The 248298-nt window shown below is 38.9% G+C and overlaps 4 protein-coding genes across 5 annotated transcripts; 2 read left to right on the plus strand and 2 right to left on the minus strand.

The window, feature by feature from the left end:
• Nucleotides 1-3335: 3335 nt before the first annotated feature.
• On the minus strand, nt 3336-70715 carry ARSB (arylsulfatase B). Its single transcript, XM_056325498.1, has 8 exons — nt 70434-70715; nt 67242-67428; nt 64641-64831; nt 63871-64078; nt 36835-37078; nt 27967-28037; nt 4275-4403; nt 3336-3716 (listed from the first exon to the last, which is right to left on the minus strand). Exons 1-8 carry the CDS (start codon nt 70692-70694, stop codon nt 3451-3453), a joined length of 1557 nt encoding a protein of 518 aa, XP_056181473.1. The 5' UTR covers nt 70695-70715; the 3' UTR covers nt 3336-3450.
• Nucleotides 70716-75491: 4776 nt separating this feature from the next.
• DMGDH (dimethylglycine dehydrogenase) lies at nt 75492-120357 on the minus strand. The gene is made up of 16 exons (XM_056325497.1): nt 120221-120357; nt 118341-118506; nt 111282-111380; nt 109837-110001; nt 109176-109380; nt 102306-102554; nt 100923-101121; nt 96130-96299; nt 95823-95976; nt 94750-94915; nt 92050-92180; nt 90425-90642; nt 89285-89442; nt 88181-88240; nt 76926-77060; nt 75492-76254 (listed from the first exon to the last, which is right to left on the minus strand). The coding sequence occupies exons 1-16, from the start codon at nt 120340-120342 to the stop codon at nt 76039-76041; spliced, it is 2613 nt and encodes an 870-aa protein (XP_056181472.1). The 5' UTR covers nt 120343-120357; the 3' UTR covers nt 75492-76038.
• Nucleotides 120358-120609: 252 nt separating this feature from the next.
• On the plus strand, nt 120610-139340 carry LOC130142983 (betaine--homocysteine S-methyltransferase 1). The gene is made up of 8 exons (XM_056325499.1): nt 120610-120734; nt 124580-124712; nt 128709-128827; nt 130751-130942; nt 131537-131684; nt 132560-132742; nt 137678-137906; nt 138421-139340. The coding sequence occupies exons 1-8, from the start codon at nt 120696-120698 to the stop codon at nt 138593-138595; spliced, it is 1218 nt and encodes a 405-aa protein (XP_056181474.1). The 5' UTR covers nt 120610-120695; the 3' UTR covers nt 138596-139340.
• A 33583-nt stretch (nt 139341-172923) lies between these two features.
• JMY (junction mediating and regulatory protein, p53 cofactor) lies at nt 172924-246071 on the plus strand. 2 transcript variants are annotated; one of them, XM_056324579.1, is made up of 11 exons: nt 172926-174169; nt 193674-193847; nt 210450-210600; nt 212791-212960; nt 220183-220348; nt 223759-223946; nt 230145-230231; nt 232772-232867; nt 234159-234705; nt 237059-237369; nt 240692-246071. In XM_056324579.1, exons 1-10 carry the CDS (start codon nt 173165-173167, stop codon nt 237364-237366), a joined length of 2892 nt encoding a protein of 963 aa, XP_056180554.1. In that variant the 5' UTR covers nt 172926-173164; the 3' UTR covers nt 237367-237369; nt 240692-246071. The 2 variants fall into 2 exon arrangements, with proteins under 2 accessions (XP_056180555.1, XP_056180554.1); XM_056324580.1 differs by lacking the exons at nt 210450-210600; nt 212791-212960 and having other exon boundaries at nt 172924-174169.
• Nucleotides 246072-248298: the final 2227 nt, after the last annotated feature.

Genomic DNA, 248298 nt, shown 5'->3' on the forward strand with positions numbered 1-248298 from the left:
GTACAAACTCATCTAACATGAATTCACTAATTCATGAGGTTTCTAACTCATAAGTTGTCTAATTCATAACTCATAACTCACGCAATCTATGAGCAACATACTTATCTAGCTGATGATGAGTGCTCATCCTTCCCCCCCTGTCACAACACAGGCCTGCCCTCTATCACAGCGGGAAGCAGGAAAACCTCAGTGGTCCAGCTGCTGTAGGATGTGCTTCAAACGCCTTTTGGGTAAGCTGAGGTATTTATACTTTCCAGCTTGGAAGTTTGGTCTATGTTATTTCCATAAGTTAGTGGATTCTGAAGGAACTGCCAATCAATAGCAAGGATTATGGCCACTGGAGACCGCAAGCTGCAGGTGATAATGGCTGTGTAATGACCTGTAGTCCTTCATGTGGGCTGCCTACATGTTGCTCTCATTTTGACTTAGTGGCGCTGCTCCCAACTCACATCAGGCCTTTGCATGAGCTGTGTGTTAGCTAAAATCTGAGCTGTTGAGTGAACAGTTACACATGATAGAAAGAAAAGCTTAAATGTATTTTGTGAAATGGAAAAACATGATCAGGTATCAGTTTGGACATCATCTTTGCAGAACATATATATTCTTTTTGATATTTTAAATACGTTGGTTAATATGAAAGTTGCCAAATGTAGTATAGTAAGACCTTCTGTCATAGCATATGTATTTCACCAGTGAAAATTGAAATTACCTGGGAGGAGGTCACAAACAAAACAAATGATTCTTCACACGGTGTCTAATTAAATTGTGGAAATGTGTGACTGTGTGAATACCAACAGTTTACAAGGTATTGTAAAGCTGTGCACTATGCCCAAAGACCCCAATGGAAAGGTTGTGCAACCTCATGGAAGAGAAAACTAAAGCCAACTAAAGATACAGAAGTTAAATCTCTGAGGCTCTGAGCAATTGTTTAGAAGGTGAGGGACAATTTGTAGAGCTTATCAAAGAGAAAACTGAAGCCAACTAAAGTTATAGAAGTTAAATCTCTGAGGCTCTGAGCAATTGTTTAGAAGGTGAGGGACAATCTGTAGAGCTTATCAGATGTGCTGGCCCTGGCCGTATACTGCTGCAACCATCTGCTTTCAGCCACGGATGGCTGATTGCAGAAGGATATTGAACCTTGGTCTGAAACAGAGTTCAAAACATCCAACCAGACCACAGAGAATATACATTTGCCCACTATAGAAGAATTATTTCATCCCAAACAATTTTTCTTCTTTCCCCATCTTCATGGTTGAAGACAGTGAAAGAATTAGAATAGAAAAAAGTACTGAAATAAAGAAGCAGAAGTGACAAAGGAGAGAAAAAAACATGAGGCTCTTTGGGAAAAAGACAAACAGCTGAACAGGCTTTTGGAGAGCTTTAGCTTCATTTAAACTTGTAGGAAATCAAAGGTGGAAAAGGCAAGCTAGATTTAAGACAGTGTAATGGAGAATCAACTGTACCAGAAAGCAGGAATTTCTGCTCATTTTTATATGCATTTTAAGTTTTCTTAAGTTTCATCTTCTTCATGTTTTATCTTTCAATTATAAAAAATGTACAAATTCTGTCAAGTCTGTCTCTTCATGAATCTGTTTGCTAACAATTAGAACAACTATTCTGAGGGGAACACTGGGAAAGGTGCGCAAAATTTAGTGCAGTTTACAGGAGTTGGTCCTGGAGCCAGAAAACAGGCAATTAGATCCCTACTTTCTGGAGAGGATAACAGGTAGAACTCTGCAGCCTGAGAACTTGGCTAAGGACACTAAGAAGCAGTACCAGAACTCTGGCCAGACTCAAGGTGTGAGACATTGTGAGAACTGGTGGGTTGATCTTGCAACAGTTTGATGAGTAACTGAGCAATACTGCTTGGTATGGTTTCTTCATGGCTGAGAGCCCACTTCAGGGTGAAAAGTCTCTACTATGGTAATAAAGAAACAAAATCTGAGTGAAAGGGTACTCACCAGGCAGGCAATAAACGTAAGGTTTTGTTCATCACAGAATCATGGAATAATTCATGCAGAAATTCATGCCCTTTGGAGGTACCTGGTTGTTCCTCACCACTACCACCCAAGCAGGGCCAACTTTAGGGATAGATGACACTGCTCAGGATCCTCTCCAACCATGGACTGAACACTCCTAGGATATGGATGTTGTAGCCCTGCAGTTACTGTATTTCATTAACCTCATGGTGTGATAGTTTTTTTCCTAATATTGAATTGGAATGCCATGTGTACCTTATATGCCTTTCAGCCTTGTGCACCTCTGAGAAGAGTCTGGCTTCATCTTCTCCATGCTCTCATGTTAGGTAGCTGAAGCAGCAATTTCCTCTTTCTTCTCCAGCATAAACTAACCCATTTCTTCAGCCTCCCCTTCTTTGTCTTCCTTCCCATGATCATCTTCATGGTGCTCCACTGGACTCACTCCAATTTGTCAATACTTTTCTTGTACAGGGAAGCCCAAAATATGATGTTATGCTCCAGTGCTGAATAGAGAGGAACAGACACTTTCCCTGATGTGGTGCCTACATTCTTGCTTACACAGAACGACATGTGGTTGGTCTTCTTCACTAAGAGGCCCCATGGCAACTCTTGTTCTATTTATTATCCAGCAGGATGCCTAGATTTTTTTCCCCCACAAAAACACTTTCTATCTGGTCATAGCCCATCATGTACTCCTGCATGGGGCTGTTTCACCCCAAGTGCAGGACTCTGCCTTTGTTAACTTCATGAAGTCTTTGTTCACCCATTTCTTCAGCCTGTGAAGATCCCTCTGCCTGACAGCCCTGCACTCCAGTTGACCACCAGTCTCTACACCCATTTGATACATTAACAGTGAATAAGGAATAGGGATTTTGCTGGTTTCTGGGAGGTTTTGGGTTTTTTTACTGTGGGTGACTTCTATCTGTTCCCTTTTCTGGATGGAGGTGCATGTTAAAGGCAAAAATTATTATGTCAACTGTTGGAATTTTTTCGTATTCTTTACAGATATGTAACAGCTTCCAATGCAATTTGTCTTCTGGACAAACATGAAAACAAAAATCAGTTTATTCCACAAGAAGGATGCATTCAGCATGTCTCTGCTGCCATGATTCCTGGCAGCTTTTTAAGAAAAGTAAACTCTTTCAAGGTTTTTAACTTTCTTCATTAATTTTTTTTTTTAATCATTATTGGTTAATTATCATTAAAAGTGTATTCTGGACAAAGAATATTTGAACAACAGATTTATAATTTTGCCAATATTTCACATACAATTGCTAAGAAGGAGAGAGGGGGAAAAGACCAAAATAAGGTTCCCAACATATTTGAAGAGTAAGAAATACTGAATTACTCAAGGAATAAGTTCATAATTAGCAGTAGTTTAATGAACAAGGTAAGAAATACGTGACTAGGACCCTGAGTCCATAAACCAGACTCTGCTACAGGGGTGTTCTGCAGGATGCAGTGCTGTGTACTACGCCCAAGGACCCCAAGCCCCTGTTGCTGCTGGATCACAGCGGGGATCCTCATCAGGGTAGAACACAGGCACTGAACGTTTATAATAATACTGAAGCCGTGACAGCAGTTTTTCCACGACATGAGGATATTTTTCAGACAAATCATTTTTCTCTTCAGGATCATGAACAATATCAAACAGCCAAAGTCTCTTTGTCGGTGGATCAGATGACTCAATTTTTGACTCATTGAACAAAGATGGTGGAGGGAACCAATGGCTACAGCCTGCAGAAACAGGAACAGACCAAGGGTTAATTCTCATATATGGACCAGCGGTGTGGAGATGTAGTTATACCGTAATCAACAAATTCACTAGGTCCTTTGACAAGCCACTGGACAGTGATTGTTGCTGCATTCCTTAACTCTAGCCTGGCAACAGAGTCTCTCTGGTCCAGGCCTACCTATACAGGAGTCCTATTTATACAAAAAAGGTGCACCATTGGGATTCAAACTTCCACGTCACTTAATTTCATATCAATTAATTTCATGGACTTTCTTCTTGGATTCCTTGATCTTTATGGGTCCCTTGCAACTTGAGATATTCTATGATCCTGATAGTTTCTACACTACTGTGAAAATAATTTGCATACAAAATATTTGCAAGATGAAAGATGATGTTGTTTGCATCTTGGAAGCGTCCCTTCTAGATTTTTGCACATGATCAAAAACCTGAGAAGTTAACAGAATAACTAAAAGAAATTAAAATATATTAAACAGAATTAAACTGTGTTTGAGGCAAGTGGGAGATATGACACACTGTACAAAATGGAGTTACTTCATTACCTGGATATCCAGTTAATAACTTCCATTTTCCATGTCGGATCGCTGCATGGATGGATATATTGAAAAGTGTATCATCCCATGGAGAAGAACTGCTCTGCGGTAAAGAAGTCCTGTTGTCAATTCCAAGACCTTAACGAAACAGTAAACTAAGTTAGGTACATTGCATATTAATGAAGTAATTTTTAGAATTATGTTGGAAAACAAAGCAGTATCATTAATTTATTTTTATGTATTGGATAAAAAATTTGTTATATAGATGTGCAAAGATCTGTGCTATGATTTACTGTATGTATTTAACTCAGAACTTAAACTGCACCTGAAAATGTTACCAGTGGAAAGTGTCATACCTGAGTCCAGATAACTGCACTCAGTTTGTATACAGATATTATACGCATATCTCATGTATCTACACTAAGAATAGTCATGATTGGAATTGCTAATTGCTCATATAAGTGTGTGTATCTTTTCCCAGTTAGGAATATAGGACTGAAAGATCTCCTGAATCAATGCTACTCTGGGGGACCAAGTACCAAGTCCTGAATTGTACCCACATGCAGACAACTCTCTCTGAATTGAGCTGGCTAAAATACACACACATCCAGGTCTGGCCAGTGAGGTACTTCTGTGGGATGACACAGCATGAAGCATGTCTTCATGCTGTCTTTGGTAGAGTCACATATGATGTGACCCTATATCCAGACATGACAGAAAAATCTGAAGTGTCCCCTATGTGCAATTCCCTCCCAAAAGAAAACCTGAAGCTCCTTATAGGAGGGAGCTCAGAAAAAGCCCAAAACATGCATACACCAGGGATGATCAGGAGACCAGTTCTTTACTGAAACCAAAGGGAGTCAGACAGACAGACTGCATATCAGCTTGCATAAACAAGCTGACAGTTTAAGACATGAAATATAAGAGGTTTATATTAACTATATGAGTTGATACCTGTTTACCAAAAGAATACCAGAAGGCAACTCTATAATCAGACTAGAAACAAGATACCAGGAGGTGGAGAGAAAACAGTGTTGATTTTCTGGCATCTTTCAAGAGGTCACTTTCAATCAGTTTAGGAAATTTGAAGGACTTAGCTGACAGATTTTTACCACTGAAATGAAAAAGAGAACCCATGCGATGGATTCTCACAATGATCATGTGAGAATCCAGTATTAGAAGCAGAACTAGAGGTTTCTAAAAGAGTAGATTCTGTACATCACAGTGGGGCAAATACACATCTGATAAGACAGCAACAGAAAGTTTGGAAAGGAAATGCTGGGACAAAATCTCTCTATTTTTTGTGAAGGTCCAGTTAAGTTTCTACTTTATTACTGTGCTTCACACTTTCAGTCAGTTTTTCTTTAATAAGTACTTTTTGTGCATAACCAAGTTCCCTGCTTACATCTGACTTGTATAATGCTCCCAGATAAGGTACTAAGGGGGACTTGATGCAGAGATTATGGAGGATTCAACTCATCTTAGATCATGAAGCACTGAAGATGAAGGTCAAAAAAACCCAAACCCCTGTAAAAACAAGGGGTTCATAAATACCCCCAGAATAATCTCTTCTTGAAGATAAATCCACACACACCCATGTGATGTCTGTAGCAGATATGAAAGTTTAAAGATTAATATTGCTTACTTTTCAACATCATTGTTATGTATTATTCTGTCATACTGTTTGCATCTTTGCCATCTACTTTCTTAAAGAGCACAGTGAAAGACACTCAGCAGATCAAAACCCCACAGACATGTTTTTTAAACAATACATCTCAAAATCACAATATTAAGGCTTGTTCTAAAGGAAAAATTATGTGAGTTTGCATTTCTGATTTTAAGGTTTAGCATGGAGAATATGCTTCTGATTGCTGAGAAGCCATAGTATGTGAAGCCATAGTATTACACAAGGTGAATTACTTAACGTACTTCGAATAAACAGTATGAAAGATTGTATTTTTAGATATACTTTGAAAAATATTCTTAGCATGCCATGCATGAGACCTACAATAAGACTCAAGAAGATAAAATAATTTTTACCCCCCCTTATTTAGCCCAGGTAAAACCAAACTCCTAAACTAAGAAATGCTTTTACCAGAGCTTGTACTTGAAGTTGTTAGGTGAAATATTCTTTCTTGAAAAGAAAAAGATCAGTTCCCTCATATTGAGCCATTATAAACAGAACTCTGTCAGTCATGTTAACTCACCCATTGCAAGCACTTGTCCTGTGCCAAAGAAATGTACTATTATTCAGACAGTATATTCAGACCAGTACTGTATTGCTTCCCAGGCAGTACCAGTCAACTTTTATCAGACACACCAGCCATTGAAAACAGACTGATGCTTGTTTGAATGCTCTCTACAGAGGATATTTATAGGACTGCCAGTTTATTACATTATATAAGCACCACATAGAGAACTAAGATAAATAAAAATATTGCTTAATATGAGTTTTCTTCCCATCATATGCCTTTCACTTTAAGCTCAGATATTCCTTCCTCACCCTGCATTTGCCTGACTTTCTCCTCCTTGTCTTCAGCCCAGCTTTTAAGTTTCCACCTCTGTCTTCATTCTTCAGCTCAACCTTTCACCTAGTGCAGGTGGAATGCAAAATGCACAGGTAGCCTTCTCCCTCACTATATGAATTTTACAGGGATCCCTTTTCTGATTTGGCCAACTAAAGAAGTCACATTCTTTTTATTTCCTTTGCAAGATAAAACATTCATTCCCATCGCATCTAAGCAGTTTACCTCTACATCTGTTCTAGACTGTTGGTGTTTCTTTTTTTTTTTTTTTTTTTTTTTTCCATTATGGGTGACCAGGCGGTAACAACAGCCTGTGGACTAATTCAGGAGTCAGAGGACAGATGCTTTTTGTCGACCTGTGTAATCCAGTCTGCCTTCACATGCCTGCATACTGTCCTTACAGACTTATATATTAAAAATTCAATGCTTTTGCTTGTGCAATGAGGCTAGAAATTACATTTTTCTGGCATTTGAGCTTGAGTATATCAGTGGCTAATGAAATACTAAAGCTTTTTTTTTACCTTAAAAGAAAAATCCCACTGCCTCTGCCATGAATTCTCTTATTTTCAAACAGAAGGCACTGCTTCCTGAAGCTCAATTTCAAAGCCTCACCATCTGCCATATTTCTTTTTCAGTAGTGTCTTGGAAAATAATACAACTTTTATTAGTTACAAAAGCAGTGAAATTTTATTCTGGTATTTATTTTCAAATATTTAATGCTACAATGAATGGATTGAAATATTTTAATGTTTTGTTTGGAGTTGTAGGTCATCAAAAATATTCAAATAGCTTTTACATCTCTATAGAAAACCAAATCCTTCAGAACCTGTTGCCCTTACTAAGCAACTTTGGAGTTTATATCATATTTCAAGACCATCCTTAGTCTTAACAATCTTTTTAAAAGGAATTGAGTGGCCAACTTCCATTACCTGCAAAAGCAGTTTATATTCTAAATACTTTAAAAGCCTGGCCCTTTGCCACTTACGAAAACTTCAGCTTAGTTCTTTTATTCCCATTATCATACATTGTCTCTATAAACAGATGTATACTTCAAATTAGGATGTAAAAGCCTAAATAATTTTCAATCGCTAATTTATATCTTCAAGAGACCTGATTTTTCAGAAGACAAATGTCATCAACTCTGAAAAATCTATGCAAGATGCTCAGAAAGCATAAGTCAAAAATGTTAGTTGCATTTGCAAAAATAATTGCTGTTTTGATAACTTGAATAATCCACAGCATACTCTTCAGCCAGGATGTTGAAACATTTACTACTGGATAAGTATATAAATAACATTCTGAAAGACAACCAGCGAATACATGGGGCTTTTCTAAAAAGTGAATGATCTTTCAGTGCATTAAGCTGTGCTACTGCACAAAGTAAAACAAAATGGAACATAATGAACATAAGGCAAAAAAGCCAATCCTCACTGCATATACAGAAGAATGTGCTCTGAACAAGCTATTGCTATTTAGGAAAGAGTCTGTGAAGTTGTGATGAGCGCATAATGCCCAGTGGCAGTCAAGAAAAGCAAAAGCAGTATTAGAAGTCGCAAAGAATTGGACACTATGCCAATCACCCAGATCCTTGTTGTGCTTCACACAGGATACTGTGCAGTTTAGATCCCCATGTTACAAAATGGACACAGGAAAACCATGTGGGATACAAAGAGATGTGACAAAGAAGATTAAAGCTATGGAACAGCTTCTGTGGGGACAATGGCTAAATAAATAGGTCTCTTCTTCCTCAAAGATGGATAACTGATGAGGGATGTGACACAGGTCTATGAAATTGTGTGGCCATAATAAGCTGAATAAGGAACAACTGGTCTTTTCTAATTGGGGCAGAATAAATTATGAAGTCACATGCTCAAAATAAACAACAATATATACTTCCTTATCACAAACCCAAACTCAGCATGGAATTCCTTTCCATGGGATGCTGTGGATGCCAGAATTTTATGCAGGTGGAGTGATAAAAAGGGTTCACAAAGTGGGAAAAAAATCCATCAAGGATTCTTATATCCAAAATCACAACCTAAAGATCGGGAGCTCCGTTAGCTGCAGGTGGGGGGGGTCAGGCAACAGAAGTATATTTATGTGCTTGCCCTCATACACTCCTTCCTACACAACTGCTACTCTCAGCAACAAAATGAGCTAGACAGATTTTTGGCCTAATCATACACAAGACGTTTTACCAAGTTACTTTTTCAGGACAAGCCAAATATTTTGTTTACAAAAGAAAGTGCTATGTCAAAGCAGATTTATGCAATCCCTTGTATTATCTTAATCCCTGTATACACTAAACTGAAAGGGTCAAAACTTTCACAAAAGATAAGTATAGAACCACAGAATCAAACAATAACTCAAGCTGGAAGGACCTACAGGGATCATCGAGTCCAACTCCCTGCTCCTCACAGAACCACCTACAACTAAACCATATGGCTAAGAACATTGTCTAGATGCTCCTTCAACTGTAACAGGCTTGGTGTCATTTCTTTGAGAAGCCTGTCCCAGTGACTGACCAGCATCTCAGTGAAGAACCTTTTCTTAGACTCCAATCTGAACTTCCCCTGACGCAGCTTCATTCCATCTCCTCGTGCCCTATCGCTGGTCACCAGAGAGAGGAGATCAGCACCTCCCCTCCTCTGCCCCCCTTGAGGAAGTTGCAGGCTGCGATGAGGTCACCCCTCAGCCTTCTCTTCTCCAAGCTGAGCAAACCAAGTGACCTCAGCTGCTCCTCATAAGTATTGCCCTCAAGGCTTTTCACCATCTTGGTTGCCTTCCTCTGTAAGCATATGATTCATATCGTACAGGTTAACTGTAGTTTTACAAATATGTGAACATCATGAGTCACTTCTAGATTACTTTCAGTGCTAGTCTTAAAAGGAGGGATAATGTAAAGAAATGAAAATATTAATTTGTACTAGCAATGGCTTCCAATGCACAGATCAGTCCATACCACTGCAGACAAGTCAGTTCTTTGCTTAAGGCTTGTTTTTCACTTATACCAGAACATAAATCAAGAGTAAAGAATTTAAATAATGGATTCACGCTAGCTTTATACTACTGTGATAGATCAGAATCTGATACCTACATTATTTCCTGCTTTAGTCAGACAATTTTAAATTTAAAAAAGCCCCTACAATTTACATAAAATGTTACAAGTGGCAGGTTTTGCCATACTGAAGAAGATACTTGGTACATTAAATCCAGCAGTGTGTCCCAAAAAGTACTTAGTAACTGGTGATTCAAAGTAAAATAGAAAAGATAAATCAAAACTGCTTACTTTGCCCAGCTATCTGTTCTTTCACTTCACTTTCTAAGCACAAGGAAGATCATAAAAAATGATGCAATGTGCTTAGCTCTGGTTTTTTTCCTCCCAGCCTTTCAAAAAAGCTCTTCTGACCCCATTCAGTATCCCATGTGTACTCCTGATTTAACACATCATTCAGGTTAGGTGGGTAGCTCTTCCAGAGAAAAAAACTGTCTTCCCATGTATTTCTGCATACACTTAAGCCTTCTGCTTAACTCATTAGTTTACCTGTCCAACTGGGCAATGATTTCTGGGGGGAGAACACAGGAAGAAACATTTCTTCACATTTCTTCCCTGGTGATCAAATGTATGCTTGAGAATCAATCATCTACTCCTTTGTACATACAATCTTATTTTCCTATCAGAAACTTAACTAAAATTAAAAAATACTAATTTATCTGACCACCATGAAAAAGACAAAAATATCTGAAAATTCATTTCTTTTCTGTGTAACTCAAAACCTTCTAAATTCTTCTACTACTTCTGTGCACCAAAATAACTTTGTGACCCTTTGAAAAAAAAAAAAGAAGGGCTGATCCAGTTTTACTACATTTTACAGCTTTAGATGTCTTATCAGAAGCCCTCTACTCCTCTTCCTGTATGGGGCCTATAAATCCAGCTTGTTTATTTTCCTAAGTCTTATGATGTTCCCGACAGATTTCACTGATAGACTCTGAAATATTTTATATTCAGTCAAGAACAAACACTGGGAAAAAGAAAAAAAAAAAAAGCAGTTTTCCTAATGCAAGCAAAATAAAAAAATAGCAAAGAGAACAATAAAAAGCCACTGTAACACAGTACTTGGTAGGCAGGCTGGGAAAATTCAGATCTGTCACATATTTGCAAATATTTCCTATCATTTATTTCAATCTTTTGCTTTCTACTTTGCAAAGCACATATTTCAACTACCACATAACCATAATTTGTAAAAAAAGGTATAAGGATAGGCAACACCCATATTGTGTAAATTTGCAAGGTTAGAAAAAAATAAAAAAGGTACAATGTGATTATTTTTTTTTTAAAAAAAAGAAACCCTCATTCTTCAGTCTAAAAGATAAATTTGTGGAAACATTTTATTAAATGTAATATATTTCTTAAGAGTATATTCATTTAACCTTTGGTATGTAAATTTTAATCATAAGAAGGAAAACGATAAACTGCAAATTTTCAGCTGAGATTTAAAAAAGGGAATATATATTCTTTATCTATATATATAATATTTGCACAGATCTAATAAGCATAGATCGATTACCCTTCTCAGTCCTCTAGCTCTCCTTCCTTCTTTCAAAGAGACCAACTCAAGCAACTGGTAGAAACCTAAAATGTGGAGATATAAATAGACAGTACAGCCAAAAATAAAATATTCTGCCTTAAGTCTATGATTAAGATGATGAAAACGATCCATGTTGAGAAGTTTCTTGGTTGGTAAGAGATCAAAAGGCACACAGTTCTCTCTAACATGCCATTTAGTGAGGTCCTGACCACAAGATTTAAAGGATCCAAAACAATATTGCTTGAGGCATGCTACATTTCTGTACGCTGTGGTCTACAATACTAGTGTGCAGGGAGGCAATGTTTGGTACATGACAGCAATGTTGTAGAAAGGCAATGAACATTAACTTATTATTTATTTAGGAGACAGAGCCCTGCCCAAAGAGTTAATCTAAATAGTTTAAGTGATTGTCAGATTTACTGTTTCTTCAATTTTCCAATACCCTACACAGTAATAAAAAAATTATTTCATAAGCAACTACAGATAATCAGTGCCCTTCATGGTCAACACAAGCAACTGAAGCTTCTACTTATGTTTTTTCATCTGCAGAACAGGGATGTTAGAAGTTACTGACTTTTGCAGTGTATTTCCAAAAGGAAGCAGTGACAAAATATCAGCATTCTCTATATTTCAATTTATATGACAATACATTGTAGCGGCAGCTTCAGCCATATGACAGGAAAAATACAATCACAAAAAGCTCCATTTAACTGCAACCTGCTTGATGGAAAAGACTGAAAAGCATGCATTAAAAAAAGCCACAAAACCTAGGGTGAATTAAGATTTTAGATGGCTCACACTCTTCCCAGTGCAAATTAGAAACACATCTATATAACAATACACAATATATCTATATAACATATATATGTTCTGTAATATATAATATAATCTATATAACGAAAACACAATAATAAGTACCTGCTACTGTTTTACAGGTGTAAAGTACATTTAAGAGTTTTCAGCCAAAGCAAGTATATCACCAATATTTCCTGTAACACAAGTGTCTGTGCATATTACACTACCTGGATGTCTAAATAGTTTGATACCTCACAGTTTACAATGCATGCCACACAGAGGATTCCCTAGGTATTCTCTTAGCAACTAAAAATTACCTCTGTAGTCCTCAAGACTTCCAGTTTAGCACAAATTTTGTGCAGCAATGCAATACTCCCTATCAGTTATTTGGTATTTCCAATCCAATATCTAAATAATACATAACATGTTCCATACAGAACACAAATTTTCTTCTCATACCTCATGGCCATCTCGGCCAAGAAACTAAGCAACCATGGGACAAGAGGAAAGAGCCTCATGGGGATACAAAAGCATCTAGTAAAACGGGAATCAAAAGTTTTGATTTCACACCGCAGAGGCCACCACTGGATTCCTAAAAGAATTTGTGCTGGGATCCATACTGTTGAACATATTCCAAATGACCTGGAAAAGGGACTGAACAGTGAGATCACAAAGCCTGTGGATGATCGTAAGTTATTTAAAGATGACTGTAAATAATGACAGAAGGCCCTTATGAGACTGGGTGAGTAGGCATTAAATAGGCAATGAAATTTAACTTAGATACAGATAAAGTGATGCATGTGTGAAATAACAATCCAAAATTCACATATAAAATTATGGCTTGTATATCACCCATAACTGTCTGAGAGTGAAACCTTGGGCTCGTCACAGATTGAGCTGATGCTTTTTCACAATTAAGACAGCACCGATCAAAAAGAAAACTGAGTGCAAGGAATTAATAGAAAAGGGCTCATAATCAAAGCAAAAAGTTCTATGCAACTGGAAAACGGTAGTTCTGGTCTCCCCATCTCAAAAAGAATACAGTATGGCTGAAAAAGTACAGAAACCAGCAACAAAGTTGGGTGACATGCAATCTCTCATGAATTAAAATCCTCTGCCAGATGTACATTCTGCTTAATTAAATTTGTATGTTCTATGAAACTCCAGGGACCAGGCTGCTTCCATCCCCTGCATGACCTAAGGTTCTTCCCTTCTTGTGTGATGTTGAGCCAAATGCAATCAAATAATCAAAACCTTATTTTTTTAGTTGACACGGGACATATCAATGTAACACACAGGCCATATAGTTAGAGTGCTCACTGCTCAGACCTCAGGAAGTATCTTGAGTGAAACCACATCATCTTGGTAGTTGTTAGCATATTCAGTGTGACTGCAGGCCCTACCTGACCTGACTAGACATCACCTACAATGCAAAACAGCACTACCACACAGTGTGCACCTACAGTGAGAAAATCTCATACATGCTGGAACACTGGGTAAGACATTCTTTACTCAGGAAATTCATTGTCTGCTTTTGCCAGTAACAGTCATATTCCAACCAGACTAGACCACATTCTCTGAACAAATAGGGTCTTGGTTACATTCTCAAAATCAATTACATGCCCTTTTTTTCAATCACTTAAGATGTTTTGTCAAAAACCCTCACATTACTCTACGGCTTTGCAAAATCTTTTTTTTTAGTAGATTCTCAGCTTGTTGCTATCAGAACAGTTAGAAGACCTCTCTGAGCTGCTGGTCCCCTGCCATGCTTACCCCCATGTGATGGTAACAGAGATTTCATCTTGTCAGCAGGCACCGCATAAGCCACAACTGTCACTAAGACAGTGTTGCAATAAAGCCCTGCTTGTTTGCAAAGATCTTTGGGAGTATCATTGGGACCACTCATGTTTTCATACATATCTCTGCTAGGAGAGGCTGGAGAGACATTGAGATCTGTAAGTGTGACAAAAGGCACATCATGGGGTTCTGTCAGATATGCCCTCGGAGCAAGGAACACAGCCCTAACAAGGTTGCAGCATGCAGCCAGAAGGCAAGAAACTACAGAACTGCAGAAACTAGTGCATGCAGTAATGCAGCTTATGCATACGTCCAAAAAAAGATACTGCATTTAAAATAATTTGATCTTGTGCATAGAGCTTGTCAGCTCACTGAAGACTGCCACTCCAGGAAGACAGGCTTTCAAAAGGTAGTGTCACCTGGCAATGACAAGTCTCAAGGGGCTAAATTAGATGTTGGTTGCTGTTTTTCTTTTTTTTAAATTCTGCTGAGATTATACTCTAAATCATTATGAGTAATTAAAAAAAGTTTCTTTACTCTGTAGAAATGTTTTTAATAGAGAGAGGTGAACAACTCTGTATGTCCTGGAGCAAAATTCTGCTTGGTAGTTTAACCAAACACTGGGAAAAAGCCACTCAGGCTACTTCCACTAGATCTTAAAAGAAACAAACAATAACTAGTATTATTTTCATAGTAAGGGAATGCTTATGCCTCCCTGCCTCTTGTGATCTGATCAGTACTCTATAAAAAACACAGAGATCCCCAGACAGAAGTCTGGGACTGGTGAACCAAAAGCCACTTACATACAAAACCAAAACAGAGAGTATTTTCTCGTAGGTTCATTATCATCTTTAAAATCAACATACTATTTTAGCCACGCAAGAAATCCCTATTGTATTCACCAGCTTCTATACATTGTCAGAAAAATGGTAATGGTATCATTCTCCTACTGCTTCCATTAAAATAAATCAAAGGTTTTGCACATCACAGATTCTGTTCTGATGCAAATCATTTAACTCTTTTATCACGATTTAAAACATCTACTTACATGATGCCCATTAAATAGAAAAGAAAGAAAACCCAAGCATTTAAAAAAATCACTGGTGACTACTTTTCTACCAATAGACACTGCATCCTCCAAATCACCTTAGCCTGTTTTTGTGCTACAATAGCAGAAATAGTAGGCAAAAAACCAGAGACTTTCTTAAATATTATGGAACTCCACATAAAAATTACCCTCATGAAACAGTCTTCAACCTCCTAGAAATCTCACCACACACACACACACAAAACCTGCATGATTGGCAGGCTCACTGTCCCTTGCTAATGCTCAACTGTGGAACAGCAGGAGGTCTGTTAGGGCTTGAAAAAACCCACACTGAAACGAATGGGAACCTTTCCATTAATTCCAGTGGGCTCTGGTTCAGACTGGTTAAGCATCAGTAGTAACAAAGAAGGAATTTACACCCTACCAACTTCTCTTAATCAAACAAATGAAGCTAAATTCCCCTTATCCATACAGTTCAGTAGACACAGTGTGTTTTCCATGAAACCTTTATGTGAAAGGCTTCCCCATTTGTATTCACAACAATAATTTCTGGCAACAACACACATGTTTTAACCACCCATCCACCTCCCAGATTATCCCCAAATAAAAGTGATTCTGAAATAAAAACAAAAGTGCCAATACACAATTTACCATCTCAGAAGAAAAAGCTGAAGAAAAATAATTTTAAAAAAAACCAGTAAAAGCACACAATCCCATTAATGTTACCAAAAGTTGAGGCTTATGGATGAGCTGAGAAAACTGAATTCCAGAGTCATTCTCCCTGCTGCAAAATCCATGTCACTAAGTTCAGAAGTTAAGATCTATAAAACGTTTACTTAAATGTATCACTTGGTTTTCCCTGCAGCACTGAAACAACAGAATAAGGCAGATGTCAGGTAACAGACATGCAGCCAGAAAGGGAAACACAAAGTCAAGAAATGAACCATAACTTCACTGCAGTAAAATTCAAGAAGCCACCCTATAACTTTTCTTTGTGGTCAGTGCTGCTTCCCACAACCACGTCTTCTGAACCTTCCTCCAACAGCATTTTTCCAACTGTCCATTAGTTTCCTCTCTGAAGGAGGAAATTCTCGGGTCATACCGAAAGCCCTGGTTAACTGCGTGCCATATAAATTATTGTTTTTCCCCTAAAGCAATTCAAAACAGATGCCAATTCAATGCTGAACTAATTTAATTTTCAGTAAACTGGAAATAAAGAAATGGCTCAGACTAATTAAATGTTTAACTTCCATACATTTTTCATAAAAAGAAAATTAAACTGAAAAGTAAGGGTTACATTTACATGAGGATGTACCTGACAAAATAAGAGGTTTTCTCCCCCTTCCAAAAAAATCTAGCCCAACACTGGGGATATGTTTCTGGGCTTTGAGGACCCACGTTCATGCCCTGTGTTATCCTTACTGTTACAAAGGGTTCTGAACTGGTATCTTCCATCTTTCAGGAGAGATTTCTCCCCAACAGACTGTATGAAACTCTAGGATAGAGGTTTTCTCCATATATTCTATTTCACATCATATAATACATACAAATGCTTTGAATGACCATACCAAAAATAAGCCTTTAACTTGGTGATGGGATATTTGGGTGGGTTTGGGTAACTTTGATTTCCACTCATACCAAATCTGTACATAAAACTTCTAATTTATATAAGGATGTAACCAAATTTAGCATGTACAACATTTGGAACATTCTTAACTTTTTATTACCTTCTGAATTTTAATTCAATGATTCATGTGTTTTTCCTAGCATTCATAGATGCAAAATATTCTGTAGGCACAGGGTGGTTTCCATTTGCAAATCTGGTCTATAGTTTGACTTGCAGGCAGTCTATAAATACGTCCAGATTAGGGACTCTAGATTACACCATAAACACCAGAATGGTACATGAAAAAAATAACCAGATTTCTTTCAGTATTTCTCAGTTTGGAAGTACCTGGATCTGGGTAGAACAGAGAGAAGGTAGCAGAGGTAGCAGGAAGGCTTAATGTGGGAACATAATATATAAGTATCTTTCAGCATACACTGTTTCTAGTGAAGGCTGTTTTAGTAATTGGAAAGCTGTAGTCTTTACATTGTTCAGCTGCACACATAATAGAAGTAGTACAAATCTATGGACTAGGTCAGAAAAGACAGTGGATTTCCATTCTATTCGAATGTCTTTGCTTTATGGTTTTGTATTAAGCACCGACATGCCTTAGTTTAACATGAGATTTTTTTTCCTCTTAAATATCAGAAAACAATATATTGAACATCATTCAAGTTTTTAATATATACACTACACCACAGTGGTTATAGCATTAAGAGCAGTGACAGTACTACATTTTTCATTTCCACTGATATTAAACCAAGTCTCTTCCAAACACGCTGAAAAACACGATTGTCTCTAATGCAGTAATATAATTTACACAGTCCCTAAAATCTTAAACCGGTCATACGAATCAACTACTTACCTGCAAGATAAGACATTTGCAAAGAAAATTTTACTGAGAAATAAAAAATAAAAGAAAAAAAGGCATAGATAATATTTTTACAATTATGAGCCACACTTAGACCTTATATATCTTCCATTTGTAAACGTAAGTTCTTTTTAAATGCCTTGTTTGACAACAGTATGTAAACACATCACTGTTCTCCTTACATTTATAAATGGAATTGGAGGGTGGAAGATCTCCTATAGCTACAGAAGCATAAAAAGTCTTTGATACAAGTAAATGAGGATTCCCGAGGCAAAATTACCACTTGCTCATAAACAGAAAATTTTGCACTGTTTTACATGGATGCATTAGAAATTTTGTAGATGGTGCTGTACTGAAAAATTATTTTTAGCATTTCATACAATGGAAACTTCATAACAAAAATTACTTTTTGTTAGAATTGATTCTGTGAAGCAGCTGGTTGCTTAGTTTTCATTGAGAAATGTGTAAGACAAAGCAAAATCCAGCAGGAGTTTTAAGAAATTCTCCCTGTTGCTCTGGCAAAGCGCATACATTTTCTTACCATCGATGCAATTTGTGTTCCTCCTGCAACTGATTCAGCTCTGGGATCCAGTGCCCACAAGAAATTCATTCAGGCTAAAAGTGCTGATCTCACCAGGATCAGTTTGATCCTCTGCAAATTGTCTTAAGGTGTTTATTGGTAACTGCTGAACTTCAGCAAATCTCAGCTAATGAACTGTCAAAATGATATTAGATAGGTCTTCCACAAAATGCAGGAAATTTGTAAAGCTTCCTGATTATAATAGATAACGCTATAAATGTCTAGCCTATTCTTTCTTGGGATGTATGATTTGAAGTAACTTCGTTGTACTTCCTCTGAATTAACTGCTACTTCCACAACTGGAATTTTGGGAAGAGACAGAGAAATGGGAAGAGGTGGAGAAGCAGTCAGGAGAATATGTTATGGATACATATTACAACATTCACAGTCACCATCATCCACAATAAAGCTGAAATTTAGAGACTACTGCATGTCTCAGAAAATACATATATTTAAAAACCTTGATAAATACTTGCTCTATTAGATTTGTAGCTGTTTTACATCCGTTGCAAATTCAGTCTTTCTGGGGGAAAATATACAGGGAAATATAGAAAAATAAATAATCTTCTACTGCGGGAAAAGTTAAATATCACAGTTTCCATGTCTGACTTTAATAGACAAACAACACTCTGAGCACAAGCAGATTATTTACACTGTTTTAAAGAAACTATATATAACAGTACCTTGTTTGTGAACAGACTGCTTTTTACATAGGCATTGCTTGTTGTACGTTAATAAACCTATAATCAGTAGGTTATGCAGCGCTTCTTAGACTTTTGCCTTCTTATGAAGCACCAAAGACAGAAAATCTCATAGAAATCAAAGCTAAAAGTTACAAGGTGTAGCTTTGAAAAGCACTGCCTAATTAAGTAGCATTTTCCCTCTTCACAGTCACAAGCACCATCAATATGAGAGTTGAACAACTTCTTCATGGTTACTTCTAGGCCTTCCACAGTGCTATGGACCACTGTTGTTACTGATGGTCTCTACTGCAGAAGACAACTCTTCTCCTTACTAGAAAGAAAATGTTACATATTTTTTGAAAGGGCTCAAAGTCATATGAAGCACCTTCTTCCATCTACACTTCTACCTCCTCACACAGGTAAAGACAATTAATTTTTGCTTTTCTTCTCAGCCTTTTAAAGGCAACAGTTTTTTCCTTCATGACTATAATGAATAAAAGAAATTACATATTCTACAGTGTTTCTAAATGATAGCTCCTTTGTCAGTACTAGCCCTTTGAAAGTGGTGATCTTTCCATTTCAGTTATATCTGTATAATCTTTGTCTTTGCTCATCCTCACTTATAAGGCACATTTTTGAAGTTGCACATGTGTTTGCAGGTCTGATGCCTTAATTAACATAAGAGTCTATGAAAATGTTCCAGAAGAAAGGACAAGCTTGCTACACTCGCTTTGAAATGTGGATGGCTCTATGGGCTAACAAGGCCTTTGCATATATGTACTTTCAACTGATTTCTCTTTTTTTGAACTGTGATGTATGGAGCGACTCCTTCACCTCAACAAGGAATCTCTGAAAATGTCAAGGGCTCTCCCAGCCTATACTGTGATAATGAATTACTGAAAAAATAAGGGGCTTTGCTATTTCAACGAGGAAAGACATTTTGTGACCTTTTGATGCTTTATGGCAATAATGAGTTTTCTACAAAACTCTGAGTCTTTCTGTTACTTTATTCAAAGAAAAAAAACATTTGAGGAATGGCCATGACCTTAACCTTGGAAGAATGAATAGAATACTGATCTTGAAGAAACAGATGAACCCTGAGACACCATAACACCCTACCATCATGTTGACAAAGCTCAAGGCTGTGCCATAGACAAACTCACCCAGTAAAGCTCACCTATCTTAATTCACTTAGTTGAACACTGTGAACATACAGAATCACTATTACACCTTTTAATTTCAGTTTTCTCATTGCAGTGTTTGATTCCAAAGGAAAGATTTATACTAGAATATCATGCTCAGTCTCTTACCTTTCAAAATGCATGCTCTTCTTAATTTCAACAAGAGTAAGCATACCAAAATACTCTCATCCCTGTTTCAAAGTATTCACCTTGACTTTTACAACAGATTGTATCTTTACAAAAAAACCCACCACACAAACAATTGAGTAAAATCCAGAATTACTCATAGTAGTAAAAATGCCTGTGAACATCCACAGGGTGAATTATTACATTCTTATAAAATCACAGAATAAAAAAAATATAATGTAGTTCTACATAAGAGCAAACATTAATACAGCCTGCAAGGTCAAACATCACAATATGACAGTAAAAGGAGACCCTTGACTTCCACTTTTGATGGAAAAATAAGAATAAAAATACTCAAAGTCTTTTGAACTGAATGGGAAAATATTTATGAATTGTTGAAGACATCAAAGACCATGTTAAGATGGCCTTATGTGTGAAATATCCAAATCCCACTTGCATCACTGTAAGGTGGCACTGTTCAAGTCAAAAATAACAGAGCCTGACTCTAACACCCTGTGCACAATTAAAACTTTAAGGTTTCCAGCTCAGAGATATTCAATTTGAAAAAATTAATCTAACATTTATGTCAAGACCTGCATAAAAATATAAAATATTACTGTTATGTTCACATAAGTATAGGATATAAGGAAGCATAAAAAACAAGCAGTACCGAGCGATTTCTGAATTCCAGTCGTGATACTGCATTAGACACTTTATCAAGTGACTTAACATTTCTAAATTCTAAAAAAGATTATCTACATCCCAAAGGAAACATGGAGATTAGTATTTATGAGGCTCACCAAAGGTACAATCCCTATATACTTAGTATTTAATACTGCAGTGATGGATGATTCACACTGACATGCAGGCAGGCTAAGAGCCAAGGCAACCACAGGCCAAATGTACCAACAGCAAGAGTTACACCCCAGAAACTTCATATAGCTGACAGCCAAAAGAAAAACAGCACTCATGTCTGATGTGAATGGCAGCTGAGCTGGCTGGAACAGCCATCTCCCATAACAGAGTGGAGCTAAGCTCTGCCCAGACTGTCAGACCAGCATGAAAAGCACTGTGTGAAGTGGTTGAGGACCACGCACAGCTCTAAGGTCAGATGTTGGCAACGCCTGCCTTATAAACCTAGACCGGGTCATTGCAATGTATGATTTTCTTATAATAAAAAGATGACAGAGTCCAGATGGGAGCATGCATATGTATAATTTTGTAGAGAAATGGAAATTTGCAGAAGCAAAGAATGCATCTGTCTTTTTCCCCATATTTGACCATTCTCCCATTCCAGCTGTCACTATGTAAGATCAGTCAGCTGACCATATTGGTTGCTTTTCTGCACATTCTTGACTCTGAACATCTGGGACTTAGCCTGGCACACACATGGAGTATATTTATCCCATTCAAAGCCCACACAAAGCATGCTCATCCATGCATACCTGCATCTTCTGCTACCACTGAATAACTCCATTGCTGGGGACTGTTTTTTCACCTTCTTTTTTTTTTTCTAAATAATTCTAAACCAGCTAGATCAGCTAGATTATCAGTAATAAAACTGGGGAAGAAATCACTTCTGGCTTGCAAAGTCTCAGGAATCATCTTTCACATGGGCAAAATAAGTAATAAATGGGGCCTAAAGGAGCCTAGAGTGTCTATTCCTTAACCAAGATGGATTATTCTGGTGTATGTATGAATATAACATATAATGCTACAGTCATTATAATGCAATTTTAATGCCCATGAATGATACATCAGTCCCAGAACGGAAATGTTGTAATATGTCATACGTTCATTCTGCATATAGCAGATATAGCCCCTTATAAGCAATCATTTATTTTGGCAATTAGTAGCACAATATACAAGGTAATGCCTTTTTTTCAAATGTCAAGGAGAGCAATGTAAAGTTTGATTAATTTTGCTCAAGGCAAATAAAAGTTTGGAAAAAAAACGGAAAAAGTTTTTACAAGTTCTCTGTCTTGGTTGTCTGCCTCTATGAATAGATATCTTCAAAATAAATTGACTACAATTAGTAGCCTACAATTTTATTATGCCTTTGAAGTTTCAGTTTATGGTTATGTCTGGAATTTTAAATGAAGGTAAAAGTTTTTTCAGCCTAAAACAGCCCCACCCAACAACATATTTATTTTGAATACATCTTTGTAATTTAAAGATGACTCAAATTCTTTTTGAAGAGAAAGTGATGCTACAAGTGTAGTCTGGAAGATTTTATGAAATTCACTAAATTTAATTAATAAATTTAGCAAGTCAGATTTAAAAAAATGCAGTGTGTACTGATAGATTCTGATTAACAGCTCTGAATTAAAGGGTACTTTTCCTTTCACCATGTCATTTAGTCCTGATTCTCAAACTAAAATTACCTGCTGTGGGATATGAAGTTTCAATACTGCTTCAAGACAGGCCATCTAGCCATGACTGTGTGGTCAGAAATATGTTTGGTTTAGCAGTTAGGGGAATTTAGACTTAAATCCAGTTGTTTTTTAATTCAGCTGAATCACCAAAACTTGATGAAATGCCATAAGGCTGTCTAAAAGAAAGCAGATCTTTCACAATGGAAGAGCTGACGTCAGCTGCACAGCTGCCAAACCATCAACAACTTGGTGGTTTTTTTAAAGACAAAGTCACAAAAATGGCAAAGCATTTTTCTTTCTTCTTCCTTGCAATGCATGTAAATCAGATTTTCTATTTTTGCAACTTTTAAGTTACTTTATGCATTTTATTTGCACTTTCTTAACCTATAAATTACAGAGAAAATTACACTCTGTTTCAACGTAATTTTAGCTTTCTGGTTTTAATTTTCCTAGTATACTATCAAACTCTTAAAACAACAGAAAATGTGAATGTTTCAGACCCAAACCTGGAGGACTGTAGATCTTTCATACCAGTGTCCTGCTATTACATAATTGCAAACTCTCTAATAGATTACAGATCTACACTGAGACTCAGCAACTGAGACATATAGTCATAACTTTTGAAAATCATCAATAGGGTGATGAAGAAACATCCAGAAAGACAAAAGTGATGCCTTTTAGCAAGGAGGGAAAAGAGCAAGCACCTCTGAGGAGCCTCGGTCTCACTCCATCTGCAGAGCTCACCAGACTGGTTTAGTGCAGCCAAGGTCCAACCAGAAGATGTGGTTCCCCATTCCTTCCCCCTTAGGCTCTGGCTCCAGGTGCAGCCAGATAATGCTAGGAGGGTTGTCTCTCCCTCTGCTTCCCCATCTTCAACCGCACAGCCCTCCTCACCTTGCACTACCTCTGGCATCCATCAGCCCCTTCAATGAGCAGATTCAACCCACCCGACAGAGGAAAACCAGACAAGCAAGTTGGATCGGCCCAGTGCCATAATTGTTGCAAAATAAGCATCAGGAGTGTGTGTCTAAGAATGGGGAGGGGAGGAAGCACATTCCCAGCAGAAACCTGCTGGATCACTTCATCATGTATTATGAAACAGAAACCTCAGGGTTTAATTTCAGAGCCAACAGAATCAGTCTCACCTGTCCCCCCAAAATTCCTTCTAGTCCCATCCCATGTGCCAAAATGAGCTTTTGGCTATAAAACATACATTGGAAGGGAAAAAAAAAAAAAGAAACAACCCAAACCCAAAACCATATTATTAAAATCTGAATCAAGGTCCTGATCTAGTTCAACGCCTGGCTCTGCAAGTAGTTTTGGTGACCCTGGGAGTGGTGGTGGAGCACTGTGGGAGACAGGATCTCCTCCTTGGTAGCAGCAGTGACCTACCTACACTAGCTTAAACTCCCTAAAACTACTGCCTCTGGCTGAGGTTCCCCAGTGGCCAGAGCTGATCTCAGCTGCTGGGTCCTGCAGCCAGTCCCTCCACCTGCCACCAGCCACACATTCCCCCCTGCTCCTAGTCATACAGCTACGGGACAAGTTGATTTGGCTGGCTGATGTGGTAGAAACAAAGGTTTCTTTCCCCTCCTCTTTCCCCCTGTCACCCAGAATAGTCTGAAGGTTGATCTGGTAGAAGACTCATGTTGTTGGCACATGATTTCCAGATGCAACCCAAGAGAAGGAGGAAAGAATGGGAGATAGGGAGAGGACAGGCTGGCCATCTTGGCAATAGTTTGCCACCAGACTGGCTTCATTATAAAGACTGCAACCCACCCCACTCCTCAACCTAGTTTTTTGGAGGTCCCACCCTAGTTTTTCACTCCACCACTTCCTCTGTTACACCACTGCAACTGTTGTAGGTCTGCATTGCAAACAAGTTCAGTTCATTGAGAGAAAAGATTGTTTTCAACCCTGACCACTCCACTGGGCAGTCAGGGACAGGAACCCTTTTATTAGCACTGCAGACAACAAGTGAGAAATTACAGTCTAAAACACATCAATACGTTTCAGACCTTCAGACTGGGAAGGTTTGTATTTGAATGATGAAAGTCTGCCCTCTGAGAGAGAAGACAGTTACTTGAAAGAGTCAATGAAATAAGACCTGATAGCATTTTTTTTGTAAAATGGAACTGCAGACAAAATGTTTACAGTGTTTTCCCCCTTACACTGTTCAGTATTAACAATAGGAGGGAAGTACAGTACTTCGATAAAAGACTACTATAGGGCTATAGCATTTACCATTGGGCATGAGGTCCTGAAAAAAGGTAAGTAGATTAACCAGATTTGCTGGAGTAGCCCTTGCTGATGCCTAGGGGTTAGAAACCAGTGCTCAGTCTGAGAACTTGGAAAGCTGTATCATGTTACCCCAGAATCAGCAAACATGCAGGTCACGATCAGTTCTAAAAGACCACAGAGGCAAAGATGTAGTTAGCTCTGTAATCAAGATAGCATGTCCTACCTTTAACTTAACATTCTGTTGAATACTTGGCTGTAACAGTTGATACTAAATTAATTAATGTCTTTTGCACAAGGTCTTCCCTGAAGGAATGCTTATTTTGGTGTAAAAAAACAGAACAAAGCTCAGTTCCCTATTTCAGTGAAAAAAAGATATTAATTGCCTGAGATATCCCGTTATTCATGCTACTAAAAACACATAGTATCAGTTTATTCAGAGACAAAAATAAATGCATCCACTAAATAAAAATATTACTCTAAAAGAGTGTATACTTTATATATGCTATAAGCATAGACTATGCTAAAAGAGCATATACAATATACAACAAGAGTTCAGGAGAACCTGCACTGAGTGCAAGTACAACAGTAACTAATGACCTGTGTCTGCACAACTACAACAGTACAGCGTCTTCCTTAGTAATACTATGATCAGAACTTGTCTGATCATCCACAACATCCTGGAAGTTTTTCTGGTTATGTTTAACAGTATCTTGAGATTTAATTTCCTCTTTGCTCTTCACAGTACTCTGCAAACCCAAAGATCTTCCAGTCACTATTTTACTTTCTAATTCAATTTCTACAAATAAGAAAGTACTAGTATAATATGAATACTTCATCTGACACAAGATGATTTATGTGATGTGATTTTTTTAAGTGGACTAGGACAAGATGGACATAAAGAAGGCAAAAGACTACACAGGAAGTGAGAAAGAACCCAACAAAATATACATACATATATTTTAGCATTGTAGGAAAACTGTACTCTCATTTTAAAACAGTTAGGACAAGGACGCAATAAACAGTCAAAGAAAGATCAGAACTCTATAGAGTGACACAGTTTAACACTTTGGTGCTAGGAAGACTGTATAGGCAGTTTATTTTAAGTTGCTTTTCTTTTTAAAACATGAAGAGAGCCATGGTTGCTGAAAATATGAAAGTACTTATATATTCCAAGCTTTGTGTCTCCCTAATCTAGCCATAATAGAGACACCAACATAATTTATCTGGATCCTAATTTTGAACTTATTATTCAGTTTGCACAAATGAAAAATGGACACTAAGTAGAAATCAGCTGAGTTACATATATAAATTACTTCTAATAACTCAGATCGCTAAATAGAAATTCTAATCCTTATATGACATAGCATAATTTCACTAGCTGGGTCAAACTCAGAATCATAATATGATGACTCATCCTCCAAAGCACAAAACCATTCCAACTTCCAGTTAACTTGTAAGGAAGTGAGCATGTTATGACAATAGATGAATTACAAAGAAAGCTGGATTTCTTGTCCCCAACACTGGACTATAAATTAACATGCTCTGTTGCATTAGAAACAGCACATTAATAAAAAGAACAAGGATCTGAAAAAGCACAGTTTAATGTGTATTTAGTCATGTATAACTGCGATACATCTTGTCAAACCCATCAGAAATACAATTACCTACTCTCAAATCCTTTAAGAATGGTATTGTAAAATCAAAACTAGGCAAAATGTAAGGTATACTAATTTGGAGGTCAACTTTACCTGTTCCTGACCAAATGTGCTTGAAGGAGAAAGTAAAACAGGTGGCACAAAGTAACCTGACAAAACTATATGCCTTTGCTGAGAAGAGACAGGGAAACCCTATACAGCACGTAAGGACATGTGGCTGAAGATTTACATTTCTGTTTTTAATTACTTCAGTTTTGAAAGGTACATAAAAATATGGCAAATTTACAGGCATGCATACCCCTTTGTGATGCTTAGAAGTGACACCTCATTCAGCGTACAAGCTCCACTTACTACAGCTGCTGCTCATCTGCCCCGCTCCTTGCCCTCATTGTGTGTAATGCACACAAAAAGTAAGGACATGCTACATGTAGCAAACAGTGAAGTATCATCAGAGTATGCCATCATGGCATAAGCAATATGGCAAAGTATTTCTTACACTTCGGTTCCTGAAAACCTCCTGTGCTCACCTCCCTTCTATTTACACCAAGAATTTGCCTACTCAGACACCTCCACTGAGCTCAATCACTGCAGTTCCCACAAGGAAAAGATGGTCTCTGAAGTATGCCTGAGAATACCACATCAGGGCATAACATTGTACAGGAATGCTACGACTCACTGAGCATCCTTTGAAGAGAAATTGGAGTAGCTACACCTTAATTCCATCAGTATGTAGCAATTAGCTGCAGGCAGTGCTGTCCAGCCAGCACTGAACAGGCACAACATTGCTTCTTCTGAGAAAAGCATCACAGAACCAGATGTGTATTGCTGAAGGCCACCTTACCCCCTTTCCATCCAGTTACTACAGCACAATGTGTACCTATCGTGCAGGCAACAGATCACTGTCCCCACTGCGCTACTTCTCCTCTGCCTGAGTTTACTTCTTCATGTAATAAAATACAGAAATGCTAGAAAAACACTGGAAAGGACCTGTTCCAATAATCTGTACAAAAAAAATCTCTGCTTGAGAGGTTTGTAGTCCTTAGCAAATTCATAATGTTGAATCATAAAACAGATAGTGCTCAGAGAGCTGTAGAATTGGCAAACTTAAGCTCCAGTTCATGAGATTATAGCACTAAAGATCCAAACTATGTGACTATGGAACAAAAGCAATCACAAGGCTTGGAACCACTCAGCTTCTCACAAACTCCATTTGCAATGTCATATTATATAGATGTATCAAGATATGTTAGGGACAGCTGTTCATTCAGAGCTACCTGTCAACGGGAAGCACTGAAGATAGGGTTTGCAGGGCTTTTTGGCAGTGTGCTTCCCTGCGCACCTCAGGCACATGGCTGTTCCTCAACATTTCCATGTCCCAAAGTGCTTTAAGTCATTATCCAGCAGTGCTTCAGAGCTCTCTGAAATAGGAAGCAAGTGTTGATCCTGATTCAGCACACAGCACCTGGGGGATGCTGCTTCTGTATTTTAAAGCTATTTACTTAAAAGCAGAAGGCATCCTACTCAATTTTGTTTCACCTAGAAGGAAATACTTCACTTAAGGAAAACAAGGAGTGTTCAGAACATCCACTGTGTGTTTCATGAGTCTTGAAAAATCCGTAGCATACTCACATGGGAAGTCATCCACAAACATGGGGTCTATGTTATGCAGCAGTTCCACTCTGGGGGAAGGTCTTCCTTCACTAGGAGAGATTTCAAAATGAAATGTTAATTTCCTTCTGCAGCTCATTATGATTCTGCATGTTTTATTTTAAGGCTTTTTGTCATCCTGATACAGAATGAGCTCATAACTATAAACTAATTGCTATCAACTTTAACCTGAATGCTCTTTTCCAGCCTAGTAGCAACAGGTTTTGCCCCCATCAGCCTTCCCTGACCTCACTGCTGTTTACTGGGATTATTCGTAAGTTTACAGAGTATAGATAGACGTATTGGGACTGCCTGAGCCCCATAGCAGCCCTCCTAGGGCTATGCTTTTTGAAAGGTGGTGATAACACACCGGGGTTCTGGCTGCTGCTGAGCAGCGCTCACCCAGCATTAAAGGCTGTCTCTCCAACCTCACCAGCAGGCTGTGGGTGGGCAAGATCTTGGGAGAGGACATAGTCAGGACAGCTGACCCAAAGTGACCAGTGGGATATTCCGTACCACATGACGTATGCTCAGACATAAAAGCTAAGAGAAAGGAGGAGGAAGGGTGGGCATGTGTTATTTACAATGTTTGTCTTCTGTAGCAACTGCTACAGGTACTGAAGCCCTGCTTCCTGGGAAAGTGGCCAAACACTGACTGCTGATGGGAAGTAGAGAATAACATCTTGTTTGCTTCTGTGTGCGTGGCTTTTGCTGTTGCTTCATTAAACTGCCTTTATCTTGACCTACAAGGGGTTTTTCCATCTTATTTTCTCCACCCTCTGTTCTACTGAGGAGAGGAGTGATACAGTGGCTTGGTGGGCACCTGGCATCCAACCAAGGTCAACCCACCAAAACAGAATTGGCCCTACCAAAGCAGGGTTTTACAGTAATCAACTTTAAAAATCAATTTTCACAACATAGGCTGGCATGGCACTTGCTATGCTCTCTGCATACCTGAACCAGTGCTAAAAGCATTTTGGCTAGGTGCCTCAAAAAACACAAAAGGCATTGGCTACCCCTCAAGAAACCCACCTCTGATTTGTATTTGAGGTCACAAGGATTATTTAATACTCTGAACCTTCTTGTGCGGGGAAAAGAAAATCATTTCTCTTTTCCTAGCCATTGGCTACATAGGTATGGAATGAGCCTTTGAACTCACTCATAAATTTTCTGAGTTCAGTAAATCCCAGTCCTAAAAAACTGAGTAAAAGAAACTTACTCCTTATGAAAGGCAATGTGAGTAGGAAGACATAATTAGAAAGAACCTTGGCTACATCATGACACAACAATATCTTATTATTTGAGCACAAACCTAACACGATTTTTTAGAAATTTCCAAAAACCTTAAATTCTTTTCTTTGTTAAGGAGCTTCATTTGAGACTAAAAAATTCAACTAGAACATCTAAACTATTTGACATTAAGAATAAAAAAAATCATAAATAATAATAAAAAGGTAATATAAATCTTAGTGGAAACCTACAAAATAACTGTGATTTTAATATAAAAAACAAAAAATACAAAATTACACAATATTTACCTGTAATTGAAAATATTCTGTAACAACTGATTAAAATGAATATTGTTATATTCCATTTTTAAAATAATTTCTGGATAGTACACATTTTGAATAAGTAGAAAACTAACAAGGAGGATTGGACGAAAGATTAAAGGAATACAGGTAATACAGCCTTCCAATTAATACAGAGGAAGAAAAATAATTAACCTACAGTGTTAGTAATTCAGTGTATAAAAACTGCCATAAAAATGTTTTGCCCAAAGTATGCGTGAAATGTTAACCACCCCTAATATCTACAGTTATCACACTCTTAACTAAGGAATTCCTGGCCTTATTTAACCAAATTTTATCTTCATTTAAATAGATTCTTACTGTCTCTGGGTGCTCCATTTACAGCAGTGGTCAAGTGTGCCTTTCACCGTTTGTTCACAGGTAACAGTAACATGAACCAGTTAGCACAAGTTAAACCAGGATGCAAATTTATAGCATGTGAATGATTCTGTAGTAACTACTTGAGGACATATTCTTATTTTGCAGTTTCTGAACAGTATCTACATTTTTCAGAATCCTTTTAAAAGAATGCAAACGTCAGAGCTATGCTAAATAATCTAGTATCTTCCACCAGGGTCAAATACAGAAGAAAGAAGTAACTGACTCTGTGCGCTTCTCCTGTTTTTACACCCAATATTCATAAGTACCATGGTAGGTAGAAAGTCAAAACTGAGGATATTCATGCTGTTCGAGCTGACTAGTATTACTACCATATCATCAAAGGTAATTTCCTTTATGGCTTTTAATGTGGAGAGTGGATACTGCACACTAAATATGGCTATGAATGTTATCGCACAGCTAGTAGAACACAGAATGTAAAGATGACACCTGCATTAATATTTTTCATGCTGCAGTTGTCATTTTTATTGAATCCTTTTTTTTTTCTGGGACAGAATATTGGTACTAGCAACTTGGAAACATGGTTTATATATAATCACGAGAGACACTCCCTGAAGCTTATGGCATTACTGCATTAAGCTCTGTAGCACTATTAATTGGTTCTGACCTGTTTGTTCGGTTCGGGTGTTACTCCAGTAATTCTGTTGCACACAGCACAGGGGTTTATAACCAGCAGACGTTGTTCACAAAACAATAGCCAGAGAAAAGATGGTGGCATTGTACGTTGAAGAAAGTGGCCGGCTGACAGTAAAAGCTATCAGGAAGAAAGACACAATGTCCAGGGGACAACAAGTAGAGAATTTACACTTGTAGCTGAGTTCCCTTTCCCTGTGCTCCCTTCCATTTATGGAGCTCCATGCTGACCTTAGTCCCTGCAAAAGATACACAGCCTCAGCAACAGATTCACCTTGGCAGATGTTCTGCCAAGGATATTTTGCATCAGGAACATAGTCTGACCAACAGAGCTAGAATAAGTAAGCAGTAAGATTCTCTAGGGAATCCTGCTTTTGTGTTTTAGTAGCTTCCAGTGTAACCATATCTTGCAGTGCTCTAATTTTGGAATATTTATTTTTTACTCTAATATTCTAATATGCTGCTCCTCTCCCTAAAAATAAAGAACTTATTCTTTTGTTTGGTTATTATTCTACCATGTCTGACTGACTATTTAATTAAGCAGCTAAAGGTATTGTTTTGTAAAAAAAGTCCCCTATGTAAGAACATTTTGATGAAAGTATATGGACAAACTTCAGAGTTGGTATGAGAATCAGCTAGTTTATGCTGAGATATGAGATACGTCACTCTATCTTCTGCTTTGCAATCTTTTTAAAACATACAGAAAGATCTATTACTATTTAGTGAACGTGAACAAACATCTACATGACATCTTTCACTTTTATTGTTGTTGTTAAATAGGCAGAAGTTGTCCTTGGGAAGGAATCCAAGGTTTTTCAGGATAAATATGTTTATCTTGCACAAAAATATCCTCAGTGTCACTTAGCAGTATCTAAGCCTTTATAACCTTGCCCTATATTGTATTTCTCGCGGTCATATCAGTACATGCTTTCCTGAAATAATTGTATTTCAGACATGCTGGAAATAAATACTATTCTCAGCTTTAGACTGCTCTTTTTTCAGCATTAATTCATACCACAACAATGAAAATTTTTTCAAACAGGTGTTTAATTCCTAAAATGAATGTAACCATTTGGTACATAAGAACTAAAATTGATCTTGCTTCATTTACCCCATCCAATCAATTCTGATATTTCCAACATTACAAAACTATAAACCTGAAATTTTCCCTGCAAAATGTATGCGTAAAACCTGAAAGCCTATGCTTGCTAACAAGCTTTGAATAAATATTAGTTATTTTGACGGCATTCTGTCCTGAAACTCTCAATGCCTATCATACTGCTTCATGTGCTCCACTATGTGGTTTTCCATTTCTCTGTTACAGCAAAATAAAATCCTTTTTTCTGAGCACAGGCATACCAGATCTTCAGTACTTGAAACCAAAATATGTATCAAAATAATATATTAATCAGGCAAAATTTCTACATAAGGAAAATAATTTTGCCTAGTGTCTCAATTTCAATAGAGTAGCAAGCATCTTGAGAACAGATGTTTCTTAGAAATGCAAGGGCCTTTTGAAACACACTTGGAAGCATGCAGTACAGTTTATATTCCTTGACTGGCTGTACTTTAGTATTGTTTTCTATTAATTGTTCTTGGTAATCTCCATTACTATTTTTCTAAAATATATTAGTGATATTATCACTGTATTTTCAGAAATAATTTCTAACATGTACATTGTTTTAGAGGTTTCAGCTATATTGTAGTGTTACTCATGGCAATCTAAGGCATTAAAAAATACGATTCATGTAGAAGGTTTATACCTGAGATCGGAATGGTCTGATAGATGTCCAAAAATGGGTTGGTACAGTGATAGCATCCTAAGTTATTTTTTAAAGATATTAGAGATATTAAAGGGAAAGTTAAATTTCATTCCAAAGGTGCTTGGAGGAAAATAAAAGTTCAGGAACTACTGGTTCAAAGATACACTGCAGCAAAAGTTTGCATGCAAAAGGTTTTTTTGGTGGCCTACAATATTTTACTGTTGAAAAATGTGAAAAAAAGTTATCAAAAAGGCCAAGACTAGTATGAATGGAGAAAGACTGGGAAGATCTGCATGTGGAAACAACAGCATGAACACAAAGCAGACAAAGGTTTCTCATAACGGCCTGTGTTAATAATGTCCAGATTAGCAGGTCAGCAAGACCCCAACACATCTAAGCCAGTTTCACAGGACAGGGACATCAGGACACAAAAGTCATGGCACTTGGTGACTCACAGAGGTGGAGGACAGAGAAGCAGCACCAAAAGGGTACAAGGCGGCACAACCAGAAACTGTGAATGGTTACCAACCTCAGAATAACACAGAAGGTATTACAAGAACTTCAGAAGCTGGAGTTCCCGCACCTCAGCACCATCACAAGAGATCCTACACCCAACATCTTGCCACAAGCATCGTGGTGCCTGGCTGCCAAATGGATGGCTTGAAAACCCCTACCCTGGTGCAGGGCTCCTGGGCAGGCTCCTTTAGACACACACACACCTTTTGGTGAGTGAGTGTCAGACTGTGAGAGTGCAGCAAAGCCTGCTTTATTTCCGTTTCTAGTTTAAATAAAATCACATTCCTCTTCTATTAGGTCTCTCATTGATACAGTGTTGCAACAGTATTTCCTACACTACTAGGTCAGTAGATCAGTTTGGAAAGAGCAGACAAGCTTTTGAGTTCAAAGTCCCTGTCAAAGAGCTTTTAAGTAGCATGCAAATTTTTACCTTAGAAAAGAAGTTTAAGCAATGAGAGCAAGAACATTCTGTTTCCTCAGTTTCATGCACTGTATGAAAGAACCTTATAGTAACCTAAAAAGAATGCAAAAGAACGTATTTTTGTCCACAAGAAATGTGCTCCTGAACATTTTTTCATCCTCCTAAACATCTTCGCTCCTAACCATTAACTTTCTTCTGGTTCTTCAAGTCAAAATTAAGTAGAGGAGGCATGAAACGAACAGTAGGATACACATTTACAGCACTTCTATTTACTACAAAAACTTATTAATCAGTGTTATGTTAATGTAATTACTAATTTGGACTACCAAACATGGCATAAATTTCATTTTGGTCTAGTATCTCAGAATTTATACTTAGGATTTCAAAATCTATATCTAACATCTACATTAGCTATATTGTGATCTATATTAAAATTATGTATTTTATATATTTTCTAAATTATATAATTTATATTTGTTATTATATATTATATATACTTTTCATATAATATATATTAAAATATATCGTATCTATATTTACATAAATACCATATTAACAACACATCCTTTAAATACTGATCATTTATAAACAGATATCAGACAGATACCAGAATGGATCCAATAATTTTGTGACTTCTGAGAGTATATGCATTGTCCCATATATTCTTTTGAATACCTAAATCAGGTTCCAAATTTATAACCCTTTTCCTTTTGATTATGAACATATGAAACAGTAGGCTCAGGACTGAAGTCCATGGAAAAAAATAAATCACAAGTATATGCAGCTATTTGTATTAGACTGGACTGAAAAAATACAGATGTAACACTGATTGGTTATTAATTTCCTTTCTTCAAATGAGGTAGAATCTTAGCAAATTATAATTTCACTCATTATGAGCCATCTGGTCCAAGAAAAGCAATATATCTGAACTTTCCATCAGACGTCACCAAAAGGGCACTGTGCCTTCATTGTTTGCTATCCAATATTCAAGTGACCTTTTGAGTTATGATCATGAAATTTAATACATTCATTTCTCCTGATTACATGAGAAGATCATGTGAAATTTGACATTTTAGCTGCAAGGTCAGCCAAAGAGCAGCCTGACAATTCACAAAAACTGACTTTTTTCCTCTCCATTGGTGGTCACCTACTCCATAGCAGTGCCACTGAACACCGCATTCAGTCCCTCCACAAAGAGAGAAGGTTCACAGGCCAGGAGCATGCAGGGGATGCACAGCTGTACCTGTCCTTCCCCACAAACAATTCTCCTGCTGAATAACCTGATCTGAGAAGCCTATAACAAGGAATACCTGGTTGAAACTAAACTTGAAGTAGACAGGAATTCTAGTAGCTGGAAGAGAAGTCTGTGGTTTAGGAGTAGCCCAGGATCTTGCTGATGCTGTTTTCCCACAGTAACAGCAGCACGTAAACCATTTTACTTTCTCTCGCTGGCTGGGAGTCTCCATTCCTTCCTGGCAGTTAATGGTCCCTGCCCTCAATTATACACATCCTTATCTTCTTCCACTTGGAAAAGAGCCACACAGTATACCTGGGCACCAGCCCATGAGCTTTCAGCAAACTCCAGCTAGTACAGAAAATTATCCCATAACTCCCAAGAAACAGAGGCAGCACTAAGAAAGAAATCAAAGTTAGCAGTTTCAGTACAGGTAATCCTACTAAAGGTACAAATAAAACGATTCTAAACTCAAGAAATAGGGTCTGGTTTGGGGAGAGGAGGGCAGGGGCGCAAGACTGGGTTGGGGTTTTTCTTTTTGACTTCAGGGTCTATATAGGGCTAAACAGAGACAGGTAGATAAACTCAGCTCTGCCTGCTGTAGTTTCTCAGTTTCAATTCTTAATCCCTAACCCACTTGTTTAGGAATTAATGCTGGTAATTCACAGTATAGGATGCTGAGACACAAAAAAATCAGTACTTATTTTAATGCACTCTGTAGAATATTGCAAAAAATTGAGCAATTACTACATAAATAGCTACATTTCTTCTGCAAGCTGGGTGGAAACCCTGGGAAAGGGACAAAAGGTTATAACACACTAATATAACATTGTATGACTGCTATAAAAACAGAACAAAGACTACCAAAAGAAACAAAACACACACTCATTCTCAAATGAACAGCAGGTAGGAAATAGAATTGGTAGTCCTTTTTTTCTGCTTTACCAGTATTAAACTTCCCATCCTACATGATTCTTATGTGCATTAAAACTATATTCGAAGTCCTATTAACATAAATATAATTTCTAAGAACACGGACAATAGGATTTAGCCCCATCAATGTATACATTACATGCAGCATAGCAGAGGAAGAAACAAAGTAATATAAACCAGTGCCACCATGTAATTTTTGCAAAACCTAGTGTTGGTCACAGAAGTTTAAAATTCTGCAGAAACTCGGGTTTTAAGGACTTTGTAATACATTTTAGTAGAAGAAAAGCTTTGAAAGATAAGAACTGACTGAGTGTAAGCCTTGACTGAAGATATCACAAAGGGGCAACACCAGAGTTTTTTCTGACTGTTTGTTCCAGTGAAAAAATCACCTTTACCAGTTAATAATTATTAAATTTATTCTTTTAGATTCTATTCTACTTACTCTGCTGAGCCCAACGCTCCAGTAATAAGCACATATTCAGATGTGCCCAGAGCCTGCAGTATCCAGCATTTGTGATACTATTTTATTATTCTTTTCCAGAAGAAAAATGTACAGGATTTAACTCATTTTTCTTTGAATGCACAGAAGACTCTCCATTAACTGAACTAATGGGGTTTGGGATATCTCAGTTAATGGAGACAGCATGAGAGGTGCACAGTCAGACAGAGACGAGTAAAAGTCATTAGCTTGGTCTCAGTGTCAGCCCAGCTGGAGCTAAGCTGCTGCTTTTTTCCAGCCATCTAAGCATCCTCCTGAGTGCTCCAGCTTGCTTAAATCAGGCCCAACATCATGGCCTCTCAGGAACCAAGTCGGGTCTACTTTTGTACTCAATCTCACAGGCGTGTTGAGACACTAGGCAGCATGATACGGACCTGTTCAAATGGATACACTCTGAGCCAGCCTGACAGGTCCCGTAGTGAGCAAACAAACCATCAAAGTGAAATCCATGCTCAGTGAGTTTAATGTTTGCACAGATTTCCCACAAGTCCAATTCCAGGCGCATACTGCGGAGACACTCAACTGGGATCTGTAGAGAGCAGGACTGGGTCCATAAAATTTACTAACTTGTACTCCGTGCTGTGCAACATCAGTTAACATACTTCTGGATCACAGAGTGTTTCTGAAAAAGTAGACCATGTTTACAAAGAAATTCAACATACCAAGTTAAAGCTGTATGGCAGTTCTGCATCTGTGGTCAGTATTAATTTGCAACCTGGATAATTCTCTCACACATAGCAAAGATAACTGCACTCATACCTTCCCTCTATTCAGGGAAAGTAAGATGTAATATTTCCCTGCACCTTGCTCCAGTTCTGTTCTCTGGGCTCATTAAATTCTTCCCATACCAGAATGCTAACTTAATGATATGACATGCACGTTACCTGATAGCTTTCCAAACATCAAAGCCATCCAAAGGCTTAGTGCCATTGATGTGTCCTCCAGCAAGGTGCACCAGCGTAGGCAGCCAGTCAGAGATATGGATGAGTTCATGACTTTCTACACCTTTTTGTTTCAGCAAAGGACTTGCAACAAAGCCTACTCCTCTCACTCCTCCTTCCCAGAGGGTCCATTTTCTTCCTCTCAGTGGCCAGTTATTCCCACCAGCCAAAGTCTGTCCTCCATTATCTGGAAAAAAAGTCATTAAGAGGAACTATTGGCAAGAAGGAAACGGAAAAATCCTCATCACAACATTTATTCAATCATTTAAAAAAATACTTTCACAATATTGGTGTGTCATGCAAGTACTTGCATAGTGCTGTTAAGTGCTCATACAACATGTCACATGTTCAAAGCATGTAACAAGCATATGTTGATTCTTGCCAGAGTCTTAAAAATTACTACAATGAAAAGTTACTGCTAGGTAGAAGTTATACCATCACACAAGCCAATGATTTAGCAAGCCTTCGTTAAGAGCAACCTCTGATGTTGATTCTAAAAATCATTAGACATCCAAAGCTTCCAGAATCAAAGACTTCAAAAACTTAGTTCCAACCATTTCACAGGCACCAGGAAGAGTTGCTATCAATGCATCATTAGTACTCAGAACACACTGTTTTCCAAAGTGGTATGGTATAGTTATAACGGAAAACTGTTATTCTAGTGTACAGGAGAGCACGCATAGTCCCAGTTTAGAACTATTTTTTCCCTAGATTTTTAGGCAGCCATATTGATTTGTAATGTCACACAGGACAGACAGCTTTGCAGGCAGAAGAAGAAAGCCCTAACAAAACGAGTTGAAACCAGTTAAAACAGTTGAAGTGACTCAGAAATATACCAGATTTATTGTGTTTGATGAGAACATGTAAGATCTTTACAGAAATAGTTGAGTTGTGACTACAGTAACTCAGAAACATCTACATGAATTAAAGATAGCTCAGGTATCTCTGGCCAAGCTTCCACACTTAGAATAAAATCCAGATTCCTGAAGTTAACAGAATTAATGATTCTGTGAAGTTACTTTTAGTACTGCTGTACAGTTTTCCTTGTTTGAATCTATTGTAAAGATCTTAGAAGAGTCATTGATGGCAATTCTTTCAAGCATAATTTTTCTGTATTTTAATGAGGTTGAAGTTCTTTCAAATACTAGTTGTTGAACTGACATTCACTGTAATTTGACAAGTTTACATTGTATTTTCTGATTTTAAAAATGGGAATTTGAAGAAGAAACAAGAAGTACAAGTCTCACACCTTAAAAAAGAACTTTACTGTAACCACAACACAATAAAATTATGTCCTTTCTATTTCATTAATTAGGGATGAATGTAAACCCCCGCTGTGAACATCGTTCTACTGTACACAGAAGACCCTTTTTGTTCTACGAAAGAATAAAGTAGTGCATGTCTCTGTGAAGATGTTAAAAGGTGGAAGCCTAAGCTAAATGAAGCACTTGTCAAAAACAGCATGAGTTGAAAAGTGTTAAGAGTTCTGTGGGCCAGCTAGCTTCCAGTTGAGCTGCTTGTGTGCCCAATACTCTTCAGTCAAAAATAAATAAAAAGCTTTATTGTCTTCAATATGAAATGCAGGCAACGAAATATTAGCTACCAGTATTTCTCACACAATGTTGAGCAGTGAGATCTGCGAATTTAAGTAGTTGCCAGTTACAAAACCCAAAAACACTCCCCCCCAAAAAAACAACAACAACAACAAAACCCAAAAAAAGGACTTTCAACAATTCCTTCTACTCTTAATGTAAACAGGAATTCCTGTCAGGGGTACTCACAGGACAGAGCTTTCAGTAGCTTTTAACCTTCGATGGTCTTAAGAGTAAAAGGTATCTTATCTACACTACGTTAGAGCACAGTTTCAACATCCAGTGGGATCAATTCTTAAGTTATTCTTAATATGTTGAATGTCTTCCTTGTATCAGAGGTTACTTACTGTACATATCGGTTTAATTCTAGCACATAAGATATGAATATCAGCAACAAAGCAGCAAGGAAATTACAGTAGTAGACTGTCTTTTTGAAGAATATAGAGAGAAAAGTGTGCATTTCCGCCTGGGTTACAGTAAAATCTTTATTATATTTTTTCTTTACTTTCTGTAGTTGAGTTGAAGACATTCACGTTGTGCCAGTTTCATTACACAATAAATTCCCTGAGACAAGGAGTCTTTCTAACATATATCCTGTAAAAATTCATATGTTGTATCAGCATTCAGACAATTTTTAAAAGGGGGATTTTTTTTTCTTGTTTTGATGACTTTTCTGATAATAAAAAAACCCCAACATATGAAACAAGTTTCATCCCACTTGACTTCTCATGTCCACACTGCTAGGACATTAGTATTTCCTTCTCCATTGGGAATTCACATTCAAAAGACCGTTTCTGCTTAGTTTCTTTACTGAGTTATCAAGAGAGTGTTGAATGAGGGAAAAGAATGGTTTCTGTTTTCTGTTTTGATTATTGAAGTTTATTTCCTTTCTAGGTAGGCAGAACAGAGCTGATGTGTCTCTGGCAGTTTATATGCAAGTGATACCATTTTCCAAAGTTAAAGACAATTACTTCTATATGGGCTAAAGCAGGTCTTCAAATACCAACAGTTGTTAAAGATGAGAAAGTTACATAATAAGGAAAGATCATAAGGGAGTCTTTGTTGGTGAAATATTAAGCTAATCACTAAATAATAAGGGGACACACACACACAGAGAGTAAACAAGAAGCCACTGATTGCATGAGGTGCAGACGTGGCAGAAAGGCATGCATGAACAACCACTGCAGGACTGTAACTGGTGTTCTAGTCAGTCTTACCTACCAGGGTACGTCTAGACAGCAAGAGACAAAATGGATACCTGCTCTGTGTGTGTTCAGATACTCTTCCCCTAACACACATAGAACTGATGCATGCTAAAAGCTTGGATGGGTCCAAAAAGCCACTGGAGAGTTAAAGATAAAAAAACCAAACAAAAAACCAACATCCTGATAGTTCTTACATTAAAAGACATTACCTCTGTCTCAGGAATTTCTTCAGCCACAAACTGTTGAAGATTTGAAAGTGTTCACATAATGTTTTGTGAAAGGCACAATGAGTCCCAATACCCAATACCCTTTCCTAGGCATCTGCTGCCAGGCATTGTCATAGCGAGGGCATGCTTGCCTAGACGGATCCTTTATCTGTGGAAGTACAGCCACTCTTATGTTCTCCCAATACTAACTCCTCACGCTATTTTAGCAAAGTTTCTCAAATATGGAACAAACTCCAAAGTCCATATAGAAACCCCCAACAGTTTAAAACACACAACACCCACCTAGGTAAGAGACAAACAGGATCCCTTTTGCTTCATGTTCTACACTGGCTTCATATCCAATTCTAAATCCCCTTGAAGACAGTATTTCCTGAACGATTTATTGACATTTTTGCAACTGTTTCTCTCCATGACTCATCCTAATACCTAATCTCAGCAGACAGTCTCCAGAGCAAAGCTTTTGGAATCAAGGTACATACAACTGGAGGCCCTGGCTTGTAACATTTCTTATTATTAAAGCTTCAGCTTTGCTACTTCAGCTGAAAACACAAGCCTCCCTCAAGCATGATACTTCAATTCTGTCTTTCCTCTACATGAACATCAAATGTGACTTTCATTAAAAATAATAGGGAAATAGTCTGGAAAATGTAGTGAGCGTATTTTTTCCTATCTGTAAGAACCATTTTTGTAATTACATCTTCATAATTTAGACTTCAGTAGTACCCACAACAAATTATGTGCATCAGAAAAATCATAAAACCAGCTTGTCCCTAAAAAAAGGATGAAAGGGGAGAGAATAAGGCTATATACTTAGAAATTATGGTACTTGGCATAAGCATTACCTAGCTAATTTTTATTCAGTTTTGTTTGCTTTCTTAAATGGAAGCATCATACCTTTTTGAAGAGCTTTGTTGTTTGGTTTGGCTTGCTTTGATATGTGTTTAGCTACCTTTATTTTCTCACAGTATTTTTATCACTCCAATCATTGTGTATTATTTAAGGAGGAAGGTACCAGGATGCTTTTTTGCCATTCTGACAGATTTTTTTTTCTACAAGCTGAAATTTGTGACAATGAAAGAGAACACTGTGGAGAGACGTTCTCGCATATACAAGAATGGGCTGAAACAGAGTTTGCAGTAGGCATTACCAACAACCACAAAAAATGCACAGAAGACCTATGCAGAGTAAATGGCAAAATGACGGAATAAAGGAGAGAGACAGAAGCATCCTGACTACTTTAAAATGTAGTTTCAGTCAAAGTTGTGCACCCTTGAACTAACATAAGCCTTGTAGACTATGGAGGAATCTTTATAATGTAGTAATTTTATCACAAACACCAATGATATACTGCACTGATTTGGGCAGAGATGTCATTCCTACCATGGAAGGGAAAGCAAAAATCCTAAAGAGAAAAGGAAGCTCATTGACAGTTGTAAGCACTTGGGATGGAGCCTGCAATAGTTAGATTGGAGGGAACCATGTGGTCACAGACAGAACAGTTTCTTAAGAGCAGTAAATACTTATGAGGGTCAGGAATTGGTCAAAAGAGTCCCTAAGTACAAAAGCTAGGCTCATCTCTAGTATCATTCTCTGCCAATTTACATGAATCATGTGAGTACCATAATTCTCTTTTAATTTTGTGTTGACTTCAGTATTGAAGGAGTAGGAATCTGATAAGATCTGAACATATCTTAAAAAAAAACCCACACCACCCCCACCCCCCAGATTGCCACACTGAATAATTTCACTGGAACAGATACTAATAAAATTCATAGGTCTAACCCCACCCATCCACCCCCAAACCCAGTGTAGTTCTTCCAAACCCAAAACACCACCACAGTTTATGTTACTTTCTCCATACCAGTGTATCTGTGGGACATGTATCCTGATAACACAGACTGATAAAAAGCTCTCCAGATGAAATAACTTTTGTCTTCAAAATAGTCATGCACAGTACCCTAACCCCTTGAATACTTTTTAAAGTACTGGCAAAGCTGACCCTCAGTAAATACCATGTATTGCTATAGCAAAATAAAATTTTGAAGTGAGAACTTTTGTTTTCTGTTTTAATTAAAATATCTGCAAAGAAATCAAATGTTTTACTTCTAACTCTAGCAACTACCCAAACATGCCTTTAAGAAAAAAAAAAAATCTTAGACGGCTATTTCTACATTCTCTCACTCTCTTACACCTATTTAAATCCAATCACTTTCTCACCCATCTTAAAGTCTATGCAAAGCTGTTAACATTAAGATACTTTAATGGAGCAAGTAGAAAGATAGTACCTCCCTCCCAAAAGATTTTGGATGAAAACAGGACACATTTCCCACATAGAAAATCAGTTCAGAAAAACAGATTTTTAAAATCTATTTAATTCAATAAAAACCTTTCAACATAAGCAAAAGAAAAGCAAAGCAAACCTTGTGCATTTGAATATACCTTTTAAACTGAAGGCCAATGTTTTTTTCTCACAAACATCTGCTTTTGTAATTCATATTCATTGTCATATACATGAGAAAGGGCTTAATTTGTTAAATCTGTCATTTGTAAACTGTAAAAGATGTTTTGCAGGAGTTCTTAAAGGAATCAATAAACAAAACTAAACAGAGAGGCCCTTCAGTTTCTCCCAAACACTTCTCTGAAGTGTTGCCAGCTGCCAAACATTTTGACTAGGGCAGTATATATATGCAGTGATGTGGGATGTAGGTAACTAGTAAACAGTTTAATGACTAAAACCTCTTTGAAGAGCAGTTGGACAAAACAAAAAAACAACAACACACCCAGCAATAAAACAATTCTGAGAGCAATAACTAGTAAAGCACATATGGATTCAAGTCTTCAGAGGGACTCACGTTTACTGAATTACCCTGGAACTGAAGCAACAGTCTGCTTCATACTACAGAGATAACCCACACTGAACTGTGGGAAAAACTTCATGTGGGATTTATACCTCATTAGACAACAGAAAAACGAAACAGGCAGAAGTGTTTGTCTTAAGAATGAACTCTGACAAATATCCTTCCCAGGATCATAACTATCTCTCACCTGTGCGCATTCCTTGCTAAGGCAAGTCCACAGTGGTTACTGAACTAGGGGGCAATATTAACAGCATTAATAGATGTCTCAAATCTTCACATACCAGAGCTCACTCCTCTGAAAAATTGTTTAAATTGATCAACAGGCTCAAAAGTTATTTTGGGAAAAGAAATTAAATTGAGGCATGTCCTGTTAATACTGCATAAAGCCAGTTTTCTAAGAAAGTAAGCTTAATCTCCCCCAGTTGTACAAAAAAATTATTGCCTATGTAGTGAAATGAAAAACTTATTTCAAAAGCTATAGAGAGCTTTGTGCTTATTTTTTGGATGGTAGGGGAAGAAAACATTTTCCAAAGAGCACTTAAGTACAGTATGGCCAACACACTTTCTTCAGCATGTGGACAAGTGGCTCAAGCAACTTCCCTTCTGCAACTTCTACTACCTGCACCTGCTGTCTTAGCAGCTTCTGCTCAAGATGTTGCCCCACGTTAATGCGCTAGAGGTACTATCTTCTCTGAAAATAGGCCAGAAACTGGTCTTTGCTTTAAAGATTTCCCTCACTGCTTTTTCACCAGCTCTTACACAGTACTGAAGTGGGTAAGCAAAACATGGTAAATAATATATAAAATGAGTTTGCATTTTTTTCAAAAGCAACAGCAGTGTGCCTCATTGTATAGCTGCTTATTTACTTCTAAAACTGGATCTTGTTTCAATTATACTATAGAAAAGTAACTTTTTTTTTTTTTTTTTTTTAACAGGGCATCCTTTTTATGTCTCCCTTGTGACCACTCAGGTTGCTGCATGCTTCTTATGACCACAACAGAGCTACACCCTGCAGTCTCGTTGACATGCCAGGCAAATCGTTCTAGACAAGTGCCTTGGAGAGGGCTTCCTGGAATTTCTCCACAGATTCATCCAGGACTGTATTTGGTGCTGTTATTAAGCAGTTTTAACTTCAGTACTTCTTTTCAATCTTTGTATTTTCTGAGTTCAAATGAGGATCTACCCATAAAGTCTCCTTACAAAAAAAAAAAAAAAAAAAGAAAAAAAAGAAAGAAAAAACCCACCCTTGCTGCCTACATTGAGTGTGCAAATTGTGTTAGACAGTGAGAATACTCACAAAAATATGCAGCATTTACATACACTGTCCTTAACTTCTATTTATCCTCAACCTTCCATCCTCATAAGATGATAAACCCAGAGAGTTCAAGTTTGTGATACGTATTATACAACCTTGGTTAAATGGCAGAACTGTCATCCTAAGTATGTCCCCTAGTAATCCTAATCATCACGGTAAGTTTAACAACTGTTTACAGCATTTGTGGAACAAAGACTGATCCAAGAATACGGAAAATATTTACAACAGTAACTCTGGAAAGTACAGCAGCAATTAATTACTTCCTATAAGAAAAATAATAGTCTTTAACGGAAAATTAAAAAAATTCCAAACCCTCTTTCAGCACAGCAATCCAACAGGATAAGTACTTCTGGGCTGTTTTAGGTTGTATATCTTACAGCACAACAAATTATGCCTAAAAAAATTTAGCAAAACAAAAGACCAAAACTGCGTGATATCACACAGACACACACACATACAATCAACATGCAAAAAATTTTATGATAATGAGGTTAATAAATTTAAATACAGAACATCTCTTGGCTATCTAGGTTTATTTTTAAAACTAGCCATCCAGAAGTTTAACAGATATGTGTGTACATAAGTTGCATATCCACAGAGAAAGAAAGAAAGAACCAACCAAAATTTAAAGGAAGTATTCAATTAGGAATCAGTTTAAATAATAATAATAAAAAAACCCAACAAACCAAACAAAGAGAGAGAAAAAAAGTAAAGTACCGTGTGCCAAGAAAGTCTTTGACTATACAACCACTTTTTTATCCTATTCAGAACACAGCACAAAGAAAGCATTTGAAGTAATGTATCTGCAAGTGGAAAGTAAGAAGAAACTTAAATTTAAGCATCTAGGATCATGTAAATACAATCAGATATCTCAACTCAAATCACTAATCATTTACCATATACTAGTGCTTAATAACTTTAACCAACCCTTAGAGTCTGTAAAGATCTAGCCTAACATTTCTGGCTCTTGGCTACAAACACCAAGGTCTCTTTTTTTCCTTAAAACAGTCACAAAATACTTGCCAAATACTCTTACTGTATCTACTTTACATTTCAAATCCAACATTGGCATGCCCTAGCTTTTTTTCTCTTTTACACCTGTGCTTAAGCTCCTACTTTTTTGAATTGATGAATTTCTCTGAGGCTCCAAAAGAAAACTCCCATACCCTTTAATTTCTCCTCATGGGCCCCTGCAGTAAGCTGATCTAGCACACATCCGTCTGATATGTAAACCATGCCAAGCTCTGTTTGAAAGGTTTGTCTAAAACCACATGGTATTTTTTCAAGTAAGTACCGACCAGAAAAAAAACTAACTCTGAATTATTTTATAATGCAGGTTTGGGCATTTCAATATGTTATCAAATTAAAGCACCTTCAAAATAATGAGAAAAGGAACCTTTTAAGCTTCTGCTACTCCTGAAACTAGAGGCTGCCAACATACTAAAGCCATCAGCTGCACATCATCTAGCACGAAATAGGTGCACAAAACATTTGAAGGGGAAATAGGGTCAATAATAACTCTTGGCACTTGTTCCAGTTTCTTGCTTCTGATTAAGAGATTAATTGCTTTGTGAAGGTGAGAGTGAAAGTAGGGTGGCTTCTCTATGCTAAAAGGAACGACAAGGCCCCTCCTATACACTCCCTCTTTCCATTCAAAAGCAGCGCTGCAGATGCAACTCAGAAGACTGTCTAGTTTCCAGCTGCATCCCCCCCTCTCTCCCTACCAAACAGAGGAGATATGTCCATATGGTAGGCAGACACTCAATAAAAGGAGGACTGACAAATGACCACAAGTATGCTGGGAAGCACTGCATTTCAAGCATTAAGTTTTCTAAGTGCAGAGACTGTCCAATAGCTGGCAACATCTAGGTGTTTTTATTCAGTAAAAGCATTCGGAAGTTTATTTTGAATACATTTGGGGTTCTTCCGCTGCTTCTGGAAGCAGCGTGACTCTCTTAGAACAAACCTAGCGCTGTGATCCAAACATTATGGATCTAATTAGGAGGCATATTTATAGCAGCTTTTGGAGCAAAAAAGGCAGCAAGTCAGCCCATTGTTACTGTGCTTATGGATACCCTGTTCAATCAGCCAAAACTAACGCATCCATACTTCCAGCTGTATGGAAAATACCTGACCTCAGGCCTGCTGGTTTTGTATTTTAGGCTATATATTTAGGTAAGGTAAGAAAAGAGGATCCAATTTCAGCTGTGAGGACAGGCTGGCAGAAAAATTTTATGTCTACTGCTGATCAGAGCCTTGTAACAAGAAAAGTCATCCCTGGTTTCAGATGCAGCAGAAGTGTTAGGGTGTGTGTGGCCCTCAGGGAAGGCTGCCAGCCTTTGGAGATCACTATTGCACCTTTCTCCAGTTTCGTCTTCTGAGGGGAAGGGAAGAAATGACTACTTTGACCTAACACCTTCCCCACCCCCCCCTTTAAAAAGGAAAAAACAAAACCCACATTTCCAGGCCAAACCTCAGAATCCCGTGCAAACAGCAGAGGCGAATGATCTAACACACAAGCATTAAAGCTTCAGGGTTCTGCCCAGATAACACATTTTCCATCCCAATACCCTGTACACCTTTTTCCTTGGTGTTTACTTGAGGGAGCACTGCTTCAACTGCCTTCTGTCACTTCTCCGGCACGCAATAAACAGAGCAATCTGGAGCTAATTTAAGTGGTTTAGCACATCAGGATACAGCTGGGAAAGGTTTCAGGAGCAAGGCTGGGGAGGAAGAAGAGGACTGTGACGGACCAGCCAACCCGCGCACAGGAAGGCGGTGCAGATGGGCACCTTCCAGTAACGCTGCTGGCAGCCAGGGAAAACTGACCAGTGTCAAAACGCTCCAACCAGCCCAGGAAAAGCAGAAACCTCAACAGAAGGAATTAAGAAGTCTGCCCCTAACAGCAGGAGTGTCAGGGCCATCACAGAGTGTCAGGAGCATTTCAGCTAAGCCTTGGTCATCCAGCAGTAACCCAACTCCTCCTGCGTGTCTACGACTTTTATATTTCATGCACTATGAGCCAGATGTCTTTTTTTCTTTGTAAGTGTAGGCACATGCGTTGGCTTTACACAGTGCAGACTGTGACTTGATTCTGGCAACTGGACAGATTTACATCTGTTTTTCACATCACTTTTGCTTGAGAGGAGTGACTTGAGTTTTTAATCACTTGGGGCCCTAGCTATACCCAGAATATATCCAGAAGTGCTCAGTTCACTATAAGAAAGAAACAGAAGTCTGCTGGCATAAAGACATAAAAATGAAACAAAACTCTTTGGTTGTTACTTGCCACACGAGACATTGGAAAAAAGGGCAGCACGCATTAGAAGTATCTGCCCCTAAGCTAACTCATATACCAAACACATAAACCACAAAACCTGAAATTCCATCCAACAATTGTCTAAACCAAATACATCAATAAAAAAGTAAAGAAAATAATGTTCTTTATAACACTAGTCTTAAACTTCAGGGGGACAAAAAACATTAATTACTTTGTGATGTGTTGCAACTACTCTGTCTCCTGTAGGCTACTTCATTCTCCTACAGATGACAATGAAACAAAACAGATAGGTTTAATAAGCATGTATGGACAAGGTAGAAAATGCTTCAGTCTTGTACAGGTACATTCAGCGATGTTCAAGTCTCTCCCAACAGCCACCCCAGCTTTTGTTAAGTGCAATCAAGCTTACAGCAGAGGAAAGGAACTATTTGGTAAGTTAATGTGGTGACATAGAAACACAGGTAATGAAGAGAAATGGAAGTTTACATCAATAATTTTCTTTCCCTTTAAATCTGTCTTTCAGCAATGGATTATGTTTTCCAGGTGGGAAAATGGCAGAAAGCATATTTGCTGAATGAGTATTTCAGAGTAATTTTTTGCTTGTTATTGGTTTCTTTAAACATCTTTACTGGGTGACAGGTATCAGTGGCTGAATAACACACTGCTGAATCTAAGAAAAATTATATTAAGCTGGATAAAACTGAGCCTATTTTCTTCAAATAAACAGAAAAAAACCTACTGTTTACAGCATGCCTAATATTCTCCTCCTTAATTTTGTCACATCAATGCTACATTGAAGTGAGTGAAAAGAAGGAACACTTAAACTCAAGATTTTTAATTTAATGATGATTTTTTTCCCGTCTACGTGCCAAAACATGTCCTCTTCTAATTGCTCCCATATTGAATCTCTGCAATATGCCTGCAAGACAACTGTGGTAGTTCAGTAAGGTCACCAGCAATTTCCTCTTGGCAAGTCCCAAAGTTTCTCCAACATCATCATCCTTGAACTTTCTGCAACTTTTGATCATAATTACTGAATCCTGAAGTTGTGAAATCTCTCCTCTTGGTAACTACCTAGCTTTACAGACTACATTCAGTCCTCAAATATACAAATACAACTATTAGCACTTTCAAAGGGGAGCTGTTCATATGTATAATAGACAACTGCAGACTTCAAAGGAATAGGCAAATTTCATATTTTGCTCTTGGTGGGCATTTTGATTTTTGGTTTTGATGGGTTTGTGTTTGATGATCATTCCTTAGAAAGTTTATCCTGGAAACTCTATCCTTTACAGGTTAATTAGTCTCCCTTTTCATTCCTGACACTGAGAAAGAAGGAGAAAAATCCTTAATGCACTATCAGACTCTTCTGCTCAAGGACAGCATTTCACTATAAACAGAGCTTTAGCCTTGGATGGCCAAGAGTTTCCCAGTACACCCACACTTCAGAAATAAATTAATCCTTAAATTTTCAGAAGACATTTTGCTTTCTGTTCTCTGCAAATTCTTTGTCTAATGTAGTGATAAAAGCCATAAAGTGAATCCACTTTACGGTTCAGCCTCTGCTTGCAAGAGGAGTCTGTCTGCTATTGTTTGTCATCCCTGATGCCAAGCAATTTGTCAGAATTTATCATCTCTTTCATAATACTGACCAAACCACTCACATGACCCTCCATCAGCCTGCCCAGTCCAAACGTGCATTAGCAAAGTTCTGCTGCTTCAGTCAGGTGGGCAGGGTCATGATAAACAAGGGTCAGACAAGAGGGGACGTTGGCATCCTGTGTAGTGTGCTCCCCCCATCTCCACAATTATAGTTGCAGTTTTATCTTCTTCATAAGGACTTCCACGCTCCTGAGTAACCACCACCTGACCCGTATATGTGTGTCCAGAAGTCTCATATTACCCCTGTTCCCACTTTGGCAAAGGAGTTACTAATTTTTCAAAAATCCATCTTCAAGCCTGTCTCAGGATTACTGAACAAGTGATTAAATTTGTCAATGCCTTCAGGTCCATGTTTCCGCAAAGCCTCTCTCCATTTACCTTAGGCTGCAGATGTGATCTTTTGGCTCTGACTAAACAAATTTAAAGATTAACAATAAAATAATAATTTAAAAAGTAATAAAAATAATTTAAAAAAACCCTTTAAACAGCTATTTAAAAGCTCTCAGATCACATAAGAGGTCAACAGTCCCTAAAATAGGCTGGTACAAATGCTCACTGTTAACAAGGTTTGTCAAAGTTATCTGGATTCATAAACTCAAACCACCACAATTATTAAAACAGTTCAAGCTATATCCAAGGTCACTTAGAGAGAATCGCAGGAAGCCACCCACAGTCCCTGAACGTAGCTGAGAGACTTCAGGGGCAATCGCGCCTGTGGGCAGGAAAAGGCCCTACCTAACCTCAGTCCCACTCCTCAGCATCACTGTCTACACAGCTATTCTTCCTCCTGAGGCATGCATTTTTCATTTTAATTTTTTTGTGTTTGCCTTCTTTCTGCAACTTTTGACTCTCTAATGAACTGTAACTGCTGGCCAACAGTTGTTTATCTCTCCTAGTCAATGTGAACCATTTGTGGTCAGTAAAACATAATTATCAAACCATTTTAAGCAAAGGCTTTGCTTTTTCAATCCATCGAAATCACTGGAATAGAGCTCAATAGCAGTATCAAGTGATATATCCAAGTCAGCAGATATGAATTCATACTATTTGCAGCCGGAACTGCAACTATGTAAAATTTTCATTAGACTCTTCCTAACAGAAGAAATATTTGCAGGGAAAGAAGGAAATAGCCAGAGATTTCGTTATTTTGTAATTCAGAAATAGAAGAGCTTTTAATATAACTTATCCTCTAGCTTTTTTATTGTACTTCTTTGGAGCTGTTTCTAGTATGTACTTAGATATAGAAAAGAATAACGTAAGTGGACATTGTTAAATATAGTTTATTGCATATATACAGATCTCTCTGGTTTATTCCATAGGGGATATATAAATAACGATAAAGCCTTTTCACTTACCCCTTTCAACCTAGATTTTCAAAGTTAGCACCACTCCCTTGACAGCTATGATAATTGACAAAAGGTAAGCTTCTGCCATTTCAGAGTTTCCAACATCAAAAGCACAGAAAAGTAATGGAAGGCACCTTTTTTCTTTACTCCTATGAGAACAGTAATGGAAGAACACTATTGCAAAAATTCAGACTTGACAGAAAAGCATGCATAGGATGTCATTCTTAAGAGCCACTTGTTACAAATGCTTATTTGATTGCAAAATGTGTTATAATGTTGCAATGCAAACAGAAAGCAGACTTAAAAGAGATGTAACTAGTAAAACTGTTATTAAATTTTGTGTATCAGATGTCAACATGTTCTATCTAATTGTTAATTTGATAAAATATCTTCTTGCAAGACATCAGAAGCAGTGCAGTGCTCCAGTACATGCAGCCCTCTGCAGCAATGTTACAATATCCTGTATAGGCTAAACACGTAGAGTGGATATAATACAATGATGTAAGACATGAAGTCAATGATGAAAGACATGCACTACAGTTGCTACATTTATATGTGGTTGGTTAAAGCCATTTACTCTAAAATATGATTGAAATTACTGCTGCAGATTTGTGGTTCTTCCCAACCAAGTTCAAGCAACTCTGGAATCTTTACACAGAATTCAGGGTCAGCTCACTTCAATGTACACAAGGCTCTGGCTATATTTTAACTTAAGAAAATGCAATTAGAGATTAAAGCTAAGAGCAGGCACAGGCAGCATTCCACACAGCAGTAATGTTCAAAGTTCAGATAAAAAGGGGGGGGTGTTTCTTCCTGTTTAAAGAGAAATGTAAAGATAGATGCTGTATAGTAAGAGACAGATATTCTGGTCATAGGAGGCACATGAAGGTATCCAGAGATGTATGTTAGCGAAGGGCATAAATACAGTTAGTAGGAATGTATAAAGAAAGCACAAGAAAGATCAACATTGAGCTGTAAGAAACTGAAAAACACAATTTTTCAGCACCCTTACAAAAGGAGGGGAAATTAGCTTATTACTTCCAGTGTTGGCATGAAGAGCTAAAAAACCTGCAATGGACAGTGCAGTAAGAGCTCTCCAAGGCAGTTCCACATCAGACATTTACATGATTTGACATGCTCATCCGTGGCCAAATCTTAACATCCATGACAAACGGATACAGTTACTTTCAGACTCAGCCTGCTCAACTTTACCAGCTCTGAAGATGCATACTTTCTATCTTCCAGCTTTAGCTATTTTATAGATTTTTTTCCCAATACTAAAACCTTCCATTGTAATGCCCAACCCTGTTTCACAAAAAAAAAAAAAAAAAAAAATCCTTCTTTTTTGCATGCACAGGAGAAGGCAACACTAGGCCCATCTAAGGGTCCTCCTAAATCTTAAGAGAAAAAGATGATCAGGAAATTGTATGGGCAAGAGCAAAAAATTATGATACAAAACTTTCCTTCTACTTTTAAAGTCAACTAGTTTTCAACTGATACGATATCTTACTATGAATCCATTGTAATTTGGAATAACTAACATGCATTTATGGATTTTAGTGTTTCTTTGGGTTTTTTCAACTCAAAAATCTGTAAAATGTGTGGCTTCCTTGGCATTCAGCGTATCTATATTCTGATACTGTATGTAAATTCCGCTGGTGTTACTCTCCTATGAATTAGGGCAGAGATAGAAAATCTTACTCCTTTGACACATACTAAAGTGAAATTGTCCACAAATATGGATCTATTATATTCTATGCATAAGAATAACATGGAATAATGGAAAGTGAGAGAGAGAAAAGAATGACAGTTGTGCATAGCTTTATTTGGAAGTTCTCCATTTCTTCTGTGGAGTTTAGCTTTCACTCACATGTTTATTTGGAGCATATTGTAGAATATTCATAAATATATGGAACAGATGTACTAACCAAACCATACTTTATATGAACATACAGGTATGAAAAAAAATGAAAAAGCAGAGAAGGAAAACAGATTCAGAATGTCTCAGCAGGGATTCAAGTAACCTTTTTGAGACAATACATCCTTCACTAAGGCCATTTTACAACATCTGCAGCTTCTTTCAAATTGTTAACCCAGATCAGACAATATTCTGGTTTTTCCCCAACTGAATCAGTGACAGATTTTCCCTATGTTTCTATATTGATTCATAAAAGCAAGGGCTGTCCTTGATTGACAAAGTAAGTCTCTTGGAGAAGCAAGCTTTCTAAATAAATATTGAAGCTTTGTGTGAGACAGTTCTGTGCTGTTCTGTACATTATTAATCAGTTACAAAGGAAATCTAAAAATGTATGTACATAAAATTTCAGATTTCAGTCCATTTGCATTTGTTCTATTAAGCATTTATTAAAGAAGTACTGAAATACAAAATTATAAAAAGCTAAGTATTTCCCTTTTGACCATTTTGTATGATCTTCTATAATGCAATGAACTGGTGGAGTCCTGATGAACATGGCACAAGCAAAGAGTAAAGTCAGGACCCTGAAATTTAGGAAAGCAAACTTCCAGCTGTTCAAGGAGTTTGTCAATGCGAAACTGCCCTCAGGGACATGGGAGCAGAACAGAGCTGCTAGAGCTTTTAAGGACACTTTCCCTGGAGTGGGAGAACTCTTGATCCCCAGGTGTAAGAAAACAGGAAAGGACAGCGACCAGCGTCAATGAGTCAAGACCCACTGGTCAAACTAAAGAGCAAGAAGGAAATGAACAGGCAGTGGCAGCAGGGACAGGAATCCTGGGAAGCATATAGGGACATTGCCCTTTTGTGTAGGCATGGGATCAGGAAGGCCAAGGTACAGCTGGAACTAAATTTGACAAGGGACATAAAGAATAAGAAGGGCTTCCACAGGTATGTTGACCAGAAAAGGAAGGTGAAAGAAAGTGCGCCTCCCCAATGAAGACAACTGGCACACTGGGAACAACCAACAAAGAGAAGGCTGAGGTACTCAACAACTTCTTTTGCCTCAGTCTTCACTGGCAGCCTTGCTTCCCACACCTCTCAAATGGACTACAAGACAGGGACAGGGGAGTGAAGTCCCTCCCACTGCAAGAACATCAGGTTCACGACCATCTGAGGAACCTGAACATACACAAGTCTATGGGACCTGATGAGATGCATCCCAGAATCCTGAAGGAATTGGCTGATGTAGTTCCCAAGCTACTTGCCATGATATTTTAGATGTCATGGCAGTCAGGTGAAGTCCTTGGTGCCTAGAAAAAGGGAAACTGCATCCATTTTTAAAAAGCTTAGAAAGGAGGACCCTGGAACCAACCTGTCAGCCTCACCTCTGTGCCTGGGAAGGTCATGGAACATAACATCCCAGAAGCTCTGCTGAGGTATATGTTGGACAGGGAGGAGATTCAAGACAGCCAGCATGGCTTCACTGAGGGCAAGTCTTGCCTGATAAACCTAATGGCTTTCTGTGATAGAATGACTACATCGGTGGACAAGGGAAGAGCTATGGATGTCATCTATCTGGATTTCTGTGAGGCCTTTGACAGGGTCCCCCACAACATCCTTCTCTCTGAAATAGAGATGGATTTGATAGACAGACCATTCAGTGGATAAAAAAAAGGAAGAATTAGCTGTATGGACACATACAGAGAGCAGTGGTCAACAGCTCAATGCGCAGATACAAATCAGTGATGAGTGGTGTCCCTCGGGTCTGTACTGGGACCAGTACTGTTTCATATCTACATCAGCGATATAGACATTGGGATTGAGTGCACCCTCAGCAAATTTTCAAGTGACACCAAGCTGAGTGGTGAGGCTGACACACCCGAGGGATGAGATGCCATGCAGACGGACCTGGTCAAGCTTGAGAAGTGGGCCCATGTGAACCTCAGGAGGCTCAACAACGCCAAGCGTAAGGCCTGCACCTAGGTCAGGGCAATCCCCAATACCCATACAGGCTGGGGAATGAAGGGATTGAGAGCAGCCCTAAGGAGAAGGACTTTGGGGTACTGGTGGATGGAAAACTGGACATGAGCCAGCAATGTGCGCTCGGAGCCCAGAAAACCAACCATATCCTGGGCTGCATCAAGAGAAGCATGGCCAGCAGTCAAAGGGAGGGGATTCAACATTCAGACTTGATGATTCCAAAGGTCTTCTCCAACCTAAATGACTCTATGATTCTGCCCCTCTACTCCACCCTGGTGAGACCCCATCTGGAGCACTGCATCCAGCTCTGGAGTCCTTAGTACAGGAAAGACATGGACCTGTTGGAAGGGGACCACAGGAGGGCCACAAAAATCATCAGAGGGGTGGAAACCTCTCCTATGAGCAAAGGCTGAGAGAATTGGGGTTATTCAGTCTGGAGAACAGAAGACCCTGGGAATACCTTATTGTGGCCTTTCAATACTTCAGGGGGTCTTATAAGAAAGATGTGCACAGACTTTTTAGTAGGGCCTGTAGCAATAGGACAAGGGGTAATGGTTTTAAACTAAAAGAGGGTAGATTCAGACTAGATATAAGGAAGAAATTTTTTTTATGGTGGGGGTAGTGGGGCACTGGAATAGGCTGCCCAGAGAGGTGGTAGATGTCCCATCCATGGAAACATTCAAGGTCAGGTTGGATGGGGTTCTGAGCAACCTGGTCTAGTTGAAGATGTCCCTGCTTTTCGCAGGGGGGCTGGACAAGATGACCTTTAAAGGTTCTTTCCAACTCAAACTGTTCTATGGTTGTATTAAATCAAGCCTTTCTAAGAAAACATAATAGCAGATACTAAAAAAAGTTAGTGCTCTGCATCACAGCTTTAGTATATATCCACTCCACTGAACAATTCCCAGTGATACTAAAAGTAGTATTCCTCTTTTTCTTGCATATTCAAAGTTCAAAAGTTGCCTACAGAAGAAATTAGGTTCTAAAAGAATAATGGCAACATACAAAAGAGGAGAAGTAGCTATCTCCTTTGTTAATGTTGGTTAAGAAACTAATTGATCAGTAAGTGCCATATGTGGCTATATCTTATTACATTTAATAGTATTTGATAATTTAATAGTATCCAACATATATGTAAATTCATGGAGGTAGTTTAAAACAACATACAGGACATGGAAGAAATACTAAAAGTCATGCAAGGAAGAGTTGTGATAAAAAACTTATTTATCATAGATCTGACAAAAAATAAAACAAAGCATATTTACTCAAAGTTTTTCTAAGCTTTTTGAAGTCACCTATGGTGTTACGTTAGAAGACAGTTTCCCAAAGAAAGTAGAAGACATTTCACCATTTGGATATCTAAGATGGGCAATCAGGGGAACAGAGTCCCTAGTCTCTGGGTCCTAGTGAAGTAAGGAAGGAGCGAGTTCCTTCCCTCTCCTCAAGTTTCTGGTACATTTCCAGTGCGCAACATTGAGCTCTGAATCATGAAAGCTAAAAAGAAACTCAAACTTACGTGATTCTGGGACTTCTTCCCCATTTTCTTGATGTGCTACTGCATTAGGAGATTTTACAAGTTGTAAACAGCAAGTACAGAAACACACTTCTAATCCTGAATCTCACAGTATCTGAAGTGATCCCAGTCCTGTGCCACTGTCAGCCAGGGAGCAAAATTCCCTTAATAGAGGATAAATTACAGGGGATGATGGATTGAGGGCAGATTTTCAGCCATCTTTGTCCCACTGATCCAAAACAGTATGAACCACTAAACCAGACGATGGAAGATTTGCTTCTTTCTCTCCTTTGTGTAATTCTGGCTTTGTTTTCCAATACTAAGTTGTGGGGTTTTTTCTCACTGAGATTGTAATATTGCATTTGAAAAATCAAATGCAATTCACCCTCGAATACCAGTGACACGCAGGTTTCTTTAATTCACAATAACCAGACAACAATGGGTGTAACGAGTATAGAAAGAGACGGCAGAAATAAGATGGCATATCCAAGTCATCCACAGTTCAATCCTGTAAACATTAGTTACATGTTATATATCTAGTGATCCTTTCAAGAGCTAGGGCTTTATGAGCAATCATGCTCTTATACTTAATCAGAACCATATGGAGGTCAGTGTGAGGGTCCATTTGACTGAAGCAGAACTGGAAAGCATATTAGAAGTTAACTGTGAAATTATTTCACAGTAACTTCCAGAGCTTAAGAAGCCAGTCTAACAATATTAGTGTCTCAGTATTGTTTAAAACAAACCATGTCAATGAAGTGATTCACACTACTCATGGTATTTCTACAAAGCAGAGTTCTGAAGTTTGCAATGAAAATAAATAAAAGGAGTAACATGCAGCATGCAAACAACCTCAGTCAAAGATAAACAAATGACAGAATACAGGACAAAATCCATATCCCTATACCTTTCTTGCTGTTGCCTATACGTGATGGGCAGGCTACAGAAAAGCCAAACACCAGCAGTTCCTATTTCCGTGAAGTGCCAACATCACTTTTCCATAATGCACAACTGGGCTTTGTACAATTTTGTTTTAAATGCTATTGAAATTATGGAAGCAGTCAATAGTTCATTGTAATAAAAAGCAAAGAAGGGAAACTACAAGCAACACTTAAATAGTTAAAAATCCCCACAGTTATATAACTGACATGATACCACTATGTACCATTTAATGTGTACTTATTTAAAAATGAAGCGATAGATATAAGCAGGAGACAAGTCTACATGCATAATTCTCTTACACAGAAGGCTGGATGTAACACTACAATCAGTTGCCAATATCAACAAAGCAAGCATGCAGTTAGCTGTTGCTTTTTTTAAAAAAAAAAAACTTTCTTAATTTTCTGTGTGAATTTCACATATATGAAAGGGAATTAAACAGCACTTGCTAATGCCAGACACAATACAAACAAGCACCAGACGGCTTCAATGCACAGCTCTGTAAATGCATCTCATTTTTGACCTCCAACATTCTTGCCGAAAGTCTAGGTCACAGAACAGGACTTCAGAGCCCTTGCTTTATTTAAGCTCATGATTGTGACTCACAGTAAACAGAGAGTGCTGTCGATAATAGCAGTAAAAGATCACATTTGGGGAAAACTTCTCCCCTCTGATCTTCCCAGCATAAATAATGCTTATTCTGTACATGTTCCAAGTGCAGAACTCCCACTGAGGTTTCATTAAAAAAAACCCCAAAGAATACAGAATACACAGCAGACATCTACACTGAGGATAAGAGACTCGCAGCATGAATTAGAGAATAACTTCACCCTTAAACTGAACTCAAGTTCTTCCCTGCTTCCCCACACTGCATCTGAAAAATCCATTTGTTGTTGCATTTTTCAGTCATGCTGCAAGTGTGACAGAAATGCAAGCACACTCCCTCTGATGGCTAACACAAAACATATCTCCAATGAAACAAACCAAAATCATGTGGTTAAGATCAGATGATGAAAAAACATATGTTGTATACTTCAGTCTGATGCTGTATGCTGTCAGTGGAAAGAGTAACCTTAAAGGTTCAACAGAAGCAGCAGAAAAGCCACTCAAAAAAGTGTCTTCAGAGTGCTGATGCTTTATTATGTTTTCATAATCTTAATACAGATTTTTGTGTGTGTGTGCTGGAAGAAGACTGAAAGCTTTTCCATTAGAAGGACAACAGAAACAGAAAACTGCACCCTTTACTATAAAACCTAATGTAATTCTTCTCATGCTTCAAATACACCCATAGGGCTTTTACTTTCCATCAAGGGAACATAATATCTCTCCTGCATCACAGCACCATTTGCTGAGCAACTTCAGTGAGCATTTACAGAGCAACTTTTACTGAGTTGTGCTCACATAAATCAACTTCTACAGTTTTTTGTAACTCACCAGAACAGCCTCTTTATTCTCCTGACTTTACTGAAGTGGAAAAAAAAAAAAAAGAGAAGGAAAATTGATCTCATGGAAAAAAAATGCATTTGATGTATACAAGATTCCAATAGTTATAAATTTAGCCCTACAAAAGCTGCATGAACAATGTCCTTTTTCATCCTATTGAATTTTTTTTTCTTCTTTTTTTTTTTTTCCCTCCCAGTACAGCTTTCACGATAGGCACAATCCTAGCACAGACAGTTTCAGGCGACTGCTTTCATTGTAAGCAGTCTCAGTAATTAAATAGGTCTCAGTAGTTACAGACCCTGCTGTGTCAGGTCTACACTAGCATTCATCATCAGTAAACACCCAGAGAGAAATTTTAACCTAAAACCAAAGGGAATAACCTGACAAACTGTTCACAGATCTGCAGTAAGCAAGTTAAATGAGACATAGTTGAGAAAACTTTGGACTTGTCCCAGTGACAGAGCACTGAACCTGACCACTGACTTGGGTGTAGAAGATTCTGACACAAAAAATAATGGCTTCTTAAACCCTATTATGAAGAACAAACTAGTATAGCTTAATAGTAATCACACTAAGACAACCTTTGGAGAGCTGTGGGAAATTATTAAACATAGTCAACAAGTAAAATGAGTTGTTCTCAGCATTCATCTCAGTCTGAGAAAAAATTTGCTAGGATAACTACTAGCATGGTTAAGTCAAAGCTTTACTCAAAAATGGCCAGCTTGTGACTCTGGGCAAAATTTGCTTCTGAGTTTCGTTTGCAAGCAAGCTTCACTTCAAGCACTGGCATTTGCTAAAAACAAGAAAAAAATTCAGGATTCCCCACGTATTGTAATTTTTAGACACAAAGGGAAAAAAGATGCAATGTTCTGTTCAGGAACTCAGGATTGGAGTATTGGGTTTTGCATGGAAAAAGCAGGGTGGATGGGGAGGAGTTAATGCTGGAAGGAAGGGAAGATAAATGAACATTTCCTACAAAACATTTTGGGTTTTCAAAGGATTTTAAATCCAGAGCAGGGGGTACTGGTGGTGGTGCAGATAATAAATACATTGACTATCTACACCTCAGTTTTCATTTTGAAATTAATTTCCATCATAAGATAACATTTCTGCCCTTGATAATGTATTCTTACAAAATTGGTCTAGATGTCTAATTGCTATTATCTGCATCATACAGCAGAGAAGATATTTTTTTATTTCTAAAACATTCATTCCTACCACCCATACTTTAATGTGGAAAAAGCTTAAAAAAATGAATAAAAGGCAATACTGGAGTACAAAACATCAACCACATGCGCCTTTCACTATTTACCATTGACATGCAACAACTCTGACCAATGCAAGTACAATGATCAGCTGCAACTGTTGCCTGCAAAATAAGAAGCTTAAATAATGAAGAAATAGAAATGTAATATTTGGGAATATAAGGTTCAAATAAGTAGTTTGATTGAAGGTGCTTGCAGCTAAGGCAGCCATGCTTATTTCCTCCTAGGGAGCAGCAGATGCTCAGACAGCAGATGCCCAGGCATCTATCTTCCTTGATGGCAATACTCTGAACTTCTCAGAACCTTCTGACAAGACCAACTAAAGCAGGTCCTCAGATCTGTAATTGAGCAAGTTTACTAAAAAAATATCTGACAACACAACCTTCAAAATTAGTACCTCTGACACCACAGTCAGAGAATAACTGCTCTAACCCATCTGTCCTTCAGCTGGCTTGGACAATCTGCAATTAAAAGTCTCTCTCAAGTCTCTTACCAGCAAAAGAGAAAGAGCAGGAGGTGATTCAGGAACAAATACATCAGGGAGAAGAGAAAAAACTGCTTGAAGGGAACCAGTGGAAGTCAGATCCCTGGCTTCCATCAAAGCAGGAGCTGGAAATAAACAAAAAAATCCCAACATGACTTTTTTTGGGGGAAAAAAATCTAAGGGTGTGACAGAGAAAGAAACTGCATAAACATCAGTATGTCCGAAACAACCTGTGCTCTTATTAATCATAATTCTAAAATGATAAAGAGACCTTCTTTTGGAGTGAAAACAGTCATCACTGTCACATGCTCCATTATGGAATGGATTCATGTGTTTTCCTCTTAGCAATATAAACCAAAGCTTGAAAAGTTCCACATATTTTACTGTTCAAGCCCTCTTATGGCAACTACCAGACACTACAGTGCTAATCCACATGAAAGAATTAACAGACATACTGGAAGGAAAGTGGCAAGGAGTTTAGCTCCAAAATTATTTAGTATATTAAAAAGCTTAAAGTTAAATAAAGAAAAGGATAGTAGCTTTAATACATAACTGAAATTAGACATCAGATTCCTTTGCTCTAATGTTAGCAAGTTTCCACGAGAATTACTTGCAATATGTTGCAGAAACTATAAACACATGCTATTTACAGCAAATCCCCACTTCTTACCTCAAATCATAGGTTTATATTTGAAGCAAAATTTGGTCTCTAAGCCAGTGTTAATAGTGCTGAGGTAAATTTGTACTACTTGAATGCTTTTTATGACCTTTATTTTAAATCGAGTCCCTCTTCAGCAAAGTTGGTAGTTATAGTGTCTTACGCTTCCTAAAAAGAAATACAACCGCTACGTCTCATTCTTTTCTATCTCAGGTGGGTCACAAAGGCCATGGGTACCCAAGACAGTGCTGCATCCATTTTTATCTGTTTTGCTTGAACAGGCAATGACTTCATTTTCACCCCGATCTCATTAGCGTAGACTCACTTGTATCTGCAGTATAAAAGGTGCTCTATAAAAGTAAATTCTGTTTCTTACCACACCAGTCAAAACTGTTGAAGCTACTACTTGATACACAAATATAACACCACATACCATCAAACTAGCTTATCTTTTTCTTATTTAGCTGTAGCAATAGCTTCTGTATCTGTTCAAAAAGACACCAGAGATGTTGATTTACACAATAAACTGATGGAGTCAGACCTTGCTAATGATCAAATTACTACATTTTTGGCCCAATGTCTCCATCAGGCCACTTTAAAGAAGAACCAGAATTCTACAGATTTTACAAGGCCCTTTTAAAATCTGCAGTGTTTCCATTTGCCAACTGGTATGTTTGCAAGGCAATCCTGGTTGAGCCCTAACATATACAAATAGGAAGAAAAATGAAAGAGTTTAATAAAAAGAAATCTACCTTGACAGCAAAGATGACATCATGTTCTGGATCACTTCAATGAGCACCCACTAAAAGGAGATCTCTAATTTTGGGGTTGACACTTCACAGTGAAGGAATCAACCAAAGACTATGTTTGTTGCAATGCTACTTGCTATAGCACACAATAGCAAATGATCACTTGTACATTAGGGGGGGGCGGGGGGGGGAGGAGGGGGGGAGGGGGCGGGATTTTGAAGCAGTGAGAGATGCAAACATTCAAGTGCAAATTTTGGCCACACCTGAACAGGGAATAGTCATGAATCTAGTAAAAACTACCATAAAACAAGGATCTTCACTTCTTTTTCCTCTACAGATTTCCAACACTACAGCTACCAAACCACACAGGTTTATAACAAAACAGAGTGCTTTTATGATCCTATGTCTTTAACTACTATGCTGAAGAGACACATAGATACTGCTCGTCAAAATTATGGAAACACTTTATTCTTCCCTGGATTCTCCCTTGCAGTCTTCACTTAAATCCTTAAATTGATTCCTAACCCCACAACATGAGAAGAACTTTCTTGGAGAGCATTCCTGATTGTAGGGGAGAATGTGTCTCTCTTGCTGTACTGACCAAGAGGAGGGTCTCCCAGTGCCAGGAGAGCACTTGGGGCAGGGAGATGGGGCACAGCTTCCTTGAGCAGGCATGCCCTCAAAAGCTGAAGGCTCTACTTCTTATGAAGGATATATTTATATCATACTATAAGTATACACCCATATTATAGCTACCAGTGCACGCTGACTCCCAATTACAGAAGATTTGAAAGCTGTGCAGAGATCTCACACAGCACAACTCTCTGCACAACACGCTCAATTGCAGACCTTCTCGTGTTTCTTTTCAACCACCTTCTAATGCCCATTTTAAAACACACCACCTGCAAAAGCCATAAATATAATATAGAAAAGCTGAACAGATTTCATGCTGCTTCTTTTTTTGCCTTTTTTTTTAAATGTTTAATGGTTTCAACGTTTGGTCTTTAATGCATGCAATGTTTTATGCTTGTAAAGAATACTTGTTTGAAGTGAAGAGAGAGGATGGAAAAACCCCAAATCACTGTCCCCTGGCCTGCTTGACCTAGGCCCCAATTTCCCTGCATTTCAGTCACATTATGCAGTTATATGACATATTGGCAGTTTAAAATGTCAGTTAACTCAAGATAAGTCCCATTAGATAGGACAGACACTGGATTCCCCTGATCATTTGACTCTTGTTGAAATATACCCGTAATTGACTGCAAGATGACTACTGTTAAAAGCAGAGTATACTGTCATTGTTTGGAGAAAAGATGTTTTATAAACAAAAGAATAAAATTGCCTATTTAATTCTGTCATACCCTGTAATTCCAGTTCAGATGTCTTTAGTTTTATTCCACAATGTACTGAACAAACATTACTGAAATAACTTTGCCAGGATCCCATCAGCAAAGACTGGATTCTTTCCATATGGAATAAATATTGGTATCATTTTCCATATGGCTTTGCTTACTTTCAGTTCTAAATAGGAAAACATTGCAAACAGAAACAGGCATAGAAGAGTTATCAAATCCTGTTAGAGCCAAAATGTGGATACAAATGTAACACCGTACGGCAAACAGGTTCGGACTCAAAATTAAATTCCAAAATTCCAAGTGCTATAAGAAGCAGCTGCTAAACTCAAAACACATCCCTGCACTTCCATCAAACCTTGGGGTTTGGGGTTTTGTTGTTGTTAATTTTTTTTAAAGTGTTCACAGAAAATTAATTTTCCATTTTGACAACCCTAACGTGTAAAGCCTGGGCAAAAGAGCAACTGTAAGCACTGAAAGGCCACTTCCCATTCCCAACCAAACAACTATGTTCCTGAATCCCGGCCAAGCAGCTGTATTTCAAAAAGGTTCTGTTTCATTCCTAATTTGGAAACAAACCGCTTTGTAACATATTATTTGAGTTACCCTAATAATCTAGAAATCATGCGCTAGTACATACGAAAACTTGGCCTGTAACTTGGCAGCCTACACTGTATCATCACATATTAAGCTTTTTTATTAACAGACCTTTGCTTCATGGGAGTAAGGTGCCCCTGAAGCATTTCAAGCAAGAAAAAAATTACATGTTACATGACAGTAAGAGAAAGAAAGAGTTTTGGCTTTAGACTGCTTTCTGTCTGTTTGTTCTTCTTCATGCAACACATGGCAATTTATAGACTGATCAGACAGCTACGTGTAGCTCAGGACAAAAGAATTTAGTAGATCGCTCTCAGTAAGGATTCAATTCTCAATTTGCACAATACCAATTTTACTCCAATAGAGGAGTATCCCCCATTTGCACAGACACTTCTTCAGAGTTGTTTCCATCATGCTTGAGAAAGCCATAAGAGGGGAGAGAGAACTTGTTCCTTCTGGTTTAAAGTCCTGTTTCATTTTCATTGCTCTTCCAGTTAGGAAATACATGGGGGATGGACAGAGAGTCCAGATGTCTCTGCAGTCAGCTTGTTAAACACTGTATCAAAGTTATTACTGGAAGAATACTTAAATGAACTTACCAGTAGAGAAAACAAGAACTGTGTTGTCCCAAAGACCATATCTTTTCAGAGCATCAGTAAGATTTCCTACAGCTTCATCCATAAGAGTCACCATGCCTGCATAATGGCGCCTCTTTACATCTTTAATGGAAGCATACGGTTTCATGTATTCTTCAGGGACCTCAAGAGGTTCATGGACAGACTGAAAAGCAAGGTAAAGAAAGAGGGGCTGGGGAGGAAGGGATAGAAGGGAAATGAGTTCAATATGAAGTACTAAATGGAAAAGTTACTGCAGCAAAAGTAGCCCTGATCCATCAACAGCTGCAGGCACTGTGTTTTGATTTCTTCTACACTTCTCTCTTCTAGTCTCTGAACATAAATGAATAAAACTTTGACAAAGGAATTTTGCAAAGCTGTGGAAAGATATCAGGTGTATCTTTTCTTCATAACATGGTTGTTAACAGTTTCTTTCAATGAAACTTCTCCTACTAAACTTTCCATTCTCGTTTTAGAAGGGCAAACTACACGCTAACTTATTTCTATAAATTCATTACTTATATTACTAAAAAAGAAATGAAGAAGCGTAGCGGGCCAGGGCTGTGCAGCCAAAGTTGATAATGACAGCAGACAAGGCAAGTTTTACCAGTGCTACTTCTCACATTTAACTCTACACAATGCTGAATTGCCCCAGATAACGACCCAAGCACAGAAACCACCATCAATATATCACTAACATTTCTTTAAGCATTCTTTAGCGTTGAAGTTACTGAAGTAACAGCTGCTGACTGTACCTTCTCGGTTTTGTGATTGGCTATAAGATCTATAGCTCTTTCTGTGAATAAATTAGTGGAGTACATGTTTTTAAACCCAGTTGCAACTTCTTCTCCATCTCGGAAGTCCAGAGCACAGCGCGTTACGTTCTTTGCTTTGATGACGACACAACGGTCGTGAGAATAATAATCCTCACTCCCCAGAAGATAGCCTAGAACACAAAAAGGTGTCAGGTAAGTGGGCCAACATCATGCCACATAAACAGATACATCGCGGGGGGGGGGGGGGCGCTGGTAATCAGAAATAGATGTCAAAATGTCAGTGGTTTTGAGCTGATTCACTCATTCAACACTTGACCGTCTGCGGTGAGATGCCCTGACAGGTCTAAGTAGCTCAACATTTAACACTTATAGAGTTCTTATTACTAATGCAAGTAGTAATTTCAAAACACACGAAACAATTTGACAGCATTTCAATAACTTCATATTTATAACTCAATAGCAAAGACATTACCATTAAACTAATGCACAGTTAGTAAAGGCAGTGATGTATCTGTGTACTGCTCTGATTTTTAGCTGGGTAATTTTGTGTATTTGTGTTCTCACACAAAACGTCTCTATTAGAAAGTTTGGGATTTTAAAAATTTATTTATTAAAAACCATCCAAGTACGAAGCATTTTTTTGTCAGCTGTAATTTCTGATCCAGTGCTGACACCAACTGGTGAAAAAAGGCACTACTAGTTAAAGATGCCCAGAAGAAACCAACTATGAAAAATTCTACAGGTATACATTTGGTCCTATCAAGGGCTATACTGTTAAGCATGGAGTGTCTTTGCTTTTTTATTAATCAGAAACAAAAATCCTCACATTATTTGAATGTCATTAATTACTACTTTTGAAATTAGATTTCAGATTTATCCCCTAATACCCTGAAAAAGCAGATAAATCTGCAAAAATATATTCTGAAGTTCTGCAAAAGCAAACTAAAACTGGTGACAAAAATCCAAAATGTAGGAACTTCACTTTAGCATTTATTCGGCAGCTTCAACTAGTTAGTTGTGCAAAAAAGTATGTACAGAGCAAATGAAGTTCTGTTTTAAATACAATGTAAACTTCTAATAGATTTTTAGGAGGGGAAAAAGTCTTTTCTTTCAAAGCATAAAGACTGATTTTGAGGGCAGACTGCCTGGATCAGTGTACTCTGAACTGCAAATTTTTTCATTTTGAGTGCCCACTGGGGGAGACACTGTGTCAGGTGTGTCGAAAGAATCAAATGTGCCTAATTGCAATCAATGCCTACTGGAATTACATGAACATTATAGGATATTAAACTGCTGCATTCTCTGAAAAATAATGTCACACCGGATACCCAGAGCCAGCCTGTATTAAGGCTCCTGCATTAAGAGCCTGCTTGGTTGCAGGGTGAGATCTCATGAGGAGCACCAGGCTATCCACACCTATACCATCAAAAAAGATCGCAAGCTCCTGCAAAGGGACGGAAGGAGCCATATACCTTTAAGTAGTGAACTGTTATATTATGATCCATATATATTAACTCAGTTCAGTTGTGAAACTACAGCCCCAAGCTCCCTGATGAGTCAGAAGAGATAAACAATCTAATGGAACAGTTCTTCCCACCTGAAGTGTGGATCAACATTGTCAACACAGCCAAGCTCTTCATTCAAGTACCTAAAGTCAGACAAGAGCAACGCAGCCTTCTGCTTAAGTTACTCAGTACCTTACTTTCTCAGCTGTAGAGGTAAGCAGCAGTACTATCAACAGCTTGCAAAGTTATTTTGAAGACAATGAGCTGTTTTGAAATTCTCTATTCAATGAAAAGTATTTTAAAAACAACCAAGTGGAGACAGACCACCCTGCATTCAGTACCATGCAGATGGAGATCTATTGCAGGCAGCAATCTGTGGCGCTTCTGCAAAACTAATGAACGCCCAATCAATACTGGGACAGAAGCCTTTGTGAGAGGAAGAATAAACAACACGTAGCTACAAGTTGCTTTGTAAGTAACACACATTTGGACAATCTAATTCTGGCATTATTTTTTTTTTTAGCCTGAGGGTTTCACTTTAACTTGCAAGTTCCTGCAACAGACCTTTTGGATACTGTTTTACAGAGGCTCTCGCACCACCTTCCTTGCCACAGGTTTCAGAAAACCAATGCTACTCTATTCACAAAGCACTAACATAGTGTGATGTCTGTTTCTCTCTTAAACATACCAGCTTTTAGAAGTGTAACATTATTTGCAGAGTAAGCCATGTCTACTGTCTGATTTAACAAAACATTCAGATTAAAGACACTTATAAAAACAAACCAATCCCTACACCTTAAATCTTCTAGCCATCTGAAACCAAATTAAATGCAGATCACAAAGAGAAGTATTTTCTTTGGAGCCACTCAATAATTATATTTTCTTCAATAATTGTACGGCCTGGGCATGCATGTAAGGCACTATCTAATTTCAAGCAGTTATACTTTGTAAACATGTATGCCCAGGTATTGATTTACTCATATGCCAATAGTAAATCTGCGGTTCTTAGAAGAACGGGGCGGTTTCTCATCATTTTTAACACTGCATTTATTGCCCATGTAAATCTAACCATTACCAAAGTAAGTGTCAAATCCTCTGCGGGTTGGAAGGCATTCTTTCTTATACATCCCTAAATGCCATTTCCCCACCATATGAGTAACATATCCCGCCTCTTGAAGTAGCTCTGGGAGGAGTTTCTCATCCAGTGGCACACAGCTCGGCTGGCACGGCCAAATTATCTGGTGTTGTAAACCTGTGTGGATCTAGCAGAGAAAAGAAGGATGAGAGATTAGTTAAAACCCAGCAATGGGATCCCACAGGCTATTTTATAAGCAGGTGCAAAAAAACCCACAGCTACACCAGAGGCTACCATCAGTATTAAGGGCTCCTGTTTTTACCACTGTAGCGTTGAGGAAGATGAGGAAGCCACAGGTGGGGAGCAGGGGTAGCACAGAGGACAAGGAAATAGCTCCACAGGGCTTAATAAGATCTTCCCAGCTACAAATCAAGTGCAATTTAAAAAAAAAAAAAAAAAAAAAGAAAAAAGAAACAAAGCTTGTTGCGCTTTAATCTAAAATCTAACAGGTAACAATTGCTAATGTGGTGATAGATTTTAAATGGGATGGAGATGAGCAAAAAGCACATGGCAGGTGAAGCCACCAAGCTTTTGTCTGGATCAGAGAACAGTCACCAGAAGTAAGGATGATAAAAGGTAAGAAAGCTATTTTTGCATTACTCTTATAAATTAATATCACATATACACATGTATACATTTACATATTTAAAATGAATGCAAGCACTATAAAAAGCATTTGGATACTGGGGATGACACAAGTTTGAGACACTGCCTAGATCTGACCTGTAAGGGTTCCATATAAGCTTTCAGTTGTAACAAGTGGTGAATTTTCTATCTCTTTACAAAAGCATGGCTGACAACAGTACTCCAAGTTGTACATTTTGCTTGATGCAAGGAACCTCTTCAGTTACTGTGTACTATAAGATGACTTATGTCAACTCCCATTATCTCCTCCAGAAAAAACTCTACCCTAAACCTAGACCAGCACACATACACATACAAGCATAAATATCCTGTTTATTTACTACTTCTAGTAATCTGTTTCTGTCAAAGCACCAAAACCTCCAGGACTCCCTAGAGCACAAGACATGACATTTTATAACTACTCCAAGCACTCCAGCATAGCAAGCTGTGTTAATTTTTAAAACATTACTTTAGAAACACTTTGAATTGACATTTAAAACAAATAAGCCTCAATCTCTAGGCAAGTGGGTAAGCAGACTCTTACAAAGGGCCTACTAGTTACTAATTTTCTTTGAAACAGGAACTGGAAAAAAAGTTGCTGGCTTGTTGTTTGGGGTTTTTTTTGTAAATGCAGTATTACAAAAATTATTGTAATTTGTTCCACTGTCTCCAGAAATAAAGAAAAAGGGGAGGAAAATAATAAAATAATAATAATACACACACACCCCCAACACTTTCATAAACCGATACCTTTGCCCTTCTTTTTTTATGGACTGCAAGGTGACTGTTAAAATTCCACCTCCAGATAAGACCAGATTTAGGTCACTTTCTCAAATCTGTGAGCATTACTTAATCATATTGATAGGTAAAACATAACAAAATCCCACATATTTGCTACATAATTATTTCTTGCACAGAATGTCTTCTTAATTTTATAAAAGAAATTACTGCAATTTTCTAGTATTATTTTACTCATTTGTAACAAGGTCAACACAAAGATGATTAAATTATCAAGTCAGATGCATATGATGAATTTCAACCTGGACTGAACATTTCTGACTTCCACCTTTAAGTTCAGATGCAGCAACATCCAGTTCACCCTGAGCCATTTCTAGGTAAACGTATTCAGAGTATGAACTGTATTCTAGAAATAGTCACAATGATTAAATGTTCTAGGTTATTTAATAAAACAGTTTAAAGAGTTGGTAAAGAAAAAGTCAATTACATCTTCCTATTCATTATTATTGATTCTTGGAGTCTCTAGGAAGAGATCAAATGTTGTTTGGAAAGGGTAAGTATCACCTTGAACAACCTTCCTGTAACAGCAACAGGCAATATGCACTAATACAGGATGACATTTATTTCCATTCTGAACAGTTTCTTTGACAAATCACTATGGTTAACATGAATGTGCAGGAATTTTTATGAGGGAGAGTGGAAGTTTCTGCAGTATGCATAACCCTTTGTGAGTTTCTTCTTTCCGTTCCTTCTGTTCTCTTCTTTCCTTCCCCATTTTTGCCAGAATTGCAGTAATGGAGGTGGGTACAGTGGTATGATAAAGTCCAATTCTTATACCTGTGTAACTGCAATTGGAAAAAAAATAATGGGAAAAATAATGACTATAACTACAAAGCAGATAGACACCCAAACTAAGGATCAGTCAGCGTGCACTCCACCACAATGCACGTACATCTACACCTATGGTATCATATGGAGGAGAATGTACGGGTTAGGATGTGTTTGAATGCTGCACTGGAAAAGAGACTGCATAAAACTGAACAGGTGGTGCTGATCTGCTTCTGGCTGCACCTTGACTGCACGCCTGCCCGGTTCAGAAGTACATAACAGGAGATGACTAGGACAGGTATTTCTCACAACACGCTGCTGGGCCTGTTAATCCCACTGAAGCACCTCAGCTTTTTTGGAGCGTAGCAAACTGCACTAAACCCACGTTTAGTTCACTCCCGAGCTAGCAAGCCGAAAGTGCAGTGAGTTTGGGTACAAGCGCCACTGGGTCACACACAGCAGCCTTCTCCCCAGCGCATCTTCACCGAGGTACAAGCGCCAACCCCACACGGCGCTGCGGGCCAAGCGGGCGAGAAGCGCCCGCCGCCACCTGCTGACGAACCCGGAGAGGCCGGCAGGGCGGCGCCGGCGCCGGGGAGGGATGGAGGGACCCCCCGGGCGGGGAGGACGGAGGGACCGCCGGGGGGGGGAGATAGGGGGACCGCCGGGACGGACGGACGGACGGACGACGGAGGGGCACCCGGGCGAGGGGGGACAGCGAGACCCCGGCGGGAGGGGGACGGACGGAGGGGCCCCCCGGCGAGGGGGGACAGCGCGACTCCGGCAGTGGGGGGCGGAGGGACCCCCGGGGGGGGGAGGGCGACCCCCGGGGGCGGGGACGGACGGAGGGGCCCCCGGCGGGGGGCGTTCTGCGGGCATCGCCGCGCTGGGGCAAACCTCCGTGCCCGCGTTTCGCCGGGCGCGCCCCGGCCCGCGCCCTACCTGGTAGCGGCCGCTGAGGAGCTGGCTGCGGGAGGGCGTGCAGAGCGGCTGCGTGTAGTACCGCTCCAGCCGCACGCCGCCCGCGCCCAGCGCGTCCAGCCGCGGCGTGCGCACGGCCGAGCCGTGCCAGCCCACGTCGCCCCAGCCCAGGTCGTCGGCCAGCACCAGCACCAGGTGCGGGGCGGGCGGCCGCGCCGCCGCCGGCCGCAGCAGGCAGAGGAGCAGGCAGAGCGGCGGCAGCGCGCCCGCCCGCCGCGCCATGCCCGCCACCAGGAACTGGGCCGCGGGGACCGCCCCGGGGACGGGCCGCGAACGCGCCCGGCTCCTCCCGCCGAGCGGGGCGGGCTGCGGGGCCGGCGGCGGCGGCGTGGGCGCGCCCGGGCCGGGGTCGGGCCTGGCGGGGCTGGGGCTGGAGCCGGAGCCGGGGCCGCCGCTCCCGCACCGCTCCCGGCGGGGTCCCGGGCCACCCGCTGCGGGGAGAGCGGCGCAGCTGTAGGCCGGTTAGCTTCGACGAGAGACTGTAAAGTTGTTGCCGGTGTTGGCGGAGAATCCAACCGAGCGATGCGGGAGGTCCCTTCTGATTCTGCCTATCTTCAGTCCCCGCATCAAACACCGTCTGAAGCCAGGGAGCTGTTACAGGGGATTCAGGGGACCGTCTGCAAGCTCGTCCTGCGACTCGGCTGCGTTTCCAAACAGTCAGTGCAGCAGGCGTTGGATACAGTGCATTCCCCTGCAAGTAACCCAGCTGTCACTGCTGCCTTCGTAGGAGGCCAGCGCAGCACATCCAGGCTTAATTCTGCCGGCAGAGTTTTTTCTGTGCATAAGCTGAGGGGGTCGGCTACCACACAGGCATGGCCTTGCTGCTTGCCCACTCCTGCCACGGCCTGGGAAATACACGTTCCCACTGTCACTGAAGATGCAGCTCAGCTGTGCAAGGTGGCAATTATTCCTGTAGGAGAAATTGCAGTGGCCTATCTCCTGCCATCATCAGCTGCTGCTCTCGTCACCTCCCCCATCTGACCGTTCTGCAAAATCCTAAGTGACCCTGTTCGGTTTTTTTTTCTCTCGGTTTTGCCCACATGAGAAGCTCTGATCTAGATCTGGCTGTAAGATGGTGCTTGCAACTGTTACTGTGTAGGAAGTGAAGCAACCCAGAAACAGAAATAACAGCTATGTCAACAGGGCGGTTTCTGCAAACTGTAACTTTCTAAAGCAATATTGTAAATGACCACTAACTTAAATAAACCTGATATAAGATCTAAGAATGTGAAAGGACAGAAATAGCTGTCTGATGGTTTTGTTCACCCCTGGAACATACACATTTCAGTGTCCAGTTACAGATCAAATAACCATGTCTTTCGCATTTGGCTGGAATGGTGCATACATGCATTCCCAAATTTATATAGCCATTTGGCAAGAGGTAAAAGAACAATCCACATTAAAAAACTGTATTTCTTGGTAAGAAAGCTATGAGTATGCTAGACTCCTGTCTATTTTCTTTTTGATTGACAAGTGTCTGTAGAAAGTTCCTGCTCCGATGAATGAAGTCTAGTGGATAAGCCTAAGTTTACCAGATACTTTTTTATATTTCCTGTATTTTATATAATCCTAATGGATTCCCTGTTGGTTTGAAAACAACAACAATGATGAATTCTGCTACATTTTTTCTACAGTAAGGGTGTACTACAGTCCACAGCTGGTATTGGAACAAAAAGCAACAATACTGTCCTAATGTTATTTTTCCCTGAAGTAAACTCCAGGATTGCTGTCAAACTGGTGTATGACTGTGAGTTATATTTTCTTTCTTGAGATGTGATTCATACTGTTCAAAAGGCTGCAAAATTCTGGTTTGTCTTGATTTTAGTTCAGATCCCATCACCAGTCACAGTTGTCTCACTGAATTTTTTGTTTTACTAACGTCTTCCCTGCTCTTATTACAGGCAAAGTTCCATTCAAATGTTAGCACATTCCCGTGGAAACCATTCTTGTTAATTCAAAATAATTACTTTGAAAATCTACACAGTGCTGGTGAAATCAGAAATGTTGGATACAACTTCTGCAATAAAATTCATAGTAGCTATTCACCTGACATGTCTCCAAAGTTAAGGTGTTCAAGTGCAGCTGAACTCATATTCCCTTGTAGAGGAGTGTCAAGAGTTACTTGCTGGTTATCCTGCTCTACCAGAATTGGATAACCTGGTAAACTGAACCATCTGAAACGTGCACAGCAGATGGATACTGCACAGTCACAGTCTGGATGTTGCTGCCTGTCATGTTTTCTCAGTGGTTTGGGGATCTTTTTATTACTAGTTGAGGGATTTGGAATCCAAATTAGAAACTACTATTTATATCAGAGAGTATTGTCTTAAATCAAAATAATAAATTTGGGGTTGAATAATTTGCATGCTGCTTTGAGGTCAATGATTAATGAAGTCATTAGAGTGACCCACAAGATTATGATCTCTGTGTTGATTTATCATTCCACACAAGGCATGAACATGGGACTTCTAGCCATAGCATATGGAAATTTGGAACAAAAATTCAAGTGGTAATAGTAGTATCTACTCTGGTGTACCAAAACTCTGGAGATGGAAGAAGAGACAAGGAAAATGACAAAAAAATGTGTCTGAGAAAACTGCTTTTTGACATGTCCTGATCTCTCCACATACAGAAGTTTGAGTATTTCAGAAAATTTCCCAGATGACCAGCTGTCTTTTTTCACCTCATTCCAGAGGTGTCTCCTCTTCTAGCTAATGGGGTTGCAGAAGAGTCAGAAGATGTCCCTGCCAGTGTTTCTACCCTGGAATTTCTGTTTGATTAGTTAGAAGCCCTCTTAAAAACATGGATGTACTAAAATGTTCTTGCTCCTATTCATTTCCTCTTGCTGTATCTTGATACCACAAGTTTATGCAACACCATATCACAACCTGTAATGAAAAGCAGTGACAGGAAACTATGAAAGCTGCTGAACACTCCTTCCTTCTCATTTCTTCAGGTTTATCATTTTTTCGGTAATCTTGAAAGATTGACTTATGTGTGTGAACTTCCCTCTCTGTGGGTATGATTTGTAAATCTTCATGCCCTTACAGTTTAGTTTATGCATGCTGTGCAATGTGCTGCAATGTTGAGCTATCCTGATAAATACTCAGAAAGCTGACTTGGATATCAGAGCAGTGAAAAGGAAGCCAGGTCAACTAGGAAGCCCTGTCAGACATATGGCTGTCAGAGCTACAGTGCTTCTAACACTCAGCCATGCTTGCTTAAAACTATTTCAGGTATCTCCGCTTCTGAATGCATTGTTAAATGGAAAGTACAGTCATCCTTAAGAGGCAACAGTGTGCAACAAGCTGACAGATACTCCATTGTCTTATACGGTCAGTGATGAACAAGGAGTTGTTTCGGTCTTACAAGTTGGCTGCAGGAAAAAAACTTTACTTTGGATTGCCTTGTCCCAGAAACAGCAGGAGACACTTTTGACTGCTTCCCTAAATCATGAAACTAAATGAAAATTAACTGGGCAAGGCTCTATCTTGGTGAGACTTGGGTGACAGCAGCTGTCAGTGAGAAGCCCACAAGGGCATTGGTGCCTGGGCCTGTATAATACTACACTGTAAACCGAGACAGGTAGCTGTCTGCATCAGCTACAAGGAGAAATTAGGGGTTGGGAAGTTACAGCTGGAAATGCGGTACAAGCCCATGGAGGGTACAGTTTCTGAGTTCACATGACTGTAGGAATTACATCTGTGATTCATTAAACTTGCTCAGGCTGCAGGAAGTCTGCCCCTTCTGCTTAGTTAGACTCATCCGGTTGATATGTTAATGAATAGCACTTCTTTCTTCCAAGCTGAAAAAGGAGTTACAAACATGATACTAACTTTCAGATTGGGATGTGGAAGGAATAGTTGAACCAGAGTTTTGGCATAGCAAAGCTTATTAGGAAAGCATATGTGAGAGCTTGTCTCAGGATAACCTACTGTATATTCCAGGAGGTGACTTCTAGTGAATTTGCATGTTCTCGAGAAATAGCAAAATCCAACACTATGTTCCTAGGATTTGCTCTCCTCCTCTGTAGTGTACATAAAACCATATAGCATTACATTGTATTTTAGATTTCTTAAATGCTCAAGGAAACATGATGGATATGTGTCTCATTACAGATAATGTCATCTTTAGAAAAAGTAACATCTCTGATCGATTCAGCAAAGTAGAACTAAATCACTAGTGAAAGGATTACAGAGAATAATTTCTGAATGGATTTTTCATTCAAGATAGTGCTACATGCAAACCTGCCAAAGTTTGTGTATTTTATTTTGACCTGCTTTGTAAAAGATATTCAGAACAGCACAATGTAATGTCAACTTACTTTAGCAAAAGTAAGTGTTCGTTATCAGAATTGTGTGTCTCCTGGTACATTCTATTTACACATTTCCTTCTTTGCTGATGATTTAGAGGTGCCAACTCTTTTGGAGAAAGTACATTTTGGATATAATTCATAAGTCCTTCCAAAACATTTATCTATAGCCTAAAGGGGAGGGTTTCTCTTTGTAAGTTGGAAATTGTAATGTTGCTATTCAAAAGAATTGTTGAGCATATTAATGGAATTCAGAAGAGTGTTTTAATAATTTAGTGTGTTCCATCATAAACATTACCCCAATCCTGATTATTTGGGTTATTGAATATTTAACACTGAAAAAAGCTCCTCTGCTGTGGATTTAAATATTTTTTCATTGTTAGTATTTCTGTGTGACAACATAGGGCTTTTACTGCTGTTCCATCTATAATTAACAGGAAAAGGAAGAACTGAATTTCTGTGGTGCCAGTCTAGCATTTCAGATTTAGAACAGTAAATCCATGACACAGTACTTTAAGTGCTGTTCAGAAATTGCACAACAACATCCTGTGTGTTGTAGAATATTACATGTAATCTACCAAATGATTCATGTAACATAATGAAGAATAGGCTTCCTATAACTGTTTCACTAAAAAGAACTAGATTTTGATCTTCTCTGAAAATTTCTGCCAGGTTGACACATGGGGAAAAAAATGTTAACAGTTCAGTTTGCCTTTAATGTTGCCTTTATTACTTTTGATGGTTGCTGGGATGTTTTTCAGTTCCTAAGGAAGCATTTCTCTGCAGAACTAGTGATTTTATTTTAATGATAAGTTTGCAATGTCATGTTGTAAGGAGCCAGGATAAACTACTTTACCCTGAGGGCAGGTGAAGGAGGAACTGTGAGCGTCAAGGAGGAGGAAGAAGTTGCTGTTTTATTGTCAGGAGCAACTTTTTCCTTTGCATTAATTCAGATCTGCCAGCCAATGTGGGAGCAAGCTGAATCAAAGATCTACTCATTCCCTGCCACCTTCTGCTTACAAGCACTGCTGAGAAGGGGAATGCATAGTGGTTCATGAACTCTGCTCAGATCTCTAATATGAACAGCCCATACAAGGAAGCAAGAGGGTAACACCATTGGATTTCTCACTGATGTATGGCAATGAGGATCTTGTGTTTAGTAATCAGCAAATCTGAGTAGTTTGATTCTCTTAATTTCATGCATATTAATGGAACTATTTCCTACTGCACAATTTGGTGTGTCTGCAGCTGTGTTTATATTTTGGGACTTTCATCCTTTCTCTGAAGGCGCATTCTCGTTGGTTCAGTCAGCACCAGTGGCTCTTGTACAATAGTTGCTGGATAATTTTTTCCTAAAAGTTCAACTTCCAATTTCTGTCCAACTTTGCTGAGTTCTGTGGGAACATATGCAAAAGCCAGACTCTGCTGAGCACTATAACTGAAACTTCCAGATGTGGTGTTGCCAATAACCTGAAAAAAACCACAAACATTCATCTTTATTTTCAAGATGCAGTGAGGTTTTCTTAAAAAATAGCAACAGCCAAAAACCCAAACAACTACACATCTCACATACTAGTTTTCGTTTATACACTTCAGACAAGCAACTTTCAAGTATGTCATGCAGTTCATAATATTCTCTACCGTGGGTGACATCACCTTAAACTGGGAAGTTTTTGCTCCTTGAAAAAAGTCTATTCCTATTGTGTTCAATTAAGTTTTCATTGGAACATACACTATACATGTGCATATGTTTGTTATATACAATAATTTATCGGCTAGTGAATGTTTCAACACATAATCTATGCTGAAGTGTGGAGGCCCAGACTTTGCTGTTCTGTTTATTTTAAGTGAATACCAAAAGCGCTGTTAGGAAAATGGTGAACTTGCAAAAGAAGAGAATGAACGACAATACTTTAGTCTGCCCCAAGTCTAGTTTCTGATACTTGATGGTATTTCACATCTTCTCTGTAGATATTTAGTTAGTCTTTGCTCTGCTTTAAGATTAGGAAGAGTTTATCATAGCTTCAAGTTGTTCTGTGCTATTAAAACAAAATTGATGCATTCGCACTTGAAACAGAAAGTTAGATTCTGTTCACAGGGAATTAACCTTAGATTCTTGTAACATGACCTGTAGTCCTTACCTTGCCATTATGCCACACACTTTCATTTCCTTCTGGATCAACATTATCTGTTTCCAGGGTCAGATATACCAGTCGTCGCTTGAGCCCCTTCTCTTTAATCTGCTTCAGCGCTTGCTTTCCTGTAAAGTCTGCTGGCTGAAAATAATGTAAGATAATGATGATATATAGTTATTCAGGTTCTGCAAAAACTTCAGAGATATAAGCATTTAAATTTATCTTAATTTGTTTTCCTGTCATTTGAGTATTCTGCATGAAATGCAGATGAAATCAGATGTTTGACAGATATCATATCTTGTATCTAGGTATTTTTATATTGGTACATTATATCAGTATATTGTATCTTGGTAACTTTATTCAGTATATTAGTTTTCCTAGATATCAGTCCTTTAATATCCATCATTCCAAATGCAGTAGAAATACATGTGTAGTGAGATGTGTGTTACAAGACTTTCTGCCCAGTTAAGGTTGCGAGCCAGAAGACTATGCATCATTTCAGTTTCTATAACAAAACCTGGAATTCCTAAAGCCTGGGCTCCCTCTGTGGACACACATCCTTTTTGAAGCCACCACCAACCATGATAGTAACTTGTTACTATTCCACTTTGGTGTCTCTGCCAGGCTGCAGAGCTGGCAGTCTACTCCCTATTCTTGTTTTGAGGTATGTATGGTTTTTTCCCATATCTACCATTTTATGGTATAATAACGTTATTATTATTAATAACGTTAGCTAAAGAACAGTACTATCGTTTGGAGTTTCCTTTTTCAGTTTGCCTATAAAGGTACAAGAAGGTTTTCATATATCTGTAAGTGGACTGCATAAAAGTGTGACAACTACTGGGGGAGCCACTAGTAAGTCTCTGAATCTTCAAGGGTATATATGACAGAATTTATTGTATGTGATGTTGAGCTGATTCCACTGAGCTAGCCTGATTCCACGGCCAGGTTCACAAATATGAGCTTATTTTGCCTACCAGTAGCTGTGAACCTGGCTTGTCTCACACAATTACCTCCTACATCTTAAATGTAGCTCAGGTGACTTCCTTAGTTGGCTGGGTAGAGAATAAATTGGAAAAAGAAGCCATAGAAAAAAACAGATGCTATAAACTTCGTGGCCCTGGACAGAATGCCTCAAGAACCAAGAGAAAGCCCCTTTCAAAGATGCTGACAGTTTGGACAGAGGATAAAATCGTAATCGACCTGGGTATTTCTATTGACTCTGCACTGCATATTAGGAACAGTGGCTTATAAATTCCGCCTACTAATTTTCTCTTTAAAGTTATAGATCAGGCAGAACAAAAGACATGTATTCAACTAATTTGCGAGATCTACACCAGCCTGCCCCAGGGGCAAGAAACACAACAGCAGTTACAAAGTCCTCAAGGTTTCCAGCCTTTGCTGAGACGACTAGCAGTGAAAGCTATTCAAAGACAGTTGATCTTAGGTCTGAAGCAGCAATTATATTAATCTGATGAGTATTCAAGAGAAAAGGAGGGCAATATTGTTGAAGACATCAAAAATACTATTTCTGGTAATGTTCTTTAACTTCTGTAGAAGATTATTGCACTGTCAGAATTACAAGCAACACGTTATACTTGTACTTGGAATAGATTCTTATGCAGTTAGTTCATGTGTTCCTATTCCTGTAGTTCCTGTTCAGGTTCTTGTCAGCATAAGCTCAAAAGAAATTGCTAAAGCAATGACTAGTTTTTGAACTTTGCAAGATTAGACTCTGTAAGCAGTTGTGGAAAACAGCTTACGAACCAGTTAGTCTGAAAATCAAGGTGGACCAACTAAGGATGAAGCAGGTACTGCAAGTAAGGATCACAGATGGCACCTTTTGGGGAAAGACAGTATGAAATACAGCTCTGATCAGAAAAAGAAAGGACTGTGAGGATTCATTTTAGAATGTAACTGTCAAGATGGTGCTGGAAAATATAAAGCAAAGATCTCAGATGAGACAATAACCAGCTAGTAGTTCTCTCTCACTTTTCATAGAATTAAATTTCTACTACACAAGAACATTTATGACATACCCACAACTAGAAATGCAAATAAGACTGTATAGCATAGCATGACACACAGACTAAAATGCTTTGCATGACAGAGAGAAATACCAAAGAAGGAAATACTTTACAGGCACACTTAGCTCAGAATCAACTCCTTCCTATACATGCTAATGTAAAATTTTATGTTTAGGCGCAAGGAATGCAACTGTGGAACCGAACACAAGTATTCAAACATGATGTCATATGTCCTAGGGCCTTCTGACTGGCCTCCAGCTGCTGCCTGGAAGAGGTACAGTCTCCCTTCAGTCCTGATTCACATTTGCCAAGCCAGTTTGGATGTTAGTGATACACTAAGGCATCTAAACCAGCAGTGTGAACGTCTGTAAATTCCCATCTTTAGATCTCTTAGTAATAAAAGAATACCAACAGAGAGGACTCTCTCAGAACCAGCTTCCCACAGCATTCTTCTGGTGTGCCTTTTTCCTCAGCTGACTCACCACGTTTTGCAGAATTGTAATCGATGATTTTGGGGATGTCTCATAGCTACTGCTATACTAAGACCATGGCTCCTTTTTTTCTGGTGTGTTCAGATACTTGCAGGTGCATAGATGTAGAGAAAGATGAAAGCTTTATAAAACACTTATCATTTTCATGTTTGGAGTTGTTGTGGGTTTTTCTAATTCAAGATTCCTGGTTAATTTTTACCTCTATGAGTTCCTCACTTAGAAATGGAAAAACAATTTCCATAAAGGTTAAGGCAGCAGTCATAATGACAACCTTGAGTATGATGACCTGGTAACAGATGTGTACTGCTCTAACGGGTCACTTCCTGATTAACTGTATAGGTGACAGTTAACTCCTGTTAATACACTAATTACTAAAACCTTAAGGTTGACAGCAAAAACAATTTTGACTTCCATTTCTTAATTATCTTTTAGATATAGAAACCATTAGAGCAAGTCGCTAGCAGGTTTTAGGATCTATGTGTCTCTGGATCATTTTTTGCCTAGTGGTTACTGACACAAAATTAAATTCTTACTCAATTAATTTTAACTGAGCCAGGCTTTTGGCCACCTGGAATAAACTACTACATAGTTCTTAAGCTAACTGGAGATGGATTTGGGGGATTTCATGTAATGGGTTTGTTCTTTGTTATTTTATGTTCCTTGAACGTTAAGAATATTCTTGTCTTTTTAGACGTGTGCTTGGAAAAAAAAACAAGAGGTGATTTAGAATTCAAATGCAGCAAAATATACATAAATATATGCATATATACACACACTCTCCCTGCAAAAATGGGTCTATATAAATGCATATGTACATACATAAATACATACATATATGAACATAGATAAGTATGTGTGAAAATGTGTATATATAATGTAAGACAGCAATTTAAACATTCTTTAAACATTTAAAGCATCTTAAGAAATTCTAACCACGTCAGTGTGACTAGTTCAGTCTTTTTGTTTTACAGTTCTTGGGTAGCCATGTCAATTGTACTCTAACTTATTCCCACTGTTACTCATTTTCTATTTATGAGTGTGTGTGCATGACATCATTAATTCCAATCAAAACAGCATTTTGGAAACTGATTCATTCAACCTTAGTTTGGCTATTCTTGGTAACAACTACTTCCTGTTTCTAGGAGTTTGGGTCAGTTTGGGTATTGCTTCTATTTGTTTTAGCTTCTCACAGTAAATATAATGCAAGAAAAAAATCCCATTCATAACAGTATAATTCAGTACATACATTAAAAAAAACCCTCAAAACCAGAAGAAAGAGAACAAAAAAAAAGGAAACCCCTAAACAATTTCAACCTCAAATAAACATCAAATTTAAAGCTGGTCTTATCGCCTCTTACTTTTAAAAAAGTAATCACTTGACATGTAGTAACAATGTAAAACTTTTACTATTTAAAGCAAGGACATGCGTAATAACCTAAGCCTGAAATACAGAAGACTTTCCATCCTCTTGGCACAAGCTCCCAAAGCATTAAGCTTTGGTAGATCTAATGTTTTTCACACTTCATAGTACAAGATAAAGACAGCATCTACTGCTTAGCTTCATATTCTTTGAGTGCAATTCAGCAGATAATAACAAAAAGATGCATTGTGCTTTTTACTTATGCACAGATTATAATAGAAAATCTATCACAAAAACAGATCAGTTGGAGTTTTTAAAATAGGATATAGCTAAAGGGAGCCCACTGATTATCTCATCTGTAAACATATCAGACATACATACTTGCCTTGCCCTTTCCTTGTGTAAAGTTACCGTTCGCTAGCATGAGATAAAACAACTTTAAAAAAAAAAAAAAAAAAAAAAAAAAGAAGAGTTCAGGAGACAATAACCAATGAGGTGATTTTTTAGGCACAGTGATGTACCCTAAAAAATTCAATTTACTGTGTTTCAAGTGTGTTTGGCTTTTAATGGCATGCAGTTCCTAATTCTAATCCTAATCCTCTGTTAAAGTCTTTGTGCCTTAAGGGAAGAAAAGGAATAGAAATTATCTATAAAACTTCCAATATTTTTTTTAGATTGTTCAGTTTAGCAGAATGAAGTCTAGGTATCTAGGAAGAAGAATGTCATATTCACTCAACAACAACTGGCAGAAAAATAATGCAAATTTCTTAATAATGAAATGTTGTAATTTATTTGGTATGCTACTTACGACTGCAGGCATACAACCAAATTAGGTACGCAAAGCCACTCAACTGAGTAAGGCAGCACCAACATCTGCTGCTATCTACTATAACCATCATGTTACAACACACTGGAGACAGAATCAATGCAGTATTTTTAAATTAATTATTCTTAGCTGGATGCTCCTGAATAATTTCAGGGTAACACTCCAAATGATACCCCCCTCACGTGACAACTGAAGATCATCTTCTTCTACAGGTAGAAAATATTGGACAAGTTTCTTTTTCTGTAGCAAACCAAAGCTACAGTTTAAACCACACAAAACAGTGTTCTAAGGGAGATGTGGCCAGTCAGTATGTATGACGCCTGCGTCACTGCATCTTCTATTCAATCTACCTAAGCCTTTCTTGTGTGCAAACAGCCCACTCTAAGAAATTGATACAGTACAAACAACTGAATGAATTCTGAATTTTTTTTGCTCAAAATTCCTACCTTAGTGGGTGCTTATTACCTTACATGGCTCAACAAACACACTGGGAGTAACCTAGGTGTGCATTTTATACAGATAATAAAATCATTGCGGATTCTTTCCAACTTGTTTCATACTCTGTATAAATTTGTGGAATAAATCCTCTCTTTTATGACCCTCTGGACATCAAGTGAAGTAACCATAGAATATGGTTCCACTCCTAAATTTTAATTTGAATGGGGACAGAACTCAGGTGGAAAAGTACACTGAGTAAGTATGTTACAGGTATAATGAACAGGGATTGAAAGCAAGAGAGGGAAAAAAAAGTACCCTTGCCCCTTCTCAAATACCTAGCATCTTTCTATTACTCCATCCTTTTTCAGATCCCTCTGCTTTTACCTAGGCTTCTTACCCCTACTTCAAGTAAAGCCTCTGCCCTTTCTCCTCCCTCCTTCCTACCTTTTTTGTATGATGTAAAGCTGGTACAAACTCAACCTTACGCCAGGTTATGGGGTGGGGTCACTGATCATTACAGTAGTCACTCCTCTCAGTACAGGAGGGATGCACATAGGAGAAGTGAAGGAAGGGTGGACAATGGCAGTAAGGGGGAGCTACAGAAACTCTGGAAGGTCAGCCTGTCCAGCATCGACTGGGAGCACTGCTCTCAGCACACCGGGACAGCAAGCGCCAGGCATTCCACCCACTAAGCCTGCTCTATAGGCCCTAGATTGAATTTTAGAAGTGAGAAGACTAAAAAGAATTATTTTCTATGGTCCCACAAACACAGTGATTGTTTAAAGGGGGCAAAAAAAAGAAGAAAAAACCCTCAGCAAATAATTAAGGAGTGTAAAACATAAGCAAGTGTTTTTCTGGTTTCCCCTACTCACTCCCTGCCGCCCTGTTTCTGGAAGTGTAGGGTGTTAACCAGATCAAAAGAGTAGCATTTTACATGGATGACGATACAAATGCCTACATGTGCTGCAATGCTGCACCAACCCATAGCCAGCTTGTACATCTTTTCTGCCACTTTCCCCACCCTCTGTCTCCACCTAGCACTGGGTTGTGTTTGCGGCCAGAGCTCCAGAGGCTCATGGCAGGACTGATGATTCTGCTAGTGGCTCCCTTTTTGGAGGGCATGCTCTCTGCAGTTGTGCCAGTTCACACTTTTTTGGCATTCTTTCCTCAAACTACACCTGTGAAATTACAACAACAACAACAACAACAAATCCTTTTCCCTAAAAAGATTTATTGCTTTGTGCTTTAATAAATCAGTACATATCACCTTAGACCACCGTAACATCATGAGATGGACTGACACAACTGAGGGGCAGTTCTGGCAGTCAGGGAGGAAACAAATGACTGGAAAGAGGAGAGCATGACACTAAGCTTAAACCCGCCACTGGAGGAATAAATGGGTGGAGGCACAGCTTAGAACCACTCATCCTAGTTTCCTGTGAAATAACAAGGTATGTATAGTTATGTCGGAGGTTAGGTCAATACTCCAGGACTGCATCCTGGCACTCACCCATCTGTGTGAAGCTGCTGGGCATGATACAACTTCCATTCATAATGAATAACCAAGCAGTTAAATGCTCATGTGTCTAATAGGTGCAAATGTGAATAAAATGCCAAAGCGAGAAAAAGAGGTAGGACTTGTAGTCTAAGAGGCACTTTTTGACATTGAAATTCAGGCTGTCACTGAGTAGGGCTGGTGAAAGTGAGACAAAAATAGTGATAAGCAGATATAGGAAAAGGAGCAAGGAACAAAGATTTATGAAAGCGGTAGAGCAGACCTAAGAAAAAATGAGATTTTCTGGGTATTGTAAAATGTGGAAAGAAGCTTGGAATGGGGAACAGAGAAACTGACCCAGTAAATAAACAGGGCTGCAACAAAGAAACACTGCCTCTGATAAAGACGTTTCCTCCTGGTGGAAACAAACACTAAATCTTAGCTACACACGCAGATGCCGGCCTGGAAGAGCACCCTAGAGCAGAATCCCAAAGGGTTTCTCCATCGCCTACCGCACTCCCCGCCCAGATGGCCGCGAGCTGTTGCTGCAGAGAGTGACCAGCAGATGGCAGCCTTGGACACAGCAACACCGCTCCCAGAACACTGCCAACAGAACACCTACCCCTCCCCGGCCGGACACTCTGGATGGCTGCTGGCACTACTACACTCACACGGAAAACCCTTCTGAGACTTCACTTCTGTCAGCTACCCAAAGTGACATGGAGTTTTTTAACTCTGACATTAAATGTTATTGGAACTTCTGGTCCATTATGCTCAGGAGAAAAATAGGCTGTTTTAAGAATACTGAATTAGCTAAAAATAATCAACCACTTCAGGAGACAAAAAAAAAGACACATGCTAGCAGGTTTTGATGATGCAGTTGGCTTCATTTTCTTCTGTGTGTCCATAGTGAACGTAATAATCAGTGATAAGTTTAAACTGTGGCAAGAAAACACTTCCTAACATAAGAATAGCGAATCACTGGAACAGACTGCTCACAAGAACTGTGGGATCTTCAGGTCTTTGTAATTTCATACATGACATTTTTATACATATGGCAAGGTAAACACAGATGTACTTGATTCTGCCACAGAACAAAGGTCAGGAGTAAATTAACATCTGGTGATTGCTTATATGTTTTATATAATGGATAATCCATTAAGTTTAAACCAGGGGTTTGAAAAATAAAAAGCATTCAGAGGCAATATTCTATATCTTTGACCACTTGAACCTGATCAAGTGCAAATGTGCGGTAAAACTTGAACAATATTCTGGGATGTGGAGCTAAAAGAATTGCAGCTTTTTCTTCTTTAAAGATACTCTGTGAATTTCCAGCCACAAAAACCATTAGGATTCTATCAAGTATTTAGTAGCAGAGTGCTTATTCATGAGAGGAGGCTATCTAACTTACTAAATGATATGGAACAATGAAAAGAAAAACAACAGGCATTAAAAAATATCCTACCCCTAAACTCAACAGATTTTGTTAAGTTATAAAGATGTTGTATACTGTAAATTAGAAATTAATCCTGTTACTGCCCCTTCACTTTGATTTAATCACAGCCTGTCCTGCTTATCTGTGCAAGGGAGCAACTAACACCAACACTGAGAAAAAAGGACTATCAAGGAGAGTCTAGAGGAAACCACCCAGAACAATAACACCATATCTACAGCCTTACTGATAAAATGAAAGTTGCTACAGAAATCTTGTCGAAGCAGGTTTACTTATTGCTGTACTACAATTTATTAGGCTGTGGGGGAAAAAATGATACCAACTTAAGATTTTAAGAGCTTTCCCTGTTACTCTTCACAAAACAATTACTAGTCTGTATGTACCTGAAGATGATGCATACACTAAACTTTGTAAACACAGAGAAATATCAGGATTGTATTGGGAATTTCCATCTCTTCATATTTATTTCTCAGGTATTTTTAATGTCTTGTCATGGAAATTAAAGTACTTTTTGATTGTATTATCTTCACTGTCATGTGGTGGCTAATTCACTTTAATTTGATTAGAAACTGTTTACATTTTCTATGACATACCACTCGAGATTCACTTATGCTGAAGTCTTTTTGCTCATTTTGTGAGTTATTTCAGCTACTTGTTGCACAGTAAGAAGTGCTCTAGTAACTCACTGAACAGTGTATTTTGATTAACACAGAAACCAGCACTGTCCCCACTCGGGGGCGCATGCTTATAGGAATAGTCCTTGTCAGGAACCCCACAGACCAAGATGTCAAAAAGCAGTATTTCAGTATCTGCTGCTTGTAGTTTTTATCTCGTTTGCCTTTTTTGGGGAGAGTTTCCTTAACAACTGGAACAGGTGATAACACAGTATTTTGCTTGTCTTCAGTCACAGTGGCCTGTAAGGAACGCTGAGGTCTATGCCATGCCAAACGGACACCAAAACCAGAGGCATGGAATTGGGACTCATAGCCCCAAACTGCCAAGAAGCAGAGTAAATAATCTCACATTGCACTTCACACTACAGTGTTTAGACCATGTCCTGTATCTGAGTTAGCTCAGGTACCTCTGCAGTGTCAACATACAGTCACAACTGCCCTCATCTGAGTCAATAAATAAACATTGATTATTTCCTTTTTCACATCAGTTCAGCAAAACTGGCAAATGTTCTAGGCTGACATCCTGCATCTATGCTGGAGATTCATTCTATGTCCATTTGTCTACACTGTGAGTAGGAAATGCTCCAGAAAGCTGTTCCAACCCTGCATTTCAACCATTCAGAGAAGTGTGAGGAGCAATAAAGAACCAAGCGCTTCATCACCTTACTACCTTCACATATTCTGCATGGACATCTTGGCAAGCAACAGCTTCCTCTGCTTATGGCTACTTTCCTGCTTATACTAAAAAGGAAGAAAAAAAACAACCAACCAAACCCCCAAGAAAACAACCATGCATCAAATGGAAGTGGAAAGAATAGTAATAGTAACATTTTTTATTGCATTCCCATGCAATCCTGCTAATGCTTTCCTCAAGACAGGAAAGTCCTTGATAAGTAACTAGAACACAATCCTGTTCTGTAAGATTCTGTATTTCCCTTCTGTGTGTCACTTACTCTGATTAGAGCAATATTACATTACCCAATGGAGACAGCTGCAACTCTACTACATGTAGGAACTGCCATTCACATCCCTGGGAGCACCTTGCCTCAATCCTGCATAGGCTGAAGAACTATTTAACATCTATAGACAGGTTCAACAGTTGGAGAGAAAAAGCATCTTCCTGGGCTTGACCCTGTTATGGTCTGCGAAATTGTCTCATAAAGATATAAGCATCCTTTTAGGATTAACATGACTCCATAATTCTTGCCTACCCAAAGTTTAAGATTTGTTGTTTATTTGAAGCTGTCACCTAAAGTTTGGTATTCTTTTTATCAGTTCCACTGCGTCTCCACATAACATGGCAAAAAATATCAAGGGTCATTTATTATCTGATTTATTACCATTTCAGGTATAAAGGGAACATACATAAGAACAAAGTTTGTCCCTGTATCACATTACATGATTGTAAAGATGAAATGTTTCACAAACATTAATTTTTCTTCTTGATCTCCCTTATGGAAAAATGTTCTCACTTGATTTTACTCAGGTGAAAAACTGAGGCAAAAGATTAAGTTAGAAATAACCCCTCATTTAGAGCACCCAACTTGAAACACCTAGGACCCAATTTTCTACATTAGAAACTTCACATCCACTGTGCAGGCAGCTGCTGTTTGAGTTGATGGGCCAACTGGTAGCAACAGATGGCATTAAAGCTGCACAAGAAATGATTTCACCAAGTTTAGCGGAAAGATACTCAACTTTACAGTTTGGGCATTTAGTCTGGGATTCATTTGGACCAGAAAAGAGAATTACAAGTGAGTTCTTTATCTATTAGATGACCACAGAGTGTGATTTGATAAAATATTAATATAAGAAAATGAGGATGCTTATAAAAAGAGATAGAATAACACAGTTTCATTTTTACTGCACATTTAAGTTAAACTATTCCCATTCTCTAAACTTCCAATCAGGCATGAACAAGTTATGAGCAAAGGACCTCTTCAGAAATTCTGTGAACAACTAATTATTTTTATAACCAATACCTTAATTTAACTTATATTTGACTTATATTTAAGTTGTCAGTCAGCAGTTCTTCTAAAAAAATCTATTGTTTTTCCGTAATTGCTGTGGTAGAGCGGTAGCTGGGGAAAATGATACTACAGACAACTCCTTTAACAAGAAGAAGCAGGTAAAACATTTTTACTATATACACTGGCTTGTTCAGCTTGTATACAGATACTATATGTTTACAAAAGCACAACTCAATTTATCTTAAAAAAATGTCAAAGAGTTATTTTTCATGCAGACAACATTTAGTATTTGCAACTTCCTGATCTAATGTATAATTTTATTAGCAAGAAACATGGGAAAACGCAAAACATTTCATTAAACAAATCAGTATTTATAAAGTAATTATTCATATAATTATAAATATTATTTACTTGCTCAGTTCATTTTCTAAACCTATTTTATTTTACAGATAATGACATTTTCCTTTTCAAACACTTAAACAAATAACCTTGGACATAATAAACACTTTGAAAATAATAATACATACCTTGTTTAGCTTTACAAAGTATTCCAGTCCAGCTTCCAAGGGATTAGTGTCACAGTTCATCTGTTAAAAAATATAAATTCACGATCCATACACGATGGACCACCACAGCTTTTGGGTCGGGGCATTTTATGTCTTCCACATTGCGTATATGCAACTTCCATTTGAATACACTGCAAGCTTCCAATATGTGATTTCAACAGAATACCTACTATTTTGCCTAATATAAAGTATAGGTATGTAAATCATTCATCTAAGTTTCAATATACAAAATAAATACATATTTCAGTAAGAAACAGGATTTTTCATCAAAGCAGAATGGAACCTGCAGAAGACTGAATAACTGAGGTATGCACATCAATTGCAACACAGCAGAATGTCTTAGCTGAAGACGAAAATACAACACAAACCCAATTTTATTCACCACCTTCCCATTAGGTGTAGGGGGAATGATTTGTTAGGCAGCATTTGAAGCACGAATGAAAATAATTATCACAGGGCAAACAAAAAGGACTCCTAAATGCTCACCACTTCACCTTCCTGAGTTCTTTCATTTTCCAAAGGAATCAAGAAGAATTTCAGGTAAGCAAAAAATTATACTGATTTTCCCTAAATTGTATAGCCCCTCTGAGTAGTTCCTTATTGTGAATGTGCAAATTCAGCAGAAACAAGCTAACAGGAAATGAAAAAGTTCCAAACACACTACGAAGCCTGAATAATTGGTCTCTCATGACATAGTTATTACCAAAATAAAATATTTTCAGAATATATTAGCCAAACCATTGATTACAAAACACTAGAGCTTAGTAAAACCCTTATAATTTCGTTATACACAAGAGGAAAAGACATCAGTGAATCAAAGTAAGTGTCTCTTTCCCAGCAGTGTAATGCAGTATGCTAGCTATTTTTATTTAGAAAAAACACTGTTCCGAATTATAGCAGCTTTTCCTGCTCAAGGTAAATTTTTCCATGCTATATTGAGAAACTGGAATAAATACTATCTGTGCTAACTCTGATTAAAAGATGTATAGTCATAATGAAATAAAATAAAATAATTAAAAAAACCAAACCAGAAATAATAATAATGAAGAAGTTGCATTTCCTGACCTCTGCCCCCCAGGCTCGGAAACCCTTTTCCAGCCTTAAAGCATTCAAAGCATATGTTCCAAAGTTGTCAATTCCCTCTTTTTGGCCAGCTTCCATGATTGCACTGTAAAGAGCTACAGAATCTTCTTTCCTATGATAGAGCTCCCAGCCCAATTCACCTGTTACACAAACAAGATTAACGGTTTCATCAGCTCAACAATGAAACAATCCTAATAAATACAGTCCTATCCTTGGTAAAAAGCAAGGATCAATGCTGTAAGTGTTAACTCACATTCTAGGGTCAATTCTGCAATCATATAGTGAGTCCAATTCCCTAAAAGAACCACCAGAGGATTTGTGCCCTAGATCTTAAACAGTGGTACTATTACCCTAATTTAAACTGTTAACTGAAATCTCAGGGGAGTGGCAGGGGGAAGGATCAGAATAACGGTTAAGAGAAGTCATGTAACAAAGTCACAATGAAAGATGAAGCTTAAGGGCATGGGACTTGGACTTGGCAGTGCTACATTAACAGTTAGACTTGATTTTAAAGGTCTTCTCCAACCTAAATGATTCTATGGTTCTATAAACATGATGACTTGGCAAGCGAACAGCAAATGTAACTAATTGTAAATAAGCATAAAATTAATGTATTGTATCATATTTAGCACAATAGAAAGAGAATATGAATTACAAGGTCTTCAGTTGCTTCAGAATGCTCTGAATTCAGTCTGTTGCAGTAGAGATGGGCATTAAGAGAAAAAAATAAAAAGTAGCTGAGAAAAACAAACACTCAGCACTATAGTGTTACATTTTCAAGGCACGTGACAAACACTAATATATGGTAATCCAAAAACAATTCTTGACGTTGGTTTTGCAGCAAATACCACAGAGGTTATCAGAACTGGCCTTTTGTTCTGAAAAATAAATATTTACACTATAGGGTACTCCAGAGAAAAAAGTCTTGGAAAACTCAGCACAGACCCTGACCACATCACATTTGAAAATCAATGTACTGTGTTTCCTCACACATTTATACATAACATGTAATGGACCTGTTGCTTATGAATACATGATGAGATTTATTTTTCAACATAACTTTAGTTACACTATTTTATTAGTTGTCTCTTTCCTTAAAAGCTTGTTTTCGCTATTGCTTACCTGTGTATGATATTCTAATGGCAGTAACGGCAATATCAGAAAGTTTCAGATGTCTAGACTGGAGAAACTTAAATGAACTGTCACTCAGATCCTCACTTGTCAACTTCTGGAGGACCTGTCGGGCATATGGACCTGCGACACCTAGTACTCCCATCTCATCTGTCATGTTTTCTATTTCAACTTTGTATCCACCTCTCATCACTTGCTCTTCTACCCATCTGCATGTAAAACACAACACTGATGTTAATTTTTTTAATGAAAAATAACTCATTTAAATAAAATTTAGAAAGAAATAGTTTGTTGTGTTCATCTTCACATAAGCTCCCACTTCCACACCTCCCTAAAACCAATTGAACTATGTGCTACATTAGATAATCAAATCCATTGTTGATGTTAAACAGTTTCCTCCTGAGATACCAATACAGGAACTTAAGCATCTGGGATAGGAGAGAACTTAAATCGGTGAAACAGTATTTTCAACCTAAGAGAAAGAAGTGATCTCATAGGACTGAAGACAGATTTGCCTTTGGATCCAGAATGTGTTAATAAAAAGTCAATGTACAAAAAGAGTAAGCAATAACACAAAAAGAGTAAGCAATAAACACAATGAACATAAGATGTCTCCAAATAATCCTATGTCAACAGATATGTACAAGATTTGTTCCCTCCAGAATGCAGTATTTAAAGTATTAGCAGGAAGTTCAGTTTTGATTTAATCAAAAACTTCAGCTGCATATTGTCTTTCAGGAAGCTCATAAAATAAATGAAATTAGTATATTTAAAAATGTTATGAAGTACTACTTTGTTAAGCAATGTTAAATCGTCTCAGGCACAGGGCAGTACCAAACAGGACTGCAGAAATCCTGCAGAAGTAAATGCATTAGATCTGGTTCTGCCATTTGGTTCCTGAATGTACCAATGGTCCTACTATTATTCATCGTGTGTTGGGGTAGCAAATGTCAGTCTTTTATGTGTTGACTCATTTTGAATAATGGATTTGTCAGCAATCTCCAGTAAGAAAAATTCTTTTTCTTAGTATGTATGTACAGTCACTAATAGCACTAGAAATGTTACATCCAATGCTCATCTATGAAAAACATTTTAATGAAGCGACCCTGGAACTGCTTCTTCCTTTCTTTCTGTTGTTTCTTCTCTTTGTGACCCCAAAGCCCAAAGTAGAAGACATTATCACATTATCAGGAAGGCTGCATCACCCATCTGTATTGGCCAGGTCAGTGCCTCTGGGGTCATCGTGTTTAAAGCCAATTTTCTTTTTTGCGTAAGAGAAAACACTAGAAAGGAACAACCACTCTGCATTCCATCATATGATGCCAAACACAAACAGGTTCAACAAAACAAGAACTTCCATCAAAGCATATTACATAAATATCAGTAAATTCTCCATCTTTTTACATCAGCAATAATCCAATATCCAACTGCTTATACTTCAGGATTCAAATCAACCAAGTTTCTAAGAAACCAAAATCAACAAATAAGTAGAATTCTTGTGAACTTAGTGAAAGGTTTGTTGAGTAACAATTAAGAATTTGGCACTTAGTAAAAGGGTTTCTATATTCATGTGACTGTATAGCACTACGTATTTACTGTATCAAAAATAAACTAACCTCAGATCATGGAGTTCTGACCCTGAGCCAGTCACAAGCATAAACTCTCCAGGATACAGTTGAGAGACTGTTAGCTCAGCATAAACTTTTCCTCTCGGTGTTAACATATGGCTTATATTTGTTGAACCTACCTACAGAGTAAAACTTGCAATTATTAAGAATGCACAATAACACTTTTGAATTCTTAAACATTATGAAATGTATGGAAATACATCTTCACTTGAAAAAACAATTTTTTTATGTTTCTTCTGCTGTGCCAAAATAGGAGTGGGTTGGTACACTACTGGCCAAGCTTAAGCTTTACAGTGGAAACCTCATATTTTTCTTTATGGAAAAATTTGAAATTTTGAAATAAGATAAAGCAAGACCTTCATAAATGTATGTTAATTGCATACTAGACAAGGTGTTCTTAAGCCACATTTGATTTAAGAACGCATTTTCAATGCAAATTCAACCAATTTTAATTTGTACTCTGATCATCAGAGTAAAAAGTTCTATGTGTCTTATTGACATAAATATTCTTTTTGAATCATGTGAATAAGGCTTTCAGATCCTAAAATTATAACATATACTTTGCCTCTTACTTTAAAGAAAGACATACTGCGTTGACTTATGCTTTCGTGGCCCTACTTTATGTCTACTTTTATATTTTATGTAGTTGCTAACTATGAATCTACATCTCTGTATATTTGTATCAGGCTCTGTGCAAAAACATGATCTCTAGAGGCAAAATTTCAAATAACAGTCACTTAGCTGTGGCCATAAAACACATACATATTCATACAGATATCATCTATAGAAACAGAAATATGAATGTGCCATAGCTGTTGTTCTGGTCTGGTTCCAGAGGCAGAATTTTATCTCTCTTATTTCATTCTGCTTTCACAAGGAACCTTGTCAATCACCCAGCCAGTGCCCAGATTCCAGACAACAAATGGAAAAAGGAAATTTATTGCAGATGTTAACATTCTTCTGCAAGGTCATATTACATTAATATAGTTACTGGCATGTTACAGGCAAATAGTTGAATTTTCAGGATCTGATGCTAGTCACACTCAACCTAGTTATGATACAAATATATCTCCAGTAACTTCACCGAACTATTCTATGATGCAAACAAGCATGAATGGTACCAAAAATCAGACAGCTTAAATAACCAACTGTTGTGAATGCTGGATTTTAAAGTGGACTCATAAACTGTTCCTTCTACTTTGCCATCTAGCTTTCTTTTTCTCCCTAGCAACACCGATTAAATTCCACAGAAAGCACTTGCTTTGTTCTCATAATTTCCCATTCACTTTTGCTTCCCCTCGTCTGCCACACAAACGCATTCAGCGTTATCCATGCCCACTGATGACACAGTTACCCCACCTGTACCTCAAGCCAGCAAGAAGATAAACTTTCAATCTGTATTGCTGTCAAAAAGTATCAACCAAAACATATGGCTATATGGCAATTCAGGTTCCTCTTTCTCCTAAAACTATAGGATAGAATCCTTGTGTACAGCCTTTCCATCCAGTTGGCTTTGACCTCTAAGAAGTCACCTACCTTCATAACTATAGTCTCAGTGCAATTAACTGTTTCCTTCTGTTTCCCCATGCTGGCATCTGAAGCAGCTACAACCACCATCTACAACAAAATCTTAATGAAAGTCTGTGCTGAAATGAGCAAACCCCATGTTGGTAGCACTTCAGAAAGGAGCAATCTGCTTGCTAGAGGTGTATCTCTGAGGTTAAAGGCACTACATGAGAGTGGCTGACAAAGCAGGAAGATAAAGGGACTCATAGAGCACTACCATAAACTGAGGACCAAGAACAAGATTCCTGGGGTACTTTGTCACAATATGCCATTTCTGAGAACAGGATCATATCCTGAAGATCTGTGAGCAGCCACTTGTGGAGAAAGGACAGGTGGGAGCTGAAAGCTGAATATCCTGAATATTTGCAACCCTGCCTGCTCCCGGAAGCCAGCTATAAAATAGAGTCAGTATGTGGGGGTGGAAAACAAGCATGGGTCAATCAGAAAAAAACCCGACAAATCTGTTCCCTTGGGCAACCAGGAAGAATACAACATCCAGCTATGGTCAGGCAAAAGCACCTTTCACTTCTCTGTGCTGCTGCCTCAGGCTGCCACAGTACAGCACAGTTGTAGGCGGGCAGCTACCACACCATTCTACTATTTACTACTGTAAAAGAATTCCAGCTGAGATTCACTTAGACTTCTTTAGACAAAGATTTGAAACACAAGAGGTTCTCTCTGAACATATGGAAACACTTTTTTACTGTAAAGGTGGCTGAGCACAGGAACAGGTTGCCCAGAAAGCTGGTAGAATCTCCATTCTTGGAGACAGTCAGAAGCCAGTCAAAAGCTACCCGGACACAGTCCTCAGCAATGAGCTCCAAGTGAACTGTTTGAACAGGGGCTTGGACAAGATGACCTCCAAAGGTCCCTTCCAACTTCAACCTTCTATGATTCAATGATCTGTGTCTAAAGGTACTTCTGCTTCAGGTTGCTCAGTATAAACTCCACTGCTCATGCTCTTAACTGAGTAAAATACGTCTCCTGACACAGCAATTTCTCTAAAGGATCTGTTCACTACCTGAAAGATATGGCAATGATATTATGCTTTGTTTTCCATTTCTGAAACAGATCTTGTTTGTCTAAATCCTACATTAAAACAGTTATCACTGTCCCATTTACCTTTGGAACAACATTTGCAAATAGATGATCCAGCAGCTTAACAGAATCTGTGCCTTTTACTTTAAACTTGCCAAATGGAGACAGGTCAATCACACCGACTTTTTCCATAACCTGTTTATACTCGCGACCCACAGGGTCAAACCAATTTGTGCGCCGAAAACTGGGTCTGAAACAGAGCATTTAGACACATAAAACACAATTTTGGAATTCTGTGCTCTTTGCAGCAAAATGTAGTCTTCAGTTTCTTCAGTTTAATAATCACTCAAAAGAGATAGACATCCCTAATTGTAGGTAGCTTACCCAATATTTTCCTTGGTCTAACATAGCTTAATTATTAAAATCCTTAAACAACAGAGAAAGATATGGGTTGACATTTTATCAACCATTTTGTACAATAAACTGTGAACTGTTCAAATGTTAGAAGTAGTAGTCTGTCATGTGTGAATTTACTGCATGATTTGTTGCCAAATCATTTATTTGAGTTTAAGGTGTCAAGGGCTTTATTTCTGAACAGCAAAGTGTGTCTCTTCATTCCTTTATGAGCTTCACTTAGACTGGGACTCCAGTATCCCTGTAGAAAACATTCATTTGCTGGATGATGCTCCCTAATGCAAGCAGGTAAATAGATGAGCTGGGGGGAGCGCACAGGGAAGAGGGGAAGAGGGGAAGAGGATTGTGCTTCTCCTTTCCTGAGAACTATAGAGAGAGGAATAAGGTTTTTCATGAAACCATTATACAGTGCTGCTGATATAATGAGAAAGGGAGAAAAATACAATTTTGTGATTAACAAATAGTTCTTTAATCTCTTCCTTGAGCTAGGCTGCTCCCTGATACTGGAAGCCTATAAGAGTTACAGGATAGCTCAATGTGTTTTGAAATGTCTGCATTAAGAATGAAATGTATTCTAAACTACAGAAAAAGAAGAATGGAAGATGTACCTCATAGATACCTTTAGCCAAAATAAATGAGAAATGTGTGTTTCTTATTGAATTTAAACTCATCGGGCCCTTGCTGTCATGGCAATTTTGAGGGGTGGGGTGGGGGAGGTGGGGGTGAAGTGATCTTTCATTTACTTGTATCCAGTCTCATCTCCAGGTTTGTAGAACCAATGAGGTTGCTCCCATCCTGCATGAAATCCCATTGAACACTTAGACTTCAGCAAATCATACAGCCCACTGGTTCTCTCTGTTGGTCTCCCAGCAAACCTTTCTTCTTTGGGGTAACCAACTGCAGGGGAAAAGAAAAAACAAACCAAAACCAATGGCATACTAAGATCATCCTCAAGATAGAATACATGTATATAAAGAGAGAAATATAGAGGCAGGCTTTGTTAGAATCCATTTTTAGGATATAAATGTATTTTAAAAAATACCTTCTTACCAATGTTATTAAAACCATAAGATTCTCTTGCTTTGGCTGCTGTGTATTCTGTGGTGGTCCATTTTCCATAGCGGTTGGGATCTAATTCTATCAGGTCAAATGGAGGCTCCCCCTCAAGAATCCAGTCACTGAGGTACTTTCCTATGCCACCAGCATGTATAATGCCATATCTTAAAAACAAAAAAAAGTCCTGCAATGCCAAGTCTTTTTTGTTGTTCTAAAAATCAGTACTAGCATATACTACTAATACACCCCCTGAAGTATTTTATTTTTTATTCTGGTTTTTATGTGTTTGTTCATTTGTTCTGTTTTGTCTTGTTTTCCAAGATTACATACTTTCCTGGCAGATACTTCTACTGTACCACTGTCAGCAGCAGAATGTCATTGGTAATACACAGTTGGGGTGCTTAAGATTACAGCAAGCTCTTTCTTTCCCTGAAGTTCAGAATTTAGCAGTCTTTTCCAGGGACATTATAAATCTTTAACAATTAACACTAAAGAAGGCTCTCAAACTTCTGATACCCATGAAATACACTTTCTAGTCCTAGAAAACTTCTTATTCCATCAGGTTTGACTAAACCAGACTCAGATTTGAAAACCAGACTGAGACATTCCGGCAGCTACAGCAAGTATTTACATTACAGCGACAAGAGCAACAGCAGCAACAGTCAGGATACAACACTACTGAGACAGCTTTAATGAAGTTGAAATACCCCCAGTGCTTTTTATATTGCTCCACAGAAAATCTGGGTATGTAGAGGAACTGGGGATAAAACTAGAAGACTTGTGGTGGTGCTAGAGTTTGAAAGCTGCCTTTTCTCACCTGAATTACCTTCTCTGTTCACTACAACTACAAAGACAGCTCATTCCAGAAAGCTTATGCTAAAAAAATAAACATGTAGAAATTTTCTGTTACCAGTCTGTAGCAAAAGCCTGTCCTGTTTCTACATAACGAGTGTGTGAAGGATCACACTGTAGAGATCTCGTTAGAAACCTACATTATAAGGAAGCACACCAGACAGCACAGGTAGATGCTCAAAAGTTATGAAGTGACAGATCTGAGGTTTTCTTACTTAAACATTGTGTACATAACTCTAACTTTCAAAATGCTTGACATCTTGACATCCACCGGGAAAAAGCTGTGTGTGAAATGCGCTTCTGTGGGGTACTAGAATTGAACAACTGGGGACAAGGAACTTTGTTGTGCTGCCATATGTGTATGTCACTACTCAGTCTACATATGACCAAACAGTACCATGTAATGCTAGATTATAGACATCTCAGATTTGACACTGAAATGCTTAATCACAAATAATTATTAATACCAAGTTATTTAAAGCCTCTGTGAATTAGTTTGCCATGAATAAACAAAAAAGTGTCAAAATAGCTTTCTGTGTAGGGAAGACATGAAAATAAATACTTAGTTATTTGTGAAATGCTCCAATAAGCACAACAGAAAAGTCCTTGAAGAACTAGTAAGTCTGTCCAAAACCACGTTTAGGTTGGCATGTAGCAATTAAATCACAGACACTCAAATGGAACAGTGAAGCTAAAAAGAATTACTTTGTCAACTTTCACTCTGAATTCTATGTCTTCAGTTAAATGGGCAAGGATCTTATGGGTAAAAAATGAAGTAAACATTTAATGCTAATGCATATGCATAAGATGAATGAATTCAGGTTACACAGACTATTTAGTTGTGGCACTTGTAGAATGCCTGACTTCATAATATTCATGAGATTGCTTTGATATAGTGGGGGTTTATCCATAATTTGTTTATTTATTTAAATAGAACAGAAATATCTAACAGCTGAGTACATGAAGTCATTCTGCCAAACACTTTCCTTTAGGCTGTTCAGCACAAATCTTCAGACTCTCAGCCACAAGCATCTATCACCACAGCTGGTGCAGTTTGGATGGGTGCTTTTAAACTGCCACTCTGCAAGTACTACTGAAGAGTTAGCCATTACTGGTGTTAATTTAATTAGACAACTCTTAGTTATTCACAGGTACAAGTTTTGTGACCATGGCTATGATGCCTTCAAGAACAGCTTCAGAAGAAGTTTTAGCCAGTCTAAGTCTCCCTGCACCATTCACTGCAGCCAAAGTCACAGGGGAGCACAGCACAGGCACCACTGCATGACTCTGGGTAGTGGCAGACCAAGTGCAATTAAGTTTTTTAGCTTCAGCTGAAGACTGCTGAGCTGATGGCAGGGTAACTCCAGGGGCAAGACAGCTTGGGAAGCTGCTTTGCAACACGAAGTTGCTACTACAGGTGCAGCATCTGCGCTGAATGGTCTCTGCACTCTGCAGAGCTTTGCAGCACAGACTCTGTACAACCAGTTGATTTTGGTGCTCCTAGTTGGGCCTACGTTATCAGAGATTTTAATTATGCAGGGTACTTGAATCCCTTATTACCTCAGGTAATGGAAAGCTGATTGTATTAATATACCCACTACAGTTCTGCTACACAGAAATGAAACACATGCTATGCAGGGATAGGATATTGTAAGCAGCTGTAAAGAGTGGTACAGTTTAGGAACCTCAGTCTTCATTATGAGGATTCAGAGAAAATTTCCTTAATGAACGTGAACTGCCCTTACCTGTTTTTCTTCTCTCCTTCCATTCCCTGCCAGATTATGTTCCCCATTGCCCCTGTCCTGTTGTTGTATCTTATTTGCTTATGAGTCCTTGCTTCTCACCAATTTTCGACTCATTCCACTCCTTTTTCCCAGGAAATGAGTCCCCGCACATCATGGTTCCTCTTCTAGTGTCTTAGTCCCAGGTTTAATACTTTTTCTACCCTATTTCTGCAGGAAATCTACTGTGGCTGCATAATCCTATGTTAGATAAAATGCAGGAACCTTAGTGCAAGATTTAGTGAGTCTCTATTCAGTGTTTATGAGCTGTAACGTAAAAGCTTGTGAACAGGCCTCTTGAACATATTTTGTGAGGAATGGTAGAAAGTTGTATCGTTGGAAGAAAGGTCACTTCTGCCAAATGTTATGTTCATTCTCAGAAAATGGGGAGATTAGAGCTTTTCAAAAGAAAGACTTCACCCAAAAAACCTTAACACAGAATAACAACATACCTTCCAATAATCTTGTTCTTTGGAATGGTTACACTGGTTTGACTTAAACTTTACTGAATAAAATTCTAGCCTACTCTCTTTAACTTTTTCAAAGCTATAGGTAACTGAACATGGAAAGCATTGGGCAACCTTAACAATGAACAGTGCTACAAGCTCTGCTAACTATACTTATTAACTTTTTTGCACATTAAAATGCCTAGCAAGCTGCTAATTTTAGATAATAAAAATCTCTGAGCTAACGGCACTAAGTCCTCTGTCACAATGTCCCTGCTAGCTGACTATGAGATAAGGATTTGCTAATGCACACAAAAAATTACAACACTCGTAGAAACACTGCAGTGACCCAGTACCATAGAACAGTCAAAAGTCCCTGAAAAGCAGACAAAGCAATCCCATGACAACAACATAATTTTGATCTGTGCCTTAACATTTAGAGATTAATCAAATTCCTGAAATAAGTTGTTTAAAGAAACTGAAACATGTAACACTGGTCTTCGGTATTCCCTATATGGAACTCTGATTCTGCTCCTGTTGGCATCTATGAAGAAAAACAGACTCCAAAGTCTGGCAGCAGAGTAATGAACTTAAAAAAGTCTTCTTGGTGAACAAGGACTAGGCAAACCACTTTTGTAACTATAAGTTCTGCAAATGTTACTAAAAGATAACATTTTTTTTTTAAATCCAAGCAGCAAAGGTGAATACGTTTCACAATGAACCATTGCAAAATTACCAAACCTTTTTATTTTGAGGGCCTCAGAAAGCATGTTAGTAATACTGCCTTATCTTATGATCTGAGGGTTTGTTTAGTTTGGATTGAAAGAAAACTGGAAAAAGCTTAGCTGGATTTTGAACAGCAAATTAGGCAATTGGAAAAACAATGTAAACAGAACGTGTTCAATAACATGTGCCTGGAATTGTATTCAGTCCATTCTATCCATCTTGAATCAATGGTCAAACTAAGACAATTAAGTAGAAGTCGGTTAGAGTTTTACCACCAACTTCAGTGCTACCAGAGTATATAAGATATACATCACATTCAAAGAAAATATCATAATGGGCAGGAGAATGATATCAGTAACACACCCATTCCTCTTGTCACACCACCCTCTTCATTTGCTTTCCTCCAACACCCAGCAATATAATTTTTCAGCTCAACCTTCAATAGTCAGAACCATTATTGTGTTCCTATCCCTAGAGCAGTCAACCAGTATGGTACCAATGCCTTCTGCTTAGTATGCCTTTAACTCTTCTTCCAAAAGTTTTCCCTGTACCACTCATTCTTGCCCTACTTCCGTGACACCAGTTTCTGCATACACCAAATATCTGTTGAATACAATGTAATTCAAAGCAATACGTAAAATGAACTGGAAAGTATATTGTAAAACCCAGCACTTCTATGATTTCAGCTTGCTGCACAGACAGTACCAAGTACCACCCATTTCTTGCTGCTTCATAAAGTGTCACAGATACTGGCCTCCAGAATAAGAGGAGGAAACAACCTGAAAAAATAGGGAGAGTTATGAAGAAATAATAGAGAAGGATAAGCTTCTATTATGTAGGCAGTGGTAATTAAGACTATTTCAAACTACATTTTACATAAAGTATGTGCAAAACAACCCTCAAAACCATAGAAATGTGCAAAGCTTGAGCTGACTGCCATTTTAACAATATGACAGTCAAAAGTCATGAAGAATTTACTCACCCAAAACCAATAGCTACCCAGTAATTTCTGACACCCTGATGTGGTCCCACCATAGGAAGAATGTCTGGAGAATAGGTGATAGGACCCGCAATTGTGTTTACGATGTCTGCTTTTTTCAGAATGGGGACCATTTCCATAGCAGCCTCAATATGCTCCATTATTCTGTCTAAATCAGGCTCAAAAAGTTCTTTTCCAAAACCTGCACAAACGTTCAACACTTATTATAAACTTCATTACACTGAAAGTACTTACATGTTAAATACAGTTGTGCAATCTACACATATCAAAGTTATATAGAATTCATCAGTGCGTATGTTCAAGCCTTTGCCACCCTACATAAGGAAAATGGCATGCACAAATCCCTAGTTACCTGAATGATCAAGTTTATTGTCACTGCAGTTACACTGTTCTTTATACATATTTGTTTAACCCTAAGGTCATGCAAATACAACAATGAAGTAGAAAGGAAGTGGAGAAAGTAAGACCCACTTATTTTTCTCAATATGCCAACAATTTGGGGAGAGGAAGAAAGATACTGCCTGTGTTGGCTTATGATTTCCACGGTGTTTAGTGAATTCCTGGACATATTTCACATTTCATTCTGGGCTCTAAGCATTATTGAGCATCATTCTGTAGAGGGACTTCACACTACTTTAACTGCAGTAAGTTCAGGAAGCTGTAGCAGTACAATCCAAAACCCAACAACGCTGACTGCTTTTCCTCAGGAGATGTGTTTTTTTAAAACAGCAACACTATTGACTTAAAGCTTTCTGTCTAGAAGTGAATGGAAAGCTGGAGCCTAGATATAACACAGCAATTACTTTATTTTTTTTTAAATAAGCAGCAGTATGACACAGTTAGGATGCTTTTGTACAAAAATGCAATACAAAACTACAGCTCTCTTGCACTTATATCTGAGCATAGCATTTCATCTAGGACATATCTTTACTATACCTGTGTTCCTATTAGACAACCACCTTATCTCTGGGGGAACAACAGAAATCCAGAGCCTCTGTCAGTATGCTGGAGAGAACTGTAGCTTAAAAAAATGCCTATTCAGTTCCAAAAGGCTACATAACACAGATTTGGTGACTGCATCTAATCAAAACACATGAGTATCTGTTCAGAGAGTTGGGTAAGACTATGTTATAGATGTGTATTTTGTGCCTATCTCAAGTAGTTTTTTTTTATTTTACCTTTTTATTTCTATTCACTCATCATTGATTACAACTATTCTTTGAAAAAAACTTTCTGCATTACAATCCTGCATTGCAAATATTTTCTATTTTCCGTTACATATGGCAGCACAACAGGATGGTATTTATACACATTAAAATGTGTGCTAGTGCTTATCAATTTTAAAGATGTAATGTTCTTAATTACCTGGTGGGACTCCGTTTGCTACCCATGAGTCCTGCAGCTTCATCTTCTCCTCACTTTCATATGGTCCAAATAAAAGACCATCCCTTTCTTGCCTTAGATAATATGATCCTTCTAAGTCACGAATCACAGGTAATTCTGTCTTTAGGGCTTTCACTTCAGGGATAGTTGATGTCACAACATACTGATGATGAACAGGTATGAGAGGGTGTTGCAGGCCAATCATCTTGCCTATGTCACGGGCCCAGAAGCCTAGAGAAGATAAAAACCAACACAGAAATATTCAAACAGTAATTTCAGTGAATGGAAAATAATAGTAAGACATCCGCAGGAAGCACTGCACTTTATGGAATGTGACAAAGATTTTTTTCCCCATACTTTAGATTTTTAAATTATTTTTCATATTATCCAGCATAATTTTCCCTCCATAATTCCATGTCCTTGTTCTTAATTATACTACCATATATTATTCTAGTATATAGGTATTAAAAACTATAATAGGTAAAATACAACTTAGGCTTCTAAAAGTTGAGAAGATAATTTAATTGACAGTCCCACAAACCAAATGGTTTATTTCAGTAAAGTAGGTCTGTAACGCAGTCCTAGCAAGGTCCAAGACACTGAAAAATTAGAATACATTAGCTCACACCACAGGTGTTATCCTAGCCTCTTCCTATCAACCAAAAGAGCTAGTATGCTTTCCCAAGACAGCAGTCAAGTCCTAACACCCCAATAAAGCAACTTAGAGAGAGCAACAGCAGACAGCTGCTCCTCTTTTGCATACATCATGTGACTCATAATAATTATGTCTCTCACATAGTAATCAATTCATTATGATGTTTGTATTAGTGAACAGTCAGTGTGCTCCGCCATAGTTGTTCAATTAAAAGTTCTGATACAGCCTGTGACCAGAAAATCCAAGCAACAATTTCCCTGCTCGTTGAAGCCTGCTCAAGGTTCTTCACGTGCACTACTAGGCATAAGTTACAGAAGACCTAGTTCTTCTCTGCTAAGGGTAAGCTGGTAAGACACATTCACTTAGTGAGGTACCTTTGCAAAAGTCAAGGAGTGGAAGCCACATAAATGCCAAAAATATTAGTTTGGGGTCTACATCATGGTTCATATTTGCTGTGGGGTTGGAGCATACAGACCTGGGAATCACACAGATACAAACGACTGGGATGGCAGCTTCTCTAAGAAGCTTGGAACATCCCTCAGCCCCACTCTCCTGACTCCTTGAATCAAAGGTCTCATAAGTGGGAATGAAGGAGAAAAATCCAATGAAGCAGGAGTTTTAGGGGAGTCTGGCAGTGAGGGTCGGGGAAATGCAAAATGGAAGAGGTAGCAGGGCCTTACAAATAGAAGGTGATGTGCTGTATGTGACCCAGGAAAAGAAGGCAGATCAGCCTGAAGTCAGGTCGTGTAACCAGTTGACTCCAAACTGTTTATGAAAATATATCTGCAGCAAGATTTGCTACCTGACACAGCTGTCCCTTCTCCTGGAACTTACACTCATGGCGCCTACTTTAACATACAACTTCTTTCCTGCAGCTTACTTGTCTTAACCAAATGCTCCCACCTATCTCTGAAATTGCATACTTCCTAAGATCTGGTCAAAATCTATCCCTCAGAGCCCTGAGGGTATTAAAAGGCATTAATGGCCCTGAACAGCCTCACCTGGGACTTGCACCCACACCCCTGCCCATGGGCCCAGGAGCCCCACCTCAGGTCAGTTCAGGACCTTCAGAACCTGTCTGAGCTGGATTGATTGCAGGTGTGCCTGTTTACAGCTCTGTCACAACCGTGCCTGTGCCTGGCCATGGACCACATTGATCCAGACCCTGATCCGTGGACTACTTCCCAGCTTGACCTCAGCCCAGTCTTGTCTCTCTGTGGCGCTGCCTGTTGATCACTGTCCAGCATCTGACCCTGGTTACCGTCACCAGACATGTTCCTGACCTGTGGATCAACTTTTTGGCTTAGCCTCAGCCTGGCATCATCGCTGATCTGCCTGTGCCTCATCCCCACGAGCCTGTCTGGAGATCTGGACTGTGGGGTGATCCCAGCTGCCGGTCCTGGGCCTGCCTTGCTGCCTCCCCCGTGCACTGCAGGATGGAGCCCTTGCTGGCTCAGCCCCGGCCCTGCCAGCCTTGTTACTGTGCTTGGCTCCTCGTCCTACGGGGAGCAGCCAGCCCACGCTGCCTGCTGACATTGCCTTGGGAATACATCCTCCCGTGCCTGGCATGGCATAAAGCCAGGGAGCTGGGAGAGCTGAGCTGGGCTGTGCTGGCCTTGTGCCATTTCCCCGCACCAGGAAGGCCTTCAGTCTCTTATTTAATGTCACAAACCAGCCTCTGGGTCTAACACCCGCAGTTTTTAAAAATGCGAAGTTTCTGAGGGAGAAGTTTTCTGTGGCGACTCAGTTCACAATTGCAGACAGCTAAAGCAAGGGAGCAGGAATTCCAGGATAATGATAGAGAGATCTGCACAATTAAAAGCCTCTGCCAAACCAGTACCTGTTGTTCTGCACTTACCGTATGTAAGGCTTTTGCTTCTTAGTGGCACTCTCACCACTTGCAGGAGGCTTACCGACAGAACGCTTGTTAGGTCAGTGAAATTTGCTCAGGGAAGATCACACCATACTCATATGGCGAGTGATCCAAAACATCCTCAAAGCTACTGAAACCTGATTTATGTTCCCTTACACAAAAAGCAACCAAAAAATGTAATAAAGTTTAATTTCTAGCACATCTGCAAGGGTTTCCTCCATTACACATGACAAAAAAAATGTGGATTTAAGTGGAGGTTAACAATCTTTACAGAACTTCTTTTGATTTGGGCATTTCCATGTAACCTACAAAGAAAATTAACTTAAAGTAAGGTAAGCTAATGTTCCACAGAGGAGAAGGAAAGATGCAGTAGCAGAAAATTCCATCTCTAGTATCATGCACTGCCTTCCTGCCAAAATTGCTTGGACTTAAAGACATATTTGGAAAAGAAATACTGCTCTGGAAGTGTGCTTCTAATAAATACAATTTTTTGCTTACTCATTAAAACAGAATCAGTAGGAAAATATAAAGAGCAAACATATTCAAGCTCCTCAAGGAAAATAAAAATGGTTAAATTAAAGACTTAATTTTAGGTCTTTGAAACTTAAATTAAAGACTTAATTTTAGGTCTTTGAAACTTAACTTTGTCTCGCTCAAAATAATGTTACATTTCTTAGCCATTAAATTTGCAGAAGTACATTACAAACACAGCTAATCTTAAATTACTTTTGAATTAAAGGCAAATAGTTTAGGTTTGCTCAAAATCAAACCTTAAATATTTTATACTCCTAAAAAATAATTTATTATAAGCGCTTATTTAATTGCTTAAAGTAACAACAGCTAACATTTACTAAATGAAAAATACTACAATTTCTTTCTTCAAAGTTTTTGAAGCATGTGCAAAAGCTATTACAAACAAAAAAATGGCAAAAGGAATAATACATTCGCTGAATCAAAATTATAATTGGAAGCAGATGCCAAGTCCTATCACACATAGTAGAGATAAATGAAGACATAAATTATATCTCTAGGATATTTTTGAAGATTAAATCGTAGAGATTGCAAACATCTGATGCTAAAATATTTAGTGGTGGTATTTCTTAGCATATCTGCTGAACTATGTAAGCAGGCTATCTCTTGTTTTCAAAAAAGAAAATCTGCCATTACTATCTATATATAAATGGTTGTATATACAGTATCTACACGTCTGCAAACGTGCTTATATACACACACATACTGTATATATAAACTAAATTCATTATTTTTGCAGACTTTAATCAAACATTCCATTATACATAGGCTGCAAATCACTTCAACAGGCTCAGTACCAGTTAGTTCACGCCAGGGATTATTTATTAGGCATCTGCTTTCTTCCAAAATGGAAATCTCACATAAGGAACAGCTAAAGATTGGTTGAATCTAGTTTGTTCCAGTTCCACAGCAGATGTCTGTTGGGGGATGAGGGGGGAGAGAGAATGTAAAGAGCCTTTGGATATATTTTTCTTTGCTAGTATTGCAACATGAGCCTAAAACATGAGCTCTGAATTATACCAGTCATGATCTGTGGTGGAATGAGGCAAGGCTGAGAATAAGAATGAATGTTAGCTGAGAGAATATTTGTAAGATGTATGTGTTATACAGTATTGATTTCACATCCTTAGCCAGAATGTTAAGCAGTATGTGCTTCAAATGTTCATTTTGGCTTAACAGTTAACTGCACAAGAGAATGAACTAAATATATTGTTGGTTTAATAACTTATTAAATAATAAAGATGAAAATATCACAAGGGTGCATTCTAATTTTTGCAAACAAACTCTGAAAAGCATTTACTAGAAAACTGCCTAATGTCAGCTTGATACATAAGCCAAAGAAAGATAACTACACTACAAAAATAAGGAAATTACTACATCTGTGATACTTCAGCTATATGATGCAAAGTCAATAGTTAGGAATAATGAGTGCCTAGAAGTTTGTGGTCTAAATAAGAAGTCTGATTGCCAAAAGAGCTGCCTTCTCATTCCATAATCTTGGATCACTCCCAGACCAATATATCCATAGTGAGTAACAAATGACATAAGGATCCTATTAGTAAGAGAGCTTGTAATTTTGTAACTGAATGCTGTCCCATAATTCATGCCTGAAAGCCATGAACTGAGAGTCCAAAGGCAGTCAAATATTGATGCCTCTCATCTTCTAAGTGCTTGACTTTGTGGTCTAAGTAAAATTCTTTTAATTTGATTTCCCTGTTTGTGTGGTTGAATGCTTTCGAAAAAGCATACTGAACCCTTCTAGTCCCGTCTCTCTCCAAAATGTCATTATGTGGCACTCATGAGCATGCTTAGAACCTTAAGGTGAACTTTTTTAGATCCCTACTATTTTAGCTTGGCATATAGCAATAGCAAGTGATCACCTACATATTGGGAGGCATATGATGAGAAAGCACACTTTTCAACGGGTTTCCCAATTAGTCTCTACTGAAAGCCTGGAATGATCTAACATGGGGCTGTCTACATCACAGACACTGAAAGAAAGGTCACCCAGTAAAGCTCAGCCTCTCAGAGTTCAGCACTTTTATCCCATTCCCTCCAAACTTCTCTCTATCCCAGTCTTCTGCCTTCCCCATCCCTGCTTGTCCCATACCTGTCTTTCCTTTCTGCTCTCTCAAACTCTTCTTACTCCAGTCCTAACGTCATTCTTCTGCTATTTTACCTCTGTCTGCAAGCCAGTCTCTCTCATTTGCAAATCCTGTCCTACTCCTTCTCTTCCTTCCAATGTACTCCCACCTACATCTCCCTTGCTACTCCGCCAGTCTTTCATGCAGTTTCACACACAACCATTCCCCAAGTATCCTTCCTCAATCTTTTTGTCCAAGAAGCTCCAGCTCCAGTTCCCTTAATGAAACACGTCAGATCCCTTTCCACTATCTTTCTCCATGGTGGCATCCCCACTGTTGCCATCCTCACAGTTGCTCCTAGTTTCAGGTTCCTTCTTCAGCAAGTCCTCTAGCACATAAGCATTCCACTTGCTGTCAGTGCTCCCAACCACCTCCAGGAACCTTTCCCAGGCATTTCACTGTCGCAGTCTATTCCTCTTCTAGTCCAACTTACTATAAATCCAATTGTCAGTCATGGTTATTCTACCCACCAACAAGAAGAGTCCCTGTCTTGCTCAACTTCTTCATGTTGTCTGTTTTGCACTAGAAACAGATTTTTTTTCTTGTCCACTGCACAAATGTAGAAAGGAATTATAGAGACGTATCCTTGGCTCTCAGTTCACTTGTCCCATCTGAGCAAGAAGAGAAAGTCCACTTGAGCCATCATAGCTTCCTACTGAAGCCTGATTATTCGTTCACTGAGATGGGATGTGTGAAAGACTCATGCCCTAAAAATGCAGGTATGAGTCAGTTTGAGACAACAGCCTGCAAAAATGTCATTCAAATGGTAAATATTGAGCATGTTTTCAAACAACTGAAAGAAGAAAGTCTTCTACTATGAAGTAGAAGGCACGCTTCACATAGGAGATGCCAACAGTTTGACCAGTAATATATTTTTCTATAACTTGTATAAAGCAGCATAAAACTAAGTGAATTGCATACAGGTTTTTAGATCTATCAGCTTGTTTAGGGAAACAAACACAAATCCAAAGGACTCTTGCCCAAAAGTTCTTTGAAGCAGAAACATCAGTTTGGCTTCTTTAACACAATGAAGAATAAAATTTACATATGTAAAAACAAGTCCTTTGATTCAGGAAATTTTCGTTACATGAAAAAAATATATTGTTCATCCAAGTGCATGTTTAAAATACTGCTCAAAGGGCAATAAACATCTTCTGTTTCAAGGATATGTGGATAGAGTTAAATCTTAGAGAAAGACAATACTGAAATAGACAGGGCTATCTCACTTGCTGCAAATCCTCAGTCTCGTTGAAAAAAACAGTGAAGACATTTATACTTCATTTTTACACGTAATCTCCATTCCTAAGTAGCTTTCGTAAGATTTAGAGGACAATATGCATGGACAGTAGCCTCTCTTCTACACAACGTACTGTAGACCAGTAAAGGTCTCTTCTGCTATTAAAATCTAACAAGACAGCCTGACTAGTAACTACTGGAGACAAGCCAGAAAGAAGTATTTTTGATGCCTAAGCAAGGACAATTTAACGTAAGAGCTAAATTTTCACAATACTGTAAAGTAGTATGTGCAAAGTACATTTTATCACAAACCAAGTGAATATTCAAAAATATACTATTTACCCCTCTAATCCACACCATGTCAGCTAGTTTGTAAATCTGAAGACTATACAAATGCTTACATTAAATCCTACCTGCAGTATTCACAATTCTCTTTGCTTGAATTATTCCAAGTGGAGTTTCAACTTCCCATGTCCCATCTGATCTGGAGTTCAGATTAGTCACTTGGACTGGGTAATTTAATTGGGCACCGTATTTTCTGGCTCCTGCAGCTAAGGCCATAGTGAGAGAATAGGGATCAATATGACCATCTCCAGGGTTATATAGGCCAGCTAAAACCTAAGTGGAGGTAAAATATCACAAAATGAAATAAATTAATATTTATCAAAAGTAATGATTTTTTTAAAAAAACACTTCCTTTTTTAAATGCAGTAAACCTTCAGGTAATCAAAAAAAAAAAATGTTCAAAATATATAATAATACCAGGGCTACAGCTTTCCAACTTAACAAAGGTCTAAGGAAGTAAAATTGCCCAGTTCTCCCATGCAATGAACAGTTACAAGCTTTAATATTATCATACTATATATATTTTAATGACTAATATGCACATTGGCAAACATTATGCATTAAAATGCACGTGAGTCTGATTTTATATTATAATGCATCTTTTTTTCACTGGAAACCAAGAATTTCTTGTACGATTTGTATAAAGGGAACAGAACTTATGTCTACATATCTGATAGACCAATAGTTAATTGCAATGGAAGTTATTTTTCAAAAAATTAGGTTCTTTACCATATCCATATTCAATAAGGGAAAGAGCTCTTGTACTTTCTCAGGCGTGATTAGGTACTGCTCTGTTGGGTGCCAACCAGCACGAGTCATTTGGTATTTGAATTCATCGACCCTAGTAGGGGTTGAAGCAATTCTGATGCTGCCAGGCTGATGAAACCCCACAGCCTAAAACAAAGAGCAAAAGTGAATTACTGAAAGAGCCTTTTTTTATCTCCATAAATGTATGTTCCTACACTATGGAAGTCTACAGGAATTTTGCCACTAACACCACTGAAAAGAGATTCGAGTAAGTTAGGTGCTCTTGAAGGAACAGGGCTTAGATGTAAACAAGAGAATATAATTTTTTTTAAAAAGTTACCAAATTAACTTCCTAGGTTCATACATGCTATCCTCAAAACAGTTGTAAAACCTTTTCTTGAATGTCATGATACTATTATTTTTATTAAGATTTGATTAATATTTGAATTTATGTGCTCATAACATTTCCAGAAGTAGAACCTGATAAATCTCAAAAATAAATATAAAATAGTTTACATTAAAGTCTATCACCTCCATAATTTTCTATTGAGATGCTGCAGCATATCCGTAACTGACTGAGCACCTTTATTGACACAATGAATAACCACACACCTTTTTTTGTCTTTTTAATAAAGTAGAAGTCTTTACATAGGTGGACACTAAATGCTCATGTTCTGGTATACACTATTTACTTCACATTTTCTATATTACATCAAAGGATATAAATATGGCTGAATAAGTCTTTTAGTGGAACTCACAATGATAACTTGTAGTATCTCATCTAGCTGGGCAGTAGAAAGAATAAAAAAACATTTCATTATATTTATCAAGCTTGCAGACCAGTACAGTGTGGACCGTGCAATTTCTGCTGCAGTCTGAAGCAAGCATGAAACAGTAGATGAAATCTATATGGCTGACTGATGCCAGATAAAAAAGATAACTCCTGTGTTTCTCTGCATACCCATTCCTTAAGTCACTAAATAAAAACACATCTCTGAAAGGGATGGGAAGAATTGCAGCCATCTTCTCAAGTACAGACAGCATCATATCATATGAGTTTTTCAATGGATGTGTTTAAAGCAGGAATGTATCATAATCAATCCATTCATTCCAGATCCTTGATGCTATTTTAATTCCTTACCAAGTAAAGCTGCAGGCTCTCAGCTTGCTGAGCTTCTGAGATGTTTTATGAAAACCATTTTCTTAAACTTCAGAGGGACCTGGGAAACCATCTAAAACACTTAGTGACTAAGCACAAGAGTATAGCATAGGTATGCAGACAGGAGAATGTATTTCAATAAAAAAGGGAGCCTTATGATAGCCATGAACGCAAACATATACAGCTTGACAACTCCACACTTTTTTGTAAGAGTATTGGTAAGGTTAGTATTGATCTGAATTAATACTTTCAAGGTTAAGGAGATTACCTGTCCAGTCTCTTCCTCTAGCTTTTCATAGAGTTTGATGCTGTAGGAATGGATTTTCTTCAGGTTTATTCCAGGATGAAAATAAGTAGTTAAACCAGCCTTAAGTGAGAAATAGGAACATGGAAATATGATTAGAAATGCAGCTTTTTCTTTTCCTCCTTCCAACTGTCATTCAAAAAGGAACTGTCAAGATAGTGTAAAGAAAAGAAACACATGGACAGCACCAACTGCTACAAAATTAAAAATAAAATCCTTTCCCTACTTATGGCATTCTTGTTCTCTGCACACGTGTTTTTCCACCTGTTTTTTCTCATCAAATTTGTCAACCCATGATACTGTTGCAGTTGTTCTCTCCTATGGTTTCTTTTCTTCCTTAAATTATTCAGCTGTTTCAAATCTTTGGAAGAGACACACAACTCCATTCCTGATCAATTAAATCAACTGATTATCTCTATATATCTCGTATCTTTTATAATAAAAGGATCTTTTCCTTCTTGCAAATAGAAATGGGAGAGAAACCAAACCTTGACAAAGACTAGATCTTCACAAGAGTTACTAGTTTACTGGAGTATGAACAGCAGCGCAGTAGAAGTCATAAAGAGCAATTGCTGCTGCATTTTTGAAGTAGCTTAAGAAATTACGTATTTTGCACATCATTTTACCAGGTCTGGCTTTAGAAAGCTGTCAAGACACTTTGGGTTCATGCAAAGGTAAAACCAAGAAGATACTACAGCCTGTTCCATATTTAAGGAAATTGTTCCCCTGCCTACAGTAGAGACAGTTGCATCAATCTAACGACATTCATAACTGCAGACAATAAGCACTTTAAAAAAACAGAATTAAAGTGTTAGTGAAGTTAAGAATATGTCTTTGTATCTCCTGAACTTGACACCTCACTTAAACTCTTCTTCCAAGTGAGACAACAGAAATAGAAAATTATTTTAGCTTTTCAAGATGTGTAACTACACTGATTTAAATTCTTTATTTATATAGTGCATATTTTGCTAACTAAACCAGAACTTATTCATAGATTAAATTTGCTTTCAAGGGAGCTAGACGCCAGAGTACACCTTTGAGTTCATTGCCATTCTGAGAAAAACCCACAGCAGGAAATATAAAGGTGTAAAGTAACACATAGAGTAGATTTTGATAGTTTCTAGGTTGCCTAGTATGCATCTACATTAACTATTCTTGATTTTAAGTTGTCAAATCTGTTCTGTGCTACATATTTTAAAGCTTTAACTTTTAAAGGCAGTGGAATAACAGTATACATATGGATAACAAAAGCAAGATTTAGTGGTCTTTTAAGATGCATTTTAATTCAAACTAATTTAATTATGCTAAGAACCTACTAAATTTTACACTTCTCTGTAATTAGTATCAACATATATTGCATGAATTAAATCACACATCCTTATTTTTTTAAACCATGGTCTCCTCTGACCCATCCTTCTTGGAGCAGCTTCACATTTAAGACCAGACCCCTTTCTTCAGAAACACTTAGCTTCAAATTGCTCTTAACAAATGGCTTACACTCAGATACCATTTCCGTCAAAAAATATAAATCATACTCACTGCCTGAGATGACAGGTACTCAGTATCTTCAGAGCAAAAGCATGATAACTGTCTGCCATTACTTATTGTATGTCTTTATGCTAGCCGAGGTTTTAGAAACTTTTCCTGCCTTTCTTTGTGAGAATTTTATTTTTCTGATACCTTACACGTTTATATATGATAGCCTTGTGTACCACATCACTGAAATGCCAAAATAAACCAATGGAAAAAAGTGAAAAATTAATAATTTACCAGTATTCTATTTTTGAGTTGTTCCTGTATTTTATTAATAAATTTAGGTCTAGTTCCCTAAATATGTTCAGTATTCTTCATTAACTCAACAATCTGAGTTTAAAAAATGATGACACAAATCTGTAGAAGGGAGATAAACCTGCTAATAGCCACACTAAGCACAAAGCAGGCATGTTGCATTCAGAAAGTCCCTGGGCTACATTAAGTCTGGAAAAATACTGCTAATCCTTATTATCACATAGGATCATCATCATACTGGACACTGCTGGAGACTAAGTATTTGACCAAATGCAGTTTCCATCTCATTTGATATATGTTGTAGACACATATATTTTAATTACCTCAGGTGAAAACCAAGGGCTGTTTCACTGCAGAATTTGTAATTAAAAGTTGTTTGTTTCTGAAAATGTAAGTCCTAAGGGCCTTTTTTCTGTGCATAGAGAATAAAGAAATAAATTAGGCATTGGAATGTTTACAGTTCTGTAGCCATGTATGATACCTATAGGTAATTAATTTCTTGTACCTGCAAATTTTGTCATGTCATATTATTTTTACTGTCTTCTTTTATTTATGTAAACATTTTCTGGTCTACTGGGTTTTTTTTCAAAATTTAGTAATATATTTTCCAGATGTAGGGAAATTCAATTTTCATGGTCACTATTATTAAAGTCATTTTGAACCAAATGAACCACAAATCACTTGCAAGTTAGCTACAAAACCATACACATTCAAGAGCATTTAATTGCAGGAACTAAATAAAAACTTCTCTCGCTGACATTTTTAAGTGAAGAAAAGAATTTTAAACACATTTGATGTCTTTTGGCTTCTGATAATGAATGTTTCTGATTTCAGGAATGCATTTGAGAGACAATTATAACCCGACTGGACTATATAAAAATTAAGATCATAGAATTATAAAATAATGACAATAAAACAAATAGACTGAATGGGACCTCAGGAGGTCTCTATCCAACCCCATACCCAAAGCAGGGTCAGCTACAAGATCAGACCAGGTTGCTCAAAATTTTCTCCAGCTAGGTCCTGAAAATCTCCAAGGACAGAGACTGCACTACTTCCATCACCAAGCATGGAATTTTGCATTTGTCCTTGTTAAATTTAATAAAGTTCCTCTCCTTCAGTCCTGCCTAGGTCACTCAGCAGGCAGCCCTGCCCTTCAGTGTACTAATTGGCCCTCCCAAGTCTGCAAATTTGATTAGCATGTACTTCATCATCTACTCCAGATCATTGATAAAAATATTAAACAAGATGGGTCCCAGCACAGACCACTGTGACACTGCACCCATCTTCAGGCTCTGAGTAGAGTATGACCCCCTTAACCACTACCCTGTGAGCCCAACTATTGGAAGTCTTTTAACTATGTAGTTGTCCAGCCATACAAACCATAACATCTGAAGTGGAATACATGAATATTATGGGAGACAGTGTCTAAAAATTGCTAAAATCTAAGCAAGTGACATCAGCTGTTCTCCCCTTGTGTATAAATTCATTTTATTATAGAAAGCAATCAGGTTTGGTCAGATGTGATTTACACGTGGCAAATCTACGCTGACTGTTCCAAATCACCTTTTTTCTCCCTTATCGGCCCAGATCTGAGACTCGCTTCATGGTTTTCCCCTTTAGCTCCATTGCTCATCCCTTTTGCTTTTGTAAAAGATGCATACGTATGCCCTTCTCCAAACGCTGGACACCTCCACCAATCTCCACAGACTTTCAAAGGTGAGATACACCTGTAGCGTTGCAATGCCATCAGGAGCATTATTGGATGCAGCCCATCTGGTCCAATGTATGTGCATGAGTCAAGCTCTCCCAGTAATCCCTGCTTTTATCGTCATTGACTGCTGGTAGTTCCTCTTCTCCTTGAACCCTGCTCAGAGCACAGATGCCTGAGAAACCTTGTCAATGAACACTCAGGCAAATAAGGCACTGAGTACTTCAGCCTTAGCAGTGTGCACTGTGTCTAAATTACCCACCTCGTTCAGCAACAGTCCCGCAGTTCCCTCGTTTAGCCTTTTGCTGCTAACGCAGTAGAAACTCTTCTTGTTGCCTTTAATGTCCCTTACAAGTCTTAACTCCAGTTGATCTTTGGTTTTCCTAACATCCAATTCACATGCCCAGACAATTTTGCCAAATTGCCCCTTTGTAGCCTTTTTTTGCTTCTACCTCCTGTGTACTGCATTCTTGCTCCAGAGCTCACTCATGAGCTTTCTGTCTGGTCCTGATGGCCTCCCAGTGTATCTACTTGTTTTCCTGAGTTCCAGTGTGAATCATTTTTGTATTTGAAGGAAATTTACTCCAGGTTTTGCTATATTTTTGTAAGACAGAGATTTTGTTATTGTAGGTGAACACAATCTGGGAAAATAATTTTAAGAATGGCCACTTTGCTATGAGAATTGACAGAGATTTTAAAGCATTTTTATAGTTGAAATGTTTATGCATGAGTTTTTTTCTATTGCAATCTGTTTCAGATTTTATACTAATGCCATTAGTAAATTAGCATTCTGGAGGAAATTAGTACGAACACTGTTACACCCTATTCCCCCTTCTTGCAAGTCTGGCCAAGTTGTAACAAGATTTTATTTGTTTTGTGCCGTGCTTTATTAACTGTCAGCAGCAAAATCAATTGCATGTTGCAATCAAAAGTATCACATAACAGAGTATGTTAAACATTTTCTTAGAAAACACCTTTTAAAAAAGTGACAACACAGAAAAATCTATTTGCTGAGTAAATTACATACATGCCTTGTTCAGTCCCTTGAGTTTCAGTGAGACTGCAAATAATCTGACCTGCAGAATAGTACAATTTCAAGAGTTCTTAAAGGCTAGGTCTTGACCTAATCTACACATATATAATAACCACTACTTTGTCATAGTTACATAGGTATAAAAATGAGCAGCACTTGCTCTATTATTTATATCTTCTTAATACTGGTAATATAAAAATGTACACATTTTCTGTGCTGTTTTAATAACACACATGAAAGTCAGCCAAATTTATCTCAGACCTGAGAAGTGGAAGACAGTTTTGGCAGCAACACCAGCAGGAATATGATCTATATGAAACATGATCCCAAGCTCTGGCAGGACTTAGTGGACTGTGAAAGAGGGAAAATGTGGTACAGCAGAGCAATGTCTGAACCAGACTCTCAACATTTGTGACTGCAAGCAATATACTATGTGCCATTTCACGAGCTAACAATATATAATTTTCATCTGTATCTGGTATTGTAACACTGTGAGGAAACCAGTGATACATGTATGGTACCTAGAATAACAATGAACTCACAGTCACCGTTTTGACCTTATCATCTGAAACAGATTTATCAACTTCTTCATCTTCAGGCACAGCACTCTAATACTGAGTTAAATGAAAACAGACAGTATCCCATGTAGTTTACCTAACAGTTACTCATTTCAACCTCTCCCATAACTAGGTGTCTTGACACGTTAATCGCATCAAATCCTGTTGCACAGGTGCCACAAGGCAGCCCTCTCCATAGCAGCAGTACTGACATTTTCTCTGCTGTGCTTCAGGTCCCTCCCTACCTTTGAAACAGAGTTCTTCACTCATTGCTCCATTACTGCATTCACTAAGAAGTGAGGGCAAAAATACTGAAGGAGAGGTTGCTTTACATAGTTATAAGCAATAAGCTAGAGACAGCGAGTATAACCAGAACAAAGGAAAGATTTAGTAACCACCCTCCATTCATGATTTTGGTTTCTTATTCAATTAGGGTATTTTTATTATTTTTTGAACACATATTGTTCTGTATATGCACTGGGTAGATAGAATTCAGTCTGTGCTTCGCTCGTGTACTTAGGTCAAAGTACTTCTTTGAGCATTTCTTAGTTATGTTTCAATACACAAGACGCATGATCTGACACTTTGCGTGGTGGTGCTCTGTTCGCTGAACTGCATCAGCTGTGGTATGACTGTCTAACAGAGATGTAATTACTGAATCTTGTTTTTCCTAACTCTATACAATGTATTTTCTTTTGCTTTGTTTGCTGAAAACTGAGTAAAATGAAGTATAAACCCACTTATACATTTCAAGCTGTGATTTTTTTAATTTCATTTTTTACTTCTGTTCTCTTACAAGGCCACAAACATACAAAACACCTGCACTAAGATGAAGTATTTCAAACTTCAGACTTCCTCCCCTGAGAGAAGTATGAGAATACAAATAAAATACAATCCAAGTCATTCTCCTTAATTTGTTCCTGAAAGACACTCAGATAATACAGTTACAAGTACTGCATAAATGTTCTATTGTATTAACAGAGCAATTCTATGACAGCAAATTGCTAAGTTTTTACTCTTCCATAGTGCTACACAGAGCGATAACATACTCCCAATTTCATCTAAGCGTAGCTGGAAATGAATGGAAAAAGCATCTGTTATTGTGACAAGCTTTATTTAATTTCATTACACTACCTACTCCAGACACTGACATAGAAAATATGTCAATTACATACATGCATGTCATGCACCAATATGTCCATGTGATTAGCATTATTACAGGAGGTGTCCCCACCCCACCTTTATCACACGTATGTCTTTTTAGTTGTTTTCCTTACGAGTACAGACAAACATTCAGCCTTAAAAAAACACCCAGAGTGTACTGTTACTAGCTTTGCTCCTCCAAGATTTTGTGTAAGGTCAGCAGTGGCAGGAAAGAAGGCTCTTGTCTCTACTAAGAATAAGTTTCTGGGACAGTGATATTCTCTGAGAACTGGACACTGAAGCTGCTTTTTAATCACCTCTTTTTCAGGATGGCACATACATAAAAAATAATTACACATACAACAATGCCAAAATTCACATTTCTGGTTTATATATGCCAATGCAACTACCTCCAATGATAAAGTCTGCAGTATAAATTAAATTACCTTAAAAATAAAACCTGAAATTTAAAAAGTCTAAGTTAAAATAAAGTTTAAAGTCCAAATCTGGTCAACAAAAATCTATAACCATACTAACGGTTACCTTCCAGTAATTTCAAAATACAGGATTTGTCCCAATTTTTACAAATGAGAAAAGTGTACTATGGACAGCTGAACCAACTTTTCAAAACTCATACAGCCAATCTATAATTCAGTGCTGAAGTCTGTATCTATAAAATAACCAAGATAATTGATCTCTGGAAAGCCAGGGAATATAAAGTAATGAAACTTCCACTACCATTAGATATATAAACTGCTGTTAATCTGAGAGATTAACAAAACATGTCTTACTGCATGCCAAGTAGATCCTGCAGTGAGCTCAGTTTTTTCTAGCAGAACAACATCCTTCAAGCCAGCCTTAGCCAAGTGATAGGCTAGACTCACACCAACACAACCACCTCCGATGATCACTGTATCTGCTCTATCCTTCCCCAAGGAAGGAGATCGGGTTTCTTTCCTGGGGAAAAAAAATAAAAAATAAAATTACAGACAGTTACAAAAAGACAATTGCACTTTTGTCCATTTCTTTTGTTCACTGCTCCAATCATAATATAACTTGATGTCTCCTTGGGAGTCTAGACACACCTGACTTAAAACCTAACGTGTTCATGCTTACCTTCTTGTAAAGTAAATGTAAAGGGTCATATACATAAACAATAGTAATACAAAAAGCAAAGCAAGTTTGCCTGCACTCACAATATTAAATCATTGTTATTTGTCCAACATACCCTTACATGTAGATCCTATTTCTCAATAAGAAACTGTACCCCCAAAATGACAGTGTCAAAACCTGACTTTTCAAAGGTGCTATAGTATATGGAACAGAAAGAATAAGTCTTTAAAAAATGTCAATGTAGTAAGGTTCCTTAATAAATTTTTAAAGCCAATGCCAGCAGACTACATCAGTGTGTGCATTCATAAACAATGAAACAATATTTATTTTCATGTTCTGTCTATTTTGACATATTCTACTTCGCTGAAGTCAAAACCTTATAGGAACAGGTATCTGTCAATGGCTCACACCTGCTACCACACCACACTGCACCTTCACAACCACTTTAAGCCAGCATAAACCAGAGCTGCTGCCATAGGCAGCCCCATTCTCCTTCATCTCATCTGATCCTCCTCTCTACACCCCATCCATAAAACAGCCAAGTGGCAAGCCAGATCAGGAAATCTATCCCAATTTTTAAAAAAAGGCCATTGTTTTTGATGTGAGACAAGGTAGGACCTCTCAATACAGTAGCAGTGCAGATTACCGTGAAACCACAGTATCTGTCTCTTCAGGATAGTTAATTAATACTCAGTTTTCTCTCTCCCCTCCTTGTACATTGCTTTTGCAACTTCCCTGGCTTTCTAATGTGTAACTAGTCTTCCACCCATCCTCCACTTTAGGAATAAAGGCTATTAGTTGTATGTATTATGCATGGAGATCTTATAAAATACTACTTTTTAAACACAAGTGCAGGAGGAATATACGCACCATGCTTATTCGCGATGTGGCAATGACTGAGAAGTAAAACAAATGGGAGCACTGGACACCACAGGTTTTCTGTATCCAGCACACCACACGCATGCGCGAGTTCTTTTTTGAGATTACCTATTAATTTTTGCAACTTAACAGTAAGCTGTTTAACAGCCAGATGTGAGACAGACACCTACACCGGCTCCTCTACTGGATTCTGAGGCACACAGTAACCAAGGTCAAGCGCAGAGGCTTTCCTCATGCTTTTGCGCTGTGAGTTTGAGATTTCCTCACTGGACTTTCCACCCTTGTCAAACCTTTCCTTCCAAACGCGGGAGCCCAGCAGGAATCCCGGGGGTACCTTCCCGATGAACTACGCGGTTCACCCCGATGTCTGCCCGTGCCAGCTCACACCGGCAATGCGTTGCTCACCGAGCGGCCCGGCAGACGAGGTGGGTTCTCCCCAGACCGGCTCCGCGCTCACCCGGGGCCGGCGCTGGGTCACACTCCGCAACGCGGGGCGCGGCGGAAGATGCGCCCCGGCCCCAGAGGGCGCGGCCCGGTGGTCTCGGCCTGCCGCCGGTGGCGCACCCGGGGCGCGCCCGCCGCCCCACACAGCCCCCGCCGGCAGCGCTACCGGCAGGTTACTCTGCCCGCGCCTCCCCGCCGCCCCCCGCCCTCCCGGCACAGCCCGGCCTGCACTCACCGCCCCTGGGCGCCCGCGCCGCCGCCGAGGGGCCGCAGGGCAGCCGCCGCCGGGGGGTCGGGCCGGCCGCCGCCGCGGGGGGGGCGCAGCCGCCGCAGGGCGCCCCGCAGCACCGCGCTCATCCCGCACACAGCCCGCCCGCAGCAGGGATGCGCAGCGCTGGCGCCGCGCCTCGCCCGACGGCGCCCCGGCCCGTCCCTGCCCCCGCCCCGGCCAGCCCTCGCGGAGGGAGGGCGCCGGCCCGCCCCTGGGCTGAGGCGGGGGCGGCCGGGGGGCGCGGAGCGGCCCCGGGCCGTGCCGGGGCGCCCGGCGGGGTCGGGGGCCGGGCCGCCCGGGGGTGTCGCCCGCAGCGCTGCCCACTGCGGCCCGCCTCCTCCCCGGGCTATAAAGTGCGGCCCGAGGGCTCGGCGGGTGTCGAGCGTCGTGCGGAGCCGTCGGGGCGGGGGCGGGCAGCCGGCGTCCCTGAGCGAGGAAGATGCTGCCGATCGGGAAGACCACGAAACAGGGGAAACGGGTAATTGACTCTCCCACCTCCCTCCCCCGCTCAGCCCCGGCGCTCTGCTCCCCGCGGGTCCGTCCCGCTCCGCAGGCCGGCCAGGGGCAGGGGCGCCGGGAGACGTGCCCCGGCCGCGGCGGCACCGGGCGGCAGAGGTGAGCGGCCCCGCGGCGGCACGGGCAGGGCTCGGCTCCGGGCCGCCGGTTCGGTCCGCGACCCCGCCGCGCCCCGCCGCCGCGCTTGCCTGCCCGGCGCCCTGCCCGGAGGCGTAGCGGGGAGCTGCTGCTGAACTTCATTAACTTCCCTTCTGGGTCTCGGTATTTCTGCAGGTAAGGTCATATTGTGAAAAGCTGAAGTAAGGCCATAATAATAACTCTACCTGTCCAGTAGTGAGCCGTTGAACACATTTGGACACTTATGAGACAGATAGATTACATTGAACTTTTATGCTGTTACAGTTTATAGAATTTTCACTTCTCTGAACACATAGACTGGAGCCACCAAAGTTCAAAACTGTTTTGCTTAATATTCTTTGATATGCAAACTAAGCAGTGCTTGCAACACATTAAAGTTGTAAATATTTTAAGCATAAACCATCAGTGGATGCAATTTCTATCTTCAGCATCCTGCCAGCTCTATTTAAAAGCCCCTGATTGCACTTATTTTGATTTATATGACTGAATACCAACGGTGTTTCTAATACCAGTGCAGTCTCTGATGTATACATGACCTTTGCACCCTCATTTAGCTAAAGAAATAAGCCAGCATAAGAAGGGATCTGCCACGCTGCCCCTTAAGGCAAACATGAGCAATGCCTAAATCAAACTCTCTGACATACACTGGTACTCCTACCCTGTACTGCTGCTTGGGAATCATGTATTCTGTCTTCCATTCAGAAGGACACTGTTACCATTAATAGGAGAGTTCTTGCTCTGGATCAGTTTTGCTTGTTTTTATGTAAGCATTTAAGTCTAGAGTTAGAGAACAGAAGGGTGTGTGAAGAAGTCTATGAGCTACAGGCCTTTCAGATACATCAGTTATAAATGAAGGAGGCAGGGAGGTGTTGGTTCTACTTATTTTTTGGCACATACTCATGCCACCTAACTTCAGACACCTAGCAGAAGGCGATTGCCGTCAGTTCCCCCTGCAGGCAGTGGACAGAGAGAAGCTTCTCTCTGAGGGCTCACCTAAGATCTGAATAGTTGTTTTGAGGTATTTTTTTTTCTTTCCACTAATGGAAAGGTAGGATATAGATGGACCAAGCAGGCTTTTCTTTTACATGTTTGAGTTACATTCCTAAAGGCGGTTAAGGGAATATCCTTATAAAGACATTTGCAGTCTTTCCAGGGATAGATGTATAGACTGTGTGGTGCAACTTCATTCATGGTAGCAAAAGTAAAGCAGTGAAAAGCTAGCTCAAAAAAGCCTTTGTTAGCTTTTTATAGATACTATTTATTAGTACCAGATCTGTGTACTAGCAGATCACCTGACAGTACAGTTTTGGTCTGGATTAGACATGAGCACACAGCTGTAGGTCTCTGGGACAGAACAAAACAATATATATGCTGAACTTTTTGTTCAACCAGCATATATAGTATCTTACACAGTATAAAGAAAGTAAAATTGGTGAAGTAAAAATGTGTTAAATTTCCATTTTAAGCCAGTCTGAACTGACAAAATAGGTTTGTGTTAAGTATTTTATGCTTAATAGTTAATCATCTATTAGATGCCCCAATGCTAGGTTTAATGTATCACAGTATATTATGTATTAGGATGCTGTGTTCTATTCCGTCATGGGTTATGTTGCCTCTGTGTGTCAAAAGTGAAGATCATTTTAAAATGCAGTTTAAAAAAGCTAGAACTGTGAAGAAAACTTGCTGTTAAATCCTAGCAGTGACTTGTTAAAAGAAAAAAAAAATCTGTTAATTGTACTGCATTTAAATATAATATCTGTGTATGATCTATCTATTCCTTAATGTTCCATTAACAAGCAATGACTGAGGCTGCTTGCATGTTAATTTTTTTTCCTGCACAGTCCTGTTCTCTGCATATTAAAATTTTGAGGCAGGCTTTGTCCATACAGGATGCCTTGGCAGCCAGAAGAAGCCGGGACTCTACCAGGGACCCCTTGGGTCCCTTTCTCCGGCCCCAGTTGAGGCATTCTGTTACAACTGCAAGTTAATTGCAAATGCAGTCTCTACAAAGCCTCCTAACATTTACACTTAGAACATAATCACCCTGATAGTGAGCGTACCAGTTATGACTGTCTGAAAATACTTGAGTTTTGGAGATTGCATACTGCCAATTGAGTTTTGCCCTGGTACTGCTGAAATAAAGATAAAAGCTTGCACACTTTATTAAAGTTATAAAGTTAATTGGGTCAATATTTTGGCAAGTCCACAGTATGCAATGGAATGTAATGCAGAGGTTTGCAAGCCAACGCTTGGCCTAGCTCATATACAGCCACACTGTACAGAGAAGTCCCACCACCTTGCTGCAGGGTCAGTGCTTGAGCCTAAAATGCCAACCCTCTCACCCAGGCTTTGTAGCCTCCAAGTATGCTTGGTAGTGGAACTGGCCCAACGGGCACAGTGTGCGTTCTTGTTGGAAAGGCATACTCTCATCCTGCCTGAAATCTGGTGCAGAGATGTTGTGTTTGCTTTTTCTAGATGTATGGTGTGAGATAATTGAATTAATGAAGGAGAAAGTATCAGGAAAGCTTTATCTACTAAAGGCTGGAGGCTAACTGTCAAAAAATTCTTCCTCTCAGCATGAAAACCACGCTCAACTCTATGTCCATAAGGCTTTTCTTTTTCCTACTCCTTCAAATTTCATCTACTGAAATGCTAGTGTGCCATCAAGAAAATGTAACTACAGAGGGAAATTTCAGCCTTACCTTGGATTAATTCTTTTCCTGTATATACTACTTTTGTTACTGTAATGGGCCTGTGTTTGTCAACTTTTTAAAGTAAGTAGAGTTATGGTTGTAACCCAATTGCAGAAATTAGTCCTACTGAGCATAAAAGCAAAGTACTTTTTTTTGTACCATTGGAACAAAATTTGAGCTGGAAATTTGAACCAGCTAATGAAGCAATGAAAGCAATAAATATATATATATTAGGTGCAACCTGTATATGTTGTTCTCATGTTTTTCAATTAAACAAAAAAAAAATCACTTTCCTTGCCTTAGCATCTAGTTCAAGGCAGAAGCAAGGTTAATCACAGGGTGCTGAAAGGTTTGTGGTATCTTGAAACATTTCAGGGCTGTGCAAAACAAGCAGGATATTCTTTCAAGTCTACGTAAGCAAACCCAGGCCAGTAAAAACTCTGTCAGAAAATGGAGGCCAGCATTTAGAGATGTTACTTGGCAGGAAAACGTTACATGCTTACTTTCCTATGATGCCTCTTGTGCCGTCTTGTGTCACAAGCTACTTGTGCTGAGGCTACAGCTATAAAGACCCAATGAGCTAAAATGAGGTCAGTGATACTACTGGTTTTATTTTAAGAAATTTGTCATATATTTTGTAGGAGAATTTGAGGTGGTATTTTACTTTCATAGGAATAGAATTGGACCATTGACTTCTGCTTCTGGGGACTATACCTCTGGAATACAATGAAACTGACTAATGAAAAGTCTAATGTAATATATATGCACATAGTAAATCATTGTGTTGCAAAAAGACCATCTACCATTCTTGAAAGAGAACTATAAGAAGGAAATTTATTACTTTTTGTTATGGTGAAGATGTTTCTGGTAGCGCACAAATACTTATGTCTGCTTTGCAAATACAGGAAATGGCAACAGAGGAAGCCCAAAAAACTGAAGAACTGTAATTGTTAAAGTTTCCTCCTGCTTTCTTCAGGGTATTCTACAGCGCTTAGATGCTGGAGAAATTGTGATTGGAGATGGAGGATTTGTCTTTGCTCTTGAAAAGAGGGGGTACGTAAAAGCTGGGCCTTGGACTCCTGAAGCAACAGTAGAACACCCAGAAGCAGGTCAGTTTTACTGGGAAATTCTAATCCTATAGTGAATGTAAACCTGGTTGGATAAATAATAAATACCTAGTAACTTGCAGGAAGTTTTTAAATAGAAGTGTTCCTTGACACTGTAGAATTACACTGTTAAGAACCGCCTAAGAATCTATAGACCAGATGCTCATCTTGCTCGTTCTTCATGTAACACTGGCCAAAAGCAGATGGCTGGGAAAGAGTACGAGAAGTGCAAACTTACACTGATACCTCTCCAGAATGTTCTCCCAGTCTTGAATAATTTTCAGCCCAGGGACTTTTTTATCAAATATGGTATTTTTTTATTTAATAACATGCAATCATTTCTCCCTCTTGGATTTGCCCAGTCTGACCTTGAGCTGATAGAAGACTTATTTAAATCATCTTGTGAGAAAGTGAACTGCAGAATTCTGTTTCGTTGTGTTCTAGTCATTCTGTGACTTTTATGTGGTTATAAATTCATGTACTTTGTTTATTAATTCTTTCAAGAAAATTGCAACTTTTAATAAACAATGGAGTGGAAAAGGAGTATTTAATGTATGTGGCTCCACTGTGAAACGAGAATTATAAACCCTAAAACCTAAGAATTGCAATAAACATTTAATGGAGTAACTCTCTTAAAGTGGATGGAGACAAAACAAGCAATCATTCCAGCATAAAGATTATATATTTCATATATATATATTTAGCATATATAGTGTAAGAGGAGATGCTATTATCTATTTATGTATGCTTCATTACAAGAAAGCATTTGCCCTAGCAATATGATGTCCAGTGAATCCCACAAGCCAATTCAGAATATCGTAGGGAAAATAAAATACTCTTCTTTTTTTTTATTTTTTCTGCTTCCAAATCAGTCTTTTTCCTCTATACAGGGGAAGAAGGAAGAGGAAGGGAAGAAGGAGAGAGAGATCTTAGCCTTCTCTCTTACACTGCTTTGTACATCTTACCTGTCTATTCATCCTAATGAATCTCAGCCTTCAAGTGTCATTGTATGTGTAGAATGCCTGACTTAGGGTAATGGGCAGCCTTAGATAATGCAGAGCTTCAGCTAAGATTTAGAGGGTGATGACCTAATTCGCTGACTCTCATGTCCCAAAGAGACATCCCATCACCCCTCTGTTTCTCTCCACCTTTATCTTTGTCTGCCCTTACACATTCAATCTTACAAATCATGGGATTTATCCCATGATCTTTATTTCCCTTTGCTTACTTATTTTGCACCTCAAAAGCCCTCAACCCTGTCCACATGCCCTTTTGAGAAGTGCAGGTGTCAGTCCATGGGGAATGCAAGACATTGCCTTGCACGGAAGCAGTTGCAGATGTCTTATATTGGCTAAACTGGCACACAGATTTGCTTTAAATTAGTGATCAGTAGTCATAGATTAGGATCCAGTCTTCTAATAATTACTACTGATCTGCTAGAAGATATTGCCCGTGTCTGTAACGTAGTAATAAAATTTTTGCAAGAATAGGCTATTTATAAACACACCTTTCACTGGAAATGTCTTCATTTCTTTTCATACAGTGTGCTGCCTCCCCTCTATTACTGCTTTTTGCTCCTGCATGCTCAAAGGTCATGTTACTTTGAAAGCAGGTGTAAAGAACAGAGGGAGCAGGTGGCTGAGCCAGCTGGTGTGAAAACTGTACAACTACCAGAGCACCTTGTCTTTGTAAGGAGAGAGGTTCTGAGAATGCACTGAGGGAGAAAGAGAAAGAAAAGACTGAGTTCAAAGCCATTATCTCCATTGCAAGAGAGAAGTTTGCCAGACTGTTTAGAAATGCCATACGTTTGGAAATGAGATCTAAATATTTCTTCTGAGCCAGGTCAGATACTGTTCTATAGTGAGCAACATGCATCTTCTGCCAGCTTAACTCTGTCATTTGTCCAGCTCGTGGAGGATTGAAATGAAAACTGTGTTACGCATCTGACTCCTAAAACACATCAAATTGTTAATAATTGTTTAGCTTCATATGTGCCTGTTATTCCCATTTCTCAAATGCTGGAGGAAAACAGTTTCAGTGATGCACTGGAAGTCACACAAGAAGTAAACTACAGTGGTTTAGGGGGTTTGGTAGGGCAGACTGCTGTGAGCTTTGTAATAGTAACAGTGTCTTCTACTAAGAACTATTTCCTTGGGGTTGAGTAAGATTCAGGCTGATATTTCTTTCTGTCAAAATGTCAAGAGTCATTCAAGAGTGCTGTTCACATACCTGACGGTTTGGGATATGAAGTACCTTATTTGCATGTGTTAGAATATGTTTCATTTGCCTACCTATGTCACCATTCTTATTCACTGAAATCCTAGGCATTCTTCTAGGCATGCAAGAACCATATTTAAAGACCACTAACCATGGGGGTAAACAAACGTGGTTTATTACGGAAATGCCATAGAGCATTTGTGAAAATATTTGAGGTTCTTTTTCCCTTGTCCCATTTCCTAACTAGATTTCATTGATGATTTCTTATGGAGAAGAACAGAAAAACAAACTGCAGAATAATAGAAACATACAGAGACAGCGCTTTTAGTTGGGATCAATAACCTGTAGGAAAAATAATATCGCTGCACTAGGAATGTTTTGACTCTGCATAAAAGTTGTAGGACTGAAATTAGACCCTGGTGATTCAGGTAGATGCCAAGGATTTTTTGAGCTGTAGATCTGCTGTGATGTGTGTTCCTGGCTAGGTGTTTGTGACTACTGAGAAAAGCAGCATTGTGTTAAATCACAGTGTGGTTACCCAAGGCTGTAATTACAAATTAAATACTGTACTGTGATGAAGAGCAAGGCAGATATGCTTGTGTGTAGGCAGATTGACCCTAGCAACGCAAACTGCATTTGAGCTTCTCTGGCATAGGAGGCTGTATCTGTTGCAACTGAAGGGAGTAATTTTATTCTCATGATGCATTCACACATTTCTCTAATGACACAGATTGTCAATAGACAATGAGGTATGATAAACCAGAACTTCAGGAAAACTTTTCCAAACATCTGCTGCAGAAACTGCAATGTTCTTGTGTCTGTGTACAGTATCTAGGGAATAAATTATTCCTGTATTTGCTATAAGCTGTTGAGCATTTTAACTCTGTTTTACATGATCAGTAGTGTTCTAGAAATTACTATTATTCTATGGGAATACATATAAAATTACTCCTGTTCTTACTTCTTCTGTCAAGAATGGTTCCGAAGGATTTTTATCAATATGGTGATAGGCGCTTTATATATATAAATATATATATATTTTGAAAGCTCCTGTTCTGTTCTTGCTGTGATGATTGCAGTGTACTTGCAGTGTATGCTTCCAGTGATGAAGGCAGAGCTACCATTACAGAGCCTGTTCCCAAAGTCCTAATGTAGGAAATTTGTCAATGAAAAGTAATGACAACCATTTAAAAGAAGTATTGGCTCTGTAGTAAAATCATTGTGTGCTGACTTAGCAGAAGAATTAAGTCTTTGTTGCAAGTCACTTTTCTGGAGCAAAAAAAATCATCTTTTAATTAAGGGTGTTTTTAGCAAAGTAGAGCTTTGGTATTGGCTGACTAGGCTTAGCTAGAGTTTTGTATGGGGAGAAAACTAGAAAATACAAAATAGAGAAGGTACTGGAACACTGTATTCTTCCATATAAAAATCATCTTGTCCCTTAATTTGTTGCCACAATATTAGAATTGAGAGGTCCGAAGGACTGCAAAAAGTAAAAGAAAGGCAAGGTAGCACGTAAAACTGAATAAACTAAATGGAAATCTTCAGTCATTCTTAGCAGAGAATACCTAAGGAGAAACTTTTCTACCTAACGTTCTGAGAGTGAGGAGAAAGGAATTCTAAACAGACTGGGGTACTGCTGCTATTCTCTCATAATGGCTCTTCTAGTAAACACAGAATCACTTATTTTACAGAAACATTACTTCAATAAACATTTAATTTTGGGATAACAACTGTAATAGCTGTACTAAACATCTTTTCTTTGTCTCTTTTAATTCTTTGCAGTTCGTCAGCTTCACCGGGAATTCCTCAGAGCTGGATCCAATGTTCTGCAGGCATTCACCTTTTATGCCAGCGAGGACAAACTAGAGAACAGAGGCAATTACGTAGCTGAGAAAATAAGTGTGAGTAAAACTCTATTTTGATGGAGATATGAAATAAATGGATTAGTTTCAGAAAGTTTAGCAGAGAAATTATCAAGTACTTTCAATTTGTCATAACAGCTTTGGCTATATTTGAGGACCGTAGAATGAGATGACGCAATTTCAGCGTTTGAAATAGCAAGAAAGACAAGGTTAAAGGTAAAAAAAACCAAACAAAAAACCAAAATGGGGCAAGGATGAAGAGAGGAAAGGGCATGCCCACATCATTTTTCCCATCTGAGGAGATGAGTTTACTGGAGTTTTGATACAAGGAGTATAGGGAGGACTGAGTGCAGAGAGCAAAATCAGTGAAAAAAAGAAATGCTTTAACATCTGGAGAAGCAAATCATGTGCAAAAATGGTGAAGAATCCTAGAGAATGAGTGCCTAATGTTTTTTAGAATCATAAAGTAACAACTAAAAAATCCAAGGTATATGCTGTGATAATATTCCCCTTCTCATGTGTAAGGGTAATTGTTACTGCAATGGAAGTACCATGTTGGTGTTTTCTAACCCCCTACACAAAGGACTTGCAGGATGTTGGGTGTGTTCACTAGATGCAGGTCCCAGCTCCACTGGGACTTCTGGCACAAACATTTCTAGGTAGTTCCTTTGAGACTAGAAGGTTTGCCACTGAGTGTTTTCTCTGATCCTTTCCTATTTGGCCCTACTACCTATTTCAACCTCTGCAAAATAGAAGAGATCCTCCATGAGGCAGGGAGGAAGGAGTATCGTCGTAACTGTGACAGTATCCCAAGTCAGAAATTAGAACAATCTGGACACTGGGGAAACACTTGAGGCTTAGTTAAGAGGTCATCCCAAAATGTTGTATGACCAAATTTATCTGAAATGCTGTACCATTACATTCAATAGATGCAACATTAAAATGTCTGAAGTGATAGTCTTAGAAACACAGTGCCTCTGGAACAAGCCGTGCTGCAACTCTTGCTGCCATGCAGAATTATAGGGGCCTGGAGAGCACCTGGTATTGAGAATGCATTTGTAGCAAAGCTTTCAAGATTGATTTGCTGCTAGTTGTAGAAGGAGGTTCCTCCAGGCTTTAGCTGATTTATGCCTCCACCTCCTGGAGCTCCCAGATATGTACCTGAGTACAAGTGCAAGTGGCAGACTGTCTGCAACACCTTTAAAAATCAGCTGGATCTTTTGAGGCAGTCATGGAACACTTCCAGCTCAGAGAAACCTATGTAGATTCTAAGTAGTCCATGTGCTGCAGAGAAACCTGCTCTAATCAGTACTTCTTAGCTATCCCAAATAATGATTCTTTTTCCAAAATCTTTTTTTCCCAGCTTAACTTCTTTTTCACAAACTGTTCAGGTCATCCTCATTTAGGTATAGAAGGAATGTGTCTTTCAGTCTAGGTGATTAATTAGTCATGTTTCCCTTTACTATTCTTAAATTGGTAACTTTAATATCAGATAATTAATTATATCTTATTTAAAATGCCTTAAATAACTGTACTAATATTTTATCCTAAATTTTGAAAATTATCAAAATAGTAAAAGAACATTTAAAAAATCAACTGAAATTACTACGTATTTTGTTTTCTACCCACAAAATGTCAAAATAAAAGCGTACACTTAAGTGTAACTCCTTTGCCAAGAGGCAAAGATAATTCCACTTCACACGAAATATTTGCTTTTCATAGATTATTTGTGTAAGATGTATTAAAGGTGACATAGTTTTGTAGTATTTGATAATACAATAACTTAGAGGTGGCAAGAATTTGTTTCCTAATGTTTTTTATTTTTTTGACAGATGCTGATCTTCCTAATCAATATTATTAAAAAATAAATGTAAATCATAAAAAGACTATGAAGACATTGTGGCTTTTGGCTCTTTTTGTTGTTTTTGTGCTCTGAAACTGACATAATCCATATTTGTACAGTGCCAGAAAGTGAATGAAGCTGCTTGTGACATTGCAAGAGAAGTGGCTAACGAAGGTGATGCTTTAGTGGCTGGAGGAGTCAGTCAAACACCGTCATACCTGAGCTGCAAAGATAAAGCAGAGGTTAAAGCAGCCTTTCGAAAGCAACTGGATGTCTTTATGAAGAAGAATGTAGACTTCTTAATTGCAGAGGTAAATCTGTAAAAAAAAAAAAAAAAAAAAAAAAAAGTACATTACTTCAACTGGCTCAGTGTTAACTTTAAGATGTCTAGTCTACTTCAGGGGGTACAAGTATATATTGCAGCCTCCTTTAACATTTTCTGTTATACTTTTATTCCAGTAGTATCAGGCATTTTTCTAAATGCACAGCAGCATCTGCAGGCGTCCTAGAATAGGACCTTGAAACCTAAATTTCTACCTCAGTCAAGTCAGATTTGGTACTGGTACAAAAAGGATAGATTAATATGATCTTGACTAGTTCCTGTTTCCTCCCATACACCACAAGCAATCAGCCTAAGGTGACTTTTCTAGGTGAAAACAATTCACTGGGGAAAATCCCTAATTAACCTCTTTACGGACATTCTTATTCTGAAACAAGAGTATTATTATTTATTTGTAACTGACTTTTTAAAATCCTTTTTTAGCCGTGTAGGCAGTGAACTCAAATTCTTTTTGTGTAATTCAGAAAAGAATCAAGTCATACTGCTGGTGAATTTGGGGTCTGGGTTAAGGTGTTTATGCTTAATCTTCGAGAAAGAAAAGTAGCCCAGTTTTAATTTCTTTCAGTATTTTGAACATGTTGAAGAGGCTGTCTGGGCAGTTGAAGTTCTAAAAGAATCTGGAAAGCCAGTTGCAGCTACAATGTGCATTGGTCCAGAAGGAGACATGCATGGCGTGCCCCCTGGGCAGTGTGCTGTCCAACTGGTAAAGGCTGGTAAGAATCTGGTTTAATATGCCCTTGAAAAGCATGGAACAAAGTACAGTCCTGAAGTATTGAGATAAATGGATGTGTATTTCAAGTAGGTAGCTTCCCAGTTATATCTGGTAGAAGTTTTGACCCTGTAGAAAAGTTCTTATGTGTACTTTACTAGAACAGCCTTGTAAAAAAAAAACATAGGAAAATGCAGCTATAAATCCTGGTTAGCCAGGATGGTATTGGCAGCAATAGCCACAGGCAGATGATTCTAAAAGAGCAAAATCCTAAACCTACTCATATTTGGTTACAGAGCCAACCCCAGATTCTGGAAATGTATGCAGAATTCCAAGCCACCTTTGATTCTCTGCTCATGTTTTTAGAAATGTGAAGAGCGCAGCTCAAACCCAGGATAAGAGAATAAGATGATGAAAAATCAGCCTTTTTGCCCATCAAAGGCTGTGTTTTCTGCAGGACAAGGGGAAGCACAGAAGAAATTAATCAGGGGCATGATGAATGATGCTATAGGGGTTTATTATATCTGTTCTGAACTACTCTTTTCCGTTGGAGTTGAAATCCAAAGGCAGAACCTGTGTTAGGAACCTGCTAGCTACTTGCAGATGTGGCTGTACGTAATCAGTCTTCACTGATTAAGCACTGACAAAAGAAGCAGCTGAGGATGGGAGATGTGATTCATCATAAGGAAGGTAAAGAGGAGTGTAACTGAGATGTAAATGGACAGCGTCAGGAGATTTGAGGCTGGCTGTAACCCAACTGCCTTGTTTTCAGAATGCTGGTGTAAAGATGGGCTGCTCTGCTTCTAGAGAGCTGTGGCTAAGAACTTTCACTTTTCAGTTCTTGGGGAGATATGATTTTAGTTATTTTTTTCCTCCTAGGTGCTTCTATTGTTGGAGTCAACTGCCATTTTGATCCAGATACCTCCCTGGAAACAGTTAAACTGATGAAAGAGGGCTTGCAGGCTGCTAAACTGAAAGCCCACCTCATGTCCCAGCCACTTGCTTTCCATACACCGGATTGTGGAAAGCAAGGGTTTATTGATCTTCCAGAATTTCCCTTTGGTAAGACAAGGGTATCTCTTTTTAATTTTTTTTTATTGTCTGTTCTTTTTTTTCCTCAGCTTTTAGGAAGCTTAATACTGCAAGGTGTCCTTCCATACAACAGGATGAGTCCCAGTTACCCTGTCTAGCATTTTCCATAGAGAGATTGCAGTGAAATATTGCATTAAAGATCATCCACATAGTGAGAGTACTTCAGTAGTATCACAGCATGTGACTGAAAGTGCCATTGTGAAGAAAATGGTTGAAGTGCCACAACCTAAACCCAGTTAAAAAATGTAGTTTTTCCTCATGCTACAGAACCTTGTTCAGGACAGCTATGAAAAGTCCAAAGAAATGAACAAGAGCGAATACACTAAGGAACCCCCAGCATTCTGGGTTGTGACGTCTGTTCCACAAGACCTATAATGTTTACCTGTGTAGGGATTTAATGTACAATGCATACACACAACTGTATATAGGTGTACGATTATGGCATTCATAATGGTTCAGTCTTGCAAGTGTAACTGTCTACTGTAAGTGAGATCAGAGAGAAACCAGAAGAGGGAGCATGTTCTTTGGTGTTACTAATAAATGGATGAGCAGTTTGGAGATGGATTCATCACAGGTAAGCTCAGGAGAAATTCTATGAAGACTGAAAGATTCAGCCACTTCATGTGTATGTAAGGCTTGTGTATTTAGGGCTTATTTCCACCTGGGATTTAGAAGATCACATCTCTTTATGACAAGAGGACAAAATCAGCCTAAACATTTTGAAATCTATTAGAAAAATGCTTTAATTTTCAGGTATCATACACTCTTCAAGATCAAACTATAAAATAAGGTATTAAAATACATGAAACTTGAATTTGTAGCAAAAAAATTGAGAGACATATGTGATGAGGGTTGTTTTTTAAATTGTTGTCTTTACATAAACAAAGGAGAAAGAACAAAGCATGAGCCTGAGGCTCGTTAAATGATAATGACATGTCTGAGTTGTGAAGATATTTTGGGATGTTTAAAAGTGTTAGGAACTCATTTATCCTATTCAGTCCTTCATATAACTGCTCTGATTGCAAGCAAAAAAAAAGATAGAACAGATGCAGTAAGTAATCAAGTGAATTGAAGAATTCAGTTTTTGGTTTGTTATTGCTCTTGACTTCTATGTTATAAACAATCTGTATGAAGTCTCAACTTTCAGAAATGTCATGAGGCAATTGGAGAAGGCTGGTTCTGTGAATGTTTTGCATACCCAGAAGGAGCAACTGATCACTTAACGGCAGATAAGCAGTTTGGTAAATCATTGTTAAACTGACCCTGCTGACTGTTTTATGTGGAAGGCAATATGCACAAAGAGATACCTAGATATTTGAAGTGTACATAACCTCTGCACAGGCCAACAAGCTGTCAGTTTCTAGGAAAGCATTGGCTATGTTGTATTGGCAAACACCAGCACCTAGATGCTAACAGTATTTATTTATCTGTAGAACTTTTTCCAGTTTTGTGTTTTCCCTTCTGTGTTACTGCAATTGCCCTGAAATGCCACCAATTAAGCAAGGGCAATGTTTTAGAAAGAAATCAAATCATACCCAATTATCTCAGGAGTAGATATATAGAGGGGCTAGATCTAGGAGCAGGTTACCATCTTCTCATCAAAAACTAATGAAAATTTAAATATCTTTTTGCTATAATTGTTAACGTAAACTGTTAAGCTATAGATGTTTAATTCTGAAGAAAGCTAAGAAAAGTGCATTGACAGGCATGCAAAATAGAATGTTACTCAGTTTTGGAAAGGGAAAAATCCCCAAAACCATGATCTATGTGGCAACTTCTTTTCAAAGAATACTGCTTGGTTTCAATCATGTTTCACCACATGTGTGGCCAGTTCTTATGGCAGGGTATATCCCTGTTTCTTCAGAGAGGTTAGGTTGTTGCTGTCCTTACACTCCTGGAGCACAAGGACTGATTGATAGAATCACAGAAGAGTTTGTGTTGGAAAGGACCTTAAAGACCATCTAGTTCCAATCCCCCTGCCATGGGCAGGGACACCTTCCACTAGACCTGGTTGCTCAAAGACCCATCCAAACTGGCCTTGAACACTTCCAGTCATGGGGCATCCACAGCTTCTCTGGGCAACCTGCTCCAGTATGTCACCACTCTCACAGTAAAGAATTTATTCCTAATCGCTAATTTAAGTCTACCATCTTTCAGTTTGAAACTGTTACCCTTCATCCTGTCAGTACATTCCCTGATAAAGGGTTCCTCTTCATCTTTCCTGTAGGCCCCCTTGAAGTACTGGAAGGTCTTTCTAAGGTCTCTTCCCTGGAGCGTTATCTTCTCTAGGCTAAACAACCCCAACGTTTTCAGCCTTTCCTCACAGGGGAAGCGCTCCAGCCCTGTGATCATCTTCTTGGCCCTCCTGTGGATCCACTTGAGCAGGTCCATGTATTTTTTATTTTGGGGGCTCCAGAGCTGAATACTGTTCCAGGTGGCTTCTCACCAGAGCAGAGGGAGAGAATCGCCTCCATCAACCTGCTGCCCACATTTAATTGCAGGATTTGGTTGGCTTTCTGTGCTGTGAGTGTACATTTGGGCTTGTACTCAGTTTTTCATCCACTAATACTTGCAAGTCCTCTGCAGGGCTGCTCTCAATCCACTCATGCAGCCTGTATCCATGTTTGGGACTGCCCTGACCCAGGTGCAGGACCTTACACTTGGCCTTGTTAACTTCATGGGTTTCACACAGGCCCACCTCTCAAGCCTGTCAAGGTCCCTCTGGATGGCATCCCTTCCCTCTGGATTATCAACTGCATTACTGAGCTTGCTGTCATCTGCAAACTTGCTGAGGGTGCACTCAATCCCAACGTCGATGTTGCTGAAAAAGGTATTAAATAATACTGGTCTCAGTATGGACCCATGAGGAATGCCACCCAGACAGCAAGCCATTGACCACAACTCTTTGGGTGCCACCATTCAGCCAATTCCTTATCCACCAAGTGCTCCACCCATCAAATCCAGGTCTCTGCAGCTTAAAGACAAGTATGTTGTGTGGGATGGTATCTAATGCTTTGCACAAGTCCAAGTAGGTGACGTGAGTTGCTCTTCCCTTACTCACCAATGCTGTAACCCTGTCATAGAAGACCACCAAATTTGTCAGACACTATTGTCCCTTAGTGAAGCCATGTTAGCTGTCACCTCTCTTTAGCTCGCTCTTCCATGTTAGCTCTCTCTTCCATGTGCCTTAGAGTTTCCAGAGGATCTTCACTTTGATCTTGCTGGGCACAGAGGTGAGACTGACCAGCCTGTATCTCTCCAGGTCTTCCTTTTTTGAAAAGGTGGGAGGTATATTTCCCATTTTCCAGTCGCTGGGAACTTCATCAGTCTGCCACTTTTCAAACAGGATGGATAATGGCTTAACAACTTCATCTGGGAGTTCCCTGAGGACCTGCTGATGCATTTCATCAGGTCCTATGGATTGAGACAGGGTGGGTAATGGAGAAGACAGGGCAACACTCTGTACTGTTCTTCTGGAGTTCAGTTGCTTATACAGGTATAAATTGAGGGCGAGATGCTGCATTCTTGCTGTTGATCATTTTGTATCAATGTTACATTAGCTTTTTAATGGTACATGAGTGACAGGCAAATAATGAATTTGTGCTTCTGATACACTCCTGCAGATGTGAGAGAAAGTACAGAAGCTTACTTTCATTTAAACAGCTTTCTAAGGTATCTTCATCTGGTTTTCCTTCTGATACCAGACCATCTACTTTTCCTTTATTTAGTCTTTCTCTCTGAGACCAGTAATTTTCTGTTTAAGAACATTTCCTCCTTCTGCTTTTTATTTGCTGAACCTGTCTGTTAACAACCCATTGACTTAGAGTAGCTCTGCTTTGCGTCACCTTCTTGCATGTTAGGCATTTTTGGGAAAAGATGTAGGGAGGAGAATCCTCTCTCTCTGCTGTGTTGCTGGAACATTACTACCTCACCACAGCTTCATTACCCAGCAGAGTGTTCAGTGCACAGACATCATGCTGCACTCACCTGATAACCGTGCTGGTTCATTGCCTGCAGGTGTGCATAAAGAACTGGGAGGATTTTTATTTCTTTATTCCCATATTTTTATTCCTCTAAGTTTCTTCTTCAGTCCCTGGTCTTTTCTTTCCAGTTCTGCCACTCTTGTGCCTCCTTCCCTTTGATGTATGCTTTTTCTTGTTCTTTTCACTTTCTCTTCCTTTCCTTCCACAAGTCCTTTTTCTCAGCTCTGTTATCCCTTCACTGTGCTCACCACAACCTGCAACAGGAAGAAAGGTTCAAAATAAAGATTGGAGCCAACTTACCAACTCACAGAACTTTCCACAAGGAATGGAGTGGTTTGAGGCAGCAAGCTGCTTATGGCTGGGATTTTAACTACGTAATGGATGGCTGACAAATAGCTACAGATCCCAGCTGTCACTGAAACAACTGGCTGACACTAGCTGATCATGGAAAAAAGTGTAGTAAGCATTCCTGAGGAATAATGAGCTGGCTTTGTCCTGTTGCTGGTGTGCTGAAGCCTTTTCCTTTCAGAAACTGGAGTACTGTAATCAGATTTCCCAGATCTTGATTGTTCATTAGGAACTCTGGAAATATGGGCATAACAGTGAAAGTACTCCAGCTAAGAACTCTGGCAGAATGGCAAGCATGTGATTTAGGGCTTGATCAGTCTCAGAAGGTATTAGGTGCTGTTTTGCAAGGCCAAAAAAGTTTACAAGCATAGCTCAGCAGAGCACAGAAAAATCTGAAAGCTAGACTTCTGAAAGTTCGCATCATTAATTCTAGCTCAGGCAGTTCAAACATGTACATCTACATCTACAACCAGTTTTGCAAACAGTGTGCAAGTGTTTAAACAATGTGATTTCTTACTAAAAAATGTGCTGAAATGAAGCATGTTATAAACTTAATCTATGAACCTCTTTGCAGGTCTGGAGCCAAGAATTGTAACCAGATGGGATATTCAAAAATATGCAAGAAAGGCCTATGACTTAGGAGTTCGTTACATTGGAGGTTGCTGTGGATTTGAGCCATATCATGTCCGAGCAATAGCTGAGGAGCTGGGTCCTGAAAGAGGATTTTTGCCAGAAGCTTCTGAGAAACATGGTAGCTGGGGCGATAGCCTGAGCATGCATACCAAACCCTGGGTCAGAGCAAGGTATCTATACCTGACCTGGAAAGCAGACCAACACACCCCTTGCAGAGGCTTGTATTGGTCCATGCAGCAGACTGGCTTAACTGATATGGAGGTCTACATATCACTGTAAACATTCTGTGTGTTAATAATTTTGAAGAACTAAATCTGATCTGGGATTGGGGAAAGGGGTGAAGGGACAGTAGGAGAGCTCCAGAAATTATCATCCTTCTTTAAAATGAAGATTTGATCTGAATTAATGTGAAAGTTATTCATGACAGTTGAGATCAAAAACTGGTAAGACTCCTGTAAAACAGCTTCTAGCAGTGCGTGGCTTACAGTGTTCCTTTCAAGGATGAAAGGATACTTGCTAAACATGTAGCATTTCATTTCATGTTTTCATTCATACTTCCATATCTAAATACGAAGTCAGTCTGTGCAAGTTAGATAACCCTTTGCAAGGGTTGTTTAAGCCGCTTTTCCTTTAGTATTGTGAAGTGCTGGAAAAAACCCCACCAATTTCCTTTTAATTCTTTAGGGCAAGAAAAGAATACTGGGAGAATCTGAAGCCTGCTTCAGGCAGGCCATATTGTCCTTCAATGTCAAGGCCAGATGGCTGGGGAGTGACCAAAGGAGCCAGGGAGCTGATGCAACAGAAAGAAGCAACAAGTGAACAACAGCTGAAGGAGCTCTTCCAGAAACAGAAGTTCTAATCCACTGCAGTTGTGTAAATGCTACAATGATTTATCTAGAGACCATTTCATGCTTCATGAGAAAATCTGTGAAGATGAGTACCTTCTTGATTTATCAGTTAACACGTAATGAAAGAGACAAAATGCAGGAAAATTACAGATTAAGTATGTCAAACTTTGATAATAAAATATTTCTCTGGGCAAATAGTTTAAAGAATACACAGTCAGACACAGGTTTGGATTCTCATAATAAATGAACTTCTGTTAGCTAGGTGCCATTAACTGGGTAGGCACAAAAATAAATGGAAAGTAGTAAATGGCTCAACTTATCTGTGGAAAGAGTAAAAGCCATCTATAGATAGGGTATCAATGGACTTCCACTCCTGAATTTGTTTTCAGTTTGGGATTATGTAGGAGCTTCCTCAGACCTCAAGATTTGTGGAGGACAACTTCAGGGACACACAAGCTGCCAGTGCTTCAGACACATGGTTATCTGTAGTTGCTTTCTTGACTTCCAGAGAATAAAAGTAAACTGGAAAATACTGTAATTGGAATCAAAAGATAAGAAGAATGAGATCTTGCAGGAATTTCTTATATGCAGTAGATAGGTTCAGATAACTTCTAGGGAAGAAAAATGACAGGTAAATAACTCACTGTTTTTATCTCAAGGTACCATGTACACAGGATTTACTCCCCTGGAGACTAAAAGGCTTATGAGATCATTCTGAACTTTGAAAAAAAAATCTAATAAATTAAAATTGATATGGTGGAATAGTATTGTATTATCTTCACACCTTAAATCCTAAGAACTCAAACAGAGCAACATAGCTCCAGGAAACAAATAGTTTTCAAATGATCCAGTTGATTTCCAGATCTCTTATTGGAAACACTTGGTTATCTCAAAATCACACTTGAATACTGAAGCTTCCTAAAATACAACTCATGTTTATAACAGTAGTAGAACGTTCCATGATTTTTTGTAAGCTGGCTGATTCACTCTAGAATCTTATCTATCTTAGAAGACATGAAAACCCCTGTTAGGAAACTGGTCAGTCCACTTACGTTAATAAAACCCGTGGACATTTGTGCACTGAATTTCTTGAGACGGGTTTTCTTAGGAGGGTTATCACTATACTTGGAACCTATAAAGGACACATTTCCATAGTTTATTTCTGTGAAATATGTCACAACTTGGGTTTCTCTCTAGAATCTCATTCCCACCTATTCTATGTTAAAGCCACTATCTTTATGAAAAAGTCATTCTCAAAGTTAAGTGTTGAAAGCTTTTGCTGAACTACTTTTTATGTATAAGCTTATTTCATTATTTCTATCCATGTTGATATTCTGCTGTTCAGGAAACATTTAAATACGTTACACTTTAATAGGAAACTTGAGGTATCCCTTTCAGAATGTTACTGGCAGACATATTTTAGAAAAAGCTTTCCCCAAAATTTAAACAGATTGAAATAGTTAGTAGCTGGAAATTTTGCATGAAAGCCAAAAGTAGACAAATCAAGTAAGCAGGTATTTTAAAATGTCGATTATTTGGAAAGCATCCATGTAGGTATATATGGACTACATTAAACTTTTCTTCCTAAGCCCTTCTGGATGTTCCCGCTGCAGACCGTGAAATAATGCCAAATCTTCAAAGCAAAAAGGCCAGATCTTTGATCAACACCAAAATGCACACAGCATTAAAGACGTATGCATGATAAAGTGGCTTAAAATAGAAGCTACAATTGATAGAAGTGTTTTGAACAAGCTTTACCAGTTTAGGGACTTTGTGTGGTAAAGAATACAGATTAACCATCATATTCTATATAAGCAGATGGACTGATTTTTTTTAAACTGTCCACAAACATGCAAAAATCTGTGTTGAAGTGAGTGAGTTCACTATACAGAATACTGAAGAACCATGGTATTTAAGAAGATGATCAGATAGGATTTTAAACATTTACTTTTAGAAACTCAGTTTAAAAAGTATTTATTTTAACAGCCACAAAAAATGACGAGAAATATTTGAAAGACTATTTGAAGCCATTCAAAATGAGAGCTGACCCAAGGGGGAAGCTATACAACCTCTATTTGATTCATGTCATAGGCTGGGCTTAGGAAGGAATTGATAGTGGGGGGAAAAGAAGTTGACAGGGTGCTTATGGATCACTACTGACCACCAAACTATCACCCACCCACCCCAAAAAAAAGCAAAAAACCCCAAACCCCCCAAAAACCCACAAACAACCAACAAACAAACCCAGACAACCCACAAGCCTAAGCAGCAAAGCCAACAAAGCTTTATTTCCCATTTCATTCTGTGTAACATCTTAGTAGGGGGTTAGGGAACTGTTAGATGTGTTGAAGCTTTCTAATAGTTCACTACAAGACTTGCTAAGGAAATAAAACAGGCTGACAGCATAATCTAGGAAATTTGTTTCCTTAGAAAACCTGTCCGAAAACTTAGACAGACAGGAAGTGAAAGGGGCTTTAGAGGGTCAACTGCTGTATTTAGTACCCTAAGGTAGGATCAGCTGTTCACAGGGGAAGACATTTGTATTTTGGAAACACATCTAATGACAGAGCTTCCATGCCAACCCCAGGCAGTCTGGTTATTTTACTCTTCTTATCGAATTTTTCTTAACTGGAATATTCCTTGATGGAATTTAAATCCATTTTTTTCTTTCCAGCTCATTACAGACATGAAGAATTTATTCCCTTTATCATTGCTGAAGTCTTTTGTACATTTGAAGATTCCTTGTTTCTCTCTTAGTTGAACAGACCCCTGTTCGTTCATTCCTTCCCTGTGGCGTCTGAGTCTGTGATTCATCATAAATCCAGAGAAAACCTCCAACAGATCTTTTCCCAGAGTTTCATACCTCTATGGGGTTTTTTTTTCCCATTTTACCCCACAATAGTCAAAGTCATTAAAGCTGAGGTTAGAGTATCCAGCTCCCATTTATTACCTTTTCCCAGATAATTTGTATTTGATGACAGTCTTTAAATTCTGACATTGCTAGCCTAACACAATAATTTGCCATCACCACCTTCTAGCATCACACATGGCATCTCTTCTGCATAAATCCCCAGCAGCCATACCAGAGATACCAGTGAATTGTCATTTACTGGCATGACAAAGAAGCATTTGGCTGAGTCATAACTCCCAGTTCACAAACCAGGCATGCATTTTTCACGTCCTGATTCCTCTCCAGAGGTGGAACTGACTGTGATCAACGGCAAACAAGCAAAAGCATCCATACTGGTAATGGCTTATAACTGCTCTGATGGATGGGTAGTTTTGTGATAAATTGAAAATTGTGTGGTGGTGGTGTTTATTATTAATTTTGCTTCTTCATTTTTTAACCAAAGTCTTTGGTATCTGAAGAATAAACCTTCACATACAAGGTTGAATATCAGGACAAGAGGGATCTGAACAAAGGATAAACTTCAGAAACTATGAGCTCTCAGTGCTGCACTTGAGAAGATGGCTACATTTTTAGCCAGCTCTGATGTTTTTCAGAACCCCATGAAAAAAAAATAATGCCTAAACCCCTGTTGTTTAATGGTTAGGTGTTGGCTTGATTTATCTGTAAACTGCAGGAAAGCAAGGAGAGGGTTTTTTTTGTCAAGAAGGAAATTTTGGAGTAAGGTACAAAATCACAGAAAACCCAGGGTTTTTTCCCCTGTTCTTTGAAAAGAGAGTTTTCTAGGAATCCTAGCAAATCTGAAATCTCCATGTACCACAAATTTCTTCCTAAAGCAGTTTGTAGCTCATGCCTTCTTTTTCAACTCTACACAAACACAGTGGCAGGTTCAGTGACATTTTTTAACCTAAGCATTAAAAGAAGTGGATTCATACATCTGTCATGTTCTACTCCATTGACTTTATAAAATATTGAACATAAACTAATCTCATTTAATCCTGCAATGTGTTAAATTATTTTACGTATAGACACCACTAAAATAAGATGGGTGGACTATTATCATAGAAGATATTATTTCAGCATTTATAAAAATTCATTTCTTCATGTTCCACTTTGAGAGGCATAGTATCTGGCATAAGTTTTATATGAGATACCAACCTCCACTACATACAATTTTATGGAATTACGATACTAAATTTGGTCAATCATGTACACCTCTGTATATAGACAACTCCTGAGACAGAACAGCAGGCAGTTACATGCAACTTCAGGAATCTGAAGATGGACTTTCCAAATATTTTGGCCCACTTCACTCAGAGCTTCTGTGTCCAGTAAAGTTGTAAATGTGAAAAGAAAAGCAAATTTGGGTAACAAGACTTGATGCAATCATAGTGGAGAGTAGTTGGTAAGAGATTAATTTCAAACCAGGGAGAAGAAGCATGATTCTATTTCACAACTATCAAAGCAACAGCAAATGTGCATCTATCAAAAAAAGCTTTTCAAGCATTACATTATTGGTGGGTCATTCAAGAGCATTTTGTAGCATTCATGTGTGAACATTTGCATGTTGCTTCAGTGGAACTGAAAGAGATCAAGTGACAACTGAAACATGAAAGAGAAATAGTCAAAAGCAAATGAACCCTGCTTTGCAATTTACCTGTTTGAAAATCAAAAGAGTGCTAGAAAGAATCATTGAATCATTTGGGTTGGAAATGACCTCTGAGATCATCAAGTCCAACTATTAACCTGGCACTGCCAAGTCCATCACTAAACCATGTCCCAAAGCACTGCATCTACATGGTTTTTTAATATCTCCGGGGATGCTGATTCCACCACCTCCCTGGGCAGCCTGTTCCAATGCTTTAGTGCCCTTTCAGTGAACATTTTTCCTAACACCCAAACTAAACCTCCCCTGGCACAACTTGAGGGTGTTTCCTTTTGTGCTGTTGCTTGTTATCTGGGAGAAGAGACCCACCCCCCACCTGCCTACAGCCTCCTCTCAGGCAGTTGCAGGGAGCAATGAGGCCCCCCCTGAGGTTCCTCCTCTCCAGGCTAAACAGCCCCAGTTCCCCAAACTGCTCCTTGTAACACCTGTGCTCCAGACCCTTCCCCAGCCCCGTGGCCCTTCCCTGGACACGCTGCAGCCCCTCTACGTCCCTCCTGCAGTGAGGGGCCCAAACCTGAACACAGGGTTCGAGGTGCAGCCTCACCAGTGCCCAGTGCAGGGGGACAGTCCCTTCCCTTGCCCTGCTGGCCACACTGCTTCTGACACAAGCCAGGGTGCTGCTGGCCTCCTTGGCCACCTGGGCACACTGCTGGCTCATGCCCAGCCGGCTGCCGACCAGCACCCCCAGGCCCTTTCCCACCAGGCCCTTTCCAGCCGCTCTGCCCCAGCCTGTAGCGCTGTGTGGGGCTGGTGTGACCCAGGTGCAGGACCCGGCACGGAGCCTTCTTGAACCTCATCCAGCTGGCCTCGGCCCATCGGTCCGGCATGTCCAGACCCCTCTGCAGAGCCTCCTGCCCTCCCGCAGATCAACGCTGCTGCCCAGCTTGGTGTCATCTGCAAACTTACTGAGGGTGCACTCGATCCCCTCGTCCAGAGCGCCGATAAAGATACTGAACAGAGCTGGCCCCAGTAGTGAGCCCTGGGGAACACCACTGGTGACCGGCTGCCAGCTGGATATAACTGCATTCACCACCACTCTTTGGGCTTGGCCATTCAGCCAGCTTGGCCATCCATCCAGAGCAGAGTACATCCATCCAAGCCATGAGCAGCCATTTTCCTCAGGAGAATGCCGTGGGAGATGGTGTCAAAGGCTTTACTAAGATCCAGGTAGACAACATCCATAGCCTTTTCCCTGTCCACTGAGTTGGTCATCTTGTCAAAGAAGTAGATCAGGTTGGTCAAAAAGGACCTGCCTTTCATAACCCCCTGCTGGCTGGGCCTGATCCCCTGGCTGTCCTGCACATGCCACATGATGGCACTCAGGATTATCTACTCCATAACCTTCCCCTGCACCGAGGTCAGGCTGACAGGGCTGTAGTTCTCCAGATCCTCCTTCCTGCCCTTCTTGTCAATGGGCATCACACTGGCTAACCTTGATCTTCCCGGACCTCTCAAGTTTGCCAGGACTGTTGGTAAATGATGGAGAGCGGCTTGGCGAGCTCCTCTGCCAGCTCCCTCAGTACCCTGGGGTGGGTCCCATCTGGCCCCATAGACTTGTGGATGTGTAAGTGGAGCATCAGGTCACTGACTTTCCTCCTGGACTGTGGGGACTTCGTTCTGCTCCTCCTCACCCCTGTCTTCCAGCTCAGGGGGCTGGGTACCCTGAGGGCAGCTGGTCTTGCTGTTAAAGACTGAGGCAAAGGCAGCATGAAGCACCTCAGCCTTTTCCCCATCCTTTGTGGCAGTGTTACCCCCAACATCCAATAAAGGGTGGAGATTATCCTGGGCCCTCCTTTTGTTTCTGATGTATCTGTAAAAATGTTTTTTGCTATCTTTTACAGCAGTGGACAGCCTGAGTTCTAGCTGGGCTTTCATGTCTCTAATCTTCGCCCTACATAACCTCACGACATCCTTACAGTCCTGCAGAGTTGCCTGTTGCTTCTTCCAGAGGTGCTAAAGCCCCGCCGAGTTCCAGCCAAAGCTCTGTTCAGCCAGGCTGGTCTTTCCCACCAGCTCATCTTTCAGCACATGGGAACAGCCTGCTCCTGCACCTTTAAGAGTTCCTTCCTGAAGAACGCCCAGCCTTCCTGGACCCCTTGGCCCTTCAGAACGATCCTCCAAGGGACTCTGTCAACCAGGCTCTCAAAGAGGCAAAGCTGGGCCCTCTGGAAGTCCAGTGTAGCCATTCTGCTGACCACCCATCCTGACTTCTCTGAGAACTGAAAACTCTATCCATGCTCGCTAAGCCCAAGATGTCCTGTAACCACATCCCCCACCAGCGCTTCCCTGTGTGCAAACAGCAGGCCCAGCGGGACATCTCCCCTGGCTGGCTCACTGACAGCTGTCAGGCAGGCATCTGCCGCACACTCAGGAGCCTCCTGGACTGTTTCCTATCCGCTGTGCTGTATTTCCAGCAGACAGTGGTAGGTTTAAGTCCCCCACGAGGACAGGGGCTAGTGACCTTGAGACTTCTCCCAGTTGCTTGTAGAACGTTTCATCTGCCTCTTCGTCCTGGTTGGGTGGTCTGTAATAGACTCCCACCATGATGTCCACCTTGTTGGCCCTCTGCCTGGTCCTTACCCACAAACACTCAACCCTACTGTCCCATCATTCAGCTCCAGGCAGTGGAAACACTCCCTGACATACAGAGCTACCCCACCGCCTCTCCTTGCCTATATCCTTTCTGAAGAGCTTATAGCCATCCAAATCCATATCTGTAAAGATACCAGACCTGCTCAGCCCAGTAGGCTAGTCTTTGCCTTTTGTCAGACAAGCCAGCAAGCTTTATAGTAGGTGTTATGGAAAATCCCTTGATCAATTTTTATTTCTACTCATATAAAAAAATGTCAGGCAGTTCCACCCAAGAAAAAACAAGAATAAAAAGACTGTACTATTCTTTGGGTTGAGCAGCATTTTTCTTCCACATTTGGAAAGGAAGCCTATTCCTGTAAAAGGAAAGGCTTGTATGCAAGACAGTTTGCATGTTCTCTTCAATTATGTCAGCTGACCTGCTGGAAGATTCTGCTGGCTCTTCCTACAAACCTTTCTGTGAAAAAGTACTTCCCAGTAGTATCACAGTACTACTGTAGCTTCATGGAAAATCAAAGGTGTGTCGTCTTAAGGCAAAAGCTTTTTTAAAATCTTGTTTCTCACTGCATAATTTCTGCTCAAGCTTTTTTCTGTGTGACAAAATCTCACTAAATTGTAGCTTAAAAACACAGGCTTGTAGCAATCTGTGCAAATACTGCCTCCTGGCGACGCTCTGCACGGCTACAGGACGGGGGAACGTAGAAACTCAAACGGCTTCTCAAGTTTGCATATACAGGCAGAAATCAGAAAAGCAATTAATTTCTATTTAATTTCAGAATAGACTTAATTACACCTGTATTTGTTACTTAACAAGGAAGTTTTTCTTTACAAGAACTGTCAACGCTAATTAAGTCTTCAATTATGCAACGTTTCAGTCTTACTTTACTGCCAGAATAAAAGGTCTGGACTGAAATTTTTCTTTGAATATGGCCAGGTCAGCTTTTATTTTAAAAAACTCATACAGCATACAATGTGGGAAAGCATTTTAAATTATAAGGAACAGGACAGTGGAGAAAAAAGTTAGAAGGTAGTTAAACGTGAACTTAAAATATATCAAAATACCACCTTCGCCTTGCTTCCCTCTAACACTACTCCAAAGTCCCAACACTATTAGAATGCAGAATTTCCAAAGTTTAATACTTGGTAGTGAAGAAATTTAACCAGACGTCCTTAAATCTGCCTATTTGTGTGTTTGTCCTACACAGTGAGTATTACAGAGAGACACTGTGTGTAATATTAAATGCCATGCAGTGTTGCATCTACCACACAGTAGGGCAGAATTTAGCTTATCTGAGAGGCATGAAGTGCTGCATCCACTATAGCCACTGCTTTTTGCAGGGTTAGACCTTGCCAGGTTTCTGTCTGCTATCCTGGCAACACTGCTCCATAACTGAACAGCAAATTGAGGCTATATTCTTTAAACTTTCTACTGCCTTTGCTGATGCTTTTATTCATATGAGAATTCTTAGACAAATCATTGTTATTCCACCCTACTTTCATACTGCTACACCTATGTTTAATGTGACTGGTTCTGCTGGTTCTGCTGGGCAGGCAGGACTCTTAATTAGTATTTGCACCATTGACCTGTGAGACAATTTGCTTTTTTTTTTTTTTTTACCTGGGGCTGTATGAGCTTATGAGCTCTGTACAATTCATGCTGATACAGCAGCGCAAAGGGACAGAAACTGGATTAGGTGTGTTGGCCTAGAAATGAAGCAATCCTTCGGTGGCATAAAGACGATATACCTGACTCTTTCTAACCCACCAATTTCTTCCCACATGTGGGAATGTGGAACATTGCAAAGGTATGACAGCAGAGCCAGGACAGCTTGTATTCCAGTTGGCTTTGGCTAGAAAATTAGAATAGTTCAACAATTTTGCCATGTAAACCTGTGGAAGGAAGGCTGCATAGGAGCACAAAAGTAATGAATTACGGTCTGTTCATGCTTTATATTTATGCCCGACAGAATTGTTACAAATGCCCAAGGTGTAACAGTGTGGCAACTCAGACTTTTGATTTTCACTTGTAATTTTTACCAGAATATTTAGCTTAGAGTTAAGTGTTACTGAAAAGTTGTGTCAGGAAGCTGTCCTCAGCTGAGGATAGAAAGGAGGCTGGAGTATGTCCAAACAGTAATTGCTAGCACCTTTGAAACCATATGCATAAAATTGTTTGGCCGAACAAGGGCTTGGCCCTTGGTTCAAAGCTTCATGCATAAATCATGCAGAAGTCCTCTGGAACCCAATTAGCTATTGTGTTCTCACTAATATACACAGAAAATCATGGATCTAAATCAGAATTCCCTTGGGTTATTAACAGTTGGACAAACCACACAGGTGAGTGCTCACTCCAGACCTCTGGGCTGGTGTGCTTCCCCGTGGCATAGCTGAGTAGCCAGGGTCAAGGCAACAGACAGTCACAGAGGGTAGCGAACTACAGCAGAGACACTAGAATTATGTCCTTACTGTTCATGGCTCAGTTTAACATTCTGGCTAGAACAGCAGCTGTTTTAATAGGCTGTCTGATTAACAAACAGTTATTTACGTGAAGCATAAAGAGATCTCTGAGTAACATAGCCTATTCCGTTACTCAGCTAGCAAGTTGTAGCTAATAAATCAAAGTTCTTCTCATTCTTTTGTCCTAATATCCTGGCCTCATTTCCAAAAGTAGTACCTAAATGCCTGTTGTGCATGTGATAGATATATTTACGAATCCAATCCTACAGGCACCCTACAGCTGTAAAAGGTGCTTTTGAGACACATCTGGTAGGACATTCTTCAGTTTTTTTCTGCTCACAGAGAACATATACATTAAATTTCCATAAACCAGAAAAAAATCACATGCATTTACAGGAGCACACAGTGACATTTTTGCTATAATCTTCAGTGACCTCATGCATGGAACTAATGAAAATAATAAAATGTGTGATACTCACAGTTCATTCCTTACACATGACAGTAATATTTTCCACGTGAAAACCCGCTGCCCCTCAGCGGTTTATAAAAGAACAGAACAATGCCATTGATCACTCAGAACAATAAGGACCTGCTTAGAATCCAGTGCTTCTGGTTAGTTACTACATTAACAGTTAATTATTACAGTTAATTATTTGTTTAATAACTAAAGAACAGCATGTTGTAAAGGAATATTTTGTAAACAGTGAAATGACGATTATGATGCCAAGTTGGTCTGCTTATTTCTGGAGCTTACTATACATACCACCTTCCATACAAACGGTGTTTGTTGTTACTTCCCATAGGGTGACAACGAATTTTGAATTAGATAGTAGCTATAGGTCACAATGGATCCTGGAAATGTCAAGGAGGGAGATGCTACAATAAAGAAATTTATGAAATTCTTCAGAAAATGGGCCCCACGATTGGAAGCATTCAGTGTTTACAACTACAGATGGAGCCAATGTGACCTGCAAGCAGTCTGCATGACCAAAACAAAATTCTTCACTGAGTAAAGAAAGTAAGACTGGGATTCATCACCTGGAATAACATCTAGTCTCTGCAACCACTAATAGCATGAATAAACAACAAGGACGTAGCAGAAGGTTATGGTAATGCAAGTGCAATTCATCTGAAGAAGCTTATATAATCGGATTACATTTATACAACCTCCCTTCTTGCAAAATCTCAGGGCTTCATAGTCTTTTAAAGTGTTAAACTTTACAGGAACTCAGTGAGGTAAATAACTACTGACCATCTATTTTACCGCTGGGAAGCCAAAGTAAGAGAATGAACAGGGGTTACATTCAGACTGGTTCATGTAAGTTAACTTCACTATCATTAACACCTCTTCCGCGGGTGTCATTGGAAGCTGGGTCTTCCAGTCTTGCATAAACAGTGCTTTGAATTGCTGAGCAGCACACTCTTAAATCTAGATGCCACAGCAGTTGCGAAACCAAAGGTTTGTACTGACTGAATATGGCCCTAAAGAGCTTGTTCGTGGTCATGCTGAGTTTGAAGTAGAACAGAAAGCTGACATTGGATGCTTTCAAAGTCCACAGATCAGGCAGGAAAATTTTGGGGAAAGCAGGATTTCTGAAAGTAATCCTTTAATGTAATGGCTGTTTTAGGTAAGTCAGAGGAAAGCACAGTCCCCTTACCTAGTTTCATAAGGTCCTGTAGGAGCTTCTGACAGATGTTCACAAACGCACTTTGCCCTGGGATTCCTTTCTTCCCAACAGCCAGTTAGCTTCCTCTGCTCTCCGTGACATTTTTTTCCATTTAAGAGACCAAGAGCCTCATTTTCAATTCAAGTGAAGATGATTATAATTGATGTGAATTATGCAAAGCTTTTGTCGCATTTTCCATTTTGGCTCATTCAAAGCCCTGGATCTGAAACGCCACTGCTGTTCCAGGTCTGAATCTGTAGAGCAATCCCATTTCTAGTTTCAGAAATTTTTGTCTGGTTGCTCACATCAGTAATTATGATTTGTATGAATATAAGTCACTACATTTAAATTTGAGTCAGTGGATGAATACCATCAGATGAAACTGTCCTTTAGTAAGTCCTTTGCAATCCATAAATAACTCAGTTAGGAGTATAACAAAGGCCCTTTGTGTTATTGCACAGTGGAGCCAAAAATGTTCTTGAAGCAAAGTTTGTTTTCAATATAATTACATACAGCTCATACATAGAATAACTTACCTTGCTGAAGCCAAAAATGTGGTACTTTCAATTCTATGAATATCTTCATCTATCTGTATTAACAACAGAAACAAATGTATAGTAAGACCATTTATATTTCACTGGTTCCTTTCTTTTATTCTATTTGATGTATCACTTCTTGTCTAAGGACACAGTCCTGCAAGAATTTTACTGCTGGCACCAATGTCTGCCTGCACAAACGGCCTTGCGGCATTGGGAGTTCAGTCAGTGAATTCAGGACTGTTTTGATATATTTTGGCATAGTGCCTGGTCCTGACTGCAGACTTAAAAATCTGCAGAAAACAGCAGATATATTTTCAAATACTGCAGAAAAGGCTGAAAATAAAGACTTAGGTTGTGGGGTTCTGGGTTTTTTTTTGTTTGTCTGGTTGGTTGGTTAGTTGTTTTTGTTATACTGAGTGTGCTAAGAACAGGAGGATGTTATTCAAACTTTCCAGTGAAAGCTTAGATGCCTAAGATTTTATTTTGGGAAACTGAGTATGTCCTCAGCCATCTCTATCAGCTGAAGCATCATGTCAGGATGGTCTGTTTGGAGACTTCTCAACAATTAAATAATCATTCTGCACTTGAAATGGTAGAAACAATTTTGGATCCCCCAGTGTTGGTGGGAGAACCAGACAATACAGCCTACAAGAAAGTACCATAAGTCAGATAGGAAATTTTGTTCCTTAGGCATTTCTCCTCGTATCCACAAGTCCTTCCATTCCACACCATAATGATGGTAAAGCCAGATAACAAAAATTTCCTAAATCTACATTGTATTCTCTTTTGTATTCCAGCATTTAATTTCTTTCTTTTTGAGCGTACTAGTAGGAAAGCAAATAATGATAATCCACAGTCCCATCTCATTCCTCTGTAGCTTATGTTCCTCTGCCACTACAACATCTGGGTTTGTATGGTTCCAGGAGGAATCACTTTTTGCAGAAATAATTTTCCCTGTATAGAAATCTATAGTCATTAAAGAGCTGCTATAGTGACGCATCTCATCCCCATCATTACTCCTAGTGAAAGGATAAGATGGGATGTGATGGCTATGCTATAGTGCAAGGTGGAACACACTGAAGGGTAGTGGTAACTGAAATACTTCAGAAACATATAAACGCTGCCCTTCTCCACTGGGAATGGGTCAAATACCTGGAGGCCTCAGATCAAAGTAGCCTGGATTTGTGCAGAGCACAGTTCGCTTTGCTAAGGAAGCATGAACCGGATGCCACCATTGGAAATTTTCTCCTACTGTTGGGAAAAATCTCTTTCCATCTCAGTTTCTAACTGGTTTTTTTTTTCCCCCAAGAAGAAAAGGACAGTTTTGACCCTGTCAAAAAAAGTTAAAGCAGTATGAAGCTATTATTCCCACCAACAGACTGAGAACCACATTATCAGAGAGCCATAGTCCTCTGATTCTTCCTTTTCACTTCCATGCACTACTCTAAGAAAGGAAAAGTATTCTTGCAAGTTTGCCACTTCACTGCTTACATAGTCTGGCACCTAACCAGGGTAGAGCTAACGCTCAAGCACCACCTGGCCTACCTCTGTCAAGAGAAGAGCAGCTTTTAATAGGAAGCAGTGACTATACAGGAGCTCTGCAGTACATTACAGTAGTAACTTTATCCCCTCTGCTACTATCACCTGCACCTGCTTACGCTCCTTGCTCTACTCATTCTACTGGTAGCAACAACTAGGAGCAAGGAAAGTATCCATAACCCTTTTGCATTTCCCACACATGCAATTGCCAGACCAATCTTGTCCCAAATTGCAATTTTTATGAACACAGCCTGGAAATCATAGAATCATTTAGGTTAGAAAAGACCCTCAGGATCATCAAGTCCAGCTGTAAACCTAGAACTGCCAAGTCCCTAAACGCTAAACAATGTCCCTAAGCACCACATCTACACATCTTAATACCTCCAGGGATGGCAGCTCAACCACTTCCCTGGCCAGTCTGTTCAAGTCCTTGACAACCCTTTTGGTGAAGTTTTTCATAATATCCAATCTAAACCTTGTATCATCATGTTGTCATATTAACAATGACAAAATAAAATTGTGACACAGGGCATGAAACAAATTCCTCATTGACTGAGAGCCTTCTGCCTTTGATAGCAATAAGCAAAACTCTGGAATACTTTTTTCATTGGCACGCAAAGACAGAAGCTAGAAAGAAACAAGATAAAAGAACATTTATTACAAAAGCACATCCAACCTAAAATTTAAAAATTGCCCATTTGTTACTTTACAGAAAGCTAAAATGTAAATTCTCTAAAAAAAATAAGTGAGTAAGTACATAAAATTCAAGGTCTGTAACCATGATAGATAATATCATTGCATGGATCGTATAACTTTTCCTGTTTCATAGTAAGAAAGTTCACAAGTGAACAGATCATTAGGTATAAAGTAAACAGAGCTCTTCATCAAAAAGAAGTCAGACTTACTCCAAGGATCAATATGTGTTTTATATTTATTGCTAAATATCTGGAAATCAAATAGTTTAAATGACAACTTATCTAGAGCAGTTTCAAGCCAGCTGATAAGTTGCACTGACAAAAACAATTCTTCACCTGACAGCCAGAGGAAAACATAAACCTAGCCATGACGAGTGTTCTGCGCTAGGGAAGGAAAACTTCTCATGTATGTTCCAATGTGTCACAAATAAAGGCTGACAGATACGGGATTCAGCAGAGAACCACCGACAAGATATTCCTTTCAAATTTAAAATTGTAGCAGAAAATAAAATTAAAAAAAATAACAAAGGCATATTGTACTCTTGAAATTTTAAACAATGGGAAAAGTGTGCCAAAACAGGACTACCTGCAGAAAACTTCAAGAGCCATGCTACACTTCAGTTTCAACACATCATAACAATCAGTATATCTCTGGAAACTAATGGTACACTGGCAGTCCAGGCCTTAAATTCTCTCTTTAGGCACCATCTGCATGCACTTCAATAAAAACTTCAGACTTAAATAATGAAAAATTATGATCAAATTCACTAGACACCCAATGGGAAAAGAAAAACTAGAAAAGTTGACCTGAAATTTTTACTTTAAAAATGTCATTAAAATATGTGGCATTTAGACAACTGAGTGCTCACTGAAGAGCAATCCCAGAAGTAGAACTAAACCCCTGTGTTTTACTCAGTTTCCTACAATAGAGCCATAAAGAACATTCTGTAGTTCTCCATCAGCTAAGTTCCCAGTGAATGAGTCTTTGGTCTGTGGGCAATTACAGCACTTCACTGAAGTTGCCGGCATGATAATTATCTTCCACTCAGCCTGTTTCAGGAAACAATTTAGAGGGACCCCTTTGTTCAGAGATGGCTAAAATTGCAGCAAATCAGTCACACAAGGGCTAAGCCATGCTGAGAGTGGGAGAGCAGCTGAGCTGTAGGGTCCCATGGGTTCCCCCCGAGTGTGGGAAATACACAGAGGTATGGGCCTGACTTGGATGCAGAACAGTGTGTGTGTAGGCACTCATATGTCTACATGTTTTGAACAGAGCAGTGAAGAGAAGCTTTGCAGATGCAAACAAACAAGTTGGCAAAAAAAGCAAGACACAATGAGCAAAGCAGCAGCAGGAACATGACCATGAACAAAATTAAAGCAGCTTTTGGGCTGTCTGCTGAAAAAGGCTTGGAACTGAGAACAGAGAAACTTCGTCCTGTTACTTGAGTTCAAATATACTCAAAGAAATATCTCGGCCTCTCTAAAAGCCCTGGATTGCACCATAAAATACCTAGCCGCATCTTCATTTTCTTCTTTTACTGGAAATACCCTGTGATTCCTTCCAAACGGATGAATTATTCATGCCAAAGTGGAGAAACAAATTTAGGTAGAAAATCTGGGAAGCTGTACAGGAACTGAAACTAAAATCAAAAGATTAGCTGGAATGTATCTGCAACTTGTTTAATTTCTGGAGTTTGGGTGTATGCTCTTGAAACTGAAATAAGGAATGTCTTCAACTACTTGATTTATTAAAGTTGCATAATGCTATGTCTGTACTTTATGTCCATATAAAACTTGAATAAAATAAAAAAAATCCCCTAGATTGGAATTCAGTTTTGATGCAAATGGACCTCGTTAGTGCCTTCTCTAGCCGCCAAACTGCTACCTCCAGAATGCAGACAGTCGTCTTAGTCTCGCCTGCTCCTTCCTTGTCTGGTCTGTCTATTAGGAAGCAAGCTCAATGTATGTATTTACTGCTAGTGAGAACAGTAGAAATTGTTACTGACTGAAAATCACTATATTGAAAAAGAAAATATACCACATATATATTACAAATTAATTACACAATTTGCTTGATTTCACTTAATAATAATAATAAAAAAGTTGAAAAGAAGAAAACATGCAGTGATTTAGCCAGACCCATATATTACATTGTATTTCATGGTATCTGTGCTGCTCCAGACACTACTTTGAGGTACAAACCTACGGCGTTGCTGAACACTGGAATATATTCAGAATCATAGAATCAAATTACTTCCCCCGTGTTGTTAATGCAAGAGCTTAGAAGAGGTTGTAAATGATGCCTTTCCTAGAGATGACTCCAAAAGGCTAAAAAATGCCTCACAGGAACTGGGAGCTGTAGCTAGAAATCAGAAATAACCTCAATTGGCAGTGCCAATTGCAAAATGAAAGAAAATGGAAGTAAAAAGTATACAGAGAAGAGCTGATCAAAGATGAAGGCACACAGACTATTGCTTTGATTTAGATTCTAGTGCTTTTTGAAGGAAGAAGAGAAGAAAATAAATATCTTTAGGAAAATAAATATCTTTATAATGTATATACTCATAAGTATGGGAGAAAAAAACTCTGAACTTTAAAAAATATTTTAGGGTCAAAATTTCAATTCAATTTTGCCATACACCAAAAACATTTTAAGTCAAATTACATTGTCTAAGGAAAATTTAGTAGAGAAAATCCCTTGTTTAATCCAAAAGTGTAGTTTGATTTTAACTGGGGTACTCCAAGAAGGCCAAGCAATAAGAATATAAGTGATGGAATTAGAGAGGAAAAGGGAAAACAATAACTGAGTTATGGCAAAAACAAAAGCAGGGAAAGTACAGGAGGAAAGAGTGAAACAAACAGCTCACCTCTTGCTGCAGTGCTCTGAAAGCTTTCCTGTTTCGTTTCTCTTTCACATTCACTGTGTCTTCCCCAAGGATCTCAGTGTTTCACAACTGTAGAGATGCATCATAACAAAAATGCATTTACATCACAGCATATCCTACATTTTTTTCAGCTTGCCTTTTTCTTGACTTGCTTCACACCTCCATCACTGACTACAGTCCTTAAAGTTGTTTAGAGTGTATTTGTGAGCCATCAGTCTGTCTCCAACAAACTCATCACTGCAGATTCCCACCCAGCAATTTCCTGTCCCCCTGTAGCCACACAGTCCCTTTCCCCCCAGACTGCAGCTGCTCTCATTGACAGAGTTCATAGGTGATAAAATGTATTCATGTGGCTAAATGGGAGAAATGGCTTCTTTCAGGGCAGTGGAAGACCTAATTACAAAACAGTCCTTAGCCCTTATTCAGGCACCAATTAATTCCTCCTGGGCCCCAAAACCCTTTTGTCTTGTAGGTTGAAGGCACAATAGCTCCCATTGCTTCTTTGGCCTTTACAAGCCACAGTATTCCAGCAAAAGAAATTTAATAAATTTAAATTATTATAAAGATTTCCCAAATTTCATTTTCATAATGGAATAAAAATGTTTTCCTCTGACCTTTGAGAAAGAAAACAAAAAATAAAACAATTTTCTTTGCATTTCTACTTAATGTCACTGAAACAGTTTTTATTTCCAGTCAAAGTGAAGAAGAAATTTGAACAAAATTGAAAAAAATATTTGGTTTTCTTCAAATCTTTTCATACAAAATCAGCTGGTTTTGCCTACAAACCCAAGGGAGGGAAGGGGCTTTGCCTCCCACCAAGGCCCTGGTCTGAGGGGCAGAAACACATGCCCCAAGTTGTCCAAAGTACAAAAGTCCAGCTCAGTTGGTATGAAGAATATATGCAGTTAATCCAAAATTGTGCTGTAAAGATGGGAACTACTAAGCAGACTGTAGCATGTGAAATACCACTAAATGTACGTTAAGAGAACATTTGCTGCTGATTGAAGAGAAACACAGGGCTTGGGCTCCTATGTGCTAGCCCAGCCAGAACAACTGTTTTCAACACCAGGGAAGAAAGAAAAGTGAAGAGGTCATTTTGTTCTAAAAGAAATGCAGCAAAATAAACAGCAAATAAACTTTCATGATTTTTTTTTACCATGAGGATGGTCAGACACTGAAACAGGTTGCCCAAAGAAGTTGTGGATGCTCTGTGATTGGAAGTGGTCAAAGTCAGCTTGGATGGGGCTTTGGACAACCTGATCTAGTGGAAGATGTCCCTGCCACGGCAGACGGTTTGAACAAGGTGATCTTTACAGGTCTCCTCTAACCCAAACCATTCTATAACTGTCTTACAAAATTAGGCTTTCCTCCCAAAGTAAGGAAGAAAATGGCTAACGAGGGCTAGTTGACGTTTACCCTGTATCCACTCCAGCTCAAATAACAGTGTAATGGTTCTTTAAAGAAAACATAGTCAGTGGCATGGCAAATCATGGTATTTGAAGAGTTATGCACAGCTTTCAAACTGTAATAGGAACAGCAGCTCAGATTATCTGATTATCTGATATTCAATGGCACGTGCCCTGAGAGGAGCTCGGACAGGGAAAAGGCAGCCAGAAAACATCAGTGCTGAGCAGAGGTAGCAGGCGGTAAAGCAGCATTATCTATACAAGTCAGAGAAGAGTAAAGCTAGAAAGGTCTCCCGGTACCCATCCAAGGATCATGAAAAGACTGTGTAGCAAACAAGTAGAGCCACTGTGACCCCTCTGGGTCTTCTTTTCTCAGTCCTAAGAAACATCCTGACTAAAGCAGTGCATAGAAGCATGTATGCAAGACTGACTCTTTCTCCAGCTTCAGAAAATGCAGCTTTTGGAAGACAACCTGTATTCCTTCTGTCACATCGTTACACCTGTGCCCTTTTTCTTCCCCAACATCTCCTTTCTGCTCTTGTTTCTATGCTTTCTGTTTATGTCTTAGCTGGTTAGATCACTCTTTTTGGCAGCACTGATGCAAGTCTAAAACAGGAAGGCAGAGTAAAGCAATGCCTTTAAACAGCTCATAAAAGCCAAATCTTGGAGTCACTATGTGCTATGCTTAGTCTCCTCTAACAACAACACTGTAAATTAAAGTCAGGAGCAGAAACAGAAGGTGTATTTTCCAACAGGTTTTCTTTTTCCTCTCCCCTTTTGTGTGTGCTTCTCTTAATTTATCATCAGGCTTTTACCATAACAGCAATAACAGCAGCTCTGGCTCACCACCTTAACTTCTTAATCCAAAAAGGACAGTTATTGTTATAGTTTACCTGTCCAATTAAATGACAGAGACTGGCCAACTAGAAAATTTGATTTATTAAAGCAAGCGACAAGTAAGCAAAACAGCGCTGGGCGGCCGGGGAGTCTCCTGCTCCACCAATGGCACGCAAATTCAAGCAAGCTGAGCAGCCCTTTTTATCTTCACCGAGGTCACTTCTGACATCTTCAGTACGCCCCTCTGCTTCTTCTGTTATCGTGGTTTCTTGTCAGACAGGACTTCCCATGTTTGGTGTAGCAAGATAACATTGTGGACATGTCTCTTCTTGTTAAATAGGAAGTTCTTAAGACCACCACAATGGGTTTGTACCTCTTGCTTAACTTGGTTGATCAGCAAATTACCTTTAGTTACTTATTACAGTTATCACCATCTTTAACACCACCTAAAAGGCTGCCAAATACAACAGGTTCCTTTATTACACAAACAAAACAAAGCCAATAGCCACTACTGCAGTGATGAAGAAAGGAAAGGAAGAGATGTGATTAAAATCTTCCTCAATCACTTTCTGTGTTTTTTTTCTTTTCTTTGTAGATAATAAAGGTTTAAACTTATGGGGTTTTGGGTTTTTTTTAGATGTGTGTGTTTGTTGAAGGACATTTGGCTGTCTCTGAATAGCCAGACTTTAATTATTCAGTATTTTACAGTGGGTCATATAATATAATACCTATGACTATCCTGACTCATTTGTTCCAGTAAAACAGGCTTAAAACTTCTAATTAATACAGGATGCCACTGTCATCTCTCCATCCCCCACAGATGACTCTATAAACACTGTGCCATTGTCATTTTATTACTTCCTTCTTCCTACTGCTCTTCCTTTCACTGCTTAGCTGCCATTCCTTGGGCTACCTCCCCACCCTTACTGACTTAGGAGCCCAAATCATCTCTGTTCTTGTCAGTGAAAACCTGCTTTTACCCTGATACCTTCTACTGAAGTGAAAGGCAGTCCTTTATGCTAAAGCTCAGAGTCTTTACTTTCTGTTACATAAACCTGAGAAAACACAGTTCTTCCAATAATGGCGAGATGAGGCCCGAGGGGGGTTTTATAGTTCAGATCATCCATATTCTTGCCTTCCAGATGTTGTCCTGCAACTATGGTACAATTTGTCACCCACTGCAGTTTACCCCTCCCCCTTCTGGCCTTGGCAGCCACTGCGGCACCTCAATTTTCTCCCACAGCACAGCTCCGCAGTGTCTTCTGCGTAGCCACTTTCCTTAGAAAGACTTTTTATGCATGCCAAGTTCCCAGGCATCCATTCTCTCCCAATTTATTGTTCCCTGCTAATATCACAGATTCTACTCAATACAGAGCCAAAGGACTTCACCCAGCATTGAAATGGCAGAGTGCGAGTAAGTTAGACACAAGGAAACATCTTCCCATCACAAAGAAAACCTGTTGGTGTAACAGCTTGTCTAACAACACTGTGGAATCTGTTGTTGGACACATCAGAAAAAAGATGGCAAGAACATGTGGCAGGAGCGGGTTACCAGCAGTGGATTATGTTCTGGGAGAATGTTCTTCCTGATCTGTTGAGGTCCTTCCCAGATAGTTTCTGATTCTGTAATAAAAGTAGCAATATCCAACTCCACCTAAGCCAGATAAACCTACGCTGAGTTCTGTTCAAGTGGCCACTAAAAAGCTGTGGTCAAACCACACTGAAGCCAGGCTCTTGGTAATCATTTAACAAAAGAAGTATGTTGCCACCACCTATGGCCCCATTGCAGATTGCAGTTTTTATACCAGCCTTTTCCCAGATCCCTTCCCCTGCTTCTCGGTGCCTGCTCTGACTACAAACATCTCAAGAGAAATAGCTTATGTGGAATATTTGCTATATTACTTGGACTGGAAGGTACTCCTTTCAAGTTAGTGAGACAACTTGAGGAAGTAAAGTTAAGCACATTCATAAAACATAGGGTAATAACAATGCACATTTGAGGGACTGCGGAGACTCACATTCAGGCAGCTGTAATAAGGAATTACAAATCAACCACATTGAAGTTAAAGTTTTGATAACTGAAATGGCATTGAAGCTTTTGCAGTTCCAAAAATTAAAAATAGGATCCTACAGTAAAAAAATTATTTTCATTGTCATATAAAATACATTGGGTACCACTCAGAATCCTCAGGAAAACTCCAATGCAATTTGTGAAATTAAAATGAAGGGATGCTAAACAAAGGCACCAGATGGGGTTATTAATGTTATTAATGAGGTCACCAGCACAACACCCATTCCCAGAAGGAAATGATCAGTATCTCACTGGAGCAAAGGTAAACAAGAGATAAGGTGACAGAAAGTTTTGACTCCAGACATTGAACTCCTCTGACATGTCTAATAACATCAGAATACACTACAGCTGACTTCAGTTAGTTGCAATAGGTGAAGATCTTCAGTAGATCTGTTTCTGTCAGCAGACATATTCAAAACTTTGGCTGAAAATTATCAAAAGACAGAATAGGTTAAAGTCTGTCAAGTTTTACAGAAAACAGGAAGCCACCAAAAAGAATGCAGTTGTTAATTCCAGAAGAACCAGTGAAATTTTAAATAAGTAGAAATAGAGTGATTGATGTATAAATGAGTTTTCTGTGTTAGTAAACAAACAAGGAATTACCAAGCAAAAGAAACAGGGCCATCTTTCAGTGTTCAACAAATAGAAAATAACACAATCCTTAGGAAAACAAAACTCATATCGCCAAACAGGATCCTGCAAACAGTGTAAAGGAAAAAGAATAGAATTTAACAGCTACTGATAGTATCAATTTACAACATTTAAAGAAGAGGACATTTTCCCCTCAACTGTGTTTGCTTAATAAAAGACATCTTTCTGTTATTTTATATATTGTTAGTCTTACATTTTTTTATAGCTGTGTTCCTGACAATCTGAATATCTCCAAAAGGAGTAAGCATATAGAATAAAGCTTTGACACAATTAAACAGAAAGGATTTGTCACAAGAATTACCAACAGGAACTTGAATATCCACTCAGAATTCTTTAGATCTTGCATCAACAGCAAAGGATGTTAAGATGTGTTTGTCATATGATGCAATTCTAGGAATAAAGACTGGCTGGAAAAGGTGTCAGCTGGTAATTAATGATGAGCACATGAGAGATCATTAATTAAAACTATTCCTATGGATGACCAGCTTCTCTGCAAAAGAAAAGATGACCACAGCCTTAAAGCAAATCTACAGTACCATAATAAAACCTGGTTTGTCTTACATATGCTATACAATGTTAAAACCAGACAGGTGATTGTTAAAATACATGATAATAGCTTATAGTGCCATTAGGTTTCATTTTAGTAATGTCAGATATGAAGCAAATTTGTTGAACACATGCTGATAAGCCTTGGTAATGTGAGAAGCTGAGCCTGAGCTAGCAACATGGAAATGCCAGTCTCAGAGCCCACTGCTGGGTACGCTGTGCTAGCCTGATCTTCTGAGAAAACAAGGTTTACACAACCACCACCCATCAAGTATGTCTCCCTGCCACTCCACACCTAATAATATTTGAACATGCTGGCCAATTTTTTGCATTGAATTGCAAAATAATTCAGGTTGGAGGAGTCCAACTGCTTTACAATCCAAAGGTAAATTAATTTTAACAATGTTGAATCACAAAATGATTCAGACTGGATGAGATCTCAAGAGGTCATCTGGTTCAACTGGTGAAGTGTCAATGGGTAAATGCATTTTTTACAAGTTTCAAAAAAATGTTCCATTAACATACAAATATACAGACAGCTTATGCTTTGTATCAGCTGACCAACCAACTAAGATGCATGTACCTGTATTAACATAGCTTTAGGTGAGTCATAGCACATTCTGATGCTTACTCAGGTCAGGTGGTGTCTTGGGGGGGTGGGTATGCAGCATGAGTTAGGACATTGAATTGAGGATATAGAACATAGATCTGTAAGAAAATAGTTTTTATTATTCTATTGCTCATAGAAAAAATTTTTTGCCTGAGGCGTAAATGTGAGAACTGAAAGCAGTAAGACTCATTAAATGGTTTAGAGAACAATAGCATAAAATCTGACACAGGTAACCTAATTTCAGTTAAAAAGGCCATGTTTCATTTCTGCCTACAAACAACTTTATAAGTAATGATATGGATGTTGTTTCTATTCTGAAGGGTCCACAATCAAAAGGTGATTTTTTTGTGCAGTGTTTGAGGTACTGTTTGAGAGCAAAAATATTTATTTCTAAAAATAAAAGCTGTTTTGCTTTTTTTAGAAGCCTGATTTTCTCTCAGCCCAGCTATTTATCAGCAATCACGTGACAGTAATAAAGAACCAGAGAAACAACCACTTTCTACAAATGCTGAACATTATTTGGATACAGAAATGTGCATTATTTTTAACACTACGCTTTCTTCTATCCTACATTGTTGAACTTTGCTGGCTCACTGCAGAATACCTACTTAGAGGCTTGCTGAATATTGTGGCGTTATAAAAAGAAACAAAAACTCGTCTCCCCTTCATCACTCTCATTTAAACAACAAATTTTAGCTCTGTATCATCTCTCTCAGACTTTGCTACTCTTCAAAGAATCTGATCATTTTGATTTAAGGAGGGATTTTTACCCATCCCTGGGAAGCATGGAGGCCCCTCAAGAGAGGATTTGGACTTCCTTTTACCAGGACTGTTTCCCTTCCTCAGTGCCGGCAGTGAGACCACACAGCAATTTAGGTGAAGATGGAACCAGATGCAGATACCATCTGTTTCTCCTGTACTGAGTAACTGGATCAGACTCAAGTATGTAGCAGCTTTGGTTGTAGCTGTGCCTACAGACAGCAGCTGATGCTATCCAGCATTTCTCCAGAACAGTTTAATCAGGATGACAACTTCTTTCATAAGTGAAGCTAAATGTCAGGCCTTCTAACGATGTCTAGAGGAGAACACCTCAGATCTCCTAGATGTAGCGGTCTCATGCTGACATGCTTGGATATGAACACTCAGGATGAGGGCTTGCCCATACCAGCAGCAGTATTATTGTGACCTTTCACTCCGTAAGCTGAGTTTGTGCCATTGTGTGGCATGTTCCCATAGCACTCTGGAGAATTCTGTTGCAAGACTTTCTGAGCAGTGTGCATTTCTTTACCCAGCAGGCTGTCCTCTGTCTTGAATTGTTTCCAATCTCATCAGATCCCCAAATGCTGCAACACATATCTGTCAAACTATTGCTGCTACCAGTAGTTACTTCTGCTCAAAAGCTGCTAAGGCTTTAAACTTTGCTCTAGCCTGCTGACTTGCACTTTACTAAGACACAGAATTTCAAAATGCCTAGGAAAATACTATGTGTTCAGTAAACATCATGCAAGTCTAATATTTTTTATGTTCCAAAGTCTGTTAATATTGGTGTTAGTCTGCCTTGTCTTTTAGCTTCTGCCCTGAGTCTGCCTCTAAATTAGTGCAGTCTGTTGCTGTTGTGCCAACCAACAATTAATTTTCCACAATATTGCTCTTCAAAGGCTTTAAGTAAGTCTACACTGCAGCCAGAGCTGTGACTGAATCTTGCACAAATGTATACATGGCAGCTTTAACATAAGCTGGTTGAGTATTTAGAAGAGTTTAGCTGAAAAGCAAGAAGATTGTATTCAGGCTTGAGATAAAATAGTTTCTGTGGTGAGGCTAGCAAGTGACTCAAAATGCACTGGGCATCCTTGACATAGTGAGTGGATAATAAAGAAAACCCGTAAGTACTCATGGGCTTCTCTGACCTGTATGAAAGACAAGCAGAATGATAAACATCTGAATACTTTGACATTTGACAAAAAATATGACAGTGTTCTTGTACTTATAAATCACAGATACTTAACTTGGTAATTGATAATTCTTGGAATCTTAAGCAATAAAGAGAAAGCAATGAGGACTGATTGGACAGGAAAAGACAGATTTCCTGTCATTCTCTGAAAGTGCTTGATTGGAGATTGAATTCCTTGTCTGGTAAGACAGCTTCGAAAATCACAAAAAATGCAAACTAACCCTGAAGCTTTCTTGGCTGAGTGCAGGTTTTTGTCACTTCAAAAGATTAAATTTATAAAATTCGAGCTAAGACCTCTTAAGTGCTGGCTAGAAATGGTACACTTACCTCTTAATCATGTAATTGAGTAATTCAGGTCCATTACTCAATCTATTCTTAGCCTTTTAGAGAATGTACTTAGAAATTTTGCCAGCCAAACTGTGACCCAAGGACAACATTGACTGTGCTTACAATATTCTGTTAGGCTCATGTCAGCCAGCATATAATGGAATGACATAAGCCCTGCAAAATCTTGCAGGGGTCAGATGGCCTGGAAACATACTTGAAATATGAGTGACTCATTTGGAGTTCAAAGTTTTCCTCCACCAGATCAAAGGAACAGCTTACATGTTTATGGGAAATGCATATTGGGTCACACATTGAAAAGATACATGGTTGTGGTGGGTTGACCTTGGCTGCCAGCTGCCCACCAAGCCACTCCATCACTCTCCCTCCTCAGCTGGACAAGGTGGTAAGAAAATACAATGAAATGCTTGTGGGTGACATAAGGGCAAGGACAGCGATTACTGTCACAGGCAAAATAGATTTGACTTGAAAAATTAATTAAATAAATAATAAATAATAAATAAAAAAGAGAAATAATAATAACCATCATCATCATCAAAGTAGGACAATAAGACACGAGAACAAAACTAAAGGCACCTTCCCCTCACCCCTCCCTTCTTCCCAGGCTCAACTTCACATCCAATTTCTCTACCTCCTCCCACTGAGCAGTACAGGGGGATGAGGAATGGGGTTTCTGGTTTAGTTCGTCACATGTTGTCTTTGCTGCTCCTTCCTTTTCATGCTTCTCCTCTGCCTCAGCATGGATCCCATGCACAGAAGACAGTTCTCCATTAACTTTGGCAGTGTGGGTCCTTCCCACAGGCTGCTGTCCATTAATTGCTCCAGCACCAATCCCTTCCATGGGGTGCATTCCTTCAGGAACAGACTGCTCCAGCCTGGGTCCCCCACAGGGCCACAGGTCCTGCCAGTAAATCTGCTCCAGCCAGGGCTGCTTTCCCCGTGGGGACACAAGTCCTGCCAGGAGCCTACTCCTGCACAGGATCTCCATAGGGTGACAGCTTCCTTCCAGGCATATCCACCTGCTCTAGCATGGGGTCCCCCACAGGCTTTAGAGCAGATATTTGCTCCACCGTGGACCTCCATGGGCTTCGGGGGCAAAGCCTCCCTCACCATGATCTTCACCACAGGCTGCAGGGGAATCTCTGCTCCGGTGCCTGGAGCACATCCTCCTTCTCCTTCTTCAATGACCTTGGGGTCTGCAGAGTTGTTGCTCTCACATAGTCTCACTCCTCTCTCTGGCTGCAGCTGTGCAGCAGGTTTTATCCTTTCTTAAATATGTTATCCCAGAGGTGCTACCACCATCACTGATGGGCTCAGCCTTGGCCAGTGGTGGGTCCATCTTGGAGCTGGCTGGCACTGGCTCTGTCAGACATGGGGCAAGCTTCTGGCATCTTCTCACAAATGTCACCCCCACAGCCCCCTTGCTACCAAAGCCCACCCAATACAGTGGTCAAAAGCTAAATGGTCTTTAACCCACTCTTTTCACCCAAAAGGAAATCCAGATTTCTTCAGATCAATTTTTTTTTCAAGCATTCTAGTTATTTTAGTATATATGTATATATACTAGTGTGAAGCAGACAGATCAGGATTTTCAGGCTATCAATCTCTCCATCAGTATATAAGGGACAGAGAGTATGGAACCCCTAAGACTGCTTAAAAACATCTGAACTGTTTTCTTGTCATATGTTCCAGTGATTACTCAGAAGGCTGACTGTATTAACTGCCACAGGAACAATTATTTCCATTTTTCAGATTCATGTAGGTATTTCATCTGTCATAACTCAATGCTTGTTCTGTGGTTTGTGGCTTCCCTGCCTAGTTACAAATGTTCTTGACTGAATTGTAGATGTGGCTAATCATGTTGCTTCCTCTTTCCTCGAAGAATACCTTCCCATGCTCCACTGCAGTCTTGATATTGCTGCACAGCTCAGTACAGTGTATTCAGAGCCAAGTAGGCATCTTCTTTAGAGATCAATAATTTGAAGAATCTCAAAATATTACAACTGGAGTTTTTTACTCCTGTCCCCAAAGAAAATACGACTTATGGGGAACTGTTTCATAAAATCATCTTTGTTTAATTAATTTGAGATATTAAGCATGACAAAAAGTATTTTTTTAATGTTAGAAAGATTTCTCGCATTTTCGCACCTAAGACAAAAATCAGGTACTTTTAAAAAACTTTTTATTTCTTAAAGCTACAAATTGTTCTTTCTGTCATCAGGATTATTTCCCCTATCCCCATGTACTGGGGTGAGGCATGTAAGTATATGGTTTCTGTAAACAAGCAAGTTGAGAATTGCTTTGTAAACCACTAAAGAGAGCTGCAAGCACCACCACTCCCAAATCATCCCACCTGCAACACAGGACTGCTCCAATTGCCTCTCCTGTTGCAAACTGGTTTCTATCTACCGCAGATACTACTGATAAATTTCATGCAATTTAGTAAAATTCTGATTACTGAAACTTAGAATCTTCCCACTACAATGGCAAGTTTAAATTGGAAACTTAGGCTGTTGTATCATCTGAGCTTTCAAAGTGGGATTCTTGAGTATTACCAACATAATACTTACTCCATTAACTTAATTCTACCTTTCACTTCAACAGACAAACTAACTTTGCCAGTGTACTTGTTTGGCTAAAAGGGAGAAGGTTAACTTTTATGAATAGTTCCTTTCAAGGGAAGATTGATTTGTATTTAAACTACTGGGTCCTCTCAGCAGTAGGTGAATGATTACGTTACAACTTAAGTTATCACACCTTTGTAAAGTTTACCACACAGTAATAACCCCACATGTTCTACAACTGCAATAATATTTGGTTGCAGAAAATTCTTCAGTTTAGACCCAGCATAAATATTCAAATTATACAGTTTTCCTCCATAAAATGCATGGGCTATCACATGCACTGCAGCTGTACTGGTTCTGCTGTACAATGCAATTTCGTCTACTTGGAAACTACCCCTAATCTCTTATATTAAAGCTATTAAGGGTCAGCACTTGCAGAATTTCAACTGCAGATACAACTATTACTAGAAAATATGCTTTTGGGTGGGTGTTTCATTGCTACCAAGCTGTCACAAAGTCAACAGTGCTTCTGTGCAGCCAGCTTCCTCTCTTACTTCACACAAATAGACTCTCAAAAACACTATTAAAACTTTTACCAGAAAAAAAGACTCTTAACAACAAACAGACATTGCTATTTGGCTTGCCCACATTAAAATGTAAATCATACTATCAACAGAAACCTATTAAAAATGCTTGTCCTGCATAGCTGTGGTAAGCACAATATTTCATAGCAATTTCACGACACCTAAAAATACTACCAATGCTATGGCACTTTGAAGCATACTATTGAGCATCCTCCACCCTTCATCTCGACTACCACAAAGAATTGTGCAGCTGGTTAACTGAGAATACTATAGTCTTGTATTTGGACAGAAATCATCTTGCCAACAGTTGTTCGGAATTGATTAAAGTTTAGATCAGGCTTCCCAGATGAAACCTGGTTTTCTCAAAAATGCTTTGTATTAAACCTAGTTTATCCAAGGTGTTCAAAGGTTCAGATCCAGAAGGGTATAATTTCAGTTCAGCCTGCAGTATGCTGTAGGGTCACACAGTAGGTGCTGCAATGTTTGTACAGACTTAAAGGAGTATTTCTGTTTTCATTCACAACACCAGCATGCAGAAGGCAATTTAGGCAGCATTGGGTGAGATCGCCTGGCAATTGCTAATCAACCTCACACATGTCCATGTGTATGTGCAGTTCCATAGGGTTTTGTCCTATTACCAGCCCAGTTCTGCATTTATTATGGACAGATCTTCCTAGGCAGACTACCTTATGTGCCGAATTTGGATTCTATAGTTTCCTTGTTCTCCCAAACTGGCCTGAACTGAGATCATGTCTGAGAACCAGCAGATACAGGCTCAGGGAAATGATACTGCAAGGCAGAAAAGTGCACAGCCTAAGTCTTGGAAGTTGGCAAACATATTCTTCACTGCCTTACTAATTCAAGATATTCAAAATATCACTGCTTGGAGACTGCCCAGGGATAGCAAAAACTGAAAGTACTCCCTGCCTTAAAAGTTCTGGCACTTGACCCAATTCTTACAAAACAAATATAAAAAAATAGGGCATCAGTTACAACCTTACATTTCAGCTCACTAGTTGCAGAACTCTTGTGGCTCTCAAAAAGCTTTGGCTCTATGAAACATAATAATCCAACCTGTCAGCTGAATAACTGCTACTTCCAACAGGCCTGTTGGTAAGTTGACGCGGAAGGCTCAGACACAACTTATATGACCAATGTGATCAAGTTAGTACCACTTTATTAATAGACTCACAGCAATTTATACTCTACAGGTGCTATTAAGAGACCCACACCAATTTATACCCCCATCTGAAAATGCACACACTATGCACGCTTTGTTATGTAAAAGGTGACAGGTTAAAACTACTCGTTCACACGCTTCCACCTCCCTTATGACTGGTCCCGGTGTGGTGCCCACACGCTGCTCCCCCCTTGTGCAGGCATCCTGTATTATCTCATCTTTCTGTCCAATTCTCCTACCTCTCTGAATACACAGTTTCCTTGTCTCCCTTGGCCTTGCATATGTCCTTCACAACACCTGCAGCTTGTTACAGCTTCCCCCTGCTCAGACTGCTATTACAAACAAATTATTTGGTCTGGATTGCTGATAATATGCCCATTTTCTTCCAGCCACTCCACATTGGTAAGGCTAACTAGGCCCCTCACAGGTGAAGTTTTCATGATAGCAATGGGATCCTCATGTGCTGAAGTGCCCTGTCCTCAGCAGCAGCATGGCAGCAGTTCCCTACTCTCCAGACAGCTCAGGTTTTCTTCATAGACAGTCCCCAGTTGTTTTTCAGTTGCTGCAAACTTGTCTGGGAATCCCATACTGGTGAAGAAAGGTTGCAGTTTCATCACAAAGAAAGTATTTGCAAAAGTGAAATACCTTCTCTGGCAAGTCATTTAGCTACTAATTTCTAGCCATAGAAGATAAATCCAGGGTATTCCTTTAAAAATAATATTGAATTTAAAAATAATACTGAAATGCTTGAGAAGCTAATTTATCAAGGTATGACTTGAAGATTAAGACAGAAAGAATGACAATTCATACCAAATACCAGATATAACTGTTTATGAAGGCACTGTTGGTGATCAGCAGGTTGTCTATGGATTTTTGAACATTTAGCCTTGGACAAGAAAAATGTCCCTAAAACCAGTGGTACATCCTTTGGAAGGAGAAAAGATGTTTCTTTCGCTGTCTGAAATTTTTCGAATTGCCCAGGATATTAATAGTAGGCGATTGTCTTAAGCTCTTTTTTTTTTTAATATATCCTGCAATATCATGTCCTGACTATGATCAATTCCTCCTACTTAACTAGTTGGAGAAGTTTTGTTCCACAAGTTGCTAGGTGTAAGTGAGAGCCTGTCTTTTATCAGTGGTCAGTATGCTCCGTGTTTCTCTTAAAATAAATTAGAAATCCTCTGATATCGTTTTCTGTTGGTTTTGAGATGAGCTTTTGTATTCACACTTAGACCTGAGCGTTTTTCTCAATTTTACTCCCTTCTGAGATTTCTCAGACAGCAATAGCAATGAATTAAAATGAGTACTTGAACTAGAGAACAGTCAGGATAAGGAGGTGATTGGTGGCCGTTAACATGGCTTCCCTAAGGGAAAATCATGCCTGACAAATTTGGTGGCCCTCTGTGATGGGGTTACAGCACTGATGGGTGACAGAAGTGTTACAGATGTCATCTACCTGGACTTGTGCAAAGCTTTTGACACCGACCCGCACGACATCCTTGTTTCTAAACTGGAGAGACATGGATTTGAGAGGTGGAGCGCTTGGTGGGTAAGGAATTGGCTGGATGGTCGCACTCAAAGAGCTGCTGTCAGCAGCTCGATGTCCAAGTGGAGGCCGGTCACGAGTGGTATTCCTCAGTGGGAACAAGTGGGACCGGTGCTGTTGGGCCTCTTTGTCAACGATGTGGACAGCTGGATAGAATGCACCCTCAGCAAGACTGCTGAGGACACCAAGCTGAGTGGTGTGGTTGACATGCTGGAGGGAAGGGATGTCGTCCAGAGAGACCTTGACAAGCCTGAGAGGTGGGCCCCAGCCAACCTCATGAGGTTCAACAAGGCCAAGTGCAAGGTCCTGCATGTGGGTTGGGGCAGCCCCCAGGATCAATACAGGCTGGGTGGAGAATGGATCGAGAGCCGGCCTGAGGAGAAGGACTTGGGGGTGTTGGTGGATGAGAAGCTCAACGTGGCCTGACAATGTGAGCTTGCAGCCCACAAAGCCAGCCGAATCCTGGGCTGCACCAAAAGTAGCATGGCCAGCAGGTCAAGGGAGGTGATTCTCCTGTCTACTGTGCTCTGGTGAGACCCCACCTGGAGTGCTGCATTCAGCTCTGGAGCCCCCAAAACACGATGTACATGGGCTTGTTGAAGTGAGTCCAGAGGAGGGCCATGAAGATGACCAGAGGGCTGGAGCAGCTCTCGTATGAAGACAGGCCGGAGAGCTGGGGTTGTTCAGCCTGGAGAAGAGAAGGCTCTGGGAAGACCTTATAGCAACCTTTCAGTATCTGAAAGTGGTGTATAAGAAAGATGTGGACGGACTTTTTAGTACGACCTGTAGTGACAGGACAAGTGGTAATGGTTTTAAACTAAAGGAAGGTAGATTTGGGTTAGATGCCAGGAAGAAATTCTTTACTGTGAGGGTGGTGAGACACTGGAACAGGCTGCCCAGAGCAGCTGTGGGTGCCCCGTCCCTGGAAGTGTGCAGGGCCAGGCTGGATGGGCCTTTGAGCAACCTGGTCTAGTGAAAGGTGTCCCTACCCATGGCAGGGGGCTGGAACCTGATGATCTTTAAGATCCTTCCCAACAGAAACTCTTCTATGATTCTGTGATTCTCAGACTAATTTTCAGCCAGCTCTCGAATGTTATATTTACCAAACGTCTGCTTTAGATCATATCCACTTGCCCCTCTGCTATTTAAGAACAACCAGGCTAATACTTGCTTTGAAGAACTCAGCTTCTACAGTAATGTACCTGAAATACTAAGAATCTGATCTTTTGGCTTATGAGAAATTTTAATCCATGTTTAATTCTTTGAAGGCTGGATATACATAGATATATTGCTGCATCTTCATTGTTTTAAGTTTTCTTTCATGCATTATTAAAGCAAAATTTGGATTGCTGCTTACATTGATCTCCTGAAAATCTGTTTCTGAATTTTTAACAGAAGGAGACAATTTTCTCCACCAATGTATTATTTGCTTGCTTGCTTGGCCACTTCTACATGGGGTATAATCAAATCTTCCAGATTATTTCACAGGTGCTTTGATCTGGTGCCTGGAGTTACGGTAAGAGAAAAGAAAGCTGCTCTCAGAGATGTACAGCACACATCACCCTCAGCTTTAGAACACAGATACGGTCTTTCCTCTGGCTGCGGAGCCGTAATTTCCCCCTTTTTTCTAACAGCTCTGACTGGGTATTTGAGATGTAACCTTGACTCTCCTGCATATATGAAGTTGCTTTGGTGATGACCAGAGAATGCCTGGAGTGTCAGGAGCTCTCCTCAAGTATTTCAGCCTCTAAGGATAGCATGCTAATCAATACAGTAACTTTAGAAAAAAGCTGTGTCTCACTCTTTCTTCTCTGGCAAATGCAAATTAAAATGTCTTATTTCCCCAGTACTTCCTCTAATTTGCAGCAGGACAACAATATCACAGATGGCCAATGCATATTGTATATGGCTCTCGTTTTTAATGCAACTAGTTTGGGATCATTATAGTAAGATATTTTTTTTTTTCATTTATACAACAGGAGAAATGGAATATCCCAAAGGGCACCAGGAAACTGGCCCTTGGCCTTGGAATCACAAGTGATTAGTCATTCCTTCCAGACGTGCTTATGAGAGTTGTCTATCCTGGCATACTGTAACCTATGTGCTCTGCAATACACTTCAAAACCTCAGAGAGCATTGCAAGCGCTACCAATTCTGAAGTAGGACTGGCCAACACGAGCATAAAAGCAGTGTCTCAGCGCAGTTAACTTCAGTTACAGAAGTACACAGTTGCCCAAGGCAGCTGTTTCAGAGTATGCCCTTTTTCTCCAGGTTTCATCACATATGCTTTTGCAGCCTAACTGCAAACTGCTGCTACACGGCACACCATTAGGCGTTCTTAATAGTGGATCTTAGAAGCATTTTAGTTCCATCCTCAGTCAGAATTAAGTCACACAACTAAAACAAGCTCTTGAATCACCACATCCTGTTCTGTAATTATGCAGATCACCACTTCACAGGAAAAGCAGTAACAACCCCCCACAGATATCATTTCCCTGTGAGAGGATCTGTTGCTTGGATGGCCCTCCATACTTAAAACCCTTCTGCCAGCATGGGGGCAGGGCCCTTGTAAAGCAGCAGGACCTGCAGGCCGCTGCAGCGCGGACCGCCGAGGCCGGCGTGCCCCACGGGGCTGACTGGGAGCTAACGACAAGGCAAGAGCTGCGGCGGGCAAAGCCAGCGCTGCCTGAGAAGCTGCCCTCTGAGGAGCAGAGCCCCTCACTCCCCAGCGCGTCGCCGGGCGCTACGGTGCAGTCACGGCACTACTGACAGGTGCCAGATTGCAGCCCGGCCGCCCCGCCCCGCCCCCTCCCGCGCAACCGCCCCGGCCCCACCCCCTAACGGCCGCGGCGCGGCTCGTGCCCTTCCCCAGCATGCAGCGCGGGCCGCGTCGCACGTCCGAGGGAAGGGGCGGGGCACCACCTTCCCCCGCCCGCCACTGGGGCGCGAGGAGGGAGGGCAGGAGACGGCGAGCTTGAGGCTCCGCCCCTCCTCCTCCGCCGGAGGAGACCCAGCGGCAGCCAATGGGGAAGGGGCTCCTCGGGGCGGGGGCGGGGTTTCGGGAGGCCGCGGGGCGGGGCGGGCGCTGAGTTGCCGCAGCGCCACCGCCGCTTGTAAACAGATCGTGCCCCACGTGACGGGCGCCAAGTACCTGTGCGGGGGCACCGGGCATTGTCTGCCGCGGCGGCGCGGCGGTGACCGACGGCGAGGCTCCTCGGCAGCGGGCTCCGAGCAGAGAGGCGGCGACTTCTCTCCGTCTTCCCTCGCCGCTCCGGTGGGGATCCGGCGCGTCTTTCCCCCCCGCCCGCAGCGCCTGCCCCGTCCCCCCGCCGCTAAGATGGCTGATGGTGGGCAGTGAGGCGGCGCGCGGGGCTGTGGGGAGCCGTTGCCGGCCGGCGCGCAGCGGGGCAGGCGGGAGCGGCGGACGGGAGCGGGGAGGGTGGGGGGTGTGTGGGAAGCCGCGCAGCGCCATGTCCGCCTTTGCCCTGGAGGAAACGCTGGAGGCCGACTGGGTGGCTGTCAGGCCTCACGCCTTCCAGGAGCGGGAGAAGCACAAGTTCGTCTTCATCGTGGCCTGGAACGAGATCGAGGGCAAGTTCGCCATCACCTGCCACAACCGCACGGCGCAGCGCCAGCGCAGCGGCTCCCGCGAGCTCTGCCGCGGCGGCCCCGAGGCCAGAGCCGCCCCCAAGGCCGGCAGCCCCGCGGCGCGCAGGGACGCGGGCCTGCCCAGGGGCTTCTCCCAGCCCCGCGCCGAGGCGGCGCCGCGGGGCGCCGAGCGGGGCGCGGTGGCCGAGGCGCTGCCGAAGGGCTCGGTGCGCGCCAAGAGCAGCCCGGCCCGGAGGCCGCGGCGGGGCCCGGAGGCGGCAGGTGCCGCCGAGGAGATAGAAGTGCTGGAGCTGGGGAAGGAGGAGGCGGCCGCCGCGCTGTCGCTGCCGCCTTCGCTGCTGCAGGCGGCCGTTCCGGCGGCTCCCGACGCGGAGCCCGCGGGGGAGGAGTGCAGCTGGGCCGGCCTCTTCTCCTTCCAAGACTTGCGGGCTGTGCACCAGCAGCTGTGCTCGGTGAACTCGGAGCTGGAGCCCTACCTGCCTGCCTTCCCCGAGGAGCCTTCGGGCATGTGGACGGTGCTGTTCGGGGCCCCGGAGCTATCCGAGCAGGAGATGGACGCGCTCTGCTACAAACTCCAAGTTTACTTGGTCCACAGCTTGGATACCTGCGGCTGGAAGATACTTTCGCAAGTGCTCTTCACCGAGACTGACGACCCCGAAGAGTATTACGAGAGCCTGAGCGAGCTGCGACAGAAGGGGTACGAGGAGGTGCTGCAGCGAGCCCGCAGGCGGATCCAGGAGGTGAGGCTACCGCATGGTCCGGATACCTCCACCTTACTGTTGCCTTTTCTTTACCCCACGATACTTTCTTTACTTGTTCTTTCTAGTTGCTCCCCTGCTCCCCTCTACCTTTGCAGAATTGATCAAATCATGGGCCAAAAAAACCCCAAACAACCCCAGGAAAACTGTCTAGTTAAAAAAAAACCCAAAAACAAACCAACAGAAAGGCTTTGAGAAATTTAGTAAGAAAATGAGGCTTAATCTTTCCAAGGTCTCTAGGGCTAGGATTTAGGAAGGTGCAAATTTTCCTCGTCATCCTAGTGCGGCTCAGTACTTCATTCTGTGTGGTCAAATTTAGATGGTTGTGAAAAAGCATCTGGTGAATCTGGCAAGATCTCACTCCCAGATTTTTGTTCTTGTGTTGCCTTGCATCAACATGTGTTGGAGTCTTAATTTTTCTCTTTAATTAGAGCAGCAACGTGTGGTGGTTATTTTGACCTTAGGCACTTGGGGCCAAAGAAATTCGAGGTTCCTACAGGCTTTGGATGCTGAATCAGGTATTTCTAGTAAGATGATGTTTTCTGGTGGAATTGGAGTAATTACAACTTTTGTTCAGCTGGCAAGTTCTGGAAGTTGGGATTTTAAAAAGCAAGCTGTCCGGTCCTAGCGAGTATTTACAGCATTGCTGTTGGTAGTGTCTGGCAAGAGTTGGGTGTTTCAGGGTGTGCCATTTCTTGTTCTTGTATGATGTGCTATTTAGACTAAAGTAGCTGAGGAGGTTCTGCTAACTAACTTCTAGCATCAGTGTGTGAGAATTTTTTCACTTCTTTGTGGACTGAGGTATGAGTGCCCACATTTCCCCAATGTAAAAGGACTATTTTACACTTGTTATTGTGTCTCAGTGGCTTTGATCCAGATTGTACCAGGATCTAGGTAGGTATGACTGTGTCTGAGTCAGGTTACAGAATTTCTGATTTTTGCAAACACAATCTAAATTGTGTTGAATGTATATAGGTCAAATCTGGCTGTTTCAGCTGCCTGCTTACATCACACCAATGTTGCATGTTCAAAAATGTGTGGTGGTGAACGTTTTTTCCTTGGATGGACTGTGAGCATATCTGCTTGCTGTCTGTTCTGATGGTGTAGTTTTGAGTCTTTGTAGGGTGCAGGCAGAGCTTTTCCTTAGTGACTGGAGTTCAGAGAGTGTGAGAAAATTGTCTTATTAGTGATGAAATCATAAGAACATCCAAGTGTTGCATTGTCAGGTGAAAGTTTATTTCCAAACTATTGTGATAGGGTATATCATTGTCCTTTTTTTTTTCCATGGCTATTTAAAGGGCTGAATTAATCCTTGCTGATTTTGGTACAACTAGTAATTAGACTTAATAATTGTCTTCTGCAGTAGTTTTAGTCCACAGAATATGAAAGCATATTGTCTTCTGCTTTTTTGTTTGACTGCATGAATGCTTGGGAGCATCTGTTTAGATTGACTTTGCCGGGCAGGACAAGAGAAATGCCTGTTAAACATGTGGAGTTTGGGAACTGGATACCTAACTCAAAGCATGTGGTGTTTTTGAGTAAACACTAATTTGGAATTGCTGAGCAAGAACTATTTGTTTCTTGGATAATCTTGGCTTCTATTTTGTTTCTGTTACCAAGATGCAGTGCAAGCTTTATTGATCAGGATCTCTAAACTACAGCATTTTATTCTCGGTTAATGTTCAGAACTTGGTGCAGATGAATGGCAGAGCCTTTTGTTTGTATTTGACTATAGCACAATCTTCCTTTCCCATGGTAACCAATCCAGTAGTGTACCTGAAGTCAGTACAGCTGTACTTCTGTCACTGTCAGTTGTGTAAATTGATCCTTCTTTAGTAGAGGTAGTTCATGTTTAAGAAAAGAAAACAGTAGAATGACCTACCTGCTCTTTCCCTCTTGATACTCGGAATTCTCTTTTCCTTACCTGTCAGTGGTTTACTTGGTCCGCAGGAAATGTCTTTCTTTTAGGCAAATACTGATATTATTTGTCATTGTAATTCTAAGTGAATGAAGCAATGGATGATGGTTACTGCTTAGTATTTCTGAAGTAAGGTTTTTCGTACTTTAAAGAAAACCTACTGAATCCATGTTGCATCTCTCATTTTAATTACTTTGAAGTTTGCCTGTTAGCTGATTTTGCCTCTTTGCCAATTGCAGGAGGGTTGGAATCCTGCAATTTTAAATGCTCTTACCTATTAAAAGAACTTCTGGGGAAGCGGGGAGGTGATTGAGCTGCATTGGTAACCAAAATGCTGTCTGGGAGCATAACGAATGTGGAGGGTCTTCCTTAATACAAAATTGTGCAAAATCCCAAGTTTAGAACTCCAAGACATTGCCTTAACATCTTAAAATATGCCTCTGCAGTTTATGACTATTTCATATGTCTTGTTTCAAGGACAAATTCTTCTGTGCAGTTAGAATATTACTTGAGAAATACTTACAGTTTCTGTTGATTATATTCTTTGGGTTGCGGAAGCGAAGTGAGCAAAAAACCCTCTCGTGTTCGTTGTTTCAGCATTGCCTACTTGGCCATCTGTTGCTTTCCATAAGTTACATGCAAGCCAGATTGTTTTCACAGCAGTTAATAATTTTTGATTTTTGTAATAGTCTTTTTTTAAAAATCTGTCTCAATTGTAAACCTTTAATAAGCCAGAAGAATGTTTCAAATAGAAACAGATCTAAGATAGGAGAAAAAATAGTTGTAGAGGAACTTTGTGACCTGGAATTAATTTCTTCTGAATAATTTGCAGTTTTGAAATAGCATTTTTTCAAATAAAACTATTAATTCTGGAATAGTTTAGGAATTTAGTTTATGTTGAAGTATAAACTTGTATCTAAAGGAAAAAATACTCTTATACCTCGTTTTCAAAAACAATAAACACTTGTTTGGAGTCCTTGCTCATTAAGTTTATGCCTGTTAAAAAAATTCCTTGGATGCTCAACTCGAGGTCTAAGACCCCAAATGGAGACCTGATACAGAATCAGTTAATGACTGGATAAAAAGATGTTATTATTTCAACAGAAAGGATGACACTGAATCCTTATTTGGGATTCCAGCTTCTTGGCCAGTATTTCCAATATTTTTAAACTTTGCATCTAGAAGGCAGAAAAAGTTTGCCTCTGTACTCTTGCTCCTGCTAAGTTTCCTGTCTATGTTCCTCCTATAACATGGGAGAAATTTTTCTAGGTTGAGTGTATGTGCTTGTAAATTTTTGTGAGTATACTAATATCAAAGATGGTGTCGTATCTCTTTGTCACTGCTGTGTTGGCAAAAGGTTTAAATGCTGTGGTTTAACCCCAGCCAGTAATTAAGTACCATGCAGCAGCTTGTTCACTGCCCCCTCACCCAGGGGAATGGGGAGAAGAATTGGAAAGGAATGTAGAACTTGAGGGTAGAGATAAGAACAATTTAATAACTGAAATAAACCCAGAAGAACAACAACAGTAACAGTTATAATGAAAAGGAGGGAGAAAGGGACTTGAATTAAGTCCAGAGGGAAGGGAGGAAAGAAAACAAGTGATGCACAATACAATTGCTAGCTACCCGCTGACCAATGCCCAGCCAGTCCCTGAGCAATGACTGGCCAGCCCTGCCCGGGTTATACACTGAGCATGATGCCCCATGTTATGGAACATCCCTTTGGCTAGTTCAGGTCAGCTGTCCTGGCTGTGTCCGCTCCCGGTGACTGATGCCCCTCCAGCTTTCTTGCTGGCAAGGCCCGAGAAACTGTAAGTCCTATGACTTGGTGTAAATATTACCTAGCAACAACTGAAAACATCAGTATGTTATCAGCATTGTTCACTAAGAAGAAAATTAACTATATCCCAGCTGAAACCAGGACATGCAATAAAAAGTGGTGTTAGTATGAGCTGTGATTAAAGAGTTTGGCGGCTTAGTCATGCCAACAAACATATTCCATTGCATGCTTAGCCTTTTACTTGCTCTTGCATAGTGAGGTGTGAGTTTGGGAAGCCTGTCTTTACATTACATGCCTACTTCAACATCTTTGAATTAATGGCACCTGTGAATCTCCCTGTTTCTTACAGCTCTTGATTGCCATGGCAGTCTGAAATTCGGTGGATGATAGTCTATAGGGTCTTGGAAGCCAGCTATGAAACTAGCCAGACTTGCATTTGCTTTCTTGTTGCTCTGTAAAATCTTTTGAAGTGTCTTGAAGACCGTTTTGCATCTGTGTTCTGTGTATGTTCTTTTGAATTGCTTTAATACAAAGGTTCAGAAACACTTCTTAATGCATGATGAAATTCTGAGAGTATCTCATTTTCTGTGCCTAACTGAAGAGTGCCTTGAGAGTGAGGGTCTACAGCTATCCTTCCCCTATAGAGTAGAATATTTTACTAAGCACAAGAATAGCTCTGAAAACTTTTGGCTTGTGTTGTTTGGCTTATTTTTTTTCTTTTGGTTCAAAGGGCTAGAAAGACTAAGGAAAAATAAAAAAATATCTGTTTTGTTACAGTAAAAACTGGTATGAGAAGAAAATGTAGGGTTTTTTTGGTAGAAAGCTGTATGGTCGCTTTATCTTCTTAAATCAATATAGATACAACTTTTAAAATTAGTTTTGCATAACTTTAGTAAGCAATTTTTTTTTGTTTTGAATGAAATAGGATTGTCAAATCACATAGATTGGTAAGCAATTGGTTCAGTTATAAATAATGGAATTTCACATTTGTTGCTTTCCAAGGGTGTTGTCACATATTTCTTTTCTTCAAAAAAGCTACATAATATCCATAGGTTATTCTTTTTTTGTTGTTGTTGAATCTGTTCTAGTATCTTAGTGAAAAATAATAGTAAGGATCATCTCTGTAACTAGGAGAATTTTATTTCCTTGCTTTTGGCCATATGCCTTCAGTTCTAAAATAGATGTATATATGGTAAGTAGTTCGGCACTGTACCAAAAATGAAAGTTTTGCAAAGGTAAGGTGACCTGTTGCTGTTCAGTGATCTGCTGCTAGGCACAATGGAATTTAAAGAGATTCAACATCAAACTTAAAAATAACATATAAGTAAATAATATGAAACGGTACAAAAAAGTATTCCAGTAACATAAAAAAAATGCTAGCAGTAGTGTTTCCATCAAAACCGATATAACACCTTTCTGGGCAAGAAGCATAGAAAGCTGAATTCTGTATATTAACTGCAATAGCTAGATTTAGAAGGTGCATAAGGTGTCTTTAGGAGAGAACACTAGGTCAGATTTGAGTTTGAGAGCAAAGAGGATTAAAATAAGATACAATGTGGATTTTTTTTCCTATTGACATGAATAGAGCAGAATTAAGACTAATGCTGAGCATTTTGGAAATCCAAGCTATTTTTGTTCAAATGCTTCTTTTTACATACTCATTATTTGTAATGTTAATGCTTGTTTCCAGTAAAACTATTTTGATTCACCTCTAAATACTTTGTAAGTAGGCTATTTAAGTACTGAACCAGTACTATAAGTTCATGTTAGCCAAGATATAATACTTCAGCAGCTGTAGGGCATGCTCCGTAAAACAGGCAAGTAGGCCTCCAAGTTCTTGGGAAGATACCTGTATGATATTAGTACTCTGGCTAGTAATTCTGTTACTGTGCAACCAAAGATACTTTCTCAGTCTTTATCCTTGTCAGCCATCATCTTTTTATTTATTGTATTTGTAGCTGGAGTTATTAGCAATTATTTCAGGTTGTTACAAACCAGTCTTAAATTAATACATATTTTAAAGTCTCATTATTTTAGGCATTGGAAGTTGACACCTGACTCATTCTGCAAGCATCAAACCCAATAGTAAGGACCATATGAATCGTTTTCAGATAAACAGAATCAAATGTGGAATAGTACCCTCCCCATCCCCTTTTCTGCAAATAATAAAAATCTAAGTCACATGGGTATTTTTTTCCAGTGTTTCAGTGAGTTTCTGAATTGTGTCTGTATTGGTAATTCCATGTTACAAGTTAAACACTTATTGATAACATGTCATAGTACTGGAAGATTTAAAAGTAGTATAGAGGGCTGCATCATTTGAGATTCTTGGACCCTTATAGCAGCAGGATAATATGCAACAACTTAATCATATGGTGGGCTCACAGTTGCTGGAAGTCCAAGATGTGATTACATACCATTTTAAAATAACATGCTTTAAAATGGCTTCTAGGAATCCAGTATTTAAAGGATATTAGACTGCATTACCACTTTGTTCTTTCTTTAGTCTATGTATTAAAACTTTCTAAGTCCTAAGCAAAATAAAATTAGAAAGGATAAAAGATAAAGTATTTCCAATTAAAAGATAAATAGTTAAGTGTTTAATTTTTTTTCGACTGACCTTCCCTTTTACTTCTGTTTTATAGGTAGTAGCAAATGGTTTATAGACTTGTGATTGTAGGGTTTTTGTCATCCTTTCTGTGTTTTCTCTTTTTCCAGTCCTAGTATGATACTTGTTTCAGACTTGAAGTAATTTTTTGCTTTTTTTCCCCCTTTCTACAGTGCACTTGTGGCATATATATGTAGATAGACAATGCATTGCTTTATTAATGCCTTGTTAATTTGACAAGAGCTAGCTGAAGGTGATGAATACTGTGGCTAAATCTGAAAACAGTTGAATGTAATTAGTTATTCCTTCACAGAACTTAAGTTCTACATGAAAAGCAAGAGTGTGTTCCATAGAATGCAGCAGTACTGTTCAGTATACTCTTAGTAAGATTAGACTTAATTTTTAGAAACTGAAAACAGCAGCTTGCTGGTCTTACTACTCATTTCCTTGTCCAAATACCTGGGAGAAGAAAAGAAAAAAAGGAAATGAAATGCAATATATGCTCTGTTTAACTGCCTGAACTGGGATTGGGGAATTATTTATGTCTGTAGTTGGGGGAGTATTCTGCTGATTATTTTATTTGGTATTCCTGTTCAAAATTTGAATTGTTTTGTTTCCCTAGATGTAGAGGTAGACTTTCCTCTATTTTTCATTTAAAGTTGTTATGGTTAATACACAGCTGCAGCATTTTCATACGACAGAATATTTTGAAGAGATGTGAACAAGCTATGTAATAAACGCTCTGTAACACATTGGCCTCCTTGGGATTCAGAGCTCACTTGATTTCTTAATTTTTAGATAAGGCATTGAGTTGTCATTTCTTCATGTTTACCTTTGTCGTCTTGCACATTTTTGCCAGCATTATTTTCTTTCTCTTCGACTGGATATCCTACCTTCAAGTCAGTGTCTTTTAAAACTGCTTTCTTAATCCAGTAACTTTTTTTTCCTCTCCATTTCTGTCTGAGATAGTATTACCCAGGCAGGTTTTGAATTTGAAAGCAGATTCAGTCTAGTAATTCCATCTTTTTACATTTTTTGCTATAATATGACAAGCACTGCTTACAGATGGTCAGGGAGGTTTTAAGTTCCTTATATACAAAAGTATTGCTACTGCAGAGATTTAAAAAAATGGCGGCACCTACATTTTCTTCCTCTTTGAGAAGGTGCTTTTAACATTCCTTTTTTAATATCGATAGAAATACTGTTGCAGTCCACCATGATTTTGCTGCTACTGAAGACAACTTCAGTGCTGTTACTGAAGAGACTCAGCCTGACTAAAGATACACCTGCAAAACTTCTGTCTTTTCAAGAAATGAAAACTTGAAAACTTAAGGAATATGGTAGAGAGAAGGAAGACAGGGTAGGAAGAGAGGTCATGTGTATTGACTAACTCGTTGATGTTATGTATCTATATCAGAGCCATTGCTCAAGACTGCTCCCTGCTAAATAGGCTGTAGAATAAGGTGGGACTGTGGAATGTTAAGCCTGTTGCTGTAGCAGTTCAGAGTATCTTCTTAATGGTCTCAGTGTTCTTCCTCCTTTATTTTCTCCTGATAATGAACTGTTAACATTTGGTGATACTACAATATTACTCAGGGTGATTAATACTATGCAATATGTATGAGTAACATCACCATAACCATTCAGAACAAAGATCTTGGATAGTTCACTGAAAGTCCCTGCTTTAAGTATAGAGCTGCTTAATAGCAAACATGCAGGAATGTCTTAAGAATGATGAAGAGTTGTTGTGCCCTTACAGGAAGTAGTAGTATGACCTCATCAGAAATCTGGTGGTGTGGTGATAGTTGCTAGAATATGGGTTAGTCTTTAAGAATTGTTGAAACCCTTGCATAACTTGTAACAGGATTATAAAAGTAAAGTAAGTAGCCCAAATTTGTTGGGCAGGAGCTTGGATAATCTCACATATCTTCCAGTCACAAACTGTATAAATGAGAGAAATATGGTTTTGTTTTAATTAGTTTGTTGTTGAAACTTGCCCAGTTTCCATTTTCTGAAGAATTTGGGCCTGAAATGTAAACCACACCATTGCTAGCTTGTCTGAAAATTTCATGAAGAATTTTAACACACAGTAGTAATGTTAACTTGAAATACCTTCACAAATGTCTCCTTGCTTACTAGGTCTTGCTTGTCAGCTGTGTCCATTATTATTGGTAGCCTCTTATTTGAGGCTCATCTATGCAGGCTGGATTTTACTTCTGGATTAACTCTTCTAGTTGAGGGCAGAAAGGTGTTTTGATGTGAAGACAGCTTCCCTGGCAAGCTAAGTTTTGAACAATGTCATCTGGAGCTGTTCAGAGTAAATGCAAATAGAACGGTGGTGGTATATCTGCCTATGACTGCACTCACCAGTTGCGACCATTTTGGCAGATGTTGTTTTCAGTTAAAACGCCTTTACTGGTAAGATCTCATCTCTGGGTTCCCTTTCTATCTATTCTTCTCTGTTTGTGGTATTTATATATTAAAAGTTATCAAATGTATGGATATTTTTTTTATTACATATGGGGCAAACAGACATTATCCATCCAGACAAATCTGGACACTTACGACTTTTGTCAACAAGTTGCTCCTTGTTGGAAAAGTGTTATAAAATGCTTCCAGTCATGCACCAACCTTTTTTTTTTTAAGTAAATACCTCAGCTTTCTTAAATGCATAAAATAAAAATTTCCATTATCTACTATTATAGTACTTCTCAAAATATGTTTGTAGGCAATGTTTGTATGGCCTTCTTTTGGAAAAAATGCTATGATATTGGTGTGAGGGAACTGGAGGAGGTTTTTTTTTTCCTTTTGGAAAACGCTGTTTAAATAATCAATTAGTATTTGTGATGACTTGCTGGCAATTTATGTGGGTCATCGAAAATTAGTAGCTCAACTTCTCATATAACAGCATTGCATCATGACTTGTTTTGAGCTACTTTAGGGAGAGAGTATTATAAAAGAGTTTTCAATAACTTAGAATCATATATTTTTATTTTAGAAGGAGCCTCTCTGGGTTTTCTAGTTGAACCCCATGCATAAAATAGAACTAAATTTGATTAGGGCTTTTTTAAAAAAAATACCAAATAACGAAACAAACCCAATCTTTAAATAAGACTGTGTGCTTTATTTTTGTTTTAAAGAAATAAAAAAAACCAAACAAATGTATTCCATTGTGAAATTTTTCATGGAGAAAACATGTAGATCAGTTAGAAGTTTCTGAAAGTTTGTAATTTTCTACAAATAGCACTGTAGCTTCAGAACCCAAGTTTTTCAGCCTTCAGTAATGTAATAACTGTTTTTAAAATTTTGACATTAGTGATTATACTGTACCAATTTGTCACTTAAGAATATTATGATTTAGCAAAAAATCCATATGTGGGGGGAGTTTAAAAAAATCTCAGGCTACCTGCAATTTTGGAGCTGCTGTGAAGAGTTGAATTTGTAGTGAAATAGTATGTATACGCTGTTTCATTACACATGGATTTTGTTTCCTCATAACGTTTAAACTGTGTATCTTTTCCCCTTTGTTTCTCCATGAAAACAGAAACAAAACTAACCCGAACAGGTAACACTACAGAATAGATGTCTGTGTTTGCCTGATACTAATATAAATTGCTTTTGTCTGAAATGTTGTGCTGTTGTGAAAGTGATTTAATAGCTTGTTGTGGTATTTGCTGTTAGAGGAAAGTGCACATGATACAGACATTTCAGCGGTTTCTTGATACCATGTTTAGCTTTTTGGTAGTAATAGTGAGCTTTAAATGTGTTCTTTCTTTTGGGCTTTTTTTGATGTTTTATTCAACTTCGAAATTAGAACCCCCACATTATTTTAGCTTAGAAATGTTAAAAATTGCATTTAGTTATGCAAAATGCTGTTTCCTTCTTAGCCCTGCCTTTCCATGAGATGCACATTTTAGGAAGTGCTCTGGAGGTTGATGGTGTTGAGCTTAAACAGCCTTGAGAAATCAGGCAGGGGGCCATGAGTTACCAGTAAGGTATTGTCCAGGATTTGAAGGCAGTTAATCAGCCACATTGTTGAAGGGAGCTTAAGAACTGGATCGTCAGCTTCCTAGTGCTGAAAGAGGGGGAATCCTATTGCTTTCTGTCCTCTCCTCGTTCTGTGGAGTGGCTGGAAGAAAATGGGCATATTATCAGCAATCCAGACCAAATAATTTGTTTGTAATAGCAGTCTGAGCAGGGGGAAGCTGTAACAAGCTGCAGGTATTGTGAAGGACATATGCAAGGCCAAGGGAGACAAGGAAACTGTATTCAGAGAGGTAGGAGAGTTGGACAGAAAGATGAGATAATACAGGATGCCTGCACAAGGGGGGAGCAGCGTGTGGGCACCACACCGGGACCAGTCATAAGGGAGGTGGAAGCGTGTGAACGAGTAGTTTTAACCTGTCACCTTTTACATAACAAAGCGTGCGTAGTGTGTGTATTTTCAGATGGGGGTATAAATTGGTGTGGGTCTCTTAATAGCACCTGTAGAGTATAAATTGCTATGAGTCTATTAATAAAGTGGTACTAACTTGATCACATTGGTCATATAAGTTGTGTCTGAGCCTTACGTGCCAACATCGTTCTCCCCTCTTCAGCGTTGTGTTCCTTCCTGTTGTGCTTCTCTGTCCTTGTGGTGTGCTGATTCAACTCTGTAAACCTCATTAAATTAATCCAAGAGAAACTGCAGAAACAGCTTTCTGCCAGATGCTCAGTTAGTTTGTTGAGGGGTCTGAGAAATACCAAAGCTAGTGCCGTGGAGGAAGAGGGCACCTGAGAGCAGAAGGAGCAATGAACTGGGGTGAAGTTGAAAGGAGAAGGAAGAGGGGGTGGGAAGTGGGTTCTGCTTTCAATAGGAGCAAGCCATTAGCTCAGCTTTGAAAAGTAAATTCATCTGTACTAGTGCCTTGATTCTAGTATTGCCACAATACTTTACCCACTTTCATTTAATTTTAAGTTTGACATTAGATTTCTTAGACATTTGAGATTATCTGCTACTATGCCAAATGAATTGTAAAACTGGTAAGAGTACCAATTCAGTGCTGCTGATACGATTCCCATGAGCTGACTTCAGAATGAAATTGAGTATAAGTCTTACATATCTCTTCCTCCCATCAAATCTTAGCCTTTTGTGCTCATAGAAGAGCATTCTCTCTTTAGCAGTGTGGGTATTTGGCTAGGCCTGGGTCCTGACACTGCAAACCTCACACAAAGAAGGGGTTTAAGAGTAGCATTGCCATACCTGCTGAGTGAATGTATTCATTGTATGCAAATATAGTTTTAAACAGCTGTCAGTTTTGAATATCTTGAATATATTTTCCTGATTAATAGCATAGTTGAGAAGCACAGAAGAAATGAGTCTGTGGGCCAAAAGTTAATGTATTTTATGGCACAGCATGAACACTTATGCAATGTATGTTCCTAGCTGCTGGCTTTGGGATTTTTTTGATCAGACTCCTGCAGAAAGAAATTACTTAAAACTCATTAGGACATGTGTAAAATAAGCTGTTTGCCAAGCCTTCAGGGTGAGGTGTTGCCTAGAAGTCTTTTTGTTCAGTGTTACTTTGTTCCAACTGATCAGTGATTCATTAGTGACTTTATCTTTTAGTTATTTTGCTCCTTTCCAAAGGGAAGTAGTCTGAGTGCTGTAATAACTTTGAAGTACAGTAAACAGATCTGTTTTATTCATTGAACTACTTTACAGTGTAAATATTTATTTCTGTGTTACTAACATCGGGCAGAAAGCCTAATTTACCTGTACAGTGAGCACTCCTATGCAATTAGTCCTTGTTTGCTGTGATTTCTGTAGCTTACTTGTGGCTATGCTATTATAAGTAATATACTAAATTCAAACAAATATCTGGTTTTCATAGGCACTCACTTGGCATGATGGTGTAATTCAGGAGTGGCACAGCCACATCACACATTAAGGGAAGGCAATCAGACAAGTACCATCGTAAAATAAAAGCAACTTTACCGTAATGTTACACATTTGTCTTGCTTACAGAAGGGGAGATACATAGGTTTTAATTGTTGACATCTCTATCATGCATTTTCAGAAGAGATCTGGTGTGCCAACTGTTGTCAGAGTTGGCAGCTTTAAGCCTGAGTCTTGTGATACTCCGACAAGTTACAGATGTACATACAGTTCTGCTGAGGCTTCTATTTAGAATTTTGGTGGGAGGAGAGAAGTTGCATTGCTTAGTAATGATGCATGCATGGAAATCATGTTTTGGCTCACTTGGCTACATTAAAATACTACTTCAGGTTTTCTTAGGCAGTTCAGTTCTTTTGCTTTTCTGTGGACTTATTTCAATACACTATCTGTAATATAAGGTGCATTTTGGTAGGCAGTATAAATAAACTTGACAAAAGTAGTTACTGTTCTATGAGCTGTTAACCTAAGTATAAACAAAGGTAACTGATATGAATGAAAAGAGGCCAGGAAATATGCAGTTTGCTGTTCTTAGCCTTCTGGCGTGCTGTCTTGTGGTGGGAATGACCTTGGCCACCAGGTACCCACCAGGCTGCTCTCTCACTTACTCTCCTCAGCTGGATGTAGTGAGAAAACACAAAGAAAGGCTCATGGGCTGAGATGAGGACACAGAGAGAGAACTTACCAATTCCTGTCACAGGCAAAACAGACTCAATTTGGGGAAATTAAATTAATTTATTGCCAATCAAAGCAGAGTAGGATAATGAGAAATAAGAACATATCTTCCCCCTGCCCCTCCCTTCTTACCAGACTCAACTGTACTTCCAATTTCTCTATCTCCTTCTGCTGAGTGGTGCATGGAGATGAGGAATGGGGTTTTGGTCAGCTTATCATGCATTGTCTCTGCGGCTTCTTCCTCATGCTCTTTTTCTGCTTCAGCATGGAGTCCCACCCAAGGTAAGCAGACCTCCACAAACTTCTCCAATGTGGGTCCTTTCCATGGGATGAAGTCCATCAGGAATGGTCTGCTCCAGTGTGAGTCCCCCACAGGACCACAGATCCTGCCAGGAGCCGCTTCTGCATGGGCTTTCTAAGGGGTGACAGCTTCCTTCTGGGCACATACATGTACTCCAGTGTGGAGTCCTCCACAGGCTGCAGGTGGATGGGTATCTGCTCTACCATGGACCTCCATGGGCTACAGGGGCACAGCCTGCCTCACCATGGTCTTCATCACGAGCTGCAGGGGAATCTCTGCTCCAATGTCTAGAGCACATCCTGCCCCTCCTGCTTCACTGACTGGCCTTGTTGTTTGTGAAGTTGTTTCTTTTGCATATTTTCACTCCTCTTCCCTGCTGCTATCACCCACTACAATAATGTGGATGGGGTTTTTTTATACTGCAAATGTAAGGATTGTTGATGGCAATGCAGTCATGCAAACAGAAAGCTAAACGACCTGGTAAGGCTTGATGTTTTAACCACAACAGGTGACATTTACATACAGAACCATGTGAGTAAGGGAGAGAAAAGCAGTTTGCCTATAGTACAGATTTCATGTAGTTGAGACTCCTGCTCATGTGTTCTCCTCAGGACATGTGGAAGTGTGTTTGCTTTTAGCAAGATTTTTTTTTTTTTGTTGTTTAAAGATAGCTTAAAAAGAGAGAGAACAGAAACAATTAAGCCTGTTCTGATACAAGAAATTGCAGTCTAAGTTCAGTTGCTAAAACTTTGCATGCGAATTTTACGTACTCCGAAGCTATTCCTCTTTGGAACTCATTCTCTGCAGCTCATTGCAGACTATTGCAAGTGTATCAGCAGGAGGTTTTGTTATTTTATTCTTAGGACTGCTATTTGGTGGAAAGGATGTAGTATCTAAAAACTACTCTGTAGTTCTCTCTGATCCCTAGTTTTACCTGTGCTATTAAATAACCTGCTTAAATTGAAAAGCTTTAGAATTCTTTCTGGAAATGGCAAGTAATACTATCAAGCTTCTGAGAATCTTTCATAGGCAAATAGGGTATTTCGTAATTACTATTATTCTAAAATATGAAGAAGCTTAGAAAGACTGAAAAATACCCATTTTTACCTAAAACAGGCTACAAAGATATGTGTCATATTGCAATGTTTCTATAACATATGCAAAATATAATAGGAATAACAGGGAAAGTTTTGGGAGTAATAGCAAAGGAAATGTAAGACTGCAATGATTAAATCAAGCTTTGGATTACACTCCCAGCTGAGGTCAACCTGGACATAATTACACTGTCTGCTATAATGCTTTTAAAGCTTTATGGAAAAAATATTTTTTGAAAAAATAAAGGCAGAAATAATCTTTGTAATGTAGTTCAAATATGTGCACTGATAAGTTAAAAAAAGTTTCCTGCTGCTTAGAGTTTGTCTGCATAATAGTTGCCTAAAATATATGGATTCATTTAGTTGTGAACAATGTAACATCTGTGAAACATGATTCTTAAAATAAACGTAGTATTCAATGGGTATAGCACTAGTCAGGCCTGTACAGGATGTTACTCTACCCTCCTCCAACCACTTCTTTAAATAATATAATTAAAAAATTATGGAAGTCAAAACTTCATACTGAGACTGTTGAAGTGAATGAACAACGACACTGAATGTCTGTGCTGAGAATGTCTCATGGTTTTTTTCAAGGTGTTTGGTGCTAACACCTTGAAAACTGCATGGTTTTAAGGTACCAGGTTGGTTTGGGCATTTGGCCAGCTTAACCAATGTCGCCATCTTACTAAAAGGTGGTAACTGAATTTTCATGTGTCTAATAGTGTATTGTCTAGGTGCTGCCTGTGTGAAAATTGGAACATACACAGTTAAACTACCTGTGAGTCTGTAGAGGGCCTGGTTTGCTTTATGACATTATTAATTCAGTGGGTTCTGTGCTAGGCCCAGTGTTACTGTTACCTGGTAGTCTGAATGCTGTCTGGATGGCAGCCAGTTACAAAAGTGCTTCAGCTGACTTTGATCCAGAACAAAAACTTTTATCAGATTGCTTCGTAGAGCAAAGTGGCACAGGTCCTCTGTGCAGCCAGCTTAGCACCACCTGTGCCCTGCATCAGTGCCCCTTTAGGATTGGTGGTAATAAAGCAGCCTGGACTCTTCATCAGGGTTACAAGGCTCTATCTGTAAGCAGAATCAAAGCTGTCACTCTACCACAAAATATTGGTGGAGACATGGTAGTAGTTAATCACACCAGTTCCGAAAAGTAAGAGAAAGTAGTCTGACCCCTCTGTATTCCTTTAAACCATGTATATGGAACCATAGAATCACATAGGTTGGAAAAGGCCCTTAACATCGTTGAGTCCAACTGTTAACCTAACATTAAGTCCACCACTAAACCATGTCCCTAAGTGCCACGTCTTTTAAATGCCTCCAGGGATGGTGACTCAACCACTTCCCCAGGGTAGCCTGTTCCAATGCTTCAGCACCCTTTCAGTGAATAATTTTTTCCTAATATCCAGTCTGAACCTCCCCGGTGTAACTTGAGGCTGTTTCCTCTTGTCCTGGTGCTTGTTATCTTGGAGAAGAGACAGACACCCACCTCGCTACAGCCTCCTTTCAGGCAGTTACAGAAAGTGGTAAGGTCTCCCCTGAGCCTCCTTTTCCCCAGACCTGTTGGAGCAAGTCCAGAGGAGGTCCACAAAGATGACCAGAGGGCTGGAGCACCTCTCCTGTGAAGAGAGTTGGCTGAGAAAGTTGGGGGTGCTCAACCTGCTGAAGAGAAGACGGAGATCTTATAGCACCCTTCCAGTAGCTAAAGGGCACTTTACAGGGCAGATGGAAAGGGATTTTTTTACAAGGACGTGTAGTGATAGTACAAGGGGGAATGGCTTTAAACTAAAAGAGGATAGATTTAGAGTAGATACTGGGAAGAAATCCTTTATTGGGAGGGTAGTGAGACACCGGATGGAACAGTTGCCCAGAGCAGCTGTGGATGCTCCTTCCCTGGAAGTGTTTAAGGCCAGGCTGGATGGGGCTTTGAGCAACCTGGTCTAGTGAAAGATGTCGCTGCCCGTGGGAGGGGGGTTGGAACTAGATGATCTTTAGAGAGCCCTTCCAACCCAAACCATTCTATGATGCTAAATAACTCCAGTTCCCTCAGCTACTCCTCGTGAGACTTAGGGTCTTGATCTCTAGACCAGTTCACCAGCTTTGTTGCCCTTTGGTCATGCTCCAGAACTTCAGTGTCTTCTCCTAGTGAGGGGCTGAAAACTGAATGCAGTTATTTGCAGTGTGGCCTCACCAGAGGAGAGTATAGGGGGACAGTCACTTCTCTAGTCCTGCTGGCCCCGCTGTTTCTGTAGAAGCCAGGATGCTCTTGGCCCTCTTGACCACCTGTGCACATAGTGTAAGTATAATTTTGAACATGTACCATAATTTATCAGTGGTGTTTTTTAAACTGGATTTTTTCATGTGTCTTCAGTTTCTTCTTTGTCACGTAACTTAACCCAGTTGGAATTTGAGGCAGCAATTTTACAGTGTTGGTCTGAGAGGACAAAATAATTTCAATGCACTTTTGAGTGGGTTTGCAACCTTTGTAGAAAAGGTTAACATTCAGCTGTTTTTCACCAAAATGTTGTCTCAATGAGCCTATAGAAGAACATGTTAATAGATGGATAGGTGTAATGAGGCTGTATGTAACCAGTGCTCACAGGTTGGTAACCTTCCAACCTGTTTTGAAGAATATCCTTATTCAGGAGCTCTTTGGTTTGAAACAAATAGTGTGATACTCTTTGGTTTCCAAAGCGGTTCTCAGTTCTGCTGTCTTTTCTGGGGACTGTAGTTTAAATGAAATTTCATCACTCTTTTGATTCAGAAAGAATCCATTTCCTATGCCTAATGAAGACCTATGTGCATCATTGCCTTAGGAAGGAAGAATCATTGCTAACCTTTGGTTTATAAGTTAAGAATGTATATATTCTGTATGAATAAGTTGCCCTTACTTTTATCTTTTACTTGGGGGTTTTATTGAAGCAGGTGAGGATTAGGTTTAGGATTGGGATAACCCCAGCAGTAGACCAAATGAAATGACACAGACAAGACCTTGAAACAATGCCTGCTTGCTTGGCTTCTGTATGCGCAGGATTGTATTGATAATTCATTGCTTTATCCATACCATTTCCAGTGATGGACGTAACTTTCACTGGACAGCCAACTAATTACAAGCAGATACTTGCTTTTAGTGTTCTTAAGATGTCTTTGTACTATACTGATGGTCATATAATTGAAGTGGCCCTTCATTTCACAGAATGGTTTGGAGTTGAAAGGGACCTCAGGAGATCATCTAGTTCAACCCCCCTGCTAGAGCAGGTTGTACATACCAGATTGTATCCATAGGGACTTCGGACTCAAACCCAAGAGCATCTGGGATGGCTTCTGTCCCTGTAATTGAAGGTTGAGTTACGTGTGTGTTTAGCCCTGAAAGTTCATGGAATGTCAGTATTACAGACTGCAGGCCAGAAACCACTACCCAGTAGTCTTGGTGAGAAGTCAAATGCCACAAAATATTACATGCTGCTGGAAAAGAGCAAGAAGGGTGTAGCAAATCACCTTGCAATAGGAACAATTTCCTGGGTGAAACTTTTTAGATCATATAATAAATAGCCTCATTCTGCTGAGGAATGTCTTATCTGTTCTGCACCATCTCGCCCAGATCTTTAATCTCTGCTGAGCCTTGCTGAGAGAGGGCTGTCCTGGCTTGTCAGCTGACCATTATTTTAATGGTGAACATGAATATAAAGCTACTGCGTGCCTCTCTGCGTTCTGCTCTGCATCCTCTTTGTAACCTTGGTCAGTCTTTAGTGCTTCAAAGGAAGCCCAGGTGGGGCTTTTCAGAAGCAAACTTTACATAGGAAAAAAGAAGTTTTCTTACCTGGTCAGGTAACTGAGACACAGCATAGCAATGTAAGCGTAGTGGAGCAAACTGGGTAGACAGTATGGTAATATCAAGACTTCTTTTGTCTGTACTGGGATATCAGTGAATCAGAGACACCAAAGATCTGTTGAGACCAAAGCTTCAATTTCTAATCTGCAATTCCCTCTAATTTGTCTTCCAGGTGTACTACTTGATGTAGTTCAGTACGCTGAGAATATTTCATGTAGTCTTGGCATCCAACTTGAATGAACAGATGGAAGATACAATGTGCTTATTCCATAGTGTTTCTAATCTTTTAGTTTAAATAAACTTGGACTGTGGATATATGCTTTTGAGATGATAATATAAAGGACAAGAGACTTTGACTTTGAAAATTACATAAGAGAGGAATTAATTTCAGATAATCTTGTCTTTGTAAATGCATCAAATACTCCACTGTCTGTCTGAGATTAGTTTTTGTTTAACAGTTTAATATTTTTTTTTAGGAATATAAAAGATTTCCAGCAGCATGTGAGGTCTACCCAGGCAAATGCCCAAAATAGATGGAAAACAAGCATAGAAATTGAAAACATACATTGTAGCAAATTTGTACAAACAGATGTCTTTCTGGCTTCGTAAGAGCTAAAGGAAGGAATGGACAGACTTTGCTGTTGTGTTCTTACATAATTTAAAACATAAATTATTTTAAGTATTTTTTAAAGCTTATAATACTTGGATAATTTCCTTTTAAAAAATATCTAATGGAAACTTCATGTATTTGAAATTTCATGCCTAAACTGTCTAGGCTAAAATCATAAGTGAAAGGCAAAATTACTAGGAATGCATCACAGTTTCATATAGATTCTTCTGTGTCTGGAGCTGCACTGATACAGTGATGCTGTGTGGGTCCAAAGTACAGGCAGGCCAAAAAAAGAAAACCCAAACACCAAAAAAATCTAGAAAGATCAAAATGTGACTTCTGGTTTGTCTCCTTTCCTATGACTCCTCCCCCCCCCACCACCTGCAAGTGGGAAGCATGTGAAGTAGCATATCTGATTACTATGTTGTAGATTCTTGTGCTAAGTTGCTTTTTGTGCTGGCTCTGTGCTCATATTCACTTCCTTCCAGAGATTTTTGGAAAGGAAAAATCAATAGGAGTGCTGCACATTTTGAATTAAGGTTATCAGAGATGTGCTTGTAATTGACTGGATAAATTCAAGATGTGAGTGGGAATTAAAATTTGACTGATGATTTTGTGGAAGAGGGAAGATAATACAAGAGGACAGGCTAAAAAATGTTTTTCAAATGACTGTCATTTTAGCAGGAATGTTTGCATACGTTCACTAAAATTGGCACTTTTTCCACAGCTTCTGGAAAAACATAAGAACACGGAAAGCATGGTAGAGTTGCTTGAACTATATCAAATGGAAGATGAAGCCTACAGTAGTCTGGCAGAAGCTACCACGGAGCTCTACCAGTACTTGCTACAGCCATTCCGAGATATGAGGGAACTTGCGATGCTTAGAAGACAGCAGATAAAGGTATGGTAAAGGTAACTGAATTTCTTATTAATGGGGGAATAATGCTTTTAGTCACTATTTACTAGTTAGCACTTCTATTATGCAGTATGTGCAGTGATGGTTTCTCCAGTAGATGTTGACCCTATTTTTCGGGTTGCTTTACTTGGAGTAGTGCTGAGTGTTGCGAACATCTCATGACATATGTAGCTAACGATCACCTGTTTATCTTACTGTGTGTGTTCACCTATTAAATTCAGCAATTTATTTGAAACTTACAATTTTATGATATCTAGGAATACTGGCTAATACATGAAATAGACACATGAACAGTATATATATTATTATAAATTCTTATAAAAGATTACATAGGAAGTTACTTTTCATTTTAGTTTTCTGAGATAATCTGATAAACCATGAGAAGTTAGTAGCTTCTCATCTATAAATCTGTAAAACACTTAAACATGGAAGCATATTAGAAGTATATAATTTGTTGTAACACTTTAACAGTACTTTTTCCTAAGTGCTGAAAAAGTATAGGTAGCTGAAAAGTACTACATTTTGATAAAACTGTTCTATAATGTGTGTTTTAAATAAAAAGTAATTCTAATTTTAAATACTTAACCAGAAATAACAAATGTCATCTTTATTGCATCTCAGAGATACTTTTGATAAAATCTTTAGTCTCTATGCAGGTTATGATTCTTCTAATATATGTGTTATAGAAGCTGAAAATAGGTTTGTTTATGCTTTATTGCAAATGTGAATTCATCTCAGCTTGACATCTTGTTCAGTTAGCCAATGTTGTTTTTACTGGTTTCAGTTTAAAAAGATAATATTTTCTTCTGGTTTTGAATGTAGAGAAGGGGATGCAAGAGGATTTATGATTCCTAAACTAGTTTTACTTTGAACTGTTGCTCTGGCCCTGAAGTAATTTCTCAGGCAGTTCAGCAATCTGAAACTAACTTGGTGAGATAATGTGATGATATTTGAAACAAAAGTGAAAATGCTCTCCCTGCCCCATGATAAATGTTGCTAAATAGAGAATTGGGATGAATATTTTTTCAGATGTATTATACGGTTGAAGGTTATGAACACTGTGTTTCATAAAAAGCCTTCTTCAAAGCATGATGAAATAGTTCTATTTTATTTGAATTTGTAGCAGAGGAAAAGTTGATTTTTCTTTTTTGTCGTTGTTCTTTTGTCAAGAAAAGGTAAATATATTAAGTAGGTAATATGAATGAAGAGTAATGTTTTGTTTTGGGGGGCTTTTTAACCTCAATGATCTCTTGAATTACAGTTTAAAAATACCTCATTTTCTATTGTTCCTGAAAGAATAAGCTTGGTGAGCTACAGAGGTATGTTCTGTGGTTGATTGTTTTAGTTATGTGTAGTTGCATCTAATGTACATTAAGTTCTCTTCCTAACTTGGCGATTTTTGGGGTTCTAAAACTTTGTCCATCTGTATTGTGTGGTAGAAGAAGATGCCATCTATTGTTTTTCATCTCATTGTTTGAGAGAAAGCAGTACTTGTATCTATGATGACAAAATATATATTATATTGGGTAGCTAGGGTAGAATAATTGCTTTATAAATAGAACTTGTGCATTAAATGGTTTGTGTTAACTTGCTGCATATGTTTTTCTGGCAGGCTTAATAATTGAACAAAGATCCTTACATTTAACCCATATGGCTGGGGTTAGCTCAATTTTCATGCATAGTAGAAGTATTTCTCATGCTTACTACCTTAGTGAAATGGGAGCTGTGAATATATAATACTGTTTACATATAAAGAATGACAAGGAGAAAGATACAATTTGGATGTAGAGCAGGGTAAGCAAAGAATAATTGCAGAATATGATACTAAAATGAAAAAACGAGTTAAACTTGAATACAAATATTAGTATTTGGTCAAGATTGCGTATGTATTCTGTAATTACTTTTTTCCTGGTTTCAGCTGGCATAGAGTTAATTTTCTTCTTAATAGCTGGTGCAGTGCTGTGTTTTGGATTTGGTGTGAGAATAATGTTCATAACATACTGATGTTTTTTAGTCATTGCTAGGTAATATTTATACTAAGTCAAGGGCTTTTCAGCTTCTCATGCCCTACCACTGAGAAGACTGGAGTGGCACAAGAAACTGGGAGGGGCCACAGCAAGGACAGCAGACCTGAACTACCCAAAGGGATGTTCTGTACCATAGAACATCATGGTCAATATATAAACTGGGGGCAGCTGGCTGGAGCTGACAGTTGCTGCTCAGGGACTGGCTGGGAATCAGTCAGTGGGGTGGTGAGCATTTGTATTGTGTATCTCTTGGGGTTGTTTTCCCTTCCCTTTGCATTTTCTTTCTCTTGCCTTCTCCCTCCTTTTTATGACAGCTATTGTGGAAGGAGGGGGGAGTGAGTAACTGTGTGGTACTTAGTTGTCGTCGAGGGTTAAACTGTGACGATTTTACATTTTTAGACCTTTTCTGTATTTGGTATCTGTTTATGATTTGCAGGGAAGTTGTTTCAGTTTGTTTTTTAAGAATCTGAGATTTTTAATAAGTATTTTAATCAATTTCATTTTGTCAGTTTCAAGAATGAGGTTAGAAAAAAATTAATGGCTTTGTTTATAAACTGTGAGAAGAGTATTTAGTGTCTTCTCCTTTTGGAGCAAGACACAAAAATTGAAAGATGTATAATTTGGGTATTAAATGTCTGCTGCTGTTGTGGTACTTCTAGGAAGAGACAAACCTATAGGAAGGAAGGTAGAAGTAAACACTAAATTCTGTCCGCTCAGTGGAGGCTTATTATGGTGGGACAGCAGCTGCATTCTCAGCAGATTCCTTCTTTGGTGAAAAAAACAACCAGCCAACAAAAAAACCCAGCACGAAAGTTCATAACAAAGTTAAAACATTTAGAAGCTTGAAAATACAGATTAGTATGGTCCATGGTAGACATGATAAAGTAGTTTGTTTGGGTTTTTGTATACATTTTACCTTGATTTATGCTAGTTTTTCAGGTGTGTTTTGACTCGTTTAGTGTAAAGGATGGATCATTTAGTATGGTTCAGAAGTCAAAGCTATATTGTGAAGCACTTAAATATTGCTGAATTTGGAATACATTATGAAAAAGGTAGAAGATTATGGAAGGAGATGATGATGGCTTATTATGAAATGAAATGTCACTCTAGAAAACTGACTTCTGACAAAATTTCTACTTAATTACGAACTAGTCATCTGACCCTAGAATAATGCATTCAGTAGTGAGAAGTTTCTCATTTTTTGGGCTTCCAGCTTCAGAAACCAGCTTTTGTTCATATAAATGCATAATATTTCTAAGCGCTGCTCAAACGTATGGGGACCTCCCTGTAAACCTGGCAAAATGCTTATCAGATACCATGTATTCTTGAAAAAAACAGGACAGTGCAAGCACAGCAGTGTTTGAGACTTTTAGACTTTTTTTGTATATTTGATATGGGAATAATCCTGCTCACCCCAAGGCCCTTATGGGGGACACAAAAAGAAAAGCCAATTATTAATTAAAGATGTTATCAAATTGAGAAATTCTCATCAAAGAAGCAAGTCTGTATTCATTTCAAAATTACAATGTAAGATAATGCATACTAGACATGTTCTGTGTTGTTTAGGATGACCATGTTTTCTAAGGTAAGTGAAAAGTTATATTGATAAACCAGCCAAACAGAGCTATAATGTTGTTCACTGAATGCTTGAGAAGGTATAATAAAGGAATTTAAGACAGTCTTATAATTTATATACACATAAAAACTGCTGAATTTTTGTAGGTAATTTTAAATTTCATTATTTCTGGACTATTTCTGGACTGGTTTAGATGTAATGATATTTAAAGACTTTCAACCAGTGAGATTTAGCATGTTAATTTCACTCTTTGGTTTACTGATCTTTTTCTTCTGATTTCAAGCTCTTGGATGTAGCATAGGCATCAGGCAAGTGAAGCTTTTCAAATGATGTGTTACATGGGTTGGGCTATCTGTATATTTTTCCAAAAATAGGGAAGACAAGTATGAACTTAAAACTACAGAGGAAACAATATAGATTATTTTATCTAGCATTAATTTTGAATTTGAAATGGATTGTAAGATGCTTTTTTTGCTGGAAATCAGACTTCTAATGAACTAAAAATAGCAGTAATATTTTTGATTCACATTTATACCCTCAAACTTTAATTTATCGAAACTGATCATTTCCCTGTGAAAATTTAGCCGGGGGTTTTGTATGTTACAAATACACATTGCCATAGCAGAAAAGTAGGAAGTAGTGGGCATCAGTAGCTGAAAACCTGAAGGTGAAATACTCCTGAAGTTTGGAAGAACAGTAGATAACTCTGCTCTGGTGCTTTTGATTTCAGGTAGTTAAATCTTAATTTTGTCTTATCCGCCACGTACAGTGCAGTCTTCTTCTGAAAGTGTGGAAGGGAGGGACCAGTTAGTGGTTGATACTTGGCTATAGAACTTAGTGACAGGGTAATATGATCAAGCTGTAAGCACTTTAAGGCTAAGATATAAAGTGTTCTTTATCACAGGATACCAAATCTGGTTATTTAAAAAAGAAAAACTTTCAAAAGAATAACTTCATGAGCAAAACCCCAAAGCCTTTTTTGTATGTACAGTTGTGTTCACTGGTTTTCACAGAGATAAAGAAACTACCTTGCTACTTTAAATTTTTATGGTCTTATAATTGTGGAAAGTACTTCAGTCATATTGATTAGGCACTGTTGGATCAAATGCCAGGTGAAACCAGTGGGAGGCTGCCTTTTGTTACGCTTTTTTGTTTGTTTATTTTTAAATGTGCTTGGGATTAGACTGAAGATAAAATGTAAGGTAAGTTGTTCATGGCTTAAGTGTTGAATGCCAGCAACCTTTGACACAAGCATTCTTGAAGGTCTGGATTGGACTGGATTTGCTTAACTAAAGACTGATAATATCTAGATACAGGTGAGAGACTACAGTCATCATTACGTTTCAATTAATCTCCAGGAAATGAGAACACTAAAATGTTGTTATATATTAAAAGCACTCTTAACTTCATTGCATATTCGTTATTTTCACTGGCATGTTAATTCATTTGAACATGAGGGCTTTTTAAGGACTTTAAATACGCTAATGTTGAGGTCTAGCACTGGAAATAAGAGATCGGAGCAGCGTATAGCTTGATAATTCATAAAATTCAGTTTTTCTCCAACTTGTAGAATACCTTATTAGTCTGTTGTGCTTCCTTTTCCAGCTCCTTTAAGCAGATACTGTTATAGTTGAAAATATAACTGGCTCAGCCATATGTAGGTTTATTTGTTGGTTTAATACTTGCTGGTGCATTGCAGTTAGTGAATCTTGTAACTAATTTTACTTTGATTTGTGTAAAATTAAATGCTTAGAAATAAATTATACTGCATTGAACATTTTAACTTGTGGTTAAAAAATTTTCACAAAGGCTGAAACAAGTTCAAAGGAGAAGCTAAATATAGTGATGAGGATAGCTAGAAAGAATTACTTGGAAAAAAGAACACTTTAAAAAAAAGTCTCATGATCTATAGAAGATTCTTTAGGGAATGGAGTGGATGTCAGTGCTTCATCTGTAGTGTTGCTCCCATAAATCAAATGGAGGAGTTCTGTATTACTAAAACCATGTGTTTATTGTTGGCTCTTGAATAGCTGATGTCTTAGTGAGGTGGTTTTTAACCATGAATTTCTATTTTTTAATCCTCATATAATATTTTGGAGTACATGATGGTCTTGCAGTGAAAAACATGAAAACAAAGCTACACCAGGCACATTGGGAGGACACTAAAGCAGCACTGAATAAAATGTGTAGATTACTTGTATGGCAATCAGCTCGGTTTCATTCCTCTTACTTTTGCGAATCACACCCTCCAGTAGTTACAGGCTAGTGACTTGCTGATAAGCAGCTGACGAAAAGCATCTGGTAAAAAAAAAAAGCTAGCACTCAGTGCAGAGACTGAAACAGTTCAAAGAATTCTTAAGTCTCCTTTTGTGTATCTGTAGTTGAAGATGACATCTTTGCATCATCAGAAATTATAGCTAAGTAAACCTGGCTTTTGAAAAACCTGTAGAGTAGGGAAGAAATGGTAATTAAATTTATGCAAAATGACTGGATTTGCAAATTAAGTTCATAGCAGTAATTTCAACAAAGCTTTTCTGGTTTAAGAAATGGTTTAAAGCTGAATTATGCTGTGATAGTCTTTCTAGTCTTAAAGATTGTTTCAGAAGGTTTGTATGCCAGTCTGTTTACATTCTGAAATATAAATCCTCTAGACTATTGTATGAACTTACAGCAAATGTTTTGCTGACTTGAAATCAGGGTTTTCTAGGCTTTTTGAAAAAAATGCTACAGACAGACAATCTGATGGAAGGCAGGCTGGTAGTCTGAAGCAGTGAGGAAAGTGAACTCTTGATATGAAGTTGCTGACTACAAAACTGTAATATGTATCTGATCACTGAAATATGCCTGTCTGCAAAGTAAGAGCACAGAACTGCTCTGGAGGTTCAGCTGTAAAACTGATTAAAAAAATTTGTAGAAAAATCTATTTTTGAATGCCAGAAGGTTGATTGGTTGGTTTGTTTTTTATTTCAAAAGCTCCCTTACAAAAGGCTGGGCTGGATGATAATATGGTAGGTTAAACTTTCAGCAAGTAACAAGTAATGCTTGTGCAGAAGGGTGTTGACAACCTCTGAAAGTACACATGCACATTTATATGCACTTTATTACTCCTGAGGAAAAAGGTGTAAGAATTACTGTGAGGAGTTCTCTGAAAACAGCTCACTGTTCAGCATTTTGAAAGAGGAAAGAACGGTTTTGTGGTGGTGGTGTTGGGGGAGGGGAACCCAACCCAAAACAAAACAGAAAGCAACATCACACCTTTTTCTGTATCCATGGTGTACTTGCATCTTGAATGCTGCAGTTTGAGTTTCTATCTCTGAGAAACATAGTATCAGAATATGATCGGAAAAGGATCAGAATAGTTACAAGATGGCCATGAGGATAGTAAGGGTCAGCGCAAGGACAGAGTAAGTGGATCAGGTTGTCTTCAGTTTGGAAAGTGAGTGATTCATCTTGCATAAGAAAGAGATTTATAATTCAAGAATGATAGAACAAAATACTGGATGATTTCTTTTCAGTCTTTCTCATACTAAAAGAAAAAAATAAGGTTCTCTCAATGAACTTGTAGCACTTTTAAAACAGTGCAAATAAAGGAAAAACAATTAAACTCTCATTAAACACACCTTACATACTCTGTAGCGGTAATTTCCACAGTTTAACTATGGAGACTTAAGTATGTAGATGTACAGAAAGAGACACTCATCAGTAGATATTAACGATTCAAATACGCCATCAGCTCAGGAAGCCTCTAAGCTGGTTAGTAATGGATGTTGGGAGTCATCAATGTATCTATACCTCACATCTTAATTTTTTTTTTAAGTGCTAGTAATCATTGCAGTTGGAAGCAAGGGCCATGATAGCCTTGGATCTGACCTACGATTAGGAAATGGGGCAAAAGATGGCAGAATCAGAGTATCCATTCAAAAAGGCATTTTGATGAAACTCTGAAATGATCTTAAACATGCAGAAAATACTAAATTCTGTGTCCCTACAAGGATTAGAGTAAAGGAAAGTGAAAACTGGAGGTGTGTGAATTTTTCTTTTGCAGTGTTTGATATGGAGAAATTAAAAAGGAAGAGACTGATGTAATATTATGCAGGCTTGGGAGAAGAAGAAAAGAGGTTTAAGGTCTTCAAAGACAGAAAAACTTTATCATGACTGTAAAATTTGTGAGTCCATGTTTACTTAAATCTGTAAATAGTTTGAAGTCTACTTTTTGTTTTCAGTAGTGCTCTGAAAAAACTGTTGGTAAGCTTTCTTGATATTTGCTGACTTTATACTGGATCTTAGAGGGCTTTATTTGCAGTTACAGTTATTTTCAGTATCCCTGTTCTTGGGTATTTATATATGTTTAATTTCTTCTTGTCTAATACTTGTGTCCTTATTTTCCTTTTTTCAGTATTATAAAAATTCAGTCGTATTTTTGATGGACATGGTTAACATTTTGTCTGTTGTATATATTAAGGGTTTTTTTACCTGAAGATGGAAAAAATCCATCCAGTCCTTTTCATCCCCAAACAGAATCTAGAACATCCAGAAACACTCAAGCCTACCTGCTTTAACACTCAAGCTCACTTGCTTAAATGAAGTTTTCAAACAGTGTCTTATAAAAATTCTCTTGTTTGTGATTCCCTTGGACTGAATTAAGGTGGAACAACAGCAACCAACCAGTTGTACGATTTATTAATACAAAATATAAAATGTAGTTAGATATGATAGCTTGATGGTGATTACTTTAATTGGATAAGCAAGTTCTGTGCCACATGTTATTACTTAGATCTGATCACTATTCAACAAAAAGAAGGGGGGTGGGGAGTGGGGAGAGAGACCACCACCTGTGGGTCCAGTGGTGTCCTTTGGCTCGCTTCACCCTAGGTGTCTTGGTGGTGGGGCTCCCACCTGAGCTTCTGTGGTGGGGGTCCTACCTGAGCGTTCGTTGATTCAAGTGTTATGCTCTCAAGAGAATGCCTCATTTACATACAAAGCAGTTGTGGGTGTGCTCTGTGTGTGCACAAGTCCAATGTGTGAGCAGTGGTCGCAGGGGGTCCTCATCAGCGATCGTGATGGGGGTTAGGCAGCCTCTGCTCTGCACATGAGCAGTTGCCTTATGTTACCACAGAAGTTTGTTTCAGGAAGCGCTAGCTAGACTTTGCCCTCACAAGTCCTAAAACCATTCCATCGTGTACCACCCTGTGGTCTTCTCCAAGCTGAGTGGAACAGCTTTGCACCAGCTCCGTGCTGAGCAGTGTTTAAGGCAATTAATCAATGTTTCGGTTCCTTACACTGAGCAGTGTTTAAGGCAATTATCAATGTTTTGGTTCCTTACAGCAGCTCGGTGTTTGAGCTGAAACACTCCTTCATGTATGAAGCGGTTTCTTTTTTGCCTACTGCCTTTGCCATTACCACTGCAGTGGTCCCTTAACTTACTTTGTTTTGTTCTTATAATTAACTGATCTGCAGTTGTTACATTTCATGTTTTTCTCCTTTTCTGCCTCTTACAAGTCCGCTAGAAGAAAGATAACACAGAGAGCTGGAAAGATGTGACAGATACCTGCCTGAGCTATCATGAGATCTCGTCTAAGTCTGTTTCTGTCAGTGTTGTCCATCATTGTCCCAGCTGTCTTCAGAAAAAAACCCCTGGAAAGTATTAAAGACCCTTGAGGATTGTTTCTTTATTTAGGAGATGTATACTATAGAAAACTTAACATAATCCTACAGTTACAGGCCTGTTTCTCATATCTTCTCACAATAAACTTACATTCTTCAACAATCTCTGACCCTAGTGTACTGGGTCTGGCAGAGCCCCACAGCAGCCCTCTTAGTGCTGTGCTTTGTATTGGTGGCTAGAAAAGTGGTGATAACACACCAGGGTTCTGGCCGCTGCTGAGCAGCGCTCACCCAGCATCAAGGCTGTCTCTCCAATCTAGCTGCCTGGTAGGCTGGGGATGGGCAAGATCGTGGGAGGGGACATAGCCAGGACTGCTTCCCCAAAGTGACCAGGGGGATATTCCATACCATATGATGTCTGCTCAGATATAAAAGCTAAGAAAAGGGAGGAGGAAGCGGCGTGGGGGGCGGGGCAGTGTTCATTATTTACTGTGTTTGCCTTCTGGAGCAACCACTACAGGTACTAAAGCCCTGCTTCCTGGGAAGTGGCTAACCATGGCCTGCTGTTGGGAAGTAGAGAATAGAATCTTTTGTTTTCCTTTGCTTCCGTGTGCGTGATTTTTGCAGTTGCTTCATTAAACTGCCATTATCTTGACCCACAAGTTTGGGTTTTTCCATCTTACTTTCTCCACCCTCTGTTCTGCTGGGGAGGGAATTGATACAGTGGTTTGATGGGCACATGGTGTCCAGCCAAGGTCAACCCACCACATCCAGAGAAGAAGAGTCTTGCTGCCACAATTGAGAGACGGGACACGGCTTGATGCAAGCAAATGCCACTTTTAATTAGCCTAATAGCATGATTATATACACACAAGCAATTGTTTCATGTTATTCTGATTGGTCCAAAAACTTGCTTATTCTATAACTGTGTGGCAACTCGCTGAAGATCTCGCGCTAGCTATTTAGCAATTCAGCAACAGTTCAAGACAACAATGTCTGCAGTTCTTGAACCATGTCCTTGAGCAAGCTGACAAACTGACCACCTTATTCCTTGTATAGTCTCAACTTGATACTTAGTCCTTGTTTCTGTACCCTCCAGTAATTTCTCATGTCCCGTATCACCAGGGGTTGTGACCCACAAGCTCGAGCACATTCCTTTCAGCTAACGGATTGTTACTTGTGGTCCTGCTTCCCAGGCCCCCCCCTCCTGCATCTTGCCTCTTGTGTTTCATTCTCACTTGTTCACAGGCTGGATTAGGGACCTTCTTTCAATTTGTTTCCTCTGAGGAACTAATTTGTTTTCCTTCAGAAACATATCTGTATGCTGTAGAAGCATGTTCTGTAATGTTCCATTACTCTGAAGCAATAGCTGATGGAAATAGGTGTTTACGTGATGTATTGAAGTTAATGGCTTCTGCTGTTTCTTCCTATTCTTGAGTGCTTTCTGACAAACACTTCTGTGAAAGCTGTCAAAATGTTCTTAGCTTTTATCTGAAGAAAAGCTTGCTTTAAGGTCTTCAAAAGCGAGTTTCATCGTCAGGCAAGATATCTGCTTCCCCCTCTCCCCCGCGCCCCCCCCCCCCCTCCCAATTTTATTATGAGTCTTGGATTCTTCTCAAAGAGAATATAGGGGTTTTAGGAAGAATAGCTGCAATAGTTTATTAAAAAAAACTTCAGATTTGGTTATGTGATCTAGTTGTGAGGTGGGAGAGTTTTCTGTTAGACTATGCTTCTGCCAGAACTTTTAGTCCAAATGAGGAACTTTCACACAAAAAAATGAGTTTGAGAAAATGTTAGGGAACTGAAAAGCCTTTTAGGTTAGAAAAACCTTCAATTATATCAGAGTTTCTTAATTTTAAACTAAAATATTTGCTGAATCAAACCTGGGTGTGCAGGTTTAAAGAATGTCAATTAGATGATGACACTGCTTAGTTTTTCTTTCCTCCCTATTTCATTTCTTTGGTGCCTTCTCTTAGTCATAGCTAGCATGGACAATAGTAATTTAAAGAATATGTTTCAATCTAGTTTATAAAATGACCTGTGCTGTTTTATGCGCTATAAAAACAAAAGATGCCGGCATTATAAAGGTGTGCAGTGAGTAAAATGAAGCATAAACATGTTATGCATGCATTGCAAACAGTAATGGAATACAGATGCACATAAGAGCTTTAATTTCATAATGAGAGTTATTGTCTTACATCAGGGTTATTAATTATTGAAGAGAATGTAGAAAACAGTCTTCAGAACTCATGACCCTGTTCGTGTTGCTGTTTGATGGTCTGTATGTGTTTCCCTTTTCCTTTTTAAATTCTTAGTTAGGATGAATGCAGAGAGTGGTAACTTCCACCATGAAGGGGTTGTAGGTGGGGAAGAAAGCTGCTGTTTGTTCTTCGTAAGCTGCAACCTCTAGAGGCAGGTTCCTTGTCTTTCCTTCCCAGCTTTTTTCCCCCTTACAGCTGTGGTCTTCCCCTAGCTAAACTACCCTTTTTTTTTTTTTTTTTTTTTTTTCTCCCCATGGGCTTACTTTCTGGTTCCTGTGATAACATAGAGCTCTAAATAATTTCTATCTTCTGTGTAAAGGTACCCAAATTATATTATTTAAATTGAATATTATGATTGAATATATATTTGTATATATTTGCTGTAGTGGTACTTCACTTGACTGGGATATAATGCTCAGCCAGCCATTTAGCAAGGGGGACCATGTATATTTGACCACTACGTCTCAGTTGCTAATCTCTGCTTTTCTCTGGTGATTGTCTGTCCTGCCTGGAAAGGATTACAAGCATAAATTTAATTAATATCTGGGAGGTTATAATTTTCTAAGTAGGTTGCACTTGAAAACTGGTAATTCTTCTCTCGGGTGATTGGTGATTATCAGTATTTACACTGACAATACGAGTATTTTTTTTCCCCATGTTTTCCCAAAGCGTGCCAAGTACCATGGCCAAAAATAGCTATTTACTTGCCATCTGTCTTTTACTTTGTCACAGTTACTTGGCTTAGATTTTAAAGAATGACAGTAACTACCTTTGGAAAGGTTGTTAGCAGTATTTTCTTCTACATTGTTTTTTTTTTTTTAATAACTGTATTTTTCTTTGTTGTGCTTCTTCAAGGAGAAGCTGAATCAGGTGGAGTGCTCTGGCTGGCTGGGAAGAGATTGCTTTTCCCATGGGGAGCACTGGAGCTTGTTCGGGTCAATAGAGAGGCTGTTGGAGGCCACAGGGTGTGTATGCCAGGCAAGCTCAGAAAAGTAAGCTTGAGCAGGAGCACAGCCTGTCTGCTGGGAGAGGCAGAGAGCAGCAGACAGATTGCAGAGACCCAGAGATTGCAGCTTCCAAGGTACCAAAGGGGACTCAAAGTTTGCTGCCACTCAGGAAGTTATTGACCTAAAAGAAACAAAGCTGGGAAGCAAGGACCTGTCTTGAGGGACATAGTGCAGACTGTGTTCATTGAATACCTTTCTGGAGTCTCCTTCTGACGAGTCTGTTTTTACCAAAACTAGATCATCTCATGAGGTGTAATATTAAAGCAGCTTGATCTCTTTTCCTTCCTGGTTGCATGGGAATCTCTGTGGCTGCCTTAGATAAAAGGCTACCTGTCTTTGTAATACACAATGCCAAGCTCCCTGCATGCTGATAGATAGTTCCCTGAATTTTTTACTCATTTGACTCTTACTACACCATGAATGGTCTCAGATGTCTTCTGCTGGCAGTAGGTGGCCGCAGTGTGTTGTCCTAAACTGAACTGGACTACCCAGAGAGTAACAAAGATCTTTGTGGCTGAAGACTGTTACTCCAGGAATCAGCCTGGGAGCCTGGATCTTCTAAGTATATGCAGCTCTTGCTTTTTCTTGAACTTTATAATTCTGAATTTGTCAACTTTAACCTTAGTGGCTTCTGGCTGGCATAGCTGTCCAGCAGCTTCAGATGTGAAGGGAACAAGCTTTTCAGTTTAAGGCTCATCCTCCTAGCTAGCCACCTTTCTTAAGGAAGCAGCTGGGGCTTTTCACCTGTCAAAGACTGTTCCCCACTGAAAACCTGATGCTGTCTTCCCCTGTTGAATGGATGTTCCTTTTGAAACAGTGAGACCCTCCTCCTTGTCATGGTTTAACGCCAGCTGGCAACTAAGCACCACACAGCTGCTCGCTTACTTTGCCCCAGTGGGATGAGAGAAAGAATTGGGAGAGTAAAAGTGGGAAAACTCCTGAGTTAAGATAAAGACAGTTTAATAAGTAAAGCAAAAGCTGTGCTTGCAAGCAAAGCAAAACAAGGAATTAATTTGCTGCTTCCCATCACAGGCAGGTGTTCTGCAATCTCCAGGAAAGCAGGGCTTCATATGTGTATGTAAGGGTTACTTGGAAAGTTAAATGCCATCGCTCTGTTATAAATTGAGACCACAATAGATCATAATCCAATTAAAATTTTTATTAATTATAGCAAGTAGAATATGAGCAAAAACAGCGCTGGACGACAGGGGAGTCTGCGCTCCGCCAACTGCCGTCCTGAGCAGTTCAAACAGTCCCTTTTTATACCTTTTTTTTTACTTTCGTGTTCATGAAGTAGTGGAGGTGTTGACCCTTCATTCATATGCACAAGCGGCATCCTGGACACCTGGCGGTTATCTTATCTTTCACAAGCGGCATCCTGGACACCTGGCGGTTATCTTATCTTTTGTTGCCTAATCTTTACATTGGGCTTAACATAAATCTTAATAAACAATACCCTAGTCCATAGTTTCTTACAGCTCCAAACGTCATCCCTTCCTCCTTCTTCCCCCATTCTTTTTCTTTTATTGCTTATTTTATTCCCCCTCCTTCTTCTTTTATTGCTGAGCATGTCATATGGTGTGGACTATCCCCCTGATCAGTTGAGGTCAGCTGTCATGGCTATGTCCCCTCCCAACTTCGGGTACACCCCCTGCCTACTCACTGGTGTGGTGGTGGGAGAAGCAGAAAAGGCCTTGACTGTATTAGCTCTGCTCAGCAATAACTGAAACATCCCTGTATTATCAACACTGCACAAATCCAAAACATAGCCCCACCCATCCCAGCTACTTGAAGAAAATTAACTCTATCCCAGCCAAAACCAGCACATCCCTCCTCCATCATTTCACGGCTTTAGGGCAACAAAGTTGATACTGTGTGTCTGTCCCTTAGCCAAGCTGCAGAATGCAAAGTCCAAACATGAGTATTGGCTGTACCTCGGTGTTCTGATGGTACTACAAGACATTTCAAGTAGCATATTAATCTATTCATGTTCATGGTCAATAATTGTAAGAGTTTGACTGTCTTGCTAGATAACAAGCTGTGTAGGCTCTAAGCATCAGGGCAGGTCAGCTCAAGCAGTATTAGGGAAGCGCTTCTGTCCTGTGTATCTTTGTGGGGCTCCTTTCAGGCTTTTATTAAGTATGCTGCTGTTGCTGTGGTTTTAAGGCATGTTGTTGGTCTGTTCCTGTTTGTGCAACTACTTGGGGACCTCCTTCTAAACAGTAGTTGTTTGTGGAGTATGCTGCTTCCTGTCTTTTACATATGAATGTGTTTATGAGCGAAGTGCTTAAAGGGAAATGGAAGGTATGCATCAGTAACTGTACCAGGTTGAACTGGTCCATCCTCATAAATGTTTACGACCCCATCTTCTTCCTTGTTCCCCCAGTTCCTAAAGCTTTGCAGAGCTTTGACTGTCTGCTTATGGTTGCATATAAATATGCATACTTTTATGAGTATTGCTAAAGCAAAGGCTTCTTGGGTTTTGTATGCCTTTCTGTATGAATATCCTCAATGTGAACGATGGCATGGTTGACATACTTGGGATTGCAGTTAATTAAAAGGTACTTTCCTGTTTTGTTATTTGCAAATACTTACTCTAGGGAACAAAGATACAATTGTATTATGGGGTCAGAAATCTCTTTACCTTGCACTATATGTGAGTAATGTTTCGGCAGCCAAAACTTTGTGAAGAAATCTTACTTTGAGGCTTCTTACTCTCTTGGAAATGATGCCTAACAAGAGCATTACTCACATGACTCAGTGATCCTGTGTCAATTCCAGTATCAAATGACCTCATCTTTACGAAGGAATAGAAGAGGAAAACTTAACTGTATTGGTTTTTATCCTGCTTCTCAAAGGAACTTACCATTTTGGAGTTCTGTGTAAATGAAAAGTAGTAATTTCACCAGTCTTCATTCACTGGTATGGAATGTGGGAATCACAGTACATATGTGCTCCATTGAACTGCATGTTACAACCTATCTAGTAAAATTATTCGCTTACCGTTTGTCCATATTTTTATTTTACCTGTTGCCATTCTAAGGATTTTGGAAGTATATAAGAAGTAGATTGAAATACCTTATTAAACTAAATAGTCTTTAGTTTCTTGGAAAATGTTTAAAATGCATCTATGTATTTCTTACTTTAAAAATGATGCCTCTAGGAGATGGGATAAGTGGATATGCGGAGGTGCATCTTGAACAGTCACTTAAAAAGCTATTGTTTGCAGTTCAGCTATACAGTGGAATGGCTTTCTGAGACCAGATTGAAGCTTTGTGAAATCAAGATTATTACTGGAGGCATTAGAATTTCAGGTTAAAATATCTGGGGACTTGTAAGATTATGAACACTTCTGAGTTTGGGGGCTTTTGTCTATACTACTGAGGTGTTTTCTTGACTGATGTAAAAGAAAAATATTCAAGATTAAGGCTTTGGGAGCAGGCTTAAATATTTAATTATTTAGCTCTGTTGTCTGTAGTGGTACTGCTTAACTTTTTAAAAGTGTGTAAAAATTTTCAGTTTGGGGAGAGAAAGCTATATTTTTATTAATTTTTTAAAAGAAACTCCAAAGCTTTTACTGGTTTCAGATCATTAATCACTTCAAAATAAAGTTGCCTTGATCTTGGCAATGAAAAGATACTTGAGCTCCCATTTCCAGAGGAAAATACATTTATAAAAATAATTTAGAACAAAGAAAAACTACTAATGCGTTGATGATTACATACCCCTGCCCCAACATATCCCCTGTTTCCAGCTTCATTCTGGCTGAAGGGCGTTCACTTTCTTTAGAATGTATTCTAGGCTGGAAGAAAGCCTGGATGAAGTATGCTTGTTATCTGAAGGTAACATGATATTTAACAAAAAAGATACCAACAAATCTGTATTTGAGGGTTTTATGCTTCCAGTAAGAATAGTAATGAAACCATGGATGTACTTTTTCACCAGAAAGAACTTCAAAAGAGGTGTTTTTTCTGTTGAATAGAAGCTATGGTGATTTGCTTGTAGTTTTCTCTCCTTTTTATTTTGCTTTTTTGGCCACCCTGAAACACATGGCTGTTGGAAGAATAGCAACATTTAATTATGTTGTTAATTATGGACTGATTTATTTTCAGATCTCGATAGAGAATGACTACCTAGGCCCCAGAAGAATTGAGAGTCTGCAAAAAGAAGATGCTGACTGGCAGAGAAAAGCCCACATGGCTGTGCTTTCTATTCAAGATCTTACAGTTAAATACTTTGAAATAACAGCTAAAACACAGAAAGGTAGTTAATTTCTCCTATTCTATCTGTCAAATAAGATCTCTAAATATTTATTTAATGTTTACCATGTTCTGCAGTGAACTGTAATTTTTTTATCAATGAGGACAATGCAGTTGTTGTTTCAGTTTGGGTTTTATTCTGTGTCTAAGTCTTTCACCAATAAGCCTTTTCAGAACATCACCAGAAGTCAGCAGCATAGAAATTTCAGATAAAAGTTTTGCAACCACTTTCTCAACGTGTTTGTATCAGCTGCACTGTACATTTGCAAAGGATTTAGGGAGCATAGAGTCCCTGATGGATTCTGCCTTCTGTACTAGATATGGCAGACCACCATAGTATGTGTTTATTACCTTTGAATTAATTTCCTTTTCCTGTCTCCCCTGCCTTTCAGTATTTTTTTTCATAGTTCTAAATGTTAAGCAACAGCTCAGTTTAACTACTTGGTGAAAGCTGCTCTGTTCTGAAATCTTCATGGATAGAACCTTGCCATTTCTATGCTTGAAGAACGCAGCAGTTATAGTGAAGAGTTGGTGCAGTAAAACCAGGTCATATGACTTGCTGTGTACATCTATGCTCTCATCGTTGTACCATTTCAACTTAAATAATCAGTTTATAAGGGCAAACACACCTGAGGATGTGGTTTCATTTCTGTTCTTTTAGTTTGACTGTGGGCTACCACTGACAGACTTTGTCCAGCTGTTCTTCCTGCCTGACTGTGGGTCCCTGTTTCTTTCTTTGCCTTGATGATAGTGATTGTGCAACCAGATAAATAAGCAGTACCCCTGGGAGAAAATACTTTTTTGATGGGTAGGTTTCCTGTCGTCTCCCTGCATGACTGCTAGATTTGCCTCAAGAGAAGCAGTCACTGCGAAATGATTTCTTTTGGTGATGACCCAAGTTAAGGATAACGTGAAACTCCGCCTTATTTTGAAAAAGTGACTAAACCATTTCAAGCATGTTGGAATGTATTTGATTAGAGCAAATTCTTAGCTGTCTTTAATCATTTTGGTTCCTTTTCTAGTTTGACAAAGACAGCATATAAAATACTGCATTATTTGATAAAGAACATGTATTTAGTTATTTACTTTTTGTTTTGTTCACATGCTTTTTTTACATACAGCAGTCATGATTGTGGGCAAAAACACTTGGAAATGAAATGCCTGGAAACTATTTACAACCATTGACCTTTGGTGTACAGGTTGCTTGCCTGTTTTGTTATGTTTTGGGGTATTTTTGGCCTCCCCTGACCGCTGGGTGGTCTTATATATGAAAATACGAACAGATGGCAGAGGAAAAACACATGAGAACATAAAGGTATTTTTTTATTGCCTAATGACAGCATGTAATACCTTCTAGCACCTGGGGACTGAACACTACCCCTTTGATTGTGTGACTTTGCTTTTGCTTCACAAAGCTAAGTGTACACTATCATATGATGATATTAAAAATGGTGAAAATCTCATGTGTGTCAGCCTAGATATTGTCTGGGGCTCAAGAACAGAAAATCCGTATCAGGCAAGGAAAGAGACTCATGCTGCTCTGAAGTCTCCCTGAAAAGATTCTCATCAGTCTGTCCATATTAAGATCAAATTATGATTTGCTTAGTTACTTTGAAGTAATTTTCTGAAGCAACCTGCATCTGGAGTTAAAAGATAGATGTTATTTAAATTTAATTTGGTTTTCTACAGAATTGCACTTGAAGTCAAGCTGAAATTTTTGTTTTAAGTTGTAGAGTTTTTTTTCACTCTGCAGATTCATTTAAACTTATGACTGCACTGTGGAGGTTATTAAGGGAAACCACAGACTATTAGCTGATAATTGGCGCTTTCAGAAGCAGGGAAAATTTGGGATGCAGTTTAAGACCACATGGTAGCATTAATAAAGTATTTTTATTAAGTCAAGAATTCTGAACCAGTGTTTCAAGTACTCAGGTACTCTATATTCAGAATGATCCCTCCGTGGATAACTAAAAATGGAATTATAATGATAAAATTATCAACAATTAGGTGATTGCATATTTACATGAATCTTAAGAGTATTTACATCCTGGATTTGACCATTAGTACTCTGTAGAGTGACTACTCCCTGCTAAGAGAAATTTGTACACTTTTGGATACAAATGTGTTCATCATCTCTGCAGTAGAATCACTAGTGAAGACTGGTAAGCTGTCTGCCTCTTCTTCCCTTCTGTAGCTGTGTACGATCGAATGCGAGCAGATCAGAAAAAATTTGGTAAGGCAGCATGGGCAGCAGCAGTGGAACGTATGGAAAAGCTTCAGTATGCAGTTTCTAAGGAGACTTTGCAGTTGATGCGTGCTAAAGAAATCTGTTTGGAGCAGAAGAAACATGCGCTGAAAGAGGAGGTAATTTTTCATTCCAATAAGTAGAAAAAGAAAACATGCAGGAAAAAACCAAACCTTAAAGAGTACTGATGTATTTAAAAAAACAACAACAAAACAACAACAACAAAAACCCAACAAAAAATCCCCAAACTTGAAAGTCACTGTTTTTCAGCTTTTAATAATAAAAGTGTATATTTAAACTTTATTACACTCTACCATGGTAAAATGGAGTTGCAATGTAGGTGTGGTGGGCTTTGTGGCACTTAGTTTTCTCTTCACCTTTTCATGATAGTTGTCCAGGAAGACAGTTTTTTACTGTTTACGTTTACAGCTATCCACTGAGATGAATAAAATAAAGAGAAGGGGCAGGACAGAGATCTGTTGCTATATAATCTTCAGCTGCTATGTAATCTTTAGTTCTGAGGCATGACCACCTTTATGGAAGAGTTCTAACATTCCAGATGGAAGGTATCTGAATGTTAGTAAATATACAGATGACTGACCTGTTGTATTGCACTGTCTGTTTCTGCTTATGCTAATGATTAAGGCAGTCTTCCACAGGGAGTTGTGCTAGTTACAGCTTTCCTGGGGAGTGAATGCATGTATTAAAGTGTGTTTAAATGTCTTAGGAGAAGAAACCTGCATTTACTGGGTTTTACAACACCTCCTCAAAAGCAAAAATGCTACACATCCTCTTTTAAAATTTGCTTTCGTATGGATACTTGGTGCTATGAACACTTTCTGTCATACTAATGTTAATTTACATTCTATCCAATCAGTTGCTTGTTTTTATAGAGCACTTTTCAAATGTTTTAGCAAAATTTGATTAAGCTGGTGGCTCTGTTACGAAAAAGTTAGCTAGAGAACTCATGACTTTAGCACTATATAGACTGGTAGGATTGTAAGCCTGATAAATTATGTGCCTATTTTAGAAGTTCTGTAGAAGAAAGCTTCATCAGCAAGGAAGAGAGAGTACATACAAGAGCCAGAGCATGAAAACAAAGTTTACTCCATTTCAACACCCTTTAGATTTAGAAAGCCAAAGTTGTCTGGAAACCTGAGTTTATCAGGCTGTTGCCATCCTTAGCCAAGAGTTGATGAGAGAAGCCAGCAAAACTAATTGGAAATACTATCTGAAATAAATTCACATCTTTAGAGCAGCTATGCATTGCCTTTTCAGTAGTACATTTTATTTTTCTCCCAGTGGAGATCTTCCATGATTTTTGCTGAATGAAATCTGTCCAGTAAATGAGACTTGATTGTTTGTTTTGATATGCAAAAGCATTAGGAGCTGTGTAAGAAAAGGAGAGGTTTGTTGCAGTATGGTGAAAAGCTCTGAACTGAGAGTTTGATGCTTTTTGGGATGGAGAAATGAGGAATGCTTGATGGGCATGCATGGGCACGATGCTTTGGGATGGTGTATTACAAAGTATAGAGAGCTCTGGGTTAAAACATGGTGATGGGGAGTTACGAGGACCAGCTTCTGTTCTGAAACATCCTTTTTTGCTTTGAGAATGTAAAAGCCCCGAGTATGCGAGGTCAAATGTGACAAATGTGACTGGGAATCCCATACTGGTGAAGAAAGGTTGCAGTTTCATCACAAAGAAAGTATTTGCAAAAGTGAAATACCTTCTCTGGCAAGTCATTTAGCTACTAATTTCTAGCCATAGAAGATAAATCCAGGGTATTCCTTTAAAAATAATATTGAATTTAAAAATAATACTGAAATGCTTGAGAAGCTAATTTATCAAGGTATGACTTGAAGATTAAGACAGAAAGAATGACAATTCATACCAAATACCAGATATAACTGTTTATGAAGGCACTGTTGGTGATCAGCAGGTTGTCTATGGATTTTTGAACATTTAGCCTTGGACAAGAAAAATGTCCCTAAAACCAGTGGTACATCCTTTGGAAGGAGAAAAGATGTTTCTTTCGCTGTCTGAAATTTTTCGAATTGCCCAGGATATTAATAGTAGGCGATTGTCTTAAGCTCTTTTTTTTTTTAATATATCCTGCAATATCATGTCCTGACTATGATCAATTCCTCCTACTTAACTAGTTGGAGAAGTTTTGTTCCACAAGTTGCTAGGTGTAAGTGAGAGCCTGTCTTTTATCAGTGGTCAGTATGCTCCGTGTTTCTCTTAAAATAAATTAGAAATCCTCTGATATCGTTTTCTGTTGGTTTTGAGATGAGCTTTTGTATTCACACTTAGACCTGAGCGTTTTTCTCAATTTTACTCCCTTCTGAGATTTCTCAGACAGCAATAGCAATGAATTAAAATGAGTACTTGAACTAGAGAACAGTCAGGATAAGGAGGTGATTGGTGGCCGTTAACATGGCTTCCCTAAGGGAAAATCATGCCTGACAAATTTGGTGGCCCTCTGTGATGGGGTTACAGCACTGATGGGTGACAGAAGTGTTACAGATGTCATCTACCTGGACTTGTGCAAAGCTTTTGACACCGACCCGCACGACATCCTTGTTTCTAAACTGGAGGGACATGGATTTGAGAGGTGGAGCGCTTGGTGGGTAAGGAATTGGCTGGATGGTCGCACTCAAAGAGCTGCTGTCAGCAGCTCGATGTCCAAGTGGAGGCCGGTCACGAGTGGTATTCCTCAGTGGGAACAAGTGGGACCGGTGCTGTTGGGCCTCTTTGTCAACGATGTGGACAGCTGGATAGAATGCACCCTCAGCAAGACTGCTGAGGACACCAAGCTGAGTGGTGTGGTTGACATGCTGGAGGGAAGGGATGTCGTCCAGAGAGACCTTGACAAGCCTGAGAGGTGGGCCCCAGCCAACCTCATGAGGTTCAACAAGGCCAAGTGCAAGGTCCTGCATGTGGGTTGGGGCAGCCCCCAGGATCAATACAGGCTGGGTGGAGAATGGATCGAGAGCCGGCCTGAGGAGAAGGACTTGGGGGTGTTGGTGGATGAGAAGCTCAACGTGGCCTGACAATGTGAGCTTGCAGCCCACAAAGCCAGCCGAATCCTGGGCTGCACCAAAAGTAGCATGGCCAGCAGGTCAAGGGAGGTGATTCTCCTGTCTACTGTGCTCTGGTGAGACCCCACCTGGAGTGCTGCATTCAGCTCTGGAGCCCCCAAAACACGATGTACATGGGCTTGTTGAAGTGAGTCCAGAGGAGGGCCATGAAGATGACCAGAGGGCTGGAGCAGCTCTCGTATGAAGACAGGCCGGAGAGCTGGGGTTGTTCAGCCTGGAGAAGAGAAGGCTCTGGGAAGACCTTATAGCAACCTTTCAGTATCTGAAAGTGGTGTATAAGAAAGATGTGGACGGACTTTTTAGTACGACCTGTAGTGACAGGACAAGTGGTAATGGTTTTAAACTAAAGGAAGGTAGATTTGGGTTAGATGCCAGGAAGAAATTCTTTACTGTGAGGGTGGTGAGACACTGGAACAGGCTGCCCAGAGCAGCTGTGGGTGCCCCGTCCCTGGAAGTGTGCAGGGCCAGGCTGGATGGGCCTTTGAGCAACCTGGTCTAGTGAAAGGTGTCCCTACCCATGGCAGGGGGCTGGAACCTGATGATCTTTAAGATCCTTTCCAACAGAAACTCTTCTATGATTTTATGGTTGATGTGGGGTAGACTGAAACATGGCTTTGTTTTCTGTTTGAACAGTAGCAGATTACGTAAAAGGCTGGATAATCGAAAATCTAATAATGGCTATTTATATATATTGCGAGGGAAAAGTAATACAAATTTTTACAGTGAACTGCAGGTTAATTACTTTGTAATGACAGCAGATGAGAATGACCATGGTCTTACAACCTGGTAGCAACATGATTCAGTCATCAATGCAACAGGGTGATGCAGCAGCAGATGCTCTGTGGTCTGTCAAATCAGTTATTTCCAGTATCAAGAGAAGTGTTAGTGTCACTGAACATGGACTTCGGAGATTTCTTCTGTACCCTTCTTCTACATGTTTCTGATTGGCCAAGAAAGATTAGTTCTAACAGCAGCAGTTACAGGGAGGGCTACTACAATGATGCCAGAACAGTGAGTCTGTTTTACAAAAGGAGGTGAAGTTGTTTTGACAAATGAAGTGATGTTTGAGATGGTACGAAATTGCTCTCCACAAAAGTACTAAATGGGAGTAAATATTACTCAAGAGTAATGCATGTTGCTGTTCAGTATTGGCATAAGAACAAATGGTATCACCTGATTTTGAATACATTAGAACTACGGAAGTAGCTTCCTAGCAGCAAGGAGGGACTATCTGGAACAGACTTCCAGTGTGAGTAATAAACAGAGTTTTGTGGAAGCTTTGTGTTTTGTTTTTAGAAAAGCAAAATAAGAACAATAACAACATGGACATTTTTTTAAGAACTCCATTTATGAAAAAGGTTCACTTTAGATTTGTCTGTAAGCATTCCATGGTGATAGAAAGCTAGATTTGATGGCACTCGCTTCTGTATTCCACGTTTGGCTATTTTTCAGTTAATTCTGTCATCTATCCCTTTAGTATGTGTGTTCAAGTTCTTGTCAGAGGCTTTCTCTTTTAACTCATATCTTATTAACAACATAGGGGTTTACAGATGATATGTTTCTGTCTTAGAACTATTAAGAAACTTAAGTTTCTGCTTAAGTTTCTTCACTTGGTATGAATGACATAACAAAGCCTGTAAGGCCCAGAGAGAATAAATTATTTGCTTTAGTTAATGCAGGAAATTGTGGTATAGCAGAAAATTGAACTTGGATCTCCGCAGTTCTACTTCTTTGTCCAACTGCATAATATTTCTTTCCTGTAACGTTCTCTCATGTTGAAGATCTTCATGTTTATTTTGCGGTGTTGATCAGCATGAGAACTACCGAGGGTGCAGCAAATTACCTGCAGATAGCAATTTGTGAGATTAAGAACTGAACCACTTTAAATTTTTTAAGAAAAAATGCTGAAATTTTCCCGAGTGGTGATACTGTTTTGAATTATCACACATAATATAGTATCTCACATAAAATTTCAACATAAATGGTTGAAATTAGAGGCCCTCATTTTTTTTTTCATGAGGGGCTATTATGTAGCTAGGGTATCTGCCTGAGAACCATACAGTGATACTAATTTTCCCTTGCTGTTGCACCTGAAAACAAATACAGTGGTGCTGTGCCCCTAAAACAGACTAGGTTGTCTGGTCTGCAGCATCTGTGATGTGTGTTTGTAGGGCTAAGATTCAGTTGTCGCACAGGTCCTTTATCAGGCAGACAGCAGTGTAGTTGAGTGAAATACTGAGCTGCTATAACTTCGTAAGCCGATATGTTTGAAGATGACCTATTTATGTCTATTCAGTCTTTATACAAAGTCTATGGGGTTAAGTTAGGGAATATATATTTTTTTAAAGAAAAAATAAGTATAACTGTGTGAATTTCAGTTCACTGACAAATCAGAAGTTCTTAGTTGTGGTAGAAGTTCAAATTACATTGCCTTAATTTTAAACAAAATTCAAAAAAACAAATGAGCAATGAACATTATCCCTCTCATGTGGAAAAACTGCAACGTTCAAGAGAATCAGTCCTTTTGTCTTGAAAATAGCCTCTAATTCACTCCAAATATTCCATCCTTATATCATTTACTGTTCTGGTCACAATTAGTAACTTAACATGAATGCAGAGTGAAAAATTGGCATACAAGATATTTTGGTGTCACACTGGACTGAAACGTAGATGTTACTGATTTTAAGATTTATGAAATTGCTTAAGGACTTACTGAGTCTTTCAGGCTAAGAGTTGATACACAAAAAATGCGTTCAGTAAATATACAGTATAGTAGAAGAAATTTTTAAAATAAATGTTAACAAGAATTGATTCACAGGTCTTTTGTCAATCTTAGATGGAAATAAGTGTAATATACAGAACTGTTTCCTTAGTGTTTAACTGAGCTGTGAAATCGCTGTCAATGGATAATGATGCAGGTGTAAAAGCATACATGCTATAAAAAAGGGGGTAGAACATATTTATGAAGTATAATCCAGTAGTCGGTTTTGTATAAAAGGCAGCACTGTGGCTGAAGCTCTGCTGCACAGGGTGCTGGAAGCTGGTGAGATATTTTAGGGAAGTATCACTGCTCTGTCTACTGTTTCATCTTCGTGGATATTTGCAGTTAACCTTTGTCTGAAACAGGTTATTGGGTAAGATGGACCTTAGGTTTAATTCAGTACAGATAATTTTCTGTTTTAGTACAGTTACATTTAAACATGTGTGAGAAACAACTGAGGAAACCTGTTTCTGGGTATTCATTAGAGATACAGTTTTACACCGTGAAGAAACCACCATAGTGTAAAAACATACTAGCAAATCTTTTTTTTTTTTGAAATACATAGTTTCCTTGGTAGCTATCCCCTTTTAATGATTGAATGCCTGTAATACAGAAACTGGATGACATTTCATCAGAATGGTAAAGTAGATAGATCACAAATCTCAAGTAAAATTTACAATTACTTTCATCCACTATCTGAGAGAAACTATCAGAGAGACATTTTTTTGAGCAGTTTGAGAACTTGGAAGTAGCCCAAACTTTTCTGCGTGCAGGTTGTAGAGCTGCATGGCTTTTAATTCCCTCCAAAGTGAGACAGCACACAAGATCCCCTTACATGTTGTTATTTCTTAAATGTGGCCTGAGTGGCTAGATTTTTTGGCTGAATGAAAGGATGATTTGAGTTCCCTTTGGTTATGTCTTGCTTCACTTTTCTATGCCAAATGTATGACACAAGTGCTTATATATATGTGTGTGTATATATATATATAACTCCTCAGTTGTCACTGCAAGAGGGATCAGTGCATGTTTCTACCACCTTTCTTATTTTTTCCTCAGTTCAGCTTTAATGACAGTTTTAACTAGGTTTCTAGAGGCTCGTTGTGAAAAACTTTTTAGACTATCTGGACTGAAGGCAAGAAAATTCTAATTTCATTATGTATCTTCAAGTGAATCAAGTAGCAGAGTAAAAGAGTGGTAGGGATGTTTCACACTGTGCTACATGACTTGTCACTGTGATAGTCACAAAGTGTAATACAATGCTATGGATTTCTTTCATTGCCATATAGGAAAAAATGTCAGATATTAAAGACATTAGAAAGCATGTGGCTGATCAAAACCTATCTTCGATGTGTTCAATTTTAGCATGTCATGTTTAGTGTACTGGACTTTATTTAGCTGTAATCATAAAGTCTGTGGTTTTGTTCTTCTCATTACCCTGGAGTCATGTATGTTTTGTTTTGTTTTCTCTTTGCTTTTAGATGCAGAGCCTGAAAGGTGGTACTGAAGCCATAGCCCATTTGGATCAGTTAGAAGCTGATTATTATGATCTACAGCTTCAATTATATGAAGTGCAGTTTGAGATCTTGAAATGTGAAGAGCTGCTGCTGACAGCACAACTTGAAAGTATCAGAAGACTGATGTCAGGTGCTTTATGCGTTTTAATTAAGTCATAATCTGTAAAAGCTAATTCTGTTCCTAAGAGTTTAGTGAAGCCTGTGGGAATTAAATGAGAACAGATTCTTTATTATGTGACTAGCTGGATTTTCTAATAAAAGTACTGTTAACTTAAAATTTGCACCTGATCATAAGCCATATACTTACATATATGGAAGTTTTTGTCTGGTTCTTATTGCCTGTGTTTGGAAATAAGCGTGTAAGATACTATGTAAGTTTTGGAAAACTAAATTCAGGGAGGAGGAAATGCCTTAATGACTGGACTTGTGTCACTAAAAATTTGCATTGGTATTAATTTATTTGAAGTTATTTGTTTTCAAAAGGCATTCTTGCAAATTGCAGTCCTTCAGTTAAACTTTTGAAGCTTACTGTATTGCCATTTCATTGATCTAGAGCAGCAATGTAAACCTCCTGTTTCTAGAATGTATAGTATACCTTGTGTGCCTACAGACTATGAAATGGTACAGGTACATCATACAGCATTTTTGAATATGTCCTTTGGACCTTTCTGTAGTTTTTATTCATACAAGCTCTGTTTTACTGCTCAGTGCATAGAGCTTGCACAGCAAATTTTGTTATGGATAGAAAAGTCACTTAAGAGATTTAAATCTGGATTGTATTGTGAGTTCTCTCTGGAAAAAGAGAGAACATAGGTATCATGGATTCTTCTCAGTGCTACATGAATGTCCTTTTTAGGTTTGTGATGGCAACAACTGTAACAGCATGTATTGAACATGAGGATTGAAAACGCTATAAGTGACTTAAAAGAAATGTGCAGCTTTGACTGGATGCCCTCAGTGGAGAGCTAGTTAGTGCTTTGGAGATAATTAGTCTTTGTATTTGGGAAATCAGACATTTAATTTTGGTACAGAAGTCACAGTATGATGTGCTTACCTGCAGACCAAAGGAAATCCCTTGAACAGGAGGCTGAGGACTGTGTAGCAAAATCCTTCCTCTTTGATGTAGTGACAGTAAAACCTAAGGGTCCTTGGAAATTGTTTGCTGTAAAAACAGTTTAGGCCATTAAAACTTATCACTGATGTCGTCTCTAGAAATCTCAAAAAACCCACAACCCAGCCCTACAACCTGACCCAAAATAAAGACCATTAAAGGCAGCTGTTATGTTAGAAGGAATTACTGTTTTCCAGCAGCTCTCAGTTAGTATCTTTAGGACAGAAAATGAAAAATACAGTTCTTAAATGTGTGGGAATTTTGTTCAAAGGATGAAATTAACTCTTCACGCTTCACTTAGGTGGAGGGGATAGATCAATTAACATGAAGAATGTGACACTGAAGTGGCTGCATCTCTTCAATACTGTTCAGCAGTGAATCTGAATGAAAGCATCTAAAACATACAGTGTTCTTTTAGCATGTGTTGTTTCCTGTGCTGGTAAAGAGAAAGGCATGGTCTATTGCATCTTCTGTTTTGTTTCCTTTTCAAAGTGTACTTAACAGTCAGTAAATTAATAGCCTTTTAGTTGTGCATATCTGTATGACTTGAAATACGTGTGTCTTAGTGACTTGTAGAGGTTGTTGCTATTCTTTACTCTTTGACTGTATAGGCTCTGCAGAGATACGTAAGAGTTTTGCATCCTGTTTGGATTTGAAGGACATCAGCAGTACTGCTAATGAAGTCCTAACAGAAGTTTTTGAGAGCATGATTTGATTTGGCTGCCTGTGGGCTGTAAGCTAGAATAAAAACATTTTCTCTTGTAAATTCAGCACTGAATTTTTTAAAAAAAAATAGGATCTGAAAAGTATGAGGTGATAATAAATTGTCAAATTATGAACAACAGTAGTAGTTTTTTGATCTCATTAAGAAAATACCTCCACTGAAATTCACAAAAGGTGAATTTATTAGGTTAGAGTACTAAAGGGTCTTATCCTATCCACACAAACTATTTATACATCCTTGTAAGATGGTTTTGTGGGGGATGCACTTGTAAATTCCTGTCTTTTGCTCTGTTTGAAAGTGTTCTAAAAATTTGTGTGTAAATTCTCCCATTTTGTAAGTGCATGGCAAAATGTAATTGTTGTTAGCCATAAGTCTTATTTTTACTCACTGATGTCTCGCGGTGGATTTTAGTGACTTGGCAGTTTTACGTATGGATGAAACTTCATGGGTTTTTTGGGAGTTTGGGTTGTTTGTTTTTTTTAAGTGAGCACTGAGGTAAAGACTAGTAGATCCGGTTTTATTAGTTTTTATTTTGAATTTAATATAGTGCTGTGCTTTCTTTTCTGATTCTGCTATGTCTTTTGCTGAATTGGAATTAGCATGACAATTTTGGTTGCAGCAGAGACTGTACACACAAATAACATGAAGTGACAGCAGCTTTTAAAATAGACAGTGTACTGAAGAAGACCTTGCCCCTCTCGCCAAGTAATCTAGTAGCAGAGGTAGGAGGAAGTTACAGTCTTGCTGAGAGTAAGTTGAAGTTAAAATGGGAAGGTTTGATGTTACTGCAGAGTAGACATTCAACAGTGATGCCAGCTGTATTTGCCGGGTTCACACAGCAGTAATGCATATTCCTCTTGGTGTATTACAAAAATATCCTACCTGGTATGCCAATGAAATAAGGAACAAGAGGCCTTTGCTGCTGCAAATTCTGCAAGGATTATAATCATCACTCTTTCCTTCTTGGCAAGAGATGAGAAGGCAGCATTCAGAGATGAGCTCAGCGTTACACTGAACGCTTCAATCAGGAGGCTAAAAATCACGAGTGTTGATAAAACTATTAGTAATGACCTCACATCCAGACCTGTAATGCTCTGAAGGATTGCCTTGAAGTTACCCTCCCTCTGTTGCCTCTGAGCGGAAGCAGTGACTGGGAGGTCAAAAATCCAATAAGATAGGATTTTTGGTGTTTTGTTGGCTGATTTCCTTTCCATTAGATTAATAGTCAGTTAGTAGTAGTCGGTTCTTTGGTGGCAGAAGTCTCTCATGCCAAAGACTTAAAGAGTCTGTATATCCTGAACTTTGTAGTGAAGACTGGAAGGTATTACTGCACATCACGGGTCCTTTGTGTTACTTAAGAGACCCAAAGGCATGCATGAACATTGTGATCAAGTTAGGCTACAGACGCAAGTGTACATTTACAGTTATATTTGTTTTTTAATGCTCTGAACTTACCTGAATACCAGGCTGTGCTTCATTGGTGTTGATTTATGTTCTTCATAGGAACTTTAAAACCCTACAGTGCTCTGCTGTTTAGTGCTTTTCCTCTGACCTTTTGATTTTTGTTAGTCCTCTGAAAGGACTATAGCATTCTTCTACATTAAATCTTGCAACTCAGTGGGAGGGTGGTTGTTGAACAAAACAAAATGTTAATCAAATACAAACTATTGATTTGACTTTTTCATTGCTGACATTTTGAAAACAGAGAAGAGAGATGAAGTGGTATATTATGACACTTACGAAAGTATGGAAGCCATGCTTGAAAAAGAGGATATGGCAACATCTATACACTTGCAAAAAGAGGAGCTGCAAAAGTTACAACAAAAAATCCGCCAGCTGGAAGCAAGGCGTGGACGTATTTCAGCCAAGAAAGCCTACCTCAGAAATAAGAAGGTAGTATTAAATTGCAAATTTTTAGCATAATTAGCAATTTAATAAAATTTCAAAAGGTTTCATTTCAGGTACAACTTCCAGATATCCCAGAATTTTCATGGATTGTATTTGCTACTTATTAAAAGTTGTTATACAGAGTACCAAATACAATAGCTCGTTTTATTAAATAGATATATTTAAGATTATTTCCCTTTACATAAACCTTTAATTACTTTGAAGTCAACAAATAAGCTTGTTTCTGTTAACTAATCAGAATACTTTCATGTGGAAAGTGCATGCTAGAGTGTGTGTTTTTACAAAGAGTAGTTTTGTTTGCAGAAGAGAATTTTTAAGGGTGTTTTCTCAAAGTTCTGTTTTCATTCCCTTACCTCATCCTTTTAAACTTACGTCATGTGTCATGGATACTCTGTATTCAGCAGATAGATATAAAATCCAGTATATATTCTGATTCGTAAATCTAGGCGTGCTATTTAGGACCACTTTCCTTCTTCATGCGTTACATGGTTGGGATGTTGTGCAGAAAATTCTTTTAATATAGCTAATATTTTGAAATTGTGTATTGTGTGTATGTAAATATGCTCATTCCTTTTTTCCAGAATTACTTGTTTATTGTTCCGTAGCAGTTTGTGGTTACATTGATATGCATTATTAGTTAGTGAGATAGCATAATGAGTAGAATAGATCAAATTTTGAGAGTGCATTGTGATACTTGTTATAAAATAGGTTTCTGACACATACTATAAGGCTATGCAGAAGTCTCGGATGAGACCTTGTTCTAGACTGGGATCAAGGGTTGGTTTTTTGTTGCCAGTCATTTCCCTTGATGTGGGGGATGACCCTTTTGTAGAAACAGTTGTAGTAGATTAAGGGTACAGCCCTCAGGTTTTGCCTCCCCTTCATAACTAATAATCTATTCCTGTACCTGAATCTGAAGCATGACAGAGCAAACAAAACGGTTGATAACATTTTATATTTTGGATTTTTTATATTTCTTCAGTCACTGTCCTGTCTCTGATTGACACAATATGGAGAAGACTGCAAATAAATTATTATAAAAGAAATGTCTCTTATTATCCAGTTATGGGAACTAGTTTGCTCAGTTACTGAGTTTGTTTTCCATGAGCTTGTAAAAAGAAAAAGTATCAAGAAGCTGGGCATCCTAGTGCCTAGTGCTTCAAGGGATAGATCCTATCTCTCATGCTGTGCTAATTACCATAGGCTACATTATAATAGTTATACACTGTTTTCTCCTGAATATGAAAAGGCACTGCTGGTATCTTGGGGGAGACAAACCTGTTTAAAAGCAACAGCCTGGTTGCTGTTCCCTACTTAACTTGTGGGAGTTACCAAGTCTGAGAAGCAACCATGAAGCAGGAGTAGAGTTCTCTGTATAATTAAGTAGTCACCTTCAATTGGCTCATTTGTTTCAAGGTTATGCTATGATAAAATACCTTGTTGAAGCTGAAGGAATTGGTTCTAGGCTGTAACACACTAGTTGCAGCATGCCTACTTGTGCACTGAGACATGATGGAGAGTTGTATAGGGTAGTATTGCTTGTCTGGATCTGTGTGTGGGAATTATATAGTCACGTATGCTCAACATTTTGCTGGAAGAATGTGGCTGTACTGCTTTTAGGACTTGAGGTAGTGTCTCAATGTGGAACCTCACTGCTGGATGTCACAGCATGGACATCACAGCTCACTCAGAACTAGTTCCAGCTCTACTAATTTCATTGCCCAGCATAACACTATTTGCAGTTGAGTGCTGCAGTGAGATACTTAGCTTTCAGCTTCTAAAGAAATCACAGATTGAAATAACTTGTATTTAAACTTGCAGGGGGAAATCAAAGATTTTTATTTGAGCAAAAAGAATAGGCAGAATCTGTTGTGTGCCATTGTGCGGCACTCGCTGGGCAGAAAAGAACATAGCTATTTTGATGGCTGTTTATGTTAGAGGCATTTACTGTAGCTGCCCTTAGTACTGCTAAATAACATAGAGCCCCACTAAGCTTACCAGTAATTACCTGAAAATCAAGATTCTTGTGGCTTTGATTCAAACATAAACAAGCTTTGTATCTTGAGAGACCATTCTAGTGATGTTGCAAAACATTGTTAATGAACACTATTTATAGTGCCTGATGTGGGTAGCTGTACTTCACAAAACTGGGAGGAAAAAGTCTTGCTCTGAGGAGTTTGCAGTTTTAAGTTAAGCGTGCAGAGCAAACATACAGATGGGATGCAAGAACAGTCTCTAGATGATGGGAATGAGCACAGTGATGACCGAATGCTAAGGGAGGAAGAGAATGTGTTTTTCAGGGTGCATTTGAAAGTATGTGCTGTGTGGTAAATCTTTCTCAAAGTTTGTCTCTGTCAATTAAGAAACATTTACTGTTGAACTGAGATGGGAGTCTGTTTAATGCTTTTTAGATGGTGTTTCTGACCATGCTTGTTTCAGCAAAGTATCTTAAAACAGACCTGTAAACAAGTGGGTGTATTTTGGACTGGGTTGGGTGAGGTTTTGGTGAGGGGTTTTTTTGTTTTCCTATTTTTTTTTTACTTTGTAATTCTGTAGCTGAAAACAAAATGCAAGCTGTGCATTAAGTAATGTATATCACAGTCCTGTGATATATTTAGAAATTACAGTCCTTGCTTGTTATTAGGTTTTTGGCAACTGAAGATTCCCTTAGGAGAATGCCTCCTTTCCTGGCAGCAGATATAATGATTAAAAAAACAATAGGCAATAATTCTCTATCATTGGTTTTTATTTTTTGGAGGAGCTAATTTCATCATCTGGGTGTTTGAAAATCTTTTCTGTTGAGAAGATAATGCAGTGAAGAGGAATCGGTTTATATATAGTAAGAGTATACATAATATAAATACAAGCTTCTGTGACTATAGTCTGTTTTGTTTTTCAGAAATTACTTACCTGTTTTTGAAGTTGATGCTTTTATTTTTTAATGATGTCAAATAATTGTACTAAACCTTTATTACAAACGTTTGCTAAAGGTTCCTTAGAAACCTCATTCAGTTGTGATTCTGACTGAGCCAGAATTTTTTTGTGTGTGGTTTTACAGAAGTTGATGTTCTTTCACTGTACTACCATGAGCATAAACTCCATTCTCATTTTTTTTAATATAAACCTATTTGCATTTGTTAAACGGTCATTTCCTGATGTTCCTTTGTTTTTATCGTAGTGAGTGAGTTACTAAAACCCAGGATTTTTAACAGTGGTCTCACTATTTTTCTTACTTCTTGAAAGCTAGTTACAGATACTTCATGCGGGATGTCACTATTGTTATCCCAGTGTACCCCCTGCTGGCGGCACGTAGTATTAATTAGGTTACCATACGGACTAAGCAGCTGTTTCATTAGGGAGCTAGATGTATAGCAAAGAGTCAAGGTGAAAAAGTTAGTGTAGAAGGTGTCTAGAAAACATCTTTGGAAAAACAGACTTGTGAAAAAATTGAATTATTTTATATCCAGGAAGAGCGTTCCTTATGAACAGACTGGGAGAAGCAACTGGTTGGTGAAGCTGTTTGGGGTATGTTTATAATGTGTGCTTTGATCTAAGAAGCTTCCTCATATGCTGTTGTGTCCATTTATTAGGGCATCTTCACTACTTTGCAAGCCTACAGTTTGAAGCGTAGCCCGTGCCAAAACAGGCGTTATGTAGATGTACTGACAGCTGGCACAGGGTTACTCGGTATGCTTGATTATCGTTATTATTATTACTGCAACAATGTAAGGACACAACTACACTGAATGCTTATAGCAAAATACAGTTTCTGTACATACTGAGCTTACCTAATGAGAAGCTAACAATTTTGATGCTTTTCAATGTGAAAGTAATGCTTACTGGAACTAGTTAAATACAATACTAATGTAGATCTGTATTTTGTATTACTAGTCCTAAATGTGGTAGTTTATCCAGTGACAAGGGTTGAATGGTTCCTCAGCTCTCCCTTTTTGTCTTTTTAATAGAAGTACTATTTGATACTGTGAAATTGGTCAGGTAGTTAAGAGAAATTGGCGTTACCTCTCAATAATCTTGTTGAGTTCCATACAGTTGGTCAGCATCTTTCTTGAGGAGTGGCTCTCACTGGATGTAGTGCTCCTGCTTTCCCAGTGCTGAGAAGCCTCAGGGGACTACTTCACATGTTCAGCAGGCTGTATTCCTGCTCATACACCCAATTATGATGTTTTCTTTTTTTGCAGGAGTTTGTTCTTTTATGGTCAACTTGTCATCTTTCATAATCACCCAGATCGTTTTCTTTAATGCTGCCACCTGGCTGTTTTTTTGTTCATCCTTTGTTTGTAGTCACTTAGTCTTGTCTACAAGTAAAATCCAGCATTTGTCCCTATAAAATGGCAACTTTTTCCTAATTAAATTCAAGTGTGTTGTTTATTAGTACAAAGTCAGCACCAGATATGTTTTGCTCTGATTTATCCTCTTCATATGCTTAATTGCTCTTAAGCAGTGCTTAAAGTATCTTTCATTATTGCTCTTAATCAGAAAGATTTAAATACTGGTGCTAAAGAGAAAACATTTCATAGACATGTGCCCCCCAGTTTTTTATGAGACATGTCAAAAAAACCAAACCAAACATACATTTTCTCATTATTTTATAATACTTCTTTATATCTCATTACATATATTCCTCATTAGTTTAGAAGACTTCTAATCAAACTTAACACATAAGTAGAAAATAAAGTGTCAAGGTAAATCAGTATTACAAATAGTGTTTCAGATTCTCTAACAATATTCTGACGGTATTGTGCCTTGAAATGCAGAAATGAGGTAGTTTGTACTTTTGCAGTTACAAATTAAATGAATTAACTTTTCCATTGTTTTAATTAAACTCTTTTCACCATGGAAGAAAAACCCCACAAACGAACGTAAATCCCAGCCATGTTTAGCTATATATATATATACCTCTGATGAAGCTGGGCCACTGTTTCCACAGAAACTTTCATGCTTTTGCCAGTTATCTGTATACGGTAGCAGCATTGATGGTTTTACTGCCCTGTACAGGAGCACTGGCTGACTTTTTATGTGGTTTCAGTATGTCCCATAACCTGCTTGTAGGAGATAGTAGGTTTTTCTGCCATTTCCAAGTGTCCAAAACTGTGGACTTTTTTTATCCCTCCGCTCCTTGTTTTTGTATCTTTTTGCCACTACTGTAGTGGCTTGCTTGATGGCTGATAACTCCATCAGCTGCTCCAAGCATTGCTGTCAATGGCAAAGCTCCTGTCTGGCTCCATGCAGTATGATGCCTGGGAAGCCCATTGCTTCAGCGTTCTGGCTGCAGTCACACTCCAGACTGCTTCCTAACACTGCCCCTTTTACACAGCCGTGAGTTCTGTTTCTGACTACACGGCTGACTTGGTTATAGTTCTGCGTGCTGTGTGTACTGAGCCTAATTTTGTGGCCCATACTGTCTGATTTCCTGGCCCTCACTATTGTCCTATGAACTTGTCTGTCTTGTCGCTACCCTGAATTCCTACACATACCTTTTCTTTGTAACTGAGATTTAATTCAGTTCTTTTTATATTACCTGAAGTTTGAGTGTCATCCTGTTTCTTGTAATCTATTGTAATGTGGCCTATTTTGATTTGTTTTAACTTCTTATTTGCAAGCAATGTAATAAGTGCTTGTTTTTAAACCAGACATTACAGACATGAGCTTGGTATAATAAGTGAACCTGCTTGTGCATGCATAAAATTGTAACAACTTTATTAATGTTTATGCTTGCAGATTGTATGTGCAAAAGATGAACTGACAGTTGTAAATGGAAAGCTGTCTAGTTGCATAAACAGAAATACGTGGTGTATTTGAGAGTTAGTTATTATCCATGTATATAAATGCATGGAGTTATGCAAGGTTTTTATGAAGTATTTGGCAAATCGGTGTTTGTTGCCACTTTCATAACGGTATTGTAGAATACACTTATCAAACAACTGTTACTTGTGTACATTCTTTTGACAGAAGTAATGGGTTTGGGTTTGTCTGGATTGGTTTTGTTCTTATTTTGTGATTTTACTTTAACTTAAATTAGCTTGGTTAAATTAGTTTGTCTGAGATAGGCTTTGTAATTTTTATTTTTCTAATGCTTACTGCTGTTTCCTAAATATGACATTTTACTCTGTAAATCGATATTTGAAATTCATATTTTATAGATAACATTTTATGTTGCTACAGGAGATCTGTATCGCAAAGCATAATGAAAAGATCCAGCAGCGTCACCAGAGTGAGGAAGAATACAAAACGCACCACACTGTTCAGCTAGTAAGTTCCGCTGTTGAGTTTAGCCTTTAGTTAATAGCTTGCATTCCTCATTGTACATTAATTAGGAGAGTATTCAGAGTGACAGCTGTTTTAAAAAAGATGGTGTGTAGCCCTGGCCTTCGCACCATGAATTTCTGTATCATACTATGCTGGTAAGGGGAAATACGTGTTTGTGTTAGGATGAGATTGAACCCAAGCAGATAGAACAGTTCTTTAATGCTAGGTTCACAGTCGTAAGTGATGACTGCGAGGGTTAAGCTGCATGCAGTTTATCACATTCACATAGGTGATTCTGGACATCTGGGTACAGCATCAGACACACTGAAATGAGAAGGAAGACATACATTTTTATTCTTGAATCTTAATAAGCCTGTTTGTTATTTTTCGTCTTTCTAGAAAAGTCACTAGAATTTTGTGTATAAAGTTGTAGTTCCAGCTGTATGCTCCATGATTCTCCACACAGTCTCATCACAGAGTATAGGCTAGCTAGTCTAACTCTTGTGCTGAACATAATAGACTTCATATTAAAAAATAGTCAAATTCTGAGCTAAGTCTTGGGAGCTGATACAGTATCAATATTTAACAAAGATCACTGACAAAGATGCATTGAAATCCAAGTCTTCTCTTTAATTCAGGCTTCAATTAGATTAGTGAAAGTGATTCTGTTTCATCCTTATACATTTTTAACATTGATGTATTTATCCAGGAAGTCAGCTGCATAATTTATTTTATGAAAAGGCTACTTGGGAAAGACAGGACGTATTGGCATACTCTTTCAGGAGCTTAGATAAATAGTTTGTTTTTTTTTCAGTTCTTAACAATAAGGCAAAGGAATTTGCTGTGTGGAGTGGTCCATTTGTCACTCTTAAAAATAAGACCCGATAAAGCTGAAGGACTTTCTTGTCTCTCAAAACTACGGGGCTTTTTTGTTACTTCATGGAGTAGCCCACTTGCATTATAATGAAGAACCTTATGCTGATATTTTTTTTGGTCTTTTTTTCTGTTAATATAATGTGACTGAATTTCTGCTGTTACTGTAACATAGATTTTCAGCCACTGATTTTCATTAAGAATTTTGAAAAGATAACTGCAAGGGTGTCCAAACCTAAAACCAAATAAAAATTGCAATTCACCACTCTTATTTAAAAACAAAAAAGCCCAAACCAAAACAACAAACCCCTTGAGTTTGAGACTGCTTCAGCTAAAGTTTGATCTGTTTGCGTATGTAACATGCAGGTGTGGTGGCAGAGCTATCCTTCCTGCTATAATACTTTCTTTATGCCTCTGATTTAACTTTTGTCCCTTTGCTTTATTTTCTTTTCACCACATGCTTGTATTCCTCTTCACCTTTTCCTGTTTCCTGTCCTTACTGTGTTTCAGATGCATTCTCCTCTTCCTCTCCCTAATGCATCTATATTCACTTCCTTCCAAATCACAGGAGTTGGCTCTTTATGAAGGACACAGGCCACTAGCTGACTTCTGAAAATGGCAGGCAGGCAGACATCGCTTTTGTGTTGACTGAATGACAATAAAAGTTCACAAAAGTGATCAGAATTTTTAATTACGATGATGAAGATGAGCTTCTAAAAGAAGTTCTAAATGCTGTGAGTCATTTAAGGATTAAAGCTGCTGTTTCTGCTCAGGGTTTTTACTTCATAGTCACCTGTTCTATCACTTTCCCTCATAACTTCTGAACCTGTGTACAATGACTTTTGCCATCTGATAACTAGTATCCACTTTCAGTAGATTTGACTGAATAGTAGTGTTTTGTTTCAAAGATGTAGTAACTGTGCTGAAGTTTTGTGAAAATTGGATGCCTAGTTAAAGGAGGTGATCCGAATTTATGTTGTCACTGAGGTAAGATCCCCAAACAAGAAAAAATACATCTGTCTTAGCTGCAGGGAAGAACTTCAAACCTTTATTGAAGTAGGATTACAGAAAATCAAGCTGGATTAAATAATGACAGTTTAAGGTAATTAAATATGAAACTTTTGTTTACTGTTGTAAATCATAATGAAAATATTTACTTAATTTGCTCATTACTGGATTCAAAATTTTGTGGCACTGAATTCAGTGGTTTCTTGTACTGTGAAAATACTGATATGACTTGTTTTAAATGGGCAGCATTGCAATTTGAGCTGTCATTTTTTTCTTGAAATGAGAGAAGATGGATACTGATTTGCTGTCTGGTTAATTTATACCATTTTTAATTTAAGGAGGCTTTTTCCATATAATTTTCTGTCATGTCTGTAGCTATTTCTCATCTTTCTAGATAACAAGTCTTTCAAGTGTTCTAATTCCAGATTGAAATCTTCCTTTACTGAGCTTTGATTTCTTTAAGATTCTAAAACATGAAATACATAGCATTTTTTAAGGGGAAGAAAAAGGTGAAGTTTGGAAGTTCAGAAGTGTATTTGAGAGGTAGGTTGTTAGGTAATTCTTAACAGTTAACGGAAGAGTTAATTTAAGTCAGTTTTTTTAATGATGCTAAACATGGCATTGTATGTAATATTCACATGTTTTTCTATGTGTTTTCTCAGAAGCGAGATCAAATACAAGATGAAGAGGAAAGAAAGAGCTCCTGGGTTAGTCAGGAGCGACAGAAAACACTGGACAGACTTCGCACATTTAAACAGGTAACAGAAGAGTTGTTCTTTTCTGCCAGTTTATTTTGCAAAACAAATTTTTACTCATTCTAGGACTATACTGTGCTATTAGCTGTACTCTTTCATTGTGCAGTTAACTGTTCTTTGGAAATCTTGCAGCAAAATATGTCATTGGTAGTAATGAATTCCTCTGGCCATTACATTCCCAGTGCTGTAATAAGCTTCTGTTCACTCTTACATCTACAACTTGTGACAAGACACTTAGCAAGTTCCCAAAGGAATTACAATCTGAGTGGTATGTCCCACAAAGCACATTACCATCTGACATACCCCAGTTGCCACTGATTGCTAGAACACCTGCCAATACCTGCTCCTTCCTATTACCATGGAAGTATCAGAAAATGAATAGAAGATGGAATGAAGGGAGGAGGGTAAGGAAAGGGGTGAAAGTATAAGAGAACAGAGACTGTATTAATTGGCAAAGACTTTTTTGTTTTGTTTTGCTGAATACATAAAAAAGTACAGGTACAAGAAGTTTCTCTGCTGGAAAGCTGTCTTGCTCAGCAGTACACTTTTTGTATCCTTATTGTTTTCAAGGCTTTTGAATTGCATAGCTTCTATAAATTAAAGCAAACTTATTTTAACCAGCAACTATTAATGAACTGACTTTGTGTGTAAGCATGGTTATATTGTTACGATCCCTATTGCTTTAGACCTACCACAATTGTGTAAAATGTATTAGATACGTCTTTCACAAGTGTTTACATTTTTGCGTTAAAATGGCTACGGATGAAACTAATATGAAAAGACGGTTACTGAGTCAGCAAGTTTAAGAACTAAATTAAAAATACTTCGAAATGTCTCAGAATGATTGGTGTTTTCATGAGATACCTTTTTAAGCAGTATGATTCACATCTAAGGCCAGTGTACTAGGTCAGAGGGGACTTTGTTGCAGAAGGAGTTTTAGAACCAGTTTTAGAAAAGGAAAGCAAGAGGGAATTTTGGATTTTAGTTTCCAGAAAAAAGTTTTGAATGTACAGTCTGGCTCCTAGTGAAATCCTAATTCTAACCCCATGTATATCCCTGACTAGACAAATGACATGTAAATTGTGGCTTAACCAAGAATAAAAATTAAGAAAACAGATCATTTTTGCATAAAGGTGAGGATATATTTGCTTTGCTTTTACATCCAGAGCAAAATGAATGAAAATAGCAGATGAATCCTGCTTGTCAGAAAGACAAACCCTAATGACAAGTACTTAGAATCTAGAATAGTGTGTTGCATGTACTTACCCAATTGTCAAAAACTTACTTATTTTAGCGGTACCCTGGGCAAGTAATACTTAAATCAACCAGACTACGTTTGGCTCATGCAAGAAGAAAATGTGCAACCAGCTCAGCACCCTGTGTTGATCAGCCTCAGTCTTTGCCAGCAACCATACAAATCCAAGAGAAGAGTGAAGAGGTGGAATTGGAAAATGCAGTCCAGCCTTTACAAGTGCAGGAATCTACAAGCTTAGAACAACTTCAAGATATCTCATTACCTCCAAATGGTGTTACCTCTGAACTGCCTCATGTTAGTGTTTCTGCCCTCACTGGTAATAAGCTTCAACCAGAGACTGTTACTGTAGTACCGCTGCCACCTCCTTTGCCTCCACCACCTCCACCTCCACCCCTGCCCTCCAAGGAAGATGCTACCAAATCCTTAGAGAAAAGTGACAGCTTTGTGAAACGTCAGAGTGAGGAGAAGGGAGTCCAGCACTCTTTTGGTGTCCCACCAGCACATCTGTTTGACAGCAGTCAGCTAGTCAGTGCCAAGAAGAAGCTTAAGAAGACGGGTGATCTAGAGGGTTTGCAGAGGAAAAGAGGTAATATTTTCACTTCTGTGTATTTAATTGTAATGCACATCAGTTCCTCTTTTGAATTGCTCTATAGAAAAGTGTATGCTTTGATTCTTTCATTAATGGGAGAGTCATTAAATCTTGTTCAGTTGACAGATACTGGCAACTCAAATGTTAGGACCTAAACACTTGTGAAACTGACTGTGTGATATACCACATTAGAGTAGCTAGAAAACAGAGCTAATTGCTGTCTGAAAGAATCTTTTCCTGTCTAGTTGACAGCCAGCACTGCAAATATTACATGCTTCTCTTGAGGGTGCAGTGATTTTTAAATAACATATGTTCAATTATAGTATATAATTTATACATTAATAACATACATAAAAGTTAATTTTACATAATCTACATCAAAGTAAAATGAATACTTGTTGAGGGACAGAGAAAACATTGAGAATGCTTTCTTCAAGGTTTCTTCAAATTTTCATGTAGAAGTCCACAAACCCTCAAGTACCCTTGAGAGCTGAGTAAATATATATGTGAACTACAATTAGAAATTAAACCTGTAATCATTCAGCAAAGCATGTTAATAATTAGCTAAAAGATCAAAAATTTCTTTGGAAACTGAAGAGAATGAATAGAGCACAGGGCTGAGCTGGGAGATCTGATACGACTTGTCAGTTCTGTGTTACTTGTCTTTTAACTGTTTAGCTCATATATAAAATGGGGAGAATGGCAGCCATGTTTGAATAAAGTAATGCTGGTGTTTTGGTGAAACATGCTATACTGGAGCAAAATTTTTATTTGAAAATCAGACATGGGATTTTCAAAAGTATTCAGCTGCACTGTTTTACTGTAAGTCACTGAGAAAGAGTACCTTGATTCACAATGCTGTAATATGGCTGTAATGATATTTTATTTAAAATTCTATCTGGCTCTGTCAGTTACAGCTGCAGAAAACATGACTCCATTGACATTTTCCCTCATACAGATAAAAGCAAAATTAGAACTGTCTTCATCAATCGGACAAACAAGAATGTTTCCTCTAGAAATTGTCCTTAAATGACTGAAAAACCTTGAAGAAACTGTATAGTTGCAGAATTCTTAAGCTCTTACAAATCCTGCAGGTTGCAGGTACAATGTCTTTAAGTTCATTATCAACTTTGATGCTGCTATGCTCCCTTTTTCTTTCTCTATAGTCTATTGTTTATTTTTCTGATACTAATTTTATCTTGCAATTTTATATAAAGCACATGTGTACAATTCAATACAGATTAAAATGACAAATACAAAATCAAATTATATTCTCCCTCTTAAGAGTATTGTTAATGTCTGTAGCTGCACTTTACCTGCTGCTCTGGTTTCCCCAAGATGTTCTCGGTCTCTTAAGTGGTTTCACAAATCTGTCTCTGTATTTTACGATCCTTCCTTCCACTTTCAAATGTGCATTCCTGTACTCTTTTCTTTTTTCCTTGTGTCTATTGTGTCTGGGCCATTAGTCTGATGGACAAAGCTCATAAATGCAAAACAGGTTTTAAAGATGTATTCTACAATGTACAAAAAAGAACTGGAGATGAATACTCATCAGTTGATTGATATGTGCTCTACATTGTATGTGCTAGTGTATGCGAGCTATTTCGAACTGTTGTACTTTATTATAATGCATTCTTTGGGACAGAGTTCTTACCTACTTGTAGCTCTTTAAAAAGCCAAAGGCCAATCTGTATTTTTGCAGAGAACTAGTCAGAAATTGTTGATAAAGGCTGGATTGTTGGTAAAGTGTTAACTCTTACTTCTTTCTTTTCATTAATGATAAAGGAAGGGAATTTATGTAGGCATGCTGTGACTAGGTGCCAATACTTACATGAGTCCAGAGGAGCAGAAAAATGCATGCTGTTGCAGTTGACTATACTGCTGCTTCCCTCACTGACATGCAGTCCATGCAGTAGGTAAAATCAGCCACAAAATTCAAGTGCTGAGAATGGATTGCACAGTCCAGTACTTCAGATATGTCTCACTACCTGAGTTTCAAAGTCAAGAAAGAGAATATAATAAACACTTTAATGGTGTTGGATTCATGGCAGCTAGTTTGATTTTTCCTGACTGCAATCAGGAAAGCAGTCTTGTTCAAAAAATTTTACTACCTGTCTGATAGGAGGTGAAGTTGTTTCAGAAATTTGAGTTGTTTGTATAAACCAGTTTTGACCTGGTAATAGGGAAGAGAAATTTGGGGGCTAAAACAATATTGGAGCTACCATTATACTCTGTGCTATGGGACTATCACTTTAATAGTATGGAGCTACTTTTTGGTCTGTAGGAAATATAAATTAAGACTAATAAAATTTGGTAAAAATAATACTGAAGGTCTTCTGATTTACTACAGTGAGTTCCCCGATGGATGAAGTGCTGGCTTCCTTGAAACGTGGCAGCTTTCACTTAAGAAAAGTTGAGCAGAGAAGTCTCCCTCCTTTTCCTGACGAAGATGATAGCAATAACATCTTGGCACAGATTCGGAAAGGGGTGAAGCTGAAGAAAGTGCAGAAAGATGTTCTGAGAGAATCCTTTACAATTCTGCCTGATACTGACCCTCTGACAAGGAGCATCCATGAAGCATTGCGACGGATTAAGGAAGCATCACCTGAGTCAGAGGATGAAGAGGAGAGTTTGCCTTGCACAGACTGGGAAAATTAAGCTGTAATTAACCTACATCTTTTTTTAAAAAAAAATTTCAGTGCTTTTTGTATAACAGTAGCTGCTAAGCCTCAGGTTGTGCATTCTAGGAGATTTAGTATGAATGTGACTAAACTCTCTGGCATCCAGCGTGGTAAAACATGCACATATGAATTTAGTATCAGTGACTTTCCAAAGAATGTACGGTTTATAGTAAGGGAAAAATTTTCTAGGCGACATATTAACCTTTTATTGTTTGAATACTTCTGCTGAATTGACAGGACTGCTCCTAGAAAAAGCTGTATTTCATTTAGTAAATTTGAAGGGACTGTTTGCAGCTTACCAAAAAGCTTTAAAAAGCTTTTAAGTAACAAAGCAGCACTATTACTCTTGGACATGCCTTGTACTTATTTTCTAATTACTTCTGGCCTTGTAAAAGTTTAGCATGTTTATCACTTCAGACTGAATAGGTCCAAGTGAAGGATGGTTAGGTTTGACTGCTGAAGACATTGAAATGTCATTGGCTACCCTGTATGACTGACTCAGAGAGCTTGGTTTCAATCTGTAAACTTTCATGACTTAATTAAATTTCCAGACCATAAACAGTAAATATACAAATGTAACTTTCACTTCTGCTACTCATAGAAATCTCATTAGCTTGCATTATACTAAGCTACAGTGCCTGAAAGTACAGGTACTAGACTTCAGCAGATGAAGTTAATGATTTCAGAACAAACTGGAAATTGGCAAGAGATTAGTTTTCAAAATTATGGCTGCATCAGTAGCACAAAGAGATTCTTGATAACAACAGAAGCATACAGCATTAGTTTTGTGTTGTTCTTTTCTGCTACTGGCATGTGAATGAACTTAAGCCTCAATGAAAGCTTCCACTAAACTTAAAATTTGGAGAAAAAGAGAGGTAGGTGTGACAATCTGAAAAGAATTTAAAAATCTGTTTGGAAATCAAAGGCTATTTCAAGACTATGGAAGATCAATATTTATAATCCTTGCAACACAACTAGCAGTAGCAAAAAGATAACCTTTTTGGATATTTACAGTCAGGCATTTCTACCCCAGTTAGTTGTTATAGATGGAGGGTGACTATTGATAAGTGTTAACAGCGGTTTAAAAAATTATGGTGACTTAGCACGTCATCTGCTGAATGTTGTTGTGATTATGAAATACTATGTCTCAAACTGTTTCATTGGTACGCTATTTTCAAATAATAGTACTTAAAATTTTTGAAAAGGAAAATAAATATTGCCTTTATTTACTCGTGAACTAGCCATTGGCAGGACTAATGATTTAATGCTGTTTAATTATGGCATGCTCGTTCTCTTCCATACCAAAAGAACTGCTAGTTTTGGAGCTGGAATTCTAGCACTGGAGGTGTACTTAACTCTTGCTGAAACTCAAACTGAAAATAATTTTGCTTGGATGTAACTTTTTCTATACTTGCATACTGAAAACTCCCACTACCACAGCCCTTCAGAAATGAAATGACAGCTGTAAGAAAAGATGTGCCTTGCAACTGACTTGGCTTTCTCAGTGCAATTATTCTCTTTGAATTTCCTAGATTACTGAGCAAATTGAAACTCTATTTGACTTTATGATTTTCATAAATTTAACTTATTCTTTGGGATTTTGTTTGCATTTTTAGCAAGAATACTCTTTTAATACTGTGGATCATATATATATATATATATATATATAAAAAGGCATTTTCCAAGAGTGACTTTGAATATTTTTTTTTAATCTGGTTGGTGAACCTCCTAAATATTTTCCATTGGAAGTGCATCCTGTTAGAAGTCTTATATGTATGTTGCCATGCAATATAAATACACGTTTTCCTCTGCTATCCTTTGCAGCCCCGTAGAGGCAGTTCAGAGAGCAGGTCAAAAATCACTGCCATGCAGTACCTGTAGTGCACTGGTGGTTGTCTCTTTTTTACCGGCCTATAGTTATGGCATCTTCCCATTTTAAGGATGTACTCCTTTCAAATGCTGAGGTCCCATGACATCACTTGCAGGATGCTGTATCAGTTCTAAGCGCATGCTCCTTGGAGTTCTTCACACATCTGGGACCTGCTTTTTCTTACCAATGTCCTATTCTATTATGAAAACAATCTTGTTTTCATGAGATGAGACTATTTAACAGATAGTACAGGTTTGATTGAAAAATGGTTGTACAAAATAGCTAGCAGCTCAAAGCAAAAATGGGCTTCTGCTATCGAAGTGTGTGAAATAATCTGGGAGAACATATATTGAGACAGAAGTGCTCATGAAATTCAGCTGAATAAATGCTTTACACATATGAGTGCATTTGCTTTAACATATAGACTGGTTACCCAGAATTTATTACACAAGAGTAAAATCTAATGAAAATCTGTTGTAGAAATTGCAGAATAGTATTTTTTTACTATAAGATCATCTGTATAATAACATGCTTTAAGACTGACCTGCTGATTTTTAACTGTAAGTTCTGCACATATGGAAATTGGTTGCATAGGGATTTTAGATTGAAAACAGTTATACAAACGTGTATTGGCACACATTACAAACTATGCTTAATATGTGTACATCCTTATAAGCAAAATGTAATGCATTTTTTTGCCTTAGGAATGAAGGCTAAATAAGATATAATGATGTTTAGTTTATCAGGTGCCAAAAAGTGTCTTAATGTATGTGAAAGGAGTATTAACAGTGTCCACTGAATTTATTCCATTTGTTATTGAAGTTTGAAGACAAACCAGTAGTAACTAACTCACACAGGAGATCTGGTCATCCCTTGTATTAACTGCTTTAATAAGTTAACTTAAAGTTATCACTAACTTTTTTTAAGAGCAGTTCCTTCCTTATGGGAACTAAACCACATACAAAAATGTTGAGCCATTCTGTGTATTGGAAGTACAGCTGAACAAGCAGTATAAAGACGCAGTAGTTTCTGTATTAAAAATTGGAATATTACTGGTTATCAAAAGTATCCCAAGCCTGTCTGTGTGTACATAATGGTACACATAAATCACTATAGTACATTAAGAGTACTATAAGTAATGCAAAACCTAGATTCTTGGGAAAGATGGGCAAAGTAACAGAGAAGCAGCAAGTTTTTCCTCTCCGTATTCTTCTAATCCAGTATTTTGGGCCACTTCAAAGTCTAATCTGTGTTCACTGCCAATAATACCAGAAGGCAAAAAAAGACCTGGTCATATTCTGTGCAAAGAGAATTAAGGCTTTTGAAGACACTGCTTAGTATTGCATGTTGGAATTGGCTAGTATGTTGAACAGAGTGTATTTGTACAGCTGTTTAGCTTTTCAGATGTTCCTTTTTCTTTCTTCCCAAACAGGTGATTTACAGCCACTGATGTGAGAAAAGAAACCCCAGCTGAAGATTGCTTTTCCTCTTCATTTCTGAAAATTCAGAGCCAGCAGTTATGACCATCAATTCCACAGGAGGTTTTCTTTGGCAAAGAATAGTCTTTCTTTGGCAAATGATTCAGTATATATGGAAAAAAATGGCCCGAAATGTTAATTTTTGGGTCATTTTTATCTTTAATTTGTTCAAAAAAATTCTTGTTTGGACACTAAGCTAAGTTGTTTAGATGTGCATTTTATATAATCAAGAATGCCTGATTCTTAAGCACTTTTTCTATTTGCATTAGTAATGTGTGGCCAGTTAAGTGAGGGGGGCATTTTGAATTAGGAGAATACTTGGTGTTAAAGTGTCTTTGGAATTTGGCCAAGACATCAAACCAGCTGTGAAATGTCCCCTTCACTGCACTGAATATACGATCTGCTTAAAAATCCAACTAAACAGCTCCTTGCAGAGAAGCTTGCTGTGTTAGTAGTGTGATACTAGAAAGAGCAGAATTCCTAGTTGCACTACAGTAGCTGAAATTCAGTAACATGCAACTAAGACTTTTTCTTCTTAGTTTGAAGAAATGTATGTCAGTATGAAGATTAACAAGTGACCACACAGCACAATGAGAAATAAGAGTTGAATTCAGTACATATTAAAGAATGTGTGTGTTTCCAAAATGGTACATTTAGCAAGACGTAGTCCAGCACCTTTTTAGAACGTCATTTATAGTCTGACACTTTTTTGAAGTAGACATTTTCATGCTTTTTTAAAATAATATTTAGCTATGCTGAACCAAGTTAGTTATACTTTTATCATTTGTTATAAGAAGCAATATTTTGTAATTTCATACTTAAAATTATTTTTGTCTTTTGGTTTAAAGTTACTTTTGATTAGTCTAAGCAGCCTTCTTTAAAAAAGATCAAAGCACTTATACTGATAATTCAGTTGTGAAAATCATGCTTCTCTTGCTGGTTTTCTTTATTCCCTTTAATGGCTGCAAAAATGTTTGTATTTCATACCCAGAACCTTACTGGCTGAAAAAAAAGTTCCCTTTTGATCCTTTTTTGGTTTGTTTTTTTTGTTTAGGGAATGTTACAACCTCCTCTTCAGTGAATACTTAGAAGTAATCCTAAATTTCATGGCTAATGGCTGCAGGCAGCTACTCTTACGATACCACAGTCCTAAGAGGTCTGTCAGTACAGAGATACAAGTAGCTTTGTACCGTCTAGAAACTCCATGAGATATTAAAGTCAGCCCATTACAATTTAAAGAAAATAGAACTGTCACTAGCATTTTATTTTTACTGTCATGGCTTACACTGTGTTTCAGAAACGTAGTCCCTGTCCCTTGTGCAGTGTGGTCCATTCACTGTTAGTCGCGTGACAGACAAACTACTATGCAGGTATTTTTAAGTGGAGTTATGCATTGCTGCTGTCATTTCATGAAACATGTACTGCATTAACATTTATAACAGGAGATTTCAGAGAAAAATTAACATCTTGCCATTTACCTATATAGTGAGCAACAGCAGATCTTACCTTAGCAGTAAGCTATGTAACCTAAAGGAACCTCAGCTCTTGGACCCTTCTGTTGTTTTGCTGTGGCTGTCTTGAATTTAAAGCTCTGTCAAACATCTTGAAAGGATGTCATTCTACCCTTGATATCAACAGGCATTTTCTTAACCTTGTTGCCTTATGAAGTTAGTGAACGTTCATTTTCAAAGCACCTGTGAGCAGCATTACTGTAGAGTTGTATTGATTTTGCTGCATTAGTTGTCAGGTCTGTATTTTTCTGTCCTGAGATCAGCTCTATGAAACACTTGATACTGGCTTTCCAAGGACCTAAAACCATACGATGTTTTTTTCTTAAACTGCTTCTCTGAACCCTGAGTTACACGGTGTGGTTGCAGGCTGTCTTAATACTGTGTTATAACAGCAATTTCAAAGTTTATTTGACGTTGCCTATACCATAAGCTCTGGTGTATTTTTTTCTCTGTTTTTCTGTTCTTCCAGTCACACCACACATTAAAAGCTGAGGTAATCAAATAAATTTTTTTGGCTGTAGCACAAATCAGAACTATGATGCAGAATGGTGATTCAGATTATACAGTTCATCTGAAACTTAGGGCTAAACTAACAGTAGTAACTGAGCAACTTCTGTGTCCATATTTTCCTGTTTTCGAGCCTGCAGCCAAAGAGTGTGCATGTGGGACACTAGCAAAATTCCAAGCTGGGGAAAAATAGTGTAATTTTAAAGTGTAGGCGCAGTGGTTCCCTTGCACAACATTTGTGTCTGCCAGTTTACTACTGTGTTGTGATTTCTCTAAATAGCTCCATGCTGTACTGTACTACAATTTTTGTTTGCCATGTGATCTGTTATCTTTGCCTTTTAAAATATGTGCATGAGTGAGAAAAAATACTGTCCTTCATCTTTTATGTTTAGCTGAAGTCTTAGATTCCTGTAGTAGCTTAGTTTATAGAAATGCAGTTCGTATTTTATGCGCACACAGAAGGCAGTTGTGCTGAGCATAGCAGTTCAAAACTGCCATCTTCATTGTGGAAAGTAAACAGTTTTTTCCACATAATGCTAAAAAAAAAAAATATCCTGGATTTTAATCCTCCATGAGTCACTAGATGTCACAATTTCACATAAATCTCCACTTTGATATATTATGTGTATGTAGTGTACAGGCTCATGGATAAAACTTCCCATCCTCTGTACTGTGTGCAGTGGGATGGATGCAGCAGCAAATGGGCGAAGTTTCAAGTATATTCACAAGAAACTTAAAGAAACTATTGGCAGTCCTGCTGAGATCGGTTCCTCCATAGCTGAGAAAAGCTGTATTAATTGTGTTGGTCCTTGAGAAATCTTAGTAAGCGTAACTTTAGAAAAAACACATACACATGCAAAGAAAGGGAGCCTCATAAAAAACGTTTCTACCCATTATTGGGCATTTTTCATTTGAGGCTAGACTTCATTTGTTGTGGCTGCATTATTCTGTTGCTAGTCATTTATCTTAGGCAGTTTGTCAGATTTCAGGCTTTTTCCAGTTTTAGAAACTTCTTTATTTGTTCAAATTAAAACTGTTTTAGTATAGTGTAACTGATCCAGTGAGGTGAAGAGTTGGAATGCATAATCTTTACTGTACAAGTGCTTATGTGAGGACTGAAAAAAATCTTCTATGAGTGGGGACAAGAAACACCTACTTCTACTAAAATAACCAAAATGTGAAGTAAACAGTAATAGTCTTTTGCTCAGAAATGGAATTTGCATCACCATGCGTTTCATGCTATCATTCACAGAGGTTCCAGATTCTTTTAAAATTACCAGTAGTTTTGTTTTATTCACTTTACTGTGTTTTTATAGTGTTAGTTGTTACCTGTCTAGGATAGATGAAGGCTTTTTTGTTTTTCTTAAACATTACTTCTAAGGTTTTAAAAAAAAATATCTGACAGTCTGCATCTTACACCAGACACCTGTAAAATAAATTAGGATGATTATGTATTATGTTCTTTTGTGGCTGCTTCAGGGATAGAATTCAACATAACTTCACTACATTATTTGTAAAGAATCATTTTGAGTATAAGCACTATATATTCTGTAATGTTTAATATTAATGACAGGTGCATTGTTAAGATGCAGCTTATTGAGGAGGCAGAAACTTCTGTTGGTCAAAATTACCCTTATTCCATGCGTTGCACTGAATTTCAAGAGTGTAATTTGTAAATCAAGTTTGCTCACTTGTGTAACAAGACTTATTTTCATTGTAATGCTTATGTAATTAAATTACCTGGATATATTTCTGGTAATGATTCCATAAGCACGGACAATATGTTATGTTTAGCACTACAGAATTAATGTTAAGAATGAGCAAAGCTTCTTGCAAAGAGAAGGAGTTAACAGAAGCACCTTACTGGGAGAGTGCGCTGCATAATTTCAGTGCTGCTGGAGCTGGCACACAGCAGGTCATTCTAAACTTGACCGCAAATTACTCTTCGGTGTAATAAGCACATTGACATACTGCTACCAATGCTGTAAGAAGTGTAGAAATGGCTATTTTTAACCTAGAAATATACTGTAACTTAAATTTTTCCTATAAAATGAATTTATATTTAATTGCTGCCTAATACATAAATACTTGGAATTTTTAGGAGTGTCAAGGGTGAGTGGGCATGCCAGTATATTTTTGGGAGGGGCTGTTGTATATACAGTTCTTTGCACTTCCCATTCAGTTTGAATATTGATACAAAACTCCCAGCTCTGACTGTGGTGAATCTCCAACCTGACATTTATGAATTTTTGTGATTCAGGTTGTCTGTATTCTGTAGCCCACAGCTTCAGATTTTGACAGAAGAGGTTGTCTTTCCATTCTCAGATGTGAATGTTCTGATGTACCTCTAATATGGAACATGACCAAGCAATGAATTTTACTCTGCTGAGTTTCTAATATTAATGTAGAGATTTATTTAAAGCTGGTATCTCTTAGCCAGTATTGTATCCGTTTGGAACAAGTGAAAAGGATGATGCCTGTGTTGCTGAGTGTCATTCAGACTCTGCAGAGATGTCACCTATTTGCTAATTAGTTTGCCATAGGCTGCCTAGATTTTCAGATTTAGAAACATTTTTTATTTTTAGGAAATAGATGTTGGAGATTGGGGATATTTACTTAGCATCTCCCAGTGTGTTATTGTTGTTGTTCTATGTTTTTAATTCCATCTTAAATATATACAAATACATCATCATAAGATGAAAACTTAAGAAATACAGATGGCTTATATTAAGAAATATGAGTTGTCCTGCATGAATAAGTCAGTGAAGTTTCACTAAACTAACTTTTGTTAAAGCCTGGAGAATAAATACAAAATAATCAAAAGAAAACAAATTTGCCATTCACTAGCTTTGTGCAATATTATTGGTAGACTCAAACACTACTAGCACATTGTGCTTGGCTTTAAGAAAGTTTTTTAAATCCATCATATTCAAAAGGACACATTAAATGCATATTTTATTGTAAATGACTGCAAATCTACTATGCCTAAAAATGCTCAATGTTATAAAGTATTAAGCAACAAGTATGTTTAAAAAAAAAAAAAGATCAAAAATTAAACATTTCTAGCAATACCTGAAAACTAAAGAAAGTTTTAACTGTCTGCTTTTTGGTCTTTTTTCTTTAGTACAGCTTTTTTGCAATGCAAGTTTATTGCTGTGTATTTCATGGGTTTTTATTATCATAACTCAGAAATTTAAACCTGTACACAAAGTACTGCACTCACCTTCTTGTACATGCAATGTAACGTCATACTCACAGTTTTGGTGCTTTACAATGATTCCTTTTTTTTTTTCTTTATTAAAGGATATTTATTTGACTACTGTCTGGTTTTAACTTTGAATATGTACCAATATTAAAAAAACCCAAACATTTTTAGTAGAGTTTAGTCATGTCCATGTCCCACCCCCTGCCCTGTGCCCCTCAAAAAATCATACCTAGCTCAGTTAGTTTTCCGCTGTTACTCTTTAACTCCTTAAGCTGCCTGTCATTGCTTAATGGCAGATGAGTGTGCCTCACTATGTTGCAGCAGGAAATAATTACATTTAGGTAACGCCTTTGTAAACCAAGTCACATAAACAATTTGAGTATTGTAGAAGAATCTTGCTCTTAAAGAATGCAGAATAGTTCTGCTTAAATACAAATCACACACATTTTTGTCTCTTATTCAAAAGACAAAAACACTATGAAAAAGGTAAAAAGTTTAAACATGGAAATACTTTAGAGCTTAGCTCCCTTATTATGCTCTTCTACCCTTTCAGAGCTAGCTAGTGGCAGTGCTGTTACGTGGAGAGAGCAAGCCTCAACCTGCAATCACTTAGAAGGTAATGATAATAGAAAAGCTCAAATCAAAAACATGTGACTTCTCTGTTACTGGATTTTTTGGTATATATGTACAATATACTATTCCAAAACCAAACTAGATTATATGAAGAACTTGGATACTTTAGATGTACAGTTATGACTGTTCAAAGAGTTTAACCATTTTTTATCCGGGGCAGGAGAAATATCCCAGAATAGATGACTGATCATGTCCCAGACTACAGTTGCCACTGTTTGGTTCTTTGGGGGTTTTTTTGGGGTTTTTTTTTTTCCTATAGCCATATGCTGTTAATTTTGGGTTGCGGCAGAACATGTAGAACAATTAGGAAATGTGTTTTGAAATAAGCAAGTGTTTTGGTTATCACTGCCAGTTGTTATGAAGGAGGGTTGTATCGGTACCTAATGCTCTCACTGTGCCCTTGGTGGTGTATGTGACCCGGGTACAGGTGCCTTCATAGGTTTTGCTCTGCACGACAAACTTCTGTTTCGGAGTATTTGCTACCATCACCTGGTGTCTACTTTGTCATTGGCATCAGTAGATAAGTAGCCCATTTTTTATGACTCTTACGGGTATTCCTGCAGGTTGGAAGTATATTTAATACATGCATCGGAATTGCAAATTAGTGAACACTATCTGTAGGCACGCTTGGAAGGCAGTGGTGTGCTACTTGGAGTAAGGCCTAAATGTTTGTACAACACATAGAAGATGGGAGATGGGTAGATCCACATTTATTTTTTTCATGTTTATTACATGTCAGATGTAAGTGAAAGGTACATTGTAAATATTCACTGGGCCACAGTCCTTCTCAAGTTTGTAGAAATAAAACACCACCTCTTTCCTCACAGAAACCATTGGTATATGTAGGGTTAATTTCTGTTACACTGCTTAATACTCAGTAGAGGGGATGGGGAGAAGGGAGAGAAGTAAAAATGGAAAGTGAGTTTTCCTGTTCATTTTTTCCAAAACCAATGAACTGTTCCTTTTCTCAGCAATTCTAACTGCTGCTTCCCAGTGTAGAGAGAAACCCATTTTACAGGCTTTATTTTCCCTGCTGTAGGAGCGAGCTTACACAAATCCTGGACTTCTGCAGTATCTCTTGAACCACCAAACCACTGCCACCACCAAAAGTGGTGGTGTCACTGCCATCACCAAAGCCCAAGCTTTATGCTCATGTCACGGATCACTTGTCTAGGTCTAGTTTTGCCACTGTGTTTCTACCTTTTAGGGAGGGAGGGAAGGATGTAATAAACCTAATGATAAATTAACCTCTTGTAAACTTCAGATGTAAACATGTTGGCCATTTAACTGTTACGAGTATCGCTTTGCTGACACAAACTGTGCAACGGTAGAAAACTATTTGAGGTTTTACCAGGAAGCTATAGCAGCATTGTCATATGGCCTGCCTCTCTGACAGAAGCGCTGCAACCTTCTGTCCACTTCTCCATCACGCAGGACTGCAGTCCTGATGTGTTCCCACAGAGATGTCTTCAGGCCCTCTCCCCTGTGCATGTGTGATTCTCAGTCTCTCTTAATTTCTCTATAAACCTTACGCACCCCGCTGTCTGTGATGACAGCATGCTGACTGTCCAGGCTCCCTTGAAATATTGCCTCAAGAGGAGGGACTGGTGGGTAAAACCAGGCAGAAATTCTTAACTGTGCTGTTACCAGCTGCTGCCTGTATGCATTAGCGCAGGGGTCCTCAAACTGTTTAACCAGGGGGCCG

The sequence above is a fragment of the Falco biarmicus genome, chromosome Z (assembly GCF_023638135.1).
Source record: "Falco biarmicus isolate bFalBia1 chromosome Z, bFalBia1.pri, whole genome shotgun sequence".
NCBI classification, from domain to species: Eukaryota; Metazoa; Chordata; class Aves; order Falconiformes; family Falconidae; genus Falco; species Falco biarmicus.

What these genes read in the sequence shown, in the direction of transcription:
- LOC130142983 (XM_056325499.1), top strand. Translation starts at nt 120,696, where the DNA reads ATGCTGCCGATCGGGAAGACCACGAAACAGGGGAAACGG. An exon ending in ACGTAGCTGAGAAAATAAGT is followed by an intron (nt 128,828 to 130,750) that starts GTGAGTAAAACT and finishes ATATTTGTACAG; the next exon opens with TGCCAGAAAGTGAATGAAGC. An exon ending in AAACCCTGGGTCAGAGCAAG is followed by an intron (nt 137,907 to 138,420) that starts GTATCTATACCT and finishes TTAATTCTTTAG; the next exon opens with GGCAAGAAAAGAATACTGGG.
- ARSB (XM_056325498.1), bottom strand. Translation starts at nt 70,694, where the DNA reads ATGGCGCGGCGGGCGGGCGCGCTGCCGCCGCTCTGCCTGCTCCTCTGC. An exon ending in AGGATTTGACACTTACTTTG is followed by an intron (nt 64,832 to 67,241) that starts GTAATGGTTAGA and finishes TTTGTGTTCTAG; the next exon opens with GCTATCTTCTGGGGAGTGAG. An exon ending in GTTTGTGGATGACTTCCCAT is followed by an intron (nt 4,404 to 27,966) that starts GTGAGTATGCTA and finishes TGTTTCGTTAAG; the next exon opens with GTCTTGGAATTGACAACAGG.
- JMY (XM_056324579.1), top strand. Translation starts at nt 173,165, where the DNA reads ATGGTGGGCAGTGAGGCGGCGCGCGGGGCTGTGGGGAGCCGTTGCCGG. An exon ending in AACATGCGCTGAAAGAGGAG is followed by an intron (nt 212,961 to 220,182) that starts GTAATTTTTCAT and finishes CTTTGCTTTTAG; the next exon opens with ATGCAGAGCCTGAAAGGTGG. An exon ending in CGCACCACACTGTTCAGCTA is followed by an intron (nt 230,232 to 232,771) that starts GTAAGTTCCGCT and finishes GTGTTTTCTCAG; the next exon opens with AAGCGAGATCAAATACAAGA.
- DMGDH (XM_056325497.1), bottom strand. Translation starts at nt 120,342, where the DNA reads ATGAGCGCGGTGCTGCGGGGCGCCCTGCGGCGGCTGCGCCCCCCCCGC. An exon ending in GAGAATTGTGAATACTGCAG is followed by an intron (nt 102,555 to 109,175) that starts GTAGGATTTAAT and finishes TATCTTCTCTAG; the next exon opens with GCTTCTGGGCCCGTGACATA. An exon ending in GGAGATGAGACTGGATACAA is followed by an intron (nt 94,916 to 95,822) that starts GTAAATGAAAGA and finishes GCTCTGTTTCAG; the next exon opens with ACCCAGTTTTCGGCGCACAA.